This window comes from Perca flavescens, chromosome 10 (genome assembly GCF_004354835.1).
Source record: "Perca flavescens isolate YP-PL-M2 chromosome 10, PFLA_1.0, whole genome shotgun sequence".
Taxonomy (NCBI): domain Eukaryota; kingdom Metazoa; phylum Chordata; class Actinopteri; order Perciformes; family Percidae; genus Perca; species Perca flavescens.
Window position 1 is genome coordinate 33,250,977 of NC_041340.1, and position 288,358 is coordinate 33,539,334.

Sequence of the window (288,358 nt, forward strand, 5' to 3'; positions counted from 1 at the left end):
AGACAAAATGAAAGCGTGAACAGCCTCCCAGGTTACAGCTGCAGCTGCCCACACAGACACGTGTGTGTGTGTGTGTGTGTGTGTGTGTGTGTCTCTGTCTGTCTGTCTGTCTGTGTGTGTGCATGCATGTGCATGCATGTGTGTGGCACCATCTGTGTTGCCATGTGCAGCTGCGCTCCCTTGGAGCCCAAGACCCGAAACTCAGCTGTTACCAAGACAACCCCCATACACCCCATACCTGACACACACACACACACACACACACACACACACTGTTCAAACCACCTAAAGGTCTAAGACTGACTACGTTTACATGCACATTATATTCCGGGTTTTGCCCTTATTCCAAAAATGACAATATTCTGATTAAGCTGTTTACACGGCTAATGAAAGTGAATATTCCACTAATATTCCTGTTTACATGCAGCCGTGAAAAATATGATTTTTTTTTTTCAAAGTTTTCCAGCGGTGGCGGACTTGTTTGACCCTGCCAACACAGAGTCCCTCTTTCATTCCTTCAACCAACTTCTTGAAAAGATTGTCGTAGCGATGTGTGCTCATATCCAAAAACCTGTTGATATCCAGGTCTTTGATAATGTTTAAAAGTAGCTGTGTTTCTCCTTCTTATCGGCTTATCGGCTTGCAAACTGTTAGCTGGTTGGTTTGTGTAAAGCAACCATAGCAACGCACAGAGCCGACCATAAGCCATAAACAGGCAAGAGGCCAAAAGCCCCAACTAAAAACCCCAACTGAGACGCATATTCCGAATGCGCTGTACACATGTCTGAAGAATGGCTCTAAAACCCGAATAATACCGGATTATCCCAGCTATCCTAGCTTAATCAGAAAATGCTATATTCGGAAAAAGGCCTTATTCAGAATATCCAATCGGAATATGCTGTTTATATGACCTGTATCAAATTGGGAATATTGTCATATTCGGAATAATAGTGGAATATTGGTGTGCATGTAAACGTACTCAGTGTGTGTGCTTTTAAATGAACAGATGCACAGAGACGTATGAGGTAGGAGGACGTATATGAGATACATATTTGTGTGTGTGTGTGTGTGTGTGTGTGTGTGTGTGTGTGTGTGTGTGTGTGTGAGTGATGTGATGTGAGGAGTATAGTATAGTTGTGACATCACAAAAGTAAAGAAGTCCTGACAGCTCATTTAAAGGCACAGTTCCTGAATTTGCGCTGTGTGCATTTCTCTGTGGACTGAGCGTTTGATACTTTCACAGTATTTATATCGCACCTGGATCTGCTTTATAAAAAATAAAGTGCACTTTACTGCCCACGTGTGCAAAATCTGAATGTGAAATGTATTCACAATAGCAAAAAATAGTACTCTAAGAAATCCCATGGAACAAAAATGGAGCTTGTTCACGGCATGTACGCTGCTTTCTCCGACTTCACAACTCTATTCTCATATTGATGACGGGGGTCTGAGCCTGGATGTTCTCAAGGACTGCATGCTAATCACTTTGGTGCACCTACTTCTTCAGGGCTGCAGCGGTGCACCTTTTCTGATTATACTGCACACCTCTGACTGCTTGTAGGATTACCTGGTGTGGAGGTTTCGATAAGAACAGCATCATAATAGCATAATCCCTAGAAACTCTCTCAACCAATTTTGGGAATTATTTATCAATTATATCATTCCATGTACCTATAGGTACATGGAACAATATACTTGATATAATCATTCCCAAATTATGTCTAGGTCCAGGTATATATATATATATATATATATATATATATATATATATATATATATATATATACATACACACACACACACACACAGAATTATACTGCATTCAAGTGTGCTCAATCACCTACAGCCCCTACCCTGGCCTACATAATAATAGCTATCAGCTACATGCATTATGCATCATCTCTATCTAATAAACAAGTAAGAATAATTGTCTAGCAAGTATGTTCTTTCTGTCACCTCAGTCTCCTAGCCACCTCCCAAATATATCTAGTGAGCCGCTGAAGATCCTGGCCTCTAGGTTGAGAACCACTGGTATGTGACAGGCGTTCTAAGCCAAATCTGATAATTGGTGCCCCTAAATTAAAGGCTGAGTACACTCTGGCTCTAGAGGAGCTGTCTGGACTTATTTTTGTCCACCGTGTGCACGTCTTGCAGAATGTTTGTGAGATTTAAGTGGAAAGGATCCGTGCGTTAGTTAGGTCCGATTCACTGGAGCATGACGTTGCCAGAATTAAACAATGTGCTTACGCAAGCCTGATCTGGCTGCAGCTAGCTGTCAAAGTGGCTAGTGTCTTTGCTGCAACAACAGATGGGCATGAAAAGAGCAGCGCACAGAAGGTGCAGAGGCAGAGTGATCATCCCGCACCAGTCAACTTTCTATAAGTCAGCTGCCTGCCTGTTATGGGATGAGAATGTATCAACAGTAAAATCCCATGTGTCCCCTAGCATGGTGCTTGCCAAGCTTGTCTGTGTATGTTAGCATACACTGCAGTATGTTTTGTTAAAATTGGACTCCACGCTAACAGTACTCATTCACTGATAAATGAAATAAATATCTCTCGTCTGTATGTGATTTTTTTTTTTTTTTTCTTCTTATTTAAAAAAAAAAAAAAAATCCATCTCTAGTCTATACTGGAGCACGCTGCTCCCCTGACACCACTGGGTTTCCAGGGAAAAGGGACAGCATTATGTCAATGATGGGTCCCTACAAAGATAGTGCCACAAACCTGTGTGTGTGTGTGAGAGAGTGATTCATTTCCCTCATTAAGGGTTGTCTCACTTCGCTCTTCCTTCACCTAACTGTTCTTCTTCCTTACGCATACGGATAGTGTTTAACAATAATGTATTTCACTGTACTCCTTACTGTTTGAAAAGTAATTGTTATCCCCTTTGGGACACTTCCCAATATGTCATTTCGAGGTGGACAGGACCTGGGTTTACTTGTTCCCATCAAACACATACTGTTCACAACATCTAACAGAGACAGAGGTGTTTCCGTATTGGTGAAAGGTCTGTATACGGACAGAGAGGGTAGAGATAATTAAAAAAAAAACAAAGAACGAAAGGTGCAAGGGAGAGAAGGGAGGAAAGACTGAAAAGGCATAGAGAGGGAGTATTAGGGAAGAGAAGGTAATCCTGACACAGAGGGGAGAGAAGAGCAAAGGAGCCAAAGAGAAGACACGGAGATAGAGAATCTATTTCAGTGATTAGAAGAAGTGGAAAGCCGGGAGAGAACGGGGGAACCCAACGAGTCAACAAGTGAACCAGACTAATGATGTGAAAAGTAGCTCCAATAGTTACGGGGGAAGAACCAAAGACGTTCAGACTGTCTCTGAATGTTCCCACCTTCCTCTGTCCCTTCCTCTCACGGTTCACGAAACATCACTTTCTCCAGGAATTTGGGATCTTGCCATCACAAAAACTGACTGAAAATTCATACCTTTACACAAAATTTATTATATTTTAATATATTATTATTATTATTTGGCAGAAAATAAGTTGATGTTCAAACAGCATATAGCATATGGAGATAAATGTTGTAATTAACAAGTTTTAAATACAATTTCTGAGTTTTAGTGCGGAATGCATTTTAATTTAAGAAATAAGTTATGTAACGATATAAAAGTGTGTTTATCCAAAACTTTTGTTTAATATTTGTAAGAATATCTAAAGGAAACTCGTTAAAGTGCAAAAAAAAAAAAGAAATCTGTTTTACCGTCACTCAATTTAATTGCATGTTCTTTGAAAAAAGTTTTTTACAGCTGTTTAAAAATTCACCACCATTCATCACAAAATAACACAAAAGTGGAAAAAAAAATGTGTTTTGTTTTTTTAATAGCCACAGCTAATTCTACAATAATGGCTCCAATAATTACAAAACGGAGATTCTGAAGGAACTGAAAGATAAAGATAACATGTTGTTGCAATATTAGACGTAACATAACATACGGTGCTACATATTGTATATTGAATCTTGTTAGCACCATATAATGTCAGGTCAGCCCAACATTTTGAGAATATATAAAACAGTGGCTTATTTACACATCGAGCTGACAGAGAGCAACGTTAGTGTTGTGAATAATGTTGCATTCCGTTCTGTGAGAAGTTTGAAGAAAGTTGTTGTCATCCATTTTATGGGTCTTAGGGCAATATCTTGCACCCGGCACAGTGTCTTTGTTATTTTAAGACGTCCAGCACCCACGTTGTTTAAATAGCAAATGCACCTGCGCCCTCTGTGCACCCATGGGCGAGCTGGTCTTACAGGGAGGTGTGTTCAGTTGAATTCTTGCCGTATTGCTATCTTGAGGCCGCGGGAAGTGATTGCGCCAGACCAACAAAAACCTGGTCTAAATTCAATAATGCAGCATTTCATTGTTATTTTAACAATTAGTAAAATCCGCCTAGACTCGTGCACAGTGCGCAAACTATGCATGTTACACACAGACAGGGAAGCGCAGCAGCACACACACATGTAAAAGATTACAAATAAAAATATTACGGTGCAAATCCACCATCATAATAGCAATGCGCCAAGGTCCAATCTCGCCTGGCTTTTAAAGGGAATGGGAGATCATCTCTGATTGGTTTATTGCATGTTACGCCCAAAACACACCTATGAATTAATGAAGACACTAAGTACAACCCCTTTGAACCATGCACCCGGCGCATGGACCCTTTTTTTGTAATTAAAATGTTAAAAAAACGTCAAAGAATGTTGACTAAAATGACAAAGGAAGGGACAAAAGGGACAAAAACATTGAAAAAAGCGACTTAAGGCATTGAAAGCCTAGAAAACCGCAGAATACAGACACTAACAATGTTTTAAGAAGCGACAAAAAAAAAAAAAAAAAAAAAAAAAAAACTGTCAAAAATGTTGAAAAACAGCATAGAAAAATGTGTCCAAAAAAAGGGTTGATTTTCCTGTCTGTCTGCTGAGCAGCTCGTGTACAAAAGGTTCATCAGAGCTAAAATTAAAAAAAGCTGCATGCTGCGGCGGGAAATGAAGTTAATGAGAGCTGTGAGACTGAAACATTAAAGTCAGCTGGTAATTCTCAGAGCTCTCAGCGACACCTTTCCCATTACACAGTAACTGAATGCATTGTTAATATAAAGAATATAAGATATTAGTGCAGCTTAAACACCCGTTCATATATCGGTCAGAGACCAGCGCTGGTGTTTGGTTGTCACGCTTTGTGGGTATGACACTCCAGTGTTTCCTTTAGGATTTTTTTTTAGCAGTGGGGGCAGGTCTGTCCGAAAAACCTACACTTAGAACGGACCCACCCCAGTGACCTTTTTGGTGGAGCTGTTCGTTTAATAGTCGACTCGGAAGAAAGCGAAACGTTTTGACGATAAACTCCATCAACACAACAGTATGTGGAGTTAAACTGGACGGGCCCAATAACCTCTGAATAGTTCTACTTGTTGTTAAATTGCAATGTGGGGGGTGCATTATGTCGGCAGGATCATTTAAAAGGCAACCGCGACTAAATGTTTTGTACAGCCCTAATTCTGATACCGTGGTGGCAGAAATTCTGCCATGGTGGGCCGCCACTACAAAATCAACATGGAGGAAAGACTGCACTTGTATCCTGTACTCCGTTCTGTGTTTGTTTCTAATAATCTGGTGGTGATGAAGAGTAACCTAAATCAACAATGTTCTAAATCAACTGAATTTGAAACCTGTTAACATCTACGGGGTCGCTGGTTTCGGAGAGATTTTGGCACACCAGTGACACCTGTAATGCCAAATACTGAAGACTCCCTAGCTCCCATTAGGTAAACACTAGAGTTCTGAAACTTTATAGCGGTATTGTTGACTAGGTCTAGAAGGCTATGTGTTGTGTTCTGTATAGTGTGGCACAAGGTATGTTTTTTTTGAGCAGTTTGGACTGCTGTAGTGTATGTTGTGTTTTAATCACATGCTAATCAAGCACATTTTCCTACACTAGAAGAATTAAAGTTTCAAATGAAGCCTCATACATGCATTTTGGCCTTGCAGTTCTTCTGTTATAAGCTTTTCCCTTTGGGAAAGGGAAATAGACGAAAGGTGGATTTGAACAGGTTAAACACTAGAAACATCACAATAGAGGCACTTAACACACTGCTTAATATGGAAGCACGGTCACGCCAATCATGTTGAGTGTCACTGTGGAGGACTTATTTGATTTTCAATTGGTTAACTTTGGCTGGTGGGAACCAAAAAAAGGGAGTGATTTTTTTTTTTTTTTTTTGTTGTTGTAGAATGCAGACTGTGCCAACCACAAAACACAAGGCTTTGCTGGCAGAAGGAAACAGATGTCGATGTCTGATAACCAGCAGTTCCTCTTGCTTGGATAGCAGCATTACAAAATGAACCAAGGGCAAACCACAGTCTAGACGGATACTCAAATCTAGCTGATGCTTTACATGCATGTACGTGTTATGAATGTCGGACATTAAAGGGGCCGTATTCGACATTCAGAACATTATTATAGCGGCAAACAACTATTTCCTGTGTAAAATATAGTGTAGTAAGCAGAGAATTAAGCTTCTGTCCCATTGTGTGTGTTGTTGTGGGTCATAAAACACAGGGCTTTCAAGCTATGGAGCAGAGATTGCGTAGTGGGGAAAACGCAAGACTTCCACCAGGTAGCGCACGTTTGTGTGCCGGGAGTGTTGTAGTCCGAACCACAACCTTTTTTCTAACCCTAACCTGTTGTTTTGGTGCCTAAACTTAATTGTCGTCGCCACATGACGCTCACTCATTGTCAGTGTGGTATCTTTAGTAGCGATGCTGCGGTGATGTATGAGTAGGAATCCGCTCACACTGTTCTTGATTGTAAAAGATTTATTACATCAAAGAATTCAGCATCAATTACAGACCCAGCAGAAGATCTGGAGAGGACGGTTTCCCAATTCTCAAAATAGTCACTGTAACATTCTGCTGTTGAAACAAGGTATATATGCTCTGGCATGGTGTAACATAAGACGTAGTTATGTGGGGGGGTAGAAAGCAAGAATAGAACAAAGCCCATATAAGCCTGTAACAGAGACATAAGTTAAAGTCGAAAATCTTCAGAGAGCAAATTCCATATTAGTCCTTAACATAGACCCAAGCACACCCGTCGCTATGGGCGGGCCATAGGGGGCCGGGCCCGCCCCCAAAAATGCTTGTGCCCCCCCCCACTTGAGGCACAGACCTCTTAAAAAAATTACTTATATTATTATAGTTGCTAATTTTGTGTTGCATTAATGTTGCATTCTTTATCATTAAAACATTAAAAATATAAATAAACAATGGTGTGATTTTTGTTTGATTGATGGGAATCTACACTGCAACAGCCTATTGGGCCTTACTAAAAAGAAAGTTAGGCTACGACGTGACGGGCAGCATTTGGGCCACAACTAACTGTTGAATCATGGGGTGTGACGGATAAACCCAAACAGGTTGCGTTGAGGAAATATCCAGTCAAAATGTTTGGTTAAAAAAACCCGATAATTTTCAAAACAAACCATTTCTGACTCACTCTTCATTCAGCCACGTTGAAGGTCTAAAATGTAAATGTGTTTAGTGTTAACAGTCAGTTCAAGTGCTTGTCTGACAACAAACACACAGATAAACACACTCTAGACTGTGCTGATAGAGCTATCATTATAATAACACTGAGGTCTATCATAATTATCTGCTAATTGACTGCCTAACGAGGTAGCGCTCATTAGAATGCTCATTAATACTCCATCATCACCATTGATAGCTGTAATCACAGAGTGGTGCTTTTCAAGGTCTTACAGGAGGGTGTGTGAGAGCATGTGTGGATACTGTGTGTGTGTGTGTGTGTGTGTGTGTGTGTGTGTGTGTGTGTGTGTGTGTGTGTGTGTGTGTGTGTGTGGTTCTAGTATTGTCAGTTATTTCTTTTTTTTCATGCATGAGACCGGACTTGGGTGCTCTGTCACAGACCTGCCATTAATGTACGCCATTTAATTTACAGTGATATCTCCCTAACCTTAAACATACCATGGTTGCTACAGTATGTATGTATACATATGTAGGTAGGACCCCTACCCAGGGCTGGACTGGCCATCTGGCATACCGGGCATTTTCCCGGTGGGCCGACGCACTTTTGGGCCGAATCGCCGATATAAATAGGCCTTTTTTTAATTTTTTTGGCCGGGCCGGCCCCTAAAGAATTCACAGCGGCCCATTGGTTAATTTTCTTTATTGCCACTCGCCTGACCCAATCAAATCCAGGAACCCCCTACCGCACTCCGGGCCGCAAATTTACGAATCCCACTAAGGCCACGCCTCCCGGCCCTGAGACACGAGCTGTAATAGTTATGCTGGAAGTTTAGCATCCACGTTAAAATGGACAAACAACCACTAAAGTGCAAGGGAGGTACAGAGAAATTACAGGAGAAAAATATTAAGAATCTACAGGCGGATTCCTCAAAAACTTAGGAAATGTTTGGGGCTGTATAGCTGCTTCAACATCAGCATTACCTGAAGTAGAGGAGGAGGAGAGGTGGCTGGTTATACAGAGAAGCAGAAACAGCATCATGACAGGGAAGAAGCCGCGAGGAGGAGGCAAGTGACCATGAGAGGGCCACAGGAGCGAGTGAGGAAAAGATGGAAGAGAGAGTAGATGACAATGTGGTAAGGAGTAGGCAAATTAACAGGGACTCTCAGAAAGAGAGGGAGGCTGTGTGTGTGTGTGTGTGTGTGTGTGTGTGTGTGTGTGTGTGTGTGTGTGTGTGTGTGTGTGTGTGTGTGTGTGTGTGTGTGTGTGTGTGTGCGCGTGCGTGCGTGTGTGTGTGTCACGTCATAACGACAACAAGCAGTTTGTCTGTAACATTAAAGTCAGTGGCTGTCAGGTGACCTATCTGTTTAAGCTTACATTGAAAATGCTAGCGGTTAGCCTGTTGGCTAGCTGAAACGTCTGTGTGATCTATAAAATCAGTGTTGATACAAGCATCAGTGTTCCTTGAATGGCTTAATTAGCTTCTCTTGTATTGGTGCTCTTTTCCAGGGCATATACTACTCTCAGCTTTATTCTAGCTTTTGGGAAGGGTTATGGTTATGGTTATTGTATTTAGCAGACACTTTTGTCCAAAGCGACAAAATATGAATCTTACAATAGTTAAAATTAAATTTAACGTTGCTAAGCCAATATTAAGCAAAATAGTAATAATAACAATAATGGCAATACAATATCAAATATCAATAATAAAAATAAAAAAATACCATAAATATACAAATCATAACTCTAATGAATTAATTATTTAAGTGTAAGATCAACAGATAAATGAAACCCCTCTTGAAGGATCCAAAACTATCACATGAACGCTGAACACTAGGCAACTCGTATCATAGAATGCACGCATAATTTAAGAGGACTGTCTGCAGGGAATGTGTCTGACCAATCACGGTGGGTGTGGGCCGCCTGGGCCAAAAATGCCAGGGCCGATTTTTTGTCCCAGTCCAGCCCTGCTACCTCTTACCTAACAACCATTCTATACACTTCTATACCATCTGACCTCTTTTTGCAACCGGTGGAGTTGCCCACTGCTGGCCATTAGAAAGACTGCAGGTTTTAGTAACTAGTGGCTTCACTTCTCAGGCCTGGAGGCTGCCACTTATTATTACCCCAATTGAAGAGTCTCCAAGCAGGCACCCTGCTGCACACCTACTATACAGTAGCTCGCTGTACTGGTTCCTGAGGGGGGCAGCAGGCTTCCTACTATCACCTTCAAGCCTTAGCAGTTACAAGAACCTAATTGTATTGCTCCAGATTTTCTGATTAACATTCTCTTCTTTTGCTCAGAATATTGCAGAATGCATGGCAGTTTTCATTGTGTTTACCCTCAGCCTGGACTGCAGTTGCTAAAGTGGGAATAATGTTGCTGTTCCCTCAGTATTCTGTTGTCTGTATTATAACAGCGTTGTGTTTTGTGTTGCAGGTATGCCTCTCAGTCTGGAATGCAAGGCGTTTTTCGGCTACAGTGGAGAAAACAGAAGGCCTATTATCTACTGGATGAAAGGAGAAAAGTTTGTCGAAGAACTAGCGGGACACATTAAAGAAAGTGAAGTCAGGTAAATAACACTAGCATCAGACCAAACATAAATCCACTAACCCCTCATCATTTCTGGGGGAGGGGAGACAAAAAAGAAACAGCAGTCGATGTAAATTGAAAGTGAACCAAAGTTGAGTAAATACTAAATACACATCATTGTACATAATATTGTAAGACACTGCACGACAGTATTAATTATAGCGTCTCACGTTTACAGGTTTCTATTATTAATTTATTTCAGAAAAACACTTGACTCCAGCTGCACTCCTCACACTGTCAGTATCTAATTTGCTCTCTTATGATTTATGACTCATTGAGTGTTCTCTGACAAATTTCTTCTCAACTTTCCAAAAAAAAAATTATGAATACTAATAATAAAGTTAAATTTAATTCATTTTCTCCCCTATTGGGACCAATTACAGTGGGCTCTATTGGGAAAAGCCTGATTGTCTGCGGGGCATCAAATATCATTAGAACGACCTGCCAGATCACCATGGAAACCATCAGAACACTCGTGGTATGAAACTCCCTCTTAAACACATGCACACCCAGAGTGTACTGCTCGGGAACATTACTTTTAAAATGTAGCAATAACAGATACACACCTTAAAACAGTTACCTAAATACTTATTTATCAATGATCTATTTTATCTACAGTATGTCCCTCCAAAATGTCCAAAAATGCAGAGCAACAGCTTGTTCAGTTTGGCGGTGAATGCCACTGCCTTTTTTCAGTGGACAGATGCGTGGGGACTATTTTGGGGTTTTACATGTAGGTGCTTCATGTGAGCATAGTTCATGTGTCAGGCTGGGCTCTTATGATTCTACTCCTTTTTTCCACTCTTCCAAGCATCTTTTTTTATAGCAAAGAGAAAAACTGTATAACGGCTGAAATGTTTATAAAATCTTAGTGGCGATCACAGGACATCAAATAATACTGTACATCGCAGGAAGCACATCCCGGTACATGGCGGCTAAAACTTTAGCACAACAACAACCCTAAACAAACATGGTATTCGTTGCTGTAATAATGTAACGTAATAATGCTAAAAATAATAGTATAGTAACTTTGCCTCTGTATGGCTGAATGCTCTCCTCTGTGAAGGGGGAAGAGATGGGACGAGGTATGGAGGATTAGAGCACATAAATCTAGGCTGACTTTAAAACTTGACCTGCGAATACTACTGCGCTGCAGTACAGTCACATTGTTCATGTGGTATAACCGTGGCAAACATGTGCGCCGTTCTTCACATGCCCAACTCACATCGTGTAGGAGACTCACATCGTGTCTTGACACCGGGCAGAGCAACAGCTGGACTGCAGCGCTGTAAGGTGACGAGTAGTATAACATACAGAAAATCCGCATAAGGGGGGTGGATGGGTCAAACAACACAGGACTTTCACCCAGGAGACCAGGGTTTGTGTCCCGTCCTCGTCCCGCGTGTCACTAAAATGGACATTTTGTAACCCCACCCACGATCTTTTCCTAAACCTAACCGTCCCGCTCTTGTGCCGCATGTCAGTTAAACGTACGTCCCGACCCAGAGCGTCAAAAAGTGACGCCAAGAGTCCCGACCAAGCACTTCTAAATATGACATAGGGCTAGACACTACTGTAAAGGAGACTTTTTTTGCGTCGGTAACAAACTCCAAAGGCACCTGACCAAAGATCGGTATTTGACACGCTGGGAGTGAGAATGTGTTGGTCCCTAACAGGTGCAACAAAGCTAACAAGAGGCTCAGGAAGATGTCAATCAATCAGTTTATACACAACCACATAGTCCTGGGAAGAGGTCTAATCAGCTAGATTAAATAAAAACACCTGTGTGGGTGTTCAGAGCCATTATAAATATGTTTTCAGTGTTAGAACATTTTACTGCACTAATGCACCTTTCTTAGCAAGTTGATATGCGTGCATGACTCATTTGGGGAAACAAGTAATGCAAGCTTATGTGACACTAATATTAGGTTGATTAATCAATAATTTCCTACATTTCACCTCCTGGGCTCTGTAAAATAAAATGTTTGAACAATGATTAAATTATCATTTTAAACAGCATTTACCGCTCCTCATCTCGAGTACAACCTGCAGCTTTATTTCTTTTAAGGACATAGTGGCTACATGGTACGGCAAGGAAAAGCCTGTGTTTTTCCCTAAGTGTACTTGCACCCTGCCAACGGCAATTTGGAAAGAGCCTAGCATGGATAAGTGCATCATCTACAATAACTACACAGTGGGTTCAATACTTTTTCCCTTTCCATGTTATTGTTCAGCCTGCCCACTTTTGAGCAATACTACTCTATATTCACCTCTGATACAGCATCCTGTTAAATAGATTTATAACATGGAAAAGACACAATTGCAATTAGTTTTACTTACCATCGGTACTGACTCCCTCACCCCGACCTGGAAGTAGTCAAAGCTTATAATATAAAACACTTTTAATGTAAAATATTATCTTCTACCCAAATGCCGTCATATTTTATGTCATCAACTCAGCCCACCAATAATAATGTAATTGTTTATTCCTCCCTAAAGGGAAATCCTTTTGCCTCATCCCCCGCTCCCTCCACAGGGAGGTCAGGGGTCAGGATCAGCTACAAAACAGCAGCCCTGGAGCTGGGAGGACTCCAGTGTCTTGCTCTGGGGTAACTCAGCAGGAGGGCTGCTTGCTGACCTGCTGGGGCTTGAACCCGGGTTCTCCATTTGAAGGATGGTCTCTGAAACTGCGAAGCCACTCAGTGGCCTCTGAAAATGTTCACTCACGGGAAAATAGTGTGTGCATGAGTGTTTAAACTTGAAACTAATCATGCCCTGTGGTATTAAATTAACCTTTGCCTGATGAGTTCTCCATCTTTCAGTCCAGTCCTCTGGGCACCTCTAATCTAATCACATCGTTACTCCAAATTCAACAATCGCACTATAGCAGACAGCCTCCTGCTGCGATGCACATTAATCTGTCCGCTTTTAGCTCCCACCACCCATCCTGCTGCAGTATTGGGCATTTGACGGCGTGTGTCCCTGTCTGTTTGCATAGGATCTAATACTGTCTTGTGGCCTCCAAGACAATGTGAACACCCATAATTACTAATTATTGTTACCATGCAGTATGTGTAAATGTACACACATTTATACACTGTGGCCGAGGCTGCCGTACAAGGTGCCACCTGCTCATCAGATAAACATTCACACACATTTACACAACTGTTGAGAGAACTGTTGACGCTCTTAACTTATTATTACTACACCACGGCCACAGAGAGAGCGGCCAGCTGTGAATACTGTATGTGTGACGGACAGGACGTTTCAGACTTTTTCTCCACTCTTAGCCTTGAAGTGCTCTCCTTCTGAAAACCTGCATCTGTCTTTGGAAGATATAATTACAACCTGTCAAGAATCCAAGTGTTTTTGGTCAGAATATGCCCACACACAGCACCAACATAATATACTATATATGAGCAGTATCATCAGTTTTACTGCAGTTGTTGGCACAGTTTCAATGCTGTCCAGCCCCTCTACATTTCTGAATCTCATCTAGGATAGTTCATGGTTCGCTTATATGCTATGAATTCGTAATCACAATATTTCCATTTGGGCCAGTGCTTCCTTCATATTTTCACTTGAAGGCAGCCCTGGCCCATATGTCTAGTGGTGTGGAGGGGCTTCTTTACCTGCTTGAAATTCACATCAGCTGACCAATGCAACAGCTGTCATAGCCTCACTGTTTTAACTTGTTTTTAACTAGAGATTATATCTTTAACAGTGTTATTCTTAGTTTCTACTGTCTCCAAAACATGAATATGGTCATATCAACAATGGAGGATGTTCTATGAAGAACACTACTGTATAAGTGGACTCTGGATGTATTAAAGGCATGTATCAGTTGCAGATGCGAGGGCTGGGAGACTGAATGGAGCTGTTAATGGTGAGGGAGGTGGTGTACATAGTTTTGGTGAGACCTTTTGTCCAGTTTTAGACAGTTGGCTTGCATCCCTGATTTAGTGAGGCAGTTGGTCAGGGTGGAGTGAGTCGGCAATGGATTAAGTGGATATGTAGAGCTGGACATCATCTGCATAGCAGTGGAGACCTTGAATATAGGTAATATTTAACAATCAATCAACATTTATTTATATATCACTTTACAGCAACCATAAGGTATCCAAAGTGCTTTACATCAGGAACCAAGAATAAAACATATCATACAATAAAAAGAATGAAACACAGAAAACAGTAAAATCAGAAAAGGTTACATAAAAACAGGAGGAGGAGAGGGAAATTGTCACACCACTACTACGTATTAAAAGCCATTCTAAACAAATAGGTTTTGAGTTTGGATCTAAAAAGCGCTACATCTGTAATATAAGTGATCTGAGATACCAGTTTCTGTTATTTCTTTGAGTGAAACTGAAAGCCCATAGGAGATGATGAGATCCAAGTTGTGGCCAAGATGATGTATCGGCCTTTCCATGCATTGATTAAGGCCAGAAGACTTCAAAAGGGTTTTAAAATCATTAGCAAATAGGTTTGAGGGGCAACACAGATGAATATTGAAGTCTCCATAAACCAGGGTATTTTGGAACAACATCAGCTTAGATAACTGTGTTCTGCCGTTATCTAATGCTAGGGTATTTGATGCTATCCTGTATTCCATGCAGTTGGGCCATCTCCTCCTCCTGCGCTGTGTAGCGGACAATGTGACGGTGAGACAGCGCCGATTAAGCATTAAGAACAAATTTTTATTAAAGATTTGAGTTGAATTTTACAAGGTGTTTATGGAACAATTCTAACTCAGTACAAGTGCAAATATCACTGCTGGATTTAATCTTCATGATAATATGGATCATATGGAATGAAAAAATGTGTGTGAGGCATCAATACTTGAACATATTATGAGTAATCGTTATTCCCACGTGTACTTTCTGCAGTCAGTTCACCACCTCACCATCTGCGTCGCCAATTCACAATGTCTCCAAAATGTGCGTACGCTTGGGTCAGAGTTTGCGTTCTGCCGTCAAGTAGTTTTTTTATAAATCAACACCTTGGCGTACGCACATTTTCAGCCCCGTTTTGTGCGTACGCCACGTTTATAAATGTATAAAGGGTGTTAGGAAAGGAGGTTGTTGGTCCCTTTGAAAAAGAATTGCCATGTTTGATTTTTATGAATTACGTAAGTACTATACGGCTATGACATAAGGAGATTTCACCTGTATGTAAAGTGTTGTATAAAAACAATTTAAAGATGAACAGAATCATTACTTACTACTCATGCGTGATTTAGTGGAATGGAAGGAGTGTGTTTAATAGCAGATGTCAAGACAGCATTAATAGATTAGAGAGAGATGGAGGGAGGTAAGTTGAGAAAGAAAGGAGGTCTACAACGAGTGGGAAGTTATTGGAGGGAAGGTGAGAAAAGGAGGAGCCGAAGTGATGTGTTTTTAATTGAGGATTTTAGCAAGTCACTGCTTTTAACGGTGACCTCTAATGCTTGTCCCTGGTAGACATGAGTGATGCACACACTAAAAAACCCTGACACACAGAGAAGAGAAAGAAAATACACTTGCATAGGTAATCCCAGTTATTTGATGTATTTCTTCAGGAAACTTTTTAATTTAATGCAACATTTTTCATTACATATTTCATGATAATTTCTGTAATGTTCAATTTTATTTTATTTATAGTATCAATTCATAACAAGAGTTATCTCGAGACACTTTACAGATAGAGTAGGTCTAGACCACACTCTATAATTTACAAAGCCCCAACAATTCCAGTAATTTCAGTTTATTCTTAAATGTGGTCACGGTGTCTGCCCCCCGAACCCAAATTGGGAGGTGGTTCCACAGAAGAGGAGCCTGGTAGCTGAAGGCTCTGGCTCCCATTCTACTTTTAGAGACTCTAGGAACCACAAGAAGCTCTGAATTTTGGGAGCGCAGTGCTCTAGTGGGACAATAAGGTACTAGGAGCTCTTCTAGATATGATGGTGCTTGACCATTTAGAGCTTTGTAGGTCAGGAGAATGATTTTAAATTCAATCCTGGATTTTACAGGAAGCCAATGCAGAGAAGCTAATAAAGGAGAAATATGATCTCTTTTCTTAGTTCTTGTCAGAACACGTGCTGCAGCATTCTGGATCAGCTGGAGAGTCTTGAGGGACTTATTTGAGCAACCTGATAGTAAGGAATTACAGTAGTCCAGCCTGGAAGTAACAAATGCATGGATGCAAGTTTTTCAGCATCGTTTGTTGGCCATGATAGTAATAATAATTTACTCAGATTTCACAGCTTTTCCTCTGCTCCGCTGCTGCTAAACGGGTAGAGAAAAACATGAATATTGAGAAGGTTAGGAGTTCAATTCCCACAGCGACCACTTGTGCTAAAAGTGTGTGTCAAAATTCTTTGCATGCAAGCACCTGGATAAAAGCATCAAGTGACAGATATGATTAATTTTCATGGTGAGTTGCCAAAAGAACCACATGGAACTACTACACGTTACCTCATCGCTGCTATCCATGGTTGGACTGGGCCAATTCTCATGTGATTTAACCCCGTGTGTTTTAGAATCTGGCTAGTATACAAACCAGCACACACTGTAAATAGGAAGAATAACCAAACCACCCCATATCACAACTAACCTAAGCCAAGCTGAACAGGAATATTAACCTCTCTTTTTTTCTTCTTTTTTAAACATATGCTCTTTTGGCCTTTCCATTCCCTTTTTTCATTAATTATTTTTTGTGATAACCTGCAAATCCAGATTTTCACACACTGTGCACATTTACTGTGTAGGTCTCTCTACTGGCTGCTTTACCATTATACCAAAAGAATTGATTTGTGTGATTAAGGCCATTCAAACTGTGCAGGGTTTTCATTCACTTTGAATTCAGCTACTTCATCATGCAAATTGAAAATGTAATCCCCTTTGCTAGGTTTTTATTAGATAGGTCATTCCTGTTCTTGTTAGCAGCATTACTGTCCCCATGAATAACTATCATTTTTTATTTCTTAAATTATAGATTAAGGTCATCATTATCACATAACCATAGAATAATGCACATTAAGAATACTTAATTTCTTTACTTACTAATACTTTATTTTGATATTTTTTTCTATATTTGATATACAGTAAAAGTTAAAAAAGTTTTGTTTATGTGTAGAAGGTTAGCTAGCTAAATCTGAATCACTTGCAAAGCTATGGCTAACGTTGCTTTAAAATGTTCCACCCTCTTAGGTATATACACCAATATAAACCAGTCCACCAATAGCAATTATTGCCTGGGATTGGCCAGTATGTAAGAAAATCAGATATCACAATATTCTTATACAAATACTTCACTGTTGATATTGTGATGATAATGTAGGGTTGACAATTGGTGCTTTAAAAGTCCAATGTGTAGGACTTTCTTCCATCTAGCGTTGAGATCATATATCGCAATCAACTCTCTCGCACCACGCAGTTCAAAGTACGTATTACAGCTACGGTGGCCTTCACGCTTCTTGTTCTTTTCAATAGGCTATCCTTTTTTCTTTTTCTGGGCAAAGAAGAACACCCCTGTTCCTGAAATTTAGATTTTGAATATGTGTGGTCCTCCATGTTTCCTTCTTTAAACTTGCCGGGGTCGGGAAGTGACGATACCCATTAGCAGCATTATCAGCACCTGTGAGTTTATCATGTGACAGCGAAAACGCGACAAGTGGAGCAGTATGTCCTGTATGTGCCTTACCGGCTAATGTATTTCAAGATGGTGCATGAATGTGGAGCGTCTACCAGTTCATGCGAATGCAAATGTAAAATTTCAAGCCAAAAGGAATACTTGGAATTGATGGTGGTGGTAAATATTCATGAAAAAGGACAAGTTTGTGAACAGGCAACACAGATTTTGATAATGAACAACTAAACACGTTACACACTGGACCTTTAACAAAATATCTTAACAATATTTTTTAGATAAATAATCATCAATAATGTGGATATAATAACTAAGTGGGTAAAGGCAAATAATAGAACAGTTAAAACAGTCTGGTAAGTTCAGAAAATGACATAACTTTACTGTAATGCAGCCTTTAGAACCAGGAAAAGCTGAAACTTAAGCCATTTTACGATATCCAAAATCTAATATGATATCTAGTCTAATGTCATGATATCGATATGTCAATATATTGCCCAGCCCTAACATACAGTATATAGTACAGTAGATAAAAAATTTCATATTTGGCATGTGGTACTGTACTGTAATTATTGCTTGTGTTTGGTTTAAGACCCCTTTTTCATTTATATTTTTATTGTACAGGAAAGGATTAAAAGTAACATTAACTAACGGGCCTGACTCAGTTTAAAAACTTTACAGCAGGTTCCTGTTCTGCAGGAACCTAGAACACAGTTACGGCACATGAAGACAGTAACACTTGTACAGGACATTAGCACGGTCTAGACAAATACAGACAAGTAAAAACAACAATACAGACAGTGCAAACAAGACTTGGACAATACATGAACAATCAATGAGTGCAAGTGTAACTGTTGAGAAGGAATAGTGTGTATGCCTTTTTGAAATATGTGATGGATGGTAGTGTTCTGATGTGATGGAGAATGTCATTCCAAATTTTGGTGTATGTGTGAAAAAAAGGATTTCTGACCATAGTTGTTTTTGTATGAGGGGACTGGAATGATTGCCTGTGAGACTGACCTAGTGAGGCGTACCGGTCTCAAATTGTGTGTCGGGAGAAGTGCAGCAAGTGTTGGGGAAGTGCTATTTTGGATCTGAAAATAAAATGCAATAGCGTGACTGTTTATGTAAGTCAGAGCGTTTGGGCGTGTGAGTGCAATGCAATGGTGAGACCACTTTGGAAGAATGCTGTGGAGCTTGAGAGCTCGATTGTATAGTCGTGCTATTGGTTCAGTAATTTCCTTAGTGGTAAGAGACCAGATTGGAAGACAGTATGACATTGTTGAAAACACAATCAGAAAAAGAAAAAAACAGTAGTAGTAACTGTAGTTCTTATTTCTTAACCCCAGCCATATCCTGAAAATCAAACTTACCTGCACTGTGATTGCAGTTTAAATACAGTGTTACTGCTGGCCTTCTATATTCGACACGGCATTGTGACACTCCAAGAGCCAGTCCAAGTTTGTCTTAGTTCACACTCCACCCTTACTTATTTTCTCTGGTCCTGTCCCAGTCAAAGGCAATTTCCTCTGAGGTTCAAGCTGTGAATACTTAAGCATTAGAAGCTGACACTGAGTTCAGTTCACAAGACACTGGCTTTTAAAACAATTCTCCCCCCTGGACCACAGGATAGACTTTGTTAATAGTAGGTGGGGTGGTAAATGAAATGGTCAACTGTCACTGTCATTGACTGTTCACTAAACTCCTCCCTCAAGCAGGGATTTATTACCTTTCCCAAAAAAAATAGCAGACTTGTAATGGATGGATTAAACTGTGTTTATTTGCTCTAACACAGTGTTAGTCGCTAACTTGAGCATGGCTAACTGGTAGGGGTGGGAATCACCAGAGGCCTCACGATACGATATCATCATGATACTTATGTCGCGATACGATATTATTGTGATTTTAAACATAATGCAATATTCTGCGATATATTGCAATTTATTACCTTTTTACAAACTTCAAATTTTTCCCAATTTCAAATTATGTCCCCAGAAGGAAACTTTGTCAACATCTGTTTTATCTAAATAGATACATTTCTCTGTTTGTTCATCTCACTTCAATTTTATTACTGCAAAATGGGATTGTCAAGCAGACAAACTTACCAACACATATATAATAAAAGATTCGATACTTGGCGTCTGTGTATCGATACAGTATTGCCATGGAAAATATTGCGATATTATGCTGTATCAATTTTTTCCCCCACCCCTACTAACTGGTTACCTCCATCCATCCATCCATCTTTGTCCGCTTATCCGGTGTCTGGTTGCGGGGGGAGCAGCTCCAGCAGGGGACCCCAAACTTCCCTTTCCCGAGCAACATTAACCAGCTCCGACTGGGGATCGGCGTTCCCAGGCCAGGTTGGAGATATAATCCCTCCACCTAGTCCTGGGTCTTCCCCGAGGCCTCCTCCCAGCTGGACGTGCCTGGAACACCTCCTTAGGGAGGCGCCCAGGGGGCATCTTTACCAGATGCCCGAACCACCTCAACTGGCTCCTTTCGACGCGAAGGAGCAGCAGCTCTACTCTGAGCTCCTCACGGATGACTGAGCTTCTCACCCTATCTCTAAGGGAGACGCCAGCCACCCTTACTGAGGAAACCCATTTCGGCCGCTTGTACCCTGGATCTCGTTCATTCGGTCATGACCCAGCCTTCATGACCATAGGTGAGGGTAGGAACGAAAACTGACCGGTAGATCGAGAGCTTTGCCTTCTGGCTCAGCTCTCTTTTCGTCACAACGGTGCGATAGATTGAATGTAATACTGCACCCGCTGCGCCGATTCTCCGGCCAATCTCCCGCTCCATTGTCCCCTCACTCGCGAACAAAACCCCAAGGTACTTGAACTCCTTCACTTAGGGTAAGGACTCATTCCCTACCTGGAGTAGGCACTCCATCGGTTTCCTGCTGAGAACCATGGCCTCAGATTTAGAGGTGCTGATCCTCATCCCAACCCCTTCACTCTCGGCTGCAAACCGATCCAGTGAGTGCTGAAGGTCGCAGGCCGATGATGCCATCAGGACCACATCATCTGCAAAGAGCAGCGCTGAGATCCCCAGTCCACCGAACCGCAACCCCTCCCCACCCCGACTACGCCTTGATATCCTGTCCATAAATATTACAAACAGGATTGGTGACAAAGCGCAGCCCTGGCGGAGGCCAACCCTCACCTGAAACGAGTCCGACTTACTGCCGAGAACCCGGACACAGCTCTCACTTTGGTCGTACAGAGATTGGATGGCCCTGAGAAGAGACCCCCTCACCCCATACTCCTGCAGCACCTCCCACAGTATCTCCCGGGGGACCCGGTCATACGCCTTTTCCAGATCCACAAAACACATGTAGACCGTTAGGGCATACTCCCAGGCTCCCTCCAGGATCCTTACCTCAATGGTAACTTACTTCCAAAGCCGCACGTTAGCATATAATTACATTGTGTTCCTAAAAGACATGGATCTGTCCAGCTGCCTTACTGTCAGGATCGTGAACAATTTATGCTATTTTAGTTATTTTTTACAATGTTTGCTGTATTTCTTTGGACAAGATGATATACGACACTAATGAGGATAGGAAAATCAACTCACCACTGTGTGACTCTCCTCTTGCTAATTCTGCTAATTCGCCGGTAGAGATTTTCAAACGGAAACATCAAAGAAAGAAAGAGGGATTAAACGCCAGCTGAGATCCCGCACTCATGGACGTTCTCTGCCAAGCATCTTTCTAGCCAAAGTACAAGCTTTGGATAACAAACTGGACAATCTCCATGCCTGTATCAGTTTCCAACACAATATCAGGAACTGTAATTTCCTTTGTTTCACTGAAACTTGGCTTAATCCTGGAATACCAGACAACGACTATAAAGCCCAATTCAGATCAAAGATTCGCGGCGAGACAAGTTGAAACTTGCAACGAGCCGGTCTGCAACGTTCTGAAACCTGCCAGTTCACACCAATGCGTCGATATGGTGGATCATCTCCATAACAACTCTTCCATTCTTACTTCCGACTTTCCATTTTTGTAGCTGGACATTTGTTTCGTCTAAATATGAATGTGGATAACGATAGTGATAGTGAGATGCTTGCTGCAGTTGTATTTCTAGTGATGATTCGGGGGGAAAACGGTTTCATCTCGTCGCAAATCTTTGGTCTGAACTGGGCTTAAAGGACAATTCAACCGCAAAATGAACCTAGGGGTTAATAACATATGTGTACCGAGTCGACCGTTATCTGGGATCTGTTTCCATGCTAATCAAATGTGTCTCTAGCTTGAAACAAGCTAACGTAAACCGGTGATTAGCTGCTAATGCTACCTTTCGGGGCAGAAGGTAAATGGCTATTTATATACCACTAACAAGGCTCAAAATTGCACCACACTTCAACGGTAGCATAATGAGGGTCCCTAAAGTAAACCGAGGCATTGAGAACTTTGTAAGTGTGCAGACAGTTTATGAAAAAGATAGATTATAAAGACAGTAGCGTTCATGTTTACATGCATCGTGACCAGTCGAACGACGAACGCCATGCAACCAGTAACATAGCTCAAACACAGCGTTCGTGGTTCGACTGCTCATGACTATTTTGAGCTTTGTTAGTGGTGTAGAAATAGCGATTTACCCTCTGCCCCGAAAGGTAGCGTTAGCGCGATTAGCATGAAAGCATATCCCAGAGAATGTGTACCGTCGACTCGGTACACATATGTTATTAACCCCTAGGTTCATTTGGCGCTGGAATTGTCCTTTAACAGCACGAATATTAAAATACTATCCAGCCTTAAGGGCGCTTTCACACCTGCCTTGTTTAGTTCAGTTGAATCGCACTAGAGTTTGTTTGTCCCGCTGGTGCGGTTCATCAGGGCAGGTGAGAACGCGGCATTCACACTCGGTTGCGCACCAAAAGCGGACCAAACAAGCGCACCGAGACCTGCTTGAAGAGTTAGTCTCGGTGCGCTTTCAATCGAACTCTGGAGCGGTTTGTTTGTGCTGAGAACGTGATCCGACCTCGAACCGCAGCAACTATACGTACTCCGCAAGTCTCAGCTGATGTCTCCTGTAGTCAGGTATGTTTAGCAATCTGCGATGCGGCAGAGCAGCAAACTGTAGCCGCTTGCAGCATTTCTCTCAAAGAAATAGACTGCGGTCAAGCTTGCCACCCGTCACTCGCATCTCCATGGTCAAACCAGCCGCCGCTAAAATTGAAGACCGACGCCGGCAGAGCAGAGCAAAGTCTCGGTGACCAGAGCAGACGTAGTAACGTCTCTCGCGAAACAATGTCTGATCATTATAATGAAATGAGCTGGTTTGACTATGGAGATGCAAGAAATATGCACTAGTCCAGAACACAGGACCTTCTTCCTGTATTTACTTTCTTGCTCCTGCTCCCAGACACATCCGACCAATAAGAGTGGACGTTCTTGCATGATTTGTAATGGCGCATTTTGGCACACTTAGTTTTTTCCAGGTGTCAAACCAAACCAAACCGAACCGAGGGCAAATCGCTCCAAGTTTACAAGCTGTGTTGTGTATGATCTGATAAAAAAGGGAAACCGCCCCGATCTAATTTATTTGTTGCCACGAAAGACTTATGCCTGTTCAAGATTTTAGTTAGGCATGTGCTTTCTCATAGTGGCCAACGGCAAACAATGAGAAACCTGCTTTTGTCTGCCTCTGTGTGCATAAGTGGCCCATTATTAGAAAAATGACCACAAAATACGAGTGGTATATGTTACCGTTATCATTAGAAACTACTTACGGGCAGTGCTAGGCAGAAAGCTTGACAGACATAGCAGCTAAGGCTGGCAGGGCTTTGCAATGGGTCAACTGCTGAAATAAGTTCCCTCAACAAAGAAAGGAGGCCTCTTGCAAAGTGAAATAATGATGTTGTTGATGTTAATGATAAAAATCTCAACTTAAGAACATCATGGTTTGTAAAGTGTTAAGTTTACTGTGGATTCCATCTCTGAGATTACCACCTACATTGCACGAATTGCACACATGATATTCAAATTGGCATTCACTTACTGGATAAACACCAAATCTAAAACATTGTGTTAACTGATGTTTAAAGCCATGAACTGTTCATATGAATCTCAACACTGAATATGAACAGAAATGTAGATAAAACTTAGTGTATTACATATTGCTTGTTATTTATTTATACATACAGAGTTTATTTCATTCATCAAACAACTGAATGCAAACACAAAAGTCCTGAAGGAAAAGGAGCATTAAGAATATTAATCTTATAATCAAGCGACTTTGAGTCTATGAAAAGCGCTATATAAATTCAATGTATTATTATTATAATCTGCCCCTCTTTCACAAAACAAATAATTAAATAAAAACCTCTTCCCTTCCCCCTCTCCCCCTCACCAGTCACAAAAGAACAGGACAAAACCTGAATCAACACATTCCAGTGTATTTACTCAACATATTTGCTTTAACTGTTGGTTTCACTGTTGAGATTGTTCCACAAACTGATTCCTTTCACTGTGATGCACCGTGTCCTCATCTCGCTTTTTTGAATATCTCAGTTCCTTTTGAAGATGTAATGACTTTCGCTTTTTTCAAACCTTTTTTGGATGTTGGCAGGCGAATTACTCTTGTGAACTTCATACATTATTTGCCGAATACTGTAAACTACTAGATCATAACATTCCAACAACTTTAACTGAACAAACAATGAATTTGATGAATCTGGATATCGACTTCTAATGATGATCGTTATGGCTCTCTTTCTGTCAAATGAAAACTGAATGAGTGTATGATTTACAAGCACTTCCCTAGATATACATATATATGAAATTATTTTAATTATTAAAATAGAAATAAAATAAGAATGCATTAAATGAAATTACCACTATTACAGGAAGCGAAATGGGAGAACCTGCGTCTCATTGGACCGTCTGTGTTGACTGCTCTGGATTTGCCGAGTCAGCACAGATATCACTGATCACGGCCTAATTTGACCGTAAATCAGGCTCAAAGGTGCACGTCGTGACCCAAACATCAGTTCATTCTCCCCCTCCTCCACCTCCTCTCTTCATCGCGGGCTTTTAGAGTATGACCTCACCATGAGGAGAGGCTTTTTCCAGCTGTCGCCAATGTTTTCTACACATGCCTCCTTGCCCTTGTCCCTCTGTCCTCCTTTTTTCATCTGCTCTATACTCTACACTCGTTTTTCCTCTCCCCTTACTTTTCCCCTTCTCTCCTGTTATCCTCTTTCTCCTTTACATCCTTTTGTAAAGTCATTTAAAAGATATGCACCGCCACCTGTCTCTAAGATGTTTACTTCTGTCCCTGTTCTCTTACTCCCTCTCTTCCTCTTCTTGCCTCTCTCAGAGAAGACAGAGAAAACTCCAGCTAATCCATCTAATGTTGCATAAGTGTTTATGTTCTCCTTGTCTTATTTGGGGAAAAGAGATGTCCTTGCTGTCTGTGACAATCGTCTTCTCTTTGTGTGTTTGTCCAGGATTTTGAGGGAGCATTTAGGGGAGAAGGAGGTGCAGCTATCCCTAATGTTTGATGCTGTGGAGGAGGCAGACCTGGCCAACTACACCTGTTATGTGGAGAACCACATAGGGAGGCGCAGTGGGAGTGCTATACTGCAGAAGAAAGGTAGATTACTATATCTTTCTCTTTCCTTCTTCCAATTTTAGTTGGATAGAATTAAGAAAACCTGCCATCATTTGCATGTTACTTGTCGTTATCTCATTAGGGACTGCTTGTTATTTATTTAAGGGACCACCGGAGGAGTTTGGGGACCTTTAGCCAACAAAGACATGACCCTCCCCTCACCAGTAAAAAAATTTGGAAAAAAGGCATGACCCTCCCCCAACAATTTATCAATACCTTCTGTACTGGTTTGTGCTTGGCAAATATATACAGATTCACATTTTTTTTTTTACAGATTCACATTTTTTTTTTTACAGATTCACATTTTTTTTACAGCCATGACATATGTGACTAAACCTCTGCATTCTGATTTTACACATCCCACTCCTCTGTTATGGTGTGGTGGTCATTTCAGTAGATTTACTCACTAACGTTGTTGTGGAAACATAATAAGCATGGAAACTAAATGCACACTTCCTGCATTACTGCATTACTTCAAATACTAAGTTACTCCTAAAACTAGTATTCACATGAAATAAAACAATAAAACATTGAGACCAATCAGCACGGCACTCTGGGTAACATTCAACACACAAACTGGTTGCTATGGACTCGTCACTAGGCTTCCTCCACTTCGCCGTTTAAACAAAGTGGAATAAACGTATAAAAGTCCAAATCTACACAAAACCAGCAATCAATTAGTAAGCTGACCTCAAATGTGGCATTTAGGAAACCTTTATTGCAACCTTGGCACGGTAAGATGTCCAGATAGTGCAACAGTCATTTTCGTTTTTTGCGTCCTGCTGCTCCCATTGTCAGCCAGGAAATATTTTTTTTTTACTAAAGCAGTATATGAAATCAGATGTATTACCTACCACCATTTAGTTGTTTTGTGTTATTCAAGATATTTATAAAATATCAGATCTTGCCAGATGTAATTATATTCCACTCATTTTTTTCAACAATGCAATTATCCGTTTCAGCCACCAGGGGGACAGCTTCCCCTGCCCCACAGCAAACTCACGGGTCAGACCCATCTGGTAGCGGGGGCTGAGACTAAGAGCTACATGAAAAATTATGCACCAAACAAGCCACTTTGAAATTTTGCTGTTTCATGAATACAAAAGTTGGGTGGGTTTATATATATAAAAGTGGTACAAGGGTAGAAACAGTCATAATAATGGTCCATAATGTTTGGAGAAAAGAAATTGGCGATAGAGCTGGCTTCAAGCAATGAATCTGAGTGACAGATCAAATTAATGATAAAAAGATAAGCGCTTGCAAGTAAATTGCTTATTAAAAATTAAAAAACCTAATAAACTCAGAATTGAGAACCAAACCATTGTACTGAAATTTATTATTTGACGTATTGACCTTGCACCAGCAAGTGATGAAGGGAAGTCTGATACCACATTGAAAGTCAAATATCAGCCAAAATATCTATGTATTTATTCTATACATTAATTCTTAAAGGAATGTTCGAAATTATAAGAAATACCATTTTTCTGAGCTTTTCAGCTGGGAGATGTGTTTGAGTGACGAGTTGGATATGTCCCACAAGCTCTCTTCGCTTTTTAGTTTAATGAATAAACAAAATACACAAAGATGTCAAAAAAAATGAAATATTGTTACAACTATGTTCCTTATTGAAACTGAAAAATACAACCAATACACACCTTCTGAATTCAAGTTTCTATCTTTTACCACACACTAATTGCCTTGTTAACTCATCGTAAAACATGCTTCACTAAAACTTGGCTCAAACAAAAGAAAACTCACCAAACTTGGTCAGTTTGTCCACTGTTCCAACAACCACCAGTTCTGGTTTGGCCAAAATAAACCCTTAATTCACAGAGTTAGCCAGCATATTTTAGTGAAAATAGATATTTTAGTGATCATGCTGGCTCTAAATGGTGTTTTTCCCCGCTGTCTCTCTCTGCTCTAGTTACCTGGGACATATTCCATTTCTCTTTATGATTCTTTTAAAAAGGATTACCCCGGCAGGCAGCTCAAGAACTGATGCTACTTTTATGGCCCAGTAAATATTTGTGGATGTGAAGAGCTTCCAAGATAATTAAGACTTTAAATGTGTGCTGTCATCATGAAATGTGCAAGATATAAAAGCTCTTCCAAAGATTAATTTCAAAAGTTTTGCTAGCCCCTCTGAAACCGACGACAAAAACAAAATAACACCACATATACAGACTCTCAGACAGAACAACACAGAATCAAAGAGAAAAGATCCCAAAGTACTGAACACTCTGCTTGATTGACAGGTGATCTGCAGAACGTTTGGTGAAAATACACCACAGCACACAGTGCTGAGCAGCACAGATGGAGACAAAAAAAACAGGATCTCATAGTTACCGCTTTTAAATATTCAGCTGAAAAATGCATGAGGGCACAGCTCCCTTTGTAAAACATTTGCAGCAGTCCTACCGTATCTTGCTTTCCATCTGATAAGCATAGAGAACAGGCCTGTTTGGGTCAGAGGCCACGACCCGCAGAAAGAGAAAGAAACCTAGAGAGACAAAGAGAAATGGAGAAACGGCACCGGAGGAGGAGATTAATTGTCTCCCTTACCTTACATTTCAGTGGAAAAAAGGGCCGCATGAATGCCCACTACATGAAATAAATGAATGTCATGCAGATGAGTAGGGACAAGGTGAATTGGGGGGAATGTGGAAAGAGATAAACAGGCGCTGAAACGGTGGGAGACAGAACGAGGCACGGAAATGGAGAACAAAAGAGAAATAAAAGATGCAGACAGAGAGATAAAAATGGGGAAGCTGAGGGGTGTATGAGAAAATTTGGAGAGCCGAAATGAAGACAGAAAGAGAAAAGAAGAGAGGAAGAGAGAGGACTAAAAACAGTTCTTTCTGACTCCCCGCCTGATTCCTGCTGAATGCCTTGGGTGTCAAATCTATCTTACTATACTTAACTAGCACCTTAGGGACTCACACACACATGCACAAGTACACCCACACATGGGATCACACAGACACACACCTCCACAGCGGGTCAGGATGAGAACTGTGGGGTTGTCATTACTTCACACTGTAATTACCTGGCTGAATACAGGAGTGTGTACGGTGTGTGTTTCTGTGCAAAGTTTTACAGTAAAGCAACTGGCAGCATTGCTATTATATAGCTACCAGCATATTCTGCATTTGTGTGTGCACGTTTGATTAGACCTATACACCGAAACACACACACATTCTCCTCATTACGTGTAATGGGACTGTTTAAAGGTCCCATATTATGCTAATTTTCAGGTTTATACTTGTATTTTGGATTTCTACTAGAGTCGGTTTACATGCTCTAATGTTCAAAAAACACATTATTTTTCTCACACTGTCTGAATATACCTGTATTTACCCTCTGTCTAGTCTGAGGACTATGGTTAACTGCTCCTCAGATCTCTGTAGGGTAAATTCAGACAGCTAGCTAGACTATCTGTCCAATCTGTTTTCTGTTGCACGACGAAAACAACCTTTAAACGTACACATGTTCCACCAAAACAAGTTCCTTCCCAGGGCTATTTTGCAGAGGCACAGTTGCTCCGTCTGGCGCTTAGCGCCGCCCAAGACGATTATGATTGGTTTAAAGAAATGCCAACAAACCAGAGCATGTTTTTCTCCCATCCCTAAATGTTGTGTGGACTAGCCAGACCCTCCTCCGCAGTGCTGTGGAGGAAGATCTGGCAATGCGAGGCTACCCTCTGTCTGACACACTTCGTTTTAGCGCCTGTCTCTTTAAGCCCCCCCCCTCCCGAAAATGCCCAGTCTGCTCTGATTAGCCAGCGTTTCCAGGTCTTCTCCATCTGCACCCTGCATCTCTGCACCGTCATTGCAGCCGGGGAATGACTGTTATAGCACTGTAGCGGCTTTCTACCTATATATAGTATAGTTCACAACCGTAAAGTCCTGACAGCTCGTTTAAAGGCACAGTTTCTAAATACGGGCTGTGTGCATTTTTGTGTGGATTGAGCGTTTTTCACTTTCACAGTATTTACAGTATATAGCACCTCAACCTGCTTCATAGTAAAAAAAGACATGGCCTGGACTGTTTTTTTATATAGCGCTTTTCTAGTCTCAACGACTAAGCGCTTTTACATAGTACAGGAACCATTCACCATTCACACACATTCATACACTGTGGCCAAGGCTGCCGTACAAGGTGCCACCTGCTCATCAGATAATCATTCACACACGTTTACACTCCGATGCGCAGCATCGGGGGCAACTTGGGGTTCAGTGTCTTGCCCAAGGACACTTTGACATGGGACTGCAGGGCCAAGGATTGAACAACCAACCTTCCGATTAGCAGGCAACCGCTCTACCACTGAGCCACAGCCGCCCCTGGAAATCTCACTTTTACAATATGGGACCTTTAAAAGCACTACCCTCTATTTAAGTGTACTTTACCATACGCACATACTGTACAGTATAAAGGAACACATACACACACAGTGGAATACTGAAGTAGGTGGAACTTGAAGCAGGTATCAGTACATGTATCCTTTTCAGCTGCAGTACTCCATCAGCTTCAAATTAATGAAATGAAACGTAGCAAAACATGTGTGGGTTTTCTAATGGATTAGGGTGGATGATGGAGCACTATCTGTGTACTGTATGTTTATGCGTATGTCATACCCGTTTCCTTTGGATTCCAAATAAATTGGGCCGCTCCACATCTTTCTAAAACACACTCATGTCTTCCTTCTTCTTTCTGTCTCTTAATCTCTTCCTTATCTTTTTCTGGCTTTCCTCCCATTTATTTCTCAATTTAGCAATAGCAGCCCACTCTGAATAATCCACATCTCAGTTGTCCAAAAGCGTACTCTCTTTATCTACATCTCCTTCTCTGTGATCAGTATAGATTTAAAGGAAATGAGCAAGATAATAGCTTTAACCTGGAAAAGAGTCCCCCATTCAGTGTGACTCACCAGATACTGCACTGTTTCAGTGCCATGATTATGTCAACCTAAGAAGTATTTTTATCTAATCAGTAAGCAACTTTTTCCGAGCAAACTTTATTGTTCCATCATCCTCAGAACACCAGTATTCTTTTAGGTGGTTGAAGAGAGCCAGCTGATGGGGTTTGATTAGAAATAAAACTACATGGTCTTTGCATGATTTTGTGTGGAAGTTTAGGGATAGTTTCTAATATATTTATAACTTTTAGCTGTAAATGACATTGGCTGGTCTTATACATTTTTTAAATTTTTTTATGGGCACGTCAGCCAACAGACATGACAATTAGAATAGGTTCTGGGCTGAATAAGGGAGTTACAACGCTATGGTTAGAGCTTTTTTAATAAGGTGCAGCAACTAACAATAACACATAAAGCATGTCTTCATCACTGTAAGAAGAGGTAACACTATTACACCATGTACACCACATATCACATATCACCATATATTGCTCCGGCAATGGTGTTAGCAAACTGAACAAAAAAAAAAAAAAAAAATGGCGGCCGTGAAACCGAAACAATGAGCTTAAGTATGATAGCTGACTTAAGTTTTTATTCATAAAATGTCATATAGTTTGTAGGTTCATGTTGGATATTAGATTTAAGATTCAAGATTCCTTTCATTGTCATTCAGCAAAACACAGCAATGTAAAGAATGAACGAAATTACAAGCATGGCTCCTTTTAAAAATGAATTACAGCTCTATGAATTAATATATTATGGCATGCAGTTTAGGAAATTATTATATATACATATGTAAAGTCTGAATATATTGAATGAAAGTCTGAATATATTGTATGAACCTTGAATATATTGAATGAAAATCTGAATATATTGAATAAATGTCTGTATATATTGAATGAAAGTCTGAATATATTGAATGAATGTCTGTATATATTGAATGAAAGTCTGAATATATTGAATAAAAGTCTGAATATATTGAATGAAAGTCTGTATATATTGAATGAAAGTCTGAATATATTGAATGAAAGTCTGTATATATTGAATGAAAGTCTGTATATACTGAATGAAAGGGGTGTTGACATTAGCCTGATGAAAGGGACCTGCATGACCAGAGAGGTTCCTTTCATTCGGTCTTCCACAATGAAAAACTGAACAAACTAACAAAAACACAAGATGGCGGCAGATGATGACGTCAGACTCCATTTCAACTTTCATTCAATATATTCAGACTTTCATTCAATATATTCAGACTTTCATTCAATAGATTCAGACTTTCATTCAACATATTCAAGGTTCACTCAATATATCTGGAAATTTTAATTAAATATGTTCAGACTTTCATTCAATATATTCAAGGTTTATTCAATATATTCAGACTTTCATTCAATATATTGAAGATTCATTCAATATATTCAGACATTCATTCGAAATATATAGACTTCCATTCAATATATTCAGACATTCATTAAATATATTCAGACTTGCATTCAATATATTCAAGGTTCATATATATATATATATATATATATATATATATATATATATATATATATATATATATATATATATATATATATATATATATATATATTGTGATGATGCTGATGCACATAAATGCCAGAAAACAACTATCTACATTAGCCGTTATATTTCGCTCGTAAATTAAATTTACGTTCAACCACTTATATTTGTCTTTGTTGACACCCGCCATGTCTGCAAAGAAAGCTGAAATTACCTAAAACTTATTTTTTGTTTGCAACCATAAAATGACCTAAAACGTAATCGCAATTCATTATTTATTCGGCAAATAACGTTTCTATTAGCGTTTATTGCATACGATGTTTACTGAATATGAGAAAATCTGATGATCAAATGTAAAAACTTTGTGTCCAGTTTTGTCCTAAACAAAACTGTTGAACCAGCAACAGACTGAACTTTAAGTTTAAGAGACTGAACACAGTCACGCTGTGTTGAACAGCGATGTATATGAACTAACTACACAGTCAGTGAATATTAACCTTTAAATTGAACTGAGCAAAACCATTTGAATGAGCAAAGTCATTTGTAATTTCCACCTCTAACGTAGGCTACTTTTTGAAAAGTTCACTAACCTGGCTAACTAGCCAGCAGACTGTTCCGGTGCCTCCTGGCCTGAAGCCTTGAAGCTAATAGGGTCAGATTTGGGCTCCTGAACACAACATGACAGCCTAAACAAAGCACAAGGTATCCTAAGTTAGCACAAATTAGTAAAGCTTGATTTCATGCACTGTGTGATTGAATTAGGGTGTGCTCCCACCCTGCGGTGACCCAAGGTAATGGGTTGATGCATCTATGTTGCATGCATGCACTCCCACACACACACACACACACACACACACACACACCTACAGTACACACACCATGCACATCTACTTATTGTAACTGACAGAGCAGAAAGAGCTGCCTTCAGCCACCATGACGAGTCTTGCTAGAAAGAAAAAAATGGAGGGAGGGAGGGAGACTAATAAGAGCTGACAAAAAAGAGGAGGGATTGAAAGAAAATAATAGACAGTGGAACAGACAGTGAGTCATTCAAAGGTTCAAAAGGTTTCTGAAGGTTTGAGCTTGGGTTCGTCACAGGCTCCGATCTTATTTGCTGCATCTAAGCAAAAACTAGATTCACAAAACAGTGAGGACTGATTTGGGATGAGGAAGGGAGGATGGGAGTTACAGCCCCAAACTCCCCTTCAACCCTGTTCACACTTAGGGCACGGGCAATCCCAAAACTGTTCATGTTTCCTAAGAACAGAATAAAACAGCGTGCAACAGGCTATACAGTATGTTTTCTCCTGTTTGGTGGGTGTGTCAGAGATGTCACCCAATCAGCAGCGACGTGTATGTGAAGTCGTGGTAATAAAATGGCAGTGCGATTTCGCACACAGCAGGGTGTTCAACGCACCCCAGTTTCAGTTTGAATAAACATTTTGCTTCGTTTTGTCGGTACTTAGTCACTTCATGCGTCTTGGACCAATCAGGTAGCTCCCACATACTAAAAAAAACGTGCAAATGCATCTGAAAAGCCGTATCAATATCAACTTGATATCTCACTCAAAATTAGCAGTTATTTTCCCTTTCTCTTGTTGTTATTGTAACTAAACTGTTAGAGTGCATTTATGTGCATTACTACCACCCTCTGGATTGGAGTGGGGCTTAAGCAAATCTGCCTGCTACCTGTGAGAAGCAGGACAGATGGAATCAGATGTGTGATCTGGCAGCAGAGATGTAGATGAGTGTATAAGAAACTGTCTAAAATCTCATCCGCAACACCAGACACTTGAAATATGAAAGTGTACTAAATGGGGCCATTGAGTGATAATATCTACTTAATCTTCGAAAAAGTCTCACTTTTTTTACAAAAATGTAATAAGCTATCTAGCTTTTCTCTAACTTCTTGTGGAAAAACAAGTATCTCAACATGAGGTCCATTTACTGTTCTGGAGTATCCACTCCTATCACAAGATCTTCACCGACAGATGGAGTTTGCCCAGTTGCCATTTAATTGTACTGTAGATATTAAGTTTCCATTTTTTTCTGAGCACTTTAAAGGGTTACGGTTAGACCTTTGCTCAGGTTGAGGTTGGGTGGAGCCGACTTGTCTTGGACTCGTTGGTATTTGGACTCAGACTTGTCTCGGACTCGGGCCATTGGACTCGCCAAATACACTAGTTGTAGTAGTAATCCAGCACTATATGCTTTTTTTCTAAAGTAACTTCCTCTTTCAAAACAAAACCGTTGATGAAGCGCGCTTGATCAGAAAACAGGTGTTGGTTTAAATCCATCTAGAACAGGCATTAACATTGGTCCCCTGGTATACACCTGGCTGCATCATATACCTCAATCATCAGGCTTCAATCATTTTCATTTTGGCCACTGACACATTGTCAGCGAGCACTTTGTGCCATGGATTCTTTAAGATAAGTATTAATTTCAACAATGGGAACATACTATATATCATTTTTAGCGACACATGTTGCTTATTTGTTTCATTTTCCATTAGCAGTCCAGAATGTTCTTAGAATCAAACTCAACATCTAAAACGTGAAGTAGCACTTCCGCCTTATGTGAAAAATATGGCCTAATTTGATCCTACAGTGGTCCCGCATAAGCTGTCACGACGGTGATCAACAACTAGTTCAATCAACCCAGGGATTCCCAATCCAGCGACGTGGCACGTTTACATAAAAGAGGCGGGGTTTGCACAGCATGACCAATTGCAAACATCTACCAGATTTTGAAATTTTGTGAAAGTTCTTGACAAAAAAAACAAGAAACTACCACCACTGTACCATCATTAAAAAAAAATACAACTTATTAACCTTTGACAGTTTTCTCTGTTTTGCAGACATGTGCCTGATGTATAAATTGACCCAAGATCTTGCACCAACCCCACTCAAGCAATGTGTGTCATTTTGCAGAGATAATGTAAGGGTCACCAGGGCTTCTGTAAGAGGTTACTGTTACACTCAATTTAGGACGACTACATTTGGTCAATCAGCTTTTTCATTTACTGTAGTAGAAAAGTGGAACTTAATTCCACTTCACATTAGAGATTGTGTAAGTCTCAGCAGTTTTAAAATGTCCTTAAAGACTTGGCTGAAGACGAATCAACTATGTGATCATTGATCTTTTTATAACATGGAATGTATATTTGTATATTGATCTATGTGTGAGTACTGCTTGTTACATGTTGTTTGTTAGGTGTTATCTGTTTTGATGGTATTGTCTGTATTGTTTATATTGTCGTTTTATCTCCCTTGCCCAGGGACCACAGATGTAAATTAGCTGTATAGCTAACTCTGGTACAGGGCCTGAACTGTGCATGGTCTAGGGTTGAACGATTAATTGCATTTGCGATAATATCGCGATATGTTAAAACACGATTTCTTAATCGCAAAGGCTGCGATTTGGTCTCGATTTGGTGACTCGCGAGAGCAAATCAGTCTGCACTCCGCAGAGAAAGCATCAACTTAGCACGCTAGCGCTACACCGTACCTTGAGCTGATCTCTGTCATTCAAACAATTCTGAGTTGGTTTAAATCTTTTACAGCTATTTTAATAAAATGAAGGGTTTTGTTCGGGCTCGAGTCCATACATGCAGTTAATGGATACAGGCACACAGAACTGAAGGCTTGGTTGGCAACGAGCTAGCTCTGATTAGCGGTTAGCTCCGGTTAGCAGTTAGCTCCGTTATAAAGATATGGCGTGGAGGAGCTGCCACTGAGAGGGGTATCAATCAGACTGATAAATGACGTTCGGGGAGCTTTCACAGCAGCGTGGCCGCGGTGATCAAAGGTTTTATTAGTACAGTTAATCCCACAGCAAGACCACCAGCAGCTAACGTAACGATAGCCGCTCTGAGCTAGTGCAATGTTGACGTGTCATGCACACGGCACGCAACTTCACGAGGGGGAGGGGCTGGAGGCAGCTCCTCTCAGTGCACTGTAAAAAACTACTTGCGTGTGTGTGTGTGTATATATATATATATATATAAACTATATTTTTACTTATTTAACTGTCTAGTGTGTAATTGTGTGTTGTTCATACTATACAATGATTTATTGTTTGTCTTTGTTGAATAATACAGAAGACAAAGAGCTTAAAAAAATAATCGAATATCGAATCGCAATCGCAATATTTGGGGAAAAAATGCAATTAGATTATTTTCAAAAATCGTTCAGCCCTAGCATGGTCCCTGACAAATAAACTAATAAAATCCCCCAAAAAATATTTTACATAAGAAGAGCAAACTATAATTCTACATAAATATGAAGAACACAGACACGGTTCATAGTAGAGGTGTTGAAATTAATCAAATAATCGATGCATCGAATCGTGGACATGGACGATGATGCATCGATAATCGGCAGGCTCATAATCAATTATTTCGGTTTACAATTTAATGTAGGCCTAACAACATTTCTGTTTACATATTCTGGTATGTTTTGCACATTCAGGAAGTGCCATGTGCTCAGTGCTGTAGTTTTATGTATCCAATTTATTTAGTATTAGAGCATTGCAGAATGTTCTGTTTTTGAAAAAATAAAATTTAGAAAAATGTATTTGATGCATCGAGATATCGAATTGAATCGCTGACATGATAATCGTAATCCAATCGGCAGATCAGTGAAGATTCACACCTCTACTTCATAGTACAGGCCTCTTGTCTCGGACTTGTCTTGGACTCGACAAAGGTGGACTTGACTACAGCCCTGGGTGGAGCTATGTTGGGATTATGTGAGGTCGCCATCCTTCATAAACTTCTAGTAAAGAAAATGGGGAGAGTTCTCCCGCCCTGACAGGAACAACAAAACTAACGGGTGAATGAGGGAGATGTCAGTGTTTATACTGTATGCCAACACAGATCTGAGTAAAAGGTCTAATCAGACACAATAACTGGGAACATGCCGTGTTGGAAGAAGTATTCAGATCCTTTTACAAGTAAAAGTCCTGCATTGAGAATGTTACTTAAGTAAAAGTATGTAAGTTTCATCAGGAAAATGTACTTAAAGTATTAAAAGTAAAAGTACTCAATGCAGAAAAATCCTCGCATTTTAGAAACTGGAAACGATCACAACTGTTCTGTCAGCTAAGTGTTTAATCAGCTAATCATTTCAGCTGGACTTGTAGTTTTATTGTTGGGTAGCTTCATTTATAATAAAACATTGTATTTTATAAACTACATGTGTTTTGCGTGCAAAAACCTTAATTTGTAAAGTAACTAGTAACTAAAGCTGTCAGGTTAATGTAGTGGAGTAAAAAGTACAATATTTCCCTCCCCTGACATGTAGTGGAGTAGAAGTAGAAAGTTTCACTTTAGGAGGTTTTTTTAACATTAATATGAGTTCCCCCAGCCTGCCTATGGTCCCCCAGTGGCTAGAAATGGTGATAGGTGTAAACCGAGCCCTGGGTATCCTGCTCTGCCTTTGAGAAAAGGAAAGCTCAGATGAGCCGTTTTGGAATCTGCTTGTTATGAGGTCATAAGGAACAAGGTTACCTCCCCTTTCTCTGCTTTGCCCGCCCAGAGAATTTGGCCCACCCATGAGAAAGAGAGAGATATCATGGCTTGAAAAAACATGGCAGTTGGTCAAGGCCACACCCCCACCCTCCACCTTGCCCTCCTCTCTCCTCTTCAATAGCATTTAAAGCTACAGACACAGAAATGGCACATCCTAAGGAAAGCTCATTGTGGGACTGGCTCTAGTGGCTGTAATTCTGCACCAAGGCTAAATTTCGGGCAAGAGACTTCATACAGTATTAGGGGACCACTAAGGCCTATATAAAAGCATCCAAAAAGCAGCATGTCATAGGACCTTTAAGTACAAGTACTGAGTAAATGTACTTGCTTAGTCACATTCCACCACTGGTAGCATGGATGTGGCGGAAATACTTCTTGTGTTGGCTTAAAAGCTGACTCAATTTTGAGAATATAATTTAGAATCTATGTCGACTGGAGTTTGGAGAGAAGTTGAGAAGCTGAGGTTTTTCTCTTCAGCTTCTAGTTGCCTTCACAGAAACTGCATCTCAAGGCATTTTACCATCTTATGGTTCCAATGAAAGAAGGGACAGATGGTACGTCTGAAGACAAACTTTATATCTATTTATATTTCATCACCATTGTTGTTTCTTGACAAATTGCTTTGGCAACAGGTGCGAAATGCTTTTCTAATGAAGCCAGTGGATGAAAACTAAAAGACAGAGAGAAAGAGAGTAAAGCGTGTGGAATTCAACAAGGTGTGTTTGGTTGTTAAGAGAGACAAAAAGCACGGCAGGGAGAAAAGTTACATCAAAAATCTCATTCAAATTTCCTTCAGCATATTCCTCCCCCACAAATGCACACGCCTCGACCATTACCGTCGTCTTCTCTTTGTATGCCCAATAAGTAAGAAAGCATAATTAAAATTCAACGTTCAAAATTATGCTCCCATTTTCCTGTGTACTGATATCGGGAGATGGCGGCAAGTGACTCATTACTAATGAAAAATATCTGGGAAAGATAGATGGAGTGGGGCGTGGCGATAGAACAGAGAGAGGAACACGAGGGAAGGAGGGAGGGGATGGATGGATGGAGGCAGGCGGAGATGGAGAGAGAAGCAGAGGTTTTTTAAATGTGTCTCGTACTAATGGAAGCAATTTGAGTTCACTTCACTGCAGAGCAAATATTTGGTAATTAGTTAAATTTCACTATTTTTCTTCCCCCCTCGGACGGCCATTCCCCAATCCCCCCCACCTCCTTGCCTCCACCCCCCTCCCTCCCTATCCTCCAGTCTGTCGCTGTCCCACCTCCTTCTAATACTGTGTCTCTGTGTGTAGGTAAAGCTCAGAGTAGAGTTGGAGAGACGTCTACTGGTGAAATGTTGTAACTTCAGACGGATTACATACTGTAAAAAGATTGGTGCATTGTGGGATATTATTTCAAAGAAAATAGGTAGATCGATACTAACCCACTTCAACTATATTTTCAAGAAGGGCTTAAATAGAAGGCCTGTATGTTCTGCCCTTAAAATTCTCCATCTAATGAGACGCAGTTTGATAATACAACCACAAAAAGAAAAAGGAGATTCTCAGGTTTCAAAGAAGAAATGTCCCCAGGTGGCTAATAGCATGCATGAAATGATAATATGGCACGGCACAGTCAATTTGGTTTATTTATTTGCACAAAACACAAAAAAATAAACAAAATACAGGAAATAACATCAAAATTTAAATGTATCAATGAGGAAAGAACACATTGGCAAAACACACACAAAAAAGATAAAACTAGAAAAGAATTGTCCCCTCAGGTCTTATTTTGGAAGGTCTTAACAGGAGTTTTTAATTTTGGTCCAGGCTGTTGCGCCAACTGTATCACCATGCTGTTTAAAACAATAAGCCATCTTTTTGACAAAAAATCCCTAAAAATTGCTGGTTTTGAGACATTTGAAGCATGTAAGCATTTTACAAAATCACAAACTTTCCCCACAGTGCTGTACAGAATGCTGACAACATTTACATGCACAGAATATTCAATTTTTTGCCCTTATTCCGAAAATGACAATATTCCGATTAAGCTGTTTACATGGGTAATGAAAGTGAATATTCCACTAATATTCCTGTTTACATGTAGCTGTGCAAAATATGATTTTTTTTCAAAGTTTTCCAGCGGTGCGGGCTTGTTGGACCGTGCAAACACAGCATCCCTCCATATCATTCCTTCAACCAGCTTCTTGAAAAGGTCGTCGTAACGATGTGTGCGCATATTCAAAAACCTGTTGATATCCAGGTCTTTGATAATGTTTAAAAGTTGCTGTGTTCCTCCTTCTTATCGGGTCTGCGGCCTTGGTGAGGCAGGCTGGTTGGTTTGTGTACAGCAACCATAGCAACGCACAGAGCTGACCATAAGCCGTAAACAGGCAAGAGGCCGTAAACTGGGCTAAAAAACCCAAATTGAGACGCATATTCCGAATACGTTGTAGAATGCCTCTAAAACCCGAATAATACCAGAATATCCCACATGTCTTAATCGGGAAAAATGCTATATTCGGGAAGAGGCCTTCTTCGGGAATATCCAACCGGAATATGCTGTTTACATGACCTGTATCAAATTCGAAATATTGTCATATTCGGAATAATAGTGGAATATCGGTGTGCATGTAAACGTACTCAGTGTGAAAGAAAGTGGTGGAAATATTAAGTACACTTTTGAAGTACTTTACTTGACTACTTCACGACATTTTAAAGCAGTGGTTCCCAAACTTTTCCATGTTGAGGACCCCTAAAATGACACAAATGAGACCACGGAGCCCCCATTTCTCAGGATTTTGTCCCAAGGTCCCCCATCCGATAGGATTTATAACAGAAAGTGTATGCAACCCGTGGCCGAAACAGTCCTACATTCTGTCATTGTGTAACTTATGGATGGAATTATAGTGAGGAACCCCCTGGAACCCCCTCAAGGACCCCTGGAGGTCCCCCGACCTCACTTTGGGAACCACTGTTTTGGAGGAAAAATATGCTACTTTTTGCTCCACTCTACTTCACATTACAAAACATACTATACATTTATAAAATCTATTGCCCAACAGTATATAAAACAGTAATAATTAGCTCCACCTGGAACAACCCCAACATTAAAACGCTGCTTACATTTTAATGCATCAGTAATAACAAGTTTTTTTTTTTTTTTCGGAAATTAACCAATTCTGGTATTATACAATGTAAGCTTTTTTTTAATATTACAGTTACTATAACGTGTACAATATGTTGTTATTAAAATCCAGCTGATGATTGTGAGCCTTTATGCTCACTACAGCTCTGATCGGTGCCTTCAGAGTGGCAGTTGTATGAAATGTCCAATGAACAGAGGGAGAGCTTACATTGTGACATGGAGGCTGACTGTTGCTATTACACACTATCAACAAACTGACAAGAGAACATTGAACACTGGGATTTGCAGTGTGATCAGAGATATAACGTTGATTCTATGTTTTTTTTCTCACAACTTTTGTATTTTTTTGTACCTTTTGTACCTACCCTTTGAAGCAAGTTATAAAATCATCATACAGTTCATTTTTAAAATGTTTGTGATAGCCTTGAGTCTGTCTGTCCGTCTGTCATTAATTAATTCGTTATTGTCATTATTAATCAATCAGTAACTTGAATGTTAGAGGGGGAGAAGTACACACTGTGTAGTGAGTAATGGAATTGTAACAGCCAAGAAAAAAACCGATGCCAGCAGGATATATTCTCCTCCTGCCCTCCGATCATTACTGTACATGTGACACTGTACCAGACCAGTAGGTGGCGCTGTCCTCCAAGGTGGCAACAAACACCTGCTGACTGCCGCCTTACAGTAATGATGGCCCACTGGAGGTTTTAATCATGTCAGGGGATACGTTTCAGCTTAGTTAAAAAACAATTCACTTATGCTGCATTGATAATCAGACAAGATTGTGTATATACTGTAAGGTCAATTAAAAAACACCAGTTTTAAAATGAAGTGGTAGGGAAAAGTCATAGGGAAGAGATGAGTGTGTGTGTGTGTGTGTGTGTGTGTGTGTGTGTGTGTGTGTGTGTGTGTGTGTGTGTGTGTGTGTGTGTGTGTGTGTGTGTGTGTGGGAGAGATAGTAATAGATCATATTTCCTATGGTGTCATTCACCAGCAGTGTTCCATTAATCTCCCATACACTCATATTGCCTATGATAGCACTATCATTCATACGTACAAACACACACAATCTGAGACTGTGTGTGTGTCTGTGTGTCTGTGTCTGTCTGTCTCTGTGTCTAACATGCTGACATGAGGTCATCTGTCTCTCTCAGTCAAGGCAACATACTTTGTGTTGAGGCTGACTTTGTGTCTTTTGCGAATTCATATTCTGCACAGGTGGTTCCTTTGATTTTTGTAAATTCCAGTTTAACTCACAACTTAGGAGATCATCACCAAACACTTGCAGAAAAAGCGTCATCCCTAAATCTCAACGTAGACCACAAGTTATAACAATTGCAGTAACGGCATCCCTGTCTGCAGCCGTCTCATTCACTGCGTGTGAAACCGTTCCCGATGCTTCCTGTTGAAAGGTTTAGAGAAGCGGCTGTGTGCTGCTCTTCACCAGAGGTGGGATCATTTACCCTATGCCTATGTGCAAAACTAATCTGTTGGTCCTCATCCTCTAAGCCCTTTTTCTTGTGAATGTAAAATTTACAGTTTGAAAACACTTCCAGAAAGCAGACTGTCAGCGCTACTTTCACAAGGAGAAAAAGCTTAAAGGATGAGGTATAATTGGTTTGGCAAATGTGAATTGGGTTAGCATCCGGGACTACATTTATGGGAAGACAATAACCCTTGACTGAAAAATCTTCTGTTAAGGCAAAAAAAGAAGAAATAACACAATCCACCTCCTGCTCCTTTTTCACAAGCAATAAATACGCCATTGCTCAATCAACACATTGACCTTGCTGAATCATTTTGATGAATTCCTACTGTATTGTTTCCCTCCACTTTAGCATTTACTATTCTCCTGTAAATGCCTCTTGTGTCCTGCTCAATATGAGCACTTTAAATAAACTGAGTAAGTTATCAAACAAGTTAGCAAACAGTTTGCCTATTTTACTTACATATCCAACAGAAACAGAGCAACATGGGCGTTTCAAACGTCGTGAGTCCTGTATTCACTGGTTTGGTCTGCAAACTTTACACTAAAATATCTGTCTTTCTTTGGCTTTGCAAAGTGTTCCACGCTGAAACTGCGCAGAGTAGTATGTTACAATAATTGCACTGGCACTCCACATGCAACCGTTTCACATTACAGGGACTCTTGTCACTCAATGTTGACATCAAAATACTGCCTAATGAAGCTTTCATCAAATGTCAAACTGTAATATTCATTCAGCCTCTGACCTCTGATCTCCCCGCAGAAGAGAACAGGCCCAAAGGGAATTTCTGTACGAGCAAATGAAAGTTACATAATTACAAAGATAATCGCTCTTGACAAACGGCGTGTTTCTGTGGCCATATTAACATGTCTTACGTGTGTGTGTGTGTGCGTGCGTGCGTGCGCTTTATCGGCGGGAATGTTAGGCAGACAGTTAACAAAGCTTCTTCATACAGCGTGATTCCTCAAAAACCATTTGTGACTGTCTATTCTGTTTGTACAAATGTCTATTTATTTTAGAAAACTTCCCAATCTGATTGATGTCTTTTCTACCCCTCCCCTTTGCTGTATCTCTCTGACTGTAGATATGTATCGTCTGGAGTTGGCTGGTGGTCTGGGGGTCATATTGTTGCTGCTGGGAGTCCTCACGGCACTGTATAAGTGTTACAACCTGGAGATCATGCTCTGCTACAGGAGACACTTTGGAAGCGATGAGACGGAAGATGGTAAGCCTGTTTGTGTGCTCGCTTTTGCTTCGGGACGATGGTAAGGCAAAGCAAGGCAAGGCAGCTTTATTTGTATAGCACATTTCAGCAACAAGGCAATTCAAAGAGCTTTACATGAAACATGAAACATTAAAAACAGTTAGAAAACAATTAAAAACAATTTCAAAGCATTAAAACAATTAACAACAATTTAAGATCATTAAAAGAATAAAATGTACAGTGCAGTATAAGAATTTTAAAGAAAGAGCAGTTAAAAATAGGTTATTTAAAGAAAGGCAACATTAAAAAGATTTAAAAGAACTGAGAGTTGCAGAGGACCTGCAGTTTTCTGGGAGTTTGTTCCAGATATGTGGAGCATAAAAACTGAACGCTGCTTCCCCCTGTTTAGTTCTGACTCTGGGAACAACAAGTAGACCTGTCCCAGACCACCTGAGAGGTCTGGGTAGGTCATAATGTAGTAGCAGATCAGAAATGTATTTTGGCCCTAAACCGTTTAGTGATTTGTAAACCAGCAAAAGTATTTTAAAATCAATTCTTTGAGGCACTGGAAGCCAGTGTAAAGACTTCAGTACTGGAGTGATGTGATCCACTTTCTTGGTTTTAGTGAGCACTCGAGCAGCAGCGTTCTGAATCAGCTGCAGTTGTCTGATTGATTTTTTAGGGAGATTTGTAAAGACACTGTTACAGTAGTCAAGTCTACTGAAGATAAAAGCATGGACAAGTTTTTCCAAATCCTGCTGAGACATAAGTCCTTTAACCCTTGATATATTTTTAAGGTGAAAATAGGCTGATTTTGTAATTGTCTTAATGTGACTTTTAAAATTCAGGTCTGAGTCCATGACTACACCAAGATTTTTGGCTTTGTCTGTTGTTTTTAACATTGTCGTTTGAAGCTGAGTGCTGACCTTTAATCGTTCCTCTTTTGCTCCAAAAACAACCACCTCAGTTTTTTCTTCATTTAATTTAAGAAAGTTAGGGCACATCCAGTCGTTAATTTGTTCAATGCACATATTCAGTTGTTGTATTGGGCTATAATTCCCTGGCGATAAGGTTATGTAAATTTGTGTGTCATCCGCATAACTATGGTAACTTATTTTGTTGTTTTCCATAATCTGAGCCAGTGGAAGCATGTAGATGTTGAACAGAAGAGGCCCCAGAACTGAGCCTTGGGGAACTCCGCATGTCATATTTGTATGCTCAGATGTATAATTACCTATAGACACAAAGTAGTCCCTATTCTTTAAATAGGATTCAAACCACTTTAGTACTGAGCCAGAAAGACCAACCCAGTTTTCCAATCGGTCAAGTAATATGTTGTGGTCGACTGTATCAAATGCAGCACTGAGATCAAGTAATACTAAGACTGAAATTTTGCCACTATCTGTGTTTAAGTGGATGTCATTAAAGACTTTGACAAGAGCCGTCTCAGTTCTGTGGTGTGGTCAAAAACCTGACTGGAAGGCATCAAAACTATTGTTGAGTGATAAGAAAAGGTTGAGTTGTTGAAAAAACGCTTTTTCTATGATTTTGCTTAAAAATGGAAGGTTTGATATCGGCCTATAGTTGCTCATTAGTGACGTGTCTAGATTGTTCTTTTTTAGGAGTGGCTTGATGACTGCAGTTTTCAGGGCCTGTGGAAAGATACCTGAGAGCAGAGATGTATTTACAATATATAGAAGATCAGAAGCCAAACAATTCAAAACACTTTTGAAAACACCCGTTGGTAGAATATCAAGGCAACAGGAGGAGGTTTTCAGATGTTGTATAATGTCCTCCAGGTTTTTAAGGTTGATCGTATGAAATTGTGTCATGTTGGAATTTGTTTTGCGTGCACACTGTGACAACACATCTCCTGTACTTGATATGGAAGCACTGACTGTTTTTCTAAATTTTGTCTGTGAAGAAGGAGGCAAAGTCATTGCAAGCCTTGGTAGACAACAGTTCAGATGCTACTGGTACTGGAGGGTTTGTTAATCTATCAACAGTAGCAAACAAAGCACGTGAATTATTATTGTTTCTGGCAATAATGTCAGAGAAAAAGGACCGCCTTGCATTTCTTAGTTCCAGATTATAAATGCGAAGTCTCTCTTTAAAATTGTTATAATGGATCTAGAGATTAGATTTTCGCCAACTGCGTTCAGCTTTTCGACACTCTGTTTTTTCTGTTCTCACAACTATAAAATTTCTCCATGGAGATCTTTTCTTACCAGAGACAGCTTTGACCTTAGTGGGAGCAATAGCATCAATAACATTTGTAATTTTACAGTTGAAATTATCTACAAGCTCAGTCACTGAGGCCCCAGTGAGGGCGGGTGTAGAGGAGAAAAGCTGAATGAATGATTCACTGGTGTTTTCAGTGATATACCGTTTTCTGATTAACTTAGTTTGAACACTTTTGGGCACCAAGATAGTGCCGTTAAAGAAAACACAGGAATGATCAGAGAGAGCAACATCAGTCACCACAACCTTGGAAATGTTTAGACCCTTTGAGATAATCAAGTCCAGTGTGTGCCCCTTATTGTGCGTGGGCTGTGTAACATGCTGAGTCAGTCCATAGCTCTCAAAAACACAACACAGTTCTTTGGTTCCTCGGTCCTGGGGGTTGTCAACATGAATGTTAAAATCACCAGCAATAATTACACGGTCAAAGTTAATACAGATTATAGACAGCAGTTCATTAAAATTGTCAAAGAAGTTTGCACAGTATTTAGGTGGCCTGTAGATATTTAGAAGTATAGCTTGAGGGGAGGATCTTAGCTGAAGAGCCACATATTCAAAAGAAGCAAAATTTCCATAAGATAATTGCGTACATTGGAATGAGTCATTAAACAAAATGGCGACTCCACCTCCTTTCTTATTCACTCTATTCTCACTCATACAACTGAAGTTAGGGGGGGCTGACTCAATGAGAACAGCAGCATTGTTATTATGGCTTAACCAGGTTTCAGTTAAAAACATAAAATCAAGATTGTGCTTAATAATTAAATCATTGATTAAAAATGATTTTCCTACCAAGGACCTGACATTTAGTAGGCCTAGTGATAGTGTGTTTTAATTTTTTGTGACTGACTGTGGCTGAAGAGGAATGGATGCTAAGTTTGCAAAGTTTGCCGTTAAGTGCTTATTCGTTATTCTTTTTCTATTACCTATCACAACATAAATTGTGGAAGAATCTAATACGCAGGGCCCAGGCTTGTCTTGGAAAGAGTCATGAGTGCTACTAGGCATGCAGCCTGGACCCGGTCCATATCAGTTAATGCTTGCTGCATTTTGCAAACAAGCATCCTTATCAGTTTGGGGAAAATGAGTTAGCTGCCGCTCTTGAGGGGGCAGAGGTGCCTGGCATTTTACTTTTGGCCGGGGGCGAACGATGGGAAAAGGAAGGGGGGCATACTTGGTTCCAGCATTCACCAGCTGCTTCATCTGGTCAGTGAACTCCAACATGGGGATGGGGGAAAGAGGAGAGAGCGACTCATCCTCAAAGACGTCCTCAAAGGCGTCGTGGTTGTTAAAGGAGTTTGAGTAGTGTTGGACGGGTGAGAATGGGGATTGAGATTTCTCATCTCCGCTCTTTGGTCTCCTATGGAATGGGGAGGGCAATGAGTTCTCGTCGGGGTTGGTAAGGGGGTTTGAGGAGTGTTGGATAGGTGAACAGGGGAGTTGAGATTTCTTGTCTCCGCTCTGTAGTCTCCCATGGTCAAATCCTTGCTCAGGTGGGGGCTGTGGTGGATCACTGCCGCACTTTGTTGTGTCTTCCTCTTGTTTTGTTTGTGTTAATGTATCTTGTCTCGTGCCCTTGGCCAAGGGAGCAGATGGGTGGTGCAGAGAGTAAAGTAGGCTAGAGGTGAACAGCTTTACTCCTGACTTGTTAAGTAAGAGTCTGTCTGCTTTAAAAAGATGTCTGCGGTCCCAGAAAATGTTAAAATTGTCAATGAACTGCAGAGAATGGTCGATACATGCAGTTGAAAGCCATGTGTTCAGTGCCAGCAGTCTGCTGAATCTCTCAACTCCTATTCTGACTGGCGGTATAGGGCCACTGATAAACACTTTCGCATTTATGGAGCTAACTGTGTTCAGCAGATCCATAAACTCACGTTTCAGCACTTCAGACTCTTGCTTTACAACATCATTTGACCCTATATGCAGTATAATGTTCTTAGTAGTTGGGTGTGCTGCTACGATATCTGTGATTCTTTGGGCCAAGTCAGACACCATGTCTTTGGGATAACAGAGTATTTTGGTGGTACAACAGCAGCAGGATCAGGGCTTATATCAATAAGCATACTGTGCCAGGAGGAGCAGAGAGCTACAAACATGGAAGACGGCTGCAAGAGAACAATGGAGGGCATAGAGAGGTTTCGGCAAAATGTCCATGTTGCCAACTCATTGCTGAAATGCTGAGCGTGTGCGAGTGAAGAGAGTACTTATATAAATGCCATTGGTTAGTTATGCTAAAAACATGTTGGTGAAGCAATACAAAGAACAAAAGATACACAACAATTACACTCAACCATGTCTACACTTAAAGGGTACCTATTTCCCTATACAATATAATGTTATTGGGCAATTGTGCACCTGCAATTTACATCCACAAAAGTGCTTGTTTTGCCATTGACAGGCTCAGATTATTGTTCTAAGTGTTTGACAACACTATAGAAAAGATCTCTACAGCCTTTCTGAGAGTTCTGAGAGAATTTTTAAAAAATAAATATGTAATAGCGAAATTGCTATTGCTAAACCCACCAGGCTCCATTTAAATAAACATACATTTTATCATTGTAAAATACATACGCACAGTCTATGAAAAGCTTGATTGTCTTGATTATTCTCTTTCCACTGTTTTCAAGAAAAAGGCAAAAAAGTGATCAACAAACATTTGTTTTTTTTACTTGACTGGGTGATTTTATGTTTTGTTCCATCATGTGATGGTATAATGATAAGTGATTTTTCAACAATAGAAAACAGTAATGATAAAGAAAACAAAAGAAGTGAAGAAAGCAAATTAAAGACTTAATTTTGTAGTACTGATTGGAATTATTGATTCCAAACACATCCTAAGTCAGTCTGATTAGCCTAGTAGGGTATTCCCAATATCCTTTTGTTTCCATCAGGTCCAGATGTAGGAGGATCAGAAAGTATCTTCAGGATGCGTTCAGGCGATGCTGTTTAAAATGAAGGGAATGTTCTCTCACTAACTCCGTCTCTCTCTTCACAGATAATAAAGAATATGATGGCTATCTGTCCTACACTAAAGTGGACCTTGACTGTTTGGGCAGGTCAGTTGCCTTTGTCCACATGTATTAAACAAAGCTTTCATATCATGCTAACATTGTTGTCTGGAGTTCACAATCGCAGCATGTCGTAATGTCTCATTATGTCTCATTCGAACTACAGATCCGCTACCCGATCTGGCAAACTTGCATAATGTAATGTAACGGACAATTCCGCTTCCAACCTGTAGGGGGACCGAAGCAGGAAAAGTTTTTTAGTGTTGCTTTAAAGGCTTGTGATTGTTTAAACGTAGATTTAAAACAGCTTCCATTGCAAAAAAAGTTCCACAGTCATGGAGTTGTGATGTGGTTAGCCTAGCTTAGCATAAAAAAATGAAAGCAAGTGGAAACAGCTGGCCTGGTTCTCTCTAAAGCGTACTAACTAACATGTATCAACAAACAAACAGAGATTTTGTGGTTTTAGAGGGCTTTATTTGCTGGAGGTATTTATTGGCAAACAACAGGCAGCATCTGGAGTCATTGCAGTGGTATTGCCAGGTTTGGTAGCTTTGTGTCTGTGTATATGTAATAGTCATATATATTGATAAATAAAAACTGGTTAATAAATAAAACAATATATGTTTAAAAAAATGGATTGTGGGTCATTGTCTTCATAACTGGAACTCTGTGTCTGACTCTTCAGCACTGAAACTCATTTGGTTCCCACTGAGTTGTAATAATTTATCCGTTCAATAACAATTAACCAATAAGCACAGATTTGCAACAATTGTGACTTGAACCATTTAAAACCATTCCTTAAAGAGGAAAGAGTGAGAGTATGTAGCTATTATCATCATGTTAACTTGAAAGCCTTAGTCTGTACACAGATGTGTGCTTGGGCTTTAGCCGGAGAAGTATTGGCCAGATAGATAACTGCTGTTGGTCAAGAAATAGTTACGTGGCCTAAAATATATAATATAATAATTATGTTATGATTATATAAAATATAAAATATTTTACATTTCTGTTTGTGTACAGATTTTTTTTTAAAAAGTTACAATGTGTTATTTTAAGAGCTTTAGAGGTGCTGGTGGGCATATTTTCTCTCCTTTTGGAGAGAGCCAGGCCAGTTGTTTCCCTCTGCTCCTAGTCTGTGTGCTAAGCTAACCACGTCCCTGCTTCAGCATTTTTTTTTTTTATGTTAACACCTGAAAATACATTTTCAGCCACCACCAGGTGCTCATTTAAGTTATTTGATTTTGTATCTAAAGTCATGATTATTGTTCTCTTCCCTAGCAGGATGAGCAGCGATGAGGAAACATTTGCTTTGGAGATCCTGCCGGATGTTTTAGAGAAACATTGTGGATACAAGCTGTTTATACCAGACAGAGATCTAATACCCAGCAGTAGTAAGTATCCATCTATCTATCCGTCTGTCTACCTACTCCTCCCCCCACCCCTCCTCCTACCACACACACACACACGCACACATCCTGTCTCTCACTCGATGGGCCATTATAGCCCCCAATTCCCAGAATGTATCACTCTGTCAGAATACATAAGACTCCCCCCCCTCCACACACACACACACACCCGTCTCTCTCTTTTTTCTCTCTCTCTCTCTCTCTCTCTCTCTCTCTATGGGCGATTATAGCCCCCAATACCAAGAATTTATTAATCTTTCAGAACAAATAAGAATGTATGCGGATCTTCATCATAAAACACTTACAAACAGACACACGTATTTTTGTGTATGATGTCACATGGACACACAAACACATGCAGGCAACAATGCACAACACTATAGTGTCGCTCCACCTCAGACACTGTTTCACACGCTTTATGTTTTCACTTTGTTATGAGGCGTGCATGTCTTTCACACTGTAGCTTATATCTTGATCTCATTTTCACACCTACAAATTTTCACATATGAACAGGATGCATAGAGTGCCGACAGTGCACAAACACACACACACACACACACACACACACACACACAAGTTTGTCATAATTTCTGGGGTTACGTGTCACTCTGTCCAACTGGAGGGGGAACTATGACTCTTATTGCTCTATCTGTCAATGCTCTGATCTGACAAACACACACACACACACACACACACACACACACACACACACACATACAATTCCATATTTGACACAGACAGAAAGGAGGAAACACTGACTACCATACACATGTAGGCACACGCCATCTACTTGTCCGTCTATATCTACATCCCCCCTTTATTTTACAAATATACTAAAAGTTTGAGGATAATTGACACTGGATGCTGACGGGATGTGGATTACAGTACAGTATGTATTTCAGCTGTTGCCTATGGATCCTTACAACCACAAATGTACTCTGCTCTCAAAATACACTGAACATTGTTGGTGAACATGGTTTAATGATGAAATAACTTCAAGACATTGACATGCAATAAGAGTATGAGGGGAAAAAAAGCAGATGCTGTGATAAACAGATTTGTAGTTATTCTCAGCACACACACACGCACACACACACACATCCATCATTATTAAAGTCATCTCTGGCCTTGCCCGCTGCACCGACGGTGAATGGAGCGTTTAGATTGGAATGTCAGGAGGCTCATCTGTTCTATACAGCTGTTTATCACATACAGTTGACATTCCTACATATTGTGAACTTAGAATTATAAGGTTCTATCTCCGTTTAGGGTAGTTCTGAGATATTGAGCATCAAAGTTTTTACATCCCAACTATTTTGTGAGATGGAACCTTTTTATTTTATTAATAACTAACCAAGAAAATACCACACAGGCATTAATAAACACCTAAGGGATCAGATTATGTCAAAAACTCAATTTTGGCCATAAGTGGAGATAGAACCTTATAATTCTAAGCTCACGATATGTCTCTGTGTCCAGAGAGATTTATACAATAGGGAGGATCATTAAAACTGCAACAATCAATATCTTTATATTAACAGCAGTGGTCGAAGATGTATTCAGATCCTTTACTAAAGTAAAAAGTATGAATACCACACTGTAAAAATACTCCTAGTCACAAGTAAAAGACCTGCATTGAAAATGTTACTTAAAGGTACAATATGTGACATTTCTGCTTTAAAATGTCTAAAAATGACCATACCTATGTTATATATTTTTAGGAGTTGTGTTCTTACACTATGCCAAATGTTTCCACCAAATGTCAAACCCAGAGAAATCTGTTATTTTATTTTCAGACACGGCATGTTTCCCTTAGTCGCCCGTCAGTGGCGTCATATAACCTTTCACCCTCCAGTTACTCTAACTTCCATCAGAACACTGGCACCAAGATGATACGTTCAGGAGTAATTGTAAATCATACAATGTCACAGAAAAAAAATACCTGTAACCGTAATACTGCTTTTTTTGCCATACAGCATCATTTTGTGATTAATTACATCCCACTTTTTATCACAGTAATACAACAGAGACCTTATCTATTTTGAAAGTTCAATATCGATACCGGCTTGACGTTACTACAATGTGCTAACGTTGATGCTAAAGCTTTGTGGGTAACATTATGAGGTTACCACATCGTTCAACACGCTAATAAAGTTATTTTTATATGACTGTTTCGACCACAGCTAACAGGACTGAGCTAACCCACGTATAACTTCACTAGTAACGTTAACGTTAGCTGTATAGATAGACGATTAATCTAATGCTAATTTAGCCAAAGTAGCACACCCCGGTCCGTCTGCCTCAATCTCCCGGCGCAGAGAGACTCAGTCGGGATGACAGCTGACAACAGCCCCGGGACATATAGCTAGCTAGTTACCGTTAGCCCCCAGTCAGATATCAGCCAGCTACTTTCATTACAGCAACCCCCGGCCAAAACTTATCTCCAGTGCCTGGTGCTTACGACGCTAACGGCAGTTTAATTAAACGGCGGGAAACAGACTATATCAGACCCAGCACCGAGTCACAACAGCAGCCATCCATAGCGGTAGCTAGCTACATCTCCGTAGCGCTACCGGTGTATGTGCCGAAAATCTCCTCCCTTCCAAATTTCTCCCCCCTTCGCGTTTAGCTGTCTTTACTGTTAGCTAAATTAACCCGACAAAAGGTGGGTTAAGCACCAAAACGAAAAGATAAGATTACTGAAAAGTGAAGGGGAGATAATTCTGGGCGGCTGGGAGATGTTCTGCTGCTGCACAACAGGCATCGAACGTCCTGGCTCGCTGTTGCAGAGATTTCCCCGACAATCCCCACCCACACCCGTCTCTCAGCCTCGTTTAGTAGCTAGCTAGCGTTACAACAAACCCCGTCCGCCCCGGTGTTGAAACCATCCAAAAGGTGACATTGATATGTGAAATATTTTGTGTTTTAGCTGCTGGCTACTGTTAGCTTGCTGGCTCACTAGCTAACTGGTCGGCTACAAATAAAAATCTAATCAAGAAAAACGTAAATTGTTGGGGAAACTGCAGCTATTTTATTACAATAACATGAATAAACGAACGTGAATAAACTTGAATGGGTAAACTCGTCCGTGAACTGATGCATTCTAACTGGCAGCGAAGGTGTTTAACACTAAAAACTCCCATAATTCCACGCAACTTCCCAACGTCATCAAAAGTCCAGTTTTACCGTCCATTGTTTTGGTTGAGAGACCCCTAGCGGCAGAAAGTTACATATTGTACGTTTAAGTAAAAGTGTTTAAGTATCATCATGAAAATGTACTCAAAGTATTAAAAGTAAAAGTACTCAATGCAGGAAAGTGGAAACGATCCAAACAGTTATGTCAATCCAATGTTTAATTGGCTAATCATTTCATCATTGGCTCCCCCAAAGGCAACGGTATAGTTCGACCACTGGTTCAACTTGTCCAAAAAACTTCCTAAAAAAAAGAATGTAGTCGCTAAAATAAGTTTATCATGTGGCAAAAAAGTAAGAAACTAATGTGTGTTCTTTGCACTACTTAACATTTCCTCCTAAAATACATAAATAAATTTACCTAAACATGGTTCATAATGAATCGCATTGAGCTAAAATAATGCCCCCTCTCGACACACGCTCGAGACAAAAACACACACAACACGGCATCCTAAAAACAGATGAGAAAGTCATATTTCTTCCAAAAATGAGGCTTCCTCTCTGTGCCCTGAAAACATCCTAAAAAATAAATGTCCACTGTGCAAAACGCGCATAACTTACTCTAAGCTGCATATGAACTAAAGGTTACGGAGTGTGAAAATGACTGAGTGAATTACAGAGACAGAGAGAGGGGCCTATTCAGTGCGTACCAAAGCCATTGACAGAGCAGCATGGCAATGCAACCTAAAATACACTATTCAATTATCCGCTCCATTATCCCTCCGAAATTAACAAGAGAGCGAGAAATAAACAACGGAAACAGAAAGAGGTGGGGAAGGGGTCATTGGTTTGTTCTATTTCATTAATTGATTTACATAATCCTCAAAAATAGAGAGCGGCAAGAGGAAGTGGCGGGCGGGAGATAGGAGGGGAGGTTAACTGTGAGGACAAGAGAAAGAAAGATAAAGAGATGGAGAGATGGAAAAGCAAAGCAGAGAAGAGAAAGAAATGGAGTGAATTTTGGGATGTTCTGTACTATTTGTGCCCCTCAAATTGAGCGTGAAATTGCAATGTGTTGTTGGAGAGACTCTGTCATTAATTTAGTTAGCAAGTGAAGAGATGGTGGAGGGAGAGAGACACACAAAGAGAGGTAATCTGTTTTTCACAGAACACACAGTGTTCAGACATTGTCGGTAACTACACATTTGAGAAATAATGAGCCATTTCAGTGACGCCCGTTCCAAAAACCATTGAGAATGTCTCAAACGAATAATTGGAAACGGGACAGTTTGGGAAGATGGGGTTTGCGCTGGGCTCGGCGTGAAGCAACAGCACCACAGCCAGGATGAAAAGAATCATTTAAAAGTGCAGAGAACTCCTGGCTCTGTATCGACTCATGCTGTAAATCAACGCATACAGCTCAACTTCAGACTTGCTCACTTTTTAACAACTCATTGTCGGCCCATTTACCTCGCCCAGTTCACATTCATCTTCCTAAATTATAAGTAAAAGCTGATGGTTGTGTATCAGCAAAACTCTAAAGCCCATTTAACATGAATAACCTGTGGCCTGGTGTGACTTTTCCACTAGGTATAATGGTAGCTGTGTATTTTGGCTGTTGCTGTATTTTCAACCATTTGTATTTTGAAAGTATTTCTCATGTCACAGAAACCACTGAGGGCCCTATGTTGCACCCGGCGTCTTTGCTAGTTTAAGACCAACGCCTGTGTTGTTTAAATAGCAAATGCAACTGCACCCATCTTTGCGCCCATCTTCGCACCCATGGGCGTGCTGGTCTTACATGGAGGTGTGTTTAGGCGCATTCTGCAGCGGGAAGTGATCGTGCCATTGGCCAACAATAACGCAGCATTTCATTGTTATTTTAACAGCAAATTAGTAAAATGCACCCAGGCCTGTGCACAGCGCGTGCACACTATGCTTGTTACACACACAGGGAAGCGCAGCAGTACACAAACACGCAAAAGATTACAAATAAAAATATTACGGTGCAAATCCGCCATCATAATAGCAATGCGCCAAGGTACGAACACGCCTGGCTTTTAAAGGGAATGGGAGATGATCTCTGATTGGTTTATTGCATATTACGCCCAGAACACACCTATGAATTAATGAAGACAGTAAGTCCAAACCTTTTGAACAATGCAGATGTTGCGCACGGACCCTTTTTTCTGCCGTCAAACTAGCGAACGTGGATTTGGACACGCCCTAAACGCACCTGTGCCATACGCTTCACGCCGTGCGCTTAGATCGTTAAAATAGGGCCCTTTGAGTGAATCTTGTGTTTTAGATGTTGTAACCATAAAAAATATTATTTTAATAGCTTAGTATTGTATGCACTATAAAAAGGTATGTGTAAAGGCTCTAGGCCGCCCTACACTTTATTGTAGGCCTGCAACAATTTTATACAATATATACAGTAAGGGGTCCTTGCTTCAAACCAGGCCAACATTTTGTCAACCCACCCAACCTAAGCTATCCTACATACATAGTCCATCCTAAAGCATTCCAATGGGGCCGCCCCATTGCCCTTAATGGACCACACAATACTGTGAACAACCATATTTTCCAAAATATTGAGCTATTTCTTTAGAGCAAAAGCACTCACGCAAAGCTGGTCAAATATTGGACCTACAGTAGGAATTTATTTCAGCGCATTTTATTGCATTTTGTGTATCACAGAAAGATACATAAGATCATATATCATGGCAGAAGTCAAGGTGTATTAGGCAAGCTAAGCAACAAACTGGAATACACCTAGCAACAGCACTAAAGCTGTCTTATTTATATATACCAAACGGTGATGACACCTGCAGACGCAGTGCAGTCCACTGCACCCAGCTGTTTGCCAGGAAATAGTTACAGCACGTAATTCCCTCTATAACCACAAAGAGTTTTTTTTACATTGGTCCTTATGTACAGGTTAAACAAATGAGACATGAGGTGTTAATTAGTCAGCTGTTTGAGGTGCTGGTTGGTGTAGTTTCTCAGTTTGGACCAAGCCAGGCTAGCTTTTCACCCTTTAGCTTGTATGTGATGGCCAAATTAAGCTTTGTGAAGCTTGCTAAAATAGGCTAGCCATATTCTCAATCCAGCTCCATGCTTAAAGAAATGAGATTGATATCAATCTTCTCATGTCAAAGAGAGTAAAGACTATTTCCCAAAATGTTAAGCCATTCCTTTAAGTGACAATGTAAAGAGCAAAATCTTACTTTGTTTCCTTTCTTTTTGTGCCAGTCCCTTTTTATCAGCTGTGTCTATGTAAAGAAAAAGAACAAACATTGAATATACAAAATCAATAATGGGACCATTCACTTCCCATAGATTTTAGTTGCAACTGTTTATTTTCTTTCATATAAATCTTTGACAAGTAGATTGCAAGGAACCGCAATATTTTGATCTTCACTTCCTTCTAAGGGACGTCCCTCTCTAACTGTCTTCACACTAATTTTTTCAGCCTAACCCTGTCTCCCTGTCTCTCTCTGCCAGCCTACATCGAGGACTTGGCTCGTAGCGTGGAGCAGAGCAGACGCTTGATCATCGTTTTGACTCCAGAGTTTGTCGCCAAAAGAGGGTGGAGCATCTTCCAGATAGAGACACGCCTCCACTCCATGCTGGTTACCGGGGAGATCAAGGTATAATTTGGAGAAGTAAACAGCAAGTAACTAAATCTGCCTTGATTACATTTTAACACGTTTGAGGAATTTGTGAAGTACTTTGCACTATAAGGAGAGTTGCTCTGTTCTGCCTTCTTAAAGACCTTTACCTCTGTGTTTCTGTCCAGGTGATCATGATAGAATGTGCAGACCTGAAGAATGTCATTAACTATCAAGAGGTGGAAGCACTTAAACATACAATCAAGGTATACAGAGAGTGGGATGGAGGGAGAGAGGAATGATGAATGGGACGAGAAGCTAGAAGACCACTAAATAATCTCTTGTCTTCTCAGGCTTTATCCATCATCAAGTGGAGGGGTCCTAAGAGCAACGAGCTGTCCTCTAAGTTTTGGAAACAAGTGGTCTACGAGATGCCTGCGAAACGCAGAGAGACGCTGTCTAGACGCCAGGTACACAAACAACACACAAGCATTCAAAACCCTGACCACACTGGCACAGAACCACACACCTTTACATTAGCTACCAAAAGAAATACTATAGTAGGAAAGGGCAATTTTGCTTTTCTTTTCTAAAACCAACTGTGTAGTACCATATACCATGTAGACAGACAGACAGACAGACAGACAGATATACTTTGTGTGCTAAAGCAGCCAATATAAGGCACACAGCACACATATAGAATATACAAAAAATAAATAAAATACAATACAACAACACTTACTCAAAAAATATACACAGGAAAGATTGTACAAACATATGTACAGTAAGTGGCGAATAAAATGTACAACCTACTTAAATAGTATTTATAAAATATAAACCTGTAATGTATTGTGAGTTTTATCTAACACTCAGTGTTAAACAGTTTTATTGCATGTGGTAGGAAAGTGTATCAGGTGTAAAGCAGAGGCGGAGCGAGGGGGGTGGCTTCTGGGGCTCCAGTCCCAAATGTTTTCTCAAAAGCCCCAAATCTTTCGGGTAACTCCAACTTTGTTTAATTTTCCCTCAGTCTCTTACTGGGGAAACATCGCCATTCATTCTGTGAACTCTACTCAATAGAGGCTTCAAGATTAGTAATGCTGTTTATGCCGAATTCCTACCCTTCCTATGTCATCGAACATAAAAAATAGTAACATCAGACAATTTTTGCCTCTTTTTAGATGGCAGAAGTGAAAATGAGTCATCCAGAATGATTCTTTACCTTGGCAACTATCACGTTTTTGCCCAAATGTACAGATATTTACACATTTTACTATCAAAAGGCATGAAAAATAGTATAGTAGTACATATAGTGGCCGTAAATGGAGCTTGCCAAGCACATTTGAGCCCCAAAGGATTACAACGGCTGGCTTGGTGTAAATAGAAGAAGAAGACGTACTTGACTGAGCCCGGCGGGGAAATTACACATTGTGTCTCGCATGTCCAGGAGTCTAGGAAAAAACATAGCTGTGGAAATTTAGTCTGCACATGTACTTATGCTCCCCTGGGGCACATACACCCACAACAAACAGATGGCCTTTGAAATGTCTGCTAATTACAGGTAATGTATGAAAATGGGAATCACAGTGGGGGGAAATGTGTACATGTTTACCATGTGTTAACACCTCAGGTGCTGTATGCCCTGATTAGCAGAGATGTTCGCCTGCTGCTTGGCACTGGAGAATAATCACTGAGAAACAAATAGACTAGAGAGTGAACTATGTACCTGGAACCGATGGGAAAGTGTCTTCTTTATGTCAGTCACACGTAATGTTGACTTCTTTAGTTGTGTTCATTTGGCCAGTTGACATCATCGTACTGTAACTTACATAGCTCCAGAAACAAGCGCTGCACATCAAACTCCCCCAACTTTCAGGGCTTTGTGCGTTTAAGTTTAGAGACTGACATCTGATCATCTGCAGCTATTCATGCTTGGAGAACCGAGTATAACTCTATGTAGCTAAAAAGTGCTTCTTCAATTTATGGGCCAAGGAACACGCTTCCTATCTTCTTGAAAAACGACATAAGAACTCTGAAGAATTCAAGCCATCCATCATGCTCGGCAACATCCGCTGAATGGCAATCGGCAGCGTTTTGACCCCTCGCCACCACCAAAACCTAGGAGGATGACATGTTATGGACTGCCTGAACCCATATGACTTCCAGTTCACTTGAACTTGGACAGTGTTAACTTAAGTGACCTAAATACATAAATGCAACAAAGTGAACTTCAGCAAAATAGTTTCAGACCAAAGAAAACAAACGATTTCATTAGTTTTGTGTTTTCTAAACCTCTGGCTTTGATTAGCAATCATATCACTCTCAACGCTATTTGTTTTTATATACGTACTATAGACATAATATGACCTGTACTGATATGAGGTGTGCCATAAGACGTGTGACTTTTTCTTTCAAGACTAACTTTAATGAAATACTATATATGGTATACAAAATCCTGCACAGAAATTAACCCAAATTAATTTCATCCACTCAAATGATAATGCAATGTGTTATTCTATATTTTTCTTACTGTCAAATATCTTTCCATATCCTGTCTTTGTGTACGTAGCCCCAAGCCTTCACTCCTACTGAATATACACGATCATTTCCTAGAACACGATTGAATACTGTTTTTGTTGGGAACTATTTTCAGCCGCACATTAATACATATTTGGTGCTCTAGTGAGCATTTACAGGAACATGTCAGCTAGTGCAATATTGATGCGTTTTTAATGGTTTTTGGACAATGGAGCTCTATGGCTCAGAGGAATGATATATATCAGTCTATAGCTACAAATTCAATTTAATTATTAATTCATTGTTGGGTTTGGCCGTTTCATGGGTTTTGTTGTCAATGAGAGAAACATAGAATATCATAGGTCTTATGTTTCAACATGACCCATGTATTCCAATACTATTTCTATCTCTGTTTACATTGAGATAAAATCTCCTTGAACATTTGTATACATCTGCACAGTAAAAACTATATAACTTTTATTTTTTTTAATGGTAACAGGTGATGGACTCTGGTGAACAGGGCCTCTTTGGTGACCTACAGACCACCGTCTCCACCATTGCCATGACAACCACCTCCGCCTCCTTGGCACCCCCTAATGATAGTCGCCATGGACATCATCAGGTCAGCTGTTGCACGTGTACTACTTCAAACTGATGTTGTTACTTACATATTTATGCATTTATACAGCGCTCTCTAGTCTTAATGACTACTCAAAGCATTTTACAGTAGAGGCACCATTCACACACACATTCATACGCTGGGGGCCACCTGCTCATAAGATAAACATTCACACACCGACGGTGCAGAATCGGGAGCAATTCGGGGTTCAGTGTCTTGCCCAAGGACACTTTGACATGGGACTGCAGTAGAGGATGGATACCTGACCCGAGCCCGACGGGACCAGACGGGCCGATTTCGGACAGATATTTAGAAATGATGTTCGGGTTTGGGTCGAGCTCTGTCACATCAGCGCGATATGATTGGGCCTCTTGTGCGTGCCTGTGTTAACGTGGGCTTGTTGCCCCGTGTGCGCTGATGCGCTCATCTGTTGACATTTCCGAATACCTTCCTACAGTTGCTTAATAAAAGCAGGTTTTCCGCACAAATAAGCGTACGTGTGTCATTAGTATGAGGAAAAAAATGAGATTTTATCTGGCTCGGGTCGGGCTCAGACATAAATATCTTAATGCCTGTCGGACGCGGGCCGGGCTCGGACTGAAAAATGCGGTCCGATCCGCACTCTAGACTGCAGGACCAGGGATCGAGCCACAGCCGCCCCTTGACCTGGGTGTTTCTAAATCCAGCGGTGTTAGGTAGTGATGACGGGCTAGACTGGAGCAAGAATTTCAGTCATGCAAACGCACATACAGATGCACACGCGCACACAGTATTAGAACCAGATCTTTAATTTTGTAGGTCAGGCTTTCTCAGATACATTCAAGTACATGGAATTAATTTACATTATCTACTGTAATATTGTAAGTTATCCGTTTTGAAGCTGTAGAACATTAGCCTTTTTGGTTGTTGTTTGTTTTAAAGATATGCCTCCCCGTGGTGTGTGCAGCAGGGGTGTTATCACAGGTTGGCGACCAATCTGAAAACACCCCCGCCCCCACCAAACCTAGACAATTTGCCTACTGTATATCCGAAAATGAATAAAAAGGGAAATACAATTGCATTTATGCAAGCTAGTGGCATGTAATTTGAAAAGAAATAGTAACAATGATACTTATTTGGGTTAGCCTATTTAAAAGTACTTTAGTCCAACTACATTTTAAAGAGACTTGACTAATTAGGTGCCTGTTTACATGAGTACACTGTCCGTATCATGGCCAACGTATATGGGCCTCATCAGACAACGGGTCCTACTGCAGCCGTTCTCACTCCAAACTTGTAAAATAGGGATGCTTGGGCAGTGCCTGTCAGCATCAGATATGACGCAAAAATCACCCTTTAGCGTCTGTATGGAACACACCGGGCATAGCAGCAGCTGTGCGGCGCTGTAGGATGACGTAGTATTAAGAGCAACAACGGTAGCGAGTAGTCTTAAGGCTCTGACACACCAACCTGATGGCAGACCGTCGCAGAAAAGGCAGTAGGACTGACTGCCTCACAGAGTTGGTCAAAAAAAAATGCCTCGGAACACACCAAAGCGACGCCGACTTGAGCATAGGTTCTGCGCGAGACGTAATACGTTTCCATAACAGAAGGTGGCGCTAATCTGTATTGTCGCCCAAAGAATTAACACTGGCAGCTGATTGGACAAATGCGTCATGTGGGTCTGGCTTCTCCCGAATTTCAAAACTGACCTTAATGGCGGCTCGCTCGGAATACGATATCTTATTTTACAAAAATTGTTCACCAAAACGTGTTTCTGAAAACATTTTAAGCGAGAAATAGGCCGTACGGTTGCTGAATCTGTCTTCATTTCAGATCGACAAAGGTCAGTTTAAAGGTCCCATGACATGGTGCTCTTTGGATGCTTTTATATAGGTCTCAGTGGTCCCCTAATACTGTATCTGAAGTCTCTTTTATATAGACCTTAGTGGTCCCCTAATACTGTATCTGAAGTCTCTTTTATATAGGCCTTAGTGGTTCCTAATACTGTATCTGAAGTCTCTTTTATATAGGCCTTAGTGGTCCCCTAATACTGTATCTGAAGTCTCTTTTATATAGACCTTAGTGGTCCCCTAATACTGTATCTGAAGTCTCTTTTATATAGACCTTAGTGGTCCCCTAATACTGTATCTGAAGTCTCTTTCCCGAAATTCAGCCTTGGTGCAGAATTACAGCCACTAGAGCCAGTCCCACAATGAGCTTTCCTTAGGATGAGCCATTTTTGTGTCTGTAGCTATTGAGGAGGAGAGAGGGGGGCCAAGGTGGAGGGTGGGGGTGTGGCCTTGACCAACTGCCGCTTTGCTCGTTTGAAAGCCATGATGTATCTCTCTCTCATGGGTGGGCCAAATTCTCTGGGCGGGCAAAGCAGATAAAGGGGAGGTAACCTTGCTCCTTATGACCTCATAAGGAGAAGATTCCAGATTGGCCCATCTAAGCTTTCATTTTCTCAAAGGCAGAGCAGGATACCCAGGGCTCGGTTTACACCTATCGACATTTCTAGCCACTAAGGGACCATAGGCAGGCTGGGGGAATGAATATTAATGTTAAAAAAACCTCATAAAGTGAAAATTTCATGGCATGGGACCTTTAAAAGATTTTCGTCAGATTTCGAGAGGCGTCACGCTCATCCCGCTCATAATTTCCGGGTTAGCGCTCGACCAATCAGATTGGTCATTGAGTCCGACTGCCCAGTGGCCGATTCAACAAGTCAAATCAGCCCAAATGAAGGCTGACGGCTCCTCCGACTGGCGACAGCACGGAACACGCCGACCAGACTCGAGTCACTGATCGGGTTGGTGTGTCAGCGCCAACTTTACTTTACTTTAGGTCCTTGCTGAAAAAGAGCTTCAGCTTCATTTAGTCTTTGCTTGTGTTCATAGCTCATGCAGAAAGTAAAGTGTTGGCATTAATAACTTTAATTACCTCTCGGAATAATACTTTCAGGTGATGAGAGTGAACAGAAAGTCATGTTATCTCCCTACAGGTTGCCTTGGCGACAGAGATCCCCGACTACAACCAGATGACATTGCCGCTGGGAGGCGGTCACACTGCCACAGCGGCCCAAATGAGGCATTTCTGCCGCAGCTACGAGTTCACGCTTCCCCCACAGCCTTCCTCCATGTCGCCTCCCCTCCCACCTCCCTCCACCGTGCAATTCTCCACTCTGGGCCCCGGGGGGCGCCACGTCTATTGCAACATCCCTATGACACTGCTGAATGGACAGGTGGGAGAAAAAAAAAGGACAATGTTTTTTTTTGTCTTTTTTTTTTGGCAGTTCCTAGATAGTTTCTAGCATCCAACATCTACACAGTGTATCCTTTTTTTATGTGCATGTACTCAGAGCTTTATCACATTTAAAATAAAACCCCCTCTTTTCTCCCCAGGGGTTAGGAGCAGTTCACTGGGGAACAAGAGGTCTGTTTGGATAAAAGAAAATCTAGAAAGAAAACAGTATCTTCATATTATCCAACCTAAAAATATGTATTTATTTTAACAGACTGGGAAATAGCTGTCATATGCAGTATAGTTGTCATATAATGAGGCATAGTGCACTGTTGGCCTGCGATAGTACTGTATATACTGTAAAATGCAGCCCTTGTTTTTTAATTGCAGATTTTTGCTATGAGTTGTGGCTTGGGGGGGGGGGCTTCCTGCTGATCACCGTGGTACTGTGTGTTTTTTTTCCAGGTGACCCAGAGCAGTACGCTTGGGAAGAAGCCAGAACTCCACCTGAACAGCACCTTCGTACCGCTCACCAGCAGAGAACTAAGCTCTGACATCTGGTAGAGGGACTGCTCAACTGGTACTGGATCGCAGACCGGTTTACAGACTGCTTTTAAACTTGCTTTGGAAATGGGGTTGACTGGTTGGTCGACTGGTTTTCATTGGATTTTTGGACTGTGTACAGCCTTGGTTTTCTAGAGGGACTGCTTGTGAACTGCCTGCACACTAGTTTTAGGCCACTTCGTCCCGCCTTGTGAACAAAGGACTGCTCAAAGACTTAAGCCTTGGATTCACAATTGTTGGATATACTGGCTGCAGACTGCTAACAGAAAGACAGATTCAGATCCTAAAACTGATTGTATGCTGATTTTGGACACACCAACTGGATACAAACTGATACACTGGTATGTAAGCTTTGTAGCCATGACCATTGGAAAGGAGCGCTGTTACACAACACGTCCTACACATTTGACTGGTGCAGAGAATTTGTAGACATGTATGGACATGTGTATGTAGTGAACTGGAAAAGTCAATGAAAAGATCCAGGATACTTAAACAATGAGTAGGTATCCCCAAACAGGAGTGCTCCATTTGTCAAATAAGCTACCAAGTTGGACCATGGAGCACAAAAAAAAGAAAGAAAAAAAAAGCAAGTACCTCTCAAATTGTCGTCTGCCACCAGCCGTGTACCCGGAAAACAAGTTGATTTGTCAGCTGCTCAACTTCTCGGAAATATCGGTTCAAGGAAAAACTAAAGTAGCGTAATCTCGGGCGACCAGTCGACCGCCTGCCTAGCTGAGTTCTCAGTATATCCATCTACCTGTTGACTAGGTGGCTTGTCAGTTAACGAGGCAGACTTCAAGCAATGATTTTTGGAATACCAGTCCACCTTAAAACAACAAGTCAACCTCTTGAAATACAATTCCTGGCTAGCTAGCCTGGTTTGGTTCTTAGAAGCTTATAAATGGTTGACTTAGAAATGGATTCCAGCAAGAATATCCAGATAAGGAGTGACGCGTGGAGCAATTGCTAAACTTATTAATAACTGAGAAAGCACAGTCAGCTGGTGTATATGGAAACATAGCTAGTTACCTCCTGAGCTAAAAAGGCACAGAGAGACTGCAAACTAGCCAGCTCACCTTGTAACCCAGTATAGAGCAACTAGTCAACTCATCAAGAGGTGAACTGGCCAAGAGGTGACCTACCAACGTTTACCACCAAGCTAAAAGCTTAAAGGACTTGGCTTTTTCTATTTGCATGACCACCCATTTAGATAAAAAAAAAATCATAAATAATAATAAATATAGATAACAGAGTAAATGACACAATCATTTCTCACAGCCTCTCTTAATATGGAGGAGAATAAACCAATCTTATGTTGATACAGTATATTTGTTTTCTGTCCGGCCATGAAGTGATGATAAAAAAAAAAACTGATAAAGGGAAAAAAGGAGGTGTCCCTCCAAAAACATTTTGATTTTCTTTAGTTTTATTTAAGAATGTTATGCTTTTAGAAAGTTGGTGAGCATTTTAGCCAGTCTTTGTTTTCAATGTTTGTTACAATAATCTCTGTACAGCTTCCATAAGTTATGCATAGACCTAATACATGACAGTGATTTGTTCCCTGCTATTTCTGTTAACTCCCACATTGTGTGTGAGATTCAGAGCCTCTTTTTGCTTTCATGTTGGATGGATGGATGGATGGATGGATGGACAGATGGATAGATGGGTAGACGGATGGATAGATGGGTGGATGGATAGAGGGAGGGAGGTCGGAATGGTTGGGTGGGTGCTCACGGCAGTACAACCTTGCTAACGGACCACTACCAGTTAGCCAAGTGGGGTGGTCCCTGCATACAGAGCCGGATTTCAGGCTGAACCAGACCACATTCTTCTTTTTTAAGAAACCAAGATTATTACCATAATATTTAAGCAAAGTGAATAATGTTTTGAATTTACACAAAGGTACTGTCATTGTCTTATTAGAACCAATGAATTCTGGATATTTGAGATTTTTTGATACAATTATTAATTATTTGAGTTGTTACATTCGATGGCAATATACAGTATAGTGGTTGTCTTTTGAGTTCTGCTCATTTCTTTGACTATTCTTTGGATATATTGGTTGAAATAATTTAACTGAGAGCAAATAAAAATGATATGAGTTGTTTTATACATCTTGGATGCCTATCCTCTGACGCAACTGTTATTTCTTCTTTCTTCTTCTTCCCCACTTTACCGTTATCTGATTTCATGTTCTGTTTCTTGCTTATTCAGACTGTCTGCAAGCTGTTTCCTCATCCTTCCAACTGTCATCTTCCTCATATGTTCTGCTCCTCCCACACTCCTTCTCGTTGAAGAGGACTTATTGTACTCATTTTCAGGTTCCTACTTGTATTTTGTGTTTCTACTAAAACTTTAATGTTCAAAAAACACTTTCATTTTCCTCATACTGCCCGTGGCTGCTGCACCTGTATTCCCCCTCTGTGTGAGACGCTCTGCTGTAGTGCCTAGGACAACAGGAGCTCGTCCTCCTCTCAAAATATGAAGTGTGTATATATATATATATATATATATATATATATACTTCATATTTTGTGCTCCTTTTGTCTTAAAAAATAGAGGAGGAGCCAACTCCTCCGCCAACTCCTCCGCCTCTATGGAACTAGTCTATATCAACGACATTTCATTTACGGGATTGTTCCGGTACTGCCGGAGGTTCCACCGGATGTCCCTCATTTTCGCCAGGATGTCAGTCCCTTCCTCTTTCTTTGTGTTGGCGTTCTAAACTCCGGTGGATTTCTGAGGACTATGGTTAACTGCTCCTCAGATCTCTGCAGGGTAAATCCAGACAGCTAGCTAGACTATCTGTCCAATCTGAGTTCTCTGTTACACGACTAAAAAAACTTTTGAACGTACACACGTTCCACTAAAAGAGATTCTTTCCCGAGGCTATTTAGCGCCGCCCAAGACGATTGTGATTGGTTTAAGGAAATGCCAATAAACCAGAGAATGTTTTTTCTCCTATGTAGGAAGTGGAGATAGGTCTGGCAAAGCGAGACTATAGACCAGCCTCCTCTGCAGTGTATGGAATGTAAACACTGCAGTAGCGTGCTTGGAGCAGATGACCGTAGAAATCTGTCACGAGCTTACATCAGCTTGGGCCAAGAGTACAAAAACCGGTTGGAAACGGAGTGTTCAGAACGGTCTGCAAGGGATTCTTTCTACATGCATTTCCCTCATAATTTGAAACTTGGGCTCACGTTTAATACGAACATCCAACATTGTACCATTATATACAGGACAGAAAATAAGGAAAGGCTAATCATTTCTAATAATAATTCTGCTGGTTGTATTAATGGCATTGTAAAAGCTTGTGTTCAGATTAGGGGAAATAGACTCGGGCACACTAAAAACCAGTTTCACTCTCTGCTGGGCTAGTCTGAGCTGAACTGAAATGAGGTACAGTAAACTGAATAGGATTCGCGCTATGTTGAGCTCTGATTGCCAAAGTCTGCAGTGAACAGAAACCAATTAAAGACATAAAGTAATAATTAAACATAATGTGCAAAAAAAAAAAAAAAGATTGCCAGTTGGAATGGTTATTGCATGTTATTATTTTAAAACATAGTAGTTGCATGGAGATGGAGTAGTTGTTTATCGGTGTTTTAAGCCCCCAACGTCTTCACTAGGATAAGGCTATGGTTATGGTTGGGGTTAGGGTTAGGGTTAGGTGCCTTGAAGTCAGCGGTCGCAGCGCTGCCTGGAAGGAGACGTTGGGGGCTTAAAACACCATTCAGCGGTGTAGTTCAACATTTTTGGAAATACGCTGCTTTCAGTCTTTTGCTAAGCTAGGCTAATACCCTTCCAGTTCTACCTCTCTGCTTAAACTACACACATGAGAGCGGTATAAATCAAACAGGCGTATTCCAAAATTGTTGCAGTATTCCCTTGAATATTTGGATGTAATGGAAAAGCCCAAACATATGGACTTATTCCTACAATTAGAGTAAAACCCAAATAAACCAAAATCTCAAATACAAAAACACATTCAGAAAAATTTTAATTGCTTCTTTGTCAATCGATGAGCCAGGACTTTACAGAATGTTTCGTCAGGTAAAAACGTTACAATTATTTCTGAAATACTTGTAATATAATTTGTAAGTAGTAAATGTATTGTATAACTGTTACCTTATACAATTGTGGCCTTAAATCCCAAGTAATAAAAAGGATTAAGTAAGTACCTTATACCATCCTGTATCACACTTTAACAATTTAAATTATTATTGTTACATGGTTCAATAGAACTTAGCAAGATAGTGGTTCCAATTACTACATTTACGTTGTGGTTCATCGGTTTCCATTCTGCTGAAATGTTCAAAGCCATAAGGAGTTTCAGTTGTTATAAGTGGTAATCAAGCTGTTGGACTCGACATGTCATTAGATGGAATAAATGAGGACAGTCTGGCTCTGCAAAATACACAGTGACTTATCCAAGCATGTACTGCCAAAATAAACAACCCCAATTAATACACAGTACAATGATAAAATATTGTGCTCACTCGAGTATTGTAACCTGAAAAGTGTTTTACGTTGTGCAATATTCACCTCTTTGATGAAGTGAAAACACACAGGGAGAGGGTCAAAGTTTAAGATGAAAACATGGACAACATGCAAAAAATTCAGGGCTATTTTAATGTACACAGTGCCATGGTTAGCAATGCTAAGCCTCTGTCATGATTGACAGGTCGGCGTGTAGCCACGCCCTAAAGTATCCCCTACTTTATCGTACATTTTCAAATAAATATATAAATAAATAATAATTTACAAAATGATCATCAACAATTGAAAATGTTTATTGAGGTAATAAATCAAGTGAGAAGTCGGGTCATTTTGCCTGGCTAGCCCACACAGCAATCCGTGATGGGAGAAAAACGTGCTCTGGTTTATTGGCATTTCTTTAAACCAATCACAATCATCTTGGGCGGTTCTAAGCGCCAAGCGGAGCCACGGTGCCTCTGCAAAATAGCCTCGGGAAAGGAACTTGTTTTGGTGGAACGTGTACGTTAAAAATATGTTTTAGTCGTGCAACAGAAAACTCAGATTGGACAGATCCATATTGGCTTCACTTTTAAGACCCGGAAGCTCTGGCCATCATTTTTACAATCAGTGGTAAATACTAGTGATGTCCAAATAAAAAGCTTGTGAAGCATTTTCTTTAAAGCTCTTGAAAGCACACTTAATTGCCTTCCTTTTAGCCTAAATAAGCTGCTGCCCCCATGGGTAACCGTACATTAGCTTTCCTGTCCATACTCTCCTCTGCTTCTCCAAAATGGGTGCATGCCGACCGCCATGTCGGTAATACATTGACTATGGATAAGTACCTCATACAACCCCACTTCAAAAAGTCAAAACTATCCCTTCAAGGGTGGCCCATGCTTATCTCCAATAATAGCTGTACGGAAAGATATAGGAGACCAAAACTAAGGTGCATTCTGCAGTTTTCATAACTGTTCTTTTCTTCCTTCATAGAGTTGTGGCTGTGAGAATGCTTGATTTGACCACACTATAAATGGATCAGACACTGGCCTATTTCCGTTAAGAAATAGATTAAGAAGTAAGATTAAGAAATACAGGCACACTGTCTCTTTGAAATTATGTTTAATGACCACTCATTTGTTTTGCCAATTACATTATGTCAGGAAATGAAATTACTGCCTGGATTATGTTAAATGGTAATACATTTTCCACTGAGGGAAACATGGGACCTTGACAATATATAGAGACCAGGGTCCATGTGTTGAGTCATGCATGTAGATGCTGTTTGTTTATGAAACAAAAAGCATTTTGGTTTAGGTTAGGAACAAATTGTGGTTTCAGTTAAGTTTCGGATGTGTTGAAAAGCATGTCTCATACGTCACTTTTGACTTTTTCCATCTCTACCTTAACCTTTACCTAGTGCGGTGTAGTCAGCTGCAAATATGGCTTGACCTCAAAAAAATTCTAACAAAAGATTTTTCATTGGTTTACAGTAGTATCAGATGTACTTAAAAACATACTAAAAGTTTACCAAAGTTTGACGTGAACCATCACCTTATCGTGGTGGAGAGGTTTGTGTGTCTCTGTGAACCTGAGGGCTGTGTTGTCTGGAGCTTTGTGCTCCTGGTAGGGTCTCCCAAGGCAAAGTGGTCTCAGGTGAGGGGCCAGACAAAGAATGGTTCAAAAACCCCAATGAAAAAGCTAAGCAGAGATGGAGTGACCCTGCCCGAGGAAGCCCGGGGCCCCGTCTGGAGCCAGGCCCAGGCGGTGGGCTCGTCGGCGAAGCGCCTGGTGGCGGGTTTGCCACGGAGCCCGCCGGGCACAGCCCGAACAAGCTACGTGGCAACTCCCTCTCCATTCCATGGGCCCACCACCTGTGGGAGGAACCGTTGGGGTCGGGTGCGATGCCACATGGGTGGCAGTGAAGGTCAGGGGCCTCGACGGACCAGACCCGGGCAGCAGACGCTGGCTCTGGGGACGTGGGCGTCACCTCTCTGTGGGGAAGGAGCCGGAACTGGTGCGGGAGGTGGGGCGCTACGGTTAGATCTGGTGGGGCTTACCTCTACGCACAGTCTTGGTTCTGGAACCATACTCCTGGATAGGGGTTGGACTCTTTTCTTCTCCGGAGTTGCCCAGGGGGTGAGGCGCCCGGCGGGTGTGGGGATACTCACAAGCCCCGGCTGGCGCCGCTGTGTTGGAGTTTACCCGGTGGACGAGAGGGTCGCCTCCCACGCCTGCGGGTTGGGGGGAAAACTCTGACTGTTGTTTGTGCATATGCACCAAACAGGAGTTCGGAGTATTCGGCCTTCTTGGAGACCTTGACTGGAGTCCTGCATGGGGCTCCAGTGGGGACTCCATTGTTCTGCTGGGGGACTTCAACGCTGCGTGGGCAATGATGGAGACACCTGAGAGGCGTGATTGGGAGGAACGGCCTCCCTGATCTAAACCAGAGTGGTTGTTTGTTGTTGGACTTCTGTGCTAGTCATGGATTGTCTATAACGAACACCATGTTCGAACATAGGGATGCTCATAAGTGTACCTGGTACCAGAGCACCCTAGGCCGAAGGTCAATGATCGATTTCATAATCGTTTCATCTGATCTGAGGCCGTATGTTTTGGACACTCGGGTGAAGAGAGGGGCAGAGCTGTCAACCGATCACCATCTGGTGGTGAGTTGGGTCAGAGGGTGGGGAAGACTCTGGACAGACCTGGTAAGCCCAAACGTGTAGTGCGGGTAAATTGGGAACGTCTGGAGGAGGCCCTGTCCAACAGACTTTCAACTCACACCTCCGGGCGGAGCTTTATGTTCATCCCTGTGGAGGCTGGGGCATTGAACCCGAGTGGACAATGTTCAAAGTTTCCATTGCTGAAGCTGCAGCGAGGAGCTGTGGTCTTAGGGTCTTAGGTGCCTCAAGGGGCGGTAACCCACGAACACCGTGGTGGACAACGGTGGTCAGGGAAGCCGTCCGACTGAAGAAGGAGTCTTTCCGGGATATGTTATCCCGGAGGACTCGGAGGCAGTTGCAGGGCACCGAAGGGCCCGAAGGGCTGCAGCCTCTGCCGTGAAAGAGGCAAAGCAGCGGGTGTGGGAGAAGTTTGGAGAAGACATGGAGAAGGACTTTCGGTCGGCACCAAAGTGCTTCTGGAAAACTGTTCGCCACCTCAGGAGGGGGGGGGAACCATCCAAGCTGTGTACAGTAAGGATGGGACACTGTTGACCTCAACTGAGGAGGTAATAGGGCGGTGGAAGGAGCACTTTGAGGAACTCCTGAATCCGACTAATACGCCCTCTATGTTAGAGGCAGAGCTGGAGGATAATGGGGGATTGTCGCCGATTTCCCAGGCGGAAGTCACTGATGTAGTCAAACAACTACACAGTGGCAAAGCCCCGGGATTGATGAGATCCGTCCAGAAATGCTCAAGGCTCTGGGTGTGGAGGGGCTGTCCTGGTTGACACGCCTTTTCAACATTGCGTGGAAGTCTGGGGACGGTGCCAAAGGAGTGGCAGACTGGGGTGGTGGTTCCCCTTTTAAAAAGGGGGACCAGAGGGTGTGTGCCAATTATAGGGGTATCACACTTCTCAGCCTCCCTGGTAAAGTCTACTCCAAGGTGCTGGAAAGGAGGGTTCGGCCAATAGTCGAACCTCGGGTTGAGGAGGAACAATGCGGATTCCGTCCTGGTGGGTGGAACAACGGACCAGCTCTTCACTCTCGCAAGGATCCTGGAGGGAGCCTGGGAGTATGCCCAACCGGTCTACATGTGTTTTGTGGATTTGGAGAAGGCGTATGACCGGGTCCCCGGGAGATACTGTGGGAGGTGCTGCGGGAGTATGGGGTGAGGGGGTCTCTTCTCAGGGCCATCCAATCTCTGTACAACCAAAGCGAGAGCTGTGTCCGGGTTCTCGGTAGTAAGTCGGACTCTTTTCAGGTGAGGGTTGGCCTCCGCCAGGGCTGCGCTTTGTCACCAATCCTGTTTGTAGTATTTATGGACAGGATATCGAGGCGTAGTCGGGGTGGGGAGGGGTTGCAGTTTGGTGGGCTGGGGATCTCATCGCTGCTCTTTGCAGATGATGTGGTCCTGATGGCATCATCGGCCTGCGACCTTCAGCACTCACTGGATCGGTTCGCAACCGAGTGTGAAGCGGTTGGGATGAGGATCAGCACCTCTAAATCTGAGGCCATGGTTCTCAGCAGGAAACCGATGGAATGCCTTCTCCAGGTAGGGAATGAGTCCTTACCCCAAGTGAAGGAGTTCAAGTACCTTGGGGTTGTGTTCGCGAGTGAGGGGACAATGGAGCGGGAGATTGGTCGGAGAATCGGGCGCAGTGGGTGCGGTATTGCATTCAATCTATCGCACCGTTGACGAAAAGAGAGCTTAGCCAGAAGGCAAAGCTCTCGATCTACCGGTCAGTTTTCGTTCCTACCCTCACCTATGGTCATGAAGGCTGGTTCATGACCGAAAGAACGAGATCCAGGGTACAAGCGGCTGAAATGGGTTTCCTCAGGAGGGTGGCTGGCGTCTCCCTTAGAGATAGGGTGAGAAGCTCAGTCATCCGTGAGGAGCTCGGAGTAGAGCCGCTGCTCCTTTGCGTCGAAAGGAGCCAGTTGAGGTGGTTCGGGCATCTGGTAAGGATGCCCCTGCGCGCCTCCCTAGGGAGGTGTTCCAGGCACGCCCAGCTGGGAGGAGGCCTCGGGAAGACCCAGGACTAGGTGGAGGGATTATATCTCCAACCTGGCCTGGGAACGCCTCGGGATCCCCCAGTCGGAGCTGGTTAATGTTGCTCGGGAAAGGGAAGTTTGGGGTCCCCTGCTGGAGCTGCTCCCCCCGCGACCCGACACCGGATAAGCGGACGAAGATGGATGGATGGATGGACTTTAAGAAAGGCCCCATTTTCAAAATGGCGGCCGCCAGGTCCTTAAAAAGACCATCACTCCTTTGTATTCCTATTACACCATGAATACTGGTACCTTATACATGTTTTAGCCATGTAATATTCTATATATTAGCATATTTGTATGATAAATGACTGATTACAAGCACAATTATATATATTAAAGCAATTGGTTAAAAGCATATTTATGCAAAAAATAAGGGCAAATACAATTACAATTTAATAATAAAATTTCCCTTAAGTAATTGCATATTTCTCATATCATTTTGCCTAGTGTTGGTGGTTTCTGTCCATCAGCTCCCTTCTGATGAACCTCTACCACATCAGAGCCATCTCTTAAGTTTTTACAGCAAATGGGGCATTTGGAGTGTATTTTTTCCTCAAGCTAATCCAACAATGTCATCCTCTCTTAATACACTCACATTGATGGCCTTTGTCATGTGTTAGAAATCTTTCTAATGTTCTTTTGATACCCCTATAAAATGACACTGAGCATGTGTCTGAGAATAAGACATTTGTTCTGTAATATACACCACCGGTCAAAGGTTTTAGAACACCCCAATCTTTTTAGTTTTTTATTGAAATTTTAGCAGTTCAAGTCCAATGAATAGCTAGAAATGGTACAAAGGTAAGTGGTGAACTGCCTGAGATTAAAAAAAAAGTAAGGTTACCCAAAACTGAAAAATAATGTACATTTCAGAATTTTACAAAAAGGCTTTTTTCAGGGAACAAGAAATGGGTTACCAACATAAAGCTGTTCTGCAGCAATGGAGGTTGATCAAGCTTTGAAAGTTCCAACTGGTCTGGTTTACTTAGAACCCCCTCTGTTTGTATAAAAGTATTGTTGGAACACACTGTGGTACCGTACCATCGTGAGCATTATATGAACAGTATTGTACTGCAGAAAGTAGTGTGTTGCTATAAAAATGGCAAATTAACAATGGAAGAGAGACAGACCATCATAACACTTAAAAATGTTGGTCTTTCCTACAGAGAAATTGCGAAGAAAGTCAAGGTGTCAGTGAGTACAGTATTCTTCACCAAAAGCACTTAGAAACTGGGGGAAACTCTGACAGGAAGAGGTCTGGCAGACCCAAAGCCACAACAGAATCAGAAAACAAGTTTCTGAAAGTCGACAGCTTGCGTAATAGGCGGCACACAGGACAACAGCTTCAAGCACAGCTTAATAGTGGTCGTAATAAGCAAGTCTCAGTTTCAACTGTAAAGAGAAGACTTCGAGCTGCAGGTTTGATAGGTCGAGTTGCAGCAAGAAAGCCATTGCTAAGACGTCAGAATAACAAAAAGAGGCTTGCTTGGGCCAAGAAACATTGTCAATGGACTATTGAAGACTGGAAGAAGGTGCTATGGACGGATGAATCAAAATTTGAAATCTTCGGTTCATCATGCAGGATTTTTGTACGCCATCGAGTAGACGAAAGGATGGTTCCTCAGTGTGTGACATCAACTGTCAAACGTGGAGGAGGAAGCGTGATGGTCTGGGGCTGTTTTGCTGGATCAGTGATTTTTACAGAGTGAAAGGCACCCTGAACCAAAACGGCTACCACAGCATTTTGCAGCGCCATGCAGTACCCTCTGGTATGCGCCTAGTTGGTCAGGGGTTCATCCTGCAAGATAATGACCCAAAACATAAGTCCAAGCTATGCCAGAACTACCTTAGGAAAAAAGAACAAGATGGTAGCCTAAGCTTAAAAACATGGAGTGGCCAGCACAGTCCCCAGACTTAAACCCCATTGAGCTGGTTTGGGATGAACTGGACAGAAAAGTGCCACACATTTATGGGAACTTCTGTAACAGAGTTGTGAAGAACTTTTGAATATTTGATTTCCACTGTAGAAAGAATGCCACGAGTGTGTTCAGCTGTTATATCGGCCAAGGTTAGGCTGCATTACAGTAAAGTGATGTCATTTTCTGAACTTACCAGACTGTTCTAGCTGTTCTATTATTTGCCTTTTCCCCACTTAGACATTTTGTCAACATTACTGATGATATTTATCTAAAATCTAAGTGTGAAAATATTTTGTTATAGCACCAATTGTTGACCCTAGAATATCGCCTCAATATCGAGGTATTTGGTCAAGAATATCATGATATCTGATTTTCTCCATATCGCCCAGCCCTAGGTGTGGTGGTGGTAAAAGTAATTTAAGTTACTTTTGGGTAACATTTGAGAATGTTAAGTCTGTGTTTTAGCAAAGAAAGGGTATGTGTCCAAAACGCGTACTGAATAGGAGTTACATGACATAGGCTAAATCGTTTACATCTCTGGTTAACCCCAAAAAAGATAAAACCTTACAGTAATCTCACAAAATGTATTCCATAAGTATGTCATCATGTCAGTGCAATTTAGACAAGTCCAATGGATTCATAGACCCAGAAAATATGTGGTTTGACACCAAGATTACTTGGCTAGATCAAATAATGAAGGAGTTAGGATATTTTGAGGGCTTCCTGCATGGCTTCCTGCCAATCTTGTCATCTTGAAAATTACACTTTTATAGTGGTCAAACTTTGGTAAACTTTTAGTATGTTATTAAGGACACCTAATACTACAAATAACAGCTGAGAAACCTTTTGTTAGAATTTCTTTAGGGTTTGGTGTTTTTTTTTCATATATGCAGCCGCCTAGTGATTGCCTAAACAGAACAACTTAGAACACTAAAAGTCTGCAGGTATGCTAGCAGCTCTGAGAATGTATTTAGGCACAGGGGTACTTTGAGCCAGTGACGGACTGGGAACAAAAAACGGCCCTGGCATTTCCACCCACCAGCAGCCCACCGGTGGGGTTACAGATAGAACTTTTGACGCACGGAAAGAACACGCACTTTTGATAGCCCCAGCGATGGTGAACGTAAACTCCCATGCTATAAACAACTGCACCAAAACATAGAATTATAAAAAAAAATGAATAAATCATCAAAGCCAGCCGATCCATAATAATATAATATTCTGAAGTAGCCAAACTTACTGTACCTACACTCCCTCCTGCAGCATTGGTCTCCATCTCTGTTGCTTCTGGTAATCCACATTCAGAACCACAGCAGGCTTGTTGTTCTGTGTTGGTTAGCTAGTTCCATAGATTCGTTATCCATGTCTATCTCTTCATCCTCCTCTTGCTCGTTTTGTTCTTCCTCTTCCTCATATTCCTCACTGTCCTGTCTTTCTCCCTAGTGTGCTGGCTCAGCTGTGTCGCTAACATGCTAGCTGTATTAGCGCTAATGCTAGCTGAAGCTGCACTTGAGTTTAAAAACGGTTTGCAGCATTTTTCAACGTCAGCCAACAGTGCTCTTACATTTCTCTCTTTTTCTCCCCCCTCCCCCCCCAGAAGGCATTGCTTTATTTTAACTTTTGCAAACAAATATTCAAATAAAAGAAATGCAGGTAGATTTGTTTATTTTAAACCATGCACGTTTACGTTTTTGAACATCTGATCTGAATAAGTAATTTTGCTACAAAACAATACAGACTGATGTAAAAGTTCGTGACTGTAGAGGGTAACCATGACTGTGATATTGAGAGACTCATATGTGGTATAAATACAAATTATATTACGTAACTAGTAAGTGTGAAGGATTTGGATACATTTGGCTATCGTTTAGCCATAGAACGTTGTCATTGATGCTTGAAAGGGGGCCGAGAGAAATTATAAGGGCCGCACTTTACAATTAAGTGGCCGCATGGCTGTGACAATCACGCGGCTCTCTGATTGGCCGGCCGGCCCAATTACCAGTCCGTCACTGCTTTGAGCTACATACTGTACCTATGTTGGCATGCTAACATGCTCACAATGAAAACGCTATTAAATGAAAACGCTGTATATATATATATATTTATATATTGTTCACCGTCTTACTTTAGCATGTTAGCATGCTAACACGTAAACCAAAGTGCTGAAAAGATTTAAGCTATGACCTGATGATGGCGCTAGGTGAGATGTCGGGGGAGGAGGATCACCAAAGTCACTAGGGTTTATCGTCTGTGGGCCATTAATGTCTGTACAAAATTAAATCGCAATCCATCCAATAGTTGTTGAGATATCTCAGTCCTGACCAATGGTTTGAAACCAACCAAAACATAATTGCAACAAGTCTTCCAAACCATACGACGACATTGGTCGTTAATTCCTACCCTCTAAGGCCAGTTACACACTGGCTGCGTGGCGTGAGCGTGGCGTGAGCGTGCCGTGAGCGTGGCGTTTCTGTTGCGTGTCAGCTGCGTGGCGGCTGCGTGGATTTTTCTATGTCTTTACACACCACACAAGTTTCTGACGTTTCCCATTGATGAAATGAAATCCCATGTTAAACATAAATATATACTGATCTGATTACAGCAAAGACAACGTCGGCAGTATTGACAGCAATATAGGCTACAGAATATTTCATTCTGTATTGACAGGTGCAATATTAGAAAATCAATTTTTTTTTATTACATTTATATATCTGCATTTATATCAAAACCTAGAGACTTTCAAACATCTACATGTCATTTATTAATATGTATTTGTGTCTAAATGACATATAAACATCTTTTCCTATTCTATTTTGCCTGGAAACGCTTCCAACACGCTTGTGTTAGGCTTTGGTTCTATTTCTAGCAGGCACGCATTTTCCGCGGGAAAACTGCTGTGCGCTGGCCGTTCCATGGTTTTCCTACGGGGAGAGCGGTGCTGGCCATCTAAGTGCAGGCTCAGCGCTACCCTTGGTGTCGCCATCGCTCGGATTTGCGCCGAGCGCTGCACTCAAATTTCAAATTATTTCAACTCTGACCTAGTTACCGATAAGCTTTCAAGGCGCAACCAATTCCAGAACGTGCGTGCGTTGTGATTTGCCTCTCTGCTCTTCGCCTCTCTGCTCTTCGCCCTACCTTGTGGTTCTACCGCGGATTATGTGTAGGCGGCCTTAGTTAAGTTTAGAAAAAGATCTTGGTTTGGGTTCAAATCATCTGTTGCGTCACTTAACTTCCAAGTATGAACGTGACGCAGAATGCGGCGTTGTTCCGTAAACTTGTAAAACGTTGCAGTGTGGTCATGTTTAAGCACCAAAACTACTTGGTTGAGTTTAGAAAAAGATTGGGGTTTGGGTTGAAATCAGACATAACTTTGGGTTACGCACGTGATGCTGAACGTGACATAAAGTAAAACAAATACTCGCCAAACTTTTATTTTCAAATGGGACCCAAACCCCGGTCTCCCGGGTGAAAGTCAAGTTTGTTTGAACCATCCACCACCCCAACCTGCCTCCTTCCACGGAATTTGACGCTCTTGTACATTTTTTCGCCTTTGCTACCGTAATAATCATGGGAGGCCATTAGAGGGCGGTGCTGCTAGAAACGTTAATATGAGTCGTAATTGCTGCTTGAACAAACAACTTATTGGAGCGTTTTTTGGGGAGGACAGTCTCCATAATTCCTGTTGCAAATTAGTACTGTCGGATCTAAACAGAATTTCTAGGAGACAGAGTTGTAGCAGTAGATGCTCTTCCTTCAAGATTCCTTAGTTACTTTGTCAAAACTGTAGTTTATACTTTTTGTGTTTCAAATTCCTTAATCTTAGTGTATTTAAAAAAGAAACAAAAAATTCTGTAATTGCTATCAAACTTTTACAGTATGACAGAACAACAACAAGGGTTAAATAATATTATTATAAAGATAATCACCTGACACTAGTATTTCAAACAAACAATAAACCCTCACCTAATGCATGCACTTCTGTCATATGAGCTATATATAATAGCTCATATATTACATCTATATTTGAAGTTATGACATGTAAGGAGCCAGAGAAAAAATTGCCAGCCAAACAGAAGTTGACATATTCACATACACATCATCCAGTGAGTCATATTACTCATAAACCACACACAACTGAAGTTACTAAGAACTCATAAATACTGTATACTACAAACATATCATTGTATTTTCAAAGAGAAATGTATGCTGATTTGTGACAACATTTTATCTCAGCAGTAGCGCTGTCGCGGACGTCACTCAGATGTCACTGATGCCATAATTTTACTAAGAGAAAATTTTACACACATTATCTTTATAGTGCAGATAAGAGGTGGGAGAAACACAGCAATAAGAAACTCCAGAAAATGTCATTGTGATTACTAACTGCCCAGGAATGTAACCGAAGACACCAGTTGGTGATAATAATACTGGAAATGCAAAAGTGTTCACTCCATTCCAGTCACCATTGTGTTACCTTATTCAGCTATAAATAGTGACTTAAAGATGCAGTAGCTAAGCCTTATAAAACTAACTTTCTGTCATATTTGCTGAAACTGACCCTATGTTCCAGTAAAACTACATGAAGCAGGTCATTTAAAAATAAATCCGGCTCCTCTGGCACCACCTAAGCCTGTAGTGCGATTTGCAAAAATCCACCGCTCCCTGTTCAGATGCACCAATCATGGCCGGGGGGGGGGGTGTCTAACTGCGTGTCAATCACTGCTCACGGACACGCATTCATTCTCCCTTGTGGGGGGAGGGGCTTAGGAGACCATATTGGGCTTTACCTGAAATGGGGGAGGGACTGAGAATCTGTCGATGTTAAAAAAAGTTTGGCTAAGTCTTGGATCTTCGCAATCCTACTTACGGCACCTTTAACTAGGGGCGACCCTAAATAGTCAAATATTATTCGATATATTCGACTGCCAGTCTCACAGTCGAATCTTCGCAGCGCCGTAAAGTCCAGTTCAGAACAAAGATTCTGGACGAGACGAGTGTAAACATGCAGCAACTTGCAACGCGCCAGTCCGCACCGTTCTGAAACCTGCCAGTTTACACCAATGAGACGAGACGCTGTATCAAGTTCATAGCATGACTCTTTGTACTTCCATCCTAACTTCCGACTGTCAGGCTTTTTTGTAGCTGAATATGTCAGTTGTTGCGTCCAAATATGAATGTGGATAACGTTAGTGACAGCGCGATGCTTGCCACCGTTACATATCTAGTGACGAAACGGCGAAAAAGTTGTATTTCTTTGACTCACTGCTTTGTTTTAATGACGCTCGCACTCTTCAGTCACTCTCTAGGTCGCTCGACCATATACCGTGCAACTTTTGTCTGCAACTTACTAAATCGGTTTCGTCGCAAATCTTTGGAACTTTTAACAAATCTTTTTAAAGTGAGTCAATAAATCCAACCGCCCCATGACAGAATCAAGTTTCAATTTCCATGATCCGGCAGCCACCCCTAGATTTAACAGACATTTATTTAAATTATTATTATTTTTTGTTATACCTAGTTAAAAGTAAAATTAACCTAAACCCAAGTTGGGAAACCATTTTTAAGTTAAAGAGTAACTAGTGTTTTTCAACCTGGACCATATTTCCATGTTTTTGTCTCTAAGTGACTGATGGGAACAACAAATTTTCAAGTTGGTCCAGTATTGAGCAAGACAAAAAGGATATTACTCTTTAACAAAAATGCTGACTAATGTAGGAAATTCCTTTCCTTTTATCAGACACTTGAAACAATAATATGAGCCTGTCAGTGTCAAAAACAAGCACTTTTAGTGGAAGGTAATTGACGGTGCTCAATACAGGACAAACTTCAGAAAATGTTGGTTCCAAGTTAAAAAATACTGAAGCTATCCTTTAATATTATGTTTTTCAATGTAGAAAATGCTTCAGTTGAGCTACATTAAATACAACAATCAGTCCTTCCAGTAAAATGCGGAGTTTTTTTGTGATTGTTGCGGGCAAAAATCCTTGATTATGCGGCACGTTTTCTTAAAAAATGCAATGGAATATGCGGGATATTTATGCAATTTTATGCGATGAAATTGCGGGAACTTTGAGAAAAAAAAAGTGATTCCCCCCCAACACCCTGCTTTTGGATGACGTTCACGTCGCGTAATTACGTCACTTCATAACGTTCCCATGGCAACAGGGGAAAATGGCTGCTCTTGTGTAAAGAATACACAACATTTTTCAACTTTCTGCTAAGATATATGGGACTTTTTTGCAACAAAATGTGGGGGATTATGAAATCATGCAACCCCCGCATATTTTGTGCGGAAATCTGCAATTTATGCGAAAGTGCGGCGTATTTGAAAAAATGCGGCCCCCGCATAAATATGCGGGCATTGGCTGATTATGCATTGAATTATGCAATCGCATTATCGCATTTTTCTGGAGGGACTGAACAATAGAAGATTTGAGTTGACCATGTAAAAAACTAGAAATTGCAAGTATTAACCCATGTGTTAATATTTGACCCATTTTTTAAGTTTTTTTTTTATATCAGAAATATGGGTTTCTTTCAACCAAATTGCAAAATAACTTGGATGCATGCATGTACGTTGTATGGAACCTTGATAGAACATTGTTCGCAGATAAACGTGATTAATTACTTGTGTTTAATTTAATTTCGTAGCATTTGGCATGTACCAGTCTGTGGTTATCCACTCAACATCCTCTGATCTTAATTAGTCAAAATAATTTAAAATTAATTTTTAACTCAAAAAGAAGGTATAATGTAAATTTTTTTTATGCGTCAAATAATTGGAAAAAGTGCCAAAAAAAAGTTCATTTTCAATTTTGACCAGGAAGGACAACAAGTTCATGGTTGGCAGGAAAACACAAGGGTTAACATCTGCAATGCCGACCTTACGGCAGGCGGCTTTTCCAGCGATTCCACGTTTGGTGTCTTAAAAAGTCAGGATTGAAAAAAAGAGAAGTAGTTCCTGGTAAATGCAATGGTGTTACAATAATTATTCAAAGTTGAAAGATGCATGTTGAGTCATGTTATCTATGCTCCCACTTAACACACATTCAGCAGGCTTTATCAGCATATAAATCATATCCAACAACAGCATACATATTATGTTTTTGTGCTTGTCGTCACATGCAGAGCTGTCTGTGTGTGCTCAGAAGAAGGCCCTGTCTGAAACACTTCACCACACAAACCACAACACATTTGTACTGTTAGACTTCCACATCAACATCCTCATTCGTACCTGCTGTCTGTCTGCTAGCTCGCTGTAGCTGTCACTACAGTCGGAAATCATTGTCTGCCTTTTCGAAAATGCAGGAGAGCTCTGCTTCCAAAGGGTAAGTCCACATTTTAATTTAGTTTGTTCAAAATGTATCGACTTTAAAGGATCATACAGTACAGTAAAGTCCCAGGCTCAGTGTGCTTCATAAAGATGAAAGCTTTTATAAGGAATCTTGTCCGGCTTATTATTAAAATGGATCAGTCCGATTGATTGCAGTAGAGACTCCTCTCCCCACAAACATGAGAGCTCATGTCTAATGTACATTTATGACTTTGGGGCTGTAATCTTTAATCGAGTAGTCAACAAGAAAAGGAAATATCATTTTCCTAGCTGATAATGAATAATACCAACAAAATCTTTTTTTTCTGCAGAGAAAAGCACATAACCCAACAATAATAATAATAATAATAATAATAATAATAATTAGCATACAGTACCATATCTTTTGGTGATATTTTCTTAATTTTGTTACATTCATGTTTTCCATTTTTTTTAATATATATAATCACATATTTGAAAAAAAAAAATCACAATACATTTCTCAACACTAAAATATTTTTTTCCTTGGTTCTATCTGTACAATACATACAATGTACAATTATTTACAATGATATGCTTTGGCAAACATCAGTGACTCACATAAACGCATTGCATTTCGCCGAAACACATGTCAAAAGAGCTCCTTTAAGATAATTGTGCAGCTCACCTCATGTGAACCCTCAGACGTGTGATGACAAACAAATCTCAACATGGCCTTAAAAGTTGTGGCGATATACTGCAGCAACTCAACCTGAGCGCAACATGTTGGGGTGCAAATACATGGAGATTGTTTTGCCAGTGTATTTAAGCTAAATGCATACATTGATATTTCCAGTGACATATTCATTCCACTGCGTGAGAAGTAATACTGCAAGTTTGAATAAATGTGGAAATGAGGAATTTCTCAGCCGTTTGCACACTACAGGCTGAGTGAACTTGTTCTCTGCTGTTGAAAGACTCACCACAAAGCCAGTAGACCTTAACTGACATACAAGCAAGAGCCATGTGACGGGAAAATGAGCAGCTGTGCTGGAGTGAGGATGTCTAAATATATTTATATATTTTATTAAAGTGCTCATATTATGCTTATTTTCGGGTTCATAATTGTATTTAGAGGTTATATCAGAATAGGTTTACATGGTTTAATTTTCAAAAAACACCATATTTTTGTTGAGCTTTCTGTTTTAGCTGCAGAGTGAGGCATCTCACTTCTGTTCCATCTTTTTTAGGAGTCGCACATGCTCAGTAGCTAGGTAAGGACTACTAGCCAGTCAGAAGCAGAGTATGAGGGTCGTGCCATGCTAGCAGCTAGGCGAGCATTGTAACGTGTGTTACAAAGTGACCACGTTTGTCTCTGAAGTAAAGGCTGGACTACAATAGAGCTGTTTGGAGCAGTTGGTGAACAGTGTTTTCTGTTGGAGATGGTAAGGCCCTTTGGGGGGGACTTTGGGCTTTTTCACTTTGTAAACCTATAACATGCACAAAAAGATATATAAGACAATAAAGGAAAGGGCAAAAGCCAAAAAGCACAATATGAGCACTTTAAAGAGGGGTCATTGGAGTCGTACTATACTTGTAAAACATTCATTTAGTTTTCTTTCTGTGTCATGCCAAACATTTGGCTGATCCCACATGGAATTACGAGACACCGCTATTTTACATGCATCTTCCGGTCTCACATATTCAGTACATAGCATGTGGAAAAAAGAAAAAAAAAAAAACAGAAACTGAAACATAACAGACAAACAGATCATATTGGTAAAGAGGTTTTTTTTTTTTTGTCTCTTCACCCAGGCTTTCTCAAAATAACTCCTTTATATGTTTCACATCATCCACACACCATCTTAGTTGTTGAGCATCGTCCATATTTACAAAATCAATATGTTTTTATTTTACTAAACAAAGCATCACGCTGTTCACAATAAAAAGGACAGTAGAAAACAAATTAGAACTCATTTTTTATATCGTTAGACGACACATCATACAGATCCGCTTTTCTTCTTCTAACATGATGCCGTCCAGGGGGGTCCTCAGAGTCACTACAGGGGGGCCAACAAATTATTGGTAATTTTTTAAAAGCACTCTATGCATTAAAAAAAAGGTATGTATTAATGCTTTAGGCTGCCCTACACGTTATTGTAGGCCCAGTTTAATATGCAACTTAATTTTATACAATCTATGTAGTAGGGGTGATCAATGGTGTTTTTAGCCCCCAACGTCGACTTCAAGGCACCTAACCCTAACCTTAACCACTGCCTAATCCTAGTGCCTTCCAGACCTATGGGCGCGTTGTCTCGTTTGTTAGTCTCGTTTTGGCTTGGTCCATACAGTGTATCGTCAGCCTGTCGTTAATGTCATGTTGGAGCTTCTTGATTCTGTTGATTGATTGCTGTATATGTTCCGTAAAGGCTACGTAGTAAATAGAATATGCCCACAGTCTATAGAAAAGCTTGTAAAGCAAGTTCAAGCATCAATACGTACAATATGTTAACATACATCACACTCTTCTCTGCAAATATTTTAGTGCATGCAGTAAGCTTGTGGTTGTGGTGGTTTCTGATCTCATGCCTCCTGCAGAGCCTCCTTCCTTTGCTCTAAACCAGTTTTTTAAGCCAAGGACCCCTTAACTGAAAGAGAGACGGATCAGGGACCCCCTACTGCATATATTGTATAAAATGAAGTTGCATATTAATCTGGTCCTACAATAACTTTTAGGGCAGCCTAAAGCATTTATAGATACCTTTTTTGCATAGAATACCAAGCTATTGAAATAGCCTAACAATTGTTGGAATGATTTTATAAATCCTGTTTTAATGTTAACCCTTAAATGTGAAACCAATGTGAAACACTCAATCCTTTGGGATGAACTGTATCTGTGGATGGCTACCTTAGTGACTACATTACCTATTGGCCAGCAGTGTTTGGAACGTTACTTTAAAAAAGTAATTAGTTATAGTTACTCACTACTTGTTCAAAAAAGTAACTGAGTTAGTAACTGAATTACTCTATAATAAAAGTAACTTGTTACCAGGGAAAGTAACTATTTGCGTTACTTTAAAAAAAAAAAAAGTTGCTATATGTCAAAGAATTTAGATTTTTTTTTAGCAGTTATCACAAGTCAGTTGAAATGAGTAGAACAGACAGGTGTTTAACGTACATAACTTTCGATATTTATTGCACGTCGACAGACAGCAAGAGATTTATCCTGAACTTCAAGTATTATCTTTGTAAGAAAAGTAAAAAGTTACACCATATAAACTTATATGACACATATACTTTTAACACCTGCCTGTCATACGGTTGACTTCAGCCTGTGTCCTAGGTTTTTGTTGTGAGGCAGAAAGATCTAGCTTTTGCTGCTTGGAGGACTTTGCTCCGAGTCCTTGCTAGTGGATGACGAGCTATCATCTGTGGTGGAGGTATCGCTGGTTTCGGCCAATAGCTTTGTAGATGCGTGTGTCGTTGTGAGATGCTTCATTAAATTAGAGTTGCTTATAACGGATGTCGACAAAGTCTTCGCTCCTGAACATAATGTACACATTACATGCACGTTCTTGCCTTTGACCACAATTAATTTGAAGTGGTGCATATCTCCACCTTGAAAATGCCAACTTTTCATCGGATTGCTCCTGACTCGCCATCTCTGCCTAATCTGTTTAGCTGTTGTATGTGTGGTGCGTGTGCTGGCATGTGTGTAAAAACACTGGCTCTGATTGGCTACCATGAAACACAACTCTGCCTTAGCCAATCCTAAACGCTTACCTCGTTATTAACCCACCTCCTCAGTAGTTGTTAGCAAGGGATGCGTTCGGATTACACAGTTTATTCAATCAATGCATAGTAACACACCGCATTTAACGTCCAGTAACGTTAACGACGGGAAAAGTAATTAGTTAGAATACCCCGTTACTGAAAAAATAACGCCGTTACCTAACGCCGTTCTTTTAAACGGCGTTATTCCAAACACTGTTGGCCAGTAAGCCTAACATCAGTGGGGATTTATACTTGCTAATAATATGTTGGAATCATGTTAAGACTTTTTAAATTTTGAAAAAACTTTGTAGGCCCCCCTGGAGTGACTCTGAGGACCCCCTGGGGGTCCCGGACCCCCTGTTGAAGATCCCTGCTCTAAACAGCTACACATTAATCACAGCTAATGAGGAACACCTACATTACTGGTCAAGGAAGAGGCAATATTAGCAAAGTGCTTCCTGATTCCAATCCGGTAATGGATAGTAAAGTGCTTCTGATGTGCAGTTACGAGGCATTAAAGATATCAACTTTCATTTTTGTCTTGGCAGTGAAAAGACTCCATGGACAAAACCTAGACGATGGTTGTGTTTTTGGATACTATTACTCGTGATGGTAATGTTAATTACCTTCTACATTTCGAGCCCCAAAGTATCATGGCCTTTGAAGTATTGGACGACACACTCACATTCAAGCCAATCTTACAGCAATAAGACTACTACAATCCACAGTGTAAGTATATTTAGTGTCATCTTGAAACAAAGGCAGCTGTCAACATGACCAATGAAAAAGCCCCAACATCTGTGAATAAGAAATGTCATTTAGGTGAGTCATCAGCAGTAACGCATCACTGTTAAAGAGGAACTACACTTATGTGCCTGGATAGCTCAGTTAGTAGAGCGTGCCCATATATAGATGCAGCGGCCTTGGGATCGACTCCGACCTGCAGCCCTTTGCTGCAGGTCATTCCCCCTCTCCCTCTGCTTTCATGTCTTCAGCTGTCCTATCAAAGTAAAGGCCAAAAAATAATCTTTATTGTTACTCCTATGCTCTAAGAAAGTCCAAAAATATTTGTAAACATGAAAAACTCTCTCCCAAATCCCAAAACTAGACTGCTGAAACTCAAATTTGTGTCATCAAGTATAAAGTGGAACTGCTCCAGAGACATTGCATTAGGAATTATGTTGACACTAAGAGCACCCAGGGGAATGTTCTGAGTATACAGTATACTGAACAGATATAGAATAAAGCTCCTTTGGATATAAAAACTAAAACACAATCAGTCTTTCATTCATTGTCCATGGAGCAGCTCCAGACTTTAAATTTGATGACATCACAAGTTTGAGACTTAGTTCTCTGGTTTCTGGCTTTGAGAGAGAGAAGCTCGTGTTCACAAATATTGATTGAACTTCCCTAGGCCATGGAAATATCATATTGGAACTTTTTACTTAGGTGGTGTTCCCCTTTAACATGCTGTTTTGTTTAAAAGGTCGTCATGCTACTGTTATAGTACCATAAAATTGTGTTTGAATCCAGTGATACTTTTTACTTGTCAAGACAACGTTAACACTCAGCTGTTAATTTTCAACTATTTAAAATCCAGGCAGCAAAATTAGATTTTTTAAATTAGCTAATTATACGTAAAAAAACAAGTTGCTATTTAGTGCCAATACAGGAGATTGTCTAACATGGTGTGTTCACACAGAACGCATACCGTACAACTGCATACAAAGTCGATGGAAAGACACAAGTGGGCATGAATAGATATCATTTTGCCCTACAACTTATGAGACACACACACGTACGTTGCTAGCTAGCTGTACAGACTGTACAATTGGCTATTTTGGACAGTCCAGCATTAAAATTTGCGCAAACTTTTATCTGAACACATCTTGGTAGCTCCATATTTTGTCTTTTAATATGAAGCTAATATTAGAATGTGGACAAGAAAAAAAACAACGACAAATCCTGTACTATTAAGGCGCAACACTCAAAATACCAACCTCCCCAGGTCTCCCCAGATGCCCCAGATGGCCCTCCAGCGTACTTTGTTGCGTACCCACACCGGTATGGTTTCGTTTTGGACGAACCCCATAGATGTCAGCAGGAAAGCCCATTCTTGGTTCTTATGATCCCAGTCGCACCCCAGAACAGAGAGGCCCGTGACATGATCCGCAACACGTGGGGCAAAGAAACTACTGTGCTTGGCAGGGTGGTCAGCCACTACTTCCTTCTGGGAATGTCCAAACAGCAAGATGGGACCGAAACCATTAAGGAGCAAGTGAGTTGACTTTTGAAATAATTTAATTCTCTATCCCTTTCTAACATACCGTTAAACAAGAAAGAGGCAAAACATTCCAGGGACGTTCCAGGGGTCCTTTGGGGGGAAATCCAAGTGCATTTCAGTTCTTGCTGTTAGCAAAATAAAGAGACCAGCATGAGAATGCACTACAGCAGATGCTTCAGAGAATGTGAAACTCACAAGGTAATCAGAGCAGAGAAATTGAGGTTGAGGTGCCAGGTCAGAGCCGCAGCCAAACAAAATGCACTTCAGAGAGCTATGGGGTTATGGGTAAGATTTGGAGGTGGTTAAACGTGTTTGTGTGTACTGAATTCTGTGGAATGAGGACAACATAAAGAATGTGTGTGTCTGCTGTCTGTCTCCTAATGCATTGAAACATTAGAGCGGAACTAATCAATGTTTTTATCATGATGAGTAATGTGAAAGCAGTGACACACTCACAGCAAATGATTACCCAACTTTGCAGTTCCCTTCAGCCTCTTATCCTCTCGCCTAGTCTGTCTGGCAAAAAAAAAGAGTAGTATATCGAAGCTTCCTTATTATATGGCATTTGAGTATTTCACTAAATTGTGTGTCAGAGTCACTTGAGGATTTGGAACAGCTGGCTATGTCTAAATTTGATTCGGAGGTATATCATGTTGCTCCTTTAGCAACGTGAATGACTTAAGTATAAGACCACCATATACATATCCTTTAAAGTTATAATACTTTTTTTGGCCTATATTTTCCCAAAAAAAAGGGTCTCTTATTTAAAGGGAGCTTGGATTAAGCCATAACTATGTTGATGGGAACAAGGATCTGATTTATAGGCTACAGTTATGGTCCACGTCTTTCAGTTTGGGTTTTCAGGCCAGTGACCTTGTTTCAGTTTCACCGCTCTCATTTACCCTGTAGCAGCAGCAGGCAGCCGTTTTTGGCGAAAAAGCTCTGATAAACTCACTGCACGCTACCTGCCCAGCACCAAATAAAGTTAGCGACTAGCTGGTAAACATAGTGGAGCATTTAGCGCTAATGAACCAGGTATTTCCAAACCAGAAGACCAGAGCTGAAAGGAGAGTAAATACACTCGCCAGGTCACCAGAAACATAGTCTCGCTTTGCCAGACCATGCTCTGGTTTATTGGCATTTCTTGAAATCAATCACAATTGTCATCGGTGGTGCTAAGCTCTGCACGGAGCCGCTGTAAAATAGTTGTGCGAGAGAAAACTCAGAATAAACAGAGTCTAGCTAGCTGTCTGGATTTACCCTGCAGAGATTTGAGGAGGAGTCAACCATAGTCCTCATAAATTTACCGGAGTTTAGAACACCAACACAAAGAAAGAGGAAGGAAATGGACATACATCCCTGCAATCCCGGAAGTGGAATGTCAAGGATATAGACTACCAGAAACATGACTCCAAATGAACGCTAATTGCTCTGTATCTGCTGGACATGTAATTATATACTGGTTGCTAGCTTGTTTCCGGCGTGGCCAAGAAATTATTTAACTGCTGCTTCAAATTCAGTCTCCTATCTCTTGTAGGTGTTACAAGAAAGCCAGAGACATCATGATATTCTTCAGAGTGACTTCTTGGACAGCTACAATAACCTCACCATTAAAACCATGGTCATGTTCGAATGGCTCAGCTCCCGTTGCCCCAACACCTCCTACGCCATGAAGATCGACTCGGACATCTTCCTCAATGTCCGCAACCTCGTTGACATGCTTTTGAAAGCCCCCCGACATCTCTACATGACAGGAATGGTGGCAAGGGGTGCTGCTGTTCTCAGAGACCAAAACTCAAAGTGGTTTCTTCCGGTGTCTGCTTTCCCTGAGTCTAGTTACCCACCGTATGCCCTGGGACTGGGCTATGTGTTCTCACTGGATTTACCCAAAAAGATACTGGAGGCGTCTGCACATGTTAAAGCTGTTTACATTGAAGATGTGTACGTGGGACTGTGTATGAGGCATTTGGGAATCGCACTGACAGATCCTCCTCATGGTAATTTGTTCAGGGCATATATGCCTCATTGGTCAAGCTACTGTTACTGGACCTCAGTCATTACAACGTTACTGCAGAACTCTAACCAACTTTCAGATGTATGGGGAACATACCAGACTCAAGCACAAAGTGGCTGTTAACACTTTTGCCCGTGCCTTACAAAAACTATGTAACTGCATAGCCCTGTTTCACAGCACAGCAGTTGCTGCCTTGATGACATATTTTTTTCATCTTTGAAGTACAGTCGGGACTTTTGAGATCTAAACAACAGAGATTGTGAGACAGACATACATTTTCACGATTAGCAAAATGTGTTCATATCTTAGGCATTTGCGAAGATTGCACAAATGATTGTAAAGATGTCAATAATATTAAGATTTTGGGATGGAGATCAGTTTTTGTATGAATTTCTCTTCTGTCCATGCAGTACATAGAATGTAACAAATGTAATTAAACAGGGAGTTAGCAGGCCTGGTAGTTACCACACTGTGAACGGATGGAGTTGTCTGGAAGTAAAGCACCTATATGTAGCATATTATTTTAATTTAATGGTATGAAGGAAAATGATTGTCAAGGGGAAATGATTAGCCCAAACAAATAGTCATGCATAATATTGCGTGACTGACGTTCACCACTGAAACTTGCCTCAGAGGAAGAGGCCGACCTCACACTGCCGCTGCATAGCAGAGTACATTGAAAGGTACACAAGTGCACACATTAGACAGTTCACACAGTCTGCTGCGGAACAGCTGTAGTTACTATAACTCTGGAATAATCTGAATAACCACGACATTAATGGCATTGACTGTCAGGAATGCCAGAATATTCACCAGCAAAGAGTAAAGAGTAAACGCAAGAGCATGATAGCATCACTGACTATGGCATGAGCAAGTAAGATATCGGTCACTGAACAAAAAATATTTCCCACACTTCCTTGGTTGCTCATTAAAGTTCCAACTAAAGACATGCATGTGTTGCACACAGATTATCTTTCGCAAAGATCTGATAAAGTGAGGATGTGTTCGTTTACTAAGTGATGTAAAGTGCTTGAATCAGAGTGAAAGACTTGGCGTGCCGTTTGCCTTTCATCTTAGGTACTGTCATGACTGTATGTTCTGTGCTAAATCTACGGTATTTGTCTTTGAAAATACAGCTAAATGGATGAGAAGAAATACACAGTACAGTAACTATTGTGCAAATAATTATTAATAATGGAATACAATATATTTCTTTAACATATTTTTCCCATTTGTCCAGTATACGCAAATAGGTTTTGGCAAGTAGGCTTCAACAAAACCAACAAAAAATACACTCTGACAGCCCTATGTCCTAAAAATGACCATACTGACAAACAACAAAGCTGCATTCTCAATTACGTATTAAGGGAAACATATTTTGTCCCTGATAACGTTTGTACTTGACGTATCACAAATACGTTTCTAATCAAAGTCCACCAAAGTCTGCATAGGGAGTAGTTTGGGGTGGATGGACGGTTAAAAAAATACTAAAGACTTTCACCCGGGAGACGGGGTTCAGTTTTGTTGGAGGTGTTTTGTCCAATAATGGGGTTTAGGGTATAATGAAAGAAAAAAGAAAATATATTGAATTAAAATTTGTAGTAGGATGGGTAGATTACATGTACTGTAAATTCCCTTCCATTTAGCCTAATAACTGAATGCCTATACTTTATCCGAAGAGGTCTTCTCAGTTGACAAACTGGGAAAAACTGGACAGTTTTCTATCCAGTGGTGTAGTGATATTTTGATCAGCTGTAAATATTTTTTTAAGTGCATTGCAAACAATAAAAGAACCTTTCCTACCCACTTCTTCTTCTCTGAAGAATTGTCACTATTGTCATATAGTGTATGGGGAATGATGGTAACAACACTGACCCTTAATATGTCAATGAGCATTGTGGGCACATGTACGTAGGTTTTTCAAAAAAGTATGAAACATTGGAAACACTTTACTTGAAGGTATCGACATAATTGTGACATGACACTGTCATAACTATGGCATGACACTGTCATGAACGTGTCATAAACGTTATAAAGAAGTTATAAACATTCATGACTTCTGTCATTAAGTGTCATTCGGTTTTTGTCATGACAAGTTGACATTGTTTGGGTTGTCTTGATTATGACAACTTGACATTAATCAAAGTGACATTACCAGAAGTTGTCTTGGTCATGACAACTTGACATAATGTCATCCTGTTTAATGTCAAGTAGTCTTAATAAGGACACTCCAAAGAAATTTTATGTCAAGTTGTCATGACAAATACATCTTCTGGTTATGTCATCTTGGTTAATGTCGAGTTGTCATTACAAAGACATCCCAAACAAATTTAATGTCAACTTTTTGTTGGCGTTGGTGTTCTTCTAGCTGTGTTTGCATTCAAAGGCCACATCCCACCAAATGCAATGAAGACTTGCCAGGAGAAAAAAACAGGAGTTGAACACCCTCTCAGACTTTTGATGAGTATTTCTCATATCACAGAAACGTCTCGCCCTCCTTTTCAGAACAGGACAGCTCCTGTTTCTGAAACAATCAAGATGTGGGTGCGCTGGTTGTGCTGCCCATAGGAAAAAAGCCATCCTCAGCTTTTTCCGGTGCATCAGCAGGTCCAGGGTCACGGAGTGGGCTCCAGTCTCCCTGCTCTGTCAGGAAGCCCCCGCAGGAAGTTTGCAGCAGCGACGCTCCATGCTCTCCGTCGGCGTCTGGTCAGCTGTTTGTTGGCCCTCTGCTGGGCTGTTGATCCCATGTAGTGTGAGCATGGACCCATGTGGCGTCCTTCACAGATCACTACAATGTTGGTGTCCAGCAGCACCTGGAATGAACCAGTTTTCCTGGATCTGGATCTCCTGACCAGCTGAAGCCATAAAGCCATCAGGGCGAACGACTGGGCTGCTTTCACCTGCGAACAAATGGCTTTGACAGACTGACTTTTTGCAAAAGTCATATTAGTGTTTTACTTTCGGGCAAAGTCTATGTGTGAAAACAACGAAAAAAATTGGATAGGAGTTTGTCCTTGATTTGTCCATTCATTTCTCATGGAGGAGAAATGTTTCCTTTGTCATCTGTGTTTTCCAAAATCCTTAAGACAATGGTTCAAAACTAAATAAATGATCCCAAATATCATCCGTCCATTGAAATTAGACATACATATCACCAATTACAAAAACATACTGTATGTTCAAAGATCACCGCAATTTTTTACTGTATAAAGTTATCTTAGTATTTTCCAAAGTCTCTCAAGGGGGGAAATGGGCTGCTTGATTAATCATAACAAATCAATTTCTTATATGAGTCACCATCCTTCTTTTAACATTTGTCACTCTATGTGTCACATTCAACATTCTTGTTTTACATTCTGTGTGGCCTGCACAGATGTTCCACAAATCCTCAACTCTCACAATTTGTTTTTAAGATCATGAAACAAAATATTTTCAAACTATCAAATCAAAAATATTAAAAACCAGCAAACCAAAAAATAATAAAGGAACAAAGCAGAAGGATCAGAATGAACAAAAATGCAACTAATCAAAGAATGTACGAATAAAGCAACATATGCATCTTATTCCCCATTTCAAGTTAGAAACAAATCCATTTTTAGTCAGGATGCACCAAAATGCCAAATATGCATGTACTAAATTAACTCTTGAAAAAACCCTAAGAAACTTAAATTCATTTTTGGTACAATTTTAGCTAATGTTACATTGCTTAAAACAGCTCAATTTATTTTACCCATTTTTGCTAAATGTATCTCCACTTCCCTTGTGCTCTCTTCACAGGCAGAATGGGGGAGTTGCATTGGTGATAGTAGGAATTCGAACAATGGCACCTTTTTGTCTTTGATGGCTATCAGAGTGTGACTTAAAGAATACGTGTGGAAAAGTTCTAACAGTTTTGACTTGCAATGGGCTTATCACACAGACACAATCCTACTTAAAACAAACCAAAAAGAAAAAATAGCATACAGTGAATCAAAATAAAATGCACTTTTCTTCAAAAATAAAATGCACTAATATCAATTACAGACATTAGAGAACACCAAAATAATTCTAGAATTTTTTTTACCATGATTCAGCAAGCAGAAATTTACATAGATTCAATCTGTCTGCATCTATTGTGGTTGAATGAGTTGTGAAAACCCCCAGTGTCGCCTAGACAGTCCTTCATTAACACAGGAGACAATACTGTAAAAGTCTGTTTGTTGAAAGAATAACTGAAACTTAGTAGTAAGATTTCCATTCCAATTCTATTTCCAATGCTTCCTTCCTTGACCAACTGCCACTTTGCTCATTTGAAAGCCATGATGTCTCTCTCTCTCTTTCTCATGGGCGGGCCAAATTCTCTGGGCGGGCAAAGCAGAGAAAGGGGAGGTAATCTTGCTCCTTATGACCTCATAAGGATTCCAGATCGGCCCATCCGAGCTTTCATTTTCTCAAAGGCAGAGCAGGATACCCAGGGCTCGGTTTACACCTATCACCATTTCTAGCCACTTGGGGACCATAGGCAGGCTGGGGGAACGCATATTAATGTTAAAAAACCTCATAAAGTGACATTTTCATGCCATGGGACCTTTAACACTAAAATTTTACAGGATTCAAAACCGGGTCGCTTAAAAATTTGCTTCTATGTGCACTATAACCGTGGACTTTGTACGTAGTCTTTTTAAGCTTCACACAATCACACAACACACACAATCAAAAACAATTGTTTTGACTCATCACTTTCAACGCTGTTTCAATTGGGCATTACTTTTAAATTAATTTTACTTACAAGTTCATGGCTGCAGAATTTTCACACCTAAAAAATATTCCTAAATAAGCTATTGCAGAGTTTTGATAAAATGGGTTCTCTGGCTTACCATTTAATTCTGGGCCCTTGTGAAAATTCAGCAGTCACCAGTCCGGTCCTTTCAATTTGCCTTTTTTCCTTTCGTCCTCAAAAAAAATCCACATACATTGATATCAAATATTAACAATGTTTTAACTTTTTAAAACCCAACAATACCTTCAAGTAGAGTGTTACCGAAACATTTTTTTTCTTATCTCCTGTCCTCAGGAAATCTTCTGGGAGCCATTTGTTTACATTTAGTTTCTAGCTCCAGAATAAAAGAGTAATTTGAGTAGTATTCATCACATAAGCATGCAGCCAATGAAGGCCTTCAAAAGCAAATCAATCGACATGCACCACATATAACTATATAACTATTTGTTTTTAGAACTGTTTATTTAAAATAACTTCACAGTGTCATCATTTCATTTGCTGTGCACATAGAAATATACAGTATTTATTTTTTAAACAAATTTCTGGTCAGTTGATTTAACTGAATACTGATTCATGCAATCCCCTGTTCATGAAATACATTTTCCTCCTTTTAAAATTAGCTTTGAGTTGATACAACTCAGAGATGATTTTCTTCTTCAGGTGATTGTACACTGCTAGATGTTTTAATCTTTTCCCTCTACTCTTGCACGAGGATCAGCATCATTCTAATTTAAATGATTTGTAATTAGATAGTGAGTTGAGTCCCCTTTATGTGAAATGATAACACGTTTAATCATGTCCAAATAGTTGTTGCATGTAGATTTATAAGGAGATGTTACTTTTCAATCTTTCTAAAGTGAGAAATGATTTTTCTGACATTTTGTCGTTATCAGTTTTCCACCTTGGTGTCCCTCTTTTTGTCCCCTCAGCTTTAGCATCCGTATCAAGAGGAACTGAAGCAGCACTGTGGCTGACTGACTAAAACTGTGGTTAGTCTATACTTCTGATTTAAAACTTGCTGTACCAAAGATCTGCTCTACTTGAGAACAGCTGAACAGGCAAGCCATAAATATTGTCTTTGAATAATTCAAAATCAAATTGTACAAATCTCTCGTACAAATTGTACAAATCTCTCGTACAGTAATTCCACCTGATAATCAAAGCTTGACAGGATTGTAATGCTGTTTGTCGAGCAGACAGTCAGACGTATGCTTATAGAGGAAGAAAAAAGAAAGAATCAACACCCAACTAGAAATAGAATGTTTTTTCTAAAAGCCACTTCCTGTTGTGACTGACTTCACAGAGATGTAAAGGCAGAATGGTCTAACACCTCTGTTTTTTTTTCTCACCGTAATGTCAGACATCATTTCACCCTTGTGTGGCGTTCATATTTTTGTTACACAGCCAATGTTCTGGGGTCTGGTGGACCCACCACATTATTAGGCTTTTAAATCAATACTGCCATAAAAAAATGTATGTAAAAATACTTAACAGATGTTTACTTTAGCTCAATTACCAATGATATATACATCATTTGTGGTTCATATTTGCCATTTACCCCTGTGAGATCACACATTTATGATAATTTTATCATTTTTGCTTTTTGTGAGAAAACAAGGAAATTCAATTATAAAAAAAAATGGAAACAAGATTTTTGATTATTACAATACAATTAAATACGCTTCAGTAGACCTGAACACCTCATATGTAATAGTTATGTGTAGGGGGGGTGTACTGTGTGCAGTCATTGAAAATAAGTTATTTATGTTCTTCCCAGAAAATGAGCCAAGGTCAATGAGTGAGTTAGAAGAAATAATAAATGGCATAAGTCCCACAGACCCGAACACCACACAAGGGTCAAGTGATGCGCAAACATGAACAACAGCGCTCCCTTGTGGTAAGCAGGCAGATGAGAAGCAGAAAAACAAGGACGGGACTGTGGTGGGGTAGGAAATGAGAGATTGAGTCAAACATTTGAAATACTGGCTGTCAAATAAAGAGTTTGGTTGCTAATTAAGTTTGAATAACTTTCAATAACATGTATCAGCATACAAGCACAACACACTTTAGTTTTGATCTTTTTTTAATTGTGGTGGGAAATCCTGCATCCACATGTTGATGTGCTGTGTTGCTATGGGTACCTAATATGATATCACCTTCCTTGACAGTGATGCTAAATATTACAAGATAATAAAATCACCACATCACCACCAAAATCATCTCGGACAGGTAAAGAACTCTACACTACGTACTGGGTAACAATCCTGCCGCACGGGTTCTGTTTCTTTTTCAATTGTCAATTCTTTTCTGTGTCTTTAAGAGTTTGAAAACGTCAGTCTGAGGCTCCACCATGAGAAAAATGCAGATAAAGAGAAACTGAGGGAGACAGAGACAGATAAAGAGATGTGCTCAGCGAGCCAATCAGAATCACTTCTGAATCTGAATGGTGTGTGTGTGTGTGTGTGTGTGTGTGTGTGTGTCTGTGTGTGTGTGTGTGTGTGTGTGTGTGTGTGTGTGTGTGTGTGTGTGTGTGTGTGTTTTATTTTTTTCCTAAATTGATAAAAGGCACAGATAAATGTTAAGACATGTTGCTGTAGCAGCTAACTACTTTGACATGTCCAAGTATAAACTGTCATTGTTTTTGAGTGACTTCAACTAACCCAACTTCCACACACTTGCAGTCCCGGAAACACGCTAGACATGGCCTTCTCCTGGGCCTGTTTTTGCTGTTCTACTTCCAGCCCAAGCAGCAACCTCTGGACCTGGAAAGTAAAGCCAATGCGGAAGTGCTTTAAACCTGCATTCTTTCTAATGGCCAGCAGGAGGCAACTGAAAGAAATCAGAGTGTAAAGAAGTCTATGAGTACATGTCCCTTCTTCTTACCTGATTTATTACCTTAGTAAACATTTTCCTATTGAGTTTATGGTATATTGTTAGGTTCAAGTCTTCTTTAATATAGCACGATGTTCAGTTTGGAAATTTTGGTCCCATTTAGAGTCAAATAGTCGATAAAGCCGGGGATGCTTTAGTATGTGGTTACCGTGTGATTGATAAGTTGCACGCCGACCTTTCAATCATGATAGAGGCTTACAATGCATATCCACGGCACCTTGTTTTTTGAGTGTTGTTAATGTTTTCTTTTTTAGACCTTTGACACTTTTGTAGTGTCTTTTCAGGTCATGAAAGTTCATTATAATTTTTGTCGCCTAAAAGTGTCTTGTTCAGTGTTGGTTGTACTAAAAGACACTATATGGAGTTGGCTGTTCATTTTTTTCCGGTAAGTACATTTTTTGTAAGTCTCTTTTTCGCTAGCCAAAATTAGTATTACGGATGCACCTTGCTAACCAAGCTAGCTGGTAACTTAGTGTTAGCTGGAAACTTAGTGTTCAGCTTATTTATCACTCCTCCCCAGCTCCGCTCTCACGTTTAAATGTGGTCACCTCTGGTTTCAAAAACAACATGGCGACAGTCTTTGATCCAGCCGCTCTGTTAGCCAATGTCTCCGACCATTTGTGTCTTTTGTAACCACTCTCTTAAAAAATCCCCACCAAGACTGATGGGTCTGAGTGTCTGGTCGAGGGGGAAAAAGCTCAGATATTTGACTACGTTTTGGGTGGTGAACCGTTTTGTTCTAATCAGCTCCAGTTTGCCACACTAAAGGCAGTTACACACCAACCAGACGGCCGAGCGTCGGCAGAAAAGCCAGTCGGACTGATCAGTCTCCCCGAGTTGGTCCAAAAAGTGCATCAGAACACACCGAAGAGACGAGACATAATACGTCTCCCCATAACAGTAGGCGGCGCTAATCTGTATTGTTGCCCAAAAAATTTAAACCGGCAGCTGATTGGATGAACGCGTCGCGTGGGTCTGGTTTCTCCGGAAATTCAAAGCCAGACTGTCATGGCGGCTCGTTCAGAATACGAGCTCATATTGTACTAAAATAGTTCACTGAAACATGTTTCTGGAAACATTTTAAGAGAGAACCAGGCCGTGCAGTTGCTGAATCTGTCTTCATTTCAGATCAACAAAGGTCAGTTTAAAAGATTTTCGTCAGATTCTGAGAGACTCTAGTCACGCTCATTCCGCTCCCCGATTCCGGGTGAGTCACAACTGCCCTGTCTCCGACTGAACACGTCAGGTCGGCCAAATGAACGCCGACAGCCCCTCAGACTGACGACGGCACGGGACACACCGAACAGACTTGAGTCACCGACCTCGCCAGACTGTCCAACGGCCAATTATCGGCCCGGTGTGTAGCTGCCTTAAGGCTAACATTGGCTCACTGTTAGCATCCAGAATCAAATCTCTTTGTCATCCATGTTATGGTGGAGCCCAGACATTTTGGCGTCAGAGGGTGTCATCTTCACTTTCCACTGACGCCCCTGCTAACTCTTTCTTTAATCTGTCCTACTGTACTTTAACTTCGCTTCAGAAATCAAACCTCCTATGGCGCCATTTTGATGCTACAAAGAGATCACCTCCGTTAGCATTCCACTGACTAGCATTCATTTTGACGTCACTTTGACAGTGAATAACTTTACATCTGAAGCGTTTAAAGACTCTGTTTGTCCATTGTTTATTTCTAAAGAAACACGACAATGTATAAAAGGCTCCATTACCTTGTACCTCACGTAATGGCTCCGTAGCAGATGTTTTTGTAAAAATAGGCTAACGATTGTGTCATGACCAAGTGATTTACTGTCGCATAGTAGAGGAATTACCGTATAGTACAGGAGAAGCTCGCAGGCAGTTTCGACTTACGTTAGCTGTTTAGGTTTAATTACTGATGTTAATGTTAATTTTAGTGATCAATAATTAGCCTGTGCCTATGTTACTCCTTACATATACCTACACTCTCCGTCTCTGTAAGATTGGGAATGATTGAGATTTCTCTTGGCACAGCTACCAGAAGACTTCACACTTTCAGACACGTTGCTCACGTCACATTTACGTTGTCTCTGTCAGTTGGAGGCTGCGCAGTAAAGCAAGAGATCACCGGAAAAGTGCTTCTAATAGCCTTCTCCGTCCAAAGCAACGGGCTCTGTTGGTCCATTTTATATATGTCAATGTGTCCCACAAGTTGGGTGTGTACTGATTTCAGTAAAGGTTTTGAGGCGACAAACTAAAAGGAAAATGCTTATTTTTGAATCATGCTATGGCCTTCACAATCCTGGGGGTCCACATTTTGAAAACATACATTATACATTACAGTCCACATAAATGAACACATTTAAAGCATACAGTAAACCTTTAAAAACCATACATTAATATTGTATAGTATGTATAGTGCTTCCTTCCGGAGCTTGCTTATTTATGTATTGTATTGTATTATATTGTATTTATTGTATTGTATTAGGCGGGTGTGATCATTGTAATTTCCATTTTTATGGATGAAATAAACTTGACTTTGACTTGACTTTGACTTTCCCCTCAGGTCAAGAGTCTGCGTGTGATCCTCGACAGCACATTGTCTTTTGAAGCACACAGCAACAATGTTACTCTGTCTGCATGCTTTCATCAGCGCAATATTAAAGGTGCCGTAAGTAGGATTGCAAAGATCCAGGAAAATTTTTTAACATTGACAACTTCTTAGTCCCTCCCCCCTTTCCGCTAAAGCCCAAAACGGTCTCCTAAGCCCCTCCCCCACAAGGGAGAATGAATGCGTGTGCATGAGCGGTGATTGACACGCAGTTAGACAACGCTCCCTGGCCCTGATTGGTGCATCGGAACAGGGAGCTGTGGATTTTTGCAAAACGCACTACAGGCAGGATAGGTGGTGCCAGAGGAGCCAGATTTTTTTTATTATTACCTGCTTTATGTAGTTCTACTTGAACATAGGGTCAGTTTCAGCTAATATGACAGAAAGTTAGTTTCATGAGTTTTACCTACTGCACCTTTAATCCATTGCTCACACTAAACAGCATCCACATTCTCATTCACACCCTGGCCCAGTAACATCCCATATTGACTATTGTAATTCTATCCTCTCTGGCTTCCTCTCAAACTTTAATTGGTCCAGAATTCAGCTGCCCCTATTATTACCAGGACTCCCTCTATAGATCACATCATTCCTGTTCTTCAGCATCTTTATTGGCTTCCTGTTAAATACAGAGAAATGTCAATTTCAAGTTTGTGCTTCTCACCTTTAAGGACCTTCACTACCTAGCCCCCACTGCTTGTTTTTAATTGTGCCTGTAAGGTGTCCTTGAGTGCTTTGAAAGACGCCTATAAATCAAAAGCATTATTAGTAATATTACATTCAACATTACAGTCCACATAAAGTTTAGCTCCTATGTTCCTAGTTGCAGGATCGGCCTTCCTAAGGATCGGAGATATGTTCAGTCTCTTGTCAGACATTTGCTTTTTAAATTACTTTTCTTTTTGCTGTTGCCAGACCCAATCACAATGTTTGTTTACAATACCTTCCAGATAGAAAACCCCTGGCAGTGTCCTGTAAATACAATTTAACGGCGCTGAGCAAACAGGGGCATGGAACAATTTCATATACTGTCATCTCATTGATCTAAAATGCACGTTTTATGCTTTCATATGTCAGAACGTTCACTAACGCACTAGGTTGGAGACTTAATTTAACTGTTGGGACACAGACTAGTGTAACACTAGATTTGGTTTATCAAAGACAGTGTTGTAGTACTCGAGATCGGTCTTGGTCTCAAGACCACTTTTTGAAGGTCTCGTCTCGGAATCGACCACATTTTTACTTGGTCTTGTCTCGGATAAAGTGGACTCAGGATTTTATTTTAAGACCTGTCAAGACCACAACTGCAGGGATATTGCTAAATTGCCTGTGCATTGTCTGATTTATGTGTTACATTATAACTGTGATTGGATGTAAAACGTCCTGCTTCAAATGCAACCAATAACTCATTTCTAATTGGAAATTTGTCACCATTAACTCCCTCTCCCCGCCCCCTTAAAAAGTAAATCACGGAGACAGAAGAAGAAGTGCTGGCTGTCTGGCACTGGTCTGGTCTTGGTCTTGTCTCGGTCTCAACCCCTCAAAATCTTGGTCTTGACTTGTTCTCGATACACTCCGGTCTTGGTGATGACTTAGTCTTGGGTTTAGGTGGTCTTGACTACAACACTGATCATAGATGCTAGCACAGCAACCCAGTACAGAAAATAAGCACAGCAGAAACATCAGATATGTTGGACCACCATGTTTGATTATATATCTTTAAACATTACAGTTACTGCTAAAATGTGTCTAACCGAAACTTATTTTTGTGTTAGCGTGACATCACAGCGATAACGGAATAGTTTGCATGTGTTTTTTTTGCATTGTGAACAGGTCTTCTTACTGTCTTAAATTACTTGTATATTAACTATGTTGTAAGTTAGAATAAAGAACAAAGTAAAGTTTGCTTTGCCAGCAAAATAAGAAACATCTTTCTCTTTGATTCTGAGGAACTTATTATCTGACATGTTTATCCGTGTGTGTGTGTGTGTGTGTGTGTGTGTGTGTGTGTGTGTGTGTGTGTGTGTGTGTGCGTGAATGCAAGCAAGCGCCCTCAGGAAACGGTTTAGATAAGTGGAATGTCAACTTCCTCAAAATACCTTATTCGAAAATATACAGAAAGGCATACACACACACACACACACACACACACGTAAATAAATGATGGAGATATGGTGAGAGACAGACAGACAATCAGCCTCTATGACTCTGGAATTTTCTTATTCAATTGTTTCTCAGAATGCTGTCTTGTTTAGGTTGGATACGAGTCCAGAAATGTGTGTGTGTGTGTGTGTGTGTGTGTGTGTGTGTGTGTGTGTGTGTGTGTGTGTGTGTGTGTGAGTGTGTGTAGGCAGCTGACCCTGGTGTGAACAGGGCCACTGTGCGAGACCACAGAGAGACCATTCTTCACTGTGACACAAACACACTCTCTCTCTCTCTCTCTCTCTCTCACACACACACACACACACACACTACACATTCACAGCCGCATCCTCTCTGGCTCTTAATTCGTTACATTCACTTACACACACAAACACACACATACAGAGGGTGCAAGAGAGTCACTTGCCATCGTTCTCCCATTCTCCTACACTCACACTAACACACACAACTCCCACATAGTCTTGCGCTTTCTGTTTCTCCACAACACACACACACACACACACACACACACACACAGTGACTGTGTCCCACCACATAATGACCCTGATTTCACCATGCTGACTGTGACTCACTGGTTCGGTCAGGAGACTGGAATGTCAAGCTCCATCTTTTTAATATATTTTACATTTAAAAACATAAGGATATGTTTAGCTAAAGCTAAAAAATATATTGTTAAGTAATAGGGACATGGTGTGAATACACAACAAAATGTATTCGTTGTGTTCCAGGGAAACTGGAATATCATTACACCTCCACCTTCTGTATGTCCACCTTTGATATCGGCCAGGCTCTTTCCTGCAAGCATGTGTAAAAAGGTATAAGTGGGCTGGGGGGATGAGCTAATGTGAAATATGACAATTATTTTTCTAGTAACGTATTTTCGCTTTCAATACTGTGACCTTTTTTCTCTGATGGAAACAATAAAGGAAGTTCCAAGTTTTCTACACCAAATTGTGAACATAAATCTGTTACTAGACAGTTTACCATCACTGCCCTTAATTAGGTTTCATTTGTGTTTTGCTAATATTAACCGTAGTCTTCTCACAAAACATATTCTTTAGGTCCATCACATTTTCTGATAGCAACTAAGCAGCACACATCAGTCAAGGTTAATATAACATGACGGTGTGATTGGGTTATATTATTATTATATTATTATTTTTATATTAGGGTAACATGCAGGCTAAGGGAGTAACGGAATACATGGAATGGCATTATGTAATTATGATACAAAAAACTGTGCAGTACAGTGCAAGTTATGCCCATATCTGGTATTGAGGTAATCAAAAAGTAGCGGAAGGAAATCAAGTTACATTACTTTAATATTGTGATACTTGGATTATGTTACTGACTACATTTTTGAACAGGTAATTAGGATTTGTGTCTAAATGCATTAAAGTAACCATGCCAACCCTGGTTACATGTTACATTAGATGTGCTGATAGTCTGAAGTTACACAACACAAAACAGCTAAAAGTGACATTAGCTAGCTTATATTATAGGGTGACCAGATTTCCTGGAGCTAAAACCGGGACACTTTGTGTGTGACCGCAGTGTGTTGTGCACACACACGCTTTTTAACGTGAACTTTTTTTCCTGTGAAATTAAAGGGAAATTTCACCGCTGGAAAGCTGAATATATCTTTAAATTGGGTCACTTATGTAGTAGAAATGTGAAAAAAAAATTGAAATTGGTGCCTTCTAGGGCAAGATAAGACAGAAAATGTGTTTTTGGCTCATATGGATGAAAGACACCAAATCCCAGAATGCACTTGCTTTGCTGCTGTATGAGGCCACTCCCAAGCCACACCTACCCTTTACAGACCGACAGTGAGACGATCAACTCAACAAGTGTGTTTTATTGTCATTTCAACCATATACACGAAAAAACGTTTCACCGTGGCTCAAGTGGTGTTACACATTTAAAACATGCTTTTTTTTGCCACAGCTGATATATTATCCGCACTTCTTTCAGCGGATTGATTGATAGCTCCAGAGTAAACAGAACTGTGTCCATGGCAACGCTCTGCTATGCATGGCAACGGTGTGTTATCCTTAGCAGCGGTTTGTTATCAAGAAATAACATACCGAATTCTACATTAGAATTCAACCAAGCCATTTAATAAAAGAAGGCTAACACATAGCTACTAGCATTAGCTCTTGGTGGGCTGTGGTATAAACATCGAGTATAAACACAGCCGTACATTTGCGTGGGATGTAGCTAGAATTGTCGGCATTTTACAGTCACAAACTCCACATCACCCCATTTCTGCAACAGGCAGTCCGGGGTAACACAGCCCACCTCCACTAGTAGTCTTACCCGGTGACAGAGCAGCAGGCTGGATTGTCCACAGCAATATTTCCACAACAACAAAAACACAGCACAGCAGATGTCAGTACCCGATCCGTTCCACCTGCACAATCCGTTCTGCGCATGCGCAAGATGTTCACGCATGCGCAGATGATAATACCGTTTTACGACCTGCCCGATCTGTTCCACGCTAGCCTCCACCCAAGCTAACGTTAGTTTAGCTAACAGTTAATTTGGCTAACCTCTAGCCGACAAATAACGCATGCGCAGAACGGATCGTGCAGGCAGAACGGACAGCTAGATTCAGTCTAAAATAACGTTAAGTCAAACATAATGGGAAAAGCAGGCTACAGCAAAATTAAGACTTTACAGTAACAATAAAGACAAGTATTGAGTGATTGTATTTTAAATGAGCACAAGTAAAGTAAAACTGACGTAACAGCTGTTATATATGTTAACGTTTGTTTTGAAGTTTTATTTTGAGGGTCTTTTAAAAGTTTGCATGCTGTCTCAGCTAGCGGTTAGCCGAATTAGCTGTTAGCTAAACTAACGTTAGCTTAACTGTGGAGGCTGACGGACGGCAGACCGCTACAATCAGCTAGCGGTTAGCCAAATGAACTGTTAGCTAAAGTAACGTTAGCTTCCCAGTGGAGGCTAACGGCAGACCGCTATAATCACCTAGCGGTCCGCCCGAATTAGCTATTAGCTAAACTAACGTGAATTAGCTATTAGCTAAACTAACGTTAGCTTCCCGGTGGAGGCTAGTGTGGGAACAGATCGGTAGTGTCGTAAATCATTGTACCACAGCGCATGCGCGAACATCTTGCGCATGTGCAGAACGGATTGTACAGTTGGAACGGATCGGGTACTGACAGCAGTCTCTGAACTTGGTCCCTCAGGGGGACATGAGGGAGGGAAGCATGGTCATTCAAAAATATTACTACTGATACAAAGCTTAATGCTAATCGGTGAAGTTTCCCTTTAACAAAATTGCAGTAACAGCCTTTTTCAGTTTAGTGTGAGATTTATGTTGAGATTTTTTATAAAAACGATTTTTTGAAGTGTTATTTATTCCAATAACAGCAAAGTAATTAAAATGATTTATTGAAAATTTTGAGCATTAAACACTTAATTTCCTGCATTCTGGTGAATTTTTATGCACCTATTTCTACCTTTTTCTGAATCAATGTATGCTGCAAATATCTTTATTTAAAGAGAAACAGATTACAATCCAAATATAAAAACATAATGGAATATATTGCTAAAACTCAGATTGGACAGATAGTCTAGCTAGCTGTCTGGATTTACCCTGCAGAGATCTGAGGAGCAGTTAACCATAGATCCCTCAGAAATCTACCGGAGTTAGAGAAAAGGAAGGATCCGGACATCCAGCCGAAAAGAGTGTGATCCGGAGGAATTCCCGGCAGCAACGGAGCAATCCCGGAAGTGGAACATCGTAGATATGGACTAAGCTCATAGACAGTATATAATGGACCAATAGACCCCGTTGCTCTGGACGGAGACCAGTGAAGGCTATTAGAAGCACTTTTCCGGTGATGGCCAGTTTTACTGCGCAGCCTCCAACTGAGAGAATGTGACGTGAGCAACGTGTCTGAAAGTTGTAAGTCTTCTGGTAGCTGTGCCAAGAGAAATCTCAATCATTCCCAATCTTACAGATACGGAGACTGTAGGTGTATGTAAGGAGATAACATGGGCACAGGCTAATTATTGATCACTAACATGCTAGTTAACATTAGTAATTAAACCTAAACATCTCATGTAAGTCGAAACTGCCTGCGAGCTTCTCCTGTACTATACGGTAATTCCTCTACTATGCGACAGTAAGTCACTTGGTTATGACACAATCGTTAGCCTATTTTTAGAAAAACGTCAGCTACGGAGCCATAACGTGAGGTACAAGGTAATGGAGCCTTTTATACATTGTCGTGTTTCTTTGGAACTAAACAACGGACAAATAGAGTCTTTAAACGCTTCAGATGTAAAGTTATTCGCAGTCAAGTGACGTAAAAAAAAAAATGGCGGTCAGCGGAATGCTGACAGGAGGTGATGGCCAGTTAGCAACAAAATGGCGCCATGATGGCTCGAGTTCTGAAGCGAAGCTTACCCCCTTGACTAAGCTCAATCAAAGAATTTCTAATATAGGAAGAAGTTCCACTCCCTCGTTACTTCCGGCTTCTGAACTGGTTGCAGTTCCACCAGAGTTCCATATAGCTCACAGGCCAGTGCAGAATGAATGGGACTCTATGGAGCTATACCCCTCAAAACCCACTTTTCTCAGGATATATTTTTTTGTCTAGTAATTTGAATGTTGCATTCGAAAGGGGAGGCTAAGAAAATACACACTGCTGTGTGTTAGATTTTTAGAATTTTTGTTCTAAAAAGCCTTTTAAAATGTCAATGACGTCATACACATATACGGCCAGAGATACTGCTTTACGGCGAGCTCTGAGTCGCTTCCTTTGTTCTTTCGAGGCATCAACAACACAGCTAACAGGTTAGGCTCTCCCTGTTAATATACGCGCTAGAAAGAGGTTTGCTAATGTTTTAAAGACCACACCAAAATATTCACTCTGATATTCAGGTTCTGCTTCGGATGCCGTCAAGCGGGATCTCCAATCGTAATCAGTCCTTCACTGACCAATCAGCATTCATTAGCAGAATGCTAGCGTGTTATGGACTACAACAACTCACCCTGTAAGAAATCAAAAGGACATAAGTACTCGTTCATTCAACTTTCGACCTATAACCCATGTTGAACTTGCAAAAACTACAATCAAATCTGAGGTTTCTCAACGACAATCAGGCGAAAGAGACAAATTTAGCCGTCATTCATTTTGCACTGGACCGCGATCACCCCCAGTGGAACTCTGGTGGAACTGCAACCAAAATCCGGTACAATGGGGCTGGATAGGGAGTGGAACGGCTTTCCGTAGACCGGCTTTGGCTCAATCAAGCTGCTTCGTAAGGCGGGACTTGCCTAGAAGTTACATGGGATCCATAATAACGCGTTAGTGACAGTTGTTGGGGTAAGTAGCCAGCTCAAACATACTTGAGAACCTGCCTTGAGTTAGGAACAACATCTTCATTCAGCCAAAGCCTGCTAGCAAGCCCCAACTCCACCTGCATGAAGTCTGGAGAATCTTGGCACACATCGGCTCACATGCCAGCAACCACACTGTCAAGCCTGCACATTACAGAAAGATGGGACACAACAGGTGTTATATTTAGCCAGAAGAAATCACACTTTTGCTACATTGCAAGACACTTAACTTTCTCAAATTTCACAATCTGAGATTTCCAAATAACACTGTCAATCAGTACTCTTTTATTTTATTTTTTTACTGTGGTTCAGAGCCGGAGGCACAGGTATAGCCTGATTAACATTAACCAGCATGTTTAATATGGCCCTGGGACACATAGGCCTACATTGAATTCAGCAATAATTCACATTATTAATTACACAGGTTCTATTATAGAGCTTACAATTACAGTGCTAAAGGTGACTAAAAAGAGGAATAAAAAAAAATTATCTTTTGGAAATTGATCATTAAGATCATTTTTAAGATCATTAAAGTATTAAGCCTTAATTAAAAAAAAATGAGGAAAAATCCAACCTTTAAGGACACCAATTTTCTTTCGGAAAAAAAGAAAAATGTTCTTCCTTAAAATACAGGGGGCATAAGTATACACACCCCTATGTTAAATTCCCATAGAAGCAGGCAGATGTTTATTTTTAAAGGTTATTTCATGGATCCAGGATACTATGCATCCTGATAAAGTTCCCTTGGCCTGTTGGAATTAAAATAGCCCTCCATCATCACATACCCTTCACCATACCTAGAGATTGGCATGGGGTACTTTCCATAAAATCATCTCTCAATGCAAATCAAACCAGCTATTAGGCTAACTAAAATAAAACCATGCCAATCTCTAGGTATGGTGAAGGGGTAGTAAGGCAAGGCAAGGCAAGGCAAGGCAGCTTTATTTATATAGCACATTTCAGCAACAGGGCAATTCAAAGTGCTTTACATAAAACATTAAAGAGCAGTTAGAAAACAATTAAAAAACAATAATAAACAAATTAAAAACATTAAAAGACAAGAATAAAATTGATAGTGCAGTATAAGAATAAAAGTTACAGTGCAGTATAAGAAATTAAAGTTAATAAAATAGATTATTTAAAGAAAAGCAACATCAAAAAGATAGGTCTTTAGCTTAGATTTAAAAGAACTGAGAGTTGCAGCGGACCTACAGGTTTCTGGGAGTTTGTTCCAGATATGTGGAGCATAAAAACTGAACGCTGCTTCCCCCTGTTTAGTTCTGACTCTGGGGACAACAAGTAGACCTGTCCCAGACGACCTGAGAGGTCTGGTTGGGTCATAATGCAGTAACAGATCAGAAATGTATTTTGGCCCTAAACCGTTTAGTGATTTATAAACCAGTAAAAGTATTTTGAAATCAATTCTTTGAGGTACTGGAAGCCAGTGTAGAGACTTCAGTACTGGAGTGATGTGATCCACTTTCTTGGTTTTAGTGAGGACTCGAGCAGCAGCGTTTTGAATCAGCTGCAGCTGTCTGATTGATTTTTTAGGGAGACCTGTAAAGACACTGTTACAGTAGTCAAGTCTACTGAAGATAAAAGCATGGACATGTTTTTCCAGATCCTGCTGAGACATAAGCCCTTTAACCCTTGATATATTTTTAAGGTGATAATAGGCTGATTTTTTAATTATGTTAATGTGGCTTTTAAAATTTAGGTCTGAGTCCATGACTACACCAAGATTTCTTGCTTTGTCTGTTGTTTTTAACATTGTCGTTTGAAGCTGAGAGCTGACTTTCAATCGTTCCTCTTTTGCTCCAAAAACAACCACCTCCGTTTTTTCTTCATTTAATTTAAGAAAGTTCTGGCACATCCAATCATTAATCTGTTCAATGCGCATATTTAATTGTTGTATTGGGCTATAGTTCCCTGGCGATAAGGTTATGTAAATTTGTGTGTCATCCGCATAACTATGGTAACTTATTTTGTTGTTTTCCATAATCTGAGACAGTGGAAGCATGTAGATGTTGAACAGAAGAGGCCCCAGAACTGAGCCTTGGGGAACTCCGCACGTCATATTTGTATGCTCAGATGTATAATTACCTATAGACACAAAGTAGTCCCTATTCTTTAAATAGGATTCAAACCACTTTAGTACTGAGCCAGAAAGACCAACCCAGTTTTCCAATCGGTCAAGCAATATGTCATGGTCTACCGTATCAAGTAGTAGTTTAGTAGTAAAATAGTAGTATTTTAGTAGTAAAATGCATGTACAGCAACATTAAGGGGATAACAGCAATGAGACATGCACCTGTAAAACGCCCAGAAAGGGCCCTGGGTTGAATGTAAAGTGGGAATGAAAGTCAAGTCAGCGTGTTTAGTCTCTGTAAGAGGATGTGTGTACTTGTGTATGTGCTATTTTCTTTTCTAAATTTAGTATTGAATAATCACTTACCTTTGCTGTTAATTTACTTATCACTTATATGTAAAAGGTATTTGCAAAGTGGATGACTACTGAGGAGTTATCTGCGAATTTGGACTGTGAACTTCTCCCCACAAAAACACACACACACACACACACACACACACACACACACACACACACACTCGCGCGCACGAACACACAAAGATACACGTGGAGAGATTGTGTAACCTTACTAATTGTCTAATTTATTTTAAGTTAGCTGCATATGGACTGTATAAGCACGTTGTAGTGAAGCAAAGGTTATTCCTTGTCGTTTTTTTCTGGGGCTTTACTGGATGTCAACATAGCAGCGTCGCCTAAAGAAAAGAAAAATCACTTCCCAGGAGCAAAAGTCAGTAGCGTCAAGTAAAACAACGTTAATGCAACGAGAGACAGGATGTTGCTATTTTCACAATTAGGCATTTGATGTCGTGTAAGATTTGGGCCTGAGGCAGTGTAAAAAAACCGAATTAATACAATAGAGTATAACGTGTAGGAAACTTCCAAAAGGCTAGCGCAACTTCCAAACACAAATATGCTAGTGTATTTCGATTTTTCTAGAATCTAACGTAAGGCCTACATTTAATTTATTTTAATTACAGGTAATTCTGTTCTAATATAATAGTTATATAATATTATATTCATGGTACTTTCTGTTCCTTATCGTTAAAGTAGAAATTAAAGCTCAAATCTAAGACTTTACTTTACTAGTAAAAGCAATTATTTTGAAAGGTCTGTCCGGAAGCCATGTGTTTAACGCTAACTAGCTTGACGCTGCTGCTAGCTAAACTTCAGAATGAACCCGACCAGAGGAAAACCCGTTAGTTTGTAGAGGAGAAACCGTGACCGTCCATGTCTTGTCTACAAATATCAACACGCTGACAAAAAGTTGTTGACAGCAATGTCGAGAGAAAACACCACTCGAAGTTTGGACAGTATAGACCTCGCTGCTTTAAGAGTAAGTTTAAAAGTGTTGCCTTGCTTTCTTTAATGAAATGTTTGAGCAAACATTGGAGGATGTGGTGGGTGTTGCTTGAAACTTAACGGTAACGTTAAGTTTCCAGCAAAAACACCACTTGATTTTTTTCCCCTTGTCTAACGGTCGGCTCTTACTTTGCACTTTTTAAAGAAAAAAAAACGTTTTTATCGTGCCCTAACTCGGTGTGTTTAACGTCAATGTCTTACAACGTTAAATTGTAACATTGTGCTTTCTGTCTGCACTGTGTCATGTTTGGTGTAACTTTACAAGCTGCAGTGTTTACACACAGGATGTTTCTTTGGCTGCCTTTGCTGAAAAGTTGGCATGCAGCAAGTGAAAGCCCACTAAGATAAACTTTGTGTGTTTGTTGACAGAAAAAAAACTAGAAAGAAATACATTCTAGTTCATGGCACATCATTTTTTTAACCCAATTCACACAATTGTAATACTTGACAGCTAGTGTTTAGTAGGGCTGTGTATTGGGGCAAGAATCTGGCGATATGATACGTATCACGATACATGGGTCACGACTCAATATATTTTGATGCTGTGTGTAAGGCGATATATTGGGATTTTTTTGAAGTATAATTTTAGAAAAACTAATAAAAATAAAAAAAAAGACATGATGTTCATAAAAGTCAAAGAAGTTTACTTTAGGTAAACAATTCAGTACACAGAAAATCAAACTGCCAGTTTGGGATTGTGGTTCCCAGGTTCTTAGTGAGCAAATTTGTATATGCTAATGCAGGCCAAAGTTCAGCAATATCTACATTGTTAGCTTCTAGCAAAAAGTCAGGCACTGCTAGGCACTGTTAGGCAAGGACACTAGTGGTGCGTCTCAGCGTAGCCACCTAGCGGTAGGGGGTTTAAGCACAACATAAACGTGAACCACTGTCTTACATGAATATTTTTGAATGTTAAAAAAAAAAAAAAAAAAAATCAATATTGCCTTTTTGAAAATCGATACAGTATTGCAAAATAAAATATCGCGATACTCAAGTGTATCGATTTTTTTTCTTAGACCCCTAGTGTTTAGTGTTCTTATGCTAGTTTAACTGTCTTTGTCTTCTTTCGTTGGTCATAGTAGAATATTTCTGTAACACTATTAGTATCCCTATAGGAAATGACAGTGTGTCTGTATGCTTGAAGTATGTTTATTGTCATGTAATGTAATAGGATTTTATACATCTTTTAGGTGATAATATTTCTATAGTCAGTGAAGACCTTTTTAAAATGACATTTTCAACGATTTTCAACCCGTACTTTGATCTTTGTAGCTCACAATGCTATGCACATTTACAGTCCCATTTCCTCAGTCTCCATCCCAGTATAACACTGCATTGTTCTTCTCCATTTGCCCGCAGTACTACTGAGTATATCAAGTTGTTTATCATAGTTGTGTTCGGCATGAACCTGTTGCATTGTGACTTTGCTGAAAAATGCAATTTTCTATACTGTTATATTAACTTGTATTGCTGTCTGCTTAGCGTTGTTCTCTTTATTTGACTTGGCATCACTCTTATACGATCCTCTTTGCTTCTTCTTGACCGTGTTTCTTTTTTTTCCTTCTAGGATCCAGCAGGGATCTTTGAGTTGGTGGAGGTGGTTGGCAATGGAACCTACGGTCAGGTGTACAAGGTGAGCACTCCCATGATGCATTTCTGTCCCATCTTTTGAATTTGAATAGTTGTTTGTTGCATGCATGGAAGATGATGTACAGTATCTAACACGTCATTTCTGGTAAAACCAGACAAACTATAGCTATTTTCAGTTAGTGAGGAGAAAAAAGAAGAAATTCTCAGTTGACTGAAATATCCTGTAGCCCTTACAAACAGAAAACACACACACACACACACACACACACACACACACACACACACACACACACACACACACCAGCATCTGCAGCATCTTTTAAAGGCCCTGGGTGGGGCTCACTTCCTTATCGCAATATCTGTTTGTGTATGAGTGGTTTGTGGTCACAGGAGGTGTTCAGTCTTATTTAGGTCTGTGCAGATGGTTGTGCAAGTCAGTGCAAGTCATGTGTATGTGCTTTTTTGTGTGTGTATTCTGCATATGCGGAACACTTAGTTTTGAGCATTAAAAAAAAGATCCTCTTGGGCTAGAGATGCACTGATCACAACTTTCTAGGCCGATTCCGATTTTTCATTGAGTTTGACCAGCCGATACCGCTTTTAGCCGATTCCAATTTCATTTTTTCTAACCACTTTACAGCACACACAACTATTTAGTTTCTATCTTTTCTTTAATAGAAAATTTTACATTTTGCATAGAACATAGAACACTTTTTGAAAAGATAATTGATCGCTATAAAATAGAACTATAAATTACTCCTGGTGTGGGAAATTAACACACATTTAATGTGCAATGTTATGGAAGAACCATTTCCTTCTTTTCACATCCAATATCCAACTAAAAAAATTTGATATATTTAGCAAACTAAACTTCTGTATGTATGAAAACAGGTAATGGCAATAAAATAATTTATAAATCATGCGCCGCCCGAGTGAATTTGACCGGCATAAAATCGGCATATGTCAGACTGACCGGCAAGTCGCCGGTCATGGCCGATGACGTGAAAATCGGCCAATTCCGGTCACCGGCTGGTCAATCGGTGCATCTCTATCTTGGGCGAATGAGCGGAGGTTCAGACCCTTTGTTTAAGATGTGTGTTACAATTTGAGTCCGGTGAAAAGACTACAATTGCTTGTACTTCTTCATCAGAGATGTAAAACCCCATTGCTGTTGGCCTTCCATAGTAAGATATACCCCCCCTACCTGCCATATGGAAAAGAAAAGAGAAACAGAAATGTTAATATAGAAGATTATGTCAAATTGCTTTGATCTTAAATGAATTATGCAAGAAGAATACAGTTCTATAAGGAGGATTGTTATTTTTAAGACATGCGGAGCAAATTCAGGTTAGGTTCAGGCATAGAAATAAAATCGATAGAAAGGCCATTGAACTGTTTCCTGTGAGCATTTGATTGGTACACAACCAAATGGCGATTTTTGTTATAGTGACAACACGTGTGAGTAAACTATGCTCGCTGGGAGGAGACCCGCCCCAGCAGCAGTGGGTTGGCGGACCACTAACGTTAGACTCAGCCCGCTGTTTCGGCCCATTCCCTGTAACCGATGCAGCATAAAAGCACGACGGAACCGGCTAACGTTTGCTTGCTAACACCGCAGATCCACTTTTGCGACACAACTGAAGCGTGGTGTCTGATCCATTTTCGCTACTTGGAACTAAAGTTTCCTGAGCATTTTTGTAGTAGGACATAGGACCCGCGAGAGACTCCAGTCTCCCCTGTGCTTCTACTTAGATAGTCGCGTTGCGTTCGATGGATGAATTTGCATAAAGATGGGCATCGGCCAGCTTTTTGACGTGCAGCATTTTTTCAAATGCAGTGCCGCCTTCCCGGGATGCTTTGCGGGCGCAATAAAGTCGCTTGACGTCACCCGTAGGAATAAAGTGGATCGCGGCGTGACAGAAACGTCGCACGGCCAGGTGGATCTGGACGGTAACACCACCTTAACGTTACCCCCTCGCCACATCGTTCACAGAAAACGTGCCGAATAAAGCTGTCACTCGTGGCGATAGCAGTGTGCTTTGTGTGGATGAAGCATGAAGTTAATTTGACTCCTTTAGCGGCCGGCTCTCTGCCTCGTAACGTTACCACTCCACTTCAAAACCTCAGCTCCGCGACTTGCCAGAAATTGGCTTATTATCAGAAGTTTATACGTTACCGTGGCAATGGTACACCTAAAAATGGCTGCTGCTTGGACCATTCTGCTACGTTGATTTGAATGGAAATGGCCTTTCTATCCATTTGATTTCTATGGGTTCAGGTCTTTTTTTAGACATGCGTTGATTTGTGGCTAATCAGGGTGGCACAAATATATTAATATCAACAATAACTAGTACAATAAGCAAACATTTGGAACATTGTTGGAAAAAAGTGACTGTGGTTGTGGTTGTTATAAGGTAAGACTATGAATTAAGAGAGAGGTCAAAAGTTTAGGGTTTATGAATGAATGAGGTCCATTGGATGGTTCTCTGAATGAGACGGTGGGTGTGTGCCTCAATTGCCACTTGATTTCTTGAAAGAGGAAATGTTGCAAGAGATGCAGAGGATAGTAAGGCCTGTGTTGGCCTTTACACAGGGTGCTTTTAGGTCCCACAAACAAGGCAATATAGACTATAGACCATTTGAAAAGGTGTTTTATCGGAGTGCATTTTCATTTCGTAAAGTAATGAATGAAATGACATGGAAATGGGAATTGCTACAGTATCTATGGCAAAGTTGTAATGATAGTGTGCAATGCTACACAAAACAAACAAAAACAGGCAATCAAATGGACCTTAATGTGGACTATGCAGATCTGTTTCTGCATGTCCCCATACAGAAACTTTCTAAGTGTGCAACATGGCGTCATGACTTTGCAAGCCAAGTGGCGTGTTATCCGTACGCATTTAGAGCTATCCGCGTGTATGTCTACGCTGTATACATCGGATGTAAACATACACACCACGTGGCGTCGCCACAAAAACCTGACGGTGACCAATGTCACACCCGTTTGGGTTTAGGAAAAAAAACATAGGGGAAGGCTTTATTTAAAAGCACCCCAACCAACGTCCCTCCGCGGACTTCCGTCCTTTCATACTACTCGCTTCAGCGATTATTCACACGTAATGTAGATCAATGGCGTTGATAAACACGCTAAAAAGCGATTATGCGTCTTCATAACACGCCATAATGGCATACGAATTGGAATGTCATACATATGCCATTTAATGAGGTGTGTGTGTGTGTGTGTGTGTGTGTGTGTGTGTGTGTGTGTGTGTGTGTGTGTGTGTGTGTGTGTGTGTGTGTGTGTGTGTGTGTGTGTGTGTGTGTGTGTGTGTGTGTGTTTAGCCGTAAAGTGAGGGGGAAACCAGGACAAGAATTGAAGCGGGAACGTACAACAATGACTTATGCCACACACAAACAAACACACGGCCCCTTAAGAAAACACTTAGTTGTGGATTGACGTGGGTGCAGGAGATGCTGACCAAGCCTCTGGGATTCTCCTCTGTTTATTTATAAGTCTGTTGTATTTTCAGCACATTGCATTTTTAGCATTCAGCAATGTAATCTGAATACACAGTGTAAACCTCTGTATTGCTGATTTGTACATTGAGTGCAAGCTACAAAATGATAAAGTACAACAGAGGAAAGTTAGCTACAATCCCGATGTGTATGTGTCAATATCAAAAACATGATAACAGAAAATGTATTTATAATCTGCAGTGTACAAGTGTTTAGTGAGACAAGAACTAGGCACATCAGCATCAGGCCAACATAAAATTGACCTAGATCAGGGGTGTCCACATCCCCCTAATTTGATCTCAAGTGGACCAGACCAGTAAACCATTCCAAAACTTTGTTAGCCACAGAGTTTCTTGTCAGCTTGATGTTGGCAAACGCAAGTTGCTTCTGTTACGACAGCGTTCAAAGGCTGTTGTAGGGAAAAAAAATAATATAATGTTACGGACTTGGGAGAGGGGTAATATTCCGAGAAAAAAACTCTAATTTCTAATATAATTTTTAAGATTAAAATCGTAAATTTACGGAAAAAGAACTTGGATATTCTCTGAGATTAAAGTGGTGAATTTGGAATTGGAATTAATTACTTCTGTGCAATAAGTCATCCAGTGGGCCTGATTGGACCCTTTGGCGGGCCGGTTCTGGCCCACGGGCCGTATGTTTGACACCCCTAGCCTAGATGGTCAAAAGACTACAAGAAATTTTCAGACAAATCTTCAGTGATTTATATATAGTCACATACATACTGAGATGCTGAGACCAAAGATTGTGCTGCATAACATGCACACCTGTGCAGAAAGCAGGACCCAAATGCCAAAAGAGAGAAATGGCGTTTTTTGTGAGAAGCAGTTTTACTAAGGTCTGTAGTCGATTTACAGTCTCACAGTTAGCAAAAAGCCGGGTCAGGTCAGTCTAGTCTAGTCGGGAAAAACAAATCTGATGGGGCAGGCAGCAGGTCCCAACATATACAAACCACGCAACGACAAAATAAAAGGCAACAGGCTCAGGTAGGTAGGAAGGCATGGCTGGAACACCACGGCATCTTAGCAACACAGTGCGCGGTCACGGAAGCCTCGTATCATGTGGACGAGCCAACAGTCTTGTTGTCAGAAACCACGCACTATAGCTTTAAACAAATCAACAGTGAAAACACCTCGAACTGTTAAATTTCCCTTCATACTTTTCGAGTTTGAACTTTTTTCATTCAAAACACAAGACAAAGAAAGAGTTTACTTGCAAAACGTTATGTGCAAAATAGTTGTTTTTCTCAATTACGTTGTTTTTGTGATCGTTAAGAGTCAAAATTAGCCTGGGTGCCAGCCGAACTTAGCCCCGCCCACAGCGTTTGAGGTCGGGCAGTTCGGTCTGGACTCGATCCGTTGTGGAGCAACTGTGCTCGAACCAGAGCAGTTTGGACCAATCAGATTGTCAGGGCGGGCTTTATACGATGATGGACAGATGATCAACAGTAACATAATCAACCACGTCACCAAAGAGCGCTTGGGTTGAATGCGTTTACAACAAAGATGGCTGCCGCTGGAAAATTGAGATGTGTAGATTCCGCTGTTATAGAAGATATCGCCAGCGCGTTCGTTTTAAAAGAGGAACAGAGAACCGCGATCACGTATGTATACACATTGCCACACCCGTCCGCTCGACACGGAAACTGCCGCCTCTGCCTTTGCTCTGTTGAAGCCTGCCTTTGACTCACAGCTTCTGTGACGTCTGTCTCCGTTGCTCTGATTGGTTGTAGGACTATCCAATTGAGCGCAGAGGCATTTTCTTTCCTGGGTCGGGCGAAACACGCCCCACAATCACAGCCCAATGGAGCAGTATCATACTCATTCTGACTAGCATCTGAGTATGACGACATCAGGCTAAGTCAAAATAGATTAAAAATGTGATTAATTGAGCAGCCCTAATCTCTAGAAGAGCCAAACTAGGGACAGAGGGCAGGGGAGGAATGACAGTGTGTGGAACGTTAAAAAAAACATACACTGGGACTTTGAAAGAGCGAGAGTTTAAGGGTGAAGAGGCGGAGGAGGTAGATGGAGCAATATGTTCATTTGTGCACAGTAATGTGCAGTTTGTAGTGCCTGCTGTAAACCACGCTGCCCCACTGTCTGTTGTTTACTGAAATGGTTTATAGTTCCACTACTGAGCTTCTGTTGCAAATTAGTTCTGCTCTAAATTGAAGCCTTACAGGCTGACCGGTGTCTAGCATCAGGAGTTAAATGTCACGAATCATGTTTTGATCCACTAATTGCCAGTTAGTAGTTGGATACTGTATGATGTCAACCGCACCCTCGGTGTCAGTGGGAGCCGACACGGGGGTGATTCCCATTAGCCTCGTTTTCCATTTTAATTCAGCGGAACAGCCTTCTGGCCAGCAGACAGGATCTTTCTGACATGCTAAGACAGGCACAATTAGAAGTAATAGAGAGTCATATGGAGAGTAGAGAGGGCTGGAGAAAACAATCAGGCCCTTTTAGCTAAATTGCCCCAGGAACCGAAAAAGTCAGGAACTACTCAGGAACTCAAAGAATCTTCAGTGCATGTGAGTTTTTTTGCGTTTCCTCCACATCTTACATACCTGCAAACTAGTCGCTTTTTGGTGAAAATTGCCGTTTTGAATGGGAAAATGTCATCCACGTGAATCGTGTAGATCTGAAGAGTTTTTTTATTTTGGGAGGGGGGGGTCCGAGACCCGGTTCTCATATGGCACCGGTGCCTTAACGACCGTTATCTACCGGACCGAATAGCAACGCGGATTTCGGTGCCTTATTTAGGTGCCACTTAAATGACTGCGCTTCTAACTGATGCTCCAAAACCGGACGTTAGAGGGAACTGAAACATCGCTGCACGGGACGCTAGTTAACGCTACACTCGACAGCAGGTAACGTTAGCTTACCGTTAGCTAGCAGCTGGAGTAAACTCGGTTAAAATGCTGACAGCTAAACGGTGTAAAAGTGTGTCTGTATTTCACTGGAGAGGATTCCAACAACAGTCTGCTGCTGCCGCTGTCTGAAAAACAACACAGATGTTGCGTTCACTTGAAACCATAGACTGTATAGAGTCTATGCTTGAAACTCAAGTCAAAGTTATTGTAAAATACCCTTTTCCCATCCAATGGTTGTTTCTGACGTTTAACAGGAATTTACTGGGGAAATAAGTTATTACATTTTTAATAAATCATTTAATTTTGACCCTGTGGCCTTAGCAATACACAAGCCGTTCTTTAAAGGAATATGCCACCGTTTGTTGAAGTAGGGCTTATCACGGTCTACCCTGGCTGTAGATAGGTGGGCCAATGCATTTTCTGTCTCAGTGCAAGTAATTAGGTTGTTTTTTTTGTATTTTTTTGGCTCACTTTTACTCACAACATGCTAACCGGCAACATAGGATTCCATTCACGACGCTAAGCTAACTAGCGGCGGCACTGCCGGTGTTGCACCGGACTAAAACAATGCATGCACAAAAAATGCTTTGGCCCACCTATCTACAGCTAGGGGAGACCGTGATAAGCCCTATTTCAACAAACGTATCCCTTTAATGTTGCTTGGGAGTCTGCAGGTATGATCTTAAAAACTGAGATAATTAGAGAAATTAGAGCAAAAAAAGCCACCGTGTAGGGTTGCTTGAGAGCTCATCTTTGCACGAAACAAGAAAACACAGCCGCCCCTTTTGCCTGTGTGTGACGTTTGAATAGATGTTTGAAAAGAGAAGTGCCGATTTAGAGCACGCAGAGAGGTTTGACATCGAAAGGCCGCATCCACAGGGGAGAGGATATAATAAGAGTTTTGTTTCGGTTATTTGTGCGCTATAGCATGTGTGTATCAGTAATGAAAGTTGTATTTGTCCTGCCCGTGACATTCAGTGCTGCAAACTCCACCCTGCATGGTTTCTGGCAGGCTGGTAGCAGGGAGATTCTGAGGACAAGAACTTGGAACTAGGTTCCTGCAGTGTGTGTGTGTGTGTGTATGTGTGTGTGTGTGTATATATATATATATATATATATATATATATATATATATATATATATATATATATATATATATATATATATATATATATATATATATATATGTATATGTGTGTGTATATATATATATGTGTGTGTATATATATATACATACATACATACATACATATATATATATATATATATATATATATATATATATATATATATATATATATATATATATATATATGCAGGTAAAGTTCCTTAGTCCCTCCCAGAAAGTACCTGGAAATGTTCCTGGGTTCAAAAAGGGAAGCGGTCCGGCCTCGACAAGACAATCACAATCACCTTTTTTTTTTTCTCCTCTCATTTCGACTCTTCTCCATATCTTTAACCTCAATAACCCGAACTCCATTACCATGCTCAGATTTCACTTCATTGTTAACTTCTTCCTTTTTGGGGTCAAAAACACATGCACGCAAAGACAAAATCATTACTGAAAAAACACACACACACACACACACACACATTTATGACGCTGTGAACTGCAAGGACTCAAACGCATACACAAATACATTCTGAATTCTGTCTGTCGCTTGTCCTCGGACCGACCAACACATACGCACACGCGCGCACACAGTGGCAGGATACGTCAGCACCACAATAGTGTGCCAGTGAAAAGGTTACTATAATATATCCATACATATGCTAATTAGATATGAGAGACATTCATAATGCAGACAGCAAGCGGACACATGAGAGAGAGAGACACACACACACACACACACACACACACACACACACACACACACACACACACACGTTTTAAAGGATGTATTATGTGCAGTAATAGTCACATGGCAGTAGTACGGTATGTCGGCAGGAGTTTTTTGCCCCCGGGACAAAGAAACCCCAGACAATTTAAGAGTGCGGACACACAGTGTAGTAATTTAAGATGTTACAATTTTTTTCAAATAAACATACAGTTTATTAAGTTCTTATTCTGCTTCTTAGTACTGCATCACCATGAGGCATACACAGTGCATGCTCCTGTCACTTATTATCTAGTCGTCACACACACACACACACACAGGGCGTTTCCCTGTTTGCAGAAGGAACTTCCCTTCCCTGCAAACTGCTGCTGTGTGTGTGTGTGTGTGTGTGTGTGTGTGTGTGTGTGTGTGTGTGTGTGTGTGTGTGTGTGCGCACTGTATGTTTCTGTTACAGCGTCAAAAGGTGTCAAACTCCACTAAAGCGTAGCGCCACGATGACTGCTGATGTAACACTGTGCTGCTCTGATGAAAGCTGTAGTAGAGACTAGTTCCAGGACTTAATCTTACAGACACTATGACTAAATTAAACTAGTTGAAATATTTGGTTTGGTCAGACCGTAGACCGTGTGACATAAACCGACCTGCATGGTTAAATCATGTTTTAATAGCATGTAGGAAAAAAAAAAAATCAGAACATATATATATTTAAAATTAATTTGTTGGTAAAGAGTTGAAGAACTGCTTTCTGTGTGTATTTGAGTCAAGCTTGTGAAACGCCAAGGCCTCCCCAAATTTGCTCTAGAGCACTGCTCCCACACTTGGTGCAACCATGTTGAAACTTCATGGACTGTGCACACAGCCATCAAACCAGCGGTCTGTAATTCAATTCCCAGAGTGAATCACTTACATTTCCTCAAATCTTTCTAGTTTCAGTAGCGTCACTTCCCTATCTGTGACCTACATATCATCATTGTGTTTTTTTACTCATGTTCACAGATCTGCTGACCGAAGTTTAAATATATATCCAAACAAAGATTTAGGCCAACACCTAGGGGCCAGAAGGCACTCGACCTACCGGTCAGTTTTCATTCGTTTCTACCCTCACCGAAGGCTGGGTCCTGACCGAAAGAACAAGATCCAGGGTACAAGAGGCTGAAATGGGTTTCCTCAAGCAGGGTGGCTGGCGTCTCCTAGTGATGGGACAACCGACTTTTTTACGTGAGTCGGTTCAACCGGATGGTCGTTGGTTGGTTGGGGGGGGGGGGGTGTGATCGCGTTCCCCCACCAGAAACCAAGACACTGCATAAGACTTACACACTCATACTAACCGACACTAGACTCACGCATTGGCCATGGTTACATTCGGTAGCCTGGTGGGCGGTCTCCTCATGGCAGTCTAACTACCATGTAGCAACATTCACTTTTAACATTTGACTTAACATAACTACCAAGATAACATTACGTGTATTTGTATGTGATGTACTGTACTTTCCCATCGATAATGTGTGAATTGCCATGAACACAATCCTCTAAGATGCACCAGAAACAAGGCTTGGTTAATAACTCAAATTTGCCGAGAACCAAGACACTTTGACACATTAGACTCGAGCAGGCCAGCCAGTTACACGGTTACATTCGGTCTCGTTCAGTAGCCTGGTGCGCATTCTAGGTAGTTCATTTCCTGATTGATTCTACCACCACCACTCCAGTGGAGGCGCTAATGAGCTAGATTACTACACACACAGTAGCAGAAGAATACCAGCTACGCACAACCATATGCACACAACGGCACGAATGAAGTCAAAGAAAAAAAAACAGGAGTGAGTCGGTTCATTGACGTATGGCACTCCAGTCTCCCGGTTCAGTGACACGAGTCGGGTTAATTAACCGGCTCTTTGGTCAGTTCGTCAACACTAGCGTCTCCCTTAGAGATAGGGTGAGAAGCTCAGTCATCCGTGGGGAGCTCGGAGTAGAGCCGCTGCTCCTTCGCGTCGAAAGGAGGTGTTCCAGGCACGCTGGGAGGAGGCCTCTGGGAAGACCCAGGACTACGTGGAGGCACATCCAGCTGGGACGAGGCCTCTGGGAAGACCCAGGATTAGGTGGAGGCACGTCCAGCTGGGACGAGGCCTCTGGGAAGACCCAGGACTACGTGGAGGCACGTCCAGCTGTGACGAGGCCTCAGGGAAGACCCAGGATTAGGTGGAGGCACGTCCAGCTGGGACGAGGCCTCAGGTAAGACCCAGGATTAGGTGGAGGCACGTCCAGCTGGGACGAGGCCTCAGGTAAGACCCAGGATTAGGTGGAGGCACGTCCAGCTGGGACGAGGCCTCAGGGAAGACCCAGGATTAGGTGGAGGCACGTCCAGCTGGGACAAGGCCTCTGGGAAGACCCAGGACTACGTGGAGGCACATCCAGCTGGGACGAGGCCTCTGGGAAGACCCAGGACTACGTGGAGGCACGTCCAGCTGGGACGAGGCCTCAGGGAAGACCCAGGATTAGGTGGAGGCACGTCCAGCTGAGACGAGGCCTCAGGGAAGACCCAGGATTAGGCGGAGGCACGTCCAGCTGGGACGAGGCCTGGGGGAAGACCCAGGACTAGGTGGAGGGATTATATCTCCAACCTGGCCTGGGAACGCCTCAGGATCCCCCAGTCGGAGCTGGTTAATGTGGCTCGGGAAAGGGAAGTTTGGGGTCCCCTGCTGGAGCTGCTGCCCCCGTTTACCCGATACTTGATAAGCGGACGAAGTTGGATGGATGGACCTAAGGACACCACGTGGCGTCTTATTGTGAGAACGTGCCGTACTATCGCGAGAACGTCACGCATGTAAAAAATGAAAAAATAAATAAAAAGGTTGGGTTTAGGAAAAGAACATTGGGAAAGGCTTTAGTAATAGAAAAAAAGAAGACAAAAAAACGACGGTGACCAATGTCACACGCTTAGGAAAACAATAAGGTTTAGGAAAGAAACATTGGGGAAAGCTTTAAAAAATAAAAACTTAATGTAAGTCAATGGTGGCCGAACGGCGTTTTGGTATGTGTGGACATGGCCCTTCTTGCAGTTGCAAACAAACAAACCCCTTCCCTTGAGTGACTACGGCACAAACCCTCCTGCAGGGTTGTCTTTTGAAAAAACAATTGCCAAAACGATTAAACTAGACGGTTAAAAAAAATCTTCCGTTTCTCCTTCATAAAGAAATGAAGAGCTCACTTGCACAAAGTATTACAGTATTACACATTATTCAGAAGTAGAAAATTTGAAATGACTTGTATCTTCTTTTTGAAATAAGTCTTTGTTCCAAAGCTAAGCAATGCTGTGTGGGGGTTTGAGCTGAGGGGGGGAAGAAGAGAGGAAGGAGAGAGAGGAAAGTGAGAGAGCGAGATGGGGCAAAAGGAAGGAAGGAAGGAAGGAAGGCAGAGGTGAAAGGCAGAGAGACAGAGAGGAGTGGAGGAAGGGAGAGGGAGTTAGACCGATGAAAATTAGAGAAAGAAGAGGAAAGTTGCCCCCCATGAGGTTTGGAGCTATGCTTTGTGCCGATTGCCCGTGAGTGTGTGTCTGTGTGACCCAGAGCAGTGAGAATATGGGGGGTGTCTACTAGTTAGAATATTCTCAGAAGGGACTGGCCTTCTTACTGTACTTTCTAAATGCCAAAACTATCATTAAAAGTCCACCAGAGATTCTGTATTGCACTTACCTGAAGTTGGGAAAAAAAAAAGAGAAAATCAAAAATCAATGCAGCAGAGGCTGAGATACCCAGACTGGTTTAAGGATTAATGTTTGAACCTGATTAAATCATGATTTTATTTTTCAATGATGTTGCACCAAACTTTAAAGGACAATTCCGGCGCAAAATGAACCTAGGGGTTAATAACACATGGGTTTTCATGCTAATCGAATGTGACCAGTTTTAGCGCAAACCACTAATTAGCTTATAACGCTAGTCATCGGGGCATGGCTAAAGTAAAAAGAAATGGCTATTTCTATACCACTATCAAGGCTCAAAATAGCACCACACTTCCACGGTAGAATAATGAGGGTCCATACATGTAAACTGAAGCATTGAGAACTTTGTAAGTGTACACACAGTTTATTAAAAAGAGTTTATAAAGACAGTGCCGTTTGGTAAAACAGTCATGACCAGTCAAACAACGAACGCTGTGTTTGTGCTATGTTACTGGTTACTGGTTACACTGTGTTCGTCGGCGTACACTGCTGCAGATCCTCTTTTCACCCTGTGTGTTGAGCTCTCTGTTTTAGCTGCCGAGTGAGGCATCTCACTTCTGTTCCATCATTGTTGGGAGTCACACATGCTCAGTAGCTAGGTAAGGACTACTAGCCAGTCAGAAGCAGAGTATGAGTGCGTGCCACGCTAGCAGCTAGGCGAGCATTATAACGTGTGTTACAAAGTGACCACGTTTGTCTCTGAAGTAAAGGCTGGACTACAATAGAGCTGTTTGGAGCAGTTGGTGAACAGTGTTTTCTGTTGGAGATGGTCCCTTTGGGGTGGACTTTGGGATTTTTCACTTTGTAAACCTATTACATGCACAAAAAGATATATAACACAGTAAAGGAAAGGGCAAAAGTCAAAAAGCATAATATGAGCACTTTAAAATTCCAACACAAAGAATGCGGAATGCAACGGACAAAATCGGCAAAAAGACGAGCATCCGGCGGAATTTCCTGCGGCACCGGAGCAATCCCGGAAGTGGAACGTCGTGGATATAGAATATTGTGACCTGCCCCCACCCCCACTGCTAAAAAAAATCCTAAAGGAAACACTGTACATATTATTTTTAGCTGACAGTTACACAAACACGGGGAGGGGCAGGCACTTCATTTCTCAGTTCTTTTCATATGACAGTAGGAGAGAATGAGTTCTCATTGAGCTTTTAGCAGCATTATACTCAATATACTGTCGAACCATTCCAGCTCTTTTGACCCTGTAGTGCCAGCCAGTGAAGGGTCCATGTGAATGGACTGGGAAAAATGGGTTGTTTCTTTAGCTAAATGTGCACACTCAGAAACACACACACACACACACACACACACACACACACACACACACACACACACACATATGCAGCCTTTAAATAGCACCATTCCTATGTGCAGTTTTGAGAGTGCTGACCAGTAATGCACTCCATCCAAGCACAAAGTACACATATGTACGGTTAATCCAGTGACAGACTGTTCTGTAGGGGACAGATAGAAAGACTCAGAAGCGGGAGAGGAGAGAGAGACAGACAGATGATGTTGCACAGAGAGCGGGGTGAAACCGAAAGTTGGAGACAAGCAGAGAGATACACTAAAAGTGTTTTCTCTCATTTGTCCCCTTGCTGTCTGCATTATGAATGTCTCTCATATCTAATTAGCATATGTATGGATATATTATAGTAACCTTTTCACTGGCACACTATTGTAGTGCTGACGAATCCTGTGTGTGTGTGTGTGTGTGTGTGTGTGTGTGTGTGTGTGTGTGTGTGTGTGTGTGTGTGTGTGTGTGTGTGTGTGTGTGTGTGTGTGTGTGTGTGTGTGTGTGTGTGTGTGTGTGTGTGTGTGTGTGTGTGTGTGTTGGTCGGTCCAAGGACAAGTGACGGACAGAAATCGGAGTGTGATTTGTGTATGCGTTTGATTCCTAGCACTTCACAGCGTCATAAATGTGTGTGTGTGTGCAAGAGCCTGTGTGTGTCATTCATTGGACCTCAGTGTCAAGAAGTGAACAATCTTTCTCCAATTAACTCTGGTGTGTGTGTGTGCGTGCGTGTGGGCGCTGCATATTGTAAGAAGCTCAGTTGAGAGTCGGAACATTTCACATTAGTAAGCAGCGGTGGCAGCACAGCCAGCAGACACCATTGAGTCTGAAGGGACAGGAAGGCCATTTCCTTATTTGTCACAGTCAGGCCAGTGGCTGCTTGCGTGCCACCATTTTTTGCAATTACGGAGACAATGTCCACTACTTGGGGACAGAATCAAGGCCGGGAAAGAATAGAGGTCTGTGAGCCTGACAAAGTACATCTTCCATCCAATTTAAAAGCGTAATAAATATGAGAATAATATATATACGCTATGTTGCTATCTGACAAGGGGTCTGTTTCACGACTGCTGCTTCAGCAACATTTTCAGTACACTTTGTTAGGCATGTCATAACATTCCACTAGTGTCACGATTGTGGGTTTCTGTTGTAGTTTTTTCTTGTTGCTTTATTCTCGGTTTCCTTGTTGTTTTATGTCTTGTGTTTTACCTTGTGGTGTGTTTCATGCTTAGTTTCCTAGTTTTATTTTGTAGTCTCTCTGTTCTCCCATGTCATGTCTTGTTTTGCTTCCTGTCTTGTGTTTTTCCCACCTGTGTGATTGTCTGCCCCAAGGGGTGATAGAATGATTATATAGGGTATTTCACACTGTTCCTTAAGGTCTCCTAATGGGGTATGTAACATTGGTTGGGCTGAAAATGGCCTGGTTGATATTTTATGCTGATTGGTTGAGTGAATCCCCATACACACACATTGGAGACGAGACAGTAGGTCTCATATTTCAGACACTGCAATATTTTCAATACCAAATTCACTTCTGAGACTTTTTTATGCAAAAAATCGACTATATGAAGCTCAAATATGGGCCGTTTTATGAAAAATGTATGGCTAATTGCAAATTTGGTAAGACGTGTCGGACTTTAGGAGCTCCACATAGTCTGACGAGAAAGTGGCAGCTTGCTGGGCTCCATACCCAGGGCAAAGTCACCCTTTGTGGATTACTGCACTACCGGGACTCCGCGGAGCTGGGTGGCTGGCGACATAACTATAATATAATTACAGGTCTTACAAAGCTAACCGTTGTGTCTGATTTCAATTTAAGGTGTTTTTGTGAACGTGAGGGGTCTTGTTAGGAGGAGCAGGTAGCTAGCTATGTGTCCCATTCAATACAATGGGAAAAGATCGCGGCTAGCTAGCTACACTTTCGGCATAACTATAGTATATTTACAGTTTGAATTTCGTCACGCCACTTATATTACAGGTTCCCCAAGGTCTTATAAAGCTAACCGTTGTGTCCAATTTCAATTTAATGCATTTTTGTGAATATGAGAGGTTTTGTTAAGCCTGGTTCAGACGGCAGGATAATTAGGCCAATTTTAGCTCCCTCCCGACAATCCTAAGGATGCTCCGATTATCGTAAAATAATCTGATCAGATATTCCTGCCGTGTGTGGTGTGTTAAGACTGCTCTCGTCTGCTCGGAAGGACGTCGGGACCACTCCGATCTCAAATCGGGGATATAATCCAACATGTTGGATTTTTTTGGCCCGATTTCTCCTCGTGTGTGGTGTCCCCCGGGGACAAACGAGCACGCAGCCTGTGTAAAATAAAGTCGATGGGCATAACTACATCCACAACTGCAGTCCACCAGAGTACATGGAAATGAATATATGAACGTGTATTTCAACGGTAATTAATCTGTGTAATACGTAACGACATTTCTATGAGAAAAAACTAATCACCTCCATATCATGATGTAGCAATTATAGTCCATGCTCGCGTTGTCTTCTTTGACCATCGCCATTTCTTTTGATAACATTTTTTTTCGGTTAAAAACAAACTACAAACTATCGCCACTGCATCCTCTTTGTCCGCAATGATTGTTTACTCTGAAGTCACGTTTGATCTCGAGGGACAGATTTCCCGTCTGACCTGGGAATGCTCAGGAGTCAAATTGGTTTGTGTGTGATGTGTTGATTTTGCTGTGTGCTGCGCACCACACACTGTACGACCAAAACTGGGTCTCTCAGGATTGGAAAATCGGCCGACAATTTTAAAATTGTCCCGTGTGAAGCAGGATTTAGCTGCTAGTGTCCCTTCAATCCAATGGGTAAAGATTTCCCCGATCGTTTGTTTAAATAACTCAACACATATCCATTATAAGATTAACTGGAACCTGTGGTAAGAGATTGTGGGCGTAACATGCTCACTGACCTTGCTCTCAGTCACACACCGGCCATTTAGCAGGAAGAGGGGAGGGAGAACATCGAGCTGCAGGTCCTGGAGCTCTGTCAGGGTACCGCCGTTTGGTAGTCCGATGTAGCAACTCAGGCAGCACCGGCCGCTCAACTCCGACACACATTTCAATTAGCCATACATTTTTGTAAAACGGCCCATATTTGAGCTTTACATAGTTGATTTCTCGCATAAAATAGTTTCAGAAGTGAATTTTGTAATGGAATAGCAGAGATCTGTGCCAACTAGATTCAGAAGACTACCTGATCTCAGGTCAGTTGTGTAGCCTATGCAAATGTTGGGGCGTGACAAAGACTAGAGCCAAATGAGGAGGAGCCGCCGAGTTGACGTCAACTGATGATTATCACAAATCTCATTGTTTAAAAGAATTTGTGAAACCCTACAGTATCGCCGCAATATCGATGTATTCGGTCAAAAATATTGTGATATTTGTTTTTCCCCATATCGCCCAGCTCTAGTCCCCACTCTTTAATTACTTCTATTACTTTATCACTTTTTAATGGACACCCTGCATCTAATCAATATTTACCCAGACTATGGTATAATAGAGACTTTTTTTTTGTTAAACAAAATGCACCATGTACACCCATTTACACATAAGGTGTTCCCAAGGATACTGTATCTTCTGTTTTTTCTGTGCCCACCAACACCCAAAGTCATTCTTCATATTGTCAGACACATTTCAGGGTTAGCCCAGCCTCCATTAAAGTGCTCATATTGTGCTTTTTGGCTTTTGCCCTTTCCTTTGTTGTGTTACATATCTTTTTTGTGCATGTTATAGGTTTACAAAGTGAAAAAGCCCAAAGGGACTTACCATCTCCCAGAGAAAACACTGTTCACCAACTGCTCCAAACAGCTCTATTGTAGTCCAGCCTTTACTTCAGAGACAAACGTGCGTCACTTTGTAACACACGTTATAATGCTTGCTTAGCTGCTAGCGTGGCACGACCCTCATACTCTGCTTCTGACTGGCTAATAGTCCTTACCTAGCTACTGAGCATGTGCAACTCCCAACAAAGATGCAACAGACGTGAGATGCCTCACTCGGTAGCTAAAACAGAGAGCTCAACGCACAGTACAACAAAAATATGGTGTTTTTTGAAAATTAAATCATGTAAACCTATTCTGGTACAAACCTCTAAATATAATTATGAACCTGAAAATAAGCATAATATGAGCACTTTAAAATATGGAACGCCTCTCCTGACGTCAGAAGGAAATGAGCATTTCATTCATTGCATTCATCTTTTGATTAGTTAGCTAACTCTGTTTGCATTACTTGCCAACTAAAATGCTTTAGCTACTGATACAGTGATGAAACGGTGTGCAGTACAGCATAGAGAGCCGATCTCATGTCATCTAGTTCAGCTCAGCCCAGCGTCAGTCACCCCATTATAACCAAAGAGGGAAACCGACTTACTGGGGATGAAATAATAATCACGATAACAATATTAACACATATAGCTGGGTTAGGACTGATGTGTTGAAACTGCTGACTTGAATTCTTGGAAACTCCTAATGACTTCACCGATGTAGACATACTTGATCTAGACACACAGGTTTCAACACCGTGCTATCCTCCATGACCTACTATATAACGCAGAAATATTTCTTTGGAAGGGAGTATAGAGTGTTTCTGAGGTTTATCTGCAAAGCAAATGAAACACAAATAGGCAAATATTAAGACTGAGCTGTTTGTTTTCAAGCTCTCCATCCATCTCTGTCTCACAGCTTTTCTCTTATTCTCTGCGTCTCTGTCTGTACCCAAATATTAGATGACTGATTGAGTATAGTGAGATTTGTCATTCCCTCCATCTATTTCACACACACACACAGACGCATACACACTCCGAGCCCTGTCATACATCACAGCTTAAAGGCTTATAGAGTAGCTACTCTAGTATCTTGTCAGCTTTCTGACTCATGACAAGATTTTCAATTTTCCCCTTCTCACCTGACTGCACTTTACAGCTCTGGCTCTGTGTGCTGGTGCGCTCCCTCTCTCATCTCGCCTCCTGCCTGGTTGCTCTCACTGTGCTGCCTCCTCATGAGAAAATGAGTGCATGCGTGCATAAACAGTTACAGTTGTTGGGCTGATTATAGTTGTGATTTTAACATCAACACTAATCGATCTGGGTGTTTGGTGTTTCTGAATTGTAATATTTTACATTTTGATCTGCACGTTGTTCCCATCAACATTACTTTCAAAGACTTGTTCTATAAAGTATATTGCCATGAGCTTCCCATTGTGTGATGATCCAGGCTGCAGTAAAGAGCCAGAGGCCAGCTCCCTCTGCAGTTTTTTTTTTTTTTTTTTTTGCATTTCACATGCAAACTGCAGCATAAACTCTAGGGGTTTCGCAACTGGGATTTTAAGTGGAAAATTGATCAAAATGATATTGAATTATCGAAATCAGAAGCAGGATCGGCGTGGTCTGCGAGGCGAGCTTGCAATGTTTCCCTGCTCTTTCCTGAGTCTGCGGGTCGGGAAAATCTCTTACTGTCTCTCTCCTCGCTTGAGTTGACGTGTGAAGTTGTGGTCACCTACGAAATTGTAAGTTATGAAGCTTTTGGCAGCTAAGATGGCTAGGACTAGTAGTAGCTAATGATGTTGCAAGAGGTTTGTGTGTGGCACTGTTATCGTTTTAGAGTGAATTGTAGTGGGACTCATGAGTTCATTTTAAAGAGTCGGGTGAAAGAGACGAGTGAGTAAGGCTGGGCGATATGGACCAAAAGTCATATCCCGATATATTTTGGCTGAATATCGATATACGATATATATCCCGATATTTTTTTCCGCAAAGGGAGAGCAGTTCAGTCAAAGCCAAATATGACATGTCACAAGTAGTTTCATAGAAACTGGCTATTTCAGTGAACAGTTGCAAAATCAAATGAATAAATAATAAACAGCTTCATGATTAAATGCTCAGCTGTTCAAATAACAATATAATGTAAACATAAATACTGTATAACAACAGGAGTACCTTTTTTTTTTTTTTTTTTTTTTTTTTTTTTTTTTAAATCAAAGCTCCATAAGGTGCACATTTAAATAAAACATTCCCTTTACTGTAATGTAGCCTTTAAAACCAGGAAAAGACACTTATGTCATATCACGATATTACAATATCCAAAATCTAAGAAGATATCTAGTCTTATATCACAATATCGATATAATATCAATATATCGCCCAGCCCTACGAGTGAGTCATGACTCAAACAGTTTTACAGTCAACTCATGTCATTCAGTTGTACCAGCAGGGATACAGTAGAGCACAGAAGCCCCATGGTTACCAGGTATTGAGCGCCTGGCGTTTAATCGCGTAGCGCTACTCTGCCTATCTATTCACACGAGGAGCGCAGTGAGACCCAGCGGATCCAAGCGACTATGCAGGCAAAGCGTTGAAAAGACCTTTAGACGTAATGGTTTTGATAGATACCTTTTGTTCTCTTGTGGGTTTTGGGGGGTGTTGCTTACAGACACACCTCTAATCCGAGGCTTCGGTACACAGTACTGAACTATGTTCATTAAACTGTATGTTATGTCAAGATAAAAAAATATGTGTATACTGATGTAAAAAAAAAAAATCTTTTGTTAAGTTTCTTTTAAGTCTTTTGCGATCTTAACTTTTTCTTCATGTCTTCACTAGGGTCGTCATGTCAAGACAGGCCAACTGGCAGCTATCAAAGTCATGGAAGTCACAGAGGTAAGAGTGCATTACGTTACACACTCATTATTCTTCTCTCTATCTCCCCCCACCGTTTCTTCCTTCCTCTTTCTCTTTCAAATCTTTGTTTCAAAGAAATCACATTGCCAGAGCCATCAGATAATCACGCTGTCAATGTAAATTGTACATGACATACCATTATTTATTTATTTATTTTTTTTTTTTTACACACATGATCCACACGGGAGAGTATTAATGCAAGCTGACCTGGTCTGATTGCATATAGAAGGACACTTACACAGATCCTGGTCATACATCATTCATTGTTCATTACCATGTTCATTGGTCCTCAAAATGTCTGGGGAAAAAAACTGGGGGCATTCCACTGATTTTACACATGAAGGACAGTTTATTCGTCATGAGGACTACAACTCAGCCTGTGAAAACAGTTGCATAATATCATCTTTGGCTCTGGAGGCAGCGTTCGAAAGGATTGGGCTTGAAGCTTAGAATGCATCATGAACTGTCGTGGGGTTTGAAAGAAACTCGCATTTGGGAGGCAGGGCTTCTAATGAAAGATGCTATCAAATTGAATGATGGGACATGTAGGATCCGGTGTTTTTGGACTTTGACCCATCGCAGGGACTCAAAGTCAGGATATCTCTGCCTATGCTGCATCGATTTTGACCGTTCTCTTTTAAACTGTCCCTTGTGAGTTCCCAAACTTTCTGGAGATGCAACACCAAATTGCTGGAGTACTCCTTTTTAAATTGCATTTTTGTTTCTAATATAGCTCTATAGTATCCTCCCTGTGCAGGAAAATATAAGCACTAAAAAAGGGAAAAAAATAGAATTTTATATATTATTTGGTCTCAAGGAGGTGCATTTACATGTCATGCATTGGCATGTTGTTGGTTATCTATCTGTGATGTAGAGGGCCGACAATTCAAGCGCACTTGCTGACGTCGTTTGGTTTTAAAAGTTGGAATGGTTTGACAAGTTTTAAAGTAGCGATTCCACTAAACGGATTATTACATAATAGGCAAGAGCAGGGGCGGTTCTACAGGGGGGCAAGGGGGGGCAGTTTAAGGCGTAGCAGGGCGTTGCGGGGCATAGTAGGGCATAGCAGTTTACATGTGGGGGTTCCCATGTAGCGTCTTCCCCTGCCACCCTACCAAGATCTCTCGCTACCCCTTTGCCCCCCCATGTAAAATTTTCTAGATCCGCCACTGGGCAAGAGACAAAGGAACCTCCAGTACAAAGACAATAATTATGTTTTTGTAGGATCTGCTGGCTCAATATTGCAGTACGTTCAAGCGCATATTAAAAAACGAAGGGAGGGCCATCAACAGAGCCCTAAAATATCAGATGAAAAGAGAGGAGGGAAAAGAGTGAAGAGAGAGGAAGAGAGACTGTCACTACCCAATGTGAGTCAAGTGCAGATGTGAGTTGCGCATGCGTCACTTTGGGACTTCACGCGGATCTGTATTTCTGTTAGCCACAGAATAATGACATAGGTACATTACATATTAGTAATTTATTATTTAGCGTAAGGCATCACATTTTCACGGCACGATCCCTGATGTCAGTTCTAGATCAGAGGCTGAAGTAGCCTACGAGAACTTGCTAACGAGAGACTTCTGTAATGTCAATACAATAAAAATGGACCTACATAACGAAGTTCGTTCACTGCTGTCTACAAGTTAGCACTCCACAACAAAGGCTGTCAATCAAACAATCGTAGATGGCTAAAACATTTGCCGGCTCCGGATCCCTTGGCGTTATGCTGTAAACCGTTTAAATCTGAGCATGCGCAACTCACATCTGCACTCGACTCACATCGGGTAGTGACCGAGACAAGCAGTGTTACCAAACTGTCGGATGCACACAGGAACAGTGTTTGCTCTACGTTGATTTTGTAGTGGCGGCCCACCATGGCAAAATTTCTGCCACCACGGTATCAGAAATAGGGCTGTACAAAAAATGTAGTCGCAGTTGCCTTTTAAGTTATCCTGCCGACATAATGCTGCCACTCACATTGTTCGGACAGACCTGCCCCCTCTGCTTAAAAAAAAATCCTAAAGGAAACACTGAGGAATGAGTGTACTTATGGCGCTTACCCTCTGCTACTACCAGCTCGGCTCGGCTCGGATCGACTCAACTCGGCCCGCGGTGCCCTGTCCTCCTGTTTCCATTGCAGATTTAGTACCGCCTCGTGCGTGAGGCGAGCGTGACTGGTCGTCATAGCGACGCCGCAGGGAACTGCTGTGACCTAACGCGAGACATGCGCAGAACGTCGAAGGTGTGTTGTTTTTTTACTCTCGGCAAGAAAAATTTAGTTTCAAAAGAAGCTGGAGGCAGGAAAAAATAAAATAAAACACACAGCTGGCTAAACTATTTAAAAATGGCGGGTTTGTTCAGGACCCCCCCGTCTGTCGCCAGCAATGACGACGCAGTGATCAGTGCTGATTCTCTCCGAACCAATCAGTAGTCTGCAGGTTTTCACGTCACCTTTTGGTATCGCCTCAGCTCGCTTGGAACCTCGACGGAGGTGGTACTAAAAAATGCACCCGTTGGCAGATACCAGGGACTTATTTTCTTAATGGAAAACCAAAAAAGGCGAGGCGATTCGAGCACGTACCATGTAATGGAAAAACCCCATCAGCCTGTTTGTTTTAAGGCACCACGAGCAGCTAACAGAGTTGTTTGAAACCTTCCTCTCTAGTTCTCTTTCTGTTGCATTGCAACTTTTTTTTTTCTTTTAAGTGACATCCCTAAAAAAAAAAAAAAAAAAAAAGAAATAAAACCATATGACAGCATTTGCAGGTGTGGTGAAAACATTTAAAAACCTATTGTTGGACTAAATGAGGCGTTGGAACTTTTACAATGCATTCGACCCCCCCTCCCAAACACACACACACACACACACACACACCGTGGATCACAGACATATCTACTTTAATATACCTGTAGCCTTACAAAATTCAATTACATGAAATAGTCTCTTCTTTCTTACAGTTCTCGGAGTCCCAACAGTATTTCAGTTTTGATCCAGAAGTAGTTTTTTTTTTATTAGATTATGGGGGAATATCCTCGATATTAAAGTTCAGTTAACTTTTAAAGCCACAATCTTGGATAGTTCTGGTGATATAAAATATTTAAAACTCCTCATACTGCAGATCAATTTGAGGATGAAAAAAAAGTTCTTTCTGATGCTGTATTTTGAATTCCAGTGGCGGGGTCAGCCAGACAGTTAGATATGGATTACGGATTACACCTTTCACTATTTGGGTCTAAACAGGGAGTTGATTTGACTCGGTGTGCTCTACCTCGTGGACTTACAGCTGTACGAGGGAACACTGGAGAGGTGTGGAGGTTTTATTGAATATTGCTGGTGGTTTACAGATGTACAGCATGACAGAGATGTAGAGATTTGTCTGGAAACCCAACAAAGATCATGGAAATAAATGGAACCAATGGATTTAACTGCAAATATGACATGGACTTTCACTGATCAGAAAGGTAAAAAGTGCGTCAATTACTTAGGGCTGAATCGAATTTTAATCACAATTTTTTGCTTCCCTCGATCGAGTGATATTTGAAATGCGTCATTCCGTTCATAGAACGCATTGTATCAAAGAGTTTTTTTTTTGCAAAGCCAATCTAGCGCTCCGTAAACCACTGTCTAATCACGTGCCTCCATGAGCCAATCAGAGTTGTTCCCTGCACCGCACAGCTTAGTTTCTAGATGTAGACAGTTCACAGAGGACAGAGTAACGTGAGGAAAATTCCAGAACAGATAGCAGTCGGACGTGAGGCTATAAACTATCTTAACAAAGAAAACAAAACAAAAATGTCTAACGTAGCAGAGGGCGAGGCCGAGGGGCTTGTCCCGAGAATCGGATCGTCATCCATTGTGTGGAAGCATTTTGGGTTCAAGGCAAGTGACACAAAACAAGAAAAGGTCATATGCAAAGAGTGCTGTAAAGTTGAGTTGGCGCCACAAAGCAACACAACGAACCTCTTTAACCACTTAGAAAAACACCATAAAGTTCAGTATGAGGGCCAAGAAATGCGTTGCAAAGACTAATCATCCCACGACATCAACTCAGGCAACCATTGAAGCGAGGCTCTTTACCGCATCACCATACCCATCCACCTCCCAAAAACACAGTGAAATAACAAATGCAGTCGCATGTCATTTGGCCAAAGACATGTGCCCAGTAAACACGGGGACAAACAAAGGCTTCAAATTCTTGGTCAACACTCTGGATAAACGATACGTGATCCCCTCGCGCAATTAGTCTTCCAAGGTGGCACTACCTGCGCTGTACAGAAAACGCACGGTATCGTGCAAGTTTGTATTTTGCTTCCTAAAATATATTTACAAAATGGAAAATTGTGCCCTGTTGAAGTTTTGCTACATTTTCTTTATTGTTTTATTTATTCTTTAAGGAGATACAACTGAATTTTGGTGAATAAGAGGACCCATTTGATTTTGATGCACATATTTGTACATTTGCAGGAATGTAGCACAATATGGATGTGAAAACAGTTATAATTAGCCTATGTGACAATAAAATAGTTTTGGTAAAATCAACAAATAATCGTGATAATTAATAGAGATGTGAATCTTCACTGATCTTTCCATTACAATTATCATGTCTTCGATTCGATATCTCGATGAATCACGATGCGTCAAATAAATGTTTCTATTAAAGCCACGTAGGATATTTAATTCATAGCTTTTCAAGCTTCAAAAACCAAACATTCTGCAGTGCTCTGATACTAAATAAATTGGATACATAAAACTACAGCACTGAGTACATGGCACTTCCTGAATGTGCAAAACATAACAGAATATGTTAACAGAAAGGTTGTTAGGCCTACATTAAATTGTAAACAGAAATAATCGATTATGAGCCTGCCGATTATCGATGCAGCATCGTCCATGTCCACGATTTGATGCATTGATTAGTTGATTAATTTCAACACCTCTAATAATTAATCGTGATCTCAATATTGATCAAAATAATCGTGATTATCATTTTGGCCATACTGATGCAGCCCTACAATTACTCTACCGTGGAACAGCACCTCAGGTGCTTTAAGCTTGGGCTCAGCCTCTACAGTAAGGATGTTAGCTTGTTTGTGCTAGCATTCAGTTCCAACCACCGCTGTACCTTTCGTACAGCCTCACAGAGCTGCTAGCATGGCTGTCGACTCTTATTGTTGTTTAAGCAAAAAAATGCCAAACATTGGTAGGATTGACTGCTTTTATTTCTTTAATGTGAAAGGAAACAGATTATCTTTTGGGTTTTGGACTGTAGTCGGACAAAGCTAGCAATTTGAAGATGTCACGTTGGGCCATAGGGGGTTGCGATGGTCATTTTTTACCATTTCTTTCATTTTGTAGACCAAGTAAGGTATTGAGTGACTGGGAAAAAAAAACACATTTGCAACACTGGTGTGAGTAGTTTATGTGCAATTTCTATTGTCAGCAAAAATGCATTACAAACTGTTCAGACTATACAGTATACCTCGCCACACATCTGAACTGGGCACGCACTGGTTTCTTTCCTGTTGATGGGATTCTCGGTCTTCTGTGTTTCAGACAAACTTTTTTAGCAGGAAATGCTTGGCTATTATCTCTCCACACACACACACACACACACACACACACACACAGAGTGCAGACACAGGCAGGAGGCTTTCAGATGGAGGTGAAAGTTCAAACTCTGCCTTGTCATTTTCTCCCCTCCTGTCCTGTGGAGATTTAAAGGAGGTCAGTGACTGGGAGAAGCTCTCTTTTGTTTCCTCCTCACTGATTAACAGCCACATCCAGCTCCACCTCTCCTCTTCCCCTCCAACCTCTTCTCTTCCCCTCCAGTCCAGTGCAGATTTAGGGGTTCAGTGAATCGAAAGAAGTCACAAGTCACGTCCCGGGATTTACAGCAAGAAAACAAAAACCTGCCGCACTCTGTTCTCTTCTGTGGCGCTCGCGTCTCGTAACGCTGACCAACCTGAGTTGTTTTGGTGAGAAGTGGCAGTAGTTGAATTAAGGTCAAATAGCTTTGTGAAAGGCCATTTCGAAGTTACACAACAGTCTGATTGGATGATACTGTCTGTCTGGACGTGTGCGTGTTTGTGTTGTGTGGGCTCTGTGGAGATGGAAACGAAAAGGAAAGGTTTCACAAACTTTCAACCTCTGTAGATGAACCTCAGCGTGAACATGATAAAATATGTCATTTCTTGTTTTAATGTGATTCTCAAAGGAAGAAAAAGCAGGAAGTGAGGATGGGCATCTACGGGAGTAACTCTCAAAGCAGAAGTATGACACACTATGTAGAAAATGATCTGATATGGTGTACTGCGTGACACACATACTCTGTGAGTTTTATTTCAGATGTTACTGGCAAAGCAGTGTTTCCTTTAGGATTTTTTTTTAGCAGTGGGGGCAGGTCTGTCCGAACAACAATAATAATAATAGTTGACTCGGAAGAAAGCGAACGTTTTGACGATAAACTACATCAACACAACAGTATGTGGAGTTAAACTAGAGGTTAACCCAATAACCTCTGAATAGTTCTACTTGTTGTTAAATTGCAACGGGGGGTGCATTATGTCGGCAGGATCATTTAAAAGGCAACCACGAATACATTGTGCGTCAGCCCTATTGCTGATACCGTCGCGGCATAAATTTTGCCATGGCGGGCCGCCACTACAAAATGAACAGAGGAAAGACTGGGGAAAGAGTTGGAGAGAAATCCCAACTAGGGCTGGGTATCCTTCAATACCGCTACCAATACCGTGACTTTGATACCGGTTCCTAAACCTTCCTTTTTTTGATACCAATTTTATAAAACAAATTGAAATTACAACATTACACATTAAGGCACAAATCCTTTTATTTATTATTCAGCTCCTACTACAGTACATGAGTATGAGCACATGTGTAATGTTAGACAGCCAATCACCAGCATTATTAGATCTTGGTAGAAGCATGCTGCATGCTGATTGGCTCTCTGACGCTGGTGAGATTTACTCCTATGGTATTGAAATTGGGTATCGAATGACGAGGCATTTTTCAATACTTTTCAATACTCAGCCCTAATCCCAACAGAGAAACCTTCTTCTTTTAAAGAAGCTTAACTACTTCAAATGCCCATCAAACTACTCTGACATTGATGTTTTCATCACCCACATATACTGCACACGTAGTTTGATTTCTACTGTATCTGTTGTTTATGTTTAGGAAGAAGAAGAGGAGATAAAACTGGAGATCAACATGTTGAAGAGTTATTCCCACCATAGAAACATCGCTACCTACTATGGAGCTTTTATTAAGAAAGGTCCTGCTGGACAGGACCACCAACTCTGGGTTTGTAAACTACCGTATCTGTTATTGCCATCAAGTTATTAAGATGGAAGACATTTTTTTTTTTTTTTTTAAATAGCTACTGCCTTTCTATTTTTTTTCCTGAAATAATCATATGTTTCTGTCTCATTATGTGTATTCTTTCAAGATCATTGCCACAATAATAATAATAATCACAGTTGTTTTGGCTGGTGCCTGTATGCCTGACATTTCTGTATGTGTCCATGCAGTTGGTGATGGAGTACTGCGGAGCCGGCTCGGTCACAGACTTGGTGAAGAAGACCAAGGGCAACTGTCTGAAGGAGGACTGGATAGCTTACATCTGCCGAGAGGTGCTCAGGGTAAGGTTTTTTATTTATTTTTTCTCTCGCACAATCGGGCCTAGGTTTTATTTATTTTGATCAATTAAGGGAAACATGAAAACACATCACACAACCCGTAACGCCCACCTCCCCTAGTCTATATCAACGATGTTCCACTTCCGGGATTGTTCAGGTGCCGCCGGAAGTTCCGACAGATGTCCCTCTTTCTCGGACGGATGTCTGTCACTTTCTGCTTTCTTTGTGTTGGCGATATAACCTCTGGTGGATTTATGAGGACTATGGTTAACTGCTCCTCAGATCTCTGCAGGGTAAATCCAGACAGCCATGACGATTGTGATAGGTTTAAAGAAATGCCAATAAACCAGAGCGTGTTTTTCTCCCATTCCGGAATGCTGTGTGGACTAGCCAGACCCTCCTGCGCAGCGCTGTGGAGGAAGGCCTGGCAATGCGAGACCACCACTCCCCCAACCCATCACAACAACCTCACACTCTCAGTAAAAAAACCAAAAATCTAATAATCTATACAGACTAGTCTTTGATAAATTGTAAAAAGGGTGTCCAGATCACATGAAAGTCCTCAATCTTCCCTTTTGCCAGAGACGTCAGTTTTTCTAGTAGCAGATTATAAGACTCTTTTATCCACTGAACCGTTGTAGGTGCTCAGGGCGAGGTTGACGTAAACACACACACACACACACACCACAAAATACATACACCCTATACAACTGCACTTGTGTAGCAGACCCAACAGGGGAACTTTGTTTCTGAGGTGTTGTTGTGGAAGAGGCCCTTTTTAGTGCTGGTGAAAACCGAGGTAGTAATTTGCGTGTGGATGTAAACTAAAGGCGGGCCGAGTTGCTGTATAAGAAACTAGATGCTACTTTTAGTGTCGGATCCTTTGCCAAAACATCAAAGGGAAGAAGCCAAACTGCCGGCGTTACTTCATTATGCCCAGGGATCAGTATTTCTCTCATGTTTTCCCACTGTGACGCCGAGGGAATACTTGACTTTTATTTTCATTCATATACTTAAAAGGCCAGTTTAAAACACGTCTGTAAGATGTTATGGTTATCATTATGAGAGATCACAAGGTCCTGAGAAAGAATGTTTGCCCCGCTCTCTGCGTTGTGTGTTTGTGGCTCTAGTATCAAACCTAGACATACACAAACAGAATGATCAACTCGGTTCCAACATCTCTGTCCTGGATGCTGACATTATCAAGAAGAGAATGAAAAGAAATGAAAAGTGAAATTTACTTTTTTTATTTTAAACACAAAGCGCTCTGGACTGTCGCCAGTGTTTTCCCTGCTGCTGTCAGCCATGCTGTCTCTTCATTGTTCCAACATCCCAGCGCGTGCGCACACACACACACACACACACACACACACACACACACACACACACAAAAAAAAACACACCCAGACGCTCGGCAAAGCATGGTGAAGTCATTGTCTGAAATAAGACTCACTTCCTCTGTTTATTTAACCTCCTTTTGAAGAAGCGAGAGTCCAAACACGCACGCACACAGACGCGCACGCATTCAAACTGTGCCACTGATTGGTAGCCTGTGCTACTGCTCTGCTACACTCTGCAACCTAAAGCAAAGTGGATGATTTTTATTTATTTATTTTTTTAACCAATGATTCAGCTAAATATTTTTCTGTTAATACGGTGCCGCCAACGGCGACTAGATCATATCCGTTTCCAGCAAAACGGACCGAAAGCAGAAAATGCAGAAAACACATATTATGTACTTCTTTACAAATGAAAATAAATGTCAGACTGACATGTGATGTTATTATTCAACTTTTTTTGTTTGTTAAAGAAGGAGAAGAAAATCGCAATTCTCGATATTAGAATTATTAGAATATATTAGAATCACAATACTTCTGGATTCGCACTAAATGAAAATCGCAATACAAATTGCATCGGCGCCAATGTATCGTGAAAGAATCAAATCGGGACAAAGGCAGATCTATATTTAGAATTTGCCTGGAAGGGAAAAGCAGGGCAAGAAACTTCAAATAAAATCTACTCTTTGTTCGTTATTCCTTTTTTTTTTTAAATAAACCCATAATGCTTCTCCTCTTTCAAAGGAATGCTTGCGACTTGGTATTTATAGTGATAGTGGCCATCTGACTGTGTATCTGTGTGTTCACGTGGGTGTATATTTGTCTTCCAGGGTCTTTCCCATCTCCACTCCCATCATGTGATTCACAGAGACATTAAGGGACAAAATGTTTTGCTCACAGAGAATGCTGAAGTCAAACTGGGTATGACACAGCGACACATGCACTGTGGTTATTCAAGCACATCCACATGCCTCCAGGCAAGGCTGTGGGCCAGTCACACGCAGTCATAAATAACACGCATGCATAAATTACACAACCGCAAAAAAAAACACCTCCATGAAGATGCAAAGATTGAGGTTGTCTTGGGACTCGTCCCACATTTTTTTTTTATGTTTCAGTTGACTTTGGAGTGTCGGCACAGCTGGATAAGACCATCGGTCGGCGGAACACCTTCATCGGTACTCCCTATTGGATGGCTCCGGAGGTCATAGCCTGTGACGAGAACCCGGAGGCCACATATGACTACAGGGTACTCAATTACTCAATTCCGGCCAACTTTAAGCACTTTTTTCATCATCATCTTTGATCTTGTTGAATGTATATAGACAGAGCGCATTTAGGTCCCGCCCCCTCCAGAAGGGTAAAGAACTCTCCGCTCTCTCTCCGTTGACTTGTATTGTGCGAAGGTGCCTCCTCGTCAATTCCGTCTGCTAGCAAACAACAAAAGAATGCCTAAAAGCTGCTGTGTGGTGATATCCACTGACCAACAATGTAAAGAACCCAGAACTAACGTTTTTATAAGCTAGCAACCCGAAAAGCTTAGCTTTTATGAAGACACAAGGGGATACAGATGTGAGGAATCAGCAGGAAGAATGGGAAGACTCTAACCTAACGTTATGTCCGACGTTACATGTGTTAGCTTAACTTCCACACATATAGTTGGCCTAAAACTGACATTTGGATATTTGACTTGGTAACAAAGTTGGACGTATCATTAGGTTAGAGTCAGGATCCCACAGTCTTCCCATTCTCCCCTGCTGATTCCTCACGCCTGTATTGACTTTTGTCTTCATAAAAGCTCGGTTTTTCGGGTCGTCAGCTTATAAAAACTTAAGTCATGGGTTACTTATCCGGTTGGTGGTTAGTATTACCACACAGCAACTATTAGGCATGTTTCTGTGGTTTGCTAACAGATGAATGAATATCCCACATATCTTAATTGGAAAATGCTATATTTGTTAAAAGACCTTATTCGGAATATCCAACCGGAATATGCTGTTTACATTACCCGTATCTAATTCGGAATATTAAATATTGTTTTCGGAGAAATAGCGTAATATTGGTGTGCATGTAAACATACTCAATGACGGCTGATTCAAGTGTAACTTCAGCTGACGTGAGGTGTGGGTGGAGTAAAGATTACGTATGTAGTTGGATTTCAATCTGTCTCAAATGTGTCTTGGATTCATTTACTTGGCTTTTTAATCTCTGATATCTATCCAGTCTGCCCAAGATGCATGAGGTGTTAATGGGGTCTAAGCCTACATCAACAAAGAGACTTTCCAATACTTTTCATAACAGAATTTTTTCATCACTGACAGAAACACTGTCAAATGTGCTGCTATTTTGCGATGCCGAGCAAACGTCATCCTAACTTTTGACCAAAAAAAAAAACATTCCCGTTCCCTGTTACTGACTAGATATATTGGAGTTCGCGGAGACATCCTCAAATGGAATCTCCGCTAACTGTATGCTTTCCTGGAAGTAATTAGACATTGACTTATAAAATCCAGTGCATAATTGAAAGGAATCCACCGATTCTTTGATTCTTTTGTCAAATGCCAGACGTTTGGCTCGAAGTCTTGGAAATGGTTTGTGCAACTCCTGGATCTGTGCTCTCACACACTATGCACAGACTGATTTACTGTTTGAATATAAAGGGGAGATCCAAAGTTTACAGGAAATGAACAGAACTGGAGCTTAAGTTTTGTGTGTGCACCAGTCTTAACCCTTTTCCATTTTTCCTCTCGTTCTCAGAGTGACCTCTGGTCCTTAGGCATCACCGCTTTAGAGATGGCTGAAGGAGCCCCTCGTAAGTTAGGAATTCACTCACACATGCACGCATTGTTGATTGAGACCGTTTGTTTTTCTGTACGTGTATCTCCACTCAGGATTCATTTTCCCCCTCCTGTCCCCATCTGGTCCTCTCTTTTTCTCATTCCCCATTCTCTCACACACACGCACACACACTGTTTCCCTCTCTTAATCTCTATCTTTGTTTGCAGCTCTGTGTGACATGCATCCAATGAGAGCGCTGTTTTTGATTCCACGAAACCCTCCACCCAAACTTAAATCAAAAAAATGGTAAGCCCGTGGGAACACACTCACGCACTCACTGATTCACACACACACACACACACACACACATATATATATGAAAACAGGGCTTGAAGTGGTCTTTGTTGTGGGTTTCATGCATCACGCAATCAGACAAAAGATATCTCGACACTTTCTTCCCACGTTGAAACTGAGAACTCAAAGTCACTGGCATGTTCAGCAGGCCACATGATAACAACCTGTAATACATACGGCCTTGGCTTTATTAGAATGGACACAGTTTTGTTGCTGCCATTTTTGCTGCCATTTTTTATTATTAACCCCTCTCCATCTCTCTCTCCCCCCTCTTCTCCTCCTCTCCTGTCATCCTGTGTCCTTCTCTTCCATATATAATGGATAAGCTCTTTAGATTGAACTGGAGGTTGCACCCGGGGATGTCTTTCATTCAGTATTAATGTAAACAGAAGCACTAGTTCGTAGGGCAGCTTTTAATAGCTCTGACGGGTACCAGTGCTCTCTAGTCCTTTTTTTACCTCAGGCCCTCCCGCAGGCGACACACACACCCAAAAAACTAAGCAGCAACACATATTCCTTCCATGTTTTCTGTGTGTTCAGAGCACAGACAACACACCTCTTGAGTTTTAGGAGTCTTTCAGTATGCAGAGATTTCCTGAGTAAAACGTAATCAACATTTTTTGACGGGATTTTTCCTTGATAACATTTCAACAAGTGATTACTAGCTTGCACACGCTAGGTGAGTTTATAAACAACTATTTAAGAATTTTGTGGCATGTTTTAGAGGCTGTCATTTAGTAAATGATGTTTGACTAATGAGCCTGCTGGTTTTTGTATCGGTCCGTTACATTTCACTCTCTCTTTTCATTTCATATTGACTGCATATTGAATTACACATGATCTTGCTCCACATTTTTGTTTTCTGATTTTTGAGTTCTCACTTTATACACCAGGTGCTGTATGATTTTTGAATAGCAATAGTTTTTGTTTTAAATTATAGGTCCGCCTTTAATTATGCAGACGTTCCCTTAATAGAAGAGGTGTTTAAATTGAAAGGGACCAATCTTGTTAAATAAATGTTTAGGTTAAAAACAAAGTCGAAATTTTCAATAATATCATGATAAGGACTCTAGTCAATAAAAACGCCTCAACCTATAACGTGTAATAGGGGTTTTTGGGTTAAATTTCCACTCGGTTAAGCCACTTCCCATTTCTTAGCTCAAGTTTATTCATAGATGGCTTTAGTAGGCCATTTTACCACAGAGTGCTTTACAGATGGCATCTTACCAAAACCTGACCAAACATGATAATAAAAAGTGCACACAATACAAACTGTAGCTCAAAGTTTAATTGGGCCATTGACAGCTTGGAATAAATAAATTTGGATTCCAGAACTAAGAATTAGGGGTGTAAGACAAAATCAATACAGTCGAGTATCGCAATAGTTTATTTAGCAATACTATATCGATTTTCTTTTTAATTTTTTGTTTACGTGTAAAAATATTCATGTAAGACAGTAGTTCACGTTTATGCTGTGTTTAAAGGTCCCATGACATGGTGCTCTTTGGATGCTTTTATATAGGCCTTAGTGGTCCCTTAATACTGTATCTGAAGTCTTTTTATATAGACCTTAGTGGTCCCCTAATACTGTATCTGAAGTCTCTTTTATATAGACCTTAGTGGTCCCCTAATACTGTATCTGAAGTCTCTTTTATATAGACCTTAGTGGTCCCCAAATACTGTATCTGAAGTCTCTTTTATATAGACCTTAGTGGTCCCCTAATACTGTATCTGAAGTCTCTTTTATATAGACCTTAGTGGTCCCCTAATACTGTATCTGAAGTCTCTTTTATATAGACCTTAGTGGTCCCCTAATACTGTATCTGATGTCTCTTTTATATAGACCTTAGTGGTCCCCTAATACTGTATCTGAAGTCTCTTTTATATAGACCTTAGTGGTCCCCTAATACTGTATCTGAAGTCTCTTTTATATACCTTAGTGGTCCCCTAATACTGTATCTGAAGTCTCTTTTATATAGACCTTAGTGGTCCCCTAATACTGTATCTGAAGTCTCTTTTATATAGACCTTAGTAATACTGTATCTGAGTCTCTTTTATATAGACCTTAGTGGTCCCCAAATACTGTATCTGAAGTCTCTTTTATATAGACCTTAGTGGTCCCCTAATACTGTATCTGAAGTCTCTTTTATATAGACCTTAGTGGTCCCCTAATACTGTATCTGAAGTCTCTTTTATATAGACCTTAGTGGTCCCCTAATACTGTATCTGATGTCTCTTTTTATATAGACCTTAGTGGTCCCCTAATACTGTATCTGAAGTCTCTTTTATATAGACATTCAGCTAATACTGTATCTGAAGTCTCTTTTATATAGACCTTAGTGGTCCCCTAATACTGTATCTGAAGTCTCTTTTATATAGACCTTAGTGGTCCCCTAATTCTGTATCTGAAGTCTCTTTCCTGACATTCAGCCTTGGTGCAGAATTACAGCCACTAGAGCCAGTCCCACAATGAGCTTTCCTTAAGATGAGCCATTTCTGTGTCTGTAGCTATTGAGGGAGAGAGGGGGGAGGCAAGGTGGAGGGTGGGGGTGTGGCCTTGACCAACTGCCACTTTGCTCGTTTGAAAGCCATGATGTCTCTCTCTCTCTCATGGGTGGGCCAAATTTACTGGGCGGGCAAAGCAGAGAAAGGGGAGGTAACCTTGCTCCTTATGACCTTATAAGGAGGAGATTCCTGATTGGCCCATCTGAGCTTTCATTTTCTCAAAGGCAGAGCAGGATACCCAGGGCTCGGTTTACACCTATCACCATTTCTAGCCACTTGGGGACCATAGGCAGGTTGGGGGAACTCATATTAATGTTAAAAAACCTCATAAAGTGAAATTTTCATGCCATGGGACCTTTAAACCCCCTACCGCTAGATGACTATGCTGAGACACACCACTAGTGTCCTTGCCTAACAGTGCCTAGCAGTGCCTGACTTTTTGCTAGAAGCTAACAATGTAGCTATGGCTGAACTTTGGCCTACTTTAGCATTATAAAGATTAGCTCACTAAGAACTTGTGAACCACAATCCCAAACTGGCAGTTTGATTTTTTGTGTACTGAATTGTTTACCTAAAGTAAAGTTCTTTGACTTTTATGAACATCATGTCCTTTTTTTTAAATATTAGTTTTTCTAAAAATTATACTTTAAAAAAATCCCAATATATCGCCCTTACGCACAGTATCGAAATATATTGCAATATATTGAATCGTGATACGTATCGTATTGCCAGATTCTTGCCCAATACACAGCCCTTCTAAGAATGGTGTTAATAACTGAGCGGGCTAACTAAGGCTTGTGGACAACATGTATCCTATACCTAAATTAATTTTAAAAAATCCATTACATTTGCATTTATTAGGGCACATTAAACAGATTTTATATAGCGCAGGTTTTTACAACAATCTCTTTCACGCTAACATGGTTTGTTTTCCCTTTCGCCCTCTTTCTTCGGCTTAGGTCGAAGCGTTTCTTGTCGTTTGCCGACAGCTGTCTGGTCAAGAACCATCTGCATCGGCCCGCCACGGACACGCTGCTGAGGCACGCTTTCATCCGAGATCTGGCCAATGAGAGACAAGTGCGCATCATGCTCAAAGATCACCTGGACCGAACCAGGAAGAAAAGGGAGAAAGGTGAGGAGAAACGGATATACCGGTAACAGACGTGTGAAGGGATAAGGCAATGAGGCGGAGATAGATGGAAGGATGGCTAGAGGGACTAACGTGTACGGTAGCTGGATGAATGCACTGATCATAAAATGCAGTCAGCTGTTATGGTTGCTGTTTTAGTTTTATTAAGACCAAAACCTGAACTATTTAAGTATAGTTATTTTACTCAATTCTTCACAGCAGCAAAACTGACTGACTCAAATTGATTCCAGTGAGTCAGTAATAATTCCGTTCTTGTATTTTAATGCTGAATTATCCAGCTCATGTGCTTATGTACTGTAGGATGACTTACAGGGATGGGCATGATCCTAGGGAATGTGCGATGGGCTGGGGTCCCGATGGAGAACCTGTGCTGATATTATTTCACTGTTTGATGCCGAGTTTGTTTGTGGGGAGGGAATGTAGCTCTGTGATTTATGCTTCCGCGTTAAATCTACGCCTTACGTGCACCTCTCGAAAACATTTGTGTGACGCACGTGGCTCGGCCGTGGCTCAGACTCATTTCCGGGTTCTCCTACTTCATAAACAACATGAAATCAAGGAGAGGGTTAACTTTTTCTGCTACAAGGGAGACACTTTGTTTCTCTCACTATGCCTCTAGAGTCGGTTCTCGCTCCGATGCTAATCCCAGTCACTCTCTCACTCGCTCTACCACACACTCTCACACACACACACACACACACACACACACACACACACACACACACACACGCCGGCCCTGCTATTAGATTGGCGCACACACCAACACACAAGTATAAATTTCAGGCCACTTGCCTAGACTACGGCGAAAGCTCTGCGTGGAGCCTCCGTAACAACCATAACTCATGCCTAAGGAGAGACTAAAGTACGGTTTTTATTTACTTCCAGTCACAGGGTGGTCCAGCTAGAACTGCGTTTAAAAACTCAAGAGGCATTCAAGCAGACATAAGTGAACGCATACTTTCACAATTTCAAAGTAAGACATGATTTTTGAATATAGAGAACACATACACACAAACACTAATTGTTAAACCAAACCCCACAGGGTTTGACTCCATGAGACCCAGAAGGTGAACTGCGTGCAGAACACCAGTACCGATTTAACACCCACATTTATTCTCTGCCCTGCGTCGATGGAACTTTCTTTTGGAATTCTTTGGAACAGTCATTTTCAGAACATTTTACAAGTAGGCCACTTCGCAAAATAGATGTTGCTTCATGTCTCACTAATCCACTGCAGTAGGTGGGTTTCAGGCCGCTTGTAGTGGAATAAGAACCATCACACCACACTTGAGCTGAGGGAGTGCACCAGCTGCACTGATGGCACAGCAGCTGCTTCTCTCAGGCTGTTAAAAACACGGTGTTTCTGCTAATTTATAGCATGCTCTGTATGGAAATATTTCATTAGGTTGCTAATGTTACCCACAATTTACACAGCGTGTGTTATACTTTGTTCATTTTTTTTTTCTTTTTCAGGGAACCCAGCACTTATAAGTATAGTAACACCCAAATCTGTCCACTATTACTGCAATGCACTGAAACGTAAAAAGAAAGTTTCAGGCAAGAAACCACTGATTTAGTTATGAAGGTTTTTTTTCATTTTTATTTATTCAATCATATGCATATGATTGCACCTCTAAAAATGCAAAACACTACCACTAGTTGGACAACAGGTCCCCCTCTTGTGCCAATTTGAGCTGTACCAGTTATGCTAGATATTTTAATTGAGTTGAATACAGAGGGTGACGGCGAGACGGCCAGACAAACATTTTATTTTTATTATACCCTGGATGAGTTGCATGTGGTGAATATGTGATGGCAGTCATACTGTGAGAAAAAGAGTTAGGGGAGGGGAGGAGAATTTATGAATTCGCTCCTCTTTTGTTCACATTCAAGCAGTGCGAGAAATCCTCGTATTGTCCATTAGGTATACTTATGTTTGAGAGAGAGAGAGAGAGAGAGAGAGAGAGAGAGAGAGAGAGAGAGAGAGAGAGAGAGAATCTGAGAGGGGAAGGAAGGAGGAAACAGAATGGCCATCTGGTTCTAATCTTCTGTTAGCTTATAAAAACACACTAATGACTGGTAGACTTTCTGTATGTTGTGTGTGTGTATGCCAGTGTTCAAGACCACATTTGTGTGTGTGTGTGTGTGCCCCTATGCCCATCCAGAGTAATGAAATGCCGGTAGTCTGTGAAGTGCGTGTGGGAAAAGTCACTGCTGCAGAAAGAAAACCAACGCTCCGGACATGATGCAAAAAGGATGTGTCATTTTCAGCATACCCAAGAGTGTAGTTTGGCCAACGATGGTCTACAGTATGTTTTGGAAGATGAATCACTCACACACGCAAAAAGAGGCCACTTCTCAGTCAGCAAAAGTGGCATTAACCCTCAAATTGCTCTGTTCTCCTGCAGCTTTGGCTCCGAAAGACGCGCCACGAGCCAAAAACTTTCAAACATGACATCACAGCAACAGAGCAGAGATTTCCTCTGTCCATTGCGAAAGCAGACTTTGTCAGTCTTCCGCCTTCTTTTTCTGGCTTGAACAAACCCACCTTTCAGCGTGTTAATGGCAGCATATGGCGTGTCAAGTGAATGTTCCGTGTTCGCCCAAGCTACTTTCACACCATATGTTGGCCAAATGTTGTTATGCTAAGCTGGCTGGCCCATCTTCCTGGCCTTTGGACAATAAGCCCGCTGGAACAGCGTTGGCCTGGGCAGTGATTTTGGTGTAGAAAGACTCTCAGAAACACATTCCAAACTATTAGGCCTAATATACATTTAATTACAGTTGCACCAAAACAATACTTCCATAACTATGATGTGTGTGGGCAGGGAAAGACACTAAATCACATGTGTTATGGCTCCCATGTTAGGAGGCGCATGTAAAAGAGCGAGAAAACCTTTTTGGTGAATGCATTGGGGCAGAATTGAGATGATTCAGCATTGCTGTTTTCGAAAGTCATGGTGTAACAACTCTTCCCCCATATTTCTTCCACTAAACAAGACTCTCATTTACTTTCTTGTTCCCCAAGTTTGCCCACACTCCACTTTTGTGTGGCTTCGATAATGACAAAATTGCTACTGGCAGTAGACGACGAAGGAACGAGACGGCAGGCATGGAGGAATGTTTAATCAAACAGTGGCTGGCTCAGAAAGCCAGAGACGCAGTACTGTGCGCCAGAGGAGAATACCCCCACCAGTGCAAACACAGAGGCCTTCAATCCGAGCACCGCCCATGACCTTACCTCAAAACGCTGAACGCATCATTCTTACGATAGATAACCTGCTGGGTTCACACTCAGACATGTTAACATGGACAGCGGAGTGAAGTGGAACACATTCCACCAGTGCTCTGCAGCTGCTGTGTTTAGGATGCCTACTGTTACAGATCCTCTCTGATTTAGCTTTATTAAGGGCTGCAACTCCACTTCATTATTGATTCATCTGTTGGTTATTTTCACGATTGATCAATTAGTCTGTAAAAGATTAAAAAAAAAAAAAAAAAAAAACACATAGTGTCACATCTTCCCAGAGTCCATGGGGATGTCTTAGGGCATTTTCACACCTACCTCATTTGGTCCGGACTTTCGGACTTTTCAGTTTGGTCCGAGCCAAAATTGCAGGTGAGAAAGGTGCCTCGGACCACGGTCTGGATCAAAAGACCACATTTTAGTCCAATCAAAAGAGGTGGTCTCGGTCCGGACCAAACGGAACCATGGTTCTGTTCGTTTGCAGTATGAAAACACTTTTTGGATGGTTCGGACTTTCGGACCAATTACAGGAAGTTCTGGCAGGCTATCATCGTTTTATAAGACCGGTGAATCTCCTTAAGGAATAGCTCAGTGCTTACGTGTATGTGAGAGAGAGAAAGACGGTGAATGTGCTCAGAGCAGACAGCTGTCGGCTATCGGAGCAGAGAATAAATCAGCAGTTTACTTGTTAAGTGGTAGTAAATGTGCAGCGTTTCAGTTTGTCTCTGAATAAATGCTGCAGCTCCTTAAGTACCACCCCAAGTAAAGTTCCTGTGTCTCGCTTCTCAACAACGCAACAAAAGAAAAAGAGCCGCCAAAAACTGTTACAGCTGTCGGGATGGCCTTTTTGTTTGAAGAAATAGCCCAATCAATGATGAAAACCATTACCATAATAGTTTCAGATTAATGTTCTTTGGATCGAATAATCGATTTTTATCAACTAATCATCTTGCTGCAAAACAAATGTAGCTACAGGTACAAATAAAGTAACCTGAACCTACTTATTTCAGCTCTAATAGAAGAAGAGAAAAATGGGCAGTAAATTATTAAGTTTCCATTTCCATTGCTTTGCATCTCCATTGTAAATTATTAACTTTCCATTTCCATCGCAATCAGTTGCGATCTTTGCAAGGAGATATTAGATTTGATGGGTTTTAATGACCTGATATTACTAAATAAATTACTAATCTTTCACTCTCTCTCTCTCTCTCTCTCTCTCTCTCTCTCTCTCTCTCTCTCTCTCTCTCTCTCTCTCTCTCTCTCTCTCTCTCTCTCTCTCTCTCTCAGAGGGTCCAGAGTATGAGTACAGTGGCAGTGAAGAAGACGATGACGAGGTGACAGAGGAGGAAGGAGAGCCCAGGTAAAAGCCTAGGCATGATGAGATTGAGAGATTTCATCACAAAAGTGTGATGAAGGACACCCGTGCAGTGGGTAACTGATTCAGATACGCAGCAGTGGCCGCAGATTTCCATATGCAGAGCGTATGTTGTATCAAGCGTACACGGTCAGTGAATCCAGGCCAACATGCAAACGGTGTCTCAGAAATGTGTGAAAATGTATCATGGCCAATCACCATCGTTATCAGTGCTCATCGGTAGATTAACACTCACGTCATTATCAACTCTCCCGCTGCTTAACCCTTGTGTTGTCCTCGGGTCAAATTTGATCAGAAAATATGGGTTTCTTTGAACCAAAATGCCCAACAATAACATGGATGCATGGATGATCTTTGCACGCAAAATTATCAATTACTTTTATTGAATTTTGGGTGTTTTATTCAATTTTATAAACATGTTTAAATTATTTTTAAAACAGCATTGTGACTAAACTTTGACATAAACCAGTCTGTGATTCACTCAACATCCTCTGATCTTAATTATTAGTCAAAATAATTTTTTTTTAACAAAAAAATTAGGTATAATATCATATAAATTAGGTTTATTGACCATGAATTTAAAAACAAAATGTTGAAAAAAGTGACAAAAGCATTAAAAAAAAGAGCCCAAAAATGCTGGAAAAAGCGCCAGAAATTTGGTCTCCTAAGCCCCTCCCCCCACAAGGGAAAATGAATGTGTGTGCATGAGCAGTGATTGACACGCAGTTAGACACCCCCCACTGGCCCTGATTGGTGCATCTGAACAGGGAGCAGTGGGTTTTTGCAAATCGCACTACAGGCTGTAGGTGGTGCCAGAGGAGCAACATTTTGTTTTTAAATGACCTGCTTCATGTAGTTCTACTGGAACATAGGGTCAGTTTCAGCAAATATGACAGAAAGTTAGTTTTATAAGGCTTACCTAGTGTACATTTAAGTGCTCCTCACACGCACAGCTAGTGGATCACTACAGGGGGTGTGTGTGTGTGTGTGTGTGTTTGGACAGATGCACTAGCCTCTCTGCTGTCCCTGGACGTCCAACAGCAGATGGCACTAGGAGCTAAGCACTCTCTCCTAAGATGAGCTTTAAGTGTGTGTTTGTGTGTGGAACTGTGCCCATGGCCATCTCATTGGTGAATTAACAGCGCTTTAGTACATACAGTGACAGTCGCCGTTATTGCCACTTAACGCCATTTTCCTCCCTCTCTTTCTCTTTCAGCTCCATAGTGAACGTTCCTGGTGAATGGACGCTGAGACGGGAGTTTCTCCGTTTGCAGACGGAGGACCGTGAAGGGGGCAGAGAGGGGGGCCACGGGGGAGCTGGGGGTCAACAACGACAACAGGTAGGTGTCGAGGTCATGTGCGACCTTTTTTCCCCATTTGTTCATAATAAGCAGTATATTTCCAATCCTGGTGATGATGGCATCAGTCAAGTGTGTGTATCCATGTTATTTGGATAACTGATAAATTGCTTCAAGCTAGAATGTCAAACCTCTATTGGTTTCTCAATCGAGAGGATTTCCCATCCTCGGTTTTGTTTTTGTTTGGGTCCAATGTGTCAGTAAATCTTTGGGTTTTGGACAAAACCAGCGAATCGAAGACCACGCCATGAGGTCTCTCAGAAGTTGTGAATGACATTGTTCCACTTCACTTTTTACTTTGCAAATCATAGACTAAATGATTAACCGAGACAATAATTGGCAGATGAATCGATAAGGATGAAAAAGAATTGGTTATTATTAGTAATGGAGTCACACTGTCGTTTAGTTACAAGTTGGGCTTTCAGAGCAGCAAGTTGAGTTTTATTCATTTCATTCATTTAGCCGTTTTATCACACAAGACATTTACAAATCATCTCAACTCAAATGTGGAAAGTCATCATATTAGTGAGAAAAGTAGAGTGACGCCCAGAATGTCCACTCTAAGCTCTAATCCTATTTCACAATTTAGTCTTGCTAAAGTTTTAGGTGTAACCGGCTCATGTCCCAGTTGGAACAGCAGGCCATTTCACCCTGGATCAAAGTTAAACATTATTCAGTGTTGGTTTTACTAGTGCAGAAGTTAACTTGGTTGACTTAATATATATATATTTAATAGGGATGCACCAAATACCAAAACCACTGGTTAAGATTCTGCCGAATACCGAATCCTACTCCCATCCTCAGTCCATTAACACAGTAAACATATTAATGAAGTAAACAACGTCCACAGCAATGTATTTTTCATTTTATTTTAACTGTAAAAAAAAGAAAAGAATAGGCAACATTATGCATATACATTTTTAGCTGTGACTGTCCTTCCTTTGGCGTACCTGAAGTTGCTGCATTTTGGCTGCTGTCTGTAGATTCCTTCATGAACAACTCGTATTCTTTCGGATGTTTCATACCAAATGTTGTAACAGCGGCCATGTTGTGTATTGTTTAGGGTCCTCGCCACCACCAGACAAATCGGCATTGCAAATTGAACATGTAGCTGGACTTGAATGGCCCTCTTCTGACTGAAAGTACTGCCAAACAACACATCACCATCCTAGAATTTAGCAACTCGAGCAAAACAATGATTACATTTTCTAAGTAGGCTACCACCCAGCTGACTCACAACAACCTCTTTCACAGCCTGAATATGCAAACTCTCTGCTACGGTGGGAATTTCTGAGTCTCATAGTCTGAAAACTTGCCAAATTTAGCTTTGAGTGTCACGTAATTGCAAGTTGAAAAACAGTTTCACGTGTTTTTGGTTTGGCGCACAACTAGGCGGGCCAAAATTTATTGTGACCCTAAATTGATATGCGGGCCGGATCAGAATGTGCGAGGGGCCGGATTTGAGTTTGACACTTGTAACCTACGTAAACACCTTCCCATAATCAACGGCGGCGTCATAACGTCGACCAGCGTAGGGTTCGGTGGAAAAAAATTCTAATGTTCGGCAGAAACCGAACCCCGTCAAAAAGCCCAATAAACGGCCGAATCCTGGATTCGGTGCATCCCTGATATTTAACCTTTTAAATCAAAGACTTCAGAGTGTGAAAAGCCTACTGTGCCATTTTTCTTATGTGTATTTTAACTCTGATCATACTTCCTGTTGAGGCATTGCAGCAGCACAGGCAGCAGTTGGCGGAGCAGGAGCGATACAAGCAGCAGTTGCTGGCCGACAGACAGAAGAGGATCCAACAGCAACATGAACAGCGGCAAAAGCTAGAGGACGTAAGTGCTGCTTATTCACACTCTCCTTCTGTATTCACTCAGAAATAAAACCTTTCACAGGACGAGAAGATCAGTTAAAATCCACCAGCTCGGAAGCTTGTATTTGTACGATTTCCTATGACCCCACAATAACCTGCAACTGTTGCACCTATGTGTATGTCGATGATCCTTGAGCTGTAGTTTTACTGTAGGTTGTGGGGCTGCACAATATGAGGAAAATATGTGCTATGCAATAATGTTGAATATCGCGCTAACAATATTATTTGCGTTAAATAAAACAGATATTAAAGCGTACGCAGTTCTGCATATCTGCTGCTTTCTGTATTCTGCCGACGTACAACAAATTGCTCGTTGAATTTAAAATTAATGAAAAGAAATCATTTCCAACAGTCTTTTTATGTAACAAAGTTAACATTAAATTGAATATAAAAGGCACCACTAAAAAACAGAATGACAGTTACATTTTAAAGCGCAGTTTTCTGCTTCTATTTTCTTTTAACAAACACAAAAAAATCTCTGAGCGTCTTTGGCGATGTGTTTATGGCACCAGTTGATATCATGATGACGATAAAAACGATTTATTGTGCAGCCCCAGCAGGTTGTACTCCTTAAGAATGTCAGCAAAATTCCCACAAAAAGAAAATTCATATACAAGTGAACAATACCATTCACACATGCCAAGAAATAGTTTTGAAAATGATGTCGGCTTGTCAGGGTGTATATTGTTGCGATCACCAGTACTATTTGCCGTTTCCAGCAGCAGAGGCGGCAGCTGGCAGACTGCGCCTTCCAGTGGGCGGAGCTTCAAGAGATTTTTATTGGGGAGGAGTCTGATCCCCAAGACGGCAGAATCGTATTGGATGAGAGAAACAGGAGGAGTGACCGGAGACAGGTAAAGATGAACTTCTGGTTTTGTACTTATCACTTGTTAGCCTGGATGCCAGCCGAACTTAGCCCCGCCCACAACATTTGAGGTTGGGAAGTTCGGTCTGGACTCGATCCGTTGTGGAGCAACTATGCTCGAACCAGAGCTGTTCTGACCAATCACATTGTCAGGGCGGGCTTTATACGATGATGGACAGATGATCAACGGTAACGTAATCAACCACGTCACCAAAGAGCGCTTGGGTTGAATTTGTTTACAACAAAGACGGCTGAAAATTGAGAAGTGTAGATATTCCGCCATCGCGTCTGTTACAGAAGATATCGACAGCGCGGTCATTCTAAAAGAGGAAGAGAGAACCGCGGTCAAGGCATTTGTTGATCGGAAAGATGTTTTTGCCGTCCTTCCTACGGCATTCAGCAAAAGTTGAATTCATCAGCTGGCCCCAATGGTCGCTGAGAAGATGGGGCGCATACGTCACATACTCCGTTGCTCTGATTGGTTGTAGGTCTATCCATTTGAGTGCAGAGGCATTTTCTTTCCTGGTTCGGTTGAAACACGCCCCACAATCACAGCCCAGTGGAGCAGTATCAGACTCCTATTCTGACTAGAATCTGAGTATGATGACATCAGGCTAATCACTCGATACTTCAGCGCGATGACTTTGCTCGTCAGATTCAGGGCCTTTTCGCACCTGAAAGTCTGGACCAAGGTTCACGTTCTCGTTACATCGTATACATTTGATCCGGTTCGTGTTGGTTTCACATCACAGTTATGCAAGCGCACTAAAGAACTAATACATGACGTACTCGTATCCTCCCTCTGCGTCAGAGTTTTTCCAACTGACTGCTGCTCTCCCTGTGCTACCGCGGCTTTTTTTTTTTTTTGTTCTGTTGCGTTGTTGAGAAGCAAGACACGGGGACTTGACTTGGGTTTTGAAGAGCTACAGTTTTTCTTCAGAGACACACTGAAACTAGGGATGCACCAAATATTCGGCAACCAAAATTTTTCGGCATTTTCGGTTTTTGGCCGAAATACTTTTATCACCGAAACAATACGGCCGAAAATGTTGTGATGACGCAAACAGAAACCGCGACCTGCACGTGTGTCAGTACCCGATCCACCTGCAAAGCGTCTCCTAAGCAAAGAGGTTGAGACGGACCACGGAGTGAAAACAATGAGAAGTACGCTCTTAGAGTCTGTCAGCACACGTTTCAGTGAGATCTATTTGGATCCTCTGCACTTCATCGCAACTGTACTTGATCCGCGTTATAAAGACCATTACTTGGATGCGGAAATAAAGCAGAGCCCACGAGAAATGATCCATGCCGCGATGGATGCGGAGAACCTGCGTGGAGACGGAGACGGAGCAGCGCACGGAGCAGGAGGAAATCAGAGCGCAGAAAAAAAGACTTGTCTCGCTGCACCAGATGAGGGGCATGCACCCTTGTTGTCTGATATGTTCAGTGAAATCCTGCAAGAAAGTGCCTCAAATAATAATAATAATAATAATAATAGGTAAGCTATTCTGTTCTTAGGCTACTATATACTGTATGTGACTATCAGATTGTAGCCATATTTCTGCTAGATATTTTTTTAATTAAACTTTAATATTAATTTATACAATTGCAACGCCTTGATTTTAGTAAAGTTAGTACACAGTCATAGCCATAAATGCAATGGTACTAATAATTGGCATAATTTCTTTCGGTTTTTGATTTTCGGTCTTAATTTCCTCTTTTTCGGTTTTCGGTTTCGGCCAAGAATTTTCATTTCGGTGCATCCCTAACTGAAACCTACACTACACAACCTACTAAACTGCCAGTTTATTTGCTGCTGTGATAGCCGACCCCTGTCTGCTCTGAGCGCATTCACCGTCGCTCTCTCTATCATGTATACACTAGCGCTGAGCTTCCCCGGTCTTATAACACGACAATAGCCTGCCAGAGCTCCTTGTATTTGGTCCGAAAGTCTGAACTATCCCAAAAAATTCTTTCACACTAGAAGTGCGTGCGTGCGTGCGTGCGTGCGTGCGTGCGTGCGTGCGTGCGTGCGTGCGTGCGTGCGTGCGTGTCAGAAACTCGGTAAGAGGTGTGTTTGACGCACGCTGCACTGATGCAGCGGTTGCACCTGTCAGCCTTTGTCACCCAGCTGATTAAAACACTTTCTCCTCGACGCGGCGAGCCAGAAGAGAGTTTTTGAGGGCAGACGCTATAATTCATAATTTGATAATTATGAACATTGGAAGATGAGACTTTCTGAGATGGAAAGTTACCTTTCGGACACCTTTGCATCAACTTTAATCCCATCGTAATGCAAGAAAAGGGAGTGTTCTTCTCTTCTTTTTTTTTTTTTAATACTTTAATACATTTTACAAGTACGTGGGGTGCTGCTTGAATAAAATCCCTGAAGAATTCATTATATATGAAAAGCAGCTCCATATATAATAATTTAATATGTTTCATAAATCCTGTTGTTCTGCTTCTATTCTGCAGTTTCCTTTTTGACATTTTTTATTTCCATAAAGTTTCTATAAAAATATTTTGTACCTTGTTAAAACGTAATTTATAACATCATACAGATCGGTTGAAACAAAAAAATAAAAATCACCTTTACTGTGAGAACGTGTTACAGAGCAACTGTGCCCGTGACGACGTGTGCGTGTGGGTAAAGTGACTCTGCCAATTCCAGTCATTTGAGAAAGAAAAAAAAAAGACTGATAGTTCTCTCTACTACATCAGAGGTTCCTTTTTTAAGTCATTCATTTGAACACATGCGTAATGAATCTATCCCACACCCCAGTGCCTTTCAATAGGTGCGTATTAACACAAAGGAGCATGTTAGGAACTGTGATTTCTTCATGTAGAAGACACTGTATTTCAATGCTATTAATATCTGTTTAGTTATACTATATGTCTGTCTGTGGGCTCGTGTGTGTGTGTTTGTGTGTGTGTGTGGCAGAGAGCTATATGTACGTATTAAATTCTGATTACACAAATTGCCTCTAAGTCATTAAGTTCAGCATGCTTGATGGATCTATCTGATGCTTCATTAAGTTTTAATGCATCTGCATTTAATTATGTGACAGGTTCAGTGAGTGTGTGATGTGATGCCTTGTATTTTGTCAGAGGAAGAACTTGCCTTGGCGCAGCGTTTCCAGTCATTTCACACATTGATTGATTTGGCGAGCATCACATAAAGTATTTCTGGGGCGTGTCCGTGGCTTAAAGATGAGCGATGTGGCCGGGTGCAGGCTTGGAATCGCCACGCTGCTCGGGGACAGTGGCTGATCAACTGTGTTGAAACACCAAACAAAAAAAACACTCCCTTAACTGCTTCCTTATCATTTGCAAAAGGGGATAATGTGAATTAGGCCTGCACAATAAATCGTTTTAAAATCGCGATCTCGATTCACCCGTTTGCGATTTAATTTTTAAATGACTTCGATTTTTATTTTTATTTTTTTTCTCCTTCAGTTAATTTATTGAAAGCATTTGACATTGACATGTTTTAATTATGTTAAGACATGTTCAACAAACATATTTATGCGGGGGCCGCATTTTTTCAAATACGCTGCACTTTCGCCGCATAAATTGCCGATTTCCGCGCAAAATATGCAGGACTTGCATGATTTCATAATCCCCGCATTTTTGTTATAAAAAAGTCACATATCTTAGCACATAAGTAGAAAAAGTTTGCATTTACTTCACACAAGAGCAGCCATTTTCCCCTGTTGCCATGGGAACGTTATGAAGTGACGTAATTATGCGACGTGAAGATCATCAAAAAGCAAGATGTTGGGGGAATCACTTTTTTTTCTCTTTTTCATCAAACCACAGTTTTTGCAAGTTCCCGCAATCTTTGCAAGTTCCTGCAATTTCATCGCATAAAATTGCATAAATATCCCGCATATTCCATCGCATTTTTTAAGAAAACGTGCCGCATAATCAAGGATTTTGACCGCAATAATCACAAAAAAATCAGGGCCATATAGTCCAATGTGTTATATGTCACTATTTTTGGTAGCCTACGTATTTTCTTTATTTATTGAAGCCTTTATGTTTACAGGCTTGTGGTGATGTGCAATGTGCTATAGGTGCCAAAAGAAAAATCTATGTCTGGTACTGCCAATTTGTTTTGTTTTGTCATGGTTCATGTGTGCAACAAACATTACAAAAAAATCGTGGCAAAGAATCGTGATTCATATTTTCCCCAAATCGTGTAGGCCTAGTGTGAATTACCTTTAACGGACAGGCAACCTGTCTATGGTCTACCCTGCCTCAATGGATGTCCTGCCCCCTCAACCCAGATAAATCTGTATAAAAAAATAGCTGGTTGGTTATGTGGTTTGCAGTGTCACTAGAACTGCTATTTGTTACAGTAGTTGTGTTGGAGGCAAAGCTCCGCACCAGGTGACCTCGATCGTTAATGTTCAATTCAATTTCAATTATAGTATCAAATCAAAACAGTAGTTATCTCAAGACACTTTACTGATAGAGTAGGTCTAGACCACACTCTATAATTTACAAAGACCCAACAATTCCAGTAATTCCCCCAAGAGCAAGCATTTAGTGCGACAGTGGTGAGGAAAACTTCCTTTTAGGGAGAAACCTGGGCTCTTGGTAGGCGGTGTCTGACGGTGCCGGTTGGGGGTGTGATGAACAGTGGCAATAATAGTCACAATAAAGATAATGGAAATATGACTAGAAATGTTAGTAGTTGTAGTAGTTCATGGTGTAGTAGGGCTCTGCAGGGTGTCACAGGGTGTAGCAGGGCACTGCAGGGCATAGCAGGGAGTAGCAGGACATAGCACGGCGTAGCAGGGCACTGCAGGACATAGCAGGGAGTAGCAGGACATAGCACGGCGTAGCAGGGCACTGCAGGACATAGCAGGGAGTAGCAGGACATAGCACGGCGTAGCAGGGCACTGCAGGACATAGCAGGGAGTAGCAGGACATAGCACGGCGTAGCAGGGCACTGCAGGACATAGCAGGGAGTAGCAGGGAGTAGCAGGACTTAGCACGGTGTAGCAGGGCATAGCAAGACGGAGCAGGGCGTAGCAGGCCACTGCTGGGCACAGCAGGGTGTAGCAGGGCGCTGCAGGGCACTGCAGGGCATAGCAGGGAGTAACAGGACATAGCACGGCGTAGCAGGGCACTGCAGGACATAGCAGGGAGTAGCAGGACATAGCACGGCATAGCAGGGCACTGCAGGACATAGCAGGGCACTGCAGGACATAGCAGGGAGTAGCAAGACATAGCACGGCGTAGCAGGGCACTGCAGGACATAGCAGGGAATAGCAGGACATAGCACGGCGTAGCAGGGCACTGCAGGACATAGCAGGGAGTAGCAGCACTTAGCACTGCGTAGCAGGGCACTGCAGGACATAGCAGGGAGTAGCAGGACATAGCACTGCGTAGCAGGGCACTGCAGGACATAGCAGGGAGTAGCAGGACATAGCACGGCGTAGCAGGGCACTGCAGGACATAGCAGGGAGTAGCAGCACTTAGCACTGCGGAGCAGGGCACTGCAGGACATAGCAGGACATAGCACGGCGTAGCAGGGCACTGCAGGACATAGCAGGGAGTAGCAGCACTTAGCACTGCGTAGCAGGGCATAGCAGGATGTAGCAGGACTTAGCAGGGCGTGGCAGGGAACTGCGGAGCGTAGCACGTAGTAGCAAGGCATAGCAGGGCGCGGAGCAGCAATATCAGCGTTTTATTTGCCTGATAACCGATAACGTTAGCTGCTGTATCTTAGCCCCCCAGTAACGTTAACCGGTGCGGGCTGACCTAATGTAGCTCCCGTCCCCTGGCAGCAGCCGGGAAGTTAGGGAGGCTGGCTGGCTGTCTGGATAGTGTCAGATCCATGGAAAAGAGACAGCGAACTGGTTTGTAATTAACGTCAAGGATTTAAAATATGGATAGACCTATTATCAGCCCCTGGACGATTATCGGGCAGTTTGCAGATGATCTGTATCAGTGTTTTATTTGCCTGATAACTGATTAAGTTAATTAAAAAGTGCACTACTTTGGCTCCGCTACAGCTCTGTGTCTGTCCCTCTGCTTCTGTTTCACTCACAACTGAGTCTGACTTAAAGTCCCGCCCACAACACTATCTGACTATCTCTGCGTATTATGTTGAAAGTATCTAATTCATTAAATAATTGCTTAAAGCATTTAAACTACGTTTTGTGTTTGAGTTTGTAACATTCCAAAATCTTAACTTAGACTTAGAGATTTTCATTTTCACTGTAACTGCATATCGGTTTCATTAACAACTAATTATCGGCCGATCCCTAATTTAAAATTGACTCGTCACTCGTGCTGATTAACGTGGCTCAGCAGAGGGACCTACCACTCCACGAGAAAATAAACCGTAGGCCACAGATTCTAGATATTATAGTTCTGACAGTAAGTTAGTTCAAATCACTGTGATTTACTACATAAGCGTAGGAAAAAATCGGCGATATATGATCTGATCGCCAATCCGCACAAGACTAGTACTCAACTTTGACTGGTTATAGCTTGTCAAATGCAACCATTTTCTTTCTAATCTCTGCTTCTTCTTAAATATAAAATGAATATGTTCTTACTAATTTAAGGAACAGTATCAGTTTTAGCCGCGCTAGCGGCACGTCTCTGCGATGGCAGAAGTAGGTTGGTCTTTCCAGCTTTCCACTTTGGTCTGACTGAAATATCAACGACATTTGATATTGATTGCTTTTACATTTTTGTTCGAAACATTCAACAGACGGATGTGTCCTACTGACTTTGGTGATTCCCTGAGTTTTCCTCTAGCGCCACCTTGAGGTTGAGATTTTGGCCCTGTCCTGCAACCGGCGCAGCCCAAAGCCCAAAGCCCAAAGCCCAAAGCCCAACGCAAGTGTTTTTGCTAGTTTAAGACCAACGCAGATGTCAGTTTCCCATCCAGCGCCCGCATCGTTTAAATAGCAAATGCACCTGCATCCAGCTTTGCGCCCATGGCCGTGCTGGTCTTACAGGGAGGTGTGGTCAGGTGCATTCTGGGCGTATTGCTATCTTCAGGCAGCAGAAGAGTGATCGCGCCATTGACCAGCAAAAACCTGGTCTAAAGTCAATAATGCAGCATTTCATAGTTATTTTAACAGCAACTTAGTAAAATGCGCATATGATCATGCACAGCATGCGCACACTATGCTTGTTACACACACACACACACACACACACACACACACACACAGGGAAGCGCAGCAGCACACAAACACGCAAAAGATTACAAATAAAAATATTACGGTGCAAATATGCCATCATAACAGCAATGCACCGAGGTCCAAACGCGGCTGGCTTTTAAAGGGAATGGGAGATGATCTCGGATTGGTTTATTGCATGTTACGCCCAAAGCACACCTCTGAATTAATGAAGACAATAAGTCCAACTCTTTTGAATCATGCACCCGGCGTACGGACACTTTTTTACGCCGTCAAACTAGCAAAAGTGGATTTGGACACGCCCTAAACGCACCTGCGCCGTGCGCTTAGATCGTTAAAATAGGGCCCTTTTGAGTGTAATGTCTCAAAGAATTGCATGGATCGCCATGATGAATTGGATGAATTGTAATCACTGTGTTGATTCCATGACTTTTCATCTAGCTTCAAAATGGCCATTTGTCGAATACTTTGGTTTAGAATTGATTAGATGATGCATACGGCATACATTATACCTGCTGAACATGATGTTAGCATTTAGCTCACCTTGGACCTTTGACAAACTGAGACATTTCTTTACTATTTTCTTTACTATTTTCTGACTTTTTATAGTTCTTATAAACCAAACAATTCATCTAGAAAATAATCGGCAGATTAATCGATTGATTTTTAGTTGCAGCCCTAATGCTCACCTTGGGTTATGACTCAAAGTTCATTATGGAACTTTTGTCATCCAGTTAAGCTGCCATTTCAGCTTACGCTCTGTTGAATGTGACTCTTAAGATCCAAGCTGAACAAACATTATTTAGAGGCACCCACCAGTAGCATAACATCAACATGAACATAATGTAGTGCAGCAACTGCAAATATTTAAATAGAGTTGATTGTATTAAAAACATTGTAAATGTGAATAGAATCCTTTTGGGACTAATAACCTACAAGGATTTTTCAGGAGAAATTTCAAAAAAGAGGTCATAATGAAATATTTAGAGTTGAGGGCGTTTGCTAAAAGCTGCATGTCATCTTGCACACTCTGAATATTTTAGTTCCCACCTCTCAGAACTCTGCTCAAGACCTCAGTATACCCTAATTAAAGGAAGCCTCTGAGCGTGTGTTTGTTTTGTTGTTGCCAGTGTTTTGCTCTTCTTGTGAGGACCGTACAGGTATACAACAGTGTGGAACGAGAGGATTTTAGAATTTGAATTAAGGTGAAATGTAGTTGTTAGGGTTAAAAAAAAAAACATTCATCCAAGTCTTAAGTCAACCGTCTGTGTGTGTGTGTGTCTGTCCTCAACAGGACCAGGCAGGCAGACAGCCGAGTGCCGATGTGTCAGTGAGGCCTCTGGACTCCGCCACAGAGCAGGTAACACACCTTAACTCTTTATTTTTTTTACGTACTTGTCATGACTTCCTCCATTTTTCATATGAGTGAGGGAAGGTGGAATTTATTTTGAAATATTCCGACTGTGGGCTGATTGTTCGTGCTGCTGATGCTTTTAGTCTGTAACACACATTGCGGTCTGGGCTTGTGTACGCGAGTGTGTGTGCAAACCTGTCAGGTGGATGTTATTACTTTAGTTCTTTCTTTTGTGGATGATTTTTTTGGAAGGTTTCGATCTCTTAGGTGATCATTTCTTTTCTGTTTTTCATCAGTTCTGCATGTCCTCCAACATTTATGTTTTTCATATATGGCCTAATTCCCTACGGTGCGTTTGTGTGTCAAGGAACAATATAATGCTAATGATAAAAACTATAGTATATATAGTTGCATTTTCTTAACTAGCTGGAACAAGAAGTGCAAGCGAAATGATTAATCAGTTGAATAATGGATTGGTCAATCGACAGAAAATCTGCAACAGTTTTATAATTGTTTGATTGTTTAAGTTATTTTCCAGGCAAAAATGCCAAACCTCTTGTTCCACCTTCTCCATTGTGAGACTGTTCTGCTTTTGGTTGTCTCTTGCCATAGTAAACTCAACATTTTTGGGGATTGGACTTTAGGTCGGACATAACAAGACATTCAAAGACATCATCTGGGGCTTAAGGAGTTTGAGATGAGCATTTTTCTGACATTTCATAGAGCAAATGATTAATCGATTATTGTAGAAAATGATCTGCGGCTTTTATATATGGAAAAAAAAGATGCGGTGACTTCTGAAGTAGCGATGCTCCCACTTTGATGATACGAGTAGATCACTTTGTCACTGATCCCTAAGTAAGATGAAAGGAATTGAAAGGGTGCTGGTAGACGAAGAGGAAAGGATGATAAGACCCTGCAACGGAGCAGGGAAGAGAATAAAAAGAGAAAAGCAAAATAAATACTCTCCGAGTGTCTTTATACTGTACATGTTTTTAAATGATAAAGAGACAGACAGTGTGTTTGACTCAGCCTCTGGATGCCTGAAACCCCAGCTGGGGCTGGAAAAGTTCATCATTTTGAAGTTCTCGTTCGAGCAGGCAGTACAAGATTGGAGTTTTTAATTCTCTATTAGTCTAAAATTTCCCAGACAACCGTGACATATACGGCACTGTACCGGCAGAGTCAGATCTTGACAAGCTTTTAAGCCAGTGCTTATCACAGCATGCCATCACTTTTGTTTTAAAGCCTTCCCTCTCCATCTCTCTGTTTGTCTCTCTGCTGATCCCAGCATGCCTTCTCTCTCCTTTCCTCCCTCATTTCCTCCCTTTATGCCCTCCCTCCGTCGTTCACAGCGTGCCACCTCTTTTATTTTCCGCGTCGCTCTTCCGACTCGTCTCTCGGTTTTTCCTTCCAAAACTGTGACTATGTAACTCAGTAGGTGTTTCAGACATACAAATCCCTAAACCGTGTCTCTTTTCTTTCTCAAACACTTTCTCTCATCCCCAAGTCCTTCATCTTTCTGTTCTCGTCTCCTGTCTGACACGTCGAGCCCCGGTGTTATGATTGCCTGGTATAATGAGAGTTCCTTTTGATTATTTCTCCTGTAGATTCAAAACATGAAAGAAATTGAACATCATTAATTTAAAAAAAAAAAGTGGTAAAGGATGATTCATTTTGTGATTATTATTTATTTATATATTTTTTTTATGGCTCCAGCCCCCTGCAGAACTACAAAGATGGAAGCATGGATATACAGTATTATGTCTAACTGTTAGTCACAAACAAACTGTTTGAGAAAAGGGATTTAATTTGAGATTACTCTTCTAATATCAGTGTGCGTCACATGAGCTGTGAATACTGTAATTTAGCCTTAAAGGTCCTATGACATGCTGCCTTTTTGATGCTTTTATATATATTGAAGTCTGAAGTCTCTTTTATATAGACCTTAGTGGTCCCCTAATACTGTATCTGAAGTCTCTTTTATATAGACTTTAGTGGTCCCCCAATACTGTATCTGAAGTCTCTTTTATATAGACCTTAGTGGTCCCCTAATACTGTATCTGAAGTCTCTTTTATATAGGCCTTAGTGGTCCCCTAATACTGTATCTGAAGTCTCTTTTATATAGACCTTAGTGGTCCCCCAATACTGTATCTGAAGTATCTTTTATATAGGCCTTAGTGGTCCCCTAATACTGTATCTGAAGTCTCTTTTATATAGACCTTAGTGGTCCCCCAATACTGTATCTGAAGTCTCTTTTATATAGACCTTAGTGGTCCCCCAATACTGTATCTGAAGTCTCTTTTATATAGGCCTTAGTGGTCCCCTAATACTGTATCTGAAGTCTCTTTTATATAGGCCTTAGTGGTCCCCTAATACTGTATCTGAAGTCTCTTTTATATAGACCTTAGTGGTCCCCTAATACTGTATCTGAAGTCTCTTTTATATAGACCTTAGTGGTCCCTTAATACTGTATCTGAAGTCTCTTTTATATAGACCTTAGTGGTCCCCTAATACTGTATCTGAAGTCTCTTTCCCAAAATGCAGCCTTGGTGCAGAATTACAGCCACTACAGCCAGTCCCACAATGAGCTTTCCTTAGGATGTGCCATTTCTGTGTCTGTAGCTTTAAATGCTATTGAGAAGGAGAGAGGGGGGGCAAGGTGGAGGGTGGGGGTGTGGCCTTGACCAACTGCCATGCTTTGCTTGTTTTCAAGCCATAATGTCTCTCTCTTTCTCATGGGCGGGCCAAATTCTCTGGGCGGGCAAAGCAGAGAAAGGGGAGGTAACCTTGCTCCTTATGAAGTCATAAGGAGAAGATTCCTGATTGGCCCATCTGAGCTTTCATTTTCTCAAAGGCAGAGCAGAATACCCAGGGCTCGGTTTACACCTATCGACATTTCTAGCCACTGGGGGACCATAGGCAGGTTGGGGGAACTCACATTAATGTTAAAAAACCTCATAAAGTAAAATTTTCATGCCATGGGACCTTTTAAATTAAATATCAGATGGACTAATTTGAGTATTAGCCCATATATATATATATGAAAATAGGTCTGGTTCCCAGGGACCAAGAAAGCTGTCCTGTTACCATGGCTAAGGTGCTGTTGTTAGTTGACTGTGTGTCCTCTCATTCTCAAGAAACGGCATTAAATATCTGGTGCTTTCCCATTTACAGCAGAATTCCTGTGAATCTCATCTCATCTAGTTGGCATGTGGCAGCCATGTTCATGCCTGAGGTGGACAGAATGATGACACACAAGGGGTGTGTTTGAAATTGCATACCAACGTACTGCGTACTACATTCTCTAAGCATTTACTGTACACTATCGTAGCCTGTGACAGGGGTCTTCAACGTTTTTTAAGCCAAGGAACCCTTAACTGAAAGAGAGACTGAACAGGGACCCCCTACTACAGATATTGTGTTAAACTAGGCCTGCAATAACCTGTAGGGCGGCCTAAAGCCTTTATACATAGCCTTTTTGCATAGAATACTAAGCTATTAAAATAGCCTAATAATTGTTGGCATGCTTTTATAGATCATGTTTTAATGTTAAAACGTACATGTGGCACAATGGATTCATTAATTAATCAACTATCTGTTGATGGCTATCTTAGTGACTACCATGCCAATACGGCAGTAAGCCTATCATCAGTGGGGATTTATATTTGCTAATAATATGACTTTTACATTTTTTTTAAAACAATAATTTGGCAGCCCCCCTGCATTGACTCTGAGGACCCGCTAGGGGTCCCAGACCCCCTCTTGAAGATTATTCCTAGTTGAAACGCCAGGATTTACCGCTCTATTTTTTTCAGCGACGCATCAGAAAGCGGAAACAGGAAGCATGGACGAGTTCGAGGGCAACCGGATACCGGACTCTCAGAGTGACTCCAAGTCTCTCTTGTAAACTTACTGGGTTAAGATGAGTTCTTTTTATGGCGAATAAAAGGCTTGATCCGACCAAGTAGGTCATCAAATCGTTGTGCAGACATTCTAAGTATTCAAAGAAATAGCAAAGTCGGTAGCCTTTCCTCAGTTGCGCCACCTCTGTTCAGGAGAAGACTACAACTAGCGTTGATCACCACGCGCGACTATAAACCGCTACGGCGCTCCCATGACGTCACATTGGCGCGCGGCAGGTCGGAAACTGCGAGTATACTGAACCTCTAAGGAGACTAATACATTAAAATATCCGTCAAAATTAAAATATCCTTAATGATTAATGCAAGATTAGAATCTTTTTGCATGGCTCGTTTTTGGGGGTGGCTGTGGTTCAGAGGTAGAGTGGGTTGGCCCTCAGCCATAAGATTGGCGGTTCGATCCCAGGCTCCACCAGGCCACATGTCGACACTGGATCCCCAAGTTGTTTTCCGGACGCTGTATGAGGCTGCCCACTGCTCCTAATGCTTCGGATGGGTTAAATGCAGAGATTGAATTTCTCTACATTGTATGATTGTATGTCATGAATAATAATTTCTTCCTCTGAACGATTAATTATGCAGTTACCAACTGACTGTTTACATTGAAGTATACTCAAGCAAAATGACGAGTAATGTAGATCGCAAATGTAAATCAACATTACCTCTTCCACTCAATTTAATATTTTCCGGTATTATTTTCAGGCAAATTAAAACGATTAACTGCTTAAGTGTTAAATATGTTTGCGACAGTACATTATATATGTGAACTCCCACGCTTTTCCCCTTACTGTACTTTAACGTCACTCACCATCATTCGTACTTATTTCATCTAACCGGTTAATTATTTTTAACCGCCTGCCTCGCAGTCCACCACGGCCCAGTCTGAAGAGATGCAATGCATTTTGGGGCAGTTGAGAATGTCGATTAGGCTCACATCTCATACTTGGACATTTCGCTAATCCGGGACACATGCCGATACATCCGGGCATTTCTCGCATACACATAATCTACATACTGTGCCGTTGGAACTCACTAGGTACTCAATCTTCCAGCAACCTTAGTATGAATATCTTAGTTATGTTAGTATGTGATTTCAAACAGAGCTCAAGTGTTTCTCTCCGCTCTAGTGGCGTTAGAGAAAGTACCTTTCAGGGTTACAATAGTAGTGATGAAAGTGTGTGTGTGCATCTCTGTGAACTTCCTGGATGAGTGAATACTGTGCATAGTGCAGTGCATACATACTGTATAGTACACAGACTCCTTCCGAGAGTTTGCCTCTGTTGCCCTACTGACTGAGATATACAGTAGTGTCTTGCATTAATATATTTTTCATTTTTATGTGCCTAGCCTCGGGGCAAATCAAACCAAAAAGGCTTCTGTGTAACTTTACATCCACTGGGCTGTTTGGGCAAACCTGGAGCTCAGTCTCTGTGCTGATTTGCAAATCATTTTATGACTAATGTACATGAATGCAACGTCTATGAAAAATGTGCCATCCTTTTTTTTTTTTTTTTTTTTTTTTTTATTCACCCTCCTGGAAATATAAAATGGCTGTTATTTTACAGCTGTAACCCTAAGACAATCAAGAGTTGCGAGATGTAGATGATGGCAGTGCTTCTTTATTTGTGCTCTTATTGCATTTCCTCTGGAGGAAGTTGTGCTTGCAAATCAAATTGTCCAGCCAGAGAGCCAGCTGCTGTCATACGTCCACGCTGCATCACCAGCGCTCGACTGATTGCTATTTAATGAATGTTTTCTGTTTGTCCCCATTTTACACCCAAGAAGTGAATCAAATCAGCCCCGTCTTCCTTACTGTATGTGCTTCTTTGATTGTGTGTCACAACAAGCGTGATGATCCAGTGTATGCTCTATAATGTCTTCATGCAACAACCATGGCTTGTTTTGTCAGTTTCTACAGAACCTGGGAGTGTCCACTGTGTTCAAAATTAGCATGTACACACGCACAACATCCACTTCCTTTGAATTGAAAACGTAGGAATAGCATATTCACCACATGTTTCTCATTTTTATACTCTTTATTGATCTATGGGGAAATTACAATTTACACTCTGTTAGAACTTGTTAGCTCTTATTGTCGCTGTCAATTGTTCCGTAATTAGAACATAATGACTCTTGAAGCTGAAATGCCACGATGTCGCTCTCTTAATCCTTGTGATTTGTATCTAAAGTGACTTTCCTTCTGAAGTCAAATTTGATTAGCAACATTAGGCTATTCTACCATATCAGTATGTAGGCCATTTGAAAATATTGCTATTAATCAAAAATATGGAAAATGTAATTCAATCTGATTAAATGAAATGAATTACATCAGTTGAAAATAACACTTATGTTTTATGATAGGGCATGTGTTGGCAATTTGTTCATGCAAAACTAGCTAGAAAGATTGAGGGCACAAATGTGCATTCACTATTGCCTCACAATACAGTATATATACATACATACATACATACATACATACATACATACATACATACATACATACATACATACAAGGATGGGCAATATATCAATATTATATCAATATATGAGGCTAGATAGCGTCTTAAATTTCAGATATTGTAATATGGCTTTTTCTAGTTTTAAAGGCTGCAGTATAGTAAAGTGATGTCATTTTCTGACCAGACTATTCTAGCAGCTCTATTATTGGCCCTTAACCACTTAGTTATATATTCACATTACTGATCATTACTTATTCAAACTCTCTTGTGTAAAAATTTTATTAAAGCACCAATTGTCAACCCTACAATATTGTCACAATGTCGACATTGAGGTACACTACCGGTCAAAAGTTTGGGGTCACTTAGAAATTTCCATTCCACTCCATTATAGACAGAATACCAGCTGAGAAAAAAAAAACAATGCAACTGATCTCAGCTGGTATTCTGTCTATAATGGAGTGGAATGGAAATTTCAAAGTGACCCCAATTTTTTGACCGGTAGTGTATTTGGTCAAAAATATTTTGAAATAAAATATTTCATTTTCTCCATATTGCCCAGCTCTACATGAATACATACATACAGTACATACAGTATGTTATTTCACATATCCACTCCCAGGCTCTGTCAGTTTCTATGTGTGCTTTTCATGTTTGCTACATAGAGAGCCGTGGCTCCAAACCAGCTGCTTCAGCACAAGGCCCAGCTCTCCCAGCCTCAGCTCCAACCGCAAGCCAAGCCCCAGCCTCTGGCTCAGCATCAGCAGCCCTCAGCGGGCAGGAGATCGCACCGCACCCTACCCAAGGACCAAACCCAGCTCCTGTCGCTGCAGCACGACCACAGACACAGGGAGCGGGAGAGGCAGAGGCAGAGAGAAAAGCCGGTGGCAGCTGTCCAGAAGCTAACAGCTAAAAGTGGGAGCACAGCTGCTGCTGCTGCTGCTGCTGCTGCTGCTGCTGCTTCCTCGCCCAGCCGCCCTGCAAACAGCCAGCGCTCAGCGGTAAAAGCCTGCCTTCCACAGCTGTCTAGAAACCTTTGTCACCTCTACATCCCACATCTTTCAGTCTGTCTCTCACTTGATTGAGTTTGAGGATTTATTTCATTTATTTATTTTCTTATGTTTTATTGTGTACTCTCAATCCTTTTCCTTTACCATTTGTTTGTTACGTCATCTTCATCTCAGTTGACAGGCCACTTTCACCTAAAGGTCACAAAGGTCTGGAGGGAGAAAGTCAAATGTTATGTAGACAGAGTTCAGACCAGGACACTTCCCTTCCCAAGGAAGACCTGAGGGCAGAGCCTGGCACCGGTGCTCACCGTGTGACACTGCTGCCAGCGCTGACTTCTCTACTTGTTGACTTTGTTTTGATACCTCTAAAATCTCAATTCATTCAAAACATTCATATCATCAGCTTCCTGTTTTTTTTGTTTTTTTTTTCATGTACTGTATATGCATGGTTGTGTATTATTATTATTATTATTATTATTATTTATTACATTTATATAGCGCTTTATCATAGACACTCAAAGCGCATTTGGGGGGAGGAGGGGTGGGGACTGCTCACTAACACCACTAATGTGTAGCGCCCACCTGGGTGATGCACGGCAGCCATACAACTCCTTACGACGCCAGACGCCAGAACGCTCACCACACATCAGCTAGTTAGGGAGGGGGAGGGGAACATAGTTTTAGTGGTGGGGGAAACCGGAGAACCCGGAGAAAACCCACACAGACACGGGGAGAACATGCAAACTCCACACAGAAAGGGTTTGAACCCAGAACCTTCTTGCTGTGAGGCCACAGCACTAACCACTGGGCCACCGTGCTGCCAATGTGTGTGTAGGGAGACAACATGTGGTCCATTCGCTCTATTCTTAGAAGAGTAGCTAAACCACACAGGGAACTTGAACAGGAAACAGACCAAAGGTGCCATTTCTAGAAGAAGGCATTTTTAAACAGCCGACTGTCTAAATGGCAGACTAAGTCTTAAAAAAAAAAAAAAAAAAAAGATGAAACTAAGAAAACCACTGAGCTGTAGCTGTGTGTTTATGTGACAATGATTAGTGGCACTCTCTTCATGTCTGAGCCAGTATGTATAAAACTTCTTTGAAATAGTCCTAAGAATGTTCCTAAACTTTGACCTAGGAGTCCAAAAATTAGTACTAAAAGTTGGGCCAAGAAGATTTGTATAAAGTAGTTGAGTAACTTTTAACACTGATTTTAAGGTCATTCTAAAGTGCTGACTACAGTGACTCCAAAGTGTTGTAAACTATGGCCTGCAATCATGTCTACCCACAATTCCCTCCCTAAACACTGAATCAGCCAATTGCGAGCCTTCAAGTCATGGCTGCATTACAGTTTTATGCGCACTTCGTTCGATCATTTGTGTGTGTGTGTGTGTGTGTGTGTGTGTGTGTGTGTGTGTGTGTGTGTGTGTGTGTGTGTGTGTGTGTGTGTGTGTGTGTGTGTGTGTGTGTGTGTGTGTGTGTGTGTGTGTGTGTGTGTGTGTGTGTGTGTGTGTGTGTGTGTGTGTGTGTGTGTAGTATAAAGTGCATGTAGGTATGTATATGTGTTGTATAGTTAAGCTTGTACTGTGTATGAGAAAAAGAAATGTTGATCTTAGTGTGACTACCTTAGTGTGATTAAACGGAGGACTGAGTCAATCTTTCTATGATTACACACACACACACACACACACACACACACACACACACACGTCTTACATGTGTGTTATCTTTTAGATGGACTTCCAAGAATCAAACCTAGCCAGGCTGCTTCTGGCTGCTGGTCTGCCCAGCCAGATGCACTCTAGGTTGGGCTCGGGGAGCAGCTCTAGTCCTTGTACTCCAGCCCTGCAGAGAGCTCACCTCAACCAGGTATACACAGTTATATGTGCTCACTATTTCTCTACTGAATGCATCATGCTCTCCTCTTCCTCTTTTTCATATATTTAAGCAGTGTTTTTATCTAGTCAATTATTTTCTATTACCCGCTTCACTTATGAGTGTTAGGATGTTTTTATACACATGATCCTTTATACGATTACCACTCAAAATACTGCAAGTGAATATTTAATTTTGGTAACGTGGCTAAACGTGATAATGTATGATTTACAATAACAAATGACCATGGGTCAACCTTTTATTTTAATATCCCAGAATGCCAATCTGCGCTCCAGTCGAGACTCCCCTCACAGCAGCTCTATGTCAGATATGGCCATCTCCCCGTTGTCCCCATTCTCCCCCACGTCCCCAACTGATGATGTCTTCTGGGACTCCGGGACACCACCGAAGGTGAGCAACGACTGGCCTATCATGCGCTGGATGACACGTCAGGGTTACATGCCAGCAGTTTTGAGGAATCGCATAAATGAGTCAAAAATTAAAGCAATCGAAAGAGGAAGTTGTCGTCCTAGTCATGCCAGTCTCAAGATGTAGCCTGCATCACATGGAATTGGCATTATGTGTTTGTGTGTGCTGAGCATCCTGTGTTGTGGTCGTAGCAAGCGTGTGTGTGTGTGTGTGTGTGTGTGTGTGTGTGTGTGTGTGTGTGTGTGTGTGTGTGTGTGTGTGTGTGTGTGTGTGTGTGTGTGTGTGTGTGTGTGTGTGTGTGTGTGTGTGTGTGTGTGTGTGTGTGTGTGTGTGTGTGTGTGTGTGTGTGTGTGTGTGTGTGTGTGTGTGTGTGTGTGTGTTCTCATTTAACTACATTCATGGGGTCCAAAAACCGGGAGTCCAGTATACTTGTGGGGTCCCGACAGCTTTGTGGGGCCAAAATACTGGACCCCACAACATTAAAGGGCTGTTTGAGGGTTAACACTTGGTTTTAGGATTAGGGATAGAATTAGGTTATGGTTAGGGTAAGGGTTAAGGTTAGGCGTGTGTGTGTGTGTGTGTGTGTGTGTGTGTGTGTGTGTGTGTGTGTGTGTGTGTGTGTGTGTGTGTGTACACGACCTAGATTCCAAAATGTAATACATTATAGATCACTAGTTACTGTCATTTGAGTAATTAGCTATATTACAATATTGCTGTCTTTGAATTATAATGCTTTACACTACTTTTGCGTTACTTTTGAGTTATTAAATAACAGTGGAAGTAAAATGTGAGCAGGCAGCTTGTGAATTCCACCACGGGATCATCAAAGTCTCATCTTTTATTTATTCATCCACACCGCGGGACACAGATGTTGTCCGTACCGTCTCTGGTCCTGGCTCTGACCACGGGAAGAGTGACAGCACAGCACCCACGCTCTAATGCCCATCTCGGAAATGTAGAGTCGGTCTTTGCAATCACCTCAACCATCAAAAATGCAGCAACAGGAAATGACGTTTCTCTTTTACTTCACAGCTTTTCTTTCTCTGGTGCCGAAATGTTTCACGGTGTTAGTCAAGTCAGTTTATTTATAGAGCACATTTAAATGCAACCTAGGCTGAACAAAGTGCCGTACAAAGTTATATTATGTTATAAAAACAAAGGAAGACACAATGAACAGCATACAAACAACACACTTCTATACAAATGTCCCTAAACTAAATCATATGCCAAAGAATAAAAATGTGTTTTAACCCTCCTGTTCTTGGGTCAAATTTGACCAGTTTACAAAAACTTTCTATATCAGAAGGACGGCAAAAGAACGTTGAAAAAACACTGAAAAAAGTGGACAAAGAAAAACTTTGCCAAAGGTCACAAAACTTGTTGAAAAAAGTGGAAAAAACATTTTAAAAAAAACGCCAAAAAAGTGACAAAAAAAATAGGAAAAAGTGACAAAAACAATTTGAATAAAATCGACAAAAACGTCAAAGTGTAGAAAAGAATAACAAAATGTTGAAATTTCGACCCAGAAAAACAAAAATGTCATTGCATGGTCGACGGAAAGACAACAAAAGGGTTAAGATGAGACTTAAAGATCTCGGCAGTAGAGGAGGACCTAATATGAATGGGTGAGTTTGTTCCAGAGTCTCGGGGGCCACAACGGAGAAGGCACGATCACCCTTTGTTTTCATCCGAGACTGTGGAACTAAAAGGAACCGATTAGACCATCTTAGGTTCCTGGAGGAGCGATGTAGGCCAAGGAGATCTATCTAGAGCAATATATAAAGGGGCCAATCCACATAATGCCTTAAAAAACGATTCTATATTTGACCGGTAACCAGTGAAGAGAAGCCAATATCGGGGAGATGTGATCCCTACCTTCTGGTACCAGTCAACAATCTAGCAGCCGAATTCTGGACAAGCTTCAGGCGTTGGTGAATTCTAAAAAAAAAAAAAAAAACACTTATTACCGCGTTACAACAATAAGCAAACCATCACTGTAATTGCGTTACGCTGTGTGCACACTTGGGGGAGGAGAGGGGTTGTGCTTTAAACTCGAGGCTTGTTATAAAGTGCCTTTAACTAACGACAGCTCTGTGATAAACACACCTTACCTATTAAAAAAAGCACAACATTCACTGTGTCTAGTATCACTGCTCCCCACCACTAGGTGTTTGACAAACAGAATAGGCTGTTAGGTGTGTTTACTAACCGAACACCATATGGAGTTAATACAACAACTAATAACTGCTACAGAGAGAGGAGGGGAGCCCAATAAAGCGGTCGGTTTGCTGTGTTATGTTGTTTAACTAACTGGAGGCCATATGGAGTTGCTAGAGCGGTTAATAACTCTGTACTCTCTGTAGCCAGTGTAGAATGCAGTGTGGTGGCTGCTTTAAAACCGCTGGCGTGGCTTTAAAGCTCTCACATTTCAGGGACCTACACCACAATATGGTTTGCTGGTAATTTGCTGTAGCAAAGCCAGGCATTTAATGATTATTACAAATTCAAATAATCTTAAATATAACCTTAAGTAGTCTAACGCTCAATCTAAGGGTTATTTGATCATTCAGACTCCTGCAATTACAAAATGTCCATTTGAAAAGTTGCAAATGTCAGGGAGGCGTTCACAAATGCTTTTCATTTATTTTGCACATTTGTGTGACGCACCTGCAGATATTTCTTTAATTTGTGGAACTTGCTTGTTTTTTTTGCAGATCCGTTTTTTTTATATTTGCAAATTATTTTTGTGAGTTTACTTACTTTTATATGAGTGGAATATGTGTCTTATATTCACAGATTACCCATGGATTCACAGATTGACAATTTGTTCACGCAAACTTAATGAGACATATCTCACCCCATGCTCCTTCTTCGTAGACGAAAGGCTCTCGTTTTGATATCGTGGGTGTGCCGCAATAATAGAAAGGAAACAACAGACACCGAGTTCGCTGTGTGTGTGTGTGTGTGTGTGTGTGTGTGTGTGTGTGTGTGTGTGTGTGTGTGTGTGTGTGTGTGTGTGTGTGTGTGTGTGTGTGTGTGTGTTTGTGTGTGTTTGTGTGTGTTTGTGTGTGTTTGTGTTTGTGTGTGTGTGTGTGTGCGTATGTGCGTGTGTGCATGTTCAGGGGAGCCACATGCAGGATGTGGGCAACTTGTCCGAAAGATGACAGGTATTCCCACAGTCGACTTCCTGCTCTGCTGGGTGTGTCTTCCTCTCTGTAAGTAGGCCATGCGACCCAGGAGATGAGAGGTGAAAAGGTCACCAGCTGGCCGGTGCGACTGAGAGTTTTAGAGAAGAATGAGTGAAGTGTCGAAACCCAGTACTTTGCAACACTTACGCAGATTGATCTGGTATTGATTTCACAATGCTGACATATCATGAATGCAACACTGTTGAGAAAAAAAGGTTAAGAAATATCCCTGAGTCAGATCACATTTCCACACCACATGTGAATGCGGTCATGTTAATAAATAGCAAAGCCCAAATGGTCTCATTAGATTCTCAGTAATACATGTCTCCCTGCCTTTCAGGCAGTTTAGAGATTGTTGTACATAAAGGTTTCCTAACTGCAAAAACCTTCCTATAATTAGCCGAAACCCTGCTTGGCTAGATGTGAGAGCCTCGTAAAGAGCCCTCTCAAACACATAAAAAGTGAAACAAGTAATCAGGACAGCCAGGAGACTGCTGTCTTTGTGTATTCACTTAATATGTGTTTCTGTCAAGTTTCACCAACTATGTGTTCCTGTCCAAGTCGATCCAATTGGTTGTTTTTCTGCTCCAGGTCCCAGAACGCACTACCTCGAAGTTCTACTGTAGAGAGCTGGTGATGGGACACAAGAGGGCCGCTTCAAGGTACAACATAACTACACTCTTTGTTTTTTGTTTTTTATCTTTTTGTTCTATTGTTGCCTTTTTTTATTTATTTATTCACGTATTGATTTTTTTTACTTTTACTCTTTTTATTGTGCATATTTTTGTCTTATTTGTCATGTTTCTTATTTCTATATTTAGTCTTCTCTCTTCTATGTTTTGCGCTTATTTTTTTTTCTATATTTTTTTCTTTACCCATATTTCTTGGGTAAATGTCTTGCTATTGTTTGGCCCCACTGTTATGTTGAACTGTGGAAATCCTTACTTTGCCTGCCAAAGAACTTTGTAAACTCAGTTTTTAAAGGTGCTATATAAATAAAAGTATTATTATTATTATTACACTGTATGCACACTAAACACGCAACCCACTTATATGTGTCGTTCATGACGGTTGGCCCGTTTGTCTGTGCAGCCAATGACTTACAATAGTGTCACTTTTTGTCATGAGCTTAACAAATATACAGTATATGAAATCCGTATTTTAGATTGACAGTGGATGGAACTGAATCATCCCCTGACTTAGCTCTACAGACCGTCTTTAGGATCTTTCAGGTCCCTGTAACGGTTCGGTGTTTGTTTGACTGCAGCAGTCAGCTGTTTTCAGCAAAAGAAACAAAAAAAGCTAAAAAGAAACCTACTGCTCAGCACCAAATGACAAACACCCAAAGTTAGGAGTAGCTAGTGGAGCATTTAGAACCAGATATTTCCCTCAGGAGTTAGTGGAGAGCCAATCGGATATTGAAAGAGAGTGAATATTTACTTCCATTTGTCAGGTGGCCAGAAACACGACTCCAAATGACCCTAATGTAGCTCCATGTCTGCTGGATATGTAAATAGGCAACTGTTTGCTAACACGTTAGCCAGGACGACTTTATACCGTGTCAACATGTCAAATGTTCTGTTTAGAGGTTGTTTCCCAGAAACCAAATAGGAAAAAAAAAACAGCTAATACTCCTATATATATCTCAGCTGAACTGGTCTCTTTAAAGGTCCCATGGCATGAAAATTTCACTTTATGAGGTTTTTTAACATTAATATGCGTTCCCCCAGCCTGCCTATGGTCCCCCAGTGGCTAGAAATGGCAATAGGTGTAAACCGAGCCCTGGGTATCCTGCTCTGCCTTTGAGAAAATGAAAGCTCAGATGGGCCAATCTGGAATCTTCCCTTTATGACGTCATAGGGGACGTCATAAAGGTAAGACGAAAGGTTACCTCCCCTTTCTCTGCTTTGCCCGCCCAGAGAATTTGGCCCACCCATGAGAAAGGGAGAGATATCATGGCTTGCAAACGAGCGAAGCATGGCTCGTAGTGGCTGTAATTCTGCACCAAGGCTGAATTTCGGGAAAGAGACTTCAGATACAGTATTAGGGGACCACTGACTGGCCTATATACAGTAAAAGCATCCAAAAAGCAGCATGTCATAGGACCTTTAAGCCACAAATATGTGGGCATTTCCTCACAGCATAACGATACAATACATTTGTCTGTCCTTAAATTGGGAACAAGAAAAGTATTAATCTCAAATAGAATGTAAATACACATTCTTTATTTGTAATGTTTGGTTTCGTAACTAAAGGTGGGAATCACAGGGTACCTCAGGATAGGATACACCATACACGGCTCACGATACTGCTAATATCACGGTACAGCAATTCTGCTAGACGATCCCATAACAATACATCGCGATATCCATCAAACCACAAATACAAAATGCTGTGAAAAGTGTTTTCTATCTTCATTCGCAAAGAAGTCCAAACTCTTAGAAAACAGCACAATTTTTCAGCACACATTTTTCAGTCTGTAAATGAAACAACTATAGAGCTACTATGGGTCCAGACTTTGGACTTAGACGTGACTGGGGGCGTCTGTTATTTTCCTCAAACTGCTGTCCGCCATCCTGTTGAAAACCTCCTCCTCATTCGGCTAATTAACGTCTGTTCAAGTTTCCCTCATTCATGTGTCGAGTGCCACCTCAAGGAGCCATGATCTGGCGATGCTGAGAGCAGGGAAATCTATTAAAGCGCCTTATTTCATTATTTAAAATATCCATATTTGGCGCCAGCGTATCGATTCTCGTATCGCACGAAGAAGGACAAACAATATATTGCCGTATTGATATTTTGTCCCACCCCTAATTGTAACCTTCCTATGCACACACGTTATCCTTTCATCTAGAGGGAACCTTAGTTATTGTGAGGGTTTATATCACACTACAATTCAGCATACTGGCATACACTATTGAAGAACAATCGGTCATGGGTAGATCAGATTAGTTAAGCTTGGATGATGATTTCCAATTAGATGAAACGAACGCCGAGACAATCGGGTCATTGCGGTGGCAGTGTGAAGGACACACTCAAGATGAAAACGTATAGAAGTGTATACAGTAATGTGCAATCCACTCTCCATCTGTGTCACTCTGTACATGTGTCTCTTTCTCCATCTAGTGGCAGTCCCGGGTCTGTCGCAGACAAGAGCGGACGGTCTGTGTCTCACGGAGTCCCCTCCTGCAGCAGCAACCACCCAGGTCTGTGCAGCACCTCGCTCACTTAAGCCACATGCCATTACCTGCTGTATGAGTAATACAAACACACGCTCATCAACTCTGCTCATAGATATAAAATTTGTAGTTATGTCATCTCTGGCGGCTTCTGAAATGACAATGTTTGACGTAGTTTGTTTTAATGAGACTTAAAGGGTACAGTTTTTTTTTTAGTTGAACCTGGAACCTATTTTCCCATGCTTTAGTGTCTAAGTGACTGATGGGAACAACAATCTTTGACGTTGGTCCAGTGTTAGCCGAGATCGCTGCAGTCGGCAGTGGCGAAACAGGCTACAATGTAAGTTAAAAGGGGCAATTGTGCAGCTTGTATTTACCTTCATAAAAATGCTCAGATTAATATTCCAAGTGTCTGACAACATTATGGAAAGGCTTTTTAAGGAGGTTGCCCTTTCTGTTAAAGCTTTTTTTTAAAACCTAAAATATTTGTGAAATTGCGTTCGCTAAAGCCACAGTACATAAACAGTAATTTTAGCATCGTAAAATACACTTCATTCAAAGTCGACAGAAACTAAAGCAAACTATGAAAAGGCGTTTTGGGTAGTCTTTCCACTTTTCAAACCATCACAACTCTAGTTTTGGTTGTAATAAACACACAGCTTAGCGATTTATATGTGAAAATATGTTTGCTCTATACACGCTAAAAGTATATATATAGCAACCTGCTAGCTGTTTCTGGTTTAACAGAAAAGTTTTAAAGAGGTTTTAGAAAAGGCCTTTCTCTGTAGGGATCCTTTCCATACTGTTTTCAGACACAATAATAATCTCAGCCTTTCGGTGGCAAAAAAAATTTACGATACACTTTTGCCCCTTAGGTTACATTGCAGCCCGGTCTGTGGCTGCCAGTTACAGCGTTCACACTAAATGCTGGACCAATTCAAAAATTGCTGTTCCTATCAGTCACTTACACAAAAAAACATAGGAAAATAGGGTCCAAGTTCTCTGTTTGGGTTTCTATATAACAAAACTAGAGCCTAAATTGTTTTGACCTCAGAATTTAACTCTTAATATGCATTCATAACAGTAGCCTGAGCATATACGGTCTTCTTTTCTGTGATACAAGATGCAAGATGTAAAAGTAATAATGCAAATGTTACTTTTGTGATGATTAGTTGGAAATTGGTTTGTTTTGTCTTTGACCCAAATGACAACTGCTGTTGTCAGCTACAGTTTCATTTAGGCTCAGCACTTTGTTTTTCCCGCAGATGTGGCACAGGTGTGAACCAATGCGGTGTATGAGTCAGGGTTCCCGCGGGTCCTTCAAAAGTCTTAAAGTGCTCATATTATGCTCATTTTCAGGTTCATAATTGTATTTCGAGGTTATATCAAAAAAGGTTTACATGGTTTAATTTTCAACAAACAACATATTTTTGTTGTACTGCACATTGCTGCAGCTCCTCTTTTCACCCTGTGTGTTGAGCTCTCTGTTTTAGCTACAGACTGAGGCATCTCACTTGTGTTCCATCTTTGTTGGGAGTCGCACATGCTCAGTAGCTAGGTAAGGACTACTAGCCAGTCAGAAGCAGAGTATGAGGGCGTGCCACGCTAGCAGCTAGGCGAACATTATAACGTGTGTTACAAAGTGGTGCACGTTCGTGATGGGCTTTTTCACTTTGTAAACCTATAATGTGTACAAAAAAGATATATAACACAATAAAGGAAAGGGAAAAAGTCAAAAAGCATAATATGAACACTAATTCAATTTCTTGAAATTAAGGTCATGAAATTTCTTAAATGTACAATAAATTTGCTGTAGGTATTACATTTGCTGACCGTGTTTTTAAGATGATGAGGTAATTTGTCGCCGATGGTCTCGCGTAAATCACCTAATATGTCTTTGGTTACCTCACCTTCGTAGCCATTTGTATTATTAGAGTTGAGGCCTTGCGGCATTTTCAGGAGTTTTATGTTACTAGCTTTTTTCGTTTGCTAGCTAGTGACGGTGACGCATGTTTCACCTTATTTTATATAGCCGTGTGTGCTACGTTCAGGATGGGACAGTGCAAGTTTAATGAAAAATGGTTTGACGAGAATAGGTTTCAGGGGCGGTTGAAGTCGGCAGGAAACAACGAGGTGCAATTTAGGGCCGTAAAAAAAAAAAAACACTTGAATAACAAAATAGCTCGCTAAAATAAGTGGTACACAGCGGTGGCTAGTGGGGCTGTTATGCTAAAATGTCAGACTCCCTCGCTGCTTCTCAACTGGTGGCTTTGAGTGGTTTTGTGTCGCCGCCAGAAACTCAAAGGGCAGAGCGGTTGTGGGTTCTTTACGCGGTAAGCAGACACGATTATACAACGTTTAACGTTACCAACAAAATAAAAGTTAGCTCTGTAGAGGTCGTGGGATTTCCCAAACCGAATAAATAGCGCACATATTTACACAAAACTGCTTTGCTAACCCATTGTGGTGTAACTAAGAAATCTGCTGATTTTTTAGTTTTGTTTTTCATTGATGGATGTAGCTCTGTAAGTCTGCAAAAATTCACATATAGAAGCTATTTTTAACATAGCGCCCTGTCAGCGGCACAGCTGTTGTGATCCAAACATTTCTAGTTACAGTTAATTTCAGAGCGTGAGTCATTAAAAATAAATCACTTTATATAAATATGTATATATACATATACTTACACGCACATATACACATGCAGACATACATGCATGCACAAATACATATACACATTAGTTTTTTTCTGCAGCCACGCCAAAGCCCACCGCAGACACTTATAAATGTCTTATAATGTATAAAGCAGCTAGAGCAGAGTAACGAGTTCAAAGCTATACCTGTGTGTCTCGAAGCAACTCGTCTCTTTCAAAGCTATGCTCTCCGTGTCATCTTTGTGTAGCGGCGACAAAGCTCTTGTTGTGGATGTAAGAGACAGAAGGAAGAGAGGAAGATGGGGAGAATATGTTTAGTATTTCAAAGTGCCCCTGTGTGTGTGTAGTTGAGAGGTAACAGCTTTTGATGCCGCCCACTCAGTTTGGCTGCGGGCCTCGACCTTCTTTATTCGGAGCCACAGATCAGACATTCTCCTAGAGACTCATACACATGTACCGTGAGCAGCTTTTTATCTGCTCATGATGGAACTGAGAAAAAGCGGCTTTCCTCTTTGAAGTATGCTGTTCTTGGAAAGGGTGTTGGCAGCATTGATGTATACTGTATATATGATTCGTGTAACCAGGGAAGGTGTTACTTATTTTTTTCCAGAAATTCTTGGTATGTGCTGGAAGGACAGTGGCCATCATTTTTGTGCTCGGAACTGTAGCAGAGTTTTGAAGCCAGTGTCCAGTAATAGCAGCAGCAACAGAGACAGGAACTCTGGTGCCATCTAGTGGCCAGCTCTCAAACAGCTTGATGGCCAACAAATCCGTTAATGTGACCCCCATTTGTCAACCCATTAAAGCTGCTCTAATCAAATGACTGTGTGTAGTTTGAAAGGGCTTGTTGGAATTGACAGAGTGGTCACAAAGAATTATCTCCTAACTCTCTCTCAGTTCCTCTCACCTCCTACGGAGTTAGTGTGTGCAGTTGTTCAGCTGATTGGTTCCAAAAACCTACTGTACAGCTGCTATGATAAATGGGCCTCCTTCCCCAAACGTTCTTAGGAACAAATGTGTTCTTAAACACCACTTACGTAGTTTTCAAAAAGATTCTGGCATTCACCAAATGTTTTCTTATTTGGGATTTGTTCTTGAGTAAGAACAGAATCTACGCACACTCAAGAGCACTCTTACGCACAATTAGAGCTGACGTGTGCGCAAAACAAGTAGCTATACCGTTTTCGTCCGTTCTAATTTAAAATATAACATTTCACTCCATTTTGTAACAAATTATTTTCATTATTTTACACATAATTATAAATTACCGGTCAAAAGTTTGGGGTCACTTCGAAATTTCCATTCCACTCCATTACAGACCAGCTGACATCAGTTGCATTGTTTTTTTAATCAGGGCAGCAGTTTTCAGATTACATTATGTGCTTACAAAATTGCTAAATATTTGGAACCGTTTCAGACTTTCCCTGTTTGCAGATGACGGGACCATCTGGAAAAGGGGCAGAAATATAAAAAAAAACAATTGAGCAAATGCAGGTAGCCCTAACCCTTGTGTTGACTTCGGGTCACATTGACCCGTTTTCAATTTTTGTTTTATATCAGAAAATATGGGACGTAGAAATAAGTGCTGAAAATGTATAGAAGAAAAATTTTACAATTTAAAACGTTGGAAAGAGCAAAAACAAACAGGAAGGTTGACGGGAAGACAACACAAGGGTTGAACAAGGTATCAAGGTGAAAAATGGGGATTTCAAATCTCAGTGGATAAATCAAAATATGTAATATTTGGTAACTAGAAAAGTGATGTAATGGTTTATTTTTGTAATGGACAAGCAATTGAAAGGGCTAAGGATTTCAAATTCTTGGGAGTGCACTTTGATGAGAGGCTAACATGGGGAAAACAGATCAATAATGTTGTTAATAAGTGTGAGAAAGTGATGAATGTAATGCGTTCCCTCTCAGGTAGTACATGGGGTGCTGACAGGGATTCACTACTGATTTACAGAGCAATGATAAGGTCAAGAATAGACTATGGCTGTACGGTATATGTTATGGAATAGCAGCTGAATCACACTTAAAAATGTTGTGGGGGCCCTTCGTACAACCCCAGTTCCAGCTTTACTGGCTGAGATGGGGGAGTTGCCATTGTCAATTTGGCGAGAGAAACTGGCAATGCAGTATGTTGTTAAATTGTGGGGATATAAAGAAGAGCACCCAGCAAAAGCAGTTCTGAATAATGCTTGGGAGTGGGCATCAGGGATAAGGAAGAAAGAGTGTTTTTTGTTTAACATCCGCAAAAAGGTGGCGAGACTGGGACTAGGAGAGGCCGGTGTGGCCCCGCAAGTGTACTGGGCAGTTATACCTCCATGGTTGCTGCCCACCCCAGAAACAGACCTCAGTATGTTGGAAAATATAAAACATCTTGAAAGTAGTGTATAGCTGGGGTTTGGTTAAGCAAAGGCTGGGTAAAGCATTGGGAGACATATTTACACAGATGGATCTCAAGATCCACAAACTGGGAAGTCAGCCATTGCTTTTTATATTCCTCAACTTGAAATTGTACAGCTCAAAGACGGTTTATACAACTGAGCAAATAGCTATAATTTGGGCACTACAGTGGGTGGAGGAAGTGCTGCCAAGGAGAGCGGTCATATGTTCAGATTCGGCCTCCGTTTGAAAAACTCTGATAGGAAGCAATTGGGGAGCCAGGCCAGACCTTGTTATGGAAGTGATGGCTCTGTTGTATAAGGTCGAGAAGGCTGGAGGATTAGTGGGATTTCTGTGGGTGCGTACCCGTGTTGGGGTAGATGGGAACGAGGTAGCACATAAGGTAGGTAAAATGGCACCGAAAAGAGACATTGATTTAAGGGTATTTGTTGGGATATTTGAATGCCGGTCTGTCATTAAGAAAAATGTTACAGCAGTTTGGCAAAGTCAGTGGGAAAAGGAAAAGAGGGGTCGTCATTATTTTTCAATTCAAAATAGGGTACAGGCAAGAAAGAACACACAGAAAGAATGACAAGGCTGAGACTCGGGCATTGTGGACTTGCATGGGATCAGGCAAAGATGGGAAGGATGAGGACGGACTTTGTGGAACCTGCAAACAGAAACAAACTGTTTAACGTGTACTTTTGGACTTCAATACAAAAATGAAAGAGAACAGTTGTTCACTGCGCTATGTCACATGGAAATACAGAACATGACATTGAGACCCTTACTAAATCCCCCTGAATATCAATTTGAGATAGTGGATGCCGTCATGGATTATATCTCTGCAACTGGACTACTCCACTGAATTTGACAATACTTTCATATTTAACTTAAACTGTCCTGTGAGAGGCAGCAATTTGCCACAAGACTTCTAATCTGCTGGAAAGCCAGAAGTTTTTTTTTTTTTTTTTAAGCCACTGCGGTGTTAACATTGTCCCATGTAACTACATGTAGTTAGTTAAATTCTCCCCAATTCCGGGTCACATTACTCCTGAAACATTTTCTGTTAGTAGTATTTGTTTTAAAATCCTTTATTTGCTATATTCTATTAGTGTCAACTGCTAACTAAAGTAGCTACATGGCTAACGGCAGTAAACAATGTCATCTTGACTGCCAATGTTGTTGAATTCTCCCCAATTCCGGGTCACATTACTGCTGAAACATGTCCGATTGGGTAGCGTTTGGTTTAGAAGCCTTTATTGGTGATTTTTCACGGCACAAAGTCCTGCTACATACTCCGTTGCAGTAGCTCCAGCTTCAACAGCTCAGGACATTCCAGGAAGCGCGCTGGCCAATCAGAGCAGACTGGGCTTTTTCGGGGGGAGGGATTAAAGAGACTGGATCTCCTACAGAGCGTCTCAAACAGAGGGTGAATACAGGTGCAGCAGCCATGGGCAGTATGTGAAAAATATAAAAAATATATAGTTTTATTATAATATTATTATTATTATTAAAGCATGTAAACATGTTCTAGTACAAACACAAAATGCTATATAATGGTTGCCCCCTTTAAGAGTCAGATATTTCCCTCAGGGGTTTGTCAAATCCAAATGAATGATTATGTTGTTGACAATGGCCTCATTATAACTTACCAGTAATTTGCTCAACCACACCCTGCTGCTATTTTCAGAACTGCTACTAATTTTGTGTGTGTGTGTGTGTGTGTGTGTGTGTGTGTGTGTGTGTGTGTGTGTGTGTGTGTGTGTGTGTGTGTGTGTGTGTGTGTGTGTGTGTGTGTGTGTGTGTGTGTGTGTGTGTGTGTGTGTGTGTGTGTGTGTTTTGTAGGCTACTTCAAACTGGAGAGTCCTCTGCTACAGCACCGTCTCCAGCAGCACCGGAGGGCACAAGAAAACGTGACCAGTGGACATACACAAGTAAAAGCTTTTTTTTTTTTTTTTTTTTTGCCACACGTTGTACACATTAGGCCTCAAACGATTCCTCGAATAATTCGATCGCAAAAAATGACTGATGCAATGTTTGGGCTTTGTATAATCCATTTAACTATATACAGCCCACAAACAGTCCGCAAAACAACACGCTTACAGTGTTATGGGTAGGGCCGTGCATTTAACGTCAATTCAATATGATTGCTAGTTGAGATGAGAGCTCATGCGCGGGTCCCCAGGTTTGGCGTCTTGGCGGGTCCAAAGAGCTGGTAGGCTGATTGGGTTAGTTGTTCATTTCAAGAGACCTGACATCTTTTCTCTTTTGTATATTTCATCAACCAATACAAATGTAGCCTATTTGTCACGCGAAAACATAAAATACACTTGAAGTGAAAAAAGTGAAATGTTGAATTTGAATTTTTGAAGTTGTGCATTTAAAACCGTGTAATAATATTAAATATGTGTATTATGGGAAAAGTGTAAATACCATTTAGGCAGGGTAGGGCACTGCCTATTCTATTTTGAGCCAAACAAACCACTATTTACTATTGCTCTTTAATAAAGCAAGTATGCCTTATCCAATTACTTGATTCATCAATGGAATAATTGACTACTCAACTACTACTAACTAATAATCAGTAGCTGCAGCCCTCGTACACATGTAGACCTGCATACCCTCAACATGTGTGAGCAGGCATGGCAGTAACATTATCAGACAAAAATCAACCTATGATCTTGATTAACAATGAGTAGCAGTATCATCACGAAGCACAAAATTCCCCTTCTACGTTCAATTTCAAATGACCTAGTATAGTATATAGTAGAGTATTTCCAGTAGGTCCCTCTTTCTTAGATGTAGAATCCATTTTCTGTATTTGCGTCTTCATCTCTACCACATTTAACAAAAGTCTTTTGTTTCTTCTCCCTCCGCTCTGTCTTTGATCTTCGGACTCACCTTACCTCATTTGCATGATGTTCCTCACTTCTGTCACGCAGGGCATTAGATCTGCTCTGAGTCGGCTTAACAAGGCCACGGAATACTCCTCATCCAGCGACGAGGTCGGCAGCAGTGATGATGAAGAGAGGAACAGGTGAGAGCTTCATCAGTACAATAATTCCTTTGTGCGTGTCATAGAAAATCTTTTAATCCAAAGAACTGAAAATCAGATTTGCAGGGGACAGTTGTGACAAAGAATTGAGTCATTCTTTCACTGTTTCCAAACAACGCTGTTATGAAAGATGTCCTGTCGCAAGATGGGTTGTGAAACCAATATTAAGACTCAGAGTAAGGTTTGGGTAATAAATGCGCTAGGTTTACTCAGAATTCCTGAGCTGTTCCTTAAGGTCTCCTAATAGGAAAAGCTAGCTGTCATTTTAGTCCAGGGCCAAAAAAAAAACATTTAGATGAGCTGCATGCTGATTGGTTGAGCTTAGCACGCACACACACACACACACACACACACGCACACGCACACACACACACACACACACACACATACATTCCCCTCTGTGCCCATGTCCCCATGTGCATTCTATCACCCCTTTTAAAAAAACTGAACCTGTTCAAATGGAAGCTTAAAATCCCTTTTATCCCAATTTAGGATTTATTGGACCGTCTAAACCTTGAATCGGGCTGGGTCGAGCTAAATTTGTCATTGGTTTGCACTTTACATTCCCACGAACATGCCCTTTTTAAAGTGAATTGGATTATTACTGTGACGCAATGCATTTTATGCCTGCTTATGGCGAGGGTAAATAGATTACAGTGGTTTTATTATTTTTAATGAGCCTGGTTTTCGTTGCCATTGATCTTGAGGATGTTTTGATGCTGTTTCCAACTAATAAATGCAGTCCCTGCGGTCAGGCTCTGGTCTATAATCTCGACCCGTGTTTATTTTTCAAGGTCTGGCCTGTCCAATGGAAAAAGAAAATACTTCAGAGGAATACCTGATGGCATCGTACTGCAACCTCATCACAATCTTAACCAGGTACCCTGCACACACACACACACACACACACACACACACACACACACACACACACACACACACACACACACACACTGCTCTCCTGTTTCTTCTCCAAATTCTCCTTTGCATTTTTACGTTCAACAACTAGAGGGTACAATAGCCGTACTCTTCGAGGGGGGTGACAGATTGAATCCACATTTCCTTCACTTGCTTCCCTTCCTTGCTTCTTAGTCCATCATGGAAAGAAAAGAAATAAATGTTAGATGTGTGTATATATATATATATACACATGTTCAATTAGGGGAAGAATTAACTTGTAACTAAAGTACAAAAATAGAAAAAGGTGGTAGGAACAGAACAGTTTATTTAACTTCCTCCTACTACTTTTTGAACATGGGAATCCTTATTTGAATAATTTACAATCATTTTAAAAGATGTGTTTGCGGAGGATTTTGTTTTTTGTTGATTTTCTTGCCTGTACTGAAATGTGCATGTTGTTATTTATCTTTTTTTTTTTTAACATGTTCAAAATAAACTAAATTTAAAAAGACTTCCCACAAGGAGGCATGGGAGGGACGCGAGGAAATCATTTGAGGAAAGAGGAAACGAGGAAATGTGTCTTCAGAAGGTTGAGACGTTGTTTCCCCTGGAGCGTCACGTGAACGCATTGGCTGTATGGGGGGGGGAGTTAGCACGGCTTTCCGCTGCACGGCTTCCAGGAAGGCTCTCGTGTATCTTCGCTCATAGCTCCTCAAAGATCCCTCCTCCATCCTCGCTAGGGTTGGGCGATGTCCCCTAAATTTGCAGTTGACGATGTTTACAGTAAAAAAAAAAAAAATTTGAATGGTATTATAGGCGCAGATACCGTGGGTGCTCCCACGGAATATACTGAGCATCCACGTGTGCCAGACTGGCTACATTCATTTAAAATTAAACATTGCAGTTGGTGCCAAGTGGAATGTGTGAGCGCTGATCGCGGTTAAGTGTCGGTTAAAATTCTCCTCTCCATTTTTACTTTACGGCTTTATTATTGAGTTAATAGGCATGTGTTTGTGTATGGCACTGTCCATTTCCTAAGGTTCTGAAATGCAAACATTTTTTGACTAATTTTTTATTTTTAAAGGGCGTGCGCCCGTGAGCGCCCACGGAGGAAAAATTGGCGCCTATGATAGAGGAAGACTGACAACTCTAATACACATATTATAATTAATATTTACGGGATAGTCAAAGGGAGACGGGTATCTCTCTGCCCGGTCAGACGCTGCTCTCCCTCTCCTCTGCCTGCTCCGTGGCCGGTGTGTGTGAGGGCACTGCCCGGTCAGCGAGCTCGTTACATTACACCCGCAATCTCTTTTGGAGCATTATAAGTTAAAAAAAACCACAGTTTCCAGTTAATCTTATAATGGATATGTGTGTTGTGTTATTAAAACAAACGCCTCTTGTCCGCGAATCTCCTGATAGAGCTCCAGCCAGCTCACAGCGGGGTCTGTGAAGGTGGACAGGCCGACCGGCAAGCCGGCGACCCCGGCAGGCACCCGCCGGCTGTCACGGCAGACAGAGCTTCTGAAGTCCAACACAGTCGGACCAAATTTGCATATTTGAGCTCCACAAAGTCTCAGAAGTGAATTTAGTGATGAAATAGCAGACAAACAATGTGTAAAGTGTCCAGTTGTTGGCCACAACAGCAATCCATGGTTGTTGTGACTGTTGCGGCACTTTGCACACCAACACAATTTGGGCCCTATCTTGCACCCAGCGCGATTGACTTTGTAGATTGACGCATGTATCATTCCTATTTTGCACCCGACACACAGCGGACGTTTCCCTCCACAGACGCACGTCAGTAAATTAGGGAATGTATTTGTGCTCCGGGGGCAGTTCAGCAAAAAGAGGAGGCGGTCTAACCTGGTCTAAAGTCAGTGGCGCTAATCTAAAGTCAGTGGCGCGTTATTCAGATGCTATTTTAGGGGCGCATGCTTGGCCATAATGTAGCGTGTGCACATCGCGCATACACTTTGCTTCCCTCATCTACACGGACGCAGCAGTTCCCATTTTTGCAAACCATACATAATTACAAGGAAAAATATTACTGAAAATGCGCTTCAGGTGTTTGGATAGGTCAGGAGGCACTTTACAGTACAGTCCTTAAAAAGTTTCAGCATTCTTTGTGGCTTATTGTGTCTTACACAACATTTCCATGTATCATGTATGTGTTGATGACATAAATGAGGAAATATTAGAGGACTTAAGGAGACGTGATGTTGAACACTTGAGGGTCCGGGAGTGGCAATGCGCGATGCGCTCCTGGTGGAGCGGGTGGACGAAGATGGAGTGGGGGGAGGAGGAAGGGGCACAACAGGAGCAGGTGGTGCGTTTGGAGGCCCACGCTCCATGGCTGCAGCAATCCTCTCCAGACTTGAGGAGATGCGCCCGAGAGGCCGCAGCACCATCGCCACCCGGCCAAGATGGGCATTTATTACTTTGCCGCATCCCGGACAGCTCACGCTGGCGTGCGTCAGGCAAATCCTCCGTTATAATGGCAATCCGCCATGGAACAAGCGCGCCTGCTCTTAAAGGGAATGTGAGATGACGCTCTGATTGGTTATTTTCACGTTACGCCCAAACCACACCTAGCTACTTCAGACAAACCCATTTTAGATTTATGTCAGGCGCAAGAGTCATTTATCTCGCCGGTATAATAGCAACAGCGCCCGAGATCCGCCCACAAAGCTACTTGGGTTTTGCGTTTTAATACTTGCGTTTCAGATCGTTAAAATAGGGCCCTTGGTGTTGAACTTTGAATTTGAAAGCCCACAGCTCCGCGCCTGCCTGCAAAGTTTTTAGGTTAACTATAGAAGAGACTAGGATTAGTGTGTGTCTGACGGGGTGGGGGGGCATCACGATGGTGGCTCTCCATTTTGATGTCGGTCAGCCATCACGATGCATAACCCTAATCCTCGCTCCCCAGGGCAGGAATAAGAGTTCTGAGACGGCCTTCACGAAGTAGGTCAATAACAACTTCCGGTTTTAAGCGAGGAGCTTTCAAACAAGAGACTTGGGATTTAGCCATACTCTGTTCCACTGGGAGAGAGTCACCGGCCTGTGGGGTCATTCCTACCTTGATGACAACAAGCCCCCCCCCCACCTCCCCCACCCTTATGTTACACTTTGTCTCTTACTATGTCCTACAGATTTCTCGGCTAGGTTCAGATGATACCTACCTGCTACCAGACCTTCTGCAGAAAACGTCCTCCTCCAGTCCTACCCACAATGCACTGGGCCAGCTGCGGCAAACACGTGAACTCAACTACTCGCAGTCACCCACAGCCCCTCGATCCCCCACACACCAGGACCTACATGTGAGTTTATCTGGAAGAATGTGCGGTCAGAGAGACACAGGTAGACAGACAGAATATTTTAGTTAATCATCACATTTAAAAAGAAAAAAAAAGGTCCACAGTGGGGCTGAACTTTTTGGGAGAAAAAAATCCCATTGCAATTGTACTGCCAGATATTGCGATAACGATTTAATACATATTGCACCTTCTACTATGATAATGTTAAATAAAGTAATACAAACTAAATCCGCTGAAAATAGGACATTTCTTTAAACAATCTCTGATATGTAACATTAAATAGTAAATATAATAATAGAAAGAGGACTAAAACATGTTACACCAAACATTCAACTAAATAATTCACATTTGATTTATCACATTCTTTCAAATCGCAGTTTCGAATTTCAAAACGATTAATCTTTCAGCCAAAGTCAACAATAGGACATCGTGTCTTGTATTGACAATGACTGAAAAATTCGCTCATTGACCTGAAAATAAGTTTACTTTTTTTTTTTTTAAGAATTTTGTCCTGAAATTATCAAGAAATAGCATTTTGAATAAAAGCAGGCTGTATAACCTCAAATGAGTAGAGAGCAGTGTTCATGAGCATTTGAAAAGCAAAGTGACTAGTTGCATTAGTTATGTTTGTCCGCCAGAGGGAGATGGTGACACAGTTTCGTTGCTAAGGTATCTGTCGGTACGCGATCTGTGCTGCCTGTACGATCCGACATGCGCATGCTACATAAATATGTAGTAGAAAACATGAAGGTTTCCCTACACTATTTGTATCACGCATACGTTAAAACATTTGACGGCCAGGCGGCACGACTGGCGGCATATTTTTGTAGGCTACATTTTATGTTCTTCATTATGTAGTTCACGGTGGGTCTGTTTTATAAAGATATTTAAATGAAGTACTTATTGTCACCGATCACCGCATATCGACGTCCGTGTACTACGCCGTGGCGTGGATTTATTTTAAAGGGGTGATAGAATGCAAAACTGATTTAACCTTGTCATAGTTGAATAATGACAGTTTAGTGAATAACTAGGACATACATAGAACCTTAAAATCCTTCCTCTGTAAATCTCACAATTTGAAACTGCCTCTGAAAACGGGCAAATCTCAACTAACCGCCTAGTTGACGTCAACTCGGCGGCTCCTCCTCATTTGGCTCTAGTCTCTATCTTTGTCACGCCCCAACATTTACATAGGCTACACCACTGATCTGAGGTCAGCTTAGTCTTCTAAATAGGTCGCACAGATCTCAGAAATTGTATACATTGTTCAGATGCTATTTTACCATTAAATTCACTTCTGAGACTTTTTTATGCGAGAAATCAACTATGTAGAGGTCAAATATGGGCTGTTTTAAGAAAATTGATGTCTAATTGCAAATTTTGACAGAGCTCCAGGGCCTGCAGCTCCCCTCTTCCTGCTAAATGGCCGGTGTATGTGAGTGAGAGTGCGGTCAGCGAGCTTGTTATGCCAGCAATCTCTTACCACACGTTCCAGTTAATCTTATAATGTGTGTAATTCTAATGTTTTATTTAAACAAACGATCGGGGAAATAAAGACCTCTTGTCCGCGAGTCTCATTGATAGAGCCTGTGGCTGGATGGAGCTCTATCAATGAGAGCTAGCTAGCCTCCTCTTAGAATTCCTCTGAAATTCACAAAAATTCATTAAATTGAAATCGGACACCACTGTTAGATTTATAAGACCTTGAGGTAGATGTTATATAAGTGGCGTGACGAAATTCAAACTGTAAATATACTCTAATTACGACGAAAATGAAGATAACTAGCCGCGATCTGTAGACATAGGATTGAAGGGACAGTCGCAGCTAACGAAACCCCTAATGTTACAAAAATTCATTAAATTGAAATCGGACACCATTGTTAGCTTTATAAGACCTTGGGGTAGATGTTATATAAGTGTTGTGACGAAATTCAAATTGTAAATATAGCTACTCTAGTTATGCCGGCAGCTGACAGCCAGCCAGCTCCGCGGAGCTCCACGGAGCCCAGAGTATTCCAGTAGTCCAATACCCAGGGAAACGGTGACTTTCACTGGGTATGGAGGTTGCCGCTTTCTCGTCAGACTGTGTGGAGCTCCTAGCTAAAGTCCGACACGTCTTACCAAATTTGCAATTAGCCATCAATTTTTGTAAAAAACGGCCCATATTTGAGCTTTATATAGTTGATTTCTCACTTAAAAAAGTCTCAGAAGTGAATTTAATAACAAAATAGCCCGACAAACAATGTATAACTTTGCAGTGTCTGAAATATGAGACCTGCTACGAAGCCGTAAATAGCCAAAATCAAACCATAAGAATGAGGGTGTGGAATAAACCTTTTTTTCTTGTTGAACATCATCAGGCCGCCAGCAGTCCTACTGGTAAAAACGCCTCCTCATCTTCCTCTTCATCCTTCCTGTCATTCATCGATCCAAGATTGATCCCCATATCATCGCCACCACAGAGCCCTGGTGAGTACATTTACACACACACACACACACTATACATCCACTCACATACACTATACATCCACTCACATAAACAATACACAATACAAAGTAGTCTCCATGAGAGAATTTAATGAGAGAACACAGTTTTACTGTTGGGCCCTGTCAGACACTGGGCTCATGTAACCACACCATGCATTGTTAACCCTTTAAAGCCCAAGTCCTTTCTGAATCCTATTCAAACATTCCACTAAATTCACACAATTCTCTCCGACTATTCTATAATACTCTGTAGTTATCATACTTAAGGACAGTAGGACCAAATGACTATGTAAATGCAGTTTTACATTTACTGATTTAATTTTTTTTTCTTACACTTTTAAGCTACAAAGTGATTGTTGTAATTGTAACCAAGGGCCTTACACAATGAGTTTTTCGTCCCCTTGCAGTGGGCAGTAAGGGTGAGCAAATCAAGAGAGAGAACCACAGGAAGGGCTCTGTGGTGAATGTGAACCCGACCAACATTCGTCCGCAGAGCGACACTCCAGAGATCCGCAAGTACAAGAAGAAATTCAACACTGAGGTTCTCTGTGCTGGACTATGGGGTTTGTAGTTAAAAATTGCTTGTTTCTGGAGGATTGTTCCGTGTGTGTCTGTGTCTGTGTCTGTGTCTGTGTCTGTGTGTGTGTGTGTGTGTGTGTGTGTGTGTGTGTGTGTGTGTGTGTGTGTGTGTGTGTGTGTGTGTGTGTGTGTGTCTTTATTGAATTTGTTTTCTGGACAATGTCCTCCTCTTGACATTGTGCAGACTCCACACATGTATATTGTTTATTTAGGATTTCACACCAATATACAGAGTTACTGGTGTTTTATGGATGCATGACCCAGCATGTTGGGTGTGTCTGTTGTGTTGTGCAGGTGTGAATCTGTTGGTGGGGACAGAGAATGGTCTGTGGCTGCTGGATCGAAGTGGTCAGGGGAAAGTCTACTCCCTCATCAGCAGACGAAGGTTTCAGCAGATGGATGTGTTGGAAGGACTCAACGTGCTGATCACTATATCAGGTAAAAAACAACACACTAACACAGTAGAATGCAGTAAGGCAAGGCAATTTATTTATATAGCACAGTTCATACACAAAGGCAATTCAAAGTGCTTTACATAAGCATGAACATACAAAGCAAATATGCCATAAAATTCAACGATCAAAAACAAAGCAAACAAACAGTAAATTTAAAAGACTTTCAAATCAGGAGAAATGGCCATCTCTAAATGACCTCAGGAAAAACAACGTCGAACAGAAAAGTTTTAAGCCTTGGTTTAAAAGAACACCGGGTTAGGGCAGATCATGAAGTGTTAATGAAGTTCATTCCATAAATGCGGTGCGTAAAACCTAAAAGCTGCTTCTGCATGTTTGGTTCTGACCCTGGGGACGGTGCGTAAGCCTGTCCCAGGTGATCTTTGGCCGGCTACACACTGGCCGCATGGCGTGAGCGTGTCAGCTGCGTGGCGTGTCCTTTTTTATTTTGGCTCCCATGCTTACACACTGCCTTGCGTGATACGCACGTCTCAGGCGCGCCGCAAATGCTACATGCTAGAAATAGGACCGACGCCTATTTTTCACACGACACGCAAGCGTGTTGGGAGCGTTTCCAGGCAAAACAGAATCCAAAAAGATGTTAATATGTCGTCTTGACACAAATACATATTAATAAATGACATTTGTTGAAAGTCTCTAGTTTTTGACATAAATGCAGATATAAATGTAATTAAAAAAATAAAAATAATTATTGATTTTCAAATATTGCACCTGTCAATACAGAACGAAATATTCTGTAGCCTATTTTGCCGTCAATACTGCCGACATTGTCTTTGCCGTAATCAAATCGGTATATATTTATGTTTAACATGAAGTATACTACTGCTTGAGTGCAGTAAATCTATGGGAAACATACATGACAAGGCTAGCAGCAGCAATGCCACGTCAGACACGTTTCTGGTGTGCAAAAACATAAAAAAGATCCACGCAGCCACCACGCAACAGAAACACCACGCTCACAAGATGCAGCCAGTGTGTAGCCGTCCTTAGAGCTCTGGATGGCTAGCAACAGAGCAGCATGTCACATATATATTTTGGTCCCAAGCCATTCAGTGTCACAATTTCTCACCTTATAGTTACTGGTTTTATTGTTTTTAATTGCTTTTAATATGCTTGTTTTATGTGTTGGTTTTATTCCTTATCTGTTTTGAATGTGCTATATGTGCTGGTTTTAATGTAAAGTGTCTTTGAGTACAGCTCCATATAAATACAATTTATTATTATTAAGACACTGAGGAATGAATAACCTTCCTGTCACCATCAATACTCCAGGGTATTTTGTACAACTGCATGTAACTGGATAAATGGGAAGGAGAGCATTACTTTCTGTTCACGTTGACTCTGTCAAGTTTCATCTGTACAGGATTCACCATCATCCTCTCTCTCTCTCTCTCTCTCTCTCTCTCTCTCTCTCTCTCTCTCTCTCTCTCTCTCTCTCTCTCTCTCTGTTTGTCTGTAGGTAAAAAGAACAAGCTCCGTCTGTACTATCTGTCCTGGTTAAGGAATAAAATCCTGCACAATGACCCAGAGGTGGAGAAGAGACAGGGTTGGACCTCAGTAGGGGATCTAGAAGGCTGCGTACACTATAAAGTGGGTAAGTACATCCTGCAAAGGGCCCATTAAATGGTAGGCCTACAATCTCTTCCAAGCTACATACTAGACAAAACGTAAGCTAAAAGTATTGTTTCAGTAGACGTCTTTGTGCAGAGTCAGCGATCACCTCCTTACGGTCTTTGTCCATCTTGTTTCTCCAGTGCGTTACGATAAGATAAAGTTCTTAGTGATTGCTTTGAAGAACGCCGTGGAGGTGTACGCCTGGGCCCCCAAACCCTACCACAAATTCATGGCCTTCAAGGTTGGTAACATTTAAATAAAATGTAAAATGTATCCTCTGTGTTGTAAGTCACACACATACTGTGTACTATAGTCTAAGTTCCACAATGATCTTCTTTTAGCTACACTAGCTGCAAGGCTCAAGAAATGGCAATGTTGGACTTGTTGGTCTGTCTATGCGGGAGTGTGCCTATGTTCCCACATTTCTAAGATATTTTTTTTTTTGTCACTGAAAATTAGGCCCTATGTTCCCACATTTCAAAGATTTTTTTTCAAAATTAGGCCCTATGTTCCCACAGTTCCTTTTTCATAAATTTGTATCAGATTGTATCCCCCTTTCTCACCAATTACACCCAACCTATTATCCAGTAGCAATAGACTACAAATGGAATGTAACCCTAAACATAACATAGGGCCTAATTTTAAGAAAAATGTGGGAACATAGGGTTGTGGGACCATTGGGCTGTGGGAACATAGGGCTGACCCCGTCTGTCCAACACGTTGGTCACCAGTAAAATATATAATAGAAGTAGAAATATAAATACTAGATGGATTGACATGATATTTGATACAAACATCCGTGATCCCGACAGGACAAATCCTAATTAAGCATATGAAGTTACATGTACAATTCAACTTGCTCAGATAGTATCCTATCCTATCCCTCCATTGTCTTTTCCTTTCCTTACCACATCTTTGCAAATCTGGGACAAAACATTGATAGACATTGACATGAAAAAATCTAATAGGGTCCCTTCCACAGCCAGACACATGCACATACACGTAGACGTGACAAATCCAGGCTGTGAGAGTCATACACACACACATTCTCAGCAGAGCTGTGTCCCATTTCTTTGCGTCCTTCGTGGCCTGAGCTACTTTTTCTTCTACGTAGTTTAACCCTCTCTCCTCAGGAAAGGCCCAAAATATACCACCTTGTGGAAGTAATAGGATGACTATCTTAGGATGCCTATTTAAATGCAACTGCTCTTCAAATTGTTAAAGTCATTTACTTATTAGTTCCAGTCAGATTGCTTTTTATTTTTAAAATGCGTCATTAAAGAGCCTCTATTATACTCCTTTTCAGTATCATATCTGTACTCTCCGGGTCTACTAGAATAGGTTTACATGTTTTGATGTTCAAAAAACATATTGTTTCTTAAACTGCCCATTGCTGCAGCTCCTCTGCCTAAAACAATACTTGGCCCGCCTTCCTGAAAAGCCCAGTCTGCTCTGATTGGTCAGCTGGCTCACTCTGTTGTGATTGATCAACCAAATTCAAACAAGCCACTTGGCACATACGAAAAAACTGGCCTGGCTCTCTCAATCAGTGACATCAGTAGTTGAAGAATTTCAAACGGGAATGTGGGCGAAGCGTTTTAAGGCAGTTGAGAAACAGTGCTGTCTGTGGGAGAGAAAGCTCCATTTGACGTGAAATGTGTTTTTGTACATACACAAAAAACTATATACTAACACACTAAAATTCTGGAAAAATCCAAATAAAGCATAATAGGGGCTCTTTTAAGGTAACGAGTGTACCTCCCTACTAAGTTGTTTTACTGATGTGTGTGCGTTTTGTCTTTGTGTACATGTCTACCCAGTCATTCAGGTCTCTGCCTCAAAAACCAATGTCTGTTGACCTGACAGTGGAGGAAGGCCAGAGGTTAAAGGTCATCTACGGCTCCTTGTCTGGTTTCCACGCCATCGATGTCGACTCTGGAACACCTTATGACCTCTACCTGCCTACACATGTAAGAATCTACGTCATATTCTTTCTGCTCCATACATTTCATCGGGTGTCTCGTCTGTCTGAAAAAATAGGTTACTTTAAAAAAAAGTTAAGTTGAATGTTATGTTTTACTGTTATTAGAGCCCGTGATCAAATTTAAGACTGGTAATGTCTTGGGGAAATGTTCCCAATAGGATTTAAGGAGTAAGGTCTCTAAAATGCTTTTAATCTTAAAAAGGTCTTTCTCCAAAAACAGGTGTTGGAAAAGGGGGTTCATCTTATAATCAGGGCCGTGTAATATTTTTGGCCATCACACGTTTTTTAAAGTCTTTAAACAGCATTTACAGTATCTTACAAAAGTGAGTACACCCCTCACATTTTAGTAAATATTTCATTATATCTTTTAATGGGACAACACTGAAGAAATGACACTTTGCTACAATCTAAAGTATTAAGTGTACAACTTGTATAACAATGTAAATGTGCTGTCCCTTCAACAACTAACTCAACACACAGCCATTAATGTCTAAGCCGCTGGAAACAAAAGTGAGTACACCCCTATGTTAAATTCCCATAGAGGCAGGCAGATAGGCACTGTATGGCAAGGACACTAGTGGTGCGTCTCAGCATAGCCATCTAGCGGTAGGGGGTTTAAACGCAACATTAACGTGAACCACTTAACACCACTGTCTTACATGAATATTTTTTAACGTAAAATTTTTTTTAAAAACAAATCAATATTGCCTTAAAATATCGCGATACTCAAGTGTATCGATTTTTTTCTTACACCCCTAATTCTGGTAGTGTCGCAGGGACTTTGAAGAAGCGGGGCGTCGAGCTGCCTGCTCCTCATTTGCATAAAGTTGAATCCAGTCAACCTTTTGCAAATGAGGAGCGGCCGGAAACTGACAACTGCTAGTGGAGATACCACTAGCGAGCAATGCTGGGATGCGGGGCGATCCCTTCCATGAAAACAAAGTGCATATAGGCCGTACCGTTAGGTCAAATTCTTGTAATTCTGGACCATTATTATTGCCATATCTGTGTCTAAAATGTTGGAAAAGCTAGAGCAGATAATATATAAAGACAAAACTTGCTAAAGAAGTCGACTGGGGACCAACTACAATCATCAGATCTGAGAAAAAGTCATTTAGTTAGGTTTGATGCTCCGATTGATTTTACATTCATTCAGCTTAGGTGGTGCCCAATACAGCTTGGGTGCCGCGGCTAAGCCTTATGACGATGGAGAAAACCCCATAGATACTAACTGTAGTATTACATATTTAGAGATCTGTGATCTCTGAGATTGTACATGATATAGATTCTATTCTCACTGTAGCTGGAGCTCTCCATTATACCTGACTTTAACTTTCTCTTTCTATCATCAGCTGTTATCTCCCTATTCAACCATATTACCTCACTCCTCTCAATCTCTCGGGATCCACTACTCCTCCTCTTCCTCCCACTCACAGTTTGCAAATGTCAGTCATTGCTCTCCTTTATTTCTCCTGTTTTCCTCTTTTCACCACCAGCCCCCCTCCACTCTCCTCCCACTCAGTCTATCACTGTCAAACTCTCTCCTCTTCCTCTTTCATTCTTCTCTTCTTTTCCTCCCACTCTGTCCAACCCAATGTGGCATTGTTCAGATGTTTCCTCCACATTTTATCTTCTTTTTTTGCTTAATTTAAAAAGCTATCATTGCTCTCTCTCTCTTTTTCTCTCTCTCTCTTTTCCTGCCTCTCTCTCTCCCTCTCTCTTCCTCTCTCTCCCTCTCTCTTTTCTCTCTCTCTCTCTCTCTCTCTCTCTCTCTCTCTCTCTCTCTCTCTCTTCCTTCCTCATACATACAACAGGAATACCAGATTATTCATCATGACTACAGGAATGCTCCCTCTTCAAAAACAATTTCAGAAAAAGCTTAAAATGATCCCAGTCAGGATCACTTTTAAGTTCAGTAGGTAACGGATTCCACATATTGATCCCCCAAACAGAAAAGGCTGTTTTTCCTAATGAGGATTTATGTAAGGGCATCTAACAGTTCCCATTGGATGCTCCACGCGATACAGAAGCCAACACTCTAACGCCGCCTTCCCACTGGCACTTGACATCCGCTCCGTAATACAGCGTTGAAAGCGTCGGAATAGTAGAAATCGGGAGTAGTAAGTGAAAAAAATGGCGTAGAGAACGATTCATTCTGTCAGTGTCCAAATGTCCAATTCTCTCTGACCTCTCATCTGAGGGCTATAGAGATATAAACAGAAAGGCTGCTGGGTGGAGAAAAGTGTTACTCTGAATGCTGTCTGAATGAATAATGTCAATTCACTTGAGCTAGCGTTAGTTAACTAGTTAGCGTTAGCTAACGTCGGCTAGCGAGCTCAGGCTAGCTGACTAGCATCGATTAGCCAATGCGCACAACATATCACATATCGTTATGTAATCATAATTAATTGTATTACAAGAATTCAGAATTGTTTATCAGTACCATAGCAATGCTAACTTCCGCTCAAATTGTCAGATAGGAACCATCGCAAGAGTTAAAGTTTTTTGAACGCATCCGGATGACCAATGGACACAATATTTTTTGCACCGAACTCATTCGCATCGGTTCGGACCCATTTGCATGCGGTCTGCTAATCTCCATAGGAAATTAATAACTTCTGTATCGGAGCTGATTTCAAGTGCCAGTGTGAAGGTGGCGTAAGAGGAACCACTAGGTCACTGAGCACCTGGGGAGCCTGGCTATGTAGGCACTTATATACAAGTTTAAGATTCGCAAATTTAATAAAATGATCAAAATGTAACATATTAAGGCATAGTATAGCATAGTTAGTGTGGCTCTTTGCCTTGTTCAGGCTCTAAGGTACCAGCATTTGTGAATCACTTGGCATGGTGAAACGTTTGTGGTCATTTCTGGTATCAAGTTACGGCCAATTGAATTTTCAGAAGCATGTATTTCTGCTGTCATGTATAGTTTTTTAATGGGGATGAGAGTCCAGGCTAATATTTAAATATTATATTTATTGCTATATATATATGTATGTATGTATGTATGTATGTATGTATGTATGTATATATATATATGTATGTATATATATATGTATATATGTGTGTATATATATATATGTATGTATATATGTGTATATATATATATATATATATATGTATATGTATTATATAATAGTAGCAAAAAATGAATTATAGAGATTATTATTACTAGTTTGAGATTTTTTATCCATCACTACAGTATCTATAGCAGAGACAGACAGTAATTACCAAAGGGCTTAATACCAGCTGCCAACATCAGTCTGTAATTATAGTATGATGTACTGGTACTGACTAGATCTTTCCTATTTCTAGTTTAGTCTCCAAAATAATAAGCAAGTCCCTTAATATGAGGGTTGACTGCATTTGGTAGCAAAACATGGCAGCTTGCATTTCCCCAGCGTTATGATATGTCTTGGTAATATATGTATGGAAATGTATTACGATAAGATTCAAACTTTCTTGAGTAATGATGGCTTATAGAAGTCATGGAAGCATTTTCCTTCTCCAAAGACGCTTGTGCGAATGAATTTGTGTATTTAAATATGAACAAATCGCCCACTGCCGGTACAATCAGAGATGGAGCATGTCATTTTTGTTCTCTCCTCTTCCGTCTGTAGGCATGTAAATTCCTATGTGTAGGCTCTGGTGAGTCATATTCACATTCACATTCTGACACATCTATTTAAATAATTATTTTTTAGAAAGAATTACAGAGGTTTGAGGTTCAGAATATGACAAACACTTAACACTTAAAACTTAACACTTCTCTTTTTCACATACAGTAAAAAGTATAAACCAGCATTTCCAAGGTAGTTAGTTGTTTTGGTTCATACACTGTCTGTGCATACAGTACATATGGTGTTGAATGGGTGGCTTCAGCAGGTAACAAGGTTCCTCTGGTTTCTATGGTTTAATGGGTTTTATGTGTGTGTGTATTTCAAGCCTGTTGCGTATTGTGTAAAAAATAGCTGAGTGAAATAGTGAATTTTCCCCCTGGAATAAATAAAGTATGTCTTCTTAATAATTTATATAAAGCTTTTCCTCATCTTTCAATCATTTTGTGGTCGTGTGTAGGGGGTTTAAGAAAAAATCGATACACTTGAGTATCGCGATATTTTATTTTGCAATACTTTATTGATTTTCAAAAAAGCATTTGATTTGATTTTAGTTTACGTGCAGAAATATTCATGTGAGACAGTGGTTCATGTTTATGTTGTGTTTAAACCCCCTACGACTAGATGGCCATGCTGAGACGCACCACTAGTGTCCTCGCCTAAAGCTAGAAGCTAACAATGTAGCTATAGCTGAACTTTGGCCTACTTTAGCATATAAACATTTGCTCACTAAGAACCTGTGAACCACAATCCTTTCTATGTATTGAATTGTTTACCTAAAGTAAACTTCTTTGACTTTTATGCACATCATGTCTTTTTTTAAATCATTAAAAAATCCCAATATATCGCCTTACGCACAGTATCAAAATCCATCCATCCATCCATCTTCGTCCGCTTATCCGGTGTCGGGTCGCGGGGGGAGCAGCTCCAGCAGGGGACCCCAAACTTCCCTTTCCCGAGCAACATTAGTATCAAAATATATAGCAATATATTGAATCGTGACCCATGTATCGTGATACGTATCGTATCGCCAGATTCTTGCCAATACACAGCCCTAGTAGTGTGGCAATCAAGCTAATGTAATGTAATGTAAGCTAAATAGGGGTCAATCTGATGACCTTTGTGACTGAATTGTTGATATAAGTGTGATAAGCTAATGCAGTATGTAGACCGCAGTATAGACTACATCAATGTACTAATTGGGATTCTGACAGCTGACTAGATCAGAATATTTTATTGATCGTCTCAGGGAAAATGTTCAGTTACAGTTTGTGCCCGGTCAGATTTAAGGCATAAAAAATATGAGTAAGAAGAAACAAGCCAATAAGTGTATAAGGTAACATAGTTAAAGTGCAGAAATAAAAAAAAGTTAAAGGGTAACTACTGTTTTTTTTCAACCCTATTTTCCCATGATTTTGTGTCTAAGTGACTGATGGGAACAACAATCTTTGATATTGGTCCAGTATTAAGCTAGATTGCTGCAGTCGGCAGCGGGGTACCAAGCTACAATGTAAGTTAATAGGGCAATTGTGCAGCTTGTATTTCTGTTTAAAAAAGTGTTTGTTTTTGCCACTGACAGGCTCAGATTAATATTCTAAGTGTCTGACAACATTGATTTCTAAGGAGGTCGAGCTTACTGTTAAAGAGTAAGATCCTTTTTTAAAACATAAAAACATTCGCAAAATTGCGTTTGCCAAAGCCACCAAACTCCATGTAAATAATCATAATTTTAGCATCGTAAAATACACTTCATTCAAAGTCGACAGAAACTAAATAAAACTATGAAAAGCCGTTTTGGGTCACCTTCTCACTTTTCCAACCATCACAACTCTAGTTTTGGTTGAAATAAACACATAGTTTACCGATTTACATGTGAAAATATGTTTGCTCCATACACGCTAAAAGTATTGTTTTGTTAAGTGGAGTCTGGTGGGTTTAGCCCTGGCGACCTCAGAGCTGTTTCTGGTTAAACAGAAGGGTCTTAAAGAGGTTATAAAAAGGTCTTTCTCTGTAGGGATCCTTTCCATAATGTTGTCAGACACTTATAATAATAATCTTAGCCTTTCAGTGGCAAAATAAAGCACTTTTAGTGGACCAAACTGACAGTGAACATTTGCCCCATAAGGTTACATTGCAACCCGGTCTGTGGCTGCCGGTTACAGCGTTCACGCTAAATAATGGACCAGTTCAAAGAATGTTGTTCCTATCAGTCACTTACACACAAAAACATAGGGAAATAGGGTCCAGGTTGAAAAAAACAGTAGTTACCCTTTAAGTAAAATTAGGTTAAAAGATTATGTTGCTATACAATATAGAGTATACAGTAGTAGTAGAAAACAGTATTGCACCGGGTAATTATTGCACATAATTGTCCAAAAGTATTTACAATTTAGAGTGATGAGTAATGTGATATGGAAATATGTATTGTGAGTCCAGTTTTGACACTCAAGTGTGTAACAATCAGAGGGGGGAGTTGTATACTTTAATGGCCACAGGCAAGAAGGACCTAATGTTGCGCTCTGTGGTGCATCGTGGGTGTCTGAGTCTGTCACTGAATGTGCTCCTCAGACTGACCAGTGTGCTGTGGAGTGGGTGGGAGGAGTTGTCCAGGATGGAGTGTATTTTGGAAATACTTCAACAATTTTTGAAATATTCCATCCATTAACATGGATGACGGAAAACGTCTACTACATGTGTTTCTTGCCTCTCCAGTCATGTTCTCAACAATTTTCTCTCTCTCTCTCTCTCTCTCACTCACTCACTCACTCACTCACTCACTCACTCACTCACACACACACACACCCACCCACCCACCCACACACACACACACACTGCCCCAGCCACCCTTACTGTGTGCTACTTTCTATAAACATGAGCAGTTGGAGCATGTAGAGGTAGAGAGACGGACATACGAAAAGAGAAATAAGCTCTAAAAATACATCCTTCCTGTCCTCCTTCTGTCGCGATCATTAACTATTTGTGTCCTTGACTTGTTCTTGCTCCTGTTGAGTTTTTTTTTTTTTCTCACTCCTCTGGTATATTAAGCCAGTTTGCACACAGCTCCCTACTACACTGGTGCCTTACGCTGCTGCTGCTGCTGCTGGGATATCATTTCAGCTCTCCAGCCACCTTGCTTCTTCTCCTTTTTTCTTTTTTCTCTTACATATAGAGTCAAGCTTTCAACACTCTTTCACACACACACACACACACACACACACACACACACACACACACACACACACAGTTACAGAGTGCTTAAAACCCACTCACTCTCAGACATCTTCGTAGTTCACTTTCTGTAAGTACTCCTGAGGACCCTTCACACGCCCGGGCTTTCTTCGTAGCGGTATATTCATACTCTGAAAGACACACACACACACACACACACACACACACACACACACACACACACACACACACACACACACACACACACACACAACATGCACCAGTCACCCACTTAAAGACACAGACACACACACACACACAAGCATCTTCCACTGTTTCCTGCAAACAATGCTGATTCCAAGGCAGAGGATTAAGTTTGCGTTGCGTCTGTGGATGCCTGTTCTGATGCTCAGGATTGTGGTGGCTCAAACTCTGGTAATGTATGAAGCTCGCTCGCTCGCCAAACTATAATTCTGACATTTTTATAACATAACAAAACAGTGATGTCGAACTTAATTGTTTTTCCCCGGAGGAGCGTGGTTTCTGCAGTGACCCTGTTTAGATGGGAGCAGTTGTAAGATACATATTTTCAATGTGTTGTTGTTTTGGTTAGGCTAGATAAAAAAATTCTGAACTGGTAAGATAAATGTTTCTAAGCTGCTGAGATGAATGTATTTGGGCTGTTAGATGCATGTTTCTGGTACTGGTTTGATAAACATCAACTTAGATAGTGGTATCTTGATGACCTTTCTGTTAGATGAGTGTTGCAGAAGTTCTGTCATGCAAAAGACTTTTGACTATTGTCACGAGGTTTTTCCTAATAATAGATTGGCCGCAGCAGAGTTTTAGTCACCTTCTACACAAAGCCAGTGAATTTTATATTTAAATGACCTTTGTGCTTCAGTCAGGGAATCCATTAGCCTGGTCCTACCAGACTCTGGTCCATTCCATGTGTACAGAGAGTCTGGCCACTCTCCATTGACAAGTGTTAACTTCCTTGAAGGCGGGTACTCTGCTGAAGTGTAAAACTATTGGATCTGCCCAGAGCCGCTCTTGATCTGCCGTAACCAATGGCTAACGTTTGGTCGTGACGTGACATCGGCTTAGCATCGCTAGCATTCGCCTTAGCCAACTCCTTCACCATTAACGGAGCGAGCAGGAAAATCTAACTTTTCCCGAACCCCGTGGGGGAGGAGGGCCGCAACATCATGGCCACCAACAAAACTCAGCAAAGATCGTTCTCGCTAGGGCTTTAACTTCTGGATATTCAGCAGCGTTGTCACAATGGACCGAATGGCTTCGCTCGCATCTTTTTCCGCCGCCATTAGGTAACTACAACTCAAACTAGTGCACAACCTCAACATCATCGTTCTCAGCCACTCCCTCTGTTCGCTGATTGGACCGCCAAATATTTGGCCGGAGAAAACCCAAGACTATACCAAAAACCCAGACGTAGTACTGAAGAGAAATGAAAATTTAGCATAAGTACGTAGGAGGGCGAAGCCAGGCTAGGAATCCATAGACCTCATCTATGAAAGAATAACCACATATCATATTTATCTCATTGCATTTTAGGAAAATTTCATCTGTCCTTGTCTGAACATGTTTTCTCTGTAGTCTTGTACCTTTGACTGTCTTACAACTTTGGTTGGTTGTAAGTGTTGTGACCTAAGAATTGGACCTTATTCTCTTTGGCACTACAACTGAAAGTCATTGTCAGATAACATCTTAATGTCAACTCTCAGACAGTTGGCAGAATGCTGTTGCATCTCACGCTGCGGATCCACTTTTGCGACAAGACTGAAGCTGGGTGTCGCGTGACGCCTCCCCTCATTTGTACGTTGATGGGCGTTCCTCAAGTTTACCGCTATGGGCGTGGTTTTGAGCCAGCGGGGAATGTTGTGTTTTTAAAATATTTGCTCGAAACCAACTTATTCCCTCTAGAATTTTGAAATTCGGAGGGAGAAGTGATGTGTATAAATATGGAATATGGATTTTGTTGAGCAGTCATTTAGCCATGAAACGAAAACAGAGAAGGATCATTGTAGCTGCTCAGCGCTACCTCCGGAGGAAGAAGCCACATCGTCGCCACTGGGTTGACCCTATCCGGAGTGAAGTTGCCCAGCAGGAGTGTGGGGAGTACCACCGCCTTGTGATGGAGCTCCGGCTTGACGATGACGTGTTCTCCTCCATTTTCGCTACTCGGAACTAAAGTTTCCTGAGCATTTTTGTAGTAGGACGTCTAGAACAAAAGGCCCGCGAGAGACTCCCCCCAGTCTGTGCTTTACTTCTGTTGGATAGTCGCGTCACGTTCAACGGATTAATTTGCATAAATATGGGCATCAAATGCAGCGCCGCCTTCCCGGGATGCTTTGCGGGCGCGCTAAAGTCGCTTGACATCACCCGTAGGAATAAAGTGGAGCGCGGCGCGACAGAAATGTTGCACGGCCAGGTGGATCTGCTCGGTCAGAGTTGGTATACCACTTATAGTCGAGGTGTGCCTTTTATGTTTTAAACGCACTCAGCTGATTGGGTTTGCAGTAATTTGAATAGTTTTGTTCGTGACTTTGTTCAATAGTCTATATTGTGTTTCTTTCATAGATCCAGGGCTCCATTCATCCCCATGCCATCATCATTTTGCCCAACAGCGCTGGAACAGAGGTTCTGGTTTGCTATGAAGACGAGGGCGTCTACATCGACACCTACGGCCGCATCACCAAGGATACAGTGCTGCAGTGGGGGGAGATGCCTGCGTCGGTCGGTAAGCAACTGCATCATATTCCTAAGCTCCTAGTGTCGGACCTAGTGATTCTAGATCCGCAGTTGCCCTGAGAACTAACCCTGACCCGGATTCTGTGGAGACAGATTTGGGACAGGGTGGGCTAAAAAATAAGTGTGTGTGCGCGTGTGCACGCACCGTTTTGACAAAATAAGGCAAACCACACAAAGTATTAAATTAAAACCATTTTAAATATTACTTCAAAATAGAATAACACATGTATATCAGCAGTATCTGCGGTATAGTGAGTGCATGGGTGTGTAGGTGAGTGTGTGTGGAAAGAAAAACAGAACCAAAAAGACAACCTAAACCCAAAAACAAGCCCTGCTGGCTGTGTGGACAGAGAGAGAATGGACAACCTTAAATAGGAATCAGGAGGAGTGTATTCAGGTGAATTCAGGTGTGCCTGATATTCTCTCTCTCTCTCTCTCTCTCTCTCTCTCTCTCTCTCTCTCTCTCTCTCTCTCTCTCTCTCTCTCTCTCTCTCTCTCTCTCTCTCTAGCCTACCTTCAGTCTAACCAGGTGATGGGTTGGGGAGAAAAGGCCATAGAGCTGAGGTCAGCCAACACAGGGAACCTGGAGGGAGTTTTCATGCACAAGAAGGCCCAGAAACTCAAGTTCCTCTGTGAAAGGAATGACAAGGTACAAGTTCAAGTCTATTTAAGTCTACTTTTAAGCATCTGCTTAAATCTACAACATTGTAAGATGTATTCACGAAAATAGTGTAAACCCGTAGCATAATTCCTAAACCTGCGTCTTTTCTCCCATTGCAGGTCTTCTTTGCCTCGGTGCAGTCCGGAGGTAGCAGTCAGATTTACTTCATGACGCTTGGACAGAACTCACTGTTCAACTGGTAACAAGGGGACAACAGGTCCCCTCTGGGATCAGCTGGTGGTGTCTGCCTTCATTACTCTGGGTTTGCCTGGTGATGCCTTTTTATTATGCTGCCGACTGATGTTCATCTCCATGGATACTGGATCTTGTCTAGTTGTTTATGTAAATGTGCATGGATCAGCAGTTGATTATAACTCCGGCTGCAGCGAAAAACAGCTTGAGTGCATCCCCACCATGAACGCTGAAGCCTGAATCATCACTCCTTCGGCTGCAGCGACACAAAAAATCTGCACCAGAAATTCGGGCAAAATAAGAGCTTTAGTTCACCGCCGCCTCACCCATCCACCTAAGCGTTATTAAAAGGTACAACTAGCAGTGTCAGCATCCGTAATGTGAAAAGCACACAGAGCCTTTTTCTTATGTCTGCACTCCATAGCTAGCTGGAGCCTTGGCAGGTGATTGGATGAACCATCTGTCTATCACGTCCGCCACTGTTTTGACTGAACAGTTGCGGCCGTCGCACACACACACACACACACACACCTAAACCACGGCCGTAGCTGCCCGTAGCTCCTTACCGGACGCTGATTGGTTCGGTAAGCTGGTAGTTCGGACACAAACGCATTACTTGAAGCCTGACGAGATGGATTGTTTTGGTGATTCACGCGTGATCTTTTGAGAATCCAGCTGCCGTGCAAGGTCACCCGACCATCGGTGCACCGGTGTCGAAAGGAATCAAGACTCCGTTTTTTGTGTCCTGCTTTATCCAAATCTACCAGGAAGCAAAACCGATGACTTGATTCAGGTGATTGTGTGGCGACTTCTAATAAACACCTGATCATCGACGAACATCTGGCCTCAAGATCCCGTCCCTCCTAACATCTGTCAGCGCCGGAGACCACAGCAGTGCGCTCGGTTTGTTCCACATTCATCTCTCCTGGATCGGTTAACCATTTTTTTTTTCTCTTTCTTTAAAGGACTCCATCCTTTCGGTTACTCAGCTAATTTTGTGTATATCAGTTATTCGCTCATATTTGCTTCAACAATGCCTGGCCTCGGTGTATTACTGGATCAACTGCTTCCTTTTGATCTGATGGAGTCTTGGATAATTATTCTGCTAGGGGAGAAAGAAAACAGAAATCCGTCATTCATTCCACGGACATCATCTGTCATCATCTGGGCATTTAAAAAGACTGTATTGGGGCCAAAAACGTGGACTAAGTAGGACAAGAACTGTATGTCATTCTACATTTTGTCACTACTGCTTGCCATTTTTTCTTGATTTTCTTTAATCAATTTCCAGATCCATGAACCGCCCGTATCTCCAATACCTCAGCAGTGTTTTTATGAAGGCTTTCAGTAGTTTTTCTTCTTCTTCTTCTTCTTCTTCTTCTTCTTCTTCTTCTTCTTCTTCTTCTTCAGTGCTATAAGCATATATCAAGCACCCAAACAAATTGGTCAATTACTGTACTAAATCCTTAGGCCTCCTGCACAGGTTAGAGCTTGCACACTGCCTGCGTGACTCGAGCCGCGCCGAAAACGCGTGCATGCTAGAAATAGAACCGACGCCTATTTTTCACACGACACGCAAGCGTGTTGGAAGCATTTCCAGGCAAAATAGAATACAAAAAGATGTTAATGTCATTCTGACACAAATACATAGTAATAAATGACATTTTGATGTTTGAAAGTCACTAGGCTTTGACATAAATGCAGATATAAATGTAATTAAAAAAAAAATAAAAAAATTATCGATTGTCAATACAGAACAAAATATTCTGTAGCCTGTTTTGCCGTCAATACTGCCGACGTCGTCTTTGCTGTTATCAAATCAGTATATATTTATGTTTAACATTTAATTTTATCAATGGGAAATATACATGTGTACAGACAAGGCTAGCAGCAGCAGCAGCAGCGCCGCGTCAGACACGTTTCTGGTGTGCAAAAGGCATCGAAAAATCCACGCACCAGAAACGCCGCGCTCACACCACGCAGGCAGTGTGCAGGAGGCCTTATTCTGTTGATTTCCATATCGTATTAGAAGACAGTATTATATCATGCACTATCAAATGCTATATGATTACTTTTTTTGTCGTCTGAGAGTGACAGTTGGTCAGTATAGCAGCCCACACAGTATAGAGCCAATCAGTTATGTTTAACTGTATCATAGTTGTAAATATATTGTCCATGTGAACCTTTTTAATAAGGCAAAACGTCAAATTTGAATTATTGTCATGAAGACCGTTAAATAACTTTAGACTATTCATTAGTTCATTCCTTATTATCAGCTCTTTGCCTAGCCTGAAATTAGTCGCCAATGAGGCAACAATTATCTCTTGCTGCATTTCACACGCATTAAAATGATGTGAGCAGTGCATATTGTAACACAGTCTTAAATATATATATATATATATATATACAATACACAGTCAATACAGTACCTCACCAGTCCTCTTCGGTCCCAGTTTTAAGCATTCCGTCCACCACAGATCTTTCCCACATCATTTTAGTCTTATTATTTCTAGTACCTCAAGAGCCTTGTACTTTTACACAAGTAGAAATGCAAAACAACTCCACAGTAACAGGTTTAGAATTATTTTCCGCATCTTTTTTTTGTACACCTTAGGATGTATATATTAAGAATATATTCTTGTTTTCTAAATATTTTATAATTGACAAGCCATCATTATGTATGTGTACAGAATTATAGGCTTATGAATGTGAAACCCTATCCCAGAACAGAGTTCATACATGTTGTTTCCATGTGAACATGAACATGAGCTACTTGACAGTGAACTTGAAGGCTCCTGGTCGACATGTTCAAGATCCAATATTGTATCGGGTGAATTTTGTTTTGTGGTTGATTTTCTACCAACATGTAGAAGTCAGGCTCTTTGCACAATGGCCACCTTGTACATGTTTTCTGTAATCTGTCCTCCTTTTGCAATGATGTTTCAAAGTGGAAACTTTTAAAGCCATTCTGTAATCAGTATTGAAGATTTAACTGACAGCCATTGGCATTGGATCAGTATTTCTTACACTACCCAACATGGGACGCACACCTGTTCTTTGATGGGTCATCTTGAGATATATATATATATATATATATATATATATATATATATATATATATATATATTCATCATGAGATATTATATATATAGTATATATATATATATATATATATATATATATATATATATATATATATATATATATATATATATATATATATATATATATTTTTTTTTTTTTTTCCTGGATGTGATGAGATGCATTGAGCTGGGCTTGTTGTCTAGTATTTGCTCTGATGTTTTTGTCATTTAAACAATGAGCTTCAAGAAACCAAAGATGAAGGCTTTGATATACAGTATTTGCTTCCTTGAATCTAACTATGTAAGATAATTACCAAGTCACAACTGTCTATTTGATTTGGAAAGATCTTCTATATTTTCAAAACTTAGAGTGGAACGTATATTATTGTATACTGTACAAAAGATGCCAACTAGACCAACCCATCCGACACAGGCCCGAAAGATCTCCCAGGAGCTAAGTGTCTCGCTAAATCGCAACAAAAAAAATATGCAATTAAATGTTGCTAGTGTTCATATACTTAATGGCTTACATGTATGCTATAGACAGTGCTGTGGTGAAGAAATAATCGTTTTTACTTTCAAATGTGAATTGTCTATTTCTGATCCATTTTCCATTATACCGTTTTCTCCATCAGATTTTGCTCAAGCGGCTAACGTCATGATCCTCTATATTATATTTACTCTTGCGCCAAATGTTTTATATTCCGTGATACTTAGTATAGTTTTTATTATGGACTTGATACAGTATAAATATTGCAGCTGGTTCTGTGAGAATATTTTAAACTTGAAAATGAACTTTCTGATAATGACCGTCTCAATGCTAAGTTGTTAGCAAATTTGTTTATTTCAGTGTGAAACTGAGACGCCAGACCAGATAGCTAGTTAACAGTGCATGGGAGTAGCCTACAGGAGTGTAAACCTATCTTCACAGGCTAACAGACGCATTATTTGCTAGCTAACAGGGGCTGAACATTTAAGGACCAAGCTTGCAATGAAGTTTGTAGTTAGCATTGCTAGCTAACAAATGGCTAAGACAGTAGAGAGGTTTGGCTAGCAGCAACAAAATCTGTAATTTTTTTCTCTTTGTACACAGTTGCTTAGCTGTGTACAGTTTTCCACATAAGAATATTATGACAAAAAAAATGACAGCTATATCTGTAATTCAAATGATATAGAATTGGAAAAAGGATTTTCCTAGACATTAATTCAAAACATATTTTGGACACTGGAAATACATTTATTCCAATGTGTAGTTGCAACGATATGAATAAAAAATAAATGAAATGTGATCAAAATAAATTTGGGCCAATACATTCTTGACACTCAAATTTCATGTTAAACAAATGTCACACTGTAAGTGTTGACATTTTTAGTTTGAAATCTTGACATAAATGCATCCAGATGTCCTGTATATGTGAATGATGACGTCATATTTAGAATCAGGCACCGTCCTAGCTTGCGATTAGCTGGGGTCAGTTCTGGCCAGCGGTTACATCTTGGCCGGCACAGCACCGGCAAGTTTGGCCGGATCCCTGAGCAAGACCCAGTCATTAGTCCAGACAGGTCAGGAGACCAGACCACAACTAGTCCTAAACTACCACAGTGGTTCCATCGTGTGTTCAGCTTGTTCAGCTCCACCTTACATGTACACAGACATTGTACAGTAGTTATGTACAGTAGCTATGCCTGGATGTGCTGCACTATACAACACCGTCACAGATGTCTGCTGATCAAGCTAAAAAAATTAGTCCGTTCTTTAATCTGCCTTTTTATTTAACTCTTTAATTCTCTCATTTCAAAGCAAGGTCAGAGTTTGTGAGAATGTCGTCACAGTTTGATTTCACGTCCCTACTTTTTAAAGCAATAATGTAAATGTTTGAGAACCGCTGGTTTGTCGTTGTTATGCAATTATACCGTGATCAGATGAGTTATAATTTGGCAAATCTGTAAATGTAGTCTTGTAATGAGTGATACATGACAGTATATGTATTTTTTAAACAGGTTGCCGTCCTTATACTCTCGAGTTATAGCTCAGCACGAAGGTTACGCTGTTGGTTTGGTTGTGGTTTTTGAGGAAAGTTTATTTTCTCCACATTGTTCCATTTAAAAGCCATTACTCTAAATGTGCCAATTTTTCATTCAACGTCACGTTTTATCTGCCTCGTTCTTCATCCTGCTTTTAAGAAACAACATAGGAATCAGTTCTGCTGCAAGCTATCCAGAGCCGGTGTCACACCTAATGATGTGTTACATACTGTATGTGGGTTAACCATTTGCCATCTAAAGCTAAAGTTTGGAGACACAATGAGTACATTTTTGTGAGTTAGTAGAAAACCAACTTGTCTGTCTTGCCTGCACTTTGAGTCTAGCTACACTAATGAGGGAGAGAGAAAGATCTGTGCTCATCCGCCTACACCTTCCACCGGTTACGATGATGAAAGATTGTTTCGGGCCCGTGGGGTGACTTCCAACTCTCTCACCGACTCTTTTCCTATCATTTTGTCAACACAACGCTTCTCAACGCTGCCTTTTATTCCCTTTGTGTCTTGTGCTCAACTCTCTCTTCTCTACCCATCTGCTTTTCTCTTGCTCTCTCTTAGCATCTTCTACCATCATTTGGCTCTTTGTCCCCATGTCTTGTTCTCTCCATAGCTTTCCATTGTCTCTCTTTCTCTCATCTCAAGTCTCTCCATTCACCCCCCGAGCCCTGTTGAAGGACTCTTCAATCAATTCAGAAGGTTTTTTGGGGGTTTTGTTTGACCACACTTTCCAAAATACACACATATTAAAAAAAGAAAATAGGAATTTACCAACTAAAGAGTATCAAGAGTCTTTAAAACAGACCACAGGATTGGTCCAGACCCTGGTTTTTGCTGGTTGTTGAAGTGGGATGAAGCGCGATGCAGAAAAACACAAACCTAATGCAGCTTAAATTTTCAGCACACGGTTCTGTTAAAGCAAGACTGTAACTTTTTTTAGGGGTCCAAGCCCAAGGGGCTGGGAACCTGCGAATGCAAGGCATTGTGGTTCCCAGTACTGGCCGAGCTGGGAACCCCTCTCTAATCGCAAAAATGATCAGGGGTCCAAGCCCAAGGGGGCTCGGTATTGCATATCTTGGCAACAAGTATTCAGATTAACACGAAGCTCAACACACTTTTTCCTGACGCTCAACTGAGGCATCGGTACCAAATTTGTCGTCAATCGGCCACTAGATGGCGCTGTTTCGATTTCATTTTTAGCTAAATTGCGACATATATGAAACCTACTTTTTCAAACGTCTCCTTAGACTTAGACGTAGACTCGGTGGAACCTCGTGACAATAAGTCTACTCGGTCCGCTGTGGGCGAGTTGCGCCAAGGGGGCTTGGACCCCGTTCATAATCATACCTGCTTGCAGTTCTAGTTTTTAAACTGTGGCTACAAGACAAACAGCGCAATAAGCACCAGACTTATACAGTTAGTGAACTGACTGTAATGCCAGTTACATAGCAATATCTATCTGAAGTTCGCTAACATTAGCTACCATTTAGCCACTGGTCACAGCAGAGCGAGTAAGGCTGTAGAGACAAAACCCCTGAGTACACTGAAGGGATCAATGATGTGTTTCATTGCTTATTAATTAGAGGAAAAACGTGTTCCAAAAGTTGCATTGTTTTGCGCTACAGTTCTTTTCCAGCCTGTGTATGAGCAAAAGTCTGTGGATAAGCTGTGCGGTTCTCAACAAAGTTGTGTTAGTGTGGTAGGGTGTGCTGTAGATGAGAACAGGTGTTCAGAATGCAGGAATTCAGTCTTGCAAGGAAAGGAAGGATATAGCTAGAGGAGGTAATTACTGGATTGAGTCAAGTGTCGGTTAATAGAAGGAAAATGAACGTTGCTTTTTTAATTTTATTTGTAAGTTTTTTTTTGCCGTAGCCTACAGTGATCGTTGGTATCAAAAGCTCGATGGAAAAGAACCTGCTAACAGAGCCGATAGTAGGGCCCGCATTTCAACAGAGGGTGCCAAACTGCACACGTGGATTGAGAATGGTGGTGAGGAGAAGAAGGAGGAAGAGGAAGTGAGGATGTGAAGGAGTAATTATATCCTGTTAAGGTGTAGATTTCTACCTTTATTCCCTCCATTGGCCCAATGAGTCTAACCTGATAGCGTTTGTTGTAAAGCACCAATAGGCTGTTAGTGATATACGCCAGACTGGTATTGTCTGTTGACGAGTGATATTTCCCAAAAGTGTGGATTTAACCAACAGTTTATTATTACTGTCAGTATTTTGTGGACGTTCTTGATAGTGACCCAACTCTTAGAAAAAGACACTGCTTGCAATATGGAGTTTTTTTTTTTTTTTTATAACACACAGGACAGTTGTGTTCTTATACATTGTAAGATATCAAAATATATAGATATATATTTAAGAATATATATTCCCCTTTGACCATTTAATTTCTTTACCATTATAACATTGATGTTTTCTTTATGTTTTGCACTGGACCTGTGTTTGATGCATCATATACTGTAGCCCTCCTGCTTTGAGATGAACACACACTAACTTGTGTTTCTATGTAAAAAGGCGAAAGACAGTGAGACGACAATAAAAATATGTTAAGTGGTGTTTTGTTGTTGCTGTTGTTGTTTGCTTTAAAGGTTTTACTGACAAGGTATTTATTTTATTTTTTACCCACAGCTTTTATTTCACTTTTAATCCATGAATTTCTGAAACCCTGACGCACTGTTCTGACAGCATCTGTCATTGTGACAAAAGAGTGTCCTGTTGGTTCAACGCTAGTCCATATCGACAACGTTTCACTTCCGGGATTGTTCTGGTGCCATCAGAAATTCCGCCGGATCTCCCTCATTTTCGGCCGGATGTCCGTCCCCTTCCTCTTTCTTTGTGTTGGCGTTCTAAACTCCGGTGGATTTGTGAGGACTATGGTTAACTGCTCCTCAGATCTCTGCAGGGTAAATCCAGACAGCTAGCTAGACTATCTGTCCAATCAGAGTTTTCTGTTGCACGACTTAACTCTTGTGTTGTCTTCCCGTCAACCATGAATATGTTGTCCTTTTTGGCGCTTTAAAAAACAACATTTTTGTCACTTAAATGCACCACTAACCAACCCCATCTTGTTACCACAAGTTTTACACTTGGAATTAATTGTCAATAAATCTCATTTATATGAAATTATACCTAATATTTTAGTTAAAGTAGAAATGTGAATTATTTTGACTAATAGTTAAGATCAGAGGATGTTGATGGATTGTCACAACGTTTGGTCAGTATACTGTTTTGAAACTATTTTTAATTTTTTTTTATCTTGAAAATTGAATAAAAGCATTGTATGGAACCATCCATGTTTTTGGGGCAATTTGGTTGAAAGGATCCCATGTTTCTGATGAAAGAACTGGTCCAATTTGACCCGAGGACAACAGGAGGGTTAAAACAACCTTTAAACGTACACGTTCCACCTTAAAAAGTTCCTTACTGAAGCTATTTTGCAGAGGCACAGCCGCCCATGAAGATTGTGATTGGTTTAAAGAAATCCTAATAAACCAGAGCAGGTTTTTCTCCCATCCCGGAATGCTGTGTGGACTAGCCAGACCCTGGCTGCGAGACTAGTTCACTGTCAGCAGAAGCATGGGTTATTTTGATTTCATTATGTTGACACGATCTACTGATGCTTTTGTCTTTTTTTTGTCTAATGATCTATTCAAAGCTGCCTGTTATCATTCTAGCAGTACAAGTAAATAACACATAACATTACATTCTGTTAGGAAAACAGCATATCATACAATTTTCCTCTTGGTTTGAATAATTAGGATTGTTATGGGTGATCAGACTTTATACCCAATAAGTCATTGGGCACTCAATCCTTTTAAATGTGTGCCTGAACACTTGTGAGCAGCATGATCGCAATCAAGAGAGATATGTTTGATTTAAAACGCTATTGAATGTACATTTGGCGTGAGCTCTGCAAGTGGAAATCAACATAAAAGGAATGATTTATTTGGACATATAGGCCTACTGTGTGTCCCTTTCGCTGAACAGCAGTACCTGTGGTGGCCACAAGTGGCTGTGATGATGTAGACAAGAATTATAAAGTCATTGAAGTGGCAAGGCAATGCCAGCTATACACTAATAGTTATGTGAAGTTTGCATTAGCTAGTGTTAGGCAGACCAAATGACCTTTGCCCAGCACACAGCGCTGAACTTTCAGAATAAGAGTCAGTAACCGGAGCTTACTTAGTGGACTTTCAAAATAAAAGCCGTCAGATGGTAACAGAAGCTTATGGCAGGCTTTTGAAGTTCCAAAAGAAATCCCATTGACTTTCTTTCCTTCCTTTTCTTCTGTCTTATTTTGCTCACTTCTTTTTCCTCTGTTCTTTCAGACATTCTTCCTCTTCTTCTCTGTTTTTCCTTGTTTCATTTCTTTCTTTTTCTTTTTTTTTTCCTTTTACTGTACTTTTACAGCTTTTCATGCACTTTCCTATTGCGATTGGTCAGCAACTTCTTCCCGGGAAATGCATTAAATAGTTAAGTCTGCTGTTTTGTCATGTCTTCGGGAGGCATGCACATAGACTGTAAAAGGGCAAACATAAATTGTGAGGACGTAGCACTAAATAAAATGGTGGCTAATCCCTTAATACTACTGAATTTGCTATCAACCCTTCCACTTCACCCTCGTGATTCTGTTTGTGTGGTCATCTGTGTTTAGGATTGCGTTATAAAGAGTTTGTCTGTCTGCCTCTGTCTCTCTTTCTTTCTCTCTCTCTCTCTCTCTCTCTCTCTCTCTCTCTCTCTCTCTCTCTCTCTCTCTCTCTCTCTCTCTCTCTCTTCTCACCCTCTCATTTGTAGAGGTCTCATCTCATGTATCCCGTAGAGACTCACTGGCACCAGTCGCAAGTTTCCTGGCTCCTGTCTCACACCCTTGGGTGAAGTAATGTCATCGAGCCTCCGGCCGCAACACATCAGCCACATTTTCATCTTTTGAAATCGTCAGAACATATTATTATTTTTTTTTTGTGATCCCTGAAAGATTGCAGGTGAAGCCAGATCTGTAGTACTTTAGCCCGGACTCGAGCCTTTTTTTCTATTGTCTCGGACTCGTCTTGGACTCGTTTGTATTTGGACTCTGGCTTCTCTCAGAGTCGTCCTTTGGACTCGCCAAATATTCTACTTGGTCTCGACCAAATCCAGCACTATATGCTTTTTTTCTAAAGTAACTTCCTCTTTCAAAATAAAACCGTTGATGAAGCACGCTTGATCAGAAAACAGGTCTTAGTATTAATTTATAATCCATCTAGAACAGGCATTAACATTGGTCCCCTGGTATACACCTGGCTGCGTCATTTACCTCAATCATCAGGCTTCAATCATTTTCATTTTGGCCAATGACACAATGTCAGCGAGCACTTTGTACTATGGATTCTTTAAGACAAGTATTCAGTTCAACAATGGGAACATATATCTTTTGTTTTTAGTGACACCTGTGTCACTTGTTATTTGTTACATTTTCCATTGGCAGTCCAGAATGTTCTTGTTAAACCAGAATTAAAAGACTCAACATGTAAAATGTGAAGTTGCACTTCAGCCTTATGTGACTTTTGTGAAATTGTTCTTCTTAAAGTAGTCTATATCGACGGTCTATATCCACTTCTGGGATTGCTCAGGTGCTGCCGGAAATTCCGCCGGATGTCCCTCATTTCGACCGGATATCCGTCACCTTCCTCTTTCTTTTCTTTTTTGGCATTTTAAACTCTTTTAAAATATATGAGGACTATGGTTAACTGCTCCCCAGATCTCTGCAGGGTAAATCCAGACAGCTAGCTAGACTATCTGTCCAATCTGAGTTTTCTGTTGAACGACTAAAACTACTTTTGAACGTACACATGTTCCACCAAAACAAGTTCCTTCCCGAGACTATTTTGCAGAGGCACCGTGGCTCTGTCAGTTGTGTGAACTCACCAGACCCTCCTCCGCAGCGTTGTGGAGGAAGGTGTGGCAATGCAAGACTACACTTATAATAATATGGTCTCATTTGATCCTACAGTGTTGTACTCTTTTTTTTTTATCATTACAAATAATAACAAAGCTAAATAATCATCTTAAAATAGAAGATATACTGCCTCTCACATTTTATGAACAGGTAAGTAAGTGGTCTTGAAGAGGATTCTTTTTTTTTTCTGTCTCAGTCTTGACTCGGTCTCCACTAGTCCTGGTCTTGGACTTGTCTTGGTCTCGACAAAGGTGGACTTGACTACAGCTCTGGGCAGAGCAGCAGCTAGTCAACAGGCAAACCAGGCAACTGCTTGGGGCCCCATGCTGTAAGGGGGGCCGCCCGAGGGCCGACAAACTTTACTCAACAGCAATGTCTCAAAATGTGGCAACCGCAGTGAACGCAACCCCCCTCCCCATTAAACAAACAAATGACTTTTTGCAATGACATGTTAAGGGGTCCCATGTAATTTCTGTCGAAGCCTGATAGAAGTTTTTTTTTTTTTTTTTTTTTATTAAAAGTCACATGAAAATGAAGAGGAGTTATCCTTCTGGGAGTGACAAAAAGAGAAAAAACTAAGGATGAGAAGAAAAAGAAAGAGACTGGTAGGTAGAGCAGATAATGAAGATTAAGTTGGGTAACCGTAAGTGTCTGAATGCTGTCATTTAACCTTAACTATGGGGGAGACATTTAAATAACTTTGGCTAGCGAGCATTAACATTAGACTAATGGCGATTATTCTTTCACGTTTTTGGTGAGTTAACCTAGCTAGTGGGACTGGACTGCGGGTCCGTCTAGTTCCTGTCCCAGGAGAGACTTTCAGGTCTGGGTCTCATTTCAATAGAGCAAAATGTGTGAAGGCCTTTAGATCTGGAGGACATAGTGGCAGCCTTTGCCATTGCCAAGGTCCATAAGCAACATTTTTGTAGTCTAGAACATAATGGTCACGAACTCTGGTGGTGAGGGGCCCCCAAGGAATTCTGGCCTAGGGCCACAACAGACCCTAGAATCGCCACTGGCCCTGGGTAAAGGTAGCCTGTCTCCGCCCTCCTATGTACTTCCGCTCAATTTTCATTTTCCTTCAGTACTACATCTGGGTTCTCTCCAGACAATCTTTACCGGTCCAATCAGCGAACAGAGGGAGTGGCTGAGAACGATGACGTTGAGGTTGTGCGCTAGTTTGAGTTGTAGTTCCGTAATGGCGGCGGAGAAAGATGCGAGCGAAGCCATTCGGTCCGTTGTGGCAACGCTGCCGAATATCCAGAAGTTAAAGCCCGAGCGAGAACAATCTTTGCTGAGTTTTGTTGGTGGCCATGATGTTGTGGCCCTCCTCCCCCACGGCGGTTCTGGAAAAGTTTGATTTTCCAGCTCGCTCCGTTAGTGGTGAAGGAGTCGGCTAAGGCTAACGCTAGTGATGCTAAGCCGACATCACGACCAAACGTTAGTGATTGGTTACGGCAGATCCAGAGTGGCTCTTGGCAGATCCAATAGTTTTAAACTTCAACAGAGTACCCGCCTTCAAGGAAGTTAACACTTGTCAATGGAGAGAGACCAGACTCTCTGTACAAATGAAATGGACCAGAGTCTGGTAGGACCAGGCTAGTGTACCAGGCTAGTGGACCAGAGTCTGGTAGGACCAGGCTAATGGACCAGAGTCTGGTAGGACCAGGCTAGTGTACCAGAGTCTGGTAGGACCAGGCTAGTGGACCAGAGTCTGGTAGGACCAGGCTAGTGTACCAGGCTAGTGGACCAGAGTCTGGTAGGACCAGGCTAGGGTAAAGGACTCGTTTGAGCAGGTTTGAGCTTCACTCCTCTTGCCTTTCACTTGGAGCTCTCCCCTGTCGTGAGTTTGTCACTGTTGACGAACACTACACTCCGCTCTAAATTGGCCCCTTTAGTACCTCTCCAACTGAACCCCTTCTGCCCGCCTCTCACCCCCACCCCACCCCCTCACCAGCCTCAGATTCTCTCCTAACCCTTTCCCCCCACCCCCACCCCACCCCTCAACACACACACATGCCCCCTGTCAGTGTGTCTTTGTGTAAATGTGTGTGTCAGCTCGCCCAGAGTAGGGAGCGTCCGGCGACCAAGCCGTGACTGGGAGCCACACAGTCACAGAGCAGTTTAACTACTGGATCATTCACACTTCCTGTTGGATCAATACATCTGTTGGTGTTGTTGTAGGTGTATTTTTTATTTTTATTTTTTAGCCTGCTGGGGAAAGGCCAGACAGGTAAGGAGGGGAACATTTTGGTACAAGTTTTCTACAGTAAAGTTATAAGTAAAGTTGTGTGTTGAAGGTGCAGCTGGGCCTGTTTTGCATGTGCACGGCTGGAGCAACACTAGAATCGCGACAGAAAAACAACAACACACAGATCCTTTCACCTGTCTGATCCAGCTTACACGCCAGATATTTTTGCGCTGGTTGCACACGTCTGGACCAAAGTACAATCTACAAATCCTGACGAGGGTGGAAATTCACTAAAAGAAAGTTCTGTGTCATGGTTCATACATAGCTCTCTCTCTCTCTCGTGATAGATCATGCCCTGGTAATCAGATAATCAAATGTTGTAATTCACTTGGTCAAGGGCCATAAGGTTCCTGATACTGCGTGTTATTGATACTGGACACCGGATTGATTGGAATTTGCACTCAGAAAGAAGAGGACAGCTGGGATGATCTGTCTGGAGCTAAATTTATATGCTCTGTCATGTATCCATCTATCCACCTATCTGTCTGTCTATCTGTCTGTCTGTTAGGGGTGTAACGATGAATCGTGAATCGGTTTAAAATCAATATAAATGTGTAAAGATTACAACCGGTTGAGATATATATATATAAAAAAGGGCGTAATCTACTTTTGATTTCACTTGATTAAATTCAGACGCCACTATGTCTTCTTACTTTATTAATTTAATATAGATATTTTGATGGGGGATTTCTTTAAACATCTACTTATTCATTTTTTATTTAATTGTTGCTATTTAAGAGAAAATACAATTTCAGTTGCACTTTTGATGAGAGGACACATCGGTTGTGTTGCACAGTTTATAGAAATAAAGGAATAGTTTTCAATTATCCGTCTGCAGCCAAATGCTTGCTTGTGGGAAATTGTTGGGTCTCTGTAAATTATAGAGTGTGGTCTAGACCTACTCTATCTGTAAAGTGTCCTGAGATAACTCTTGTTATGATTTGATACTATGAATAAAGTAGAATTTAATTGAATTGCAGCTTGCTCTGTTAAAAAACTGAAAATCGTAACCTGTGAAAATCGTATTGTGAACTTAAAGACATCAATTGTTACATCCCTACTGTCTATCTATCTATCTATCTATCTATCTATCTATCTGTCTATGTATCTACGTATATATCTATCTACAGTGCTGCTCATGAGTATAGGAACCCATGCTAAAGTTGACTAAAAAGAGGAATAAAAAAATCATCTTTTGGAAATTGATCTTAATGCCTTAATTGAAAAAATGAGGAAAAGTCCAACCTTTAAGGACACCAATTTTCTTTGTGAATGAATAATGTATCGTGAACAAATAAATGTTCTTCCTTAAAATACAGGGGGCATAAGTATACACACCCCTATGTTAAATTCCCATAGAAGCAGGCAGATATTTATTTTTAAAGGCCAGTTATTTCATGGATCCAGGATACTATGCATCCTGATAAAGTTCCCTTGGCCTTTGGAATTAAAATAGCCCCCCATCATCACATACCCTTCACCATACCTAGAGATTGGCATGGGGTACTTTCCATAAAATCATCTCTCAATGCAAATCAAACCAGCTATTAGGCTAACTGAAATAAAACCATGCCAGTGAAGGGTATGTGATGATGTGGGGGGGCTATTTTAATTCCAAAGGCCAAGGGAACTTTATCAGGATGCATAGTATCCTGGATCCATGAAATAACTGGCCTATAAAAATAAAAATCTGCCTGCCTCTATGGGAATTTAACATAGGGGTGTGTATACTTATGCCCCCTGTATTTTAAGGAAGAACATTTATTTATTTACGATACATTATTCATTCACAAAGAAAATTGGTGTCCTTAAAAGTTGGATATTTTCTTAATTTTTTAATTAAGGCATTAAGATCAATTGCCAAAAGATAATTTTTTTTTTAATTCAACTTTAGCATGGGTTCCTATACTCATGAGCAGCACTCTATCTATCTATCTCTATCTATCCATGTATCTATCTATCTATCCATGTATCTATGTATCTAACACGTATCTATCTATCTAGCCACATATCTAACTGTACCAATCTATATCTATGTATCTACTATATATGTGTTTCTCTTTCTGTGAATCTGTTACATCCGTTTGGAGTTAAAAGGGTAGAAGTGAATATTATATAGCCAGCAGGGTGAGGCAACACAAGGCATACCAGCCAAAGCTGAGTGGGTGGCAGAGAGAGAGAGAGAGTGTGTGTGTGTGTGTGTGTGTGTGTGTGTGTGTGTGTGTGTGTGTGTGTGTGTGTGTGTGTGTGTGTGTGTGTGTGTGTGTGTGTGTGTGTGTGTGTGTGTGTGTGTGTGTGTGTGTGTGTGTGGAGGGGGGGGGGAGGTTCACAGTGAAAGCATGGCATGCCTGTATGTGTTCAGCCGCTGAGCCGTGGTTGGCTAACAGAGAGATCAGGTGATCCGCTCCGGGCTAAATCGGTCCCGCTGGCTAGCAGACAAGTTGAGGAGTTAGGAGAAAGGGAGAGATGGAGGTGGAGGGTTAACAGCTTTTTTCAGACTGATGCAACTGAGAAAATTCTAAATGGGTTTACAGCAGGTAGAGGAATTTTTTCTTTACATCCCAGTGTACCTTTGAAATCACATTTAGAACCACAAATTAAAGCTGCCCTATAGGCAAGATCCTTATAATAAGACAGAAATCAGAATCCCAAACTGAGGCCGTCATCTTATTAACTGAGATAACATTATTTACACACAGATAAGTTCTGTGTCAATCAGGACAGAAAATCGATCCAAAAATGATGACCAAAAAGTTACCAACTGGAACTGATGTTTTCTTGTTTGCCTCTTTTTAACCAATCTAGTTAGTCTGGCTATCAGCAGACCAAGCTCAATCTTTTAAGATTGAACATTAGTCTGGGGAGTCTGCTCTGTTTCTACTGCACAAGGGGCGTGATCAACGGGCATAGTTCAAATGACTCTGTACGCAATTGGATAGTTCTTCAACCAATCAGACCAAAGATCCCGGTGACGTACTTTTGCAGAGTGACGCGAAAACTCCAGGCAGGAAACGCGGTTTTGCCGAAGCAGCGATGGCATCGAGCGATTTTTGCAGGTTGTGCAAAACAAACATGAAAGTGAGCGGTCTTTACACCCACTCAAGCGATTTGTTTGCTAAACTAAAGAAGCCATTGAGAATCGTCATCGTGTTAAACCCGCCAATAGCGCGCCAGGTGGATAAGCCAGTTTGTGATTGGTCCCCGCAGATTTGTAACGGAAGCAGGATATTAAAACATACAGGTTTCCAGCCTGAGCTGCAGGGAGAAATCAAATCACCGGCAGATCGGGCTGGGTTTACCCGGTCTTCAATCTAGTGGCATGGCTCAAGGGATGGTTGGTTCATCACTTTGGTCCAGACTAAAATATCTCAACAACTATTGGATGGATTGCATTTAAATTGTGTACAGACATTCGTGTTTGCAAGAGGTTGAATTTCTAAAGATTTTGGTGATCCCCTGACTTTTCATCTAAAGTCACCAAAAGGTTGGCATCTTTCGTTTTTTAGTGACATACTGCATGTACAACAGGTGGTTGCATTTCCGTGCATTCTGGTACACGTATCTGTTGTATCAGGAGGATCAATCTTAATGACTGGTGACTTACTGACATTTTCATTTAGACATTCATAGTTCCCTGTGCCTTGAACCTGCAAAAATGTCAAATTTGTCTACAGCAAAGCATACGATTAGACTTCTATGGAGGATGAGGAGTATCCCTTTAAGAGATGTAGAATTCATGAATATTCACTTGAGTTTTTAAAGTGCCCATATTATGAAAAAAACACTTTTTCTGGGATTTGGGGTGTTCTTTTGTGTCTCTGGTGCTTCCACACACATACAAACTTTGAAAAAAATGAGATACGGTTTCTGAATGTGTCCTGCCTTCAGTCTCCTAGTGAGCTGTTCAAAATCGGCTCGGACTGTGACGTCACAGTCCGAAATGAGCTGGCTAACCACAACCGTTAGCTCGTAGCGTTAGCATGCTAACGCTAATGCTAACGCTAGCATGCTACGTCGTTCTCAATAGTGTTAAGATTATCTAAAAGACGTGTTCTTCGATTTCTGGAGGAAGGAAGAGAGGCTGGGGTCGAATTGAAAGTTAAGCAAAAGGTTTAATGAAACTACATGAAAACGACAGTCGAAACACAATCAAACATAAAACATAAAACACTGCCAGCAGCAGACTGCAAAACATGCTTCCCCTGTCGGGTCACAGTTAGCAGCCATGCGACATGACAAAACAAATATTACACTGCAGCTGACAGCGGACTGAATCCATGCATCTCCTTGTGGAGTCACATAAAAACAGTCCTGAGACATTCTCCGGATCACACATTTATTCCCTACACCTGGGTGGTTCCTCAAATGAAATCTTCCCCTATTGGTCAGATGTCTCTCAAAAGAAAAGTGTACGTTCCCAATCAATCCAACTATATGAATACACATTCATTGTTCTAATCACATCTAGCTCAACAGGGGATGGCTATCAAAGTTGTTTAAACAATAAGACTCCTAGAGCTTTTACATTTATGCTAAATAACAGCCATGACCTAATCAATTCTTTAGAAGCTTGAGAAGGTGTGAGCCAGACAAATGCTGATTAGGCTTAATCAGTATTGAAACATTCCTTCACTTAGTCACACAACAGCTTACATTTTTTACCTTAAAGTATATTGTAGCCTACTAAAAAACAGAAGCATGGTTTTAACGTTTTTATCTTCAACAATAGCAAAGCACTGCTACAACACACACAAGTTCACCATAATCTACAAAAGAACTACTTCCATGTGCGCCCTCATTTAGAAGTCTCCCAGCTAATCCTGCCTTGTAACTGACCAAAGTTGGAGAAACAGCCTTTCTTTTACTGTCTCTAGAGTTAGCAGGCTGACATGCTCTACATCTGAGCTACTGCGCATGTGCGAGTGCAATAAAGATAGTACAGAAGAAGAAGATGAAAAGAGGTCTCACTCTGTAGCTAAAACAGAAACCAGGTGAAAAGAGGATCTGCAGCAGTGAGAGAGAGCTGTGCAGTACAACAAACATATGGTGTTTTTTGAAAATTAAACCATGTAAACCTATTCTGGTACAACCTTAAAATACAGTTATGAACCTGAAAATGAGCATAATATGGGCGCTTTAAACAGAGCTTGTATTCTATTTTCCCTATAACTAATACTCAATTACGTAACTATATTTAGGAAACTGAAAGGATGTGATGTTATTATGTATTAAAATGATTCATATAAAGAGTTACCATGATTTGCATAATGCTGCTGTCCAACATGACAACATGACTTTGCGTAAACATACACGCCCACTTTCTTGAGCCAAGTGGCGTGTTATCTGTATGTATTTTGAGCTATCTGCGCGTATGTCTACGCTTATCGCCACTTGCCGTGTTATCGACTTGGTGTTTTATCGCGAAAATAAATCTACGGTTGGGTTTAGGAAAAGAACAACGGGGTTGGATTTACTAAAAGAAGAAAGCAACGGTTGAGCTTAGGAAACGTGACACGTGGTTTGGGTTACGGCGTTGATAAACACGCTAAAAAGCGAGTATTCGCCTTGATAACACGCCAATAATGGCATACGAATTGGCATGTCATACATACGCCATTTCATGAGATCAGTCTGTTTTGTCTGAGCTTTATTGCAAATAAAGAACCGAGTAAAAAAACCACACCAACATATGTACCATGAAACACTTGTTTTATTATTGCAACTAAGTAAAGCAGCAGTTTGTGCTGACCACAATCCAGAATGTGATCCATTTTTAGTAAAGTTGATATTTTATTTCCTGAAAAATTATGCTGAGAACGGTTTTGCTTCAGTTTCTTTGTTAAACCATTTGCATCCAAACTGCTGTTTTAGTATTTCTGTTTTAGTATTTCTGTCTTTCACGTGTTAATCATGAAAGCTAAGTGACCTTGCAAAGAGCACAGGATGTATCCCTGAGGGCCTGATTGCATGAACCGAATAACTAACGTGACTCCCAACTCCTTTTGAAAAGACACTGTTGTGAACAATCTTCAATCACTTTCTGTACTTAGGCCGGCTACACACTGGCTGCCGTTTCTGTAGCGTGTCTGCTGCGTGGTGGCTGCATGGATTTTTCTGTCTTTTCACACCAGAAACATGTCTGACGCGGTGCTGCTGCTGCTAGCCTTGTCTGTAAACATGGATGGTTCCCATTGATAAAATGCACTCAACCAGTAGTATACTTCATAGTAAACATAAATATATACTGATTTGATTACAGCAAAGACAATGTTGGCAGTATTGACGGCAAAATAGGCTACAGAATATTTAGTTAATAGTTAGTTAATAAATTTTGTTTTCATCAAAATGTCATTTATTAAATGTATTTGTGTCAAAATGACATATAAACATCTTTTTGTATTCTATTTTGCCTGGAAACGCTTCCAACACGCTTGCGTGTCGCGTGAAAAATAGACGTTGGTCCTATTTCTAGCATGCACACGTTTTCGGCTGAGACGTGCGTGTCACGCAGGCAGTGTGCAAGCTCTAACCTGTTACCATGGGAGCCGAAATAAAAACCGACATGCCACACAGCTGACACGCTCACGCCACGCAGCCAGTGTGTAGCCGGACATATGCTGAAGAGCTGTAAACTGACTCTACTTGCTGCAAGTAAACAAACTTTGAGAGAACTCCACAGTGATTTTGATAAATAATTATGCTAACACCCACCCTCCACTTGTGTTTTTCCACAGTTTCACACTGCATGTGTAGGAATTGTTCTTGTGCGTTTGACTGTTGTTTTGTCCACTGGATGCAAGTCTCTTGCAGTGTCCGATTGTATTGTTTCATCAATTGTAATGCCCTGTCAATCAAAGAAGAGCCAACAGATAATTATTGCCCACCAGTACATTTTTTAACACTAGAATATGCCGCCCTGGGCTAAATCTGTCCACAGTTGAGAGCTGCTGGGGGTTGGAGGATTCATGGTGTTGTGTGCTGGACCGGAATTACACGGTGGGTGGTTTGTTTAAATTTAACAAGGTGGATTGTGGGTAGGCGTTGGTGTTGGTTTCCTCCTCTTTTCTCCTGAAAAAGCTCAACTTCATCAATCCCGATCTATGTCAGAATCTGTCAAGACCGTTCATCATTCAAGTATTGTATGTTTTGTGTTGCTGTTAATGTATGGAATCGATCAAGCCGAAGTGATTCAGGCAAGAGGATATTTCTATGGCAACCCCTAAGAAATGAATCACCTTGCAGTGTTTTCATCCATCCTTTCTGTCTATCTAGCCCGCCAGATTCTGAACCCTTTACCGTGTATGTAGGAAAGTTCCTCACCGTGACTCAGCCTGAGCGTCTCTCTCACTCCCTCGTGTCTGGTGAGAACAGGTGGCTCTGCCTTCGGAAACGCTCTAATATGCAACTCTGAATGTTAGAGAAAGTGCGGCCTCTCTTTCCTGGGTAAGCAGAACAGGTGGGATGCTGACAATCGTCCCAGGAGGATACGCAGTGATAAAAATACCAGCCATTACTCTTAATTGTGTCATAGGTCAAAACACTCCACTGCAATATCAGATTTTTTTGTTGTGTTATGTTGTGTTATGTTGCAGGCTGAATTTGTTTTCTACGGAGCCCCTCAAGGGACATGGGGAATTTTCTCGTTCGCACAAGAAACTTTTTTTTGTGAGTATGAGATTACTGCTAACATGATGTTAATCCCCATGTCTCTGTAGGGGCTCTGTAGTTTTCCACCTTTTATGACATAATATTTTACTGTAGCATGTAAACTAAGTAAAAATGATCATTACATTTCCATTTTTGACTAGTCGAATGACTATTAGACCGTGTGACATGCAAACAACAGCATAAAGGCCCTGCTCATTCAAAACAGTGCATATTAAAAGTCTGAGTTTGTCTTTTCTTTTGACTTGTTAACCTTTTCCAGTAATTTAAGTATTACCTGGCATTAGAGATAGAGCACATTGCATCACACTCTGAAAACCACACCCACTGCAGGGCAAAACAATCGGCGCCACAATGTGCAACTTAGGGCTAAAACGCTAACAAAGTGTCTGTAGCTAGCTAAGCATGCCAAAGGGTTATTTTAGCAACCTGCGTCTACCAAAGAGGACTGTAGAAACTGACTTGCCCTTCTGGGATAAATAAAGCTATCTGTATCTGTAAAAGTTAGCTGTTAGTAAGCTAATGTTAGCTTTGTGCTAGGAAGCTAAGGCACTTGCAAACATATTAACGTTACTGCATAGCTTTCTTATGAATAACAATTTGTATTTCACGTTAACACAACATCTGGATAGCTTTCTGATTCATCCACATTCTAGTTTGTATTATAACACAAGTTGCATACTGTCAAAATGCTGTAGCTTCATTTTCAGAAATATAGTTAGCCTACAACTGACATTTGGATATTTGACTTGGTAACAAAATGCTTGCTGCACACGTAACGTTGGGCATAACGTTAGGTTAGTGTCAGAATCCTACAGTCTTCCCATTCTTCCTGCTGATTCCTCATGTCTGTATCCACTTTTGTCTTCCTAAAAGCTCAGTTTTTTAGTTCGGCAGCTTATAAAAACTTCATCATGGGTTCTTCACATTGTTGTTAGTGCATCCCAACACACAGCAGTTTTTAGGCATTTTTCAGTTGTTTGCTAGCAGACGGAATTGACAAGGAGGCACCTTCACGCAATACAAAGTCAATGGAGAGCAATGAATGGTTTCCCCTGTGAAGTGGGCGGGACTTAAATGAGCTCTGTCGCTATGTCGGTAGAGCTGAGGTTGGCATGGGTTACTATGGTTACGCGTCTGCAACCGTCAAGAAGGTTCTCAGGAAGTGTTGTGGTGATTACAGCTCAGTGCCTCAGCTCAAAGATACATATTACTGTTTATTCACACTAAAATATTGTAGCAGTCGCAGCTCCACTGTTCGCTAGCTAGCTGAATGATGAGGACACGGTAGCTGTAGTTTAACTGGAGAACCGGGTTTTATACAGCCTGGCTCCCCCCTCCTATGTACTTCCGCTTAATTGTCATTTTCCTTCAGTACTACGTCTGGGTTTACGGTATATTTGCCTGTTTTCTCCGGCCAAATATTTGGCGGTCCAATCAGTGAACAGAGGGAGTGGCTGAAAACGATGATGTTGAGGTTGTGCGCTAGTTTGAGTTGTAGTTCCGTAATGGCGGCGGAGAAAGATGCGAGCGAAGCCATTCGGTCCGTTGTGACAACGCTGCCGAATATCCAGAAGTTAAAGCCCGAGCGAGAACGATCTTTGCTGAGTTTTGTTGGTGGCCATGATGTTGCGGCCCTCCTCCCCCACTGGGTTCGGGCAAAGTTTGATTTTCCAGCTCGCTCCGTTAATGGTGAAGGAGTTGGCTAAGGCTAACGCTAGCGATGCTAAGCCAACGTAACGACCAAACGTTATCGATTGGTTATGGCAGATCCAGAGTGGCTCCGGGCAGATCCAATAGTTTTAAACTTCAGCAGAGTACCCGCCTTCAAGGAAGTTAACACTTGTCAATGGAGAGAGGCCAGACTCTCTGTAGGACCAGGCTAGGTTTTTATCACCCTAGAATACAGGCTAATAATGGGGTTAAAATAGTGCCCAAAACAATAAAAAGGCTGATATCTTCAACTAGCTAGTTAGTTTAACTGGGATTACGTTCACGCTGGGGGGTGACTCTCACTCCCCTTCTCGCCACCCTCCCACTTTCTGAACCTGACCTGTCAACTGAACTAGGGAAACATCTCTCTCCCCCCCACCCCCCCACAAACTCCCCAAGAGTCTATGTTAGTCCTGCAGGGTCGCTACAGTAGGTTGAACGATACTATACATACTGTATAGTGAGCATGTAGTGCATAGAAAGCGATTTTGGATGCAGCCCCAGTGTTTTGGGAGATTGACCCATACCAAAGACTAAATGTCAGGGTATCTGTTCCGCTGCTGCTTTGATTTTGTCCATTCTTGTTCTAATCTGTCTCTTGTGAAACCCCCAACTTTATAGCAATGCAATAAAAAAATTGCTGGAGTAACCCTTTAATTGGAACATTTACTGCACCTTGATTTTATGTTACGAACATTGTGTGCTTGTGTGGGTCGTCATTGAGCTTGTCCACCACTTCCTGCATGTCTCTATCCATCTATTGCATGGCAGGCAACAGATTAAAGATGATGTGTGAATGCAGCTTGTTGCCGCGGCTATAAATCCTGTGGTCATGTATCCCGAGAGACAATTGATACGAGCAGTTCAGCAGCAGCTGCTGTTTTATCAACAGGAGGCTTTAACCAAGGTACACACACAAACACACCTGCTGGGAGTGATTATCTGAGGGGGTAACTGGATGTACACATGGATGTTGTACATGCTGCGGCTATTTTTTCTTACGCTGTGATCCTCTGGTTTAGACAGCATTTAGTCTATGATGATGTTAGTGTTGCGATAACAAATGAAGAGGAAAAACTCAAATAAAGGAGGTTAAAGACAGAGCAGGCTTGGGGTTAGGGTTTTAGGGAGAGTTTTATCCTCCACCGTTTGTCCGTTTGTGTCTTGTTAATGGAGACACAGAGATTTATCTCAGGTCAGAGAGTCTTGGCTGTGTGCAGGAGGTGGCCGAGTTTAATTTAGCCTGGAAACCTGAACCTTAGCCTCCTCTGCCAGCTCCTTCTCGGGGGCCCAGGACAGAGCCACAGAACGCAGCAGGCTGGGACCTGGGGGGTCATTTAGGTGTAGAATGATTAGCTGCAATACCCCATACTATTGCTAAACAAAGTGACATGATGGACACACTTAGTGATCTGGTGCATAGGAAGTGATACATTGGTTGGCCTGGCTTTGAAAGAGAAGTGTCATGGGCAGGATCTGTTGAGTTATCAGTTGCACAGTTAGATTTGAACAGTTCCCTTCCTCCTGGCCTGAAATTAGACATAACGGTGACATTCTCTGTGTATCTGTGCTCATATGTCTTTGTGTGTGTGTGTGTGTGTGTGTGTGTGTGTGTGTGTGTGTGTGTGTGTGTGTGTGTGTGTAGGGCTGCTCGATTATGGAAAAAAATATAATCACTATTATTTCGGTCAATATTGAAATCCCGATAATTTAACACGATTACTCGTTGACTTCTGGCAAGATAAAGAAAAACAGTGGAAAAAGTTAACTAAATCAACATTAAAAAAAACAACACATAACTGTGAAATTTGCCTTAATACTTTTCCTATTGAAACTTTATTTTTTCATTCAGAACACAAGAAAAATTAAGAGTTGACTTGCAAAACGTAATGAGCTAAATAATTGTTTTTCTTGATTATTCTGTTTTTGTGATCATTGGGAGCCGAAATCATAATCATGATTATATTTCGATTAATTGCACAGCCCTAGTGTGCATGCGTGCGTGCGTGGTGTGTGGTATTCTCGCATTGCCAGGCCTATTCCCACAGCGCTGCGGAGTAATTTCTGTCTACCCCACACTCCAGGTTAGGGACACAGCGACGGTGGCTCTGCAAAATAGTCTCGTTTTCAGAAAGGAACTTGTTTTGGTGTAACATTTGCACCCGGCAAAAGAAAACGAAAGGAAATGAACTGTTCACACAACGTGAGCTATATAAATTATGTATCTCCAGTGTATCTCCGTGTGCAATCCCTGCCAATCAGTCCCAAAACCTCCCAGTTATTAGTTAGTAAATGCTGTAAACATATTCTTTGTAAATCCTTACAATTATTCACCAAACAAACCAAGCAGGCCTGCCTTATTACGATTACTTATATAAGATCCAAATTTTCTTCAAAACTTGCCATTTTTCTGCGTGTGGCTTGCTAGCTCAAAGTTTGTTGTTGTTTCCCGAAGCGATCATCCTGGAAACTTCCGTTAACCCATATGGTCATATGAGAGTTATTGAGGTTTAGCTTTTGTTACATGTTACAACATCAGACAATGATAAAGACACGACTGAACATGTGTTAAGCTGACGACTAGATACATGCACTTTTCAGCGTATGCATTTGCCGTATTGCTGCATCAATACACAAGAAACTGGTTGAAAATTATATTTGGATATCGAGGGAGCCATGTTTCTTTTGTGAACTACAGTTTTCATAAGTAAGACTGCAAACTGGTCTCTTCACTTATCTTTATACAAACAGCATACTTTGCACACTTTATGTATTCTTGTACTCTTCACTCCAGTTAACACATTGTTTAATGGCATACTTTTATCATTTCTATCCTGTGTCAAGCTTTAGCCGATGCAGAGTATGTCACATGCTATTAATATTTGTATATTAATATATGTTTGTTTTATTTAGTTATATTTAATATGTTTTGTCTTCATATGTCAAATATGTTGGTTTGAATCTGTGTTTTTATGTTTGGTTATCTTCACTTATTTGTGAAATAACGTGTTTTTCAGTGATCCCACTGGGTTCCACTAGCATTTAGCTAACACTGGGTCTCACGCCAGAAGGATAGCCAGATTGGCTTCTCCGATAGCATAGTGCATTATATTTGTCTGAGTGTGTGGTGGGACATGATAAAGCTATAGTGCGTTGTTTTTCTCGGAACGTCCACATAATCCAAGCCTTCCATAACGACAACCACACAAGAAATTAGTATCCTACAAAGAAAACTTGATTTTGAGCTCTATTCCATTAATATATTTGATTGTTGTATTATTCACATAAGTGCACAGTAATAACCTCTCACTCAGTTTTATCTCACATGTCCTGCTCTGTCAGCTCTCGAGCCCTCGGACACTTGCTCAAATGAAATCTCAACGAGATTTTCAAAATTGCATAACCTACATACGTGTGGCCATGGTACTAATGACCTGCTCCGATCCTCTGATTGGCTGAAATTGGGGCACACTGAAACACTGTGATGTTAAGTGAGGGTACAGGCAAACCTGAGAGTGCACAGTGCAGGGACATTGAGAGAGGGCAAACCAAGGGAATAAAAGCATTAAGCTTTGTTTGCTCAAATCAAATGCTTCTTTGTAAGATTATAGTTTTTCTCATTTGCGTTGTAATTTATGTGCTTGCAAAAGATCATTTTCTGTGCGCGCTCAGAATCAAGGCACGAATACTGTATATAACTCTGCAGTGGTACACACTGAGTAACCTGAACAATCCAATACAACAGTCCTGCAATACCTAAACTGCAGACACACTCATGTGTGCTCTTTTTCAGGGTCTACCTGCTGCACACCTGTTCACTTCCATAAAAACATATACTGTAGAAACTACTCATAACAGCAGCAGTGTCATGTAATGTCAGACACTGGGGGGAAATTGAGATCTCAATCCTTGCTCAAGGTGTTTTAGGGAGTATATGCCTAGGTAGAAGAGACCATTTTACTTCTCCAAGATTTCGCTCCGTTGTAATTGCATGTAACTGAGTATGGCATTCTACTGCATTTCCTCACCGTGCAGAAAGCTCCTGGATCATGCAGCTGACCATGCATGCTCTCAAACCCCTACTTATTATTTATAGAGATAAATATATTCCCACCTGGGTGTGGGCAGTTACACTCAGGTTCTATTTCAATCAGGAGAGACTTTAATGAGCATGGTGCATAAAAGGTTGGTATGTTAGTAGTCTCGCATTGCCAGACCTTTTTTAACAGCGCTGCAGAGGAGGGTCTGGCTAGTCCACACAACATTCCGGGATGGGAGAAAAAACATGCTCTGGTTTATCGGCTTTTCTTTAAACCAATCACAATCGGCTAGGGGCGGCGCTAAGCGCAGGACGGAGCAACGGCGCCGCTGCAAAACAGCCTCTGGAAGGAACTTGTTTTGGTGGAACATGTGTACGTTTAAAGGTTGTTTTAGTCGTGCAACAAAATTGACTGATAGTCTAGCTAGCTGTCTGGATTTACCCTGCAGAGATCTGAGGAGCAGTTAACCATAGTCCTCACAAATCCAAAGGAGTTTAGAATGCCAACACAAAGAAAGAGGAAGGTAACGGATATCCAGCCGAAAAGAAAGACATCCGGAGGAATTTCCTGCGGCACCAGAACAATCCCGCAAATTAAACGTCGTGGATATGGACTAGTATGGAGTCTTTGGCGATTAGACTCCATTGCAGTGCGAAATTATAAGGGGTATAGAGGCTGTGGATATATAGCACTATAACCCCTCACCCCCTGTTGGAGTCCAGACACTGGTGGAGGTGATGAAGGGATAAAGGAAGACTGAAGATCTGGGTGTATGTGCTGTGAAGCGGGGCTTCTGATGGAGGAACCCTGGGGTGCTGGGAATGATGAGAACTGGAGGTGAACGCGATGGAGGAGGGGGGCATCGATTTTGCCTTAAAGGTGCACTATGCGTTCCTGCATGATGTAACTTCTGTTGACGTTCCAAGTAAATTCAAAACAAAATAGAGCAAGCTCGCCCTTCCCCCCATGTTTCCATAACTGTCATGACTAACTGACACTAACCCCCACCTCCTCCCCGAACCATCTTGTCTGTGATTGGCTGGAACATGTTTGTTGTATTTCGGTGCCTATCCTTTGCCCCTAGTGTTTGTTTGACGTTTACAACCCCTGTGTTGTCTCCCGAGACCGGGCTTTTTCACAGTGTATTCAGGGGGCAGGCAGCTAGCGGGTCAAGGAGAGATACCTACGATTTGAGACAAAAAATGAAATTGCGCTGAAACCACGCAGGAACGCATAGTGCACCTTTAAATGACAACTGACAGCAGCAGAGAGTAGAACAGGTCGAAAGTTTGAATGCAACAGCATTATAGCTCACAGCGATTGTGGCAAAATCTGGTTGGTTTAACTGAGAGAGTAAGCGCCCACATTCAGCTGATTGACAATGCAGCGGACTAGGTCGGGAGAGAACAGTCTTCCTGAATGAACTTACGCTGAGCTTCATAATACTATGATAAAAGATGTTATGGTAGGAGAGAGTGTACCATGTCTGACACTCTGCTTTTATGTTTGTAGAGAGTAAAAACCGCCTCCTGGAACACCTGAAACATGGCTCAGTAAGTTACACCTGCACACGCATGAACACTTACACGCATAAATAATAAACCATGGGTCAAAACTAAATGTACAAAAACCTTTCTGGTTTTGTGACACACTTTAAAACTCATTTTAAGCAAATATAGAGAAGTGCAGTATAAAGGGTCAGTGTAACGCTTATCAGTTCAATTTTCTAAGCACAAACGGACATTTGGAATATCAAATATCCAATTTTTCATTTTTTTCCACCTTGACAAATAAAAAAATTGCGGAATATGCAGGTCATTAACTGCTTATGGACCAAAATGAAAACCTGATAGACTTTGGGGTCAGAGGTGCTTGCAACTGATGTTTCGAGTGGGGGGGGCGTAGCTAGGTGGAACGAGGGAGAGAATACCATTGCAGTATTGAATAATTGGAACCCAGATGCAATTTTGTAATTTTCTAAATTTCTGATCCTCTGAATAAAAACAGAAAATTGGAAAAACAGGTTAAAGATCCAATTTTTTAATTTGTCAAGGCTGAAAAATTGGAAATTGGAACCCATTTTTCTGTTTTTCCAAATGTCCGTTTGTGCTTAGAAAATTGAACTGATAAGCGTTACACTGACCATAAAGGATGTATTGGATGGAATATAAGATGCATGATTATGAAAACACACACACACTGATTCCCAGGCTACACAGTTCCTAATAAATGTATTGTGTGCTGATATGTGCCTGTGCAGCGTTCAGAGGGTGCAGAAGAAGACCAGCACCATGTCCCTGACAATCTCCTCTTCCTCCTCTGCATCCTCCTCTCGAGAGCTCTCCTCCAGCTCCTCGTCCACTTCCTCCAGTGCCCTGGCTCAGAGACACTCCAGCCTGGTGCAGCCGCTGGGTGTCAGCCCTCAGAGGGTAACTACACCCAGTACAGGGACCCCCACTCACACACTCTGACGCACTCTTAACTATGGCTGGGTAGTACCTAACTCAATACTTTTTGGGCACCGACTGAATTACCTCCATAGTATCGAGTAGCGAAAAATGCCTCGTCAACCAATACCCAATTTCAATACCTAAGGAGTAAATCTCATCGCTGCCAGTGAGCCAATAAGCATGCAGCATGATTCTACCAAGATCTAATTATGCTGCTGATTGGCTGTCTAACGTTACACGTCGTAGAGACACACAGGAAAAACTCTACGTTACACAGAGACGGTCTCATGTACTGCAGTAGAAGCTGGAAATTAAATAAAAAGATTTGTGCTGTAATGCAGAGGTCTTCAGCGTTTTTAGGCCTAAGACCCCTTAGCTGAAAGCGTAGGGACCCCCAACTACATGTGGCCTACTGTAAAAAATTAAGTTGCATTAAACTGGGCCGGATGGTTAAAAATGAATGGCTGTGAATCCTGAAGCTTAACTGTATGGATGTCTTAGTAAGCTTATCTCTAATGTGTAATTTTGTATTTATTTTTTCACAAATAGGCCAATTTATCTTTGCTATTAAAATCTTATAATTATTTTATTTATTTATTATTTTATTTTTTATTTTATTTTTTTATAATTATTTTTTATTATTTCCATCAAGAAGTAATACATATACCAGCATACTGTGTAATTTCATACTCCAATCAGAGTACAACTCCTACTAGTAACAATATTCCTCTACTCCACCAGATCTTAAACCACACTCATGCATGCTCATATTCATACTTTTACATACCCACCTCCCCAACTACACACTCTCCATGCTTCCACATACACTCATCCACATATACCATTCATTCCCACTCATCCACATTTATCTTTCACATTTTTGACACACAAACCCAAACACACACCAACACACAGTTTGACACACAAACCCAACCACCCACACACACTCACCCAGCCGCTCTCAATTACAATGAATAAACGATTGTTTTTTGTTGTTGTTTTGTTCACTGACAAGCTTTGTACTGTTAATATGCTCAACTATTAAAAGTAGGATTGTTTTTTCTAAGGAAAGAGTGCATATCTTAATCTCTTTAAGATTAACTATTCATGGTTATTTATTGTAGATTTCGAACAATTGAAAGCAAAGCACACAGCTTGAAATAACGACGATGACTTATGAAAAAAAGTCATATTTTAGTTTTACTGTAAAAAAAAAAACAAGGTTGGCATTTTTTCCAAACAAAATAAATGATTTGAAATATTTCCATGTCAAAAGATGCACGAACCCCCCCCCACACACACACACACACACGCGCACGCACAGTGGAAAAAAAATTAACAACCGACGTCGGTTAGATGTTCTGAATTTCGTTTGTTTTTTTCTTCGCTGAATCATCCAGCCCTACTTGTTTATTGTTTATTCCATTTTCATATGTTTATTGTATGCACCAAACACAGCGAGGCAAACTCCATGCAACTGAAAACCTTCTTTGTCAATAAATCTCATTCGGATTAGAATTCAGATTCAAATGAATCTCTGTAACAGTGACTGTACATACTGTATGTTTTACTAACACTGAGTTATTCTTATATTACTCTTTTAACAAATATAAGCTAATATGTTTAACAGCTTAAATTAAATATATTATTTTCCCAGACTCAGAGTCCCATCTACAATCAGCAGTACTCAGGGAATGGAGTGGCTCCTACTTTTGTTAAGGTAAAGGTGTTTTGGTTTTATGATTGTTTTTTATGATTTATGTTATATTGTAAATGCTTATGTAAAGCACTTGGAATTGGCTTTGTGTATGAACTGTGCTGTATAAATAAATTGCCTTGCCTTGCCTTGCCTTACAGAGACATAATACTGTTGTCCTTGGGTCAAATCTTTTTCAAAAAGTTTCTATATCAGAAATGTGAGTTTCTTTCAACCAAATTGTCAAAACTAATAACATGGATGGTTCTGTACAGCGCTCTTCACAAGTAAAATCAATGATCAGTTCACTACTTTCATTGACTGTTGGTGTTTTATTCAATTTTATAACATTTGAAGAAAATAATTGATAAAAGAACGTTGAAAAAAGTAACAAAAACGTCAAAAGCGCAGGAAAAAAATCGACAAAGAACTCCGGAAAAGTGACAAAACGTCGGGAAAAGTGAGAAAAATTTTGGTAAAAGCTACAAAAACGTGTATGTATGTGTATGTAAGAAAAAAAGAACAAAAGCGACAAAAGCTTGTTACGGTTTCAATAAAACATTTTGACCCAGAAAAACAAAAAGTTGCATGGGGGACGGGAAGACAACACAAGGGTTAAAGCAAAATGATGAAAGAAAATGAGGACAGAGTCTGTTTGATTTAAATGAGAGATTACTGATTACAGTAAGATGTTAGTCTTTCTCTTCCTCTATCCTCTTTCCATTTCTGCGTCTCTGCCACCCCCCCCTGCAGGGCCTCCATGACGTGTCCACAGTGAACGGCCAGCTGGTGGTCCTGGAGTGCAGACTGAGGGGAACTCCTCCTCTGCAGGTTGTGTGGTATAGAGAGGACGAGCAAGTCCTGGACTCGGATGATTTCAGGATACTACGCAAGAGTGAGTGTGTGTTTGGCAGTGGGCTGGGGTCAAACTGTAGTGATGTCCATATGAACTACTTATTTGCACTACCACCATGACACACACTCTCACAGAGCACCTTACCGTGCATACTGACTCACAGGGTCAGTCCCGGAGCTGTCACTGCAAGCCTCTCATGCTTATACATCCCTTAGTACATTCATGTGGATTTTTTTATTTAGTATCTTTTCTTTTATTGTCCATATTATTCATGTGGATTTGTTATTTTATCATCCTGTTTATGATGTATGTGTATGTTTTGTGTGATGTCTTTACGTTGACACAGTAACTACAATATTCCATTCAACAAAATAGTAAAACAAGACCATAAACCATTAACCATAGACCAAATAAACATATGTATAAATGACAACACCATAAGTACAAAGCTTCCTAGGAGTCCTGCAGAGAACTCAGGTACTTTCCCCATTTTCTAGTGTAGACATCCAATCTGGCAAACCGTTTATATGACATTTGTTAGGTTGGCCTATTTCCCACAACAAATAATCTTGGGCTGAATGGAACCTGGGTCCTATCAGACATAGGTTATCATGTATCCCGGTCCAAAAATCCTGGACCTTATCACAGGACCTTAGGACATGAAGTAATTGGCCATCCTCTGTCTTACATTTCCAACAATTTAGTGTGTTTTTTAGACCAACTCTAAACAATCCGACGGGAGTCCAATTATTGAAGCGATGCATAATCAGTGCTTTTGGTTTAAAGAAAAAGCCTGAAGAAATGGATGTTTAAAGTGCTCATATTATGCAAATTTTCAGGTTTATAACTGTATTTAGAGGTTATATCAGAATAGGTATACATGGTTTAATTTTGTTGTACTGCACATTGCTGCAGCTCCTCTTTTCACCCTGTGTGTTGAGCTCTCTGTTTTAGCTACAGAGTGAGGCATCTCACTTCTGTTCCATCTTTGTTGGGAGTCGCACATGCGCAGTAGCTAGGTAAGGACTACTAGCCAGTCAGAAGCAGAGTATGAGGGCGTGCCATGCTAGCAGCTAGGCGAGCATTATAACGTGTGTTCCAAAGTGAGCACGTTTGTCTCTGAAGTAAAGGCTGGACTACAATAGAGCTGTTTGGAGCAGTTGGTGAACAGTGCTTTCTGTTGGAGATGGTAAGTCCCTTTGGGGGGGACTTTGGGCTTTTTCACTTTGTAAACCTATAACATGCACAAAAAAAAGATATATAACACAACAAAGGAAATGGAAAAAGCCAAAAAGCATAATATGAGCACTTTAAGTGTGCTTTCAACTAATGGTGTGAATCTTCACTGATATCCCGCTTCGATTCGATTATCGTGTCTTTGATTCGATATCTCGATGCATCACGATACATCATGATGCGTCAAATAAATTTTTCTATTAAAGCCATGTAGGATATTTAATTCATAGCTTTTCAAGCTTCAAAAACAAAACATTCTGCAGTGCTCTAATGCTAAATAAATTGGATACATAAAACTACAGCACTGAGCACATGGCACTTCCTGAATGTGCAAAACATAACAGAATATGTAAACCGAAAATGTTGTTAGGACTACATTAAACTGTAAACAGAAATAATCCATTATGGCCCGGTCGATTATCGATGCAGCATCGTCCATGTCGACAATTATTTGATTAATTTCAACACCTCTACTTTCAACTCTTTGTTGAACAGAAAGCGCCATCTACTGGGCTCAGAGAATAAAGAAAAGGCTTCCAAAGCTTTATTTGGTCATCACTAGCAGCTGGAAAGGGCTGTTTTTCCAACACCGTGAAAAGTTCTAAAACGTTTTCAGAGATATGTGGTTCTTACAGGACAGCAAGGCTACAAACATATCATGATCTTATAGAATATGATGCATTGCTGTAGATTAAACTACCCAACAGTATATAAAGAAGTTAAAATGAGCACAATTTTAAACATCTACAGCAGAAAATGCAACACACACTTTGTACAAATTAATGCAGCAGTTATATTTATCCAGAAACATCAGATATAATAGTAAAACAATGATAGGAAACATTTTACTGCACAATGAATACTTTTATTTTTCATACTTTAAGTGCATTTTGCAGACAATACTTTCATATAGGGGTGTCCCCGACTAAGGATTTACACATTCGAATCAGAATTGACGAATCTTTCTATAGTCGACTGATAGTTGAATCATCTGTTTGTGTGTGTGTGTGTGTGTGTGTGTGTGTGTGTGTGTGTGTGTGTGTGTGTGTGTGTGTGTGTGTGTGTGTGTGTGTGTGTGTGAATGGGTTGGGAGGGGCACGACACTAGTCAGCAGGAGGGTAACATGTAAACCGCAGGTGCGTATGGACGCGTATTTCGCATCCGCCGCATGCATAACCGTCTCTATTTTGGGAACTGTGTATCCTGGCTCAAGTGTGCGCATTAATTCTTTATAACCTTCACCGTCCACAACATTCACTGGCCTCATTGTGAAGCGAAATAAACTCAAAATCTAGCTTTCTTTGAGTTAGTTTTGGCGCAGTTCCGGTACAACTACTACTACTACTACTACTACTACTAGATGAACTGCCGTCGTCAGTCTGATACTGTGGGTGGATCTAGAAAAAGACTAACATATTTTAAGTCCCAACATATGATATTGCTGTTCGTAATTAAAAGCGCCATTATATATGAAAAAGTGAAACGTCTTTATTGGTAATAAACTTACCCGTTTTAAGTGGAAAGCCATGTTTGTTGTTGAAGAGTGGTAGGACATGAGCTGTTGGCACAACTTGCATTTTACTTTTTTTGGATCATCTTTTACCATTTGAAAATGCATCCACACTTTAGATTTTCTTTTTCCAGACATTGTTAAGTAACGTTAATCTCCTCGGCGATGCTCCTCGTCTGTCGCGGATCAGGGAAAGTGAAACTTAAATCTTTCACAGGGGTGGTTGGATTTACACACACACGTAAAAAATATTTATTGAACTTTTCTTTCTTTCTTTTCACGTTTTTTTTACAGCATTATCATAATTAAAGGCTGTATATAACTTAATATAACCGTACAAAACTAGTAGTTCTGTATGAAATTAGACATTGAGCACCCCCATATTGCCAAAATGGTATGATCCTCGTTTCATAATAACACCCGCAAAGATCCGACTGTGAGATTGTGTGGTCAAATCAGGCTCCGCATATCGATGCATCGAATCTTCGACTATTCGGGGTCACCCCTACTTTTATACTTGTACTTAAAGGTGCAGTAGGTAAGACTTATAAAACTAACTTTCTGTCATATTTATAAAACTATCTTTCTGTCATATTTGCTGAAACTGACCCTATGTTCCAGTAGAACTATATGAAGCAGGTCATTTAAAAAAAAAAATCTGGCTTAGGAGACCGTTTTGGGCTTTAGCGGAAAGGGGGGGTGGGCTAAGTCCTGGATCTTTGCAATCCTACCTACAGCACCTTTAAGTAAGGTTTTGAATGCAGGATTATTTTCACATTTTGGTATTAGTACTTCTTCCACCACTGCAACTGACTCATTATCTGGCAATATTATTACATGAAAGTAAAATATATTCATCCCTAATATGCACTGTACTGTTGAGCTACTAAGTGATATATTCCTGATGTATAGCAGCTCAGGATTTAGTATATATGGTTATGAGTTCTCTTCAAAAAGAAATGATTTTTGTCTCTTCTTGTTTTCCCAGAGGCCAGCTCTACATCAGTGCCAGGTAAGTACAGAATATTGGTTATACAATAATGTTTTTTAAAAGAAGTGGTTCTCAACGTTTGTTTGTCCCTGAGATAAATCTGATACAGAAAATTTGTTCGAGCTTTACTGTCAATTTTCAGAACTTTTGTTTTGTGAAACACTTCTTTCGCCACTTTGGTACCCTGATAATCTTTATGAGACAAATCCTATAAATAAAGAAAATTGTTCTTTGGTTGAACAACATACAACTCATGCCTGTGACCAGGTGTTAGGTATTGCTTTGAAGCTTTAGTGCGTATGTTTTTGATATTAATGAACGTCCGTTACATTCAAGCCATTGCCAAATAAGTTTGTTACAAAGCTGATTATCAGCTCCACTCTGTATTTCTCAGTATGGCTACGTTCAGAAGATTGTGGCGTCCGGTGACTTTCCCGCACAGAAACTCGAGTGAAGATAATGACCTCTTCTAAAGAGTCCATCATGTTTTTTTAATCCTCCGCGTCCTCCTTGGCTACTAGCAACTGCGTGGGGTTGGGGTGGGGGTGGTGGGCCACAACCGAAGGCTTGTATCATGTGGACGCGCCAACAGTTTTGTTGTCATTACTTAGAATTCCTCATGGGGGAGACAGAAACTACGCACTATAGCTTTAACGGCTCACTAGTCAAAGAGGTTGGGACACCCTGGTATTAAGCTATTGGACTGGTATATGGTGTCATATCATATTCATTGATATATACACTCACCTAAAGGATTATTAGGAACACCCTACTAATACCGTGTTCGACCCCCTTACGCCTTCAGAACTGCCTTAATTCTTCGTGGCATTGATTCAACAAGGTGCTGGAAGCATTCTTTAGAAATGTTGGCCCATATTGATAGGAGAGCATCTTGTAGTTGATGGAGATTTGTGGGATGCACATCCAGGGCACGAAGCTCCCGTTCCACCACATCCCAAAGATGTTCTATTGGGTTGAGATCTGGTGACTGTGGGGGCCATTTTAGTACAGTGAACTCATTATCATGTTTAAGAAACCAATTTGAAATGATTCAAGATTTGTGACATGGTGCATTAACCTGTGACATGGTGTATTATCCTGCTGGAAGTAGTCATCAGAGGATGGGTACATGGTGGTCATAAAAGGATGGACATGGTCAAAAACAATGTTCAGGTAGGTTGTGGCATTTAAACGATGCCCAATTGGTACTAAGGGGCCTAAAGTGTGCCAAGAAAACATTCCCTACACCGTTAAACCACCACCACCAGCCTGCCCAGTGGTAACAAGGCACGACGAATCCATGTTCTCATTCTGTTTACGCCAAATTCTGACTCTACCATCTGACTGTCTCAACAGAAATTGAGACTCATCAGACCAGGCAACATTTTTCCAGTCTTCAACTGTCCAATTTTGGTGAGCTCGTGCAAATTGTAGCGTCATTTTCCTATTTTTAGTGGAGATGAGTGGTACCCGGTGGGGTCTTCTGCTGGTGTAGCCCATCCGCCTCAAGGTTGTGCGTGTTGTGGCTTCATAAATGCTTTGCTGCATACCTCGGTTGTAACGTGTGGTTATTTGAGTCAAAGTTGATCTTCTATCAGCTGTAACCAGTCAGCTTATTCTCCTCTGACATCTAGCATCAACAAGGCATTTTCGCCCCCCAAGACTGCAGCATACTGGATGTTTTTCCTTTTTCAGACAATTTTTTGTAAACCCTAGAAATGGTTGTGCGTGAAAATCCCAGTAACTGAGCAGATTGTGAAATACTCAGACCAGCCCGTCTGGCACCAACAACCCTGCCACGCTCAAAGTTGCTTAGATCACCTTTCTTTCCCATTCTGACATTCAGTTTGGAGTTCAGGAGATTGTCTAGACCTGGACCACACCTCTAAGGCATCAAAACTATGAATGAACACATATGGAATAATGTACTTAACAAAAAAGTGTGAAATAACTGAAAACATGTCTTATATTTTAGGTTCTTCAAAGTAGCCACTCTTTGCTTTTTTTGATAACTCTGCAAACCCTTGGTGTTCTCTCAATGAGCTTCATGAGTTAGTCACCTGAAATGGTTTTCACTTCACAGGTGTGCTTTGTCAGGGTTAATTAGTGGAATTTTTTCCCTTATTAATAAAAGGGTGGCTACTTTGAAGAATCTAAAATATAAGACATGTTTTCAGTTATTTCACACTTTTTTGTTAAGTACATAATTCCATATGTGTTCATTCATAGTTTTGATGCCTTCAGTGAGAATCTACAATGTAAATAGTCATGAAAATAAAAAGGAAACTCATTGAATGAGAAGGTGTGTCCAAACTTTTGGCCTGTACTGTATATATTATATATCAAATTTTCTATTCAGTTTCTTAGAATTGCTATCAGTGAGGGTGAAAAATGCTTGACTGATTCCAGTTTACAGTTCATGTGTCTTTCACATATAACAAACAAGTACTACCATATGCATTTCTCTGATATAATTCTGAAGAAGGCCTGAGGGCCGACACGTCATAACAATAAATAAAGAAATGCATATATGGAACCAGACTGTGTGTTACTTTCCAGTCTACTTCCACTGATCAGCACCTCAGAACAGCCCTTTGTGTGTTTCTATATTGAACAAACTGGACTGTTGATATTGAGGACTCTGCCACTTGGCACACTAGCGGCTCCATGTGGAAGCAAGAAGAAACATCTGTAATAATTTGAACTTCAATTTTCGTGCAATCATGTAAGATTTTGTAAATGCAGGAATCCTCAGGTAACAAACTGGAAGCATGGAAGAAGGATTTAAAAGAGGAAATCCATGTGAATGATTGGATGGAGGCGTGCCAGGAAGCTCAAACCCAAAACAGTAAACGTCAGACTGAAACTATTGCAATATAAATGGCTGATGCGAACTTAGATAACTCCCAACACATTACACAAATATAATGAAAAGATCCTGGACACGTGTTAAATGTATCACATTTAAAGGCAATCTATACCATTGCATTTGGGAATGTGAACATATAATGAAAATCTGGAAGGATGTGAAATGCATGATAGATAAAATCCTGAGTATCAATAGAACAATTTCTGCATAATTATTTATTTTACATTTATACCCTTTAAACATGCCACTGAAAAGTAAGGAATATGCATTCATAGACATGTGTCTATTACAAGCAAAGCATCTTATTGCCAAGTATAGGTAAATGGTTGAAAGAAATGGCAATAAGTATGTCTATGGAAAAGGTAATTTATATTGTGAAAGGCAGAGCCGGCCCGACCCATAAGCGACCTAAGCGGCTGCTTAGGGCCCCGTGGCTCCCAGAGGGCCCCCAAGAGAGCTTGAAATGTCCCACAATAGAGCTCATAACAGAGCCGGTCTATTTAAAGATAGCGTTGCTGCTAATAGGTCTCACATTAGTCTTTACATGCGTATTTATACATTATGAGTGCTTAAACTATTTACGATACACAAGTTGGTTTAGTGCCAAGTGCAGTGGCAACATGTCAATATGTGGAGAGTCCCCAAACCCAATCTTGCTAAGGGCCCCCAAAAGTCTGGGGCCAGCCCTGGTTAAAGGTAAATATAGAAGGTTCGAGGAAATCTGGAATCCTTTCTTATTCTTTCTTGAATATGGTAGAAATGACGTACCAATGGATGATTGAGAAGCTGTGTGAAATCTAGCGGGATGTGATGAGAAGCGTTTAGTTGATATTACTTTTATTAATTTTATTATTAATTATTTATTTTTTTTGTTCTTGGTGTCTCTGAGTGTCAGACACATTTTGTATGTATGTGCTTTGATTGTGTTGAAGTTCAGTTCAATAAAAATATTGGTGAAGAAAAAAAAATTTGTAAATGACGTGAATTATGTATCCATCCATCCATCCATCTTCGTCCGCTTATCCGGTGTCGGGTCGCGGGGGGAGAAGCTCCAGCAGGGGACCCCAAACTTCCCTTTCCTGAGCAACATTAACCAGCTCCGACTGGGGGATCCCGAGGTGTTCCCAGGCCAGGTTGGAGATATAATCCCTCCACCTAGTCCTGGGTCTTCCCCGAGGCCTCCTCCCAGCTGGACGTGCCTGGAACACCTCCCTAGGGAGGCGCCCAGGGGGCATCCTTACCAGATGCCCGAACCACCTCAACTGGCTCCTTTCGACGCGAAGGAGCAGCGGCTCTACTCCGAGCTCCTCACAGATGACTGAGCTTCTCACCCTATCTCTAAGGGAGACGCCAGCCACCCTCCTGAGGAAACCCATTTTGGCCGCTTGTACCCTGGATCTCGTTCTTTCGGTCATGACCCAGCCTTCATGACCATGGGTGAGGGTAGGAATGAAAACTGACCGGTAGATCGAGAGCTTTGCCTTCTGGCTCAGCTCTCTTTTCGTCCTGGCGGTGCGATAGATTGAATGTAATACCGCACCCGCTGCGCCGATTCTCCAACCAATCTCCCGCTCCATTGTCCCCTCACTCGTGAACAAAACCCCAAGGTACTTGAACTCCTTCACTTGGGGTAAGGACTCATTCCCTACCTGGAGAAGGCATTCCATCGGTTTCCTGCTGAGAACCATGGCCTCCGATTTAGAGGTGCTGATCCTCATCCCAACCGCTTCACACTCGGCTGCGAACCGATCCAGTGAGTGCTGAAGGTCACAGGCCGATGATGCCATCAGGACCACATCATCTGCAAAGAGCAGCGATGAGATCCCCAGCCCACCGAACTGCAACCCCTCCCCACCCCGACTACGCCTCGATATCCTGTACATAAATACTACAAACAGGATTGGTGACAAAGCGCAGCCCTGGCGGAGGCCAACCCTCGCCTGAAACGAGTCCGACTTACTGCCGAGAACCCGGACACAGCTCTCACTTTGGTCGTACAGAGATTGGATGGCCCTGAGTAGAGACCCCCTCACCCCATACTCCCGCAGCACCTCCCACAGTATCTCTCGGGGAACCCGGTCATACGCCTTCTCCAAATCCACAAAACACATGTAGACCGGTTGGGCATACTCCCAGGCTCCCTCCAGGATCCTTGCGAGAGTGAAGAGCTGGTCCGTTGTTCCACGACCAGGACGGAATCCGCATTGTTCCTCCTCAACCCGAGGTTCGACTATCGGCCGAACCCTCTTTTCCAGCACCTTGGAGTAGACTTTACCAGGGAGGCTGAGAAGTGTGATACCCCTGTAATTGGCACACACCCTCTGGTCCCCCTTTTTAAAAAGGGGAACCACCACCCCAGTCTGCCACTCCTTTGGCACTGTCCCAGACTTCCACGCAATGTTGAAGAGTCGTGTCAACCAGGACAGCCCCTCCACACTCAGTCCTTGAGCATTTCTGGACGGATCTCATCAATCCCCGGGGCTTTGCCACTGTGGAGTTGTTTGACTACATCAGTGACTTCCGCCTGGGAAATCGACGACAATCCCCCGTTATCCTCCAGCTCTGCCTCTAACATAGAGGGCGTATTAGTCGGATTCAGGAGTTCCTCAAAGTGCTCCTTCCACCGCCCTATTACCTCCTCAGTTGAGGTCAACAGTGTCCCATCCTTACTGTACACAGCTTGGATGGTTCCCCGCTTCCCCCTCCTGAGGTGGCGAACAGTTTTCCAGAAGCACTTTGGTGCCGACCGAAAGTCCTTCTCCATGTCTTCTCCAAACGTCTCCCACACCCGCTGCTTTGCCTCTTTCACGGCAGAGGCTGCAGCCCTTCGGGCCCTTCGGTACCCTGCAACTGCCTCCGCATTATGTAACAAGGGACAAAATAATCATTGATATGTATATTGAGTGGTCCCTCGTTGATTTTAAGAGATCATTTGTATTTTGATTTGTCTCCTCTCTTGGGCCACAAACTATCCAAAGCCTTTATGTATCTGGGAGCAAACATTCATACAACCACGGTACATCAGTTAATTAATTGGTCCTGTTTAGAAATGACTGTTTTTATTCCATGAGAAACTGCCTTTAAGTTCTGGTGTTCCCCTCTGCAGAGGAGCTGTGTACACTGGTCATCACAGAAGCCTTTCCAGAAGATTCTGGTCTGTTTAAATGTGTGGCCCTCAACTCCTTCGGAACGGTCTCCTGCTCAGCAATCCTGGAAGTTTACAATGGTTAGACAGTCCATTTATATGGCACCGTACTTTATTTTTTTACTAGTTCATCTGTTGACCTGTATTAAACAATAACAATGACCAGTCTTGCTTTTAGAGTCATTCATGTCTTGCTTTCAGAGGTGGAAGAAGTATTCTGATCCTTTACTTAAAGGAACACGCTGACTTATTGGGACTTTATCTTATTCACCGTATCCCCCAGAGTTAGATAAGTCCATACATAACCTTCTCATCTCCGTGCGTCGTAACTCTGTCTGTCTCACCACTAGCCTAGCTTAGCACAGATCCTGGAGGTGACCGGCTCCAACTAGCCTTCTGCTCCAAATAAGTGACAAAATAACGCCAACATTTTCCTATTTACATGTTGTGATTTGTATAGTCACAGCGTGGACAAATAACAAGGTCACATGAGACACAGCCATCTTCTAACCGTATACATACTGGGAACTATATTCTCAGAAAGGCGAAGCACTGCTACTTCTGCTACTTGGGCGGAGTGATTAGCGCAACACCTGAAAAGCACCGTTGTTACTCTCTGCTCCTCACCACGGGGCTCCTCAGCAAATCCCTCCGCCCACGTAGCAGAAGTAGTAGTGCTTCGGCTAGCGGTGGGGCCGTCAGACAGAGTTACAACACGCACAGAGATGAGAAGGGTATGTATGGACTTATCTAACTCTGGGGGATACGGTGAATAAGACAAAGTCCCAATAAGTCGGCGTGTTCCTTTAAGTAAAAATACTAATACCGCATTGTAAAAATACTCTGTTACAAGTAAAAGTCCTGCATTGAAAATATTACTTAAGTAGAAGTTCGTAAGTATCCTCACATTTTAGAAACTGGAAACGATCAAAACAGTTCTGTCAACTAAGTGTTTAATCATCTAATCATTTCAGCTGGACTTGTAGGCCGTTATATATTCTTGGGTAGTTTAATTTATCTTAAAGGAATACGCCACCGTTTGTTGAAATAGGGCTTATCACTGTCTCCTCTGGCTGTAGATAGGTGGGCCAATGCATTTGTTGTCTCAGTGCAAGTAATTAGGTTGTTTTTTTGTCTTTTGTTGGCTCATTTTTGCTCACAACATGCTAACCGGCAACATAGGATTCCATTCACTACGCTAAGCAAACTAGCGGCGGCGCTGCTGGTGTTGCACCGGACTAAAATGATGCATGCACAAAAAATGCGTTGGCCCACCTATCTACAGCTAGGGGAGACCGTGATAAGCCCTATTTCAACAAACGGTGGCGTATCCCTTTAAAACATATTTTAAAAACTACACGTGTTTTGTGAATTTGTAAAGTAACTTAAGCAGTCAGATGAATGTAGTGGAGTAAAAAGTACAATATTTCTCTCTGAAATGTAGCGGAGTAGAAGCAGAAAGTGGCATGAGAAGAAAAGACTCAAAGTAAAGTTAGTAGTACTCGAGTAAATGCACTCAGTTCCATTCCACCACTGCTTGCTTTGCGCCCCCTCCATGCAGACCTGGAGGAGCAGCTGGAGATCGAGGCCGTTCGGGAGCAGGAAGCACTTTCTCTCCGTCAGGAAAGGGAGGCGGCGTTCCGACAGGAGGCTTCCTCCTTCAGAAACAGCAGCGAGGACTTTCCGTCTGAGCTGCCGGACTCCATGACCCTCCCCCCTCCTGAGTGGCCTGACAGCCCTCTGGAAGATGACATCCCTGTTGCAGAGTGAGTAGATACACACACACACACACACACACACACACACACACACACACACACATGGCGCAATTCATTGTTTATGATGGCTCCTTCTTGCTATAAAATCGTTATATTGTAAAATGGGAAGAAAAAAAAACAAGACAGTCACAATCATTATTTTAGCTTGCACTCATTTCTCACATGCAGGATCGACCTCTGACCTTTGACCTTATTATTTTTAGTTACTTGCTTGCAACACAGTTGATGGAGTAGTTGAAACGTCTTGTACAACTTGCCGTGTTGTCCTTACTGCAAGTTATCATTTACTACTGTAAAAAAACATGTTAAATGTTAAAATTATGATTAATTGTATTGACTTTATTATATTAAATAAAACACAATATAATATGTTAGTTTATGGAAGAGGCTTATAAGTGCATTTATCTATCTATCTATCTATCTATCTATCTATCTATCTATCTATCTATCTATATGTCTGTCTGTCCATCTCTCTCTCTCTCTATCTATCTATCTATCTATCTATACACTCACTCACTCACTCACTCACTCACTCACTCACTCACTCACTCACTCACTCACTCACTCACTCACTCACTCATTTTTGTGGTTAGAAAGAAGTGGGTATTTTCTTTAAGTGTACTGTTCAGGAACAAAGAAATAAGACTGTTGCAGTTCCTGTTTATTACCAGACGAGGTCAATGTTGTATTATTCTAAAATTGTAAAACAAGCAATATTTCAAGTTCATCTTTCTTTCTCTTTTTTTTCTTTTATGAGACAACTTATGAAACCGAGTATTGCCTATTAATTAGGCCTATTTATGAGAAAAATAAATGCAGCTTTTGAGAAGAACTTTAAATCTAAGGAAGAGGAAACACTAATTAATGTGAATAACTTTAAAAAACAAACAAAAAAAACGTGTATTTATTTTTTTATTTATTTATTTTTTAAAGGTGACCAGTCAGAGACGAGCTCTGAACCCGAACTACCGCAGTTGAATCGGGTTGAATAGACGCGGTTCATAGCACTTGTGATGACGTTGCTGAGCGTTTGGAAAATTAAACCAATCAGCTAGACCCGCGCGACCCCGTCTCCACGAATACCCCTCGTGAGCGCGCGGTGTCACCTGTTGCAGTCCAGCCTCCCGCTTCAATTCGGAGTTTGGATTCCCCCTCACCCAGGGAAAGTCCAATTTCCTTTAGCCAGTACTGAACTTTAAGGACAGTGTCACAAAAAACGCTTAACGAGGTAAGAAAATGTCCTCTTTGTTTTTGCTCAGGTAACGTTAACGACTGCCGGGAACTTTCGCTATTTGGAGTGAGATGCACCAACACGTTCAACCTCTTAAAAAAAAGTTAATGTTTTTCTACATTGAGGTTAATCTTTAAACAAGCTAATTTTCCTTCCTTTTTTATATCCTGGAAACGCAATATGCTATGCTCTCGTGGGAAAGGTCAAACTATGTTTAGAGCGCTTGGAAAGTGGACTTTAGTCTATTTTGGGGCTTTGTGTCATTTGGCTTGGTGCTCTTTCGTTTCAAACAGGCTAGGAGGAGCTGCTTCAGGGATCCACTTAGGGAAGCACCGATACATGTGGGACTTTTTTTTTTTGTGCTGTTGAGTTGTGTTTGTGCATGCCAGACAGGCCTTGGTTGTCCAGTTGGCTGTGTCCTAAGCACTTAACCCTTTACCAGCGGTCATACAAAAGAGCTTATATTGTTTAACACATCTTTCATTAACAAAATTATTTTTGTTTGTGTTAGGAAATGCTAAAACACTGTGTGAGGACTGGTCTAGTCTGAAGTGACGGATTAACAAGTCTGCTGGAATGGTGCATTCACGTGCAGTCATATTATGAGACACTATAGCTTTCGAACACAGCGCTGTTTTTTGGTATTGCACCACAAATAAATTCAACACCTGTGTGAATTATCCTATTGAATAAGATTAAAAAAACACCAACATTTAGTAATATCACAGCAGATGGAAAAAAAGATGAAAAATAAGTAATATTGTTTGTCTTTTGAGCTAGGATTCAGTTCAGTAAGTGTGTCTTTAATGTTGACTAAATACTTTGGTTCATATTCAATTCCAGTCAGTGTATTTGGTGGTGTGAAATATGTTTGGCTGAGTGTAATGTGTCTACTCTGTATCAGTGTCCAGGGCTATGATCTCATCTGGAAAGTGAAGTGCAGACATGGCGTCTGTGTCCTTCAGAAACCCCTCTCACTCAGTGCTTCACACGACAACAGTTGTTCATAAACTGTTGGCTGCAGCCCGGCTTTAAGGTCATGTTGAGGTTCTCTGGCCAACTTGAAGTCTATCTGTTTTTTTTTCTTGTATTTATTTTATTTATTTGGATTGTCTGTAGCGTGAGGCACGTCTGTTGGTTTGGACTGATCTCAGATAGGCCTAAATAATGACGAGGTGTAGTTATTAGGCGTAGTGTTGTTATGGTCTGGTAAAGGTGACTTTCAATGGCAAAACAAATTGTGGATTTTTTCTTTGAGACATTTTTTGCATGATATGTTTGACACGTCTTAGTAATTCAAACTGGCTGTCACCAAAATATGGTAAAATGGCATGGTAAAACATTCCAAATTATTCAACTTGATGGATCAGTTTATAGCAGTAAGTTAGGCTGAGTTGAAGGTAACTTACTGCAGTTGATTTACCTTGATCAGTACTATTCTGAAAAGGTGTAACAAAGTGGTGAATTGTTTTGCCTAATTTGTCTAACTTTCATTAGAATGAATCCAGTTTTGTGTGTGATCATCAAGGTAGACAAATGAATGTATTCATGAAGAAAATGGTGCTCATTCGCAATCTCTCTTTCAGTGAAAATTATGTATTTTGTCTCTCATCACCAATATGAATAATGTACTGTATCTCACTCAATATATCTCTATCCAGCAGATAAACAACAAACCAGACGAACCAGTTACTCTGTTTTGGCTAGTTACTGTAATTACTCATCACATGCTAACACCTTATCACCAGTTTGACGATGATCGTGGACACGTTCCGACTGGGCTTTATTTGTTGCATAACATCATCGCTACAATCTGTCTCTCTGCTGTTTAGGGATGGCAAGTTCCCAATTTAACACAGATATACAGTATAACATTCAGTGTTTCCTTCAGGATTTTTTTATAGCAGTGGGGCCAGGTCTGACCAAACAACACCCGCCCCCCCGTGCCCCACCGGCAAATGTTTTACGTATGGAACAGAACCGACTTCGCAGCAACACAAACTAATATATTTATTCACCTCTATTTGCAAACAATGAGGCATGTTTTCAGTTGTGATTGAACTGTATTTTTTGAGGAACTATAAGGCACTTAACATCTACAACAGGTCTACACTTAGAACGGACCCACCGCGGTGATGTTTTTAGGTGGAGCTGTTCGTTTAATAGTTAACTCGGAAGAAAGCAAACGTTTTGACAATAAACTACATCAACACAACAGTATGTGGAGTTAAACTGGATGGGCCCAATAACCTCTGAATAGTTCTACTTGTTAAATTGCAATGTGGGGGTGCATTATGTCGGCAGGATAATTTAAAAGGCAACCGCGACTACATTTTTTGTACAGCCCTATTTCTGATACCGTGCTGGCAGAAATTCTGCCATGGTGGGCCGCCACAACAAAATCATCATTGAGGAAACAGTGACATTTAATTGTGTGTGTGTGTGTGTGTGTGTGTGTGTGTGTGTGTGTGTGTGTTTTAAAAAGGGTTGGGTCACCACCAGTAGAGCGTCTGCACCTGCCAGCCGATGTCCGAATTCCAAGACCAATATAGCTTTGCCCACTTAATCGCACAAATACACATACTGTACCATCGCAGTACTAAATCACCATCACACATACACACACTCAGGTGTGACACATTCATGACCCTGGTATTCTGCGTGCTGGCTGACTATGATGGGTTACTGGGACACTAAAATGGAACATTGTTAATGCCATTAACACCTGTGCTCTTTCTGCTATGTCAAAATGTCTGCTTTAGAGTCCGACCAATATGTACCACATGTATACATATGTATATGTAGCATATATGAGTGCTAATAAGAAAAAAAAAAAAAAATTTCAGTCCAGAAATACCCCAAATATGGTGCAGGTAATGTAGAAACAGTTGTTAGTACATAGCGTGTCCCCCAGAGAGCACATAACAAGTTTAGTTTTTATCTGTAAAAAACATAGTCTGATCTTGGTCACATTTCTTTAATAACCAGATTGAAGACATTCTAATCAAAAATCATGTTTATGTTATGTGTTTATGTTAAAAAATGATTATTGGCCAACATAAACTCTCCCTCTCAAAAAGTATAAGTTGGTATGGCTGGGTATCATTTAAAAAGTTACGATACCAGTACCCTTAAAGTGATACAATACCATAGAGTACTTTATTCGATACCCGTCATGTGATCGACAGCATCTCGGCATGCTGAACTGCCAACAACGTTAAGAACACTTTGCTCGACTTCACCATAGCACAGACTGTATGGGTTGTAGCTACTGTGGTAGTGGGCCAGTCACACTTTATGTTTAATCGAAGAACACTTGCGGTAATTGGTTGTGAGCAAAACCATACCATTCCTCAAGATCTTGGTACAAAAAGGATTGAATGCAGGGATCCTTTTGACTGGAAAAGTTTCAATACTACTTGGCACTGGGTTATTTCCAACATGGCATCATGACTTTGCGTAAATATACACGCCACTTTCCTAAAGACAAACGGCGTGTTATCTGTACGCATTTTGAGCTATCCACATGTATACATACATGTGGATAGCTCGTAACACGCCAAAATGGCATACGAATTGCGTGTCATACGTACGCCACTTAATGAGATCAGTCTGGTTATTTCAGTCAATATCTTAAAGATATTGAGTACCGATACTATATATAGTCAAACTATAGATTTCTATATCTGTCTTTTAGTTTGTGGAATATTTCAAAAACTCCACATTTTGCTCATTACTTGCATGATATTGAATCTAAATTCTTATTATCTGGACTGCTTGGTTGGTCTATCTTGTATCCATCAATTTAGGCCATTTACAACTACATAGCTACATCTTCTACCATTTAGAAACCATTCATTGTCAGGATTTAGGTACAGATAGGTTAAAAAATGTATAAGAATCTAGGTAGGTCAGCTGATGCTGGCTGGCCAAAACTGTCTTGTTCCCTCAGAGGACCAGGAGAAGCACAGAAAAACATTTAGCAAGTGTGTGTAAGTAAATGAATGTGTGAGAGAGAGCGATGAGAAAGACTGCTATTGTCATCATGCTCCAGCGTAGCCGAGACTACGTGGTAGTCATGGGGACCGCATTCCTTCCTAGAATAAAAGTAGAGGACCAGCCAGGCTTGGTGTTACAGGAAGAAACCTACTGACAGGGCTGAAATGGGAGCAGAACCATTGCTATCTGTTACTCTCATTAGGCAGTCCCAGTAGTATGATGGCAGCCGTTCTGGAGCATAGCCTATATTCTGTAGTTAAAGATACTTGGTAATGTTGCTGACCATTTGACCTTTTGATCGGGATGGTGGAAATCTCAGCCATTGATAGTTACGTATAGGCTGTGTCACAAAGTTGTCAGCTGAAATAACGTCATGGTGAGATGACTAACATTATAACATCAGCTGGTTCCGAGTCAGCGTTGGGTAAGTGTGATGCCCGTGTCAACCATTTTCAAAACAACTAAACAGGAACTAGTAGTTCAGAGAAAAACAAACAAAGTGATGATCACACTGAATCCATGTAATTTGTATCTATTTATCAGAAGACCCATGTAGGGGTGTTGCGTCCCGTCCGTTGGCTGTGTGGCTTAGTTGTTTGATTTAGAACCTGCTTGAAACGCTGTAATGATCATGTTTCATTGGCAAGTTACCGTGCCACTTGCACGTCAGCGCACGGGTCCTACAACGTGACAAACCCTATGGAGCGTACCACGTGTGCATATTTTAAGAGAGTGACAGTGTAAGGGAAGAAATGGATAGAGACAACAAAACTTAACAAATCAGAGAAGCAAAAGAAAAGTTGTGTCCTGTTCTGTAGACATGGCCCTTATTTATTTATTTATTTATTTATTTATTTATTCATGTTGGACCAGTCCAATATGATTGTCAGTTGAAATAAACCTTGGGTTGTAAGAACACTTGTTTAATTTGTTATGAATCTATTTTGATGCGTTTTCCTGTAACTTTTGTAATTTTACATATGTTTAAAAATATCGAAATTAATATCGATATCGCAATATTCATAATCAATATCGCAGTATCACATTTTGTCAATATCGTGCAACCCTAGACCCATGCAACTTGTTCTAGTTGTCCTCAATGCAACCAATGAACTTTTACCCAATTAGATTTATGCACTTTGTTTTGAAAAGACAACTGTTTTGCCCAACCGTTACACTGTTTTACTTCAGTATTTTTGGTCTCAGTTTGGTGTTGTTCATAAAAACCTAAATACAAGAGTTTAAAATTGAAAAATTGCAAAGAAACTCCCGCACACTGCCCAACTTTCAAAGATAAATTTACTACTAGACTACTTCACGTACAAGACCGAAACGTTGCCAGCTACACACATTTTACCATATCATAAGCAGACCTACAGTAATTGTAAAACCCTTCCAATAGAAATAAAATAAAATAAAAATCTAAACGCTGAGGGGCAAAGTGGCGTTAGGGAATTAGAATAGGCTGCACACCCTGCATGCTAGTAATGGCTGAGGGTTACACACCCACATGAGGCCCAAAGACTCTTTGCTAATGCCCCAAAACGTCCCGCACTCACAAAAATTACAAGGAAAGAGAAAATACAGGTAGAGTGCAGGGTCTCTGCAGCTACAGACACCATCACACACTCGGGTCATAAGTAATGATTGGTAAGGATTACTTTTGTAGTCTATACATTGTAAAACTTTAACATTTTATTGAACATTTATTGAACAACAACAATAAAAAATCCCCATGACTCCCCCTCCATAAAAAAGGACTCCAAAATATTGGATAAAATAATCCATGGACAAAAATCTTCCTTTCAGTCCTTCATGTTAATATGTTGGAACGACATCTCCTTCCCTAAGCCCTTGCTTGGTGGAGTACTTGCCAGTGGCAACCCACAGCAGTGATGACACCATAGACCTTATTGATCTCTTCACCAGAGCCGATGGCCTTCCCAGCATGGTTACAATTTCACCAAAACATGCCATAAGACCTTTGCAACCCTAATCTTACCCCCTGACTCTGCTCGCTTCTCATCCCAGAACATGTAGTGCAGAGTGTATTGCAAGCCTGGTTGCCCACCGGGCCTAAGTTGCCCCCCACCAGGCCTAAACAACTGCCGAAAAAAATTTAAATGTATTTTTTAGCACTGACTTAATGTAGAGCCTTATGGAATCCGTCTTATAGCTTTATTAAATTCTCAATTTCACGATTTGGTCCATGATTCTGTTATCATAGAAACTATTGGGCTCTACGTGAATATATAAATATATTCGTGTACATGACTGTTTTTGTCTGTCAGTTTTCCAGAGCCTCAGCTGGCCAACCACTTCTCTGAAGAACTCTTTGGTCGCAGCGGGGAGGAAAGTGCCCTGAGCTCACAGGACCAAAGGTCACCAGAGTTCACGGTCCGAGCCCATACGCCCAGTCCTCTCCCTCCACCCGCACCACCACCACCAACCCAAGTCAAGGAGAAATCCCAAACACCCAAGCTGTTCACCCCAAGCAAGATCAGCTTCACTGTAAGAACATTTCTTACACAAAGTTTTGTGCTCTATGCACTCTCTTTTTGCTACAGTTGTTCATAGCTGCCATCATGCTTAACATCTGTCTTGTGTGACTTAATATGTCAAGTTTTTAAAGGTTAAATGGGAACGGCAAATTCAAATTTACACCGGCTTTAGAGAGAAAACAAGATACATAAATAAGTAAATAAACGCATACTGTATGCAGTAGGGGTGCATGATATAGCGACTTAATATCGTTATCGCGATATCACGTTGTGCAATATTATACCAAAAGTGTCACAGTAAGTATGCAATATTTAGTTTATTTTGTGGAGCGCTGCGTCCCGTCCGTTGGCTGTGTGGCTTAGTTGTGTTTGATTTAGAGCCTGCCTGAAACCCTATAATGATCATCATTTCATTGGTCAGCTACCGCGCCATTTGCACATGTTAGTGCACATCAGCGCGCGGGTCCACTACGTGACAAACCCTATGGAGCGTACCACGTGATGTGTTTGCATATTTCGACAGAGTGACAGTGTAAATGAAGAAATGGATAGAGACAACAAAACGGATCGAATCATGAGTGCATGAAACTATCCCAAAAAAAACCCTGTTGCAGTTAATACGCCAGAGCTAGCCAAACAAGCTTTGCTAGCCAGCATTTCTGCTAGCACAAAGTACAACAAGAACTCGAAGAGACGTACCGAAATCACCATTGCTGTAACGTATTATTTGGCCAAAGATAGGATGCCCATCCACACAATGGATAAAAAAGGCTTCAAGAAGATTCTGAATGAACTAGACAAACGGTACCAAATCCCATCCCGTACCTATTTCTCACAGGTAGCTATCCCACTACTTTACAAAAGGCAGAGGTTGGAGTCGGATTGATTGAATATTTTTCATTCACGACCGACCGGTGGAGCCGTATGCAAGTTTCACTGTACACTATATTGTTATGAGTCTATGAATATTGTTACGATGCGTTTTCCCGTAACCTTTGTAATTTTACATATGTTTAAAAAATATCGAAATTAATATCAATATTGTAATATTCATAATCTATGTTGCAATATCACATTTTGTCAATATCGTGCAACCCTAGTATGCAGCCAAAGGAGGTCTGCAATATACAGCATTGGTCTCTTTTATCTTCTCCTGCCTGTACTTAGGAGTTTAGGGAGTATAACTATTAGATTTTTACTATTAACTATTAGAGTCTTTCCTACATTTTGAACAAGCAGGAAATATGACATACATTAGTTGAGAAGATCAGACAACTTCCTAACACTGAATGTGTTAACTCCACCTTAAATATTCTTTAACATTTTAAAAATTAAAAACCGTTGGTATTCAAGAAGCATGTTAATGAGCTTAAAAAACGTTAAACCAGTACCTTTTTTATTCAATTTTTTTTTTTTGTAAATGTGTGTCTTCTCCCTTCCAGTCCTCCCAGTCAGGAGGCAACAACATGAACCTGTCAGACCTGCCTACCTTCACCCCCAGCGTCTTCCCTCCCAGTGCCTTTAACTATGAGCGACCGAGGCATTTTATCCAATCCCAGCCGTCCTTTCAGGCACCCAGCTATGAAAGCGTTCTGAAAGAGGCCGAGGAGAACCAAAATAACTCCCAACAGAACCTCAACATTTCCCAAAATAGTCAAAATGTTACGGAAAAACAGAGTCAAGCTAAAATGACGTCTACACAAAGTCAGTCTCTTTCTCAAACTCAGTCAGTGTCCAAGTCCTTGTCACAGGCCCAGTCCCAGTTTCAGTCCCTAAGCCTCAGTCAGAACCAAACCCAGTCTGTCGCCCAGACTCAGATCCAGACCCAGAGCCGGACTCAGAGCCAGAGCCAGAGCCAGAGCCAGAGCCAGATCCAGATCCAGATCCAGACCCAGGCCAACGGCACGAGCAAGTCCTCTCCCTCCTCATCAAGTCTCAGCTCTCCTATTTCCACCCCGGCCTCCTCTGCTGCACCTCCTCTTTCCTCCACTGCCGCCTTGCTAAGTCCCTCTGCCCCCACCTCCTCCTCCCCTTTCCCAGCCTCCCCATCCTCTCTTCCCCGCACCACCATGCGTTCCACCATCACCCTCACCCCCAGCATCCCCAGTGCCACCGGCCTTGGTAGCGCCACCCTGCCAGCTAATCAGGACACCATGTCAGCGCCTGCTGCCTTCCTCTGCTCCGTACTGCCCTCCCAGTCCGCCTTCTCCCCTTTTTCCTCTTCCAAGCTGTCTCCCAACTCCAACCTTCCCCGCCCCTCCATCTCCCCGTCCAGCTCCCCACTTGCCCCCTCTAGCCCTCTTCTCCCTATGAGGGCCTCCTCCTCTCCTTCCTACCTCCCTAAGCAGCCTCTCCCAGTGTCACCTTCCCTCCCTTGCTTCCCTCTCTCTCCCCCTCCCTCCTCCTCCTCTGTCCCACAGCCCAACACTCCCAACGGTCAGAACCGAGTACCACCTGCTGTGGTCTCCTTGCCCGCCAGCTACAAGGGAGCGCCAAGCATGTGAGTCAAAGTATACATCAATTTGGTATGTATATATATATATATATATATATATATATATATATATATATATATATATATATATATAAATATGAATGAAGCACAGCAACCTGTATATAGGTCGTAGCACTTCTCTTTTGCTCTATTTACCTTCTGTTCATCCCTCCTTAAATGTCTCTCTATCCCCAGCCTTCCCAAACCCATTCTGAAGAAGTCTATAGCTCCTCGGCCTTCTTCCTCTCGCTCCACAGATGACGACATCCAGGGATCCAAAGACGCCCTCATCCAGGATCTGGAAAATAAGCTACGCTCAAAGGAGGCCAGGAGGAGAAACAGCCAGGTGTGTGTGTGTGTGTGTGTGTGTGTGTGTGTGTGTGTGTGTGTGTGTGTGTGTGTGTGTGTGTGTGTGTGTGTGTGTGTGTGTGTGTGTGTGTGTGTGTGTGTGTGTGTGTGTGTGTGTGTGTGTGTGTGTGTGTGTGTGTGTGTGTGTGTGTGTGTGTGTGTGTGTGTGTGTGTGTGTGTGTGTGTGTGTGTCCTTGCAAACTGTGTTCCCCCCCCACCACCACCTACATGCACACTCCAGCCCATTCACACTAAAGCCTCGGTTATACTGGCGCGTCACACGAGCATGCACGGAGACGTTTATGCTCAACACATTGTTCGTTGCAGTATTCTCCGAAACGCCAGGAGGGGTACAAACCTGTTCTTTCTCATACAGAGGAAGAAAGAGAAAACATACACTTTCCTTTTTTGTGGCTGCAAAATCAACAAATGAAAACTAAGTGAGTAGTCAGTTTTGTCTGCATTTCTTTTGATTTTGTAAACAACCTAAAACTACTTGAAAGCATCAAATTAAATGTAAACGGATTAAATGGTACGTGTTTCAGGTGATGGAAAAGATCTGTTGCGTTTCCCGTCCTGGTTGGCACCAACCGCCGACATATTTTGCAGACCGGCTTAATCTGCTCCTCATCGCTTGATTTCCACACAACTGACGGCGTGCAACCCTTTTTATCAACAATCTCTTTCGCTGGAGAGGATAACTGGAGTTCACGTTCATGTCCACCATCACTTTTGTTGCCACCATAAACCTAGCTTTACACAGTGTGTGCCTGTTTGAACATAAAATAATACATTATTATTTAAACAAAAAAAATTGCAACATGCTTTCTTTGTGCGGTGAAAAAATTACAATTTAAAGGAATAGCGCTTCATTTTTTAACAGAAACTCTCCTATGAGGAGCGCATGGCTCGTAGGCTGCTGGGTCCAGACAACGTCAACTACCAAGACAGTCTCTCCGACTCACAACTCGACCAGGTACGACAACAAACTTTTATTTTTAGTGAGTGGGCAATCAACGTTTCTAACATTTCTATACTGATGAGTGTTGCAGTGCCGACTGTGCTGTGTACAGACATTTATGTTGGCGCTGGTCCAAACCGCATTAGCTTTCATTTAGCTATTAAGACCGCACATTATTACAGTAATTTAGGTTTGAATGGCTGCACAGGGAGCCAGTTTCCCTCTTGGGGCCTCCTGATGGTCTCCCGAGCCCAAAGTTTTAAAACGCCTGGCAGTATAATCGTGTGTGTGTGTGTGTGTGTGTGTGTGTGTGTGTGTGTGTGTGTTCGCTCGCAGAGCTTTGCACCATCTATTCTCTCGGTCACTCTGTCAGCGGCTATTTCTTGCCTGCTTTCTGAGAACGAGCCCCTTTCACTAGTGACAACAGGACTGTTGTGTCAGAAAACACGCACACACACACACAAAGTTACCCTCCTGGCATTTTGTCCAACTAAAACAGTTCATTTTCAAAATACATTTGTCTGTTTTCTGTTACAGCTGCATTCACCCCAAGGAAGACACACAGGTGGACTATGGTAAATAATAATTGTAGTATCAATATTGCTCATAATTATGAACTGAGGATTCTAGTCAACCTTGAATCTCAAGGGTTTTCCCCTTGAGATTTCCGTCCAGCATGGGAGTCTGCTACTCTCTTCATGCAGTTGTAAAACAAAAGGAATTTAAAAAGAAAATAGGTGGAATAAAATGTATTTTCATTTTGCTTTTCAGATTTTTCCAGTGCATGAATATTTGACTCTTTGTGTTTCTGTCCATGTGAGTGTGGTAACTGAGCCGCAAGTTGCTCTGTGCTGTCATGCATGACACTTTGCAATGTGTTTACATAATCTCCACATTGTGTTGTGCTATAAATATTCCTAGGTTCTTATAACTCCAACTGTCTGTCAGGAGAGATAGAAATGGCTCAAGTCCCTATTTCAGCAGCCATGCTGTCAGAGGACATACAGGACAGGGATCAGTGTTACAGTAATACGGTTGCCTGTGTGTGTGTGCTGTAAATCCAGTCATTGAAAGTGCGGTAAAGTGAGGTTATGAATAAATAATCTCCCTCTCCCTGCAGGGGGAGACGCCACTCAGGGACAGATGAGAGGGGAAATGAGGGCTCAGCCATCCAGGAGAAATGTTACGCTCCTCGCTTCCTGCAGATCCCTTCGGACCTCACTGTAGAGGAGGGACGCTTCTGTAGGATTGACTTCAAGGTGAAACACACACACACAATAAAGTTACAATCTTGAAGATCTCTATTTTGTTCTCGTTGGCGGCACTTTTGGCAATAAGCGATAATTGCAGGTGTGTTATTGTGTATGCATGCTGTGACTTTTCCATTTAGTGCATGCGTGCACGAGAAGGGGGAGACAGTATTTTTTTCTTGTAATTCCCATCACTGATTAACACCAAGAGCTTCACGTTTTCAAGCTTATTAATACACTTAAGCCTCTATTACTACAACGTTAGGGGCTCCCTCACATAACTAATAAAAAAAATGGATGCAATAATGGTGCGGCCATGTTAAAGTAAACCGAAGGAATAAACTTGCAACTTGGCTTTTCTCAATCCAGGTCGGAGGCCTCCCCACCCCAGACGTCTGCTGGTACCTGGACGGGAAAGCCATCCGTCCCGACGACTACCATAAGATGCTGGTGTGTGAGAAAGGGATGCACTCATTCATCATAGAGATCGTCACAGTGCACCACGCCGGCGTTTATGAGTGCGTGGCCAGGAACCGAGCAGGGGAGAGCAAATTCACCATGAGGCTCGAAGTTTTAGGTAAAACTTTTTTAGGTCATTACAGCACATCCTGTTTTTAGGCTAAATGCGGTCTTCTTTTTTAGTAGAATGTCATCATATTGCAGCTTAATAATGATCACGAATTGATTTATTAATCAATACCAGTCCTACTGTGTGAAGTTCTTCTTAAGGTGAAAGATAATGTAATCACCTGTGCTGTGCAACGTCCTCTCTGCAGCCCAGGAGGCTCTGCGTCCTCCCACCTTTGTCCAGAAGATGCTGAACTCCAGAGCTCTAGAGGGTGATACTGTTCGGTTAGAGTGCAAAGTGGACGCTTCCCCTCCTCCGCAGCTCTTCTGGAAGAAAGATAAAGACATGCTGCGCATTGACCCAAACCGAATGAGGTGGGTCAACTAAAGTACTTTATTACACCCAAACTCCTCCTTAACTGCACTCCACTACTGTACTGTAAACTCAAAAGATCATACCAAAGGGACACTCTTTCATAAACATGTCAACAAGTATCTTACAAAGCACATTTAGTTTTCTGTCTCAATGCTGTTGTTGACCCATAGTCCTGTTTACTTGTAGCCAATCCCTCTCGCCCCAGAAGCAAACTGTAACTGCAACCTTTTTAAGATTTGTCTCTCTGTATGAAAGGGGTCACTCGCCGCACACAGCTACTTTACCATTTGATTCCTTTCCGCCGCTATCGGCAGCGTCTTTTTTTTCTGCCAGATCATGCAGCTGTTTTCAGTGGGGGGAAAGCAGCTCTTAAACCCTGCTCACTACATTACCTGCCCAGCACCAAATGACAGTTATCAACTAGCAGGTGCAACATAATGGAGCAGTTTAGGAGACAAAAACAGAGTCATAAGAGAGTTAAGATTGTACTTGCACTCATCAAATATGGACTCCAATACAACTTCAAATGAATGATAATGTTGCTCCGTATCTACTGGATCTGTATATAAGCAACTATCTCACCATTTCAAGTTAAAACGGTGATACTATGTTAGTGTTGTGTTCACAACAAGTTTCTGCTGCCCGAGTGTCCAAAAAACTCTTGTTGTAGGTGTACTCATGGGCCAATAGTGCCTCGAGACTTGAAGGTTACCATTTGTTAACCGTAACTTTTACCACAATAAAAACAGTATTTCTGTTTTCAAACCCACCCGAACAGAAGAACTAGTGATAATATGAAATATCTCTATGAAAGGGTGATGTGGTTTAGAAAAGTGATGTGCACACTGAGCTTTACCGTTTGTTGTCTCAAACATGTTTGAGATTGGAGAGGTTTATTTCACTGTGTAGGTCTGGTTCCTGATGGCAGGTTACAACTGAACCTATACACTGTTGAGCCTGCCTCTGAACAATATGCACAATCAGCAAAATTAACTTGTTTTGTTATGCACTCATTCATTTCTCAGTTTATGTGGGCCATTATCTTTTAAATTGTGCAAGTGCATTTATTCTGTTGAACGCTCAGCCTGCCTCAAGACACTTTGGCCACTGTGTGTTGATAACTTTTTAGTGATGAAATAAACCTCTGAATCTCTGGCTTTGTTTCTCCACAGTCTGTATGAGGACGGTTCAGGCCGGCAGTGCTTGTTGATAGAGAGGCTGATGAAGTCTGATGCTGGTTGGTACACTCTCTCTGCCATCAACGAAGCGGGCATGTCCACATGCAACGCCAGGCTGGATGTCGGCAGTAAGTCCACTCTGTGTTCATCTTTCTATGCAAATTTGCTCTAAAGGCGCCCGTCTCCGCTATCTCTTGTATGAGATAGCCCAGTGGTTACCATAGTAGCCCAGGCTGTAAAATCAAACAGCAGATGGAGAATGTTGTGCGCTATTACGCTACAGTGAATCCAGCTCTGCGTCCTGGAAACACGTCAAACAAATGCTGTGTTATGTGATCGAGCAGAAACTTGATGAAGGCTTTCCTAAAGAATACTGCATAATCACTGAGTCCGAGCGATAAGTATGGAGTTCAACCACTGATCGGAGAGAGAGAGAGAGAGAGAGCTCACTGCAGGAATATACAACACAGCTATTGGGTTTCTGCTCGATCACATAACACACCATCTGCTTTATGGAGAGGGAGCTGAGTGAGAGGGCTGACAAAGGCCGTGCAGAAAACCACCTGACCCTCTTTTACACATGAGCTGGACTGTATACCTTACTAGAACCTGACCACTTTCTCTGAGTCAGGACTCAATGCCATTGAACAGAACCTCATAACAATGCGAGACAGAGGATTAACAGGGTGCTTTACAGTGTGTGCAAGACGTTCATATCAAGTTTTTAACTCAAAGCTGTGGACTTTATTTTTGGCGTCCATGGGCAAAACAATTTGATATAAATCTTTTTAGCATTTTGTAATTCAAGTAGGCTTGACCACCTCCTTGGCTCGGTTTTCCCTTCAGTGAAAGTTCTGCTAACACTAGCCAAAGGCTCGTGGCTGCAGCTAATTCAAGGCTAAACTATTAGATGAAAGACTTTATTGTCATCCATCTATATACAGCGCAGCACTGTGCATCCTTTAGCCTAGCATTAGTCTATATCCACGACATTCCACTTCCGGGATTGTTCAGGTGCCTTCCACTTTCTTTGTGTTGACATTACGGACTATGGTTAACTGCTCCTCAGATCTCTGCAGGGTAAATCCAGACAGCTAGCTAGACTATCTATCCAATCTTTCTGTTGCACAACAAAAACAACTTTTGAATGTACACGTTCCACCAAAACAAGTTCCTTCCCGAGGCTATTTTGCAGAAGCACCGTTGTTGAGTCCGGTTGTGATTGGTTTAAAGAAATGCCAATAAACCAGAGAGCATTTTTCTCCCATCCTGGAATGCTCCGTGGACTAGCCAGACCCTCTTCCGCAGCTCTGTGGAGATGGGTCTGGCAATGCGAGACTAGCCTAGCACGAATACGTCTCGTTTGCCGTGTTTACGTTTCCTCTCAAACTGCCTCTGGTGTCTCCTTGCTCGGATGGCCTAGTGCTGCTACCTGAACAAGGAAACATCGGAGACGGTGTGAGAGGAACAAAACAAGCTGCAGACGAGCCGGTATTTTAGCTAACTGTAGCTCGCGGCTAGGGCTTATTCAAGTTCATTTTTCTGTAGCTAGCTAGAGCTAGAGGGAGAGCTGCAGGAGGAGGTCTCACTCTTCTTCAAATTCTTTATTTTTCTTCTTTTTACCCACTGCAGATTTAGTCACTTAGTACTAGTTAGTGTAACAGTTAAAATAGAGAACTTTCCTCAAGCATCAACAGGGTAAGCAACCATGCAATTCAAAGTGAAACCATTGGCACTGTATCGTGTGGTCGTGTGGGTACAGGTGACATATACTGGCTCTGAAAACATTGTGGATAATTTATTCAGACTAATACAGCTTTGTATGTTGGTATCGGAACAAAAAGCTGGATATTTCTGATCATAACCACAACATGTGTCTCCATAAGTACATATCCCAGTTAATCAGCATTATGAATACTTCAAATAGATCCTATTGATCTGTTTGATTTTGGTGAGTATTTGAAGAAAAGGTGACTGTTGGAGTCACTAGTAGTTGGCATTGTTATACATTACATTACATTACATGTCATTTAGCTGACGCTTTTATCCAAAGCGACTTACAATTAGGGGTTTCAACTTTGAAGGTTCAAACTCCAGCTGTGTGTCAGCCCTGAGAGAGAGGGGCAGAGTGGGTTCTGTGTAATATTTCTGTCATATTATTTAGTATTTGTACATGTTTGAGTCTTGATGAAATGTAAAAGGTAGTGATTGATTGCAATTAATACTACAACTGATTTGAAGCGAGAACCACACATACAGTATAACAGGGTTTCCGCGGGGCCTTAAAAAGTCAAACATTTTAAAATCAAAATTTCAGGCCTCAAAAAGTCTTAAATTTGCTGAAGTATTGTTTCTAGGTTTAACACATTTTAAACAGGTCTTAATTTTCCTACGTCCAATGCTCCCACAGCGCTTTAGAATGTTTTTTATTCCATGGTGTCCTTGTGTTCTTTATTTCGCAGGTCCAAATATATTTCGCTAAATTACGACAACAAATGAGACCATCATGCAATTTATATTGCAGCCAATCAGCTTTGTGTTATTGGCGCGAGTCTCTTTTGGATTGTACCACAGACAGAAGAGTGGAAGTGCTCTGGCTCCTCGACACGGTGACTAGACACCAGTCCTATAATGCCAATTAGGAAATTGGGGAATTGTTTAAAATCTGACATCTACAGAAGATGGCTACTAGCACCTAGATCACAGAAGGCTTGTATCATATGGACGCGCTGACAGTGTTGTTGTCATTACTTAGAATTTGTCATGGGGGCGACAGAAACTACGCACTATAGCTTTAAAATATAATTTTTTTATATCGTAATATACCGGTAGGTCTTGAATTTCATTCATACTAGTCTTAAAAAAAAAAAGTCTTAAATTTGACTCGGTGAAAGCTGCAGAAACCCTGTATAACTACGGCCAATGACTCAGCCCAGAGGACATGTGTACACACACACACACACACACACACACACACACACACACACACACACACACACACACACACACACCAGGTCCCAGATGCATGACACAAATGTAAAATCGTGAGTGAATCATTTTGTGAGTTTGACAATGGAAGGTGAAACATGGAGGGCCCTGCGTGGAGCCATTGTCTCTACCAGTGTGTGTCGGTTCCATATCTGGCACTGAGCCATGGCGTGCTGTCCTGTGCTATGACGCGCAGGGCGCAAGAGTTATTTTCAGACACCTGGCATGAAAGGAATGTATAGCCAGTCGCCCAGCAGTAAAATCTGTTGCTGCCGTTGGTGACACCAGTGGTGTTATTCCTATCATTAATATAAATAAGCAAGGAATCTGCGGGTCTGTAAAAAGATAAAACCTAAAGTTGGTGTGGTGAGAGGTTACTGAGCTCACAGCGCCACTCCAGTAGATAAAACTATTTCATGTACATGTAATAACAGTAAACCAGTTGTATATTATTTTTGTTAATATACAACAATATTCCTCATGGGGGATACCCTGAAAATCCAGAGTTCTTGTGAGAGCACAATTTGAATTTGCTCAGCGAGTCACTCTGGCATTCAGTAATGATGCTCATTAACTATGCCCTTGTAGCCGAGCTGCACCAATCACATCGGTGTATGTGATATAGGCGGGCCAGAGGCGAGCTAAACAGATGACTACAGCGCTGCGACGTCAAAGTCATTAGTGAACATTGCAAGATGGCTACAGATGAACACTAGTTGTTTGAAACGGCTTTGGCCGCTACAATGAACAAGTTAGACTTGGCCTTTTATCTAAAAGAGGAACAGAATCGTTCCTTTGCAAGGAGGACGTTTTTGCTGTTTTGCCGACCAAATATGGCAAGAGTTTAATCTACCAGTTAGCTCCGCTGGTAGCTAAGAGTTTAATCTACCAGTTAGCTCCGCTAGTAGCTAAGAGTTTAATCTACCAGTTAGCTCTGCTGGTAGCTAAGAGTTTAATCTACCAGTTAGCTCTGCTGGTAGCTAAGCGTTAGCCTGATTGGTCGTAGTGTTATCCAATTGCCTGCAGTGAGATTTTCAAATGCATGCTTGGTGCCGCCCCTCGACTTGGGCCATTTTGATTACACATTACCAGACCCTTAATCTTTCGGATTTGGGACTGGATTTCCAGGCTACATGGGGGAGACGGAAACTACGAACTATACCTTTTTAAAATAATAATGGTGTTGGTAATAATTCATGTTTTAAAACTGGTGTGGTGTTTGTCAGACAACCTAACGATCCAAAGTGAGTACATGTTGTCATTGGTCTGTAAAAGGTACAGTACATTTGAAATCCTCACTGCTCTCTTCTCTGCTGCTGGCAGCTCGCACCGCCCCGGCCATGAAGACGGCGCCCCCCGGCTCCAAGACGCTGAAGCTGCTGTCCTCGCTGAGCCACGTGCCCGTTCTGAGCGTGGAGAGCCCTGCCCAGCACACTGCCCCGCTGTACGAGAGCGAAGAGCTGTAGACCCCCTTCACCAAACCACACGTCCCACCCTCAGGAAACCATCGCACATCTCAGAACTGTAAAACTGGGCCGGAGCCTGCATTAACTGTCAGTTCGAGGCAGGATATGGTACAAAAATCAAGCTTTGGTTCAGATTAACAGCATCGCAGCAGACCGGGACACAAAACACTTTTGAGGCCAATCCAGGTCTGGTTAATTAAACAGACAACATTTTGGTTGTATTATTTGTACAAGGCTGATAAAGTCTACACTTTCATTTCTAATTTCTTGAAAACATTTAGTTGTACGTTTGTCACATTTTCAAGATTAAAGGTGCAGTAGGTAAGACTTATAAAACTAACTTTCTGTCATATTTGCTGAAACTGACCCTATGTTCCAGTAGAACTACGTGAAGCAGGTCAATTTAAAAAAAAAAAAAATCTGGCTCCTCAAACTACAAAAATCCACCGCTCCCTGTTCAGATGCACCGATCAAGGCCGGGGGGGGTGTCTAACTGCGTGTCAATCACTGCTCATGCACACGCATTCATTCTCCCTTGTGGGGGGAGGGGCTTAGGAGACCATTTTGAGCTTTAGCGAAAAGGGGGGAGGGACTGAGAAGTTGTCGATGTTCACATTTTTTGGCTAAGTCCTGGATCTTCACAGTCCTACCTACGGCACCTTTAAGGTACAGTTTGTAAACCTCTTTGAAAAACAAAAATGTGACATGGTATTTGAGAAGTTTTGTTCATCTGAAAAAGTTGTGAATTTGTGTTGCTAACACGCTCAAACAACCCTTCCTCCATCCATTGGATGTTGCTGTATGTATTGAGGAAACAACCCTAGCCATAAGGAGCACTTTGAGAGAGCAGTTTCCAAAAGTCAAGTGCCTTCTGAGTTCAGATAGCCTCAGTCCATCTGCTGCTGTTTGTCTCCACTGTGCCTGTCCTTTTCTCTGTTTGTTTAAGGCTGCAGAGCCGATGCCCTTAAGCCTCTCTTCGTCTGCCTGTCCGTTCCACTCGCTTGTTTCTATGTCACGGCTGTATTAATAGACCTGGATACGTTCGTGGCAGAGTCAGACCTGCTGGCGATTTTATCCCATAACTGCAATACTGCAAAACGAAAATCCCCTGTGGTCCAGAAAGCATTTCGCCCCCATAGAAAGCCGATGACGGGACATCTCAAACAGCGCACAACAATAGATTGTATAATATTAATGGACAGAGCGTGTGACGTCACCCGCTGGTTTGTGGAGATCTGCTAGGAGTCGTCGGGTTCACCGTTACGGATGCAGCCATCCTGGTTGGGGATGTGACAATTTTAGACGAGAGGGAGGAGTGAGGGAGGAGCTGCTAACACTCTACGTTACACACTTTCACTGGCAATCACATCATAACCACGCCCTAAAACACCCCCTGCTTTATCGCCGATTTTAAAATCAACGAGACCATAATTAAAAGAAATGAACATCATTCTGTGCTGCAGAAGACTTAAAGGACAATTCTGGCGCAAAATGAACCTGGGGGTTAATAACACATGGGTACCCACTTGAGCGTTCTCTGAGACATGTTTTCATGCTAATCGAATGTTACTTGTTTGTAGCTTGAAACAAGCTAGCGCGGACCGCTGATTAGCTCACAATGCTAATACTCGGGTAAAACAATTTGCGATTTATGCCACTAAAAAGGCTCAAAATATCACCACACTTCAACGGTAGCATAATGAGGGTCCCTACGTGTTAACCGAAGCATTGAGAACTTTGTAAGTTTACAGACAGTTTATTAGACAGTTTACACTTCTCGTTTACAGGCGGCCGCCGTCTTGGGAACTACTGTCTTCTTAAACTATCTTTTTAATAAACTGTCTGTACACTTACAAAGTTCTCAATGCTTCTGTTACCATGTAGGGACCCTCATTATACTACCGTTGAAGTGTGGTGATATTTTGAACCTTTCTAGTGGTATAAATCGCAAATTGCAAAAGCTTTCCCTGTGCCCCGAATACTAGCATTGTAAGCTAATCAGCGGTCCGCGCTAGCTTGTTTCATTCAATTAGCATGAAATCATGTTCCAGAGAGCGATCGAGTAGGTACACATCTGTTATTAACCCCTAGGTTCGTTTTGTGCCAGAATTGTCCTTTTAAAACTAGCGATGGAGACCATAAACTCATTATGAAAATGTTTACAGAGGTAATAAATCAAGTGAGAAGTGGGTCACTTTCTCATAGACTTCTACAGAAACCGAACTCCTTTTGCAACCGCACGTGTCGCCCCCTGCTGGAATTCGGATAGAATGCAGCTTTAAGGCACTTCCGCATTTGCAGCACTTCGCCGAACCGGATGCGTTGTCCATTAATATTATACAGCCTTTGCACACAACGCTGTTAATTACTACTAGTACTGAAGTGGACAGGTGTAGGAAGTGATTTCCCCGCTCTCTTCCAGGGTCAAGATGTGCTAGAAATCAACCCACAATCCCACTCTGCAAACATCTGTCACTGCACTTTAATGCAGACGACTGTCTGCTTTTCGCTCCCTCTCTCTCATCCAGCACCTGCTCCTCCTTTCCTCCAGCTTGTATGAGGAGGATTTTGTGTTTGAGCCTCCAAATTGAAGTTCTTGTCCCCGAGTTACAGCTGCTGCTTCTGGTGATGTGTGTCTGTAGAGCTCCGATATGTGAAGAGGAAATCTGATTGTTTAAAAAAAAAAAGGCTCAGATGTTGCAGTTGGTTACTGCTCCGATTCTCTGCTGTGGTATAAATTCAGTCTACTATGTGTTTTTAAAGTTGGTTTCTAATATACAGTGTATGCGAATGAAGCTATTTATTTGAACTTAAGTTATAGGTTATCAGTGTTGGGAGTCTCTTGGCCTGCAGCCAGAGGTGTATCGTCATATCAACGAGTTGGACAAGGAGCAACAGGCCGTCACTCTGATACCGAGCCTCGACGGCTGAACACTAAACCCCATCTGCACTCAAAGCAACACTCAGAACATACTGAAGATTACATTTGATCCCATCTGCAGTGCAGATAAGATATGTTTTGCAGACTATACACGAGGACAAATTCTGTTTTCTCCTTTAATGCATGTTCAGTTGAAAGGAAAAAAAAAGGTATCTGTGTGTTCGGCCTGTGACTCCATTTCTGACCAGAGCATTAATTTAAAAAGATCTTTTAAAAAAAGTTCATAAAAACCCTTATATTTTGGGCTGGATCTGCATGCAAACAGAAAATCTGGTATTTAACTCTGTGTGGCCACGTTTCAGTCTGCTCAACGGCAGGAATCTCATTTCAGACGTCCATCTAATGAGATTATTTTTTCTGCTTCGAATGCGGCGTAAACATGCAAACTGCCTTTCACTCACAACTAATGGTTCTAGATAAAGTATTTCTAGATGGTCATGATGTTTTGAATCAAAGAGGGTTCAATTGTTGGATATGCTTAAATATTGTGTACCCGACATTGATATGTATGCGAACAAAAAGTAAAAATGTGTAAAGATGCAGTGGAGTAATGGTATCCTGAGCAGAGAATAAAGCCACACTCCCTCTGTGTGTTTTAATCCGAGCTTCTCTGTTCTTTGTTTTGACTGCTGGTCCGGCCACACATGCGTGTTACGTGGCCATGAAATATTGGTATTGGCGATAGAGTGTGGAGGCAGTCTCAGCCAGCTGTTTTTTTTTTTTTTTTTTTTTTTTTTCTTTTCAGTATGTTGAGTACAACCCCTTTTTAAAGCACCAGAAAAGTTGTTTTAAATTAGGCCCTTTCTGTTGAGATTTGATGGTAGTAGTGTGTATTCTCCCCTAATTATTGTTTGTTGTGTAAGTTCTACATATCACTGGAGGAATAAAAGTTAGTGATCTTGGCTTTGCCTCCTGGTGTGTATTTCTTTTTTTTTCTCTTTTAAATAGCTCAGCTCTGTGGTCTGGCGTTCAGAGAGATAAGGGCTCGAGCCCTCCTCAGCAAGCAGCTTCGGGAGTGTCAGTGAGCAAGAACCACATCCCCTCGCTTCACTTTCAAAATCACTTTCATTATTAATGCCATTATGTCGCCCTCTGGTGGCGGAGTTCAAAACCTTTAAAATGTTCATATTATGCTTTTTGGCTGTAATAGGTTTACAAAGTGGAAAAAGCCCAAAGTCCACCCCAAAGGGACTTACCGTCTCCAACAGAAAACACTGTTCACCAACTGCTCCAAACAGCTCTATTGTAGTCCAGCCTTTACTTCAGAGACAAACGTGCTCACTTTGGAACACACGTTATAATGCTCGCCTAGCTGCCAGCGTGGCACGACCCTCATACTCTGCTTCTGACTGGCTAGTAGTCCTTACCTAGCTACTGAGCATGTGCGACTCCCAACAAAGATGGAACAGAAGTGAGATGTCTCGCTCTGTAGCTAAAACAGAGAGCTCAACACACAGGGTGAGAAGAGGAGCTGCAGCAATGTGCAGTACAACTAAAACATGGTGTTTTTTTTGAAAATTAAACCATGTAAACCTATTCTGATATAACCTAAATACAATTACGAATCTGAAAAAGAGCATAATACGGGCACTTGAAAATACTTTCACACTACATGCATTGATCCAATTCAACTTTTTATTAAAAACGAAAGACAATATAAAAAAAAAAAAAAAAAATCACATAAAACTAGTTTCTGGCTAGTGGCAGGTGGTAGAATGTAACTCTACAGTGGCTTCAAAACGGTTCTACTGATGTACATCTGTGATGAGCACAGTGAAGGACCAGCACTCACATCTCATCAGTGAACCACATGCCTGCTTCAGTACAAAACATTTCACTACCAGCCTCATCAGCACAATTGTCCTCTTCTACATTACACACACACAAACACGTTTATATGTGTGTGTATATATATATACAGTACACAGTAATGAGCAGAGAATCCAGATGAGAGAAGAAAAAGGAATGAAAAGACAGGAGGATAATTCCTGTTTGGATCAGCTCAAGCCCAGTTGCCTCATTTACAGATGTTCCCTTTGTAGAAATCCAAAAATCAATGATGTCAAAAGTGCCCAGCTCTACACCAATGCTTGTCTTATCAAGAGCTATAAGGCACATGAATAATGCTAGGATTTAAAAAAAAAAAAAAGTAACCGCTACTGTAAAAAAAAAAAATAAAAGTGTTGAGCAAGATGACGGTTGTAATAATAATTTTGAGATTCTGTCCAACAGTTTAGGCGTTGTTTTAACCACATCTGGACTGGCTAGTGTGTGACAAATGTATCGTGTGGGGCACTCCAACAGATTTGCACGTGTCTTGAAAGATGAAATAACTAATTTCTTTTTCATAACACCTGGTGGTAAGCTGGATTGGGATTTTTTTTTTTTTCTAAAATGAGTGGCTTCACAAATACACTGGAAACTGTCACACAGTGCTCCAAACTAGCTGCTCTTAAAGCTCAGGGGTTAAAACATTTGGGATGCTCAAAACAAACGTACATGGCTTAGGCTGTGTCCCCAAATCCAAACAAATGGTTGCTTACAAGGTCTATTCATTTGATTAAAATATGTGATGACGTTCTCTTTCAAAACTCAAAATACATTTCATTACTACGATAACACAAACAAGATTACAAGTGGAGAAAAAAAAATATCTAGATGTTTGACACACATTTGTTTGGAGCCCTGAAGTAAATCATATCCTGTAATCTTTTACGTTAACACTGGACGTATGTTGCAGTGTCTTGGCATTATTGGAGTCATTTGGGCTCACCCTGTCTGTTACAGTTTGGACGACCCAGAATAGAAACGGGAATACAGTCGTGTGTGGAGGTGTGTTCAGGGACATTATCGACGAGGCTCCGGAGCCAACGTCCGTTCTGAGTTACGGCTGATCGAGGATTTGTTTTTTTTTATATATATATATATATATATATTTTTTTTTTTTTGTTTAGAAAGAGAACCTACAGAGGAATAAAAGAGCAGAGTCTGAGAGTCTTTTTCAGTCACTAATGTCCGAGTTTCTGTTTAATCTGCAGCGATGGCGCCATGTTCGCGGACCGCAAAAAAAAAAAAAAAAAAAAAAGCTCTGCTGCTTTCACCCTCCTGGGTCAAATCTCCACGTCGCTCTCTTTATCGTTGTCGTGGTCACCGTCGTAGAACTCGTTGGCTGCCTCCGGCCTGAGGAAGTGACATCATGGACAGCCAGTTACAGCACAGGACGTTTTGAAGATTTGAGTCGTGCAGTTACAATATTTTAAATGCATGTGTTGCACTCAGAGGTGGAGAGTTAACAAATTACAATTACTGTGGTTGGGGGTGATGCTCGATCACGGAAGGCTTGCATCATGTGGACGCTTCGACAGTTTTGTTGTCATTACTTAGAATTCCTCATGGGGGGGGCGGCAGAAACTACGCGCTATAGCTTTAAGTAAAAGTTCATCCAAGTAAAAAAGGACTTTTTGTTGTCCTCGGGTCAAATTTGACCCATTTTCAAAAAGTCTTCTTTCCACCAAATTGTTCAAAAACATAACGCAGATTGGTTCCATACAACCATTACTCTCTACAAGTAAAATAAATGATCGGTTCAATACTTTCATTGAATTTGGGTGCGTTATTCAATTTTATAGCGTTTGAAAAAAAAATAAAAATAAATAAAAAAACGTTAGACGAAAGTGACAAAAAATGTTGGGGAAAAAAAAACGTCCCAAAAAAGGTGCAGAAAAATCGACAATAACATCAAAGATTTGTGACAAAACAAAGTGACCAAAAAAGTGACAAAAACATCGGAAAATAGTGACAAAATCTTTTGAAACGAGTGACATTTTTGGAAAAAAGTGTCACCAAAAAAATATAAAAAAAAAAAAAAAAAGTTGCATGGTCGATGGGAAGACAACACAAAGTCAGTTTTTTTTGTACTCTTTCAACCTCTGGTCTACACTCATCCTAGCCCCGTGCGGGCGCACTGACCTGGTGTAGTTTTCCTCGCCCCCCCTCTCGTCGGGGTCGGGCTCGTCGGTGCGTTCGTAGCTCAGCATGTCGGAGGGAACGTCGTGGATCTGGACGCTGGGCGCGTGGTTCAACATCTTCAGGTTCTCGAACACCGTCTGGCGGATCTGCTCCAGGTACTGCAACACGACACGCACGCGGTTACAAAGACCGCACCAGACGGGTTAATGCTACGGCTGGGCGCCCTGGGGGAAATCAAATCTCCCGATATCTTTTGTCTCACCTGTCTGGAGTTCTGGTTTTCTATCCTGGTGCTGACATCGGGGTGCAGCGTGAAGTCTGGAGCAAAGTACTCAAAATACTCTGCAGAGGACAGAAACGAGGAGGAGGACGAGGGACAGAGATAGGTCAGCAAAAAAAAAAAAAAAAAAAAAAATGGACTTCCGTTGAATTCTCACTCAAATAAGAATAAAAAATAAAAATCGCATGCACTCAGACGTAACTTTAAAATGTCAAATCGCTGCTCTTCCAACAGATGGTGCTGAAGGTTGAACACACACACACACACACACACACACACACACACACACACACACACACACACACACACACACACACACACACACACACACACACACACACACACACACACACACACACACACACACACACACACACACACACACACACACACACACACACACACACACACACACACACACACACACACACACGCCTGATATGGCAGCCACGTTGGACAATGAGCCAACGAAAAGACATCGAGGGGCGGTGCAGGTACATCATCCCAAAAACTGAAGGTCCAACTCACCGCTATAAGGCAGCTCATCACTGATGGACTCGTCCAATAGCAGAGACGTCTCAAAGGTCCTACAACAGGACGGAACCAAACGGCTGTTAGTACAAAGCCCAGATCTCCCCGAACTCAGAACTAGGGTTGGGCATTGAGAACCGCTTCCAACTAGAATGGTTTAAAAATGTCCGATTCCAATGAAATCAATTCTTTATTGGAATCGTTTCGAATCCGATCACTGGCTCCAAATTCAACATGCGCGCATTTTGGTTTCCGTAGAGGCCGCCATACTTCCGGGTGCTTGTTGTGTTGCAGCCACGGAGTGCAGTAAGCGGCGCTCTAAAGTCCGGTGAAACTGTAAATCACCACTGAATCCAAATCAAATGTTCCTCTTATCTGTGAAATTAAGCATGTTGATCCTGTTTCAACTCCACCCCTCAAAGAACTGGAAAAGAGAATAGATAAGAACCGGAATCGAAAGGAAGAATTGTAATCAGAATTGTTCAAATCTAACCGATGCCCAACCCTACTCCAAACAGGTTGCCTCCGTAACAGCACTTTTTGGTGTAGGAAGCCCAACTCACCAGCAGCGAGCCACGTTCCTCACCGTGTATCCTCCGCCTCCCAGCACCAACAGAGGGATCTTAAAACTCTTAACAAACTCCACACACTCGCTGAAAGACAGAGAGAGAGCAAAGCAGAACCACGTCAACATACATACATACATACATACATACATACAGGCTCCCAATGAACACAAAAACAGAATAATCGAGAAAAACAATTACTCAGCTCATTACGTTTTGCAAGTAAGCTCTTATTTTCTCTCGTGTTCTGAATGACAAAATAAAGCTTCAATAGGAAAAGTATTAAGTCAAAGTTCACAGTTGTGTTTTTTTACTGTTGATTTATTTAACTTTTTCCACTGTTTTTAAGTACAATAATTGCAACATCTTTCCAGAAGTAATTGTGTTAAATTATCGTGATTTCAATATTGACGAAAATAATCGTGATTATATTTTTAACCCTAATCGAGCAGCCCTAACAAGCAGTTTGTTGTACTTTAGTAGAATACCAAAAGTACACTTGATATCGGTTTATTTATTGCACGTTATCGCATATTTTCCTCATATCGTGCAGCCCTAATTAATAGGCACACACACAAGTCTTTACTGCTAGGCTAATGGTACGATAGGGTCAGTACTGACATGTGACACACGAGTGGGGGTGTGTTTGTTTGTCTCAATTAAGCCCAACGAGCTGCAGGTGTGGGGAGTGAAATCAAGCCAGCCAGCTGCAGGCTGCCCCAGGCAGTGGGACACTCATTCAGAGAGTGATTCCGGAAGGAGGGAAGACGGAAGCGGCACGTAGCAGGCCGGAGCTGCACGGAAAACACGATGGGGAGAGAGACGCTGAACTTGAGACGGTTTCTGGTTGAGGAGATGTTTTTGTAAATGCACCTTTTTAAAAAGCTGCAGTACAGAAGTCAGCCAGAGAGGCTGGAGCTGTTGGCAGCACGCGAGCAGGCTGGCGTTTGGTTGCTCAAACTGTATCCCACGTATTCGTCACCACCGTCAGATATTTATAAAAAGCAATAAAATCAGGCAACTACAAGGTCAACTACATTCCTGAGGACCCCGTTTTCAAATCTTCAGCTCTACTGCATGCTTCAAGATCACTCAAGCTCCCGTAAGTTTGCCATTTTCTCTTAACCTTGTTCATATTTTTGGACACTGCTACTGTCACAACCATGTCAACACGGTCTCTTTTGTATAAAAAAAAAAATTATTAGTTTAGATTATGACATACATGTATAGTTTTTAAGAAGAGGCCTGAAGTAGCTAGCAACAGAGGGGAAACAAGATGGCTAATGTGAACAACTCCTGCATATCAGGTGAAAGTAGGTTTTTACGTACTGTCTGACAGTGATGACAAAACCCTCCAAATGGTTGGAGGAGGCTAGAATATAATTGTTTTTCACAATAAATACCAATATGACATGTAATGTTTCAAAATTATGTATATAGTTAGTTTTTCTACCTCTGTACACATTTACATTAAAGAATCAAGCAATTTAACTTGCACCATATAAGAAACGTTCCTTTTAAAAAAAACTAAAAACAGTGATCAAAATCTACATTCCTGTCTCTTTTAGATTTTATTTATGTAATTCCCCCTATATTTCTTCCATACAGGCCTACACTGCATGCTGCTAGCCTTTAATAACTGTGTTTCTTTGCTATACGAGCCCAGGTTAGCTTGGCGTGCTATAATACTAATCTCTATCACTAGATGTAATGCTAGCACTGCGTATAAAGTAGACCATGTACTGTAAAATGAAATGAGTCAAAACTCTTTAATGTTAAAAAGGACAATTCGGCGCAAAATGAACCTAAGGGTTAATAACCTCTGTGTACCGAGTCGACCGTTCTCTGGGATCTGTTCTCATGCTAATCGAATGTGTCTCTAGCTTGAAACAAGCTAGCACAAAACCGGTGATAACGCTAGCTTTTGGGGGCAGAGGGTAAATCTCTAATTCTACACCACTAACAAGGCTCAAAATAGCACCACACTTCAACGGTAGCATAATGAGGGTCCCTACATGTAAACCGAAGCATAGAGAACTTTGTAAGTGTACAGACAGTTTATTAAAAAGATTATAAAGACAGTAGCGTCTTCATCTTTACATGCGGGCGCCATCTTGCAACCAGTAACGTAGCTCAAACACGGCGTTCGTCGTTTGACTGGTCATGACTTCAATAATTGTAAGTGCAATATTTCGGTCAGATAGACCACATCAGGAGTTAGGTACTTGCTTTGGCAGCAAAAACAGACTGTTTTGTGCATCGCATAGTAGTTTGGTCATTGGACAAAAACAAAAAATACTCACTCCAGCCCAAAGACGTAAATAAGCCTTCCTGAACTTATTTATAGCCTTTTTAATATTTGATTATTTCTAGTGTTTCTACGGCTTCAGCTTCTTTTAGTTCCATGATTATACACTATTGTTTATTTTCCCCCTTGGCGAATATTAGGTTAGGTTACTTTAACCCAATTTGCCCGCTAATATCACCGTTACGTCTCGTTTGCTGTTTGGAGCTGCTTGACAGTTTCCAAATGACAGCGTTCACTTTAACCAGGGTGCAGCGATTTAAAGTAAGTCTGTCTCACCCATGTCCGCGTATACTGAGGTTGAAGCAGCCCAGTCTGTCGCAGCCCAGAGAATCTGCTCCACACTGGAAGAGAATAACACACAGGCTTCACATGTCTCATCACCCTCCGATTACATGCAGCCCTATAATCTATATATAATAGAATTATGTCTAATTTTAGCCAGATAATCACATTTTATAAATAATAAGTTTACTTTATTTGGCCCTCATCCCACTAAGACAATCTGTCATTTCTCTCACACACACACAGACTAAATGATCCATTAGCTGCGATGACAGGTAATTAAACTGATGAATCCGAGCATCAGAGACTCAGAGTTCCAGACTGACCTGTAGAACGATGCAGGTTGGCTGGTAGAAATCCACCACCTGTTTAATAACCGGCTGGAACAGCTGCCTGTAGCCTGAAACACACGCATACAGATGTTGGCCAGGGCTCCGCTGATGATGAAGCTCACAGCAGTTTGAATCTTCTGAGCCAACGTGACATCATGACTTAGCGTAAACATACACGCCCACTTTCTAAAGCCAAGTGGCGTGTTATCTGCACGCATTTTGAGTGCCGTATATAGCGACGGTTGGGTTTAGGAAACGTGACACGCGGGACACGATCCCCGGTCTCCTGGCTGAAAGTCCTGTGTTTGACCCATCCTCCACCCCAACCAATCTCCCTAAGCAGATTTTCGCCCTTTCATACTACTCTCTACAGCGTCAATTCACACGCAATTGCAAAGTAATGTAAGTCAATTAAGGCCAAACGGCATTGATAGACACGCTAAAAAGCGAGTATGCGTCTTGATAACACGCCAATAATGACCTACGAATTGGCGTGTCATACATACGCCACTTCATGAGATCAGTCTGTCTGAGCTCTTATGTGTTGTTTCATACAATAGGTATTACATTTCAATAATGAAATCTGTGCAGGAAGAGAACTCACTCTGGTCATCGATACCGTCTCTGAGGGGAACGTTGAGGCAGTAGTACCGGCCGCTCTCTGCTCCGACCTCATACATGTCACCTGCAAACACACACTAACTAAATTAATTCTATTCAGTTATTTAAGTTATTGAAGCAGCTCAAGTTACATAGTTTGTCTACTTTAATGAGCAAAACGTGCCCAACAAATATGTCCCTATTGCAAAGTTTTTTCATTTGTTTGGTCAACTGTACACGTCCTACACTTAACAAGAAAAATGGCTAAAAAATAAGTGTTTGTCCCATGCAGATGAAAAACACTCTGAGATGTGTCCCGGCTGTAACTCTAAACAAAGAGAGATTGATTTAATTTGTTAGATGCTGAAAGCAACGCGTACCTGTTCCTGGAAAAAAGTAGTTCCCGTATTTGTGGAAGGACACAGTCATGACGCGGTCAGTCAGGTAAAAGGCTTCCTGTACGCCGTCACCGTGGTGAATGTCTATGTCGATGTACAGAACCCTGGGGTGGTATCTTTTTTTTTTAAAAAAAAAAAAGCACATGAAGAGAGAAACTGACACAGGCAACACCTGAAGAATGTTATGAAACGGAGTGTCCTCTTACTTGAGCAGCTCCAGTATGCTGATGACTATGTCATTGACGTAACAAAACCCAGATGCCTGCAAGCACAGAAATCCTTTTATTATTTAAACTATTCACAGCTAAATGAGTTTAGCAGAAAGGGATGATAACCCTATACTCTGTTCTGACCTCAAATTTCTTGGCATGATGCAAACCTCCGGCCCAGTTGATGGCAATGTCACAGATCTAAAAAAAAAAAAAAAACAACAACAACTTATCAATTAAATATCACCATGACTCTGTAGTCCTGACCAGTCTACCAGTAGAGCTGCAGCCGCGTTAACACTGTCTGACGGCCAGTGGTTTAGGCATCATCTGCTACACATGTGTCCATCTCTAATCATCGGCCTCAGAGTGGGACAGAAAGCCAACATGGCTGCAACTGAAATAAGAAAACTCTAGTAAATCAGTTTATGTGATGCGACATGTGACATTGGAACTGCTTAAATGCCACATACCACTGATTCCCACTGTGGCAGGATGGGTGTAGGTTTATGTTTGCCTATGTGTCTTACCTTGTGGTTGAGCTGCGTAGCTCCCTGTAAGGAGGCTCCTGTGTATCTTGAGCAAAACTCAAAAAGACCTGGAAACACAGGACTGACAAAAACACAGGCACAAAATATTTTAGTTATGGTTTAGTCATTCCTTTAACAGTATCTTACAGTATTAATCTGTCTATCAGGGATGATCAGGCTTTTAACCCCTTTACCCGGCCAACTTTGTTTTATTTGAGCCTGTAGCAGGCTGTTGTGGTCTAGGATAATCATAGTCTACAAGCACAAACTAGAGACCGAGGGCATTTAGAGGATGTATATAAAAAGGGATTTCTGAGTCATTTCCAGAATTGAAGTGCTCGCCATCCAATCGCAGAAAGATGCAATTCTTGCAGAAATCTCCAAATTTCAAATGGATTTTGATACCAAATCACAGCACAGATTTGTCTATGTGGTTCCTTAAGGTTTTGGTGTCTAAATGTGGAATTTTAATTATTTATTTTTATTTCTGATCTTTGACTAGAAAAACGTGACACAGTGCTGACCTGCATCTGAAATGAATCCGTAGTTTCCCAGCTTTCAAATGCCGTATACCACTTCTATATATCTACTGTTGACCTGCTTTCACCCTCTAAACACCCCCCCCGTCCCCCTCCCCTTACCCTCTAGAAAAAAGGGGTCAGAATGCTAAGGGGTTTAAGCCGTTGACTGATCGTGTTTTTAGTGGAGCAATAAGACAAATAGCATTGCTTAAAATTAAAATGTCACATGGTTACAATGGAAATGAGACAATAAAAAAAAAAACTGCTTAACATTTGACTATGAAACCACGGGGATTTGTATGCTATAAAACAAACATTTTTGATGAATAAGAGTAATACTCACCAGTCATCTCCAACATTGAATGTGTTGAGGCTCTTGGTGAAGCCCTGCATGTTATTGGGGCTGACCTTCTGTAGGAAGTCAATGTAGTCTTCAGAGTGGAACCGACACATGTCGTGCTGAGATGCTTTGTATGGCTTGAACACCTAATTAAAAAAAAAAAAAAAAAAAGTAGTACTGATTTTAGTGTTTCTTATTTTGAATTGAAAGCATGAGATGGTATTTGAGCGAGAGAAGCATCGGCAGGCTCC

At 41.3% G+C, this 288,358-nt stretch overlaps 6 protein-coding genes across 12 annotated transcripts in view; 5 read left to right on the top strand and 1 right to left on the bottom strand.

Moving 5' to 3' along the window:
• il1rapl2 (interleukin 1 receptor accessory protein-like 2) overlaps positions 1–65,530 on the top strand; it is a 602,282-nt gene extending 536,752 nt beyond the window's left edge. For 3 of the 6 annotated variants that reach the window (XM_028589415.1, XM_028589416.1, XM_028589419.1), the window contains 12 exons: positions 9,937–10,069; positions 25,180–25,325; positions 43,016–43,156; positions 48,372–48,432; positions 49,663–49,775; positions 56,430–56,575; positions 56,725–56,802; positions 56,890–57,006; positions 59,550–59,672; positions 62,653–62,892; positions 63,053–63,083; positions 63,357–65,530. In XM_028589415.1, the coding sequence (XP_028445216.1) occupies positions 9,937–10,069; positions 25,180–25,325; positions 43,016–43,156; positions 48,372–48,432; positions 49,663–49,775; positions 56,430–56,575; positions 56,725–56,802; positions 56,890–57,006; positions 59,550–59,672; positions 62,653–62,892; positions 63,053–63,083; positions 63,357–63,445 (1,418 nt within the window). In that variant the 3' untranslated portion in view covers positions 63,446–65,530. The remainder of the gene's footprint in view (positions 1–9,936; positions 10,070–25,179; positions 25,326–43,015; positions 43,157–48,371; positions 48,433–49,662; positions 49,776–56,429; positions 56,576–56,724; positions 56,803–56,889; positions 57,007–59,549; positions 59,673–62,652; positions 62,893–63,052; positions 63,084–63,356) is intronic. The other 3 variants (XM_028589417.1, XM_028589418.1, XM_028589420.1) reach the window with 3 other exon arrangements.
• A 16,287-nt stretch (positions 65,531–81,817) lies between these two features.
• On the top strand, positions 81,818–91,713 carry LOC114563077 (beta-1,3-galactosyltransferase 1). The gene is made up of 4 exons (XM_028589857.1): positions 81,818–81,896; positions 86,182–86,362; positions 87,642–87,911; positions 89,455–91,713. The coding sequence occupies exons 1-4, from the start codon at positions 81,871–81,873 to the stop codon at positions 90,052–90,054; spliced, it is 1,077 nt and encodes a 358-aa protein (XP_028445658.1). The 5' UTR covers positions 81,818–81,870; the 3' UTR covers positions 90,055–91,713.
• A 19,261-nt stretch (positions 91,714–110,974) lies between these two features.
• On the top strand, positions 110,975–213,206 carry si:zfos-2326c3.2 (mitogen-activated protein kinase kinase kinase kinase 4). The gene is made up of 33 exons (XM_028589915.1): positions 110,975–111,125; positions 112,719–112,784; positions 132,644–132,700; positions 139,917–140,042; positions 140,270–140,380; positions 142,545–142,635; positions 142,833–142,963; positions 144,472–144,526; positions 144,720–144,798; positions 148,311–148,483; positions 153,036–153,108; positions 154,340–154,463; positions 156,207–156,323; positions 157,081–157,215; positions 165,690–165,755; positions 172,795–173,130; positions 174,873–175,007; positions 175,290–175,424; positions 179,222–179,292; positions 181,757–181,836; positions 188,697–188,785; positions 189,794–189,888; positions 190,701–190,785; positions 193,959–194,126; positions 196,487–196,595; positions 197,021–197,176; positions 197,487–197,630; positions 199,125–199,259; positions 199,420–199,520; positions 201,100–201,249; positions 210,653–210,812; positions 211,333–211,472; positions 211,604–213,206. Exons 1-33 carry the CDS (start codon positions 111,069–111,071, stop codon positions 211,685–211,687), a joined length of 3,834 nt encoding a protein of 1,277 aa, XP_028445716.1. The 5' UTR covers positions 110,975–111,068; the 3' UTR covers positions 211,688–213,206.
• Positions 213,207–224,799: 11,593 nt separating this feature from the next.
• Positions 224,800–274,677, top strand: myot (myotilin). Of its 2 annotated transcripts, XM_028589944.1 has the most exons (19): positions 224,800–224,974; positions 231,930–231,988; positions 239,923–239,963; positions 240,671–240,839; positions 242,518–242,580; positions 243,310–243,451; positions 247,147–247,170; positions 253,125–253,244; positions 254,725–254,929; positions 262,463–262,682; positions 264,115–265,172; positions 265,362–265,512; positions 266,398–266,490; positions 267,013–267,050; positions 267,596–267,734; positions 268,095–268,302; positions 268,502–268,667; positions 269,841–269,974; positions 274,158–274,677. In XM_028589944.1, the coding sequence occupies exons 3-19, from the start codon at positions 239,956–239,958 to the stop codon at positions 274,298–274,300; spliced, it is 3,081 nt and encodes a 1,026-aa protein (XP_028445745.1). In that variant the 5' UTR covers positions 224,800–224,974; positions 231,930–231,988; positions 239,923–239,955; the 3' UTR covers positions 274,301–274,677. The 2 variants fall into 2 exon arrangements, with proteins under 2 accessions (XP_028445745.1, XP_028445744.1); XM_028589943.1 differs by lacking the exon at positions 231,930–231,988.
• Positions 274,678–280,164: 5,487 nt separating this feature from the next.
• hdac3 (histone deacetylase 3) overlaps positions 280,165–288,358 on the bottom strand; it is a 9,421-nt gene continuing 1,227 nt past the window's right edge. The window contains exons 3-15 of the mRNA XM_028588870.1: positions 288,111–288,253; positions 287,247–287,328; positions 286,861–286,917; positions 286,714–286,769; positions 286,490–286,623; positions 286,114–286,194; positions 285,504–285,577; positions 285,172–285,236; positions 282,585–282,674; positions 282,019–282,077; positions 281,473–281,552; positions 281,211–281,368; positions 280,165–280,421 (exon numbers count right to left, since the gene is read on the bottom strand). Of these exons, the coding sequence (XP_028444671.1) occupies positions 280,352–280,421; positions 281,211–281,368; positions 281,473–281,552; positions 282,019–282,077; positions 282,585–282,674; positions 285,172–285,236; positions 285,504–285,577; positions 286,114–286,194; positions 286,490–286,623; positions 286,714–286,769; positions 286,861–286,917; positions 287,247–287,328; positions 288,111–288,253 (1,149 nt within the window). The 3' untranslated portion in view covers positions 280,165–280,351. The remainder of the gene's footprint in view (positions 280,422–281,210; positions 281,369–281,472; positions 281,553–282,018; positions 282,078–282,584; positions 282,675–285,171; positions 285,237–285,503; positions 285,578–286,113; positions 286,195–286,489; positions 286,624–286,713; positions 286,770–286,860; positions 286,918–287,246; positions 287,329–288,110; positions 288,254–288,358) is intronic.
• si:ch211-159i8.4 (matrix-remodeling-associated protein 5) overlaps positions 283,282–288,358 on the top strand; it is a 71,242-nt gene continuing 66,165 nt past the window's right edge. Inside the window, exon 1 of the mRNA XM_028588868.1 lies at positions 283,282–283,689. The gene's annotated coding sequence lies outside the window, so the exon portion shown is untranslated. The remainder of the gene's footprint in view (positions 283,690–288,358) is intronic.

Bases quoted from the DNA above. Each gene is read 5' to 3' on its own strand.
- LOC114563077 (XM_028589857.1), top strand. From the start codon at position 81,871: ATGCAGGAGAGCTCTGCTTCCAAAGG. The intron at 86,363-87,641 runs GTAAGTATATTT...CAACCTCCCCAG, and splicing joins AGACTACTACAATCCACAGT to GTCTCCCCAGATGCCCCAGA. The intron at 87,912-89,454 runs GTGAGTTGACTT...TATCTCTTGTAG, and splicing joins CCGAAACCATTAAGGAGCAA to GTGTTACAAGAAAGCCAGAG.
- si:zfos-2326c3.2 (XM_028589915.1), top strand. From the start codon at position 111,069: ATGTCGAGAGAAAACACCACTCGAAGTTTGGACAGTATAGACCTCGCT. The intron at 189,889-190,700 runs GTGAGAGCTTCA...TTATTTTTCAAG, and splicing joins GATGATGAAGAGAGGAACAG to GTCTGGCCTGTCCAATGGAA. The intron at 199,260-199,419 runs GTAAGTACATCC...TTGTTTCTCCAG, and splicing joins CTGCGTACACTATAAAGTGG to TGCGTTACGATAAGATAAAG.
- myot (XM_028589944.1), top strand. The intron at 267,735-268,094 runs GTGAAACACACA...TTCTCAATCCAG, and splicing joins TCTGTAGGATTGACTTCAAG to GTCGGAGGCCTCCCCACCCC. The intron at 268,668-269,840 runs GTGGGTCAACTA...GTTTCTCCACAG, and splicing joins ATTGACCCAAACCGAATGAG to TCTGTATGAGGACGGTTCAG.